The 288,358-nt window shown below is 42.4% G+C and overlaps 1 protein-coding gene across 1 annotated transcript; it reads right to left on the bottom strand.

The window, feature by feature from the left end:
- Nucleotides 1-101,689: 101,689 nt before the first annotated feature.
- Nucleotides 101,690-278,632, bottom strand: LOC124775151 (glutamate-gated chloride channel-like). Its single transcript, XM_047249994.1, has 10 exons — nt 278,556-278,632; nt 269,653-269,756; nt 262,377-262,447; nt 243,446-243,515; nt 231,402-231,555; nt 205,515-205,597; nt 185,701-185,835; nt 172,211-172,617; nt 146,330-146,458; nt 101,690-102,312 (listed from the first exon to the last, which is right to left on the bottom strand). The coding sequence occupies exons 1-10, from the start codon at nt 278,630-278,632 to the stop codon at nt 101,917-101,919; spliced, it is 1,626 nt and encodes a 541-aa protein (XP_047105950.1). The 3' UTR covers nt 101,690-101,916.
- Nucleotides 278,633-288,358: the final 9,726 nt, after the last annotated feature.

The raw sequence follows: 288,358 nt of genomic DNA, 5'->3' as shown, positions 1-288,358 counted from the left end.
ACCTACTATCACCAGTGGGTTATTATATGGGCTAGAACTCCGTTCAATGACCCCACATGAAACCATTTTATCTATTTCTTTTTGAACTGCTTCTTTCTTAGACAAGGGTACATTATATGGTGGTTTAAAGAAAGGTTCATGCTCCTCTACCTCCATGCAGTACTCATAATTTATCACTCGTCCCGGTTTGTCTGAAAATACCTCCTGATTTTCTTTCAGAATTTGCCATAGATCCTCCCTTTGTGCATCAGATAGTCCTTCCGTTTTATCCACTACATTTCGAAGGAGTGTCTCCTTATTTCCATCTTCAACTATCTGCCTCACCAGACACCAATCGAATTTTTGACCTATTCCTGAATCATGATCATCTCTAAATTCTACCCATCTCAGCTGGTTCTCTTCCATTACTCTAGATGATTCAAATGGTATTTCTAAGATCGCACTATCAACTTTACAAACTATTATCCCTTTGTCACAATCTATAATTACTTTCTGTTTTATTAACCAGTCAATGCCTAAAATGATCTCGGCACTGAGCTCTGGAACTACTAAAAATGCATTCGAGAATAGCTTGTTTTTTATCTTAAATTCCATCATCACTTGATGTTTAACAGGTTTACTACATTTCCCTGTCGCCCCTATCACTTTAACACCTGTTACTGGCATCATGACTACTCCTCGTTGCTCTTTGATCATCTCAAAAAATGCGTGCGAAATAGCACTTATTTGAGCACCCGTATCCAACAATACATATAAATCGTACCCACATACATTAATGGGCAGGATTGTTTGCATCCTATTGTCCTCTTTCATACTTTCTTTATCTTCCCATAATAAATCCTTTTCCACCGCCAAGTCTTGCCATATTATTTTTCCGGTTTTTATACTGACCATTCCATCTGGAGGTTTCTTTCTCCTTTTCATCCTAAATTCTTTCACCACTTTTTCCAATAGTCCTTCGTCTAGGCTCTTTAATGCTATCTCGTTCTCATTCGAATCTGTCATGCCTGAACTCCCGGTTGCGGGATCGGAAACTTCCTCTACTTCTTTTTCTCCCTGGATGCTTTCTGATAATTCTGACGATAATTCCTCCTCCTTAGAAATATGACCTTCTTCGGATTCAAATAATTCTTGCAAATTATAATCCATTTCTCTACTTTCCCTTTGTTGGATAGTACATTCGCTACTCTTACTTTCATTACTTTCCCCTACTAATGGAATTCCAGTCTCACTCAACTCATTCGCTTCAGTACCACAGGGATCACAACACTCTTTCTCTTGGTTAGATACACTTTCTCTAATTTCTTTAAAAGAATCTTCATCACAGTCATCTACTCTTGCTGTCACTAGGTACACATCATAATCGGTATGGCTCTCTAACACTGTCATATTCGGGTCCAAACTAATCACTTGAGTGGAAGATCTCTCTAATTGTGCTGGCTGGCTTTTGAGCTGATGTACATATTCTGCATACGAGGTAATTTCTGAATCGGCATGCGTCTCTGCACTATGCCCCTTTTTCTTATCCACCCTTTCCTCTTTAATTACTTCTCGATGCGATTCATCGACTATTCGTACGAACCTTTTACCATAAGTCACATCACTCCTACCTTGCCCCTGCCTCTCTGCACAGTTGCCATCCCTACCGACAAACAACGCCTTCTCTGACTCTTCCATCATCAATTCGTCACTCTGACCTCGAATTGTACTTATTTCATTCACGTGAGCCTTCACATCCAACCGATATTCTTTTCCTACTTCATTTCCCTTAATAATTCCTCTCTGCTCTCTCTCCTCTGTTTGTATCCCTGCATTATACTTCGCAAAGTTTCGTTTATGTAACTGCTCTTCAGGCGAACGACGCACTATCCTACTATAGTACTGACTACTCCGATCTTCCCTATATTTGGGCCATTTCTTTCTTTCCGCGCGCGTTAGGCCCTTGACCTGCGCGGTATTTAGTTTTCCTGATTTTGATAATGCATCCCGTTTCCCTGATAGTGTCCTCTCCCTCGCTGAGAGTTACCTCCTCGACCTCTTCCTCTCATCATGTCAATTTGCGGTTCATTCCTACCCCCTTTTACTATTCCATTCTGATTTCTGAAACCTCGAAACTCTCTAGTTTCACGCCACCTATCTTCATTCTCGATTTTTTCTAAAAATTCATCGAATGTTCGATGAGTGCCTCCTACATACCGCTTTGAATCGTCAGGTAGCTTTTTCCACAACTCCCACACTATCTCCGATTCTGATCTACGATCTTTAAGATACTCCAAACGCTTGAACCATCCTTCACAGTATTCTTTCATGAGCCCACGCCCATGTTCTGGCATTCTGGCGACAACGAATTCTCTCCACAACCTATCCCTCTGTTGTGTGCCCCAGAATTCCTCAAGGAACTTTTCTTTGAAGTCTGTAAACTTCAAATTGTCGATATCCAAATTCAATCCCCAACGTTTAGCATGACCTGCTAAAGCGTCTATTACTAAATTAATTTTTTCTTTATCCGACATGTCTGTTGGTAAGACACGTTCACAATTTTTTATAAAATCCATTGGATGCCATCCACCTTGTTTCTTTTGAGGATCGTATTTTTCCTCCCTACTCAGTATTTCCGATTTTTGCATTACCAATGGGATACCACTACAGTTAAGAAACGTCTGATTCTGAACTTGCTGACTTAACAATTTTATCTCATTACGCAGTGTATTTTCCTGCTCCTGCACACATGCATCAAAACTCAACATGGTGTTGCGCAGTGTTTCAATATCAGCTGCCGTTTCTTTAACAATCTCTTTCTTTACAACTGGTACTATCACCTGTAATTTACTTTCAATTATCGGTTCTAATTTTTCACTAACCAAAGGTTCCACTGATTTCTCTATTCTCTGAATTTCGGTATCAAATCTTTTCTCTATTCCTGTGACTTTTCTCTGAACATTTGTTATTTCAGCCCTAATGCTATTTACTGATTTGTTTACCTCTGTGATACGCTGGCTTTGCGTATTCAAAATATCTAAATTGGCTTTTATTTTACCAGATAGGTTTTCATCCAATTGGGATATATGACTAGCCATTTCTGCTTTCAAACTAGCATTCCCTTCTCGAATTTGCGCCATCATCCTATTTAACAAACTTGTTAATTCCATATCCTCTCCCTTGTGACTTGCATCCACAGATACATTGGGTTCGCTTTTCACTAGCTTTGGTTTCACTTCCCGTTCCTCCTGTTTTGTGGGTGTGGATTCATCTATAGGATTTTCCAACCCTACAACAGTATCTATGGTCCCTAATTCTGGGTCTGACCTTGTAATGTTTTCGTCTTGCTTGTTACTATTCGACTCCATCTTATGCTGCTGTATTTCGTGCCTAATTGAAATGTTGATTAAACCAAGTATTACTTGTTTAACTCCTACTATTGGACTTTCTTTTGCTGCTTTGCAGGTTGTCGTCTTGAACTTACCAATTGTGGTATATTTGTCTACAACAGAATTTTGAATTTAAAATTTTCTTGAAACTACAAGTTTATATAAAACACTTTTATTGCAGCCATTATTCTACAAACTTGGTAAGTCCTGTCGCGGTCGCCACATGCGACCGAACCGCCGAATCTTTCCATCAGTAAATGGGGTATGTTCTCAAGTGACTCCGTTGTTTTAACCCCTCCACTGATAGAATGACCCGCTTCCTACTTCCGTATGTATAAAGCCAATACGGACTTGTAGCTGTCACGCCTTTGCGCTTACTGCTACGTATTTTAACCGTAAATAGCTCAGCCCTAATGGTAAGAGTTAGTAGTGAATTCTGGCGTTATTAATCTTTGAAGACAGCACAGCTGCCACAAGCTCAGCTCACTTTTACTCCACTCCTACCCTCGCCATTACACCACATTAACTAGTTGCTACATAGACCTTGCTAAATTCACTTGCGTATACATTTCTGACCGTTACTCGCCAGTATTTACCTATTGGATTAGTACACTCCTAACCGGACTATTTCTCAAAGAGCTGTGATGATTGAACGGGTTCGATCCACGGCCTACAGTGCCCTACAGTTCACACGGTAACACTGCCTACCTGACCCACTTAACTTGGTAGTGAGCTTATGTATCCAATCACCACTGCTAGCAGCAGTAGATAATCCTATCAGCACGACGAGAGCAGCAGACTTACCGTCGAATCCTCCTGAAAATACTTATAACTACGGTCGCCAGCTCTGAAGGAGCAAAAGAATAAATCAATTTTTTGGCTCGTTTCAAAGTGAAACGGCTTGAGTTGAATTTTAAACTTAATTCTGAATATTACTATTTCTGATCATTCTAGGTGATTCTACAAAGCAAATACTCTCTCAATTTCTGTGAGTTGGCTTGGTAATTACCACCAAGACAATTTAAGCAACTTAGGTTAACAAACTTCTACCCTTCAACTTATTTAATGATTTTGGGATATTACTCTTGGACAATTGCTATAGAATTAGTTAAGTGACTTTACTTGAAAGGTTATTCAGAAAAAATTTAAGTAACTATAAATAGGCGACTCATTCTGGTGTGACCATTGCTCTTTTCTACATTCTTAAACGCTAAAGTATTCTACAACCAAAAGAATTGTAAATGAAAGAGGCGATGGTGGCCTCAGTCTGATTTCACTACACTATGTTTCAGGTTACTACACTTTACAAGGAACAACATGCGTCGTAATTTTGCTCATTACTATATTCTGTCTTCTGCACTTGCACAAAAGAAAACTGGTATTCTCCTTTTACATGTATACAAAGTTCGACTTAACAGTTTCAAGCAGTCTTGCCTTTGGTAGACGTGTCGGTGCTGGTGGTGATATGCATGTGGCTAACGCAGCTCTTCCTCTTCACGCCTCGTGCCCTTAATGGCGGCTGGAACTACGAGCTGTAGCACTCGTATAAGCTACTGCGCGTCCGCCATAAAATCTGGGCGCAGGATCTCTTACAATCAGCCCCAGTGGCATAGAGACGGCTTCGACAACCATTCGTCGCGTTCCACTCCACAAACGGCGACGATATTCGCCTCTTCGCTGTTGCACAATCACTTTTGCGTGAGCACAGTTACGCACGTCCGCTCACGTCAACACTCCCCAGGCCATTCCATTGTTCAGTCCCTGTGTCTCCAGCTACCTCTAGCTACGCTCGTATCACCAAGAGTGGGGGCGTTCCCCTACCACCTTTTCACCGAAATCATTTAGTATTTAAGAATATTTATATTTATTACCCTGGAGTTCATACCAGTCATAATAATTTACTACTAGCGCTTTATAACATTAAATCATACAGTAATAGCTTATAAATACCAAGAAAAAGAATACATTTGACTCCGATATCTTATTGCATTGTCTGAGACAGCGCTAATTCCCAGTTTCGCCAATAGATGGCATCAGGGTGCACTCCCTGGCAGTCTCACACCAGCGCGCCCGTTTCCGACGCGCGGGCTCCAAATTACTGTCAGCCCACCATCATTTCAGTTCCGTTACAGGGTATATACGAGGGTTGCCCTGAAAGTAATGCACAGCACTTTTTTCTCAGCAGAAAACAATGTTACGAACGCGAAACGTTAAGTATGTTTTATTTGAAGTCTCCTGAGTGAGGGCTCCATGTTTCGGTCACTTACAACAGATGGTGTAGCTGCAGGACAGTTTCAAAATGGCGTCATTAGGTCATATACGTTACAGGAAACGTGCCGTCGTTGAATTTCTCATTGCAGAGAAAGAAACTGTGGGGACCATTCACAAACGCTTGTGCAAAGTCTATGGAGTGCCTGTGAAACGTCCCCATAGAAAAATTTATGAATGATTGTGCTGGTAAACCCCTTACGTTATTTGATTTTCAAACAGTTGAGCAGAACTGAACGTACTCAGACATTTCTCTCTTTACTTATTCTGATCATCACTAAACTGACACACAATATTTTTAGCGCAACGCAATCTGACTTTCAATAATCCCTACAAAAGAATGGCCCTGACTAACATTAACCTATACCTTTCACAAATCACTTACCTCACAAAAATCTTCGTTACTCGAACTACTGCAATACAGCGAGCGCCAATACTGCTAGCTAAATAAAAGACTCTAACTACTGAAGTCACTAACTACTGATAGAAATAGTTAGCAAATGAAAGATTTTGATAGAGAACAAACAATGTATTTACCTTAATAGTGTTCAAAAGTCATTATATATATATGTTCATGACATCCAGTGTTACAAATTTACTATCACTGATGGACACACGTCCAGATCATCCTCTCTCAAAATTCCGCCATCTCTCTCCCCACATCCACCACTGCTGGCGGCTCACCTCCAACTGCGCAACGCTACGCCCTGTTAACAGCCAACTGCCCAACACTACAATAGCAAATTCCAACAATGCCACCCAGCCACAGACTGCACACAGCACAGCCAGTGATTTTCATACAGAGCGCTACGTGGCGTTACCAATAAAAAAAACCTAAACAGCCTACTTACACTTGCTGTCAACAGATGTGCAGTTAGTCGGTGGCCACGGAGGGTGAGGTGATCAGGAGGCGGCTCGGCGGATCTTTTCAATTTGCAGCGGTCGGGGAGACCACCCATGGCTTTCACACCTGAAACACCTGACCTAGCCCCCTCAGACTTCCACTTATTTTGCCATTAAAGGATGCCATTCGTGGAAGACATTTCGAGGATGATGAGGAGTTGATTGACGCAGTGCAGCACTGGCTCCGCCACCAGGGCAAGGATTGGTACCGGCAGGGCATACACGTCCTTGTTTCACACTGGAGGAAGGTCATAGAATGGGATGGAGATTACATGGAAAAATAGGGTATGTAGATAAAACACCATTCTTCCCGGTGTGTAGTTCTCATTATGCTCAATAAAGAATTGTTGATGAAAAAATGCAATGCATTACTTTCTTGACAACCTTCGTAAATGATTAAAGTTTCCATTGTCTGTGACAGGTAGAACAGACACCAGAGTGCATTAGTGTTGTTCGTGCTTGTTGTTGTTGCCATACCTGCTAGGGTGTGTAATGGGCGTGAACAGTGTCAGATGATGAGTGAACGCTGCAAAGGACACACAGACGTCGCATACCCCTGTGAGGCAGCGTTAAAATCAGTAGTGCTGTGCTTCAACACGACTCCAGTTGACGTCACAACTCGAAAAAGTTAGGGCTTTGCTCGAGATCGCCAAACGATCTAGCGACTCTTGTAGGTACTGACTCCTTGATGTGCCATAGCATTTTAGTATAATACGGATTTTAATTATTAAGTAACTGTGACAAACATACAGCAGTTTCTTACAGAGTGCAAGTTATATGTAAACACATCCTCTAACAAATACATGATCACATTTACGATTAAAATCTGTTCTCAAGCTTCAACTCGTCCAGCGATATTTGACATCTGTTTGTACTATCCCCACAACGTGTCTTACCATAGTTATATATTCTCACAGTCACAATTACAGTCATTTTCTGATTTATTTCGTTTATTATTCGTTTAAGTCCGTCTTAATTTTCTACCATCTTTCACCTGTATGCTACCATCTTATTTTAAAGCTGATTGAAAATTGTAACATTGTTACATGTTATTCTAGTAAATGAATAGGGATGGAAACGTTCATTTGCAACTTTCTTGGTAAAATATTACAGTCTCCAACAACCAAATAAACCATCGTTGAAAAAAAAATGGTTCAAATGGCTCTAAACACCATGGGACTTAATATCTGAAGTCATCAGTCCCCTAGACTTAGAACTACGTAAACCTAACTAGCCTAAGGACATCACACACATCCATGCCCGAGGCAGCACTCGAACCTGCGACCGTAGCAGCCGCGAGGTTCCGGACTGAAGCGTCTAGAACCGCTCGGCCACAGCGGCCGGCAAGTGAAACATTGTATTGAGTTCAGAGTCAAGTAATATTTTTGAGAAGCAATACTATCGCCTTTGACTGTTCGCTGTACATGTAATTCACCTTAATGTTATATATGTATCCATAAATTCTGTAGGATAATTCTTATTGTAAATTAGATCAAATACAATAGGAATTTGTGCGATGGTAGTATTTATTACGTTTTCCGCTTGTCTCACAAATCCGTCGAATTGTAAGCAAAGGTATAAATTGTTCTTGTGACACTTTTTCAGTTTCTCGCTATTGCGTGCTCTCGCCCTACGTGAGTCAAATATCATGTCATTGTTTGAGTAGCACTCGATGCTGTATCGATCTCTGCGTAATATCGGCAAATATCGAGACCGTTCGAACGCCAGTTTCATTTGCCCTTGAACGGTGCCTCATTGTGGGTCTCCATTTGGTCAGCTTGTCGACTCGTAGAGTATCCAGAATTTTGGGACGTTCTGATGTGTCAGTCTCCGAATGTTGGCCTACATAGGGAACGTGGAGGGCAGGTATAATCGTCGTCTAGGTTACGGTCGGCTGCGTCTTATCAACGCAAGGGAAGATCGCCATATTGTGCGCAAACACATTGCAGCTCTTTCACCTTCCGCCCGAGGACATGTAACGGACCACCTGCAACATTCTGTGTTGTCTTGCACTAGTGATCGGAGACTGGCAACAGCCGGATTACTTTCCAGTACACAGGCTGTTGTCAGCATCACTACACAAACAAACGGTTGTGTTTGGAGTGGTGTAATGACGGGAAAGGGTAGGCTGCTGATGAACTGCGTTGCGCTGTGTTCAGTGATGAATCGTAGTTCTGTACTACACAATATGGTCTTCGTCGGAGAGTACAGCAGCAACCTGGCGAGAGATCTCATTCTTCCAATGCTTTGGGGAGGTACTGGATGTTACTCTTGGCATTACGAAGTGGGGAGCCATCGAGTATGACTTCAGGTCACGGCTGGTACAGATTAAGTGATTCTGACATCATACCGGTACGTCAATATCATCCTGCGTCCTCACGCATTACCTCTCACTGACAATGTCGTGGTGCAATTTTTCAACGGGACAGTGCTCATCCAGGCGTGGCACGTGTCTCTATGAACTCTCCGCATGATATTGAGGTACCCTCACGGCCAGCAGGTTCCCAAGGTATGTCCTCGAAACAATACGTGTCGGGCCAGCTCGTATGTCAGCCCCATCCCGGTGCCTTTATCCTGGATATCAAGAACCAGTTATAATATTTGTGGGCCGGATTGTCCAGAAGAGAATACAAAGATGTTATCTCTTCCCAACAGTATCAGTGCGTGAATCCGGGCCAGAGGAAGCTACACTGAAGTGCCAAAGAAACTGGCACACCTGCTTAATATCGTTTAGGGCCCCCGCGAGAACACAGAAGTGCCGCAGCACGGTGTGGCATGGACTCGACTAATGTGTGACGTAGCGCTGGAGGGAACTGAGTCCTGCAGGCCTGTCCATAAATCTGTAAGAGTACGAGAGGATGGACACCTCTTCTGAACAGCAAGTTGGAAGGCTTCCTAGAGATGCTCAATAACGTACATGTCCGGGGAGTTTGGTGGCCAGCAGAAGTGTTTAAACTCAGAAGAGTGTCCCTGGAGCCACTCGGTAGCAATTCTGGGCGTTTGGGATGTCGCATTGTCGTGCTGGAATTGCCCAAGTCTGTCGGAATGCACAATGGGCATGAATGGATGCAGCTGGTCGGACAGGGTGCTTACGTACGTGTCAGCTGTCAGAGTGGTAACTGGACGTATCAGGGGTCCTATATCACTCCAACTGTACGCGCCCCACACCATTACAGAGCCTTCACCAGTTTGGACAGTCCACTGCTAACATGCAGGGTCCATGTATTCATGCGGTTGTCTCCTAGCCGTACACATCCATCCGCTCGATACAATTTGAAACGAGACTCGTCCGACCAGACAACATGTTTCCAGTCATCAACAGTCCAATGTCGGTGTTGACGGGCCAAGACGATGCGTAAAGCTTCGCGTCGTCCAGTCATCAAGGGTACACAAGTGGGTCTTCGGCTGCGAAAGCCCATATCGATGATGTTTCGTTGAATGATTCGCACGCTGACACTTGTTGATGCCCCAGCAATGAAGTCTGCAGCAATTTGCCGAAGAGTTGCACTTCTGTCACGTTGAATGATGAACGATTCTCTTCAATCGTTGTCGGTCCCGTTCTTGCAGGATGTTTTTTCCGGCAGCAGTGATGTCGGAGGTTTGATGTATTACCGGATTCCTGGTACTCACGGCGCACTCGTGGAATGGTCGTTCGGGAAAATCCTCACTTCATCGCTACCTCAGAGATGCTGTGTCCCACCCTTCGTGCGCCGACCGTAACACCACGTTCAAACTCACTTAAATCTTCATAACGTGCCATTGTAGCAGCAGTAACCGATCCAACTACTGTACTAGACACTTGTATTATACATGCGTTGACGACCGTCGTCGTCGTGCAAGACAGACAATATATAAAACAATTGAAGACGTCGAAATGACAACATCGGCCGCCGACAAGAAAAAGAATACTATCAAGTCTGTCGCCGCGCACTCTCTACTGGATGGACCCGCCGTATTCTGTGGTTGCAGATTAAACTTTAGTATTGATCTGAATGATACCTTCTCCCATGGTAATGGCTGGTTAACAGTTGCAATCGTACGAGGAGGAACAGGCGTACCAAATGTATCAGGATTGGAGAGCTTCGTCGATCGGGACGTCATAGCCTATCGAACTTATCATGTGAACTATACCAGCTGCTTTGGCGCATCAGTGTATAACCAGACTGTCGAGATTTTATAATTTAGAAGTACTGCTTTATGTAAAAATGTGCTCGTGGGTATCGGACTACCCTGAGCAATGCTATAATAAGATTTCATGTACACGGAAAAATACTGTTACTTGCAAGTGTACTGACAATTGTGAAATCAATAATAAATAAAACTTAGACAGCAGTGGAGTGTTTGCGAAAGTGTCCAAACGATATTGCTTATGTCACTTTGGACTACACAGTAACTTAGTTATAGGCACACAGTGATCACTCACCCTGTCACATACATGGTGTAAACGCTATAAGCTTACAAAATTATACAGATGGTACATTTCTATGTGATTGACAGAATAGTCACATGAAATATCCTTGTATCATGTTCTTTATTTTTCTATTCCTAAAAGACAGATATTTGTAGGACTGCCAGTAGACGCATTTCTGTTACATTGTCAACTGACTGCACACGATCCGGCTTGTGTATTACCGAAATCGACGTGTCGGTCAGAGAAAGGTAACGGACGAACCAGAGAAAAGTAAACATTCGACGTGTACAATGATGCGGCACGGCAATCAGGTGCTACCGAAACAAGCACTGTAAACAGTCATTGCGTTGTGAAGAATGTGTAATTCGTTTTCCGTAAACAATGAATTACGTACAAACAGACGTTTTTTTTTCTTTTACAACATTACCATAGCGAAGGTTGTGGTAGCAAAGAAAAGTTAACATCGTAAAAAATGTGTTTCCTTTAACAAAGAATAGACTAGTTACCTTGTAATTCGTTGTGCATTAATTACAATCAACCATTTCCTCTTTTTACAGCAATATAATAACGAAAATTAAGTTCAGATAATTTTCCTTTTGCAGAACAGAACTATAGCGAAAATGAAACCCATATCACTTTGTTTACTCTCACATCAGTACTGCAATAAGTGTTCAAAATGCCCACCATTGGATTCGACACATGCTTCTTTACGGCGAAAGCAGTTTCGTCGGGCTCGGTCACACGTATTTGCCTTTATGGTACTCTCAGCATGGAAATTCGTGCACATTAATTGCTAAGTATAAATAAGTTTCTTCATATAGCACCGAGAGTAAAAGTCCAGTGGATTTAAACCAAGACTGCGTGCTGGCCATCGACGTGGACTAAAACGTCATATCCGTCATCGTGGAAATTGTCTATTCAAAAACCTCCGTACTCTATGACCAATGTGGGGTGGAGCTCCATCCTCGAAGAACCACATGTTATGAGGTACGGCTAACGGAACATCTTCTAATAAAGTTGGTAGCAATGTTTCATCTAGCAAAGTTCTGTAATAGTTATCAGTCAATCGTGCAGGTAAAACATAAGGCCCAATAATGTACTCATCAATTATACAAGCCCATATATTTACGGAAATACAGCACTGAAAATACATTGCTACTATTTGGGCGGATTGTGTACACACCAAGTGCGCTTGTTATGGAAATAAGTTATTCCCTTGCAAGTGAAAGACGCTTCATCTGTTACGAGTATTTTGTTTACAAAATCATGCTACGCTCTTTGTAACAAAAAACCACTCTGAGAGTTGTTGTCGTGGAGGAAAATCTTGCTCTTCAAACGCTTGTACGCGTTGAATGTAGTAAGACAGCACACGCACCTCTTTCAAAGTGCCATGGGCGACAATGTGCGACACGCCCACTTGGCGTACTCTGAGTAGGATCTTCGTGGATCCGGTTCACAATTTGTTCCTCAGCTTCCAACGTACGTCCTCCGCGTCGTGGATCTCTGCCTTGTGCGCGGGGCTCTGGTGTCAGTATCTCTCAGTCTATGAAAAATTAAATACGTTCGCGTAAGTTCTATTCTGTCTTGATACATTTAAAATTAAAACGAAAACATATCGGAACACACAATACGTTGCGCATACAGAACTAATTACACGAGGGTTGGAACTTAAATAGTGGCAAGTATATATTCACAACCGATACAAAAGAGTTACATGTTTGTACCCGTTACTGTCCTTCAAAGCAGTCACCAGAGTTGTGTAGAACCCGTTGCCAGAGATGTGAAAGGCGTAGTATACCGTTAGCAGAGCCTGTTCTGTTGATGGTGCGAATGGAGCGATCTAAAGTTATGGTGATTCTCGTGCACGACTATGATGGTGTTATCCTAACCCTAACGCATTACGTTCCTCCACGGCAGACCGTCAATGCACAGTATTACTGTTGGTTTTTGGAGCATCACCTGCGATCATCTTTGCGAAAGAAGCGGCGACACTTTTTGCGCAACCCACCCATCAATTTGCACGACAATGCACGGGTGCATACAGCGCAAGCTGTGGCTGCTCTGTTCGGTCGATGGGACTGGGAAGTACTGTACCATACACCATACTCCCCGGACTTAAGTCGTCGTGACTTTGATTTAATTCCGAAGATGAAGGAACCACTTCGTGGCATTCGCTTCAGAACTGTTCCAGTGATTCGACAGGCAGTAGACCGCTCCATTCGCACCATCAACAAAACAGGCTCTGCTAACGGTTTACTACGCATTCCACATCGCTGGCAACGGGTTCTACATAAAGCTGGTGACTACTTTGAAGGACAATAACTGGTGCAAACATGTAACTCTTGTGTATCGGTTGTGAACAAATAGTTGCCACTATTTAAGTTCCAACCCTTGTAAATGATACAAAACTGTGGTGAGCAGCAACAAATATCGTGCAGTAAGCCTTCGTTGTGGGAAGCGTTGTCGATAAATTCGTACAGCTGCGCTCGCAACACCTTTTTCCTGTCCATAAATTAAATGAATATCGCGTAGTTCAATGATAGTAAATCTCACTTCGATCCTAACGTGTAATAGAGTTGCAATAACGTCTGCACAGGTAACTCGACAACTGTCGACGATCGACGTGTTACAATGACTCAGTCACACAGGCCGTAGTTGCGAGAGTGTGCGCGATTCACGCTCTCTATGTCAATATGCGCAGCGGTAAATAACGCTTACAGATTGCTTACATAAGTGCATGTGTGTTGGGGGAGGGGGCGGAGTAGGTACTTGTAGTGTTTTCATCCTATTTAAAGAATTCTCCCAGTCTACTGTGCATGATGTTTACACAAGTCACGTCTAATCCGGATGCACTGTCCAGTGTCTACTTGTCCAAGAACATTGTCCGGAGATGAACTTTTTTTCTGGGACAACAGTAGGAAACGGATAAACATGTTACTAGACTTTTAAATCAATTGCTTTGTGTTCTGTTAACAGGATTTATGGCAGCTTATACCGTTACATCCTGTATACAACTAAACTACTAATTATGAATTAGTTAAGGTAATTACTTGTACAAGAAATAGTGAGTAGTTTTTGATGCCATCGATTAAATGCAATGGTAAAACAGTACGTTCTATTTCAGTGCCAAATGTTTTATGAAAGTGGGTTATAAAAATAGTTAAATAACACACGGATCCATTTTACTGATTTTAATCAACTGTAGTACCTACACTGATATTAAAACGATTCTTATTTATTGAGAAACTGCCCTTTACTAAGAAAAGTGTCACTTAGCAAGAAAGTTGTCGTCGCGGTCGTGTTTTTAGTGGCAGATAACCTTTACGTCCTTCATCGTTCATTTTATGGAAGTGTCACCTTGATTATTCCATAGTGTCCTTCATCTTTAAATATTCTCGTATACTGGCTTGTTACAGGTAAGATTCCCTTGTGAATTCCTTTATCATCACAGACATGTGCTACTCCTGTACTCCGAGCACTCTATACAGCAATCAACTGACACAGACTAATTGTAATCAAAGCTATTACAAAAATAAAGTTTCTGCCAAGCGAGAGCAGCTCCCGGACAGCTATGATATTTTGTTTTACATGATGCATAAGCTTCGCTACATATTTAACGGTTTCTACATTATCAGTCTTTTGAAAGAATAAATCACGCAAATAATATCAGCGTTTACAAGTTTCTTCATACAGAAAAATTACATTTGTGTAGATACGACTTTAAGCTTCTAACAGATGGCGTTACATCTTGCGTTCACAGAATACTGGCGCTCATTTTCAAATATCTTAAATACCGCTATGAACTGAATTTTATAGATAAACAAATAAATTTTATGATTTGTCATTTTGTTCTAAAAGTGAGTGTATTTAAATGTGTGTTATTGTGTTTATTTAAATGTGTAATTACAAGGTGCAATGTCGACTGATAAGTGGGCACTTAGTGCCAAGTTCTTGGAAAATTTGACTCGAACCTGTAATCGTTGTAATAACATCATAGATTCTCTCAATTCGTTAAGTTTCATTTCGTTCCCGCTCCCACTTCTGGCTGCTTCACTGTACGTTGATGAGTACGCTTAGAAATCATACTCCAAAGGTAAATATACTTCGTGATATAAGAAAGGAAGCTGTTATAGGTTATCCTCATACGTGTAAAGTATGAGCATACATCAGTTAAAAGTTTTTTATTTATTTACTCGTCACGTTCTGTAGGACCAAATTGAGGAGTAAATCTCCAAGGTCATGGAACGTCCCAGTACATGAAATTACAACATAAAAGTAATAACAGATAAAAATAAATGTTTATGAACCCGAAAAAAGTCAATCTATAAGTTTAAGTAAACGCAATCAACAATACAATAAGAATCAGCTTAATTTTTCAAGGAACTCTTCGACAGAATAGAAGGAGTGACCGATGAGGAAACTCTTCAGTTTCGATTTGAAAGTTCGTGGATTACTGCTAAGATACAGAATTTATCTCAGGGTACTTCTTTCTTGAAATATCGGGTTTTCTTTTAGCTGCAAAATCTAATAACTCGTAAGATATACTCAGAGATAGCTAACATTCTGAAACAAGAAATCCTTTATCTATATTAAGCACTCCAATATTTCTTGCTTCGCTCTCAAATATTTAGTTTCAAATATGAATGGAATCACGGAACGAATTTTCTGGAGATACTTCTGCACTGACGAAATTTAATTCTATCTCCTGTGCAACAGTTGGACGTAATGAACAAATTCTATAAAGATATAAGCAACCTATCTGTATCTTTCGTTATACATACCACTGCCAATTGTGCGAAAATGTTTACGAAACATTCCTCTTATTTTAAACCGGTAGGCATTGCGTCGTTTATGCCACTTTGTTGGTTATCCTTTATGAAATCAAGCAGAACTACAAACACTGTTCTAGCGATGCAAGCCGGTAGAAAAGATCGATTACCTATTCCACAAATGCTGGATGGTCATATCATGAGGATTGCGAGTTAGGAAAGGGTTAAACTGTCCTTGAGCGGCTACAGATCGTAGTAAATCCCGTGGCAAATTTGACGACAAGGTGCATAACGTTCAATATTAATACTAATTGTTTAACTAATTAAGAAACCAATCCGACAATGCTGAAGAATTTACCCTAATTGTCGTCTCTATATCTAATCAGAATTTCAGTTACTAAAAATTGAACGACAGAAGTTAAACAAAAAATTTCTTTAATGATACGAATATTGACGGTCTATCAGGGAAGTGTGCCAGTGCATGTAAGCGGGAAGCTAAGTAACGCGGTATAACTATGCCATCCTTGAGATGAACACGAATTAATCACGAATGCTTCGTTTTACTTAAGGATGATTTGAAGTTTTATTTTTACTAGTAAAACGGTTGTCTGAACTGAAGAAATATGGTAACAGATGCTGTCCGTTATTTTGTGAATCTTGTGATACTAGAAGTGCTATAATCAGATTCCGCGATTGTTACTGTGATGAACGAGTTTAGACTGACTGTGGCATGTGATTGACAGAGACAAAAATGTTTTCCCTCATTTTTGTTTGGATTAATTAATGATTTAGCATCCCTCTTATTGAAACATTATTGTAGCGTCGTAGTTGCATTCCCAAAAGCCCGCCGAACTTCACTGTTTTAAATCGCACATTAGAAGTCGCGTCCTACAGAGAAGAAATTCGATGTGGACTTAGAGACAGCTTTAGAAGATAAGAGGTAAGCAAGTCTTTACTTGGTCGTCTCGGCAAGAATCAAATGCAATTTACTATAATTTACCCTGATGCCTCATTCGATGAAGCCCTCCGCGTGCAACAGCAGGGACTATTAATCTTTTTTAATGTAACAATTTCTTCAGAGAGGAAACCCTGCAGAGGGTCTTAGATATGAGTGGCCAGATGAGCAGTTAGGCAATACATCGGCTCAGTTACGTCTTCTCTGCCTCCGCAATGAAGATATTTGCTAACGGGGTATCGTGTCGTCCATACTAATCACACATATGCTTGCAGACATGAGATTTCCTATTATCAATGATGACTTCAGCGATACGAAGTCACACTTTGCAGTGTAATTGATAATGCTTAAGAGAGAACTGTATTACTTGATCAACCAACAAGCAGCAGTGTCATCAGTAACAACGGTGGCATTATCAGCACTAATTCTGCGCGCGTGTGTGCTCACGCATGTTCACGTGCATGTGTGTGTGTGTGTGTGTGTGTGTGTGTGTGTGTGTGTGTGTGTGTGGTTTATGGGTGCTCAACGGCGATCTTATGGGCTCCCTGGATCTTCACCAACTGAACACGTGGCAGCGAAAATTTAAAAATCGTATAAGGAAAATGAGACTCAGACCATTAACTGAATTTGTGCATGTCAGTACATGATAATGGTGTCAAATAGGAAACAAACCCTAATCTTATGCAAAATTTTATTTATTTGGTAACGAACCGACTTTGGGCTTCTTAAGCCATCTTCTGGTGACAACTGAATGTCACCAATGCAGATATAACAACATGCTACTTACACAGGTATTTATACACAAGATACAAAAGCTACAGAGATGATGATATGTAGAATGTTTACATAGGGAAGCATACATTTTTGTCACGCAGGAAGAATTGGATTGGCTCAAGAAGGAAAGAGCTTTTTTATGTGGAGGTTTATTTAACAGCTGATGGAAGCTGAATTTAAAATTTTAATCTAGTATTTTTAATTAAAACTTGATTTAACGCATTTGTTCCACTGAACAAAAGCTGCCCCAACCACTAGCAAGCGCCATACGTGGCGATACAATGACGCTGTCACTGCGTCACTCTTCTCTCTTAATTTGGGAATTATTGATTATAAGTGGACATGACAAGCGGAAGCGAGTTCAGACTAACTTTTTCGTATGGTTGCAGCACTTTGAACTTCCACTGTTTTCCATGTACTGTACGCACGTATTAGACTATGACGAGTGAATTATTTTTCCTAATGAGGACTTTTTTAAACTTTATCTTTTTTTCTTCAATTAATTTTGACAACAGCTCTAAGTAAAATTTTCATGCGTAGGAAATTAGAACAATAAAGCCTGTCGGATAATGTTACTGAGGGTCTATTCAAAAATGGATGGTGATGGAGGGTTCATGGAACCGTGCAGTTTTCGGGGTTCGATACTGTTGCTGCGGAATTACGCCTATCAGTAGCCCACACCATGCGGATTCTAATGGACTGAGGAAGCAATTTTTGAGGGTCACAGCTTTCACACAATAAAAATATGTATATGATCTGCAAACAGCTTTCCGAACAAGAATAACTTTCCAGCTGTATGCCTAAATGCAGAATTACCTGGAATGGTTGAGTAGACAGGATTTTAAAGTAGTTTTCTGTGAGTTGATGCATAATGTGTTAAAAGTTGGAATGTTACGCATTTCTTTTCCTGACACTCAATTCGTTATTTCTGATAGGGAACTTGGGATTCAGTTGAACAGCTGCGACTAACCCTACTCATAGGTTCTGCTTCTAAGAACTGAAACATAAACTACCGGCGACTGAAACTGCAAACATTGCCGTATTCACATGGATGACTGATAATGAAATGGGACGAAGATATGAAGCAGTTAGAGGGAAATTTCGCCTACGCAAGACAAAGTTTGATTGGTTCAGTTTTATCTAAACATGTTTCTGTGATGCCTTCAGAGGGTTCTTTTTATTATTCTTTCGGAAAATATTACGATATTTTAACATTTGGTGATGGTTGTATGAATGTCAGACTAAAGTTATTTCCACGTACAGAGGAGCGATAATCAGACGTTAAATATTACGTTACTTTACATAGACAGATAAAGACACATTCACAGGGTTGAGGGATTAAATATAAGTTTAGGCTATACTGAAAATTAGGTCTAGGACACCAATTTGGAAGTAGGCTAAGATAGTTATGGAGCTGTTCACACATCTCACAGGAAGCTAAGTTATTTATGCTGGTAGTTTTATATCAACCACGCATTCTACAATTTGTCATGTTTTTTGTCCATTTCAGACTGAAAATCGCTACATTGTACATTATATGACGTTTTTAGAGTGTTTCTTTTGGATCCTGATGTACTCTTTCTTTCACGGTTTTGCTGTTGTCATTGTTAACTGTTACACACATATTTCGTATATTTTCTCAGAAAAACGCAACGTTTCTGTCGCAATTTTACGTGTTTTATAGCTATACGATGCTCATTTATTTTGTTGCGTGTCTGTTTTAAGATGACGCGCGATTTTAAGGTGTTGTTGACATACTAAATACTAGCCGAGTGCCCGGCGTTGCCCACGTATGTATTTATTTCAATTCTATTAGTCCATCTCCACCTTCACTTTTTCACTTTCCATCTTCTCTGAAACCTCCACTCTGTCCATCTCCTTGGTTTGAATTTTAAGTGCGTTATGATTTTGGAGTGGGAGCTGTGGGTTTTTTCTTTATCGTCCTTTTAATCTGCTCCTCTGTGCTGTCGCTTCTGTGTTTTTCAAAGTTTTCTCTAAGCCTCTTAGGTGTCTGTCAGGCACCTTTTCAGTTCTGTAATGTTGCTGTTCGGGTTGAATTCTGATGTTTTCTCCGATGTTCTTTCATGAAATGGAATAACTATGAGTCTTATGTGTCTGTAGAATTCATTTCTTAACAAAATATAGTGTGGAGAACTAATTTTTGATTGGTATGGGGTACAAGCATCTTGCTGCTTGTTCAGACTCCATTTATTAGTTTCATACACCCTTTCGCTATGGGGCACGGAAGCCACTGTCCCATGCCATGTGTGTAGCTTTCCCCACGGATATTAAACAGAAACGCCCCCGTCGGACGCTTGAAGCATGCAGGATTCGCTTGCGGTTTCCAGTGATGGAAGCACGGATTACGCAGACGCTTCTTAAAGATGTTTACAAATAAGGAAATGAGCATGCGTAATATCTCTGCTATCATCTCCCACCGTAAAACGATTATGTGCATATATTCGCCTGCATACAGGGCCCTCAAACAATACACCATCCCAATGCCCCACAATGTGTCATAATAGCTTTCTGAAAACTCCTCGGACACAGTGGGACTTATGTGACCCTTTAGGTACCCAACCACTCTCCTAATAAGCACAGTTAAGACGACACAGAGCGAAACGCAACAGTTTCCACTAGTTGTGGCTGGAGTTGAACGTTCATGTAACAATATGTCTTCCACGCTTTTACTGCAAGATCTTTCCTTCCCATATTTTGAGAAATGGTAGTACGAACCGAACAAGAAAAAGTGTCCAGTAAAGACCTGCACAAAAACGCATACCTCGAAAGATAAGAGCACTTGTTCATCTTCGCCACTGTAAAAAACATGTCTTCCACTGAACAACTGCTCATAGCTCTTAATGTATAAATTTTAGAGCCCTCTTTGGTCCACTGTCTCTTAAAATGTGGAAAACAAAGAACTTGTAACAGAAGAGATGTTTTACAACAGCGAAGACGAATAAGTGCTCTTAACTTATGCACTTTAGAGCCCATGTTTACTTCATATTTTTGTCTTGTTTTGGTCCATACTATGACCTCTGTAACGCGTCCTCTTATATTATTACGTTTTGCTATTGTTATTGTTAGAAAAATCTTTATTCAGTCGGCCGTCGAAATTTTGAAATAAAAGTTATTGTGGATGTTGCGTAGTAAATATTTCCCGTGAAACGCTGTTGCGACACAGGCAAAGATCAATTGTGGAAACTAAGCCACTGAATATTACAAAATACGGCCGACTGACTACATTAAATAAGAGGGCAAGTACATTCGCGAATGAGTGGTCTAAAAAAAAAAAAAAGAAAAAGAAAAGCGTTAATACTGTGTAGGAAATGAGTCTTAAATATAGTTACACTTTGTACGCACTCAAATGTATGCGGAGATAGAGGCACGTACATTTTGAGTGCAATCATCCCCCATGGCCTGGATAAAAAGAATTGCAGTTAAATGCATTTGTTCATTTTAGAATATGAGTGCGTGGACTTCGAAATTAAATGAAAAGAAAGACTGTAGGTTCTGAATGTCGCGGCAAATTTAAATTGACGGTAGCCGCCACGAAAGGAAAGAGCCGGACACATTCACGTACCTCTACCGTTGAGCAGCGTCGCCGTGAAGATCGTCGCCTCCATCTAAATTCTTTGCACAAAATTACAATAACAGTAATAATTTTCCAGAATTTCAGAAGCTGGGATCCATGGTATCCCAAAAGACGAAATCGCTCTGCTTCAAAATCACTTTCAGTATTTAACCCAATTTTATCAGTAAGAAATGACACAACACGTCTTAACACTAGGACAGGATAACAGCGAATGGTAACTTATTCTAAAACTAATAAACGAAGAGCGTAAAGCTTCTTTTATTCAGCAAATGCTTTACGCATTAATCTCTGGTATTTGAACTAGTGTCTATATATTCATAAAAAAATTTATATAATTCCTTTACACCTCTCAAAACGTGGGATACTATTTTTAACATTCTATATAAGGGGGACAGTGACGACTTGGTATAGACTAGCGTGGTAACAGGGCAGCACTCCCACGACGACATCTCCAGAAGAGAACCAACCTAACATCCATATGAAACTGCCCTCTGTTTCCACCAAAAGGTTTAGTCTTCGCCACACGCTGATCACGTTTATCGCACCACTCTCCCTCTGCAGCAGACGGGGACTCGTTGTAGCAACGATACTGGCCGCAAATGGTGCAACCCACTGACATAAGTAACGTTGACAAAGGTAAGGTTGTTACGTGCAGGCGCCTGATAACGGGCATGTCGGGAACGGCGAAGCTGGTCACCTGTAATCGTGCTACTCTCACAGGCTAGAGTTGCGCTCTGCCAATAATACGGTTTTATAGTTTCGGTACAATATGTAAATAACGAGATAAATAGCAGGATTACCGCTGGTACTGGTAGCACTTGTAAGGAAAGAAGAAAAGTGAATATGTAAGAGAGAACCTGGGAGCCAATGACTTCTCTCTCTCTCTGTTTTCTTTTTAATTCGCACACTATTAGAACCGTACATCAATCAGCGTTAGTTTATTGCTTATTTTACATCATTTTAAAATTTAAATTTATAAGTAATGAAAAGTAGTTGATTTTGTAGCTTCTGCGCTTTTATCTAGGCAAAGTAATGACTTTTGAAGCAAGTACAGTTTACATGAACATAAATAAAAAATAAGTAATTACTGCTGTTATTTTGTAATTAATAGAGTGCTATCCTTGATGATCAAAGACAAGTTTCCTGTTACTAATGATAGAGTGAAAGTTGTTAATGAATGACAAGAACAAATTTTATACAATTGCGACGAGCTTCTGAAGCGACTAGGTGAGGAATTCCACCTTATGCAAGACACCTTTTGGAGTTCTGTTTTACCGACATGTTTCACACTTTTTTCTGCTATCTTCAGTGGTTTACTTTATTTCCTATCTGTAAAACTGTTATTACATATTAACGTTCAGAGAAAACATTTGGTACAAAATGTTTACGTTTCTGAATGAAGTTATTGTTGTCAAATGTTATACACAGTTTGTTTATAGTTTACAGTTGAGATAAGTATTACTGGGTTGATGCACTGTATGTTGTTTGTTACAATATGTCTGAAGTTCTAACTTTATAGCTTACTTGGAAAAAAAAGGGGTGAATGTATGCATTAATTTAAATAACTTACAGCCGGCCGGTGTGGCCGTGCGGTTCTAGGCGCTGCAATCTGGAGCCGAGCGACCGCTACGGTCGCAGGTTCGAATCCTGCCTCGGGGATGGATGTGTGCGATGTCCTTAGGTTAGTTAGGTTTAATTAGTTCTAAGTTCTAGGCGATTGATGACCTCAGAAGTTAAGTCGCATAGTGCTCAGAGCCATTTGAACCATTTTGAAATAACTTACATGAAGCTATTGAATATTTATGGTGTTAGCTGTAAATGTGCTACACACTCTACAACTTGTCAGCTGCAATTGTGCTTTCTCATATGAAAATGAATATGTATCGCTTTATTTTGCGTGTTACTTATGGCTTTGGTGTTGTGGTGTTTTTTTCTCCTTTGTTTTTGGGATGATAACACGCTGATTTCTACCACTTTTGTCGTTTCACAGGTATTTTCTGTGATTTTTCGAACTTGCGAAGTGTTTTGGCCGCCGTTACGTGTTGTTGTAGCTGTGTAGTATTCATTTACTTCCTGTCATATTTGTCTGGGTGAGGCACGCTGATTTGAAGTGCTGTTGGCGTTACTTGGCAAGCACAGGAATAAGAAGAACTGCAGCACCACAAGATGATTATTGAAGCGATGTTTGATGCACTTTTGTTTTGCATTTTCTATTTTAAACTTTTTATGAGGAGCTTGCATTTTCTAGCGCTGTGTGATAAATATGTATTGTTCGGTTCAAATGGATCTGAGCAGTATGGGATTTAACTTCTGAGGTCATCAGTCCCCTAGAACTTAGAACTACTTAAACCTAACTGACCTAAGGACATCACACACATCCATGCCCGAGGCAGGATTCGAACCTGCGACCGTAGCGGTCGCGCGGTTCCAGACTGTAGCGCTTAGAACCACTCGGCCACTTCGGCCGGCCTGTATTGTTTTCTTTTACCACAATATTCCTCTGTTTCATGTTCCATATCAATAATTTTCGAATAAAACTTGAATTAAACGATGAAAATTTGAATTTATCTGTAAATAGCGTTTATTTTTAAGTAACAGACAGAAGGATAACTTTGTACAACAGAAATGTTCTGTAGGTTTTGCGGCCCTTTATGCAAGGATTGCCCAGAAAGCAATGCACCGCATTTTTGATCTTCAACAATTCTTTATTGGACATAATGAGAAATACACATATGAAAGAATGGTGTTTTATCTACGCACCCTATTTTTCCACGTAATCTCCATCCTGGTCTAAGGCCTTCCCCCAGCGCGAAACAAGGGCGTATGTGCTCTGTTGGCACCAATCCTTGTCCTGGTGGCGGAGACAGTGCTTCACCGAGTGAATCACCTCCTCACCATCCTCAAAAAGTCTTCCACGAATGACATCCTTTAATGGTCCAAACAAGCGGAAGTCCCAGGGGACTAGGTCAGGCATGTCAGGTGTGACAGCTGTGGATGGTCTCCCCGACTGCTGCAAATCGTGGGGCTCCACCGAACCGCCTTCTGATGACCTCACGCTCCGCACCCAGCGACTAACTGTACTCCTGTAGACAGCAGCTTCATGGACTTTGCACAAGCGTTTGTGAATATTCTCCATAATTTCTTTCTCTACAGTTAGAAATTCAACGACGGCACGTTGTTTGTAACTTACATCACCTACAGACGCCATAGCTGCGCTATCTATCGGAAGTGACAGAAACTTGGCGTGCTCACTCAGGAAACTACTTAACGTTTCGCATTCCTAGCACTGTTTTCGGCTGATAAAAATATGTGGTACATTACTTTCTGGGCAACCCTCGTATATCGCCTATCAGTTTCTAAGCGGTTCACTGCTTCTGGTTTCCAGGCGACTAGTGGCATACGTATAGAAAGCAGTCTTTATGAGGTAATGTCTAATAGGTATGCAGCACACCTAACATGAAGATAATGCGGATACGATCTTGACTGACTAAAGATACTAGGAAAACTACCATAGTCTACGCCTACTTGTGATAGTCTACGATAGCCTACAGTCGTTTTACAATTCTATCGTAGACGTCTATGGAGAGTGGCTGAACGGGCGACAAAGTGATGGACTTTCACCACTCATCACAGAACATAAAAGTTGGAGGCTTACTCGCGATGTAAGGCAGCATAGGCGGCTGTCTGTGGAATATTTGATGGCACATTACAATACCGGTGCGGGCACAAGTGTTTTGAAGTACACCATTCAGAGCATATTGTTGAACACGGAGCTTTGCAGTATATAACTCCTACCGTTCCCAGTTGACACAACGCCATCTTCAGTTACGATTCCAGTGAGCACAAGATTGTCGAGACTGGATCGTGAATCAATGAAAAAATATTGCCTGGTCAGGTGAATCACTTTTCATGTTATGTCAGGTTGATGATAATGTCTGGATACGCGTTCTTCCAGACAAATGGCTACTTGAAACATGCCGATGGGATCAGTATTATGCTATATGTTACATTCGCCTGGGCTATGTGTGAATCAAAAAAGATACTCTTTCGTGAATATAGTACTTGTGCTTTGTTATTTAACTTGAAACAGGTTCACTCAATAGACTGTATTGCGTCGCCGGCTGGCTGCCGCCGCTGGCAAAAATTCCCCACCAGCCTGTTGCTTTAATGATTAATTACCCTGTACTTAACAGCTATTTTTTTAATATTTTGCGAGTTGACTTCCGAGTAGTTTGTTCGATTGTTCTAATAGTTTCTTAATTTTCATTATTTAAAGGTTTCGTATGCAATGAAAAATGAATTTGACTACAGAACATTCTCGGCTTTTGGTTTTAAAGCGACATTAATGCTTAAATAAAGTGAAGATCGGCACAGAAATGCATCTGGCAAAGAAGCCCCGTTAAGACATTTGTAACTGGTGTAGGAAATTCGAAAGAGATCAGTTTTTTTCTTAGTGATGAGGTGAAGGATGCCCAAGAAGTGCTGATACTGATAAAAGCATTGCAGCTGTTCGAGTAATGCTTGAAGAAGATTGGCGGACGTCTTTTGAATTTATTCAGGCGACATTGGGCACGTGAGTCTGATCCAAGACATTTTAATCAACAGTTAGACGTGAGAGAGCTTTGTTATCAACGTTTCCACATAAAATGTTGATCGAAAGCAACAACGTACTGATTGGTGCAGAAAAATTCTGGAAAAATTCCAAGGCGACACTTCAAATTGTTCAAATTGGTTTCGAATGTTGTTACTGGTGATGTTGTTGTTGTTGTGGTCTTCAGTCCTGAGACTGGTTTGATGCAGCTCTTCATGCTACTCTATCCTGTGCAAGCTTCTTCATCTCCCAGTACCTACTGCAACCTACATCCTTCTGAATCTGATTAGTGTATTCATCTCTTGGTCCCCCTCTACGATTTTTACCCTCCACGCTGCCCTCCAATACTAAACTGGTGATCCCTTGATGCCTCAGAACATGTCCTACCAACCGATCCCTTCTCCTAGTCAAGTTGTGCCACAAACTTCTCTTCTCCCCAATCCTATTCAATACTTCCTCATTAGTTATGTGATCTACTTATCTAATCTTCAGCATTCTTCTGTATCACCACATTTCGAAAGCTTCTATTCTCTTCTTGTCCAAACTATTCATCGTCCATGTTTCACTTCCATACATGGCTACACTCCATACAAATACTTTCAGAAACGACTTCCTGACACTTAAATCAAAGATTACTTAAGCCTTTAAAAACCGATGAATTCGCAGTGCTGGTAAGGAGGGCTTCTAGCGTTTTTTTTTCTTTTTTTTTTCTATAACGTACATACTGCTGCTCCAGCAGTAGCAGATGCACGTACCGTTAGTGCCGAATGGTACACAAATGTCTGTTTATCGCAATCTTTTGGAAACGTTTGTGAAAAACACCCAGAAGGAAAAACAATCTTGCATCACGACAATGCATCGTCACATACGCCGAAACTAACATATGAATATCTGGATGATCCCTAGCACCATGGATCCTCCGCTATGCAACCCTGACGTAGCACTCCGGGCTCTTTTTGTCTCCAAACGTTAAAAATAAAATTCGTTGGATCTCTTTTTCGTCATTAGACGAAGCAGTGGAATATCATAAATATCTGGTTTCTTGAATGACTCAGGAAGACTGGCATCATTGCTTTAAGGACAAGTTTCATCGAATGCAAAAATGTGTTGATGTTAAGGGGAAATATTTTGAAAAACGATGTAATCATTAATTTTTTAAAAATTAATCCTGCCTCCTTTTATTCTTCCCAAGTAAGTTATGATTTTGTTGGTGCACACATGGAAGACCAGAACCATTTGATTGCTTTTTCGGAGGAGAGTGCACGCTTCTAGCTAACTTAGCTAACTTAATGATGGTAATAGCGTTTTAGGCAAATATTGAACAGCTTGTTCTGTTGCTTCCATTATCGGCATTCTGCATATCACTCGAGTTTCTTGCTTGAAGCGTAAAGTTTGTGTTTCAGTTTGCCTTGTGTATCATATGTGTTTTGATTGTTTGGGTGTATTTTCTTATTCTGGCAAAATGTTCCTATTATTTATTCACTTCCTCACTTTGTGGTAGCGATAATGATAACGGTTTGAACTAGAGGCGTAAAACTACTGTAGGCTACCATAGACTACCATAAGCAGGCATAGACTATGATAGTTTGCCTAGAAGATCTATTCAGTTAAATTCATAGCTGAATTGCTTGTACGTTGTATTGATTCATAACGAATAACAATCGCTGTCTTTATGTATGCAATCATTGTCTTACTAGATTTACCTAAAAACTGGAAGCAGTCAACCGTCTAGAAACTGAATGAGGATATATGAAGGACCGCGTAACCTGCGGAACATTTTTGATTGGTTGGTTGATTTCGGGGAGGGGACCAACCAGCGAGGTCATCGGTCCCATCGGATTAGGGAAGGATGGTGAAGGACGTCGGCCGTGCCCTTTCAAAGGAATCATCCTGGAATTAGCCTGAAGCGATTCAGGGAAATCACAGAAAACTTAAATCAAGATGGCCGGAGCTGGTTTCAACCATCGTCCTCCTGAATGCGAGTCCAGTGTGAGGGCTTTCCAGGAGGTATGAAATGAGGCGTGGTGGCCCTCAACTACGTACTCTCAGACTCAACGTTGAAATATTAAAAGTTTTCGCTGGTTTTGTTGTCTAGGGGCTGGGATACGTAGTTGCCGCATTACAGGCCAAATACTGCTGAGTCTACAGTATACGATAAGAATACACTCATGAATCGAATGGTTGAAGGTTTCTATCACTCGGCAATTGTGAATTATGAAAGTAACATATAAATTTATAAGTGAAAGATTGCAATTAAATAAAATCTGCAGGTACTATCTTAACATAATGAGTGCGATAGTAGAAGTACTTTTGAGAATGTGGTATATTTATGCACAACACTTCTTGGTCCAGCAATTAAATAAAATATAAGTTCAATAACAGGGTAACAATAGATTCCTACTGCACGTAATTAGTTATGAACAACAACATAGCTCGCGAGATATCCACTACTAAACGCACACTACGTCTTCACTGTAGAAGCCACGGAAATCTCACAAGTACACAAGTCGGCACTCCGAAGTATTTCTGTCTGCTGCGACCACGCGCAAACCGCTCCACACTCTCCAAATCTCTGCTGCGATTGTACGTCGGTCGCGCCGTTGGGTCCAGCACCTCTCCGTGTCCTCTGTAGTCCTCCCCTGTCGTCTCCCGAACTCACTTCCATCCAGTCCCCCCATTCACGAGCGCTGTGATTGGCTAGAGCGCTCGCGCCATGTCTTCAATACAACGCACTCACACAAACATAATGAAACACATTCGAAATACTGGATTTACATTTAACTAACTTGAAATTAAATAAATATTCCTACGGCTGGACCATAAACATGCTCTAACACACATTATTAAATACATAAACAAATTAAATAAACATATATCAAACGAACAGAACAAAAGGTAGGCCAGTAGACTAATGTCTCTGTGTTTTCTGAAACACAATAAATATTTAACCAATTTCTTCGTGAATAGTCTACAGGGTGGTCCATTGATAGTGACCGGGCCATAAATCTCACGAAATAAGCATCAAACGAAAAACTACAAAGAACGAAACTCGTCTAGCGTGAAGGGGGAAACCACATGGCGCTATGGTTGGCCCACTAGATCGCGCTGCCATAGGTCAAACGGATATCAACTGCGTTTTTTTTAAATGGGAACCCCCATTTTTTATTAAATATTCGTGTAGTACGTAAAGAAATATGAATGTTTTACTTGGACCACTTTTTTCGCTTTGTTATAAATGGCGCTGCAATAGTCACAAACGTGTAAGTACGTTGTATCACGTAACATTCCGCCAGTGCGGACGGTATTTGCTTCGTGATACATTACCCGTGTTAAAATGAACCGTTTACCAATTGCGGAAAAGGTCGATATCGTGTTGATGTATGGCTATTGTGATCAAAATGCCCAACGGGCGTGTTCTACGTATGCTGCTCGATATCCTGGACGACATCATCCAAGTGTCCGGACCGTTCGCCGGATAGTTACGTTATTTAAGGAAACAGGAAGTGTTCAGCCACATGTGATACGTCAGCCACGACCTACAACAAATGATGATGCCCATGTACGTGTCTTAGCTGCTGTCGCGGCTAATCCTCACATCAGTAGCAGAGAAATTGCGCGAAAATCGGGAATCTCTAAAACGTAGGTGTTGAAAATGCTACATCAACATCGATTGCACCCGTACCATATTTCTATGCAGCAGGAATTGCATGGCGACGACTTTGAACGTCGTGTACAGTTCCTCCTCTGGGCACAAGAGAAATTACGGGACGATGACAGATTTTTTGCACGCGTTCTATTTAGCGACGAAGTGTCATTCACCAACAGCGGTAATGTAAACCGGTACAATATGCACTGTTGGACAACGGAAAATCCACGATGGCTGCGACAAGTGGAACATCAGCAACCTTGGCGGGTTAATGTATGGTGCGGCATTATGGGAGGAAGGATAATTGGCCCCCATTTTATCGATGGCAATCTAAATGGTGCAATGTATGCTGATTTGCTACGTAATGCTCTACCGATGTTACTACAAGACATTTCACTGCGTGACAGAATGGCGATGTACTTCCAACATGATGGACGTCCGGCACATAGCTCGCGTGCGGTTGAAGCGGTATTGAATAGCATATTTCATGACAGGTGGATTTGTCGTCGAAGCAGTTTCACCAGATCTGACGTCCCCGGATTTCTTTCTGTGAGGAAAGTTGGAGAATATTTGCTATCGTGATCCACCGACAACGCCTGACAACATGCGTCAGCGCATTGTCAATGCACGTGCGAATATTACGGAAGGCGAACTACTCGCTGTTGAGAGGAATGTCGTTACACGTATTGCCAAATGCATTGAGGTTGACGGACATAACTTTGAGCATTTATTGCATTAATGTGGTATTTACAGGTATTCATGCTGTAACAACATGCGTTCTCAGAAATGATAAGTTCACAAAGGTACACGTATCACATTGGAATAACCGAAATAAAATGTTCAAACGTACCTATGTTTTGTATTTTTATTTAAAAAACCTACCTGTTACCAACTGTTCGTCTAAAAGTGTGAGCCATACGTTTGTGACTATTACAGCGCCATCTATCACAAAGCGAAAAAAGTTGTCCAATTAAAACACTCATATTTCTTTACGTACTACACGAATACGTAATAAAAATGGGGGTTCCTATTTTAAAAAAAACGCAGTTGATATCCGTTTGACCTATGGCAGCGCCAAATAGCGGGCCAACCATAGCGCCATCTGGTTTCCCCCTTCAAGCTAGACAAGTTTCGTTCTTGTAGTTTTTTCGTTTGACGCATATTTCCTTAGATATTCGGCCCCGTCACAATCAATGGACCACCCTGTATATCGGATCTTTCTAAAGACACGTCGATCGACGAAATCGGGTGAAACGTTTAGATTTTGGAAGTTGATTGCTGGGTGTTACTTGTATAATTTACAGTGAGATACTAAACTTTAAAGTAATAAAGATATTGAAAATCTGATTACACTATCATAATCGTCATGGAAATAATGGTAATGTACATGTTTCTTTTTGAGGTATCAGGATTCATCTGGCTACTATTAATTTCTGTACGAATTGTGAAATGTCTGCCGTTAAGGTTTCACAAAGCCCGCCATCTTTGACCCTCCCGGTGCAGAGTGTCAGCAAGGAATTCCCAGGCACGTGCTCGGTGGACCACTCGCTGGGGCTACCCCACTCGTCCGGCTGACGTTCGGCACCACGTGTTTGCTGCCGGGCCCCGGCTGGCCGAGCTGCTTCCTCCGAATATTTTCAGGGCGCCACGGCTCGCCCCTTACCTCACAAGTGTGATAACCACTTCGCCATTTCACTCGGTGGAACATTTTTGTTTTACATTACTTACTCAAGAACGACACTCTTACTTAAGAATAAACACTATAGAAAAACTGAAACTGTCAATCTTTAACTCAGGTTTATTCGAAAATTATTATTTTGTAGCGTGAAACAGAGGGAAACTGCAGCAAAAATAAAGAAAACAATACAAATGTATCATTTAATGCTAGAAAACTCAATTTTCTAAATAAAAAGGTATAACATTCAAAACAGAGACATATCAAACATTTGTTCGATACTTCGTTGAACATACATAAACCATTTTTCTGTTCTCATAAACAACTTTCGCACTTATCAATAACAACAGGAAATTCTTGCCTTCAGTCATGATAAAGAACATTCGGTTGCGTAGAAAAGAAAAAATAACAATTATATGCATGTAAACTGTACTTGCATCAAAAGTAATTGCTTTGGTTACATAACAGCGCAGGAGTTACGTGATAAACTAGTCTTTATTACTTATAAAATGCAATTTTTGTTCTGCGAGGATGTTAAATACACAATAAACTAACACTGAATGCTGCACGGTTCTAATTATATCGTGCGGTAGCGTTCTCGCTTCCCGCGCCCGGGGTCTCGGGTTCGATTCCCGGCGGGGTCAGTGATTTTCTCCGCCTCGTGATGACTGGGTGTTGTGTGATGTCCTTAGGTTAGTTAGGTTTAAGTAGTTCTAAGTTCTAAGGGACTGATGCCCATAGATGTTAAGTCCCATAGTGCTCAGAGCCATCTAATTATGTGCAAAATTATCATACAAACAAACAGAAAAAAGAAAAGTCGTTGGCTCCCGTTTTAACTCTTATTCATTCATTTTATTTCTTTCCCTACAGATTCTACCGGTACTACCGTAATACTGCCATTTACTACGCCATTTATGCAGTGTATTAAAAGTATCGAACTGTAGTCTTGGCGGAGCGCAAATGTAGTTTGAACAACAATTTATATTCTCCGAGAAATCGACGAACTACGCTGGAGATGTTGCGTACAACTGCCCTCTGCAACTGTCAACAATGCGAAGGTTGCAGTTTTACGTCCTGAAGGCTTTTTCCAGTTTACTTGTGGAGTCATGTTGGTGTCTTACATTACTACTGCAATCTTGTCCATACACGTTTATTCTAGGTAGTTTTCACTTCATTTGGCAAATGAATTGTTTTCATTTTTCTTTTTATTCTAGAAATTAATATTTTGACGTTTTATTATTCTGATTTTTAATTATGTTTGGATATGCTATGATGCTTTGTATGATACTGTATCATTAATAAATATATCCACTTGAATATAAATTTAAAAATAGAGATACGATGTTAGCAGGTAAAGGATAGCTGGAGCAGATCGGAATTTGGACAGTAATTGTACGGAAATGGAATACGTCTTGAACAGAAGATGCTGGGTAAAGAAAGAAGTAGCTTTATCCGGATTGTGATTTCGAATTCAATGCAACGAGGAATTATATACTTCTTATGCCTGAAAGTACCACTATAAACCGATTATCTATGGAGTCATTAGTAGCGACTGAAGAATCAGCTGCTTGACATAGATGGAAATGAAATGGAAAATGTAATGTTATATCGGAGAAAGATGTGTCGTAACAGTTTAGAAACTATTGATTCGGTGCAAAAGAGACAATGGAAGTCTGCACAATGGCACGCAACGTCGTTAACATTCAGTTTGATCGCACAAAACAGCAATTACATTAGATGTGAACGGGAGAGGCGAGGTCATTGGCTCCATTTCAATAGCCAACACCTACAACGACAATTGAAAACACAGCCATTTACATCACAGACAGCCAAGCGCAAACATGACGTAGCCCATTACAGAGCAAAATAAACACGAACACAATGGTCACATGAAAGCTTATAGAGTAAGATAGTAACTCCGAAAGGGAAGGCAAATAGATACTGAACAAGCTATTACATTGTTTCCTTCAACAACAACGTGGATTTGCTTCTCGATGACTTTTTACTGCTCTCGGACACAACGGTACTGAAACTTAAAGTGCCTAGATAGTTATTACTACGGAGCGAGTAAGACCCTTCTAGAGCGGCGTTTGCTGCAAACCTCATAAGAATGTCAGAAAATGTATAGTGAGGGAATCAGTCTACAAGAAAGGACAACATGCTAAATATGGTTATTCTTATGAAAATGAAGATGATTTCCGTAAGGTATTTCAGACTGCTGAGTAATATTGTGGACGATAAATTTTGAGGGAGAATCATGTTTATAAATTAGATGACAGCGAACAAAAACAGTAATACACACGATGGACGCAGACTTGATGTATTAAATCAAATAAAACTATTACTTAAATTTGCAGGTATGAATATAATTGAAGTTCTTTTTAATTTACAAATGTATACAGAATACCTCAGTGACCTCATTAAAATGCTCCTTGGAAACGTCAAGAAATTCTAAAATACAGATATAACCTGGTTAAATACATCAATGAAAGTGTCTAGCCCAAGAGGAACGGAAAAATGGCAGCTGACTGCAAACGTTTGGGAAACAAGCAAAGATATACAGAATATAAGGTTTTTAACAACAGGTAGGAGAACAAAATAAGGAAGTTGATGCACGAATGCGACGCAAGACGCCTATAGAAGGGGTGAATGGTTGGTAAGGAAAGTATGTAATAACTTTTGCTAGAAAATTTCAGATTTTTCCTCGTAGAGAAGAAATGTTTTGATTGTCTGAATGATTTGCGAAAGAAGGAAGAACCGACAGCTAACTTCTGCACAGAAGAGGGTGATTTAACGGTAAACACAGAAAGTAATACTCTTGTACCAGCTTTGGTACTTAGGATTTTGTAACAGGAAAAATTATATTGTTAATATTGGCAGCATTGTTCCTCAATTGCTCCATCAGTTACGTTTATGAAAGAGGTCAGAACAATTCTGTCTTTTGCATCTGACTGTGTATTTTGCTTTTAAGCAAATATGTTTCACTTATTCCAACTAGGTATCATCTATTGTTTAAAATATAAAGACAACTATTTAATTATACATGTTTTTTTATTAGATGTATAGTTTTCCTTGACAGATACATTTAAAATTTCTATTTCTTTACAATTATATATTTGTAATTTATCACATACTTTTACTTTTCGACTTTTTACATGTGTGTGTTGGTTCTTCCGTAGATACTAGATGCACACAGTAAAGATTTTCACTTGATGGTATGGCACATTAATATCTTCAGTGGAATATATTAATGTCACATACCATCAATTGAAAATCACGTGGTGCACAGCATATGACGTTACTCACTCATTGTAGGCTTGACTGAATGGTCCTGGCAGCTGTAGCAAGTGAGAGTGGAATGGGGTGTTGCGGTCAGGATGGAGGAAGGGTAGATGTTGGGGGCACAGTGTGTTTATGTTTTAACTTTCTTTTCATTTATTGTTTTTTAAATTTTTAAACTCATTTTTGGTAAGTTTTGTTTTTAAATGTAGTTTTTTGTGATGACCTAAGAGCTGGTAAGAATGTAGTCCTTCTGGTACAGTTTTTTGTCACTAAGAAATTTTCAGTTTTTTGCATGTCTCTGTATGAAATAATCCTCCTGAAGAGTGACTGCTGCTGTTGTTTTGTTATCATGGTGTAAGACTGTCATGTCTGTTTTTTGTGGTGGTTTTCTTTCATTAACTGCTCTGTGCATGAGGAGTGGGTACATTCACTCTTGAGTGCCTTTTATATGATTCATACCCGATATGAAAATTTCTTACAATCATCGTATTATATTTGGAGCTGCAGCTATTGCTTTTTAGTTCATTTACTCCCACACAGTTGTATTTTTTCTCGTCTGCCACAGTTTTTAATTTTTTTTCTGTTGTTGTATTTGTCTCGAATGATATATTACTTCTACATTTTTTTGAAAATATTACTAATTTTGTATGTGAATTGGTTGGTATGTTATAGGGTGCCATTTTGTGTTTGTATTATGGGGAAAGTTGTCTAGTGTGAGTGTGTATTACTTACTGGTATATCTGAATTGTTATTATTTTTGCTGTCTTCTGTCTTTATATTCTGTTTAATGGTGTTTTGCTGCTGTAGTAATTGTTTAGTGCTATGTTAATGATCATATGTAGATCTTCATGTTTTCGCTTAGAGGTGTTCTTGTTAGTCAGTACACCACATGTCTAATGGGTGCCACTTTCTGATGATATCATACACCTCATAGATGAACCAGCTATTCTTGAGATGAGTCATTTGCTATATTTTTAATGCACTTAACACTGCGGAGTAAACGCATATGGCCTAAAGGTAATACTCATCATTTGGATTTGCAGCTCCTTGTGTTTACTGTGTTTGTAGTTAAAATTGTTGGACCTAAGGTCCGCCAGTTATGCAAAACACCGTTCCTTCCAAGTTCCCAAACGTGTTTCAGCCCGTATGTGCCATCATCAGTGGGTTTCTGTTTCATTTAATCTTTATACTCGGTTTGCATGGTTTTTCAGGACAACTTGGGTATTCTTTATTACAGGTAGCTTGTCATGTTTTTGTGTGGCAAGCCCTTTTCTCTCAGCATCCTGATGAGGTGTTGTGAGGCACACATAAATATAACACATATTTTCACAAATATGGTCGTAAAAGCACTTTGCACTTCCTTACACTGCCAAACACACTAATTGGTTAATTATCCACATATGACATCTACAACCAGCACATACGCCCACAGATGGTACTGTTTCAAGGCCAGTAATGCACAAAGATTATAAAATAGCATAAAAATTGTACTCACATGTATGTTAAGGTCAAACACTGTTGTAACTAACATTTTCTTTTTTATTATAATGACTAATTTTGTTGAATACTTATGTGTGACAATCCTTGTAAACCTACCGTTGGATACATTTAATTAAGAGCTAGTCATTGTAATACAAAGCATTGAATCTAACTTTACATATTCATCTGTACGTTATTCAATTTGTGGAGATATTATTACCCTCATAGTAAATGTTTTGCCCTAATATTGTGATGGTATGTTATTTATACACGATGTTTATGTAGTGGAGTAAGGGGCCCTCCAATCGGAACACTACACAAGAAAAGAAATTTTAAAGAAAGAAAAACGAAAAGATTGTGCACCAAGTACGCCACCGCCAGTACTACGGCTATACGTATAGTGGGGAGGGCAGCAACCGCATGGCAAGAAATCTTTTTATTCCAACAGCCTTCTTACTGATTTAACGCGGCCTGACACGAACTGCTCTCCAGTGCCAACCTCTTCACCTCAGTCAAGTACTTGAATTAAATTATTAGTTGGATACATTCCAATCTCCATTTTCCCCGCCAGTTTTTACCGTCTATAGGTCTATAGCCTTCTCAAGCACAATGGAAGTTATTGCTCAATGGTTTGCCACATGTCTCATCATATTGTCCCTTCCTCTTGTCATTGTTTTCCACAAGTTTCTTCCCAAAATTAAAGCCAATGTTTGATACGAGTACATTTTTATTGGGCAGTTATGGTTTTTTTACGTGTACTAGTTTGCTTTTTACGTCCTTGTTTTGTCCGTTATTTGTTATTTTGTTTCCAATGTGGCAGAATCCCTTCACTTCGTCTACTATGTGATCACCAGTTTTGATGTTAGATTCATCGCTAATCACATTTCTGCCACTCTGCACTACTTTCATCTGTCGTATGTTTTGTCTCATCTCTAGTGTGTGCTAACTATCTCGTCCATTCTATTCAACAAGTTCTGCAATTTTTCCTCATTTTCAAGAGAATAGCAATGCTATCAGCAATATTGTCGCTGATGTTCTTTTACCTTCAATTTCAATCATCCCACACCTGAATTTTTTTTTTTAATTCAGTAGACAGTAGAGAAATTTTATTATAATTTTAAAGATTAAACAGCAGGGGAGAAAGAATGCATCGCTGTCTTACACCATTTCTGTACCTAAGACTTCGTTCTTGGTCTTCCATTTTTATTTTGTTAGTTACCACTCGACAATGGAAAAGGAGCACTAGAGTGAAAGCTCGTGGAAATATAACCACTAGACGCCACTGGAAGCCCGAGGTGATTTTATTTAATCATATCGCCGCGAGAGCATGTGTAATGCATGTTACAGTATTTACACACTGACAGATAAAGGCAAAGCAAAGCACCTAGACAGAGAGGAGGAAACGAAAAGAAATTTCACGGGCTGTGAGAGTATGTAATGTTATTTCAGTGAATACAAAATCGAGTCAAATTTACAAGGACTTTGGCAGTATTAACTCAGTTATCAGTATGACTTTGCACCCTTCTCTGGATTCGATGCATTTATACACTGATTCGGTTGGGAAGGGCGACAAAAGGCTCCTGAGCCCCAAAACTGTGTTTTTTCAGTCATCAGCAGTTTCTGACTGGTTTGCTGCAACCTACCACGAATTCCTCTCCTATGTCAACATTATCATTTCAGAATTCAGCCTCAGTTATCTGTTGGACGTATTCTAATCGCTATCTTCCTCTAAAGTCCTTACACTCTACAGCTCCCTCAAGTACCATGGAAGTTATTCCCTTATGACTTAACACACGACCTACCATTCCGTCCCTCCTTCTTGTCAGTGTTATCCATACATTACAGAATTTTCAACACTATACTGTAGCACCACATCTCAAACGCTTCCTTCCCTTCCGTGCCAGCATTGCCACAGTCTATGATTCATTACCGCAGATCCTGTGCTACAACCGCACTTTCTCAGAAATTTGCTCCTCCAATTATGGCCTACGTTTGCTACTAGTAGACTGATTTTGGCCAGAAATGCGCTCTTCGCCTGAGCAAGTCTGCTTTCTATGTCCTCCTTGCTTCGTCCGTCATTGGTTATTTCGCTTCCAAGGTAGCAGAATTCCTTATCGTTGTCTACTTCGTAATCAACATCTCTGATGTTAAGTTTCTCGCTATTTTCATTTCTGCTACTTCTCATTACACCCGTCTCTCTTCGGTTTGCTCTCAATCCATGTTCTATATTGATTAGACTGTTCGTTGTACTCAACGGATTGTGTAGTAATTTTTCTTAACCTTTACCGAGAGGATAGCAATGTCATCAACAACTCTAATCATTGATGTCCTTTCACCCTTAATTGTGGTACCACTCGTGAACCTTCTTTTATTTTCGTAATTGCTTCGTCGATGCATAGGTAGAACAGTAGAGGCGAAAGAGTGCATAGCTATCTTACACCTTTTTCAAACCGAGTACTTTGTTCTTGGTCTTCCAATTTTGTCGTTCCAGTTTGGTTGTTGTACATTGTGTACTAGCCGTTTCATACATTACTCCTATTTTTCTCAGAATTTCGAATATATTGCACCATTTGACATTGTCGAACACTTTTGCCAGGTCGATAAATCCTATGAACTTGTCTTAATTATTCTTCAGTTGCGCTTTCGTTATCAAGTGCAACGTCAGGACTGCCTCTCTGGTGCCTCTACATTTTGTAAGGCCAAACTGATAGTCATAGAACAGATCCTCAATTTTCTTTTCTGTTCTCCTGTATATTATTCTTGTCAGCAACTTGGATGCTTGAGTTGTTAAGCTGACTGAGCGATAGTTTTACTATCCTCGAATTTAACTTCACAGAAGGTTGTTTTCACTTTTCTGTGCGATGAGTCAGTCCTCCCAACGATCATTTCTTCTTCGAATTCTTCAGTTATTTCCTCAACCCATTTCGTCTTGGCTTCCCTACATTTCCCATTTATTTCATTCCTAAGTGATTTATATTGCTCTATCCCTGTCTTTCATTCAAAATTTTTGAATTTCCCTCTTTCCTAGATCAATTGAGTTATTTCTTCCATTACCTAAAGCTTCTTTGCGAGTTATCCTCCTTTTTCGTATGTTCGCCTGTTCAATGGCTGTGATTGCTATTTTTTGGATAGGTCCATTCTTCTTCAATTGAATGGCCTACTTCGCTGTTCCTTATCACAGTATCCACATCTTTATAAAAAATATCAACGTGTCTCATCATTCCTCAGCCATACAGTATCTCACTTTCTTCCACTTTGATTCTTTCGGACTATTCCCTTAAGCTTCAGTCTACTCTTCATCATTTCTAAATTGTGATAAGAGTGTCTGCTTCTGGGTGCGCCTTACAATCATTTATTTGATTTCCAAATCTCTGTCTGACCATGATTTAATTAAGCTGGAATCTTCTGGTGTCCCAGGACTTTTCGAAACGTACTTCCTCCTGCTCCGGTTCTTCAACAGGGTACTCGCTATACTGGTTGACATTTATTGCAGAACTCATTTAGTCGTTCTGCTCTCTCATTCCTGCTACCAAGAACATTTCCTCCCGCAAGTCTTCCTTCTACTGATTCCCTGGCAACCACATTACAATCCCCCATGACCATTAGATTCCCATCTCCCTTTACGTAATGAATTACCCATTCAGTATCCTCATATACTTTCTCTATCTCTCTCCTTCTACCTGAACTGTTGTCGGCGTTGGATGGGAACGAATTCTGATGAGAATTACCGCGTCACTGAACTGATCGCAGCAATTCACTCTCTGTTCTACTTTTCTATTCATAACCAATCCTACTCCTATTATACCACCTTCTGCTGCTGCTGATATGACCTTATATTCGTCTGACCAGAAAGCCTCGTTATCTTTCCATTTCACTTCGCTAACTCCGTTATATGTAGACTGAGCTTTTCATTTCCATGATCTGAATTTCTAACTTGTCTCTCACTTTCAAACATTTGACATTGCCTTCTGTATCCTCAAGCTGTTGATAATTGCCAATCCTTCCGCCTTTAAGGGATATTTCCCACCCCAAGAATAAGGTCCCCTGAACCATGGTGACTCCTGATGCCAGAAGCCTTCAGCCGCCATGGCTGATAATTTTGTTTCAGAATTAAGCTATGGCTAGCTTCGAATCTGGGAAATGGTTCAAATGGTTCAAATGGCTCTGAGCACTACGAGACTTAACTTCTGAGGTCATCAGTCCCCTAGAACCTAGAACTACTTAAACCTAACTAACCTAAGGACATCACACACATCCATGCCCGAGGCAGGATTCGAACCTGCGACCGTAGCGGTTGCGCGGTTCCAGACTGAAGCGCCTAGAACCGCTCGGCCACTCCGGCCGGCCATGTCCGAAAGAAAAGATTCCATCTTCATATAGTTATGTTACACACCGCTATGTTATACGCTACAATTCGGTGCCATTTAATGGCAGGGGGGGGGGGGGGGGGGATGTAAATAGATAGACATGAAGAATAAAGCTTTAGAATGTTAAAAACGTTTGCTTCATTTTAAAAGCCTTAAAAGCACCCACACAAAAGAATTCAGAGACATTACTTTTCAGTACGCTCCCGAAGGACGGTTCGCGATCAACTTTATTACCAGACCTAGTAATAAGGGACGTGAACAGCGTCAGATCTTAAGTGATAACTGTGAATGGCGCGAATATGCCGCGTTGTGTTATCAACATCTGAGAGAATTTTCAAAGGGCCTCGTTACTGATCTCTAATCGACCGGATGGTTGAATCGTGCAGTATAGAGATTTGTGGGGCATTCGCATCAGACACTGATCCGATACTGGACTGCATGTGGACGTGACGGCAGCTACAGTAGTCGCCAAGGTTCTGGTCAACCACCTTCGACCGCCACGAAGGAAGTTCGCCGCAATCTGCACCAAAGACATCGTAGCTCTTTCACACCTGCACCTACCATCGGAGAACAAGTAATGGACTCCCTGCAACGTTCTGTGTCATGCCCCGCCATGGTTCGGAGACGGACAGTATCCGTGCTAGGGAACTGTCATTCCATGCGGAGGCTGTCATTATCACCACAACACAAATAGTTCCATGGACTGCTGGTGAATGGTGCCGCAGTGTTCTGTGATGAATCCTGATTCCTCACTACTCCGGCTGATCATCGTCGGAGTATGTGTCACCCACCTGGAGAGAAATCCCATTGATGCAATGTTTTGGAGAAGCGCAGTAGTACTCCTGGCGTCAGGGTTTGTGGAGCCATTGAATGTGCCTTCAGCTCATGGCTAGTAGAGATTGCAGAAAATCTGACGGTACAACCGAACGCCACGGACATATTGTCTCCTCAAATGTTACCTCTCATACACAGTATCGTGACACCACTTTTCGAAAGAACAATGCTCCTCCACATTCGGGCACGTGCTTTTATCTCTGTGTGATGTCGAGGTACTCCCGTCACCAACAAGATCCAAAGATCCGTCCCCGATAGAATACGTGTGGGACCAGCTCAGACGTCAGCTCCATCCCAGTAGCAATATCTGGAATATTAAGGACCGATAAGAAACTAGTGGTCTAGGAGGAGCGTCTTTGAATAGTGATCAAAAGGTCCTGGTTCCCATATTCCCGCTACGGTGGCAGGTTCGAATCCTGCCTCGGGCATGGATGTGTGTGATGTCCTTAGGTTAGTTAGGCTTAAGTAGTTCTAGGTTCTAGGGGACTGATGACCTCAGAAGTTAAGTCCCGTAGTGCTCAGACCCATTTGAACCATTTGAACCATTTCCCAGATTCGAAGCTAGCCATAGCTTAATTCTGAATCAAAATATCAACCATGGCGGCTGAAGGCTTCTGGCATCAGGAGTCACCATGGTTCAGGGGACCTTATTCTTGGGGTGGGAAATATCCCTTAAAGGCGGAAGGATTGGCAATTATCAACGGCTTGAGGATACAGAAGGCAATGTCAAATGTTTGAAAGTGAGAGACAAGTTAGAAATTCAGATCATGGAAATGAAAAGCTCAGTCTACATATAACGGAGTTAGCGAAGTGAAATGGAAAGAAGACGAGGCTTTCTGGTCAGACGAATATAAGGTCATATCAGCAGCAGCAGAAGGTGGTATAATAGGAGTAGGATTGGTTATGGATAGAAAAGTAGAACAGAGAGTGAATTACTGCGATCAGTTCAGTGACGCGGTAATTCTCATCAGAACTCGTACCCATCCAACGCCGACAACAGTTCAGGTAGAAGGAGAGAGATAGAGAAAGTATATGAGGATACTGAATGGGTAATTCATTACGTAAAGGGAGATGGGAATCTAATGGTCATGGGGGATTGTAATGTGGTTGCCAGGGAATCAGTAGAAGAAAGACTTGCGGGAGGAAATGTTCTTGGTAGCAGGAATGAGAGAGCAGAACGACTAAATGAGTTCTGCAATAAATGTCAACCAGTATAGCGAGTACTCTGTTGAAGAACCAGAGCAGGAGGAAGTACGTTTCGAAAAGTCCTGGGACACCAGAAGATTCCAGCTTAATTAAATCATGGTCAGACAGAGATTTGGAAATCAAATAAATGATTGTAAGGCGCACCCAGAAGCAGACACTCTTATCACAATTTAGAAATGATGAAGAGTAGACTGAAGCTTAAGGGCATAGTCCGAAAGAATCAGTGTGGAAAAAAGTTAAGTCCCATAGTGCTCAGAGCTGTTTGAATTGTCGGACACGTCCGAAAGAACAGATACCATCTTCATACCGTTACGGCTAACTCGCCATTGACCTTCTTCTTCTGTGCTGGATGCACACGCATTGCCGGGACTCGGTAAGACTGTCTGCCGCGATAATGAGTGTTATGGGCACGGGCACTACAAATGTAGTGTGTGGACAATAAGTTGGGAATGTGGGTCTCACGGGGAGCGTCCAAGGGATAAATCCCTGCAGTCGTACTATCCTCTGTGCCCTCGGTGGCTCAGATGGATAGAGCGTGTGCCATGTAAGCAGGAGATCCCGGGTTCGAGTCCCGATCGGGACACACATATTCAACTGTTCCCGTTGATATATATCAACGCCTGTCGACAGTTTATGGTCTTGATTTAACTGTAATTTCATAAGATAACTATGTCAGTGTACTGTAATCGAGTTTCGAATTCGAAAAGGTCGTCCACTCAAGGAGCACCCTTCCTCTCTTCAGCATTACAATTCAAGACCACATAGGAGCTGTGCGACATCTGCAACAATCCGGCACTTTGATTCACTCTCATCCATGTTTCTCCATAAAGTCCCAACTTGGCTGTATCCGATTTTCATGTATTTCCAAAACTTAGAGAATACCTTCGAAGATATCACTTTGATGGTGATGAAGCTGTGCAAGCAGAAGTGAGAGTGTGGTTGCATCAACAAAGTCAAACGTTCTACAATGACGATTTCAACAAGCCGGTCTCTAGTTGGGAGAAATGTGTTCGTCGCCAGGGTGAATATGTTGAGCAGTAAATGTGTGGCTATTGTACCAAAGCAGGTGTTTTATTTTTTTCTTCCCTAAAATTATTATCTTCTTTTGCAAATGGAATATACGCACCACATGAAATTCTTGAATGTTGGTTCAGGGCTTAGACGACATAAGTTTAGTGCCTACGACAGTCTTTTGATGATTTAGGGGGGCCCATAAGAGTAATTAGTTTATCTAAAATCCGGGCTAATTACAAACAATATTAATTTCAGAAGTCACTGTCATTGTTCATGCGTGAGCAAATATCCGATTAATGCTCCCTGTTGATGTAGATGAAAAACATGTGTAAGTAACTATAGAATTTAGAAACCTAATGTTGGAAACATATTAGCAAGATTTGCCCTCTTTTAGCTTCGGAGTAATTAGCTTCCTTAGTTAAAACAATGTTACTGTAACATACCCATCCATGTTTAGGCAAACCAAACAGCGAAATTCAGTAGCAATTATTGCTGTACCTAAAAGTTCACATTCAGAAGCGTTTTCCTCTACTGTTCATTTACTCAGAAATGTAAATCTTTAACTGTAATTTGCAAAAACACAGGAAGCAACAATATTTAAATTCAGTTCTGATTATTGCAAATCTATTCACGAAAAATTTTGAAAGCGATTTTAGTTCTGTCTGCGATGAGTTCGAACGGAGCAAAATCTTTGTCCGCCAGTACGAGAAATGTGCCGCAGACGGGGTAGTGCAAGTTACAAGTAGTAAAATGTGCCGAGTTTTATCTAAATTTTGCATCCGTGAGATTATTCTGTAAGTTAGTGACTGTTCCAAATGATTAATTGGACACTGAATGTGTAATTTTCATTGTGGACTACGCCAACCTTTAATAATGATAACTGTGACAATAGGATCAGAATATGGACATTGTTTCTGAACTACCGATAATTATTTGCTGTGTACACCCTCTTCGTATCGATATGACTTTTAGTTTCCGAGGACAATGATTTAAGAGCTTTATTCAGTTACTGTTTCAATCAAATTTGTTTGCCACAAATGGATTTTAGCGTCACTTCAGTGTTAGATCACTACACTTGAACAATCACATTATTGGACAACTATCGAATGTAGAACGTGGCTATCTGTGTACCTGCGCATAATTTATAGTAGATGCGACTCTATCTTGCTAAAAACATTAGTTTAATCAGCAATCAAAATCCAAGTAAAGCATCAGCGCTGCAAATCCAATGTGCACCACATACTCAATAGTAAATTGTCCCCACCACCAAGTTCTCAGTCAAATTCGATGGAGGCATATCCGTTCAGGTAACGGTTACGCTTCGTTTAGTGCTCCGGGTGAGGAGCACCTTAAGGTGAAAACATCGTGTATAAAAAATGAGGTGTATGAGAAATCACGTACAGTGCTGTGAACTTAAAACTATTCACAGGAGAAGTGAAGTGACTGTTGGACAGTCTAAAACATTTTTGTATGGCATAAACGAACTGAAATTACAAGCGATCAACGAGCGGAACAGTGAACAGACAATTTCATTTTGTAACAGTGAAACCTTAATTGTTTGTCGCTGCTAGGCGGATGCGGAAGCAATTACGCAGGTTAGTTTGAGCAATGAGAAACGCAATACTGCCTGATGTCATCAGCATCGACTCCGTCTTGGACAGATACTGATCAGTGTGCAATTGACGTCACAGCCCGGAGGAGACAGCCAAACAACGTGAGACACAGTAGTAAACAAGAGCATAGGACTGATCAGACGCGGAGCTGGCGAGCTGCAGCAATTTGCAGACGGCGAAAGGACAGTCGCAATTGGTGCCGGAAAAATTATCAAGGTGAAAGTGTTTATTTCATCAAGTGATTGTTAATTGTTCAGCCAAAGTGAGTAACTTAAACGTAAAGGACACTTTAGAACTATTCACAGGAGAAGTGGAGTGACTGTCGGATAGTGTGGGACGATAGAAAGCATCAGAAGCATCAGTAAACTAGGACCCGAAGTTATTATCTTTGCAATTCATGAAACAACAAGAAAAGCATTTTAAACAAGAGGAAGAGAATTTAAAACAGATCATTTCGAAAATTGACACTCTTTCTAGCGACATTAGAAGTACTGTCAGAAGGTGTTCCTATGGTTTCGAATCAACTAAACTGAACAACAGTACTGAAAGTGTAAGTAATGACGTAGTTTCAGAGCAAACTTTTTTGATGTAGAAAAATGAAAATGCAGCGAAAAATTTTGATTCGAAAAAGGAACCTTCTGGGAGTAACGAGTCGTCAAGTGAAAATGTAATTGATATTAAATGTAAAAGGAAAAAATAAGTTGTTGATTTTTTCAGGATGATTTAACTGAAGTAGCAATGAAGTGATTTCCGATCCAACGCAAGTAAATACGACTGATATTCAGAGGGTGGGATTAGATAGAGGATTTTGCTGGTATAATTTTTTATGAAAACAATCTGTAAGGAAGTTAAATGAAGAGACTGACAAAGTTGTTATTGATGTTGTGAATCTGGTGGTAGTGCAGACAAATATGGAACAAAATACTAACACATGTGATGATAATAATAATAATAATAATAATTACAGATTGCGGATGCATTGTAAGCGATAATATTAATACTATAGACATACACGTCGATCAGAATATTGTTCATGTAAATATTGATGCTCTTGATCTGCAGAGGGACTGCAATTAGTACACGTCAGTGTAAGCCATATTGTGCTGATGTGTGAACTGAGAGAACAGTCATAAATTCAAAGAAACCTGTTCTCGAGTTATCAGTGAATAATATGTACAGATCATTAGAGACAGACAAACGAGTTTGCAAACAACAGTATTTGGCGACAAAGTGCAAAAAAGTAAATTTGAGTCACCGTATTCAAAAAGTAAATTTCATTATTTCTATGCAAAGGACAAGTTTCAGTAAAGGTATACAGGAAGAAATTTGTAGTAATAAGAGTCAGGAATTAATTTTCGATGAAGATGCAGTGAGAATAATTCCGAATGCAACCGTCAAAGAAATTGATTCAGATGTAAATATGGTGAGCAATGAGTTGGTGTTTTCTAGGGGTCGAATGTGGAAAGAATGGTTGCGTTTTGCATGGTTTGGTACAGGTTCTGGAAGACACATGTTGGTCTGAAATCAGTTGTAAAAAATTAGATAGAAGAGTAAGGAGTCCAATCAATTGTGAATTTGCCAGCAAGTAGAGGGTTCTACGCTCTATAATGAGCTCCTTATGTGCCGATAATGGTTGCCGCAGCTGGGTGTCTCATCCTTCCTTTTTCTTGAGTTACTCATTCTACTATCCTGTCAATAGCTTGTAAGTTGATCAGTAATTTCAGCAACTGTCTTCAAATTTTGTGTGGTCTCCGAGGTAATATTATTGGGTTGGTGCATACGTTAGTAGCGTTTTTCATAAGTTTTAAACACGACAGCTACTCATAATAGAGATTTTACTCATCAACAATATAGCTTCCATCACTACTTTCAAAAGACCCGCAACGCTGGGCTGTCTTTCCAATTCCGTTTCAGGAGAAATCGCGTGGATTTGGGACGGAGAACTCATTTTCACCCGGAAAGGAAGTTTCTTGAACGTTGTTCGGTAGAGAGCCGAAACGGTGAGAATCTGACGCCGCTAGATCAGGTGAATAAGATGGGTACAGAATGACTTCACAACACAGTTCCAGTATAGTTTTGTCAGCCTAGCAGATTGTGGGCGGGGATTATCGTGGAGTAGCATCACTTCAAGTAGTCTTCCTGTTCCGTCTTCTTGGACTGCGTCTGTAAGACATCTCATTTTCTGTCAATAAATATCAGCAGTAATGAATTCCTTATGTGGCGATAATGGTTACCTCGGGCAAGCAATTAGTAGTACACAACACCGTCGCTGGTCCACCAGATTAATAACATTATTTTCAGTGGATGGACGCAGGCTGTTGAACGGGGAGGTTCGCTTTATTTGGGCTCAATCATTCCTTTCTTTTCCTTATTTTAGCATAAAAACACCATACCTCGTCACCATTATTGGTAAAGGATAGGAATGGTCGGCGTTGTGCACGTACTAATTCATGACGAGCTGTATTAAACCGCCAATTATGCCTTCAGGTAATTAACCAGTATCAGTATGTATGTGCCCAATGAAGACTGTAAACTATTATGCAAGGATTGTAATTGACTCTAAATTATGGCCCTCCAGACTTCTAAAGGATGTGGAATAGTAACACTGTAATTTGTAATTTAATTTTGCTACCAGGTGAGATACATATGTAATCTACATCTACATCCATACTCCATAAGCCACCTGACGGTGTGTGGCGTAGGGTACTTTGAGTACCTCTATCGTTTCTCCCATCTATTCCAGTGTCGTATTGTTCGTGGAAAGAAAGATTGTCGATATGCCTCTGTGTGGGCTCTAAACTCTGTGATTTTATCCTCATGGTCTCTTCGCGAGATATACGTAGGAGGGAGCAATATACTGCTGGACTACTCGATGAAGGTATGTTCTCGAAACTTCAACAAAAGCCCATACCGAGCTACTGAGCGTCTCTCCTGCAGAGTCTTCCACTGGAGTTTATCTACCATCTCCGTAACGCTTTCGCGATTACTAAATGATCCCGTAACGAAGCGCGCTGCTTTCCGTTGGATCTTCTCTACCTCCTCTATCTGGTACGGATCCCACACTGGTGAGCAATATTCAAGCAGCAGGCGAACAAGTGTACTGTAACCTACTTCCTATCTTTTCGGATTGCATTTCCTTAGGATTCTTCCAATGAATCTCTCTGGCATCTGCTTTACCGACAATCAACTTTATATGATCATTCCATTTTAAATCACTCCTAAAGCCTACTCCCAGATAATTTATGGAATTAACTGCTTCCAGTTGCTGACCTGCTATATTGTAGCTAAATTATAGAGGATCTTTCTTTCTATGTATTCGCAGCACATTACACTTGTCTACATTGTGATTCAGTTGCCATTCCCTGCACCATGCGTCAATTCGTTGCAGATTCTCCTGCATTTCAGTACCATTTTCCATTGTTACAACCTCTCGATATACCACAGCATCACTCGCAAAAAGCCTCAGTCAAAGTTACCATAAGTTCTATCGTTTATTATAAATCCTCACACAAAACGAGTGGAGCGGTTACTGAGTACTTTGTGGCCTACTGTTTTGAAAGGAGATATAAGATGAACATCAACAAAAGCAAAACGGAGATAATGGAATGTAGTTGAATTAAATTACGTGATCCTCAGGGAATTAGATTAGGAAATGAGACACTTAAAGTAGTAAATGAGTTTTGCTATTTGGGGAGCAAAATAACTGATGATGGTCGAAGTAGACATGATATAAAATGTAGATTGACTATGGCAAAGAAAGCGTTTTTGAAGAAGAGAAATTTGTTAAAATCGAGTATAGATTTAACTATCAGGAAATCTTTCCTGAAAGTATTTGTATGGAGTGTAGCCAGGTATGCAAGTGGTACAATGGACGATAAACAGTTTAGACAAGAAGAAAATAGAAGGTTTCGAAATGTGGTGCTACAAAAAAATGGCTCTGAGCACTATGGGACTTAACATCTATGGTCATCAGTCCCCTAGAACGTAGAACTACTTAAACCTAACTAACCTAAGGACACCACACACATCCATGCCCGAGGCAGGATTCGAACCTGCGACCGTAGCAGTCGCGCGGTTCCGGACTGAGCGCCTAGAACCGCGAGACCACCGCGGCGGGCTGTGGTGCTACAGAAGAATGCTGAAGATTAGATGGGTAGTAACTAATGAGTGGGTACTGAATAGATCTGGGGAGAAGAGGAATTTGTGGCTCAACTGCCACGCGGGATTAGCCGAGCGGTCTAGGGCGCTGCAGTCATGGACTGTGCTGGTCCCGGGGGAGGTTCGAGTCCTCCCTCGAGCATGGGTGTGTGTGTGTTTGTCCTTAGGATAATTTAGGTTAATTTGTGTGTAAGCTTAGAGACTGATGACCTTAGCAGTTAAGTCCCATAAGATTTCACACACATTCGAACTTTTTTTTTTTTTTGCGTATGTAGCTTGCAGTAGCTATTCTGAGACGAAGATTCTTGTACAGAATAGAGAAGGATGGAGCGCTGCATAAAACCAGTCTCCGAACTGAAGACCACGACAACTGCAACAACAAGCCAAAACCGATTGAGGTTCTTATCACTTTTTGAACAGTATCGTTGTGTTGTCTGCCAGTGCTGCTGCCGGCACCCACTGTGTCAGACACAATGCCTGTGAATCCCAGAAAGTTATGTAGCGCAAACTTTACTTCGTACTCCAGTTGGAGCTGCAAAATGTGTCTACTTCTCACACCGAATTATGCGAAGATAATTCAAAGTCTTCCTCGCACTAGCAGCAGACAAAGTGTCTCCTTTGTTCCTCCTATCTTCCCTCATAACACTGGCCCCTTCTTCGAGAGCCAGTCCAAACCTCTCACGAACAGTCATCCAATGACAAGTGTCTATTTTCCTGGGGCGTCCTCTCACTTCTCAGTAATTTTCCGAACTACTACATCAGACCGGGCTGACCAATGAAATTCCCACATTTTCGCGTCCAGTGGCCTTCAGCTAAAGAAAGGAATTTGTTTTCGGCTCTGTCCTGTCGGTGCCTAAAAGGAGTACGTTAGTGTGTTTCAGCATGTTGTTTCCTACAACGCTGTTAAGATTCCTATCTGCTTTATTTATATGAGGGGTCAGATATAGGTATTTTTGGGATGAGAAAGTTGTAGTCACACACTTACAGAATCCTCATACCTCATCTGCTGTGTTTTGCCGAGAGCATAGTCACAAATACCTGTAATTTTCACAGAGCCTTCATAGTGTCCATCAGTGTACGGCTCTCCTTTCAGCAGACTGCCGCCATCTTCTCTGGATTCTCCACCCAAGTCTCATTGTTGCCCAACGTCCAGGACGTCTACTGTACCTTACAACACCCTCATCGTACAAAAACACTTTAGGAACGTGGGGGCAGCCGTCATCTCGTGCAGAATTCCAACGACTCCTCTGAAGTCGTCTAGGTGAGGGAGGCGTTACCTTCTGTCTGTGGCAGCTCGCGATGGGTGTCCCCTCATCTTGTGCAGTACACACAACAAACTTTGACAAACGCTGTTCTCCTTGGCTTCAGAGTCACATTTAACAACCAGTGTTAGGTTAATGGTGCCCTTTGGCCCATTTGATGTGCTGTGTCTGTAAATTGCCATGCCAGCCAAACTTAATTCTCAGGAACTAAAACCCCTGCAAGTACTTGATGTATTGGTAATCACTGCTGAATAATCCTTAATAAAAATGAAGAAATACGCTATTGTCAGATCAAATTAATTCGATCCACATATCACTCCATACAATTTGTGTATTACATATCGATAATGTGAAAGTCGACAAAACCGTCAGTTTCTCTGGCTTTCAGACCAAGCAGAGATGCACATATGGCCATTTGCAGATTTTTGTAATTTTGGCTTAGAGCATGCGGTGCCCACACACTTGATTTTTGAACTTTTCCCATTGTATGCAAATGTCATACAATGATGGGATAATGAAAGTTCATCACTTTTATCGTTTTTCGATCACAATAACATGTTAATATTACAATGAAATGAACACCCTTAGCTGCTTACAGTCGTTGACATACGTCAACGGAGACAAATGAAAATGTGTGGCCCGACCGGGACTCGAACCCGGGATCTCCTGCTTACATGGCAGACGCTCTATCCATCTGAGCCACCGAGGACACAGAGGATAGTGCGACTGCAGGGATTTATCTCTGTCACGCCTGCCGTGAAACCCACATTCTCAACGTATTGTCCCGCACTACATTCGTAGTGCCCCCGCCTATTATACTCATTACTCGCGGCGCGTTGCCGATTCCCGTAGGAGTTCGGGCACTGTTTGTGCATTCGCACAGAAGAAGAAGATGGTCAAGTGGCCGGTGAGCCTTAACTATGTATATACTAAGATATATTGGGCGGGGTAACTACGAATGTAGTGCGGGACAATACGTTGAGAATGTGGGTTTCGCGGGAGGCGTGACAGAGATAAATCCCTGCAGTCGCGCTATCCTGTGTGTCCTCGGTGGCTCAGATGGACAGAACGTCTGCCATGTAAGCAGGAGATCCCGGGTTCGAGTCCCGGTCGGGGCACACATTTTCATCTGTCCCCGTTGACGTATGTCAACGCCTGTAAGCACCTAAGGGTGTTCATTTCATCGTAATTTCATCCTAACGAGCTGCATGGTCACCGATGGTATCTGTTCTTACGGACATGTCCGAAAAGAACAGATACCATCTTAGTATAATGACATGTGAATTATGGATTAATGTGTTTAAACTTTCTTCATCGAACTTCGAAATTGTTCCTGAACGTGGAGAGTCACTTATGCCAAAACTATCCTCCTTTAAAAGAGAAAACCATTTTCTCCCCGTGCTCTGTCCAATTGCATTTTCCCCACAAATGGAAAATATGTTTCCGGCTTCCTTCACCGCTGTCAAGACTCAGTTACACTCAAACAGAAGAATATGTCGCAAATGTTCCGTTTTCTCCACGTGGCGCTTCGTTCTCTACCATCTACAGCTCCACTATCTCCAAATGACAACACGACAATATGTAAACTCAGATAGCAACAGTTAAATACGGATAAAAAATGACACTCGATGAATAAACGCACATCAACCGGAATACCAAACTGCAAAACAAAAATGCTGCGAACTCATACACCAACGTAGTATTCCAGTAGAGTTTCTTTTGTGCCATTTGTTTTTGTTGCACTAATGATCAGAAGAAATGAAACTATCAGAATAGAAAAAAAAATGGTTCAAATGGCTCTGAGTACTATGGGACTTAACATCGGAGGTCATCAGTCCCCTAACCTTAGAACTACTTAAACCTAACTAACCTAAGGACATCACACACATCCATGCCCGAGGCAGGATTCGAACCTGCGACCGTAGCAGTCGCGCGGTTCCGGACTGAAGCGCCTAGAACCGCTCGGCCACCAAGACCGGCTATCAGAATAGAAGCAAAGATTATTTACAATACATATATGTTATTTGATAAAACTGAGGAGGTACTATTTTTATTTTGGTTTTGGGGGTCATAATAAGAATACTTTTTCCTCACTAATAATTTGATAAAACTGAGGAGGTACTGTGTTTATTTTGGTTTTGGGGGTCATAATGAGAATAATTTTCCATCACTAATACATTTTCGTCAGCGAAAAGGTACGATGAATAGAAAATGAAAGGTGCATCAGCGTATGTGAAAAATGTGAAAGTATTTGAAAATCGTATTTACGTTCTATAGTAATTAAGTAATATTTGGAGTAAGTAGGAAATTGTGCAGCAGTAGACATAAAGAAAGAGAGTACATCTTGAATACGTGGATTAATGCTTCTTGTTGTTAACAGGTAAAAAGTTTTCAGTGCAGATATTTATGGAGATATTTGTACATCTGTGTTAAAATATGTCATTGTATAGACCTTTTAGCCTTCGAAAAATAGAATAAAGAGACGCAGTTGCCTATAGTAAGATATGTGAAATGAGAAAGTAAGTTTTGTATCCGCATTGTTCTTCAGGCTCTTAAAAAATATGATGGTGTAAAGTAATAAAATCGGTAAATAAGTATTTTGTCTGTTACGGTACGAGAGCATAGTTTGCATATAATACTAGTATTTGATACTTCTGAGTGCTGTAGCTTCGTTTTTTGCGTATGAGGAGCAAAGAAGGTGCTTATTTCTTTGATAATGGAGTAATGAGGCATAATGATGCATCGACAGAATAATGAAATAAGAATGAGAAGTGATGTGTTAGGTCGGTAATTAACGGTTAGGGAACCTGTCTTAAAAGTAGAATATTTGTGGTGATTGAATTCTCTAGTTAACAGAGTTTTGTAGAAGAATAAAATGATGGAATTAACACGTGTAAATAAGTATAACATACTAACTATGTGCTTATACATATATGATTCTTGTGTAATGAAACTTCTATGAGATAGGCAAGATGTGCTTATTTTATATATAATATATGGCAGTGGATGTCAAAAGTTGGCTAGTGGATTATTTCTTTGATAAAGCACTAACAATGTTCTGCTGCATATGTAATTTCGTTATTGCTGGTTGTTGCTGTTTATTTTCGCTAAAACTGATGATCAGAGAAGAATAGGGTGTTGCTAATTAACTAGATAATTACAATGAGTAAACAATAATTTGAGTATGCTGATCGTAATCGACAATAAAGAAATAGAAATTACGAAAAATACTCAGTGGCAAATCTAACTGTATATTTCACTTTTTAATTCAGTGAAGTGAGGGAGTGATTTGAGTTAAAATACAGGAGAACATGAAACAGATCCCATTGACTTTGCGTTATCTGCAATAAAATATTGAGAGATTTTGAAACATATACACGGTGAATCACCTAAAACTTGGACCGTATGAATTGTTATTTAGGTGCTCGTACTGTTAGCCAATAAACAGATTTTAATAATACTTAGAAAGTGCATCTTTTGTGCAAACATATATTTCCTTAAATCGAACAATGTCTATTGACATTAACAAACTAAAAGTCCAGCGAACTAGAATGTCAGTGGTATCTGTTGCAGCAGTCTAATGCGAGTCTTTTACGACATATAGAATTTTGCAAAGTTTTCACACCGATACTTGTTTGCGCCATTCAACCTGCGCAGTTGCTAGATACGATGTTGTTATGCTTGCTTACAGTGTGCTTGGATATTTCGTGAGTGCATAGCGACTTGCTAGTCAGTTACTGTGTGACAGTCCAAGCAGTGGGTCGTGAGAGGACGGTGGTATTTACCAGTGCAGGTAAAGCCTCATGCTCATGATGTATGGAGATTGTAGGAAGAATGAAATTCGTTCTTGTTCGGTACAGACGGCAAGACATCCTCATAGACGTCCACTATGTCGGCAATAATTTATCAGCCTCTTCAAACAGTTATGTGAAAGCGGTAGTGCAACACCTGGACAGCCTAATAGAAGGAAGCAAGTGCGACGGAAAAAGGGGAAATTAATGTTTTCGCTGCTGTTGCGTTTGGACCACACGTTAGCTCCCACACAATCAAACAACGAAATGGTATGAGTCAGCTAAATGTCGTAAGCTTTCTCCATCGACAAAGGTTTCACATCTGTCACATTTCTCTCCATCATGAGCTGCGTGGAAACGATTATGAGAATCGTGTTAACGTTTCCACATGGGCATTAAGACCGGATTACGCCAGTGTATCATATGTCTCGTTTAGTGATGAAACCACATTTACCAATCATGGCCAGGCAAACAGTCGAAACATGCTCTGTTGGTATGCTGCCAATCGTCAGTTGGAATGTCAGCGTCCATGGAGTGTAAACGAGTAGTGTGTCATAGTGATACCTCAAGTCATAAGCCCGTTTTTCGTACATGCAACTCTGAACGCACGCAAGTATCACTTCACACAGTGCAAGACTTGCCTCACTCTGACCAGCACTCCTTTAATAGACGTACAGCCAAACGCTTTCTCAACCATAGTTCTAAGAAAGAGGTCCATGAGTAGGAACAGATAGTCACACATCCAGAGCACATCACGCAAGGAGTTCATTTCTCTGCTGATCTGGAAACAGTCTGTGCCATTTCAGTTAGACATTGGTGCTTCAGTTACTATGATTAATAAAAATACTTATCAGCAACTAGAATACCCTCCACTATAACAATCACACCTGCACCTCACAGACTATATCGGAGACAGTATCTCTGTTACCAGAAAATGAATTTTTCAAGCGAATTATACATATATAACTACATTAGTGCCATTCGCAGTTAGTCCCTATATTTTTGGCACACATGCTTTTTATTTATTTGGTTTAAATACCGAGGACAATATGCAACTTTCCCATGCCGGTATTCATCAGTTGTGTGAAAAATACTGCCATTTTTTCGACGGCTCATTGGTACATACGAAGAATATTCACGTGCACATTACACTCACTGACAATGCAAAACCTAAGCTGTACTGCGCTCGTGTGGTACCCTAGTCATTCGTGATGAAGCTGCTTCTGAACTTAACGGATTAGAACAAATCGGAGTTTTAAAGCCCGTTTGTGCAAGTCAGTGGGCATCTCCCTTTGTAAGCACGAGAAAAGTGTGCTGATTTTAAAGCCATAGTTAACGCTCAAATAGTGATCGATACCTTCCTGTTTCCGAAATTGCCTAGCAGATGGACGATTATTTTCAAAAATAGATTTAGCCAATGATTATCCTCTACTTCCTCTTGATAAGTAAGAAAAAGTGATACTTCAGCTTCTCCTAGCGTAATTCGTGGTGAAACAGTTCACGGGTGAACGGCCAGATGTCAGTGTCGAATGGGCACAATATTTCGGCTACTGACTAGATTACCGCCATCAGGTGTGCTGACGAACTGGATCCGGAGCCATTGCACTGTATCGTATTGTATGTTAACCGGGGACCTAGAAACGACAGAGAGGCTCCGTCCCCGCCGCTGCCGCAGTGGTCCACAACCCCACGACAACCACTGCAGTCCACTTCACCCCGCCGCCGACCCACACCGAGCCCTAGGTCATTGTGCGGGTCGGCTCCCGGTGGACTCGCCAGGGAACGTCTCACACCAGACGAGTGTAACCCCAATGTTTGCATGGTAGAGTAATGGTGGTGTACGAGTACGTGGAGAACTTGTTTGAGCAGCGATAGCTGACATAGTGTAACTGAGGCGGAGTAAGGGGAACCAGCCCGCATTCGCCGAGGCAGATGGAAAACCGCCTAAAAAGCATCCACAGACTGGCCGGTTCACCGGAACTCGGCACGAATCCGCCCGGCGGATTTGTGTCCGCCAGGCGCTCCTTCCGGCTCGGAATGCCGTGCGTTAGACCACACGGCCAACCGGACGGGCAGCCGCAACTGTACTTACATCTCCTCCCTCCTCTCTCCTACCTAGCTGTCTGCTGAGATCCTCACCCAGCATAGGAGACCTCCTCCAGCCACCAAGTCATTCCGTCCGAGGTTTGCGCCAGGAACGCTGGCAGCGTCTCTGCTGTTGCTCTGCCTGCCACTGAAGTCAGTTTGTAGTGGGATATCACCTTCCTATTCTTAATCAGACTCAGTGCCGGTTCCCCAACCTAACTAAGAGTGTAGCCACTATCACATATGATAAACGGCTCCTTTATTCAGTTCTCAATAGATACTTTGATTACACAGTTCCAGAAATTAGAAGTCTGTGTCGGAACCTTAGTATGCTCATAATCCATTCCGTGTAATTCTGATAGCCAATGTTTCCGCAACTGCTAACTTGTTAGGCTGCTGCAGTTTGGTGTGCTGTTGGTGTTCTTGGCAACGATCTCCGACAGTTCACACCGAATGCAACACTGGCAGGGGATCTGACAGACCCCGAATTTTCGTAATCTGTGATCGTCCTGTACACTACCAAGTAGTGCCTGTATGTTAGCTGGCGTGTGGAACGGAGTTTTCATTTGGTGTTTGCGAAGAATTCCTCCAATCTTCGCGGATAAGGCGCAAGAAAATGGAATTACTGCAATGGCTACATCTTCTGTTTCCGGCGGCTGTACAGTCAGTGTAAGACTATGGCTCTCTGAATTTGCCACTTATGTAATTGTTTTACTGGAACACCATCCTCAAATGTTCAAGCTCTTGGTTGAAGCTCTAATTGTCGGAGGGAGTGCGAGCCCTGTGTGCCAATGTTTTGAGCACACCGCTCCTCTTCACCGGGTGGTGGTAGCTCTCCACATGTACATACGGCTCGATGTTTGTTTGTCGACGGTAAACGTTGTAGCCTAATGTAGCGTCCACTCTTCTTTTTATTGGGCGTTCAAAAAGAGGAACACTCATTATACACGCACGGTGCATCGAGCAGCCAGCGACTGTTGTCGTTTCCACGGCTGTAGTGATCACGACGTAGATTTAAATTTTTCAGAGACTCTGGGCGCATGGGTCTTCCGACGACTCTGTCATGGAGATGCCTCGACAGCCACTGCTACAGAATTATTAGTCTCAGTGAAGACGACTGCTGCGAGGAAGTTACATCCACATGGGATGACGCTTCTAAGCATTATTGTTGGGATTGTATCAACATTCAAGATTATTTGTTTCTATCAAGAACACTACTGTCACTAAATATAATTCTGCACCGTGAAAGGGCCTACAGCACTTCAATTTTATTTATGTCCCAATTATTAAGTGTACGTACATATTGTAAATAACTATATGCCTTTTTCTAGCTGTCTGGTTATCTGTATTGACCACCTCTAATATCGACACCTAAAAATGAAAATAGGAAGTTGACATGCGGGAAGAGGTTCTGCGGACACTAGTGGCTAAGAAACCGATGAAGAATGCATAGGCCTGTCCTGCCGCAACTCCCTTGAATGAGCATATTCGTCTAAACACTTCCCTATACACAACAAACATCACATGATCACTAGACGACGTCCTTTGTTCCATGTTACATAGTCAACAAATCAGAAACTTAGTTCACTACCTACGTAATTCATAACGAGAATGAACGTTACGCCTAAGAAGAGGTATCATAGCGTAATCAGTAGAAAATCATATATGTTACAGGCACGGAACAAGACTATCTCGCAGAAGTCTGTTACCTCTTTCATTGAGAATAATCTGTAACTTTATTTCAGTTAAATTCATATGCAAGTTTCATTGGTTTATTCAAAAACAAAGTATTCAATAAAATCAACTAGGCGCTGTTCTGAACAGGTATTTTATTTAACTTCAGATAAAGGCCATGTTATTCCTCAATTTGAAAGCACATATACCTGTTCATACAGTATCGGCATCATTATGTTCAGTGAAATCAACTGGACATGCAAAAGAAGTTTGTATGATTTAAGTCAGCATGTTTCTATTTGCAGAGCTTGTGAAACTGTGAACACCGTTAACTTCAAACAACAATACAGCTTCTATATTTCATAATGATATTTAACACTTAAGAATGCATTAAAGAACAAAAAATTTAAATAGCGTAGCAAAATTCAAAAAGTAATTACAGAGGTGTGTCATTACGCTACAGTAATCCGGTACAGCGTTATTAACTATTACGAGGCTTTTACATGCATTCCCTGTTCAACAATTCCGCTGGTACAACGTGCTTGGTGTAGGATGGATACGTCAATTTCGTTCTTGTACCTCTAATTTAAAGTTAGTTTGCACCAGTTAAGACCTAATGAGGAAGTCTTCTTAGACCCTCGGAGCCACTCATTCGCCCGCCGGTATAAGTGTATCACGTCTCCAGGTCATCGTTGACGGGCGACTCTTGATAATGTCTCAGATTTTACGACTGAAACTGCAGCTCAACTCCTAGGCGCTAACAAGAGTTTTAATTAGATCCCTCCCCCAACCTCCCACCCCCACCTCCCTACCACTCTTGCAACTGTAGTGGAGCAACTATAATGAAGCTCAATGTATGAGTCCCTACAGATAAACCGTAAGTTATGGACTGACTTGTAGGTGGTAGCAAAAGTTGTTAACCGTTGTAACATTCCCGCTTTCTGCGCTCCATTGTCAGAAAACATTCCAGATAACGGTAGCTAAAGGAATCGTTACAAAAATAGTGTGAAACATACTTCTGGTAATGTAAAATCGTCGTGACACAACGATTCGCACGTCGTGACTATTGTATGTTACTGAAATGAAGGAAGTTGATATGTAGTGGTTTATGTAGTTCATTACATAATGATTCTTGCAGTTGATTAAGCGTAGGTAACGAGAAACGAAAATCCGTCATGTTCTCGAGAGCACAAAGTTTGAATGCTGATAGAGAAAACTAAATGTATTGTGACAGCCCACAGAATCGGTTCTGGTTTGATTGCTTAATAAAATACATCACATTTCGACTCATATATATTAATGTAGTCAAAATCACACCACCTTAAGTGCTAGCGTCAATTTTCCATAATGGCTATTTTCGACATATTTTATTTTTTATTTATTTTTGAATCATCAGTCTTCTGAATGGTTTGATGTGACCCACTACATGCCGGCCGCGGTGGTCTCGCGGTTCTAGGCGCGCAGTCCGGAACCGCGTGACTGCTACGGTCGCAGGTTCGAATCCTGCCTCGGGCATGGATGTGTGTGATGTCCTTAGGTTAGTTAGGTTTAAGTAGTTCTAAGTTCTAGGGGACTGATGACCACAGCTGTTAAGTCCCATAGTGGTCAGAGCCATTTGAACAATTTTTTTGACCCACTACGAATTCCTCTCCTGTCCTTACTTCTTAATCTCAGAGTAGCATTTATACCCCACATCCTCAATTATTTATTGGACGTAGCCAATCTGTGTCTTCTCCCACAATTTTTACACTTTACAGCTTCATCTGGTACTATAGAAGCTATTCGCAAATCTCTTAAGACCTAACCTATCATTTTGCACCCTCTTCTCGACAGTATTTTCTACATATTTCTTTGCACACTCAGTTTTTAATGAAAAATCAAAGGTTCCGTGATATGGATGTCTCAGTCAACAATGGTTCCAAACTACACGCGACTGCAGTACAACTAAATACAAAATATCACCTTCATTCCTCTTCATATCCTTTTTTAATCTCATTACATCTCATTTCATTCTAAATCACCGAATCTTTCTCCTCTGCTTCATAATATTCAAATACAAATCATTTTATTTAAACACATGCAACGAGTCCTCTGCTTGGCAATTGACTCATTACTTCACTAACGATAGAACTGCCGCGCTGCTCGCTGGCAAGCAGCGATGACAGAACAAGTACATCTTCTGACGACACAGCTACTCTGAGCAAAGACTGCGTGCGAATAATAGGCAATTCAGAATTGTCGCTTAGCGTTTCAGACATCCAAAGTATGTATATATTCCAGAAATGCAAATAACAAACTCCCGATACACCTATTTCACTACCCCACGACCTCTCTGGCCACAAATTTTTAGGATGATTTTTGCATATGGCAAAGATTATACTGAAAAATTCGTCTATACAGTATCACACAAAAGTAGTAGTAAGAGAGGAAGTAGTACAATATATACATGTGAAGTGCATATATCCACTGTAAAGCGGTCATGAAAAACTTTCTTGTTTTGTAAGTAATGTTGCCTAAAGAATCCTATGGAAATGCAATCCGAAAACGAAGGAAGTAGATTACAGTACGCTTATTCGCCCACTACTTGAATACTGCTCAGCAGTGTGGGATCCGTACCAGATATGGTTACAGGGTCATTTAGTAATCGCGAAAGCGTTACGGAGATGATAGATAAACTCCAGTGGAAGACTCTGCAGGAGAGACGCCCAGTAGCTCGGTACGGGCTTTTGTTGAAGTTTCGAGAACATACCTTCACCGAGGAGTCAAGCAGTATATTGCTCCCTCCTACGTATGTCTCGCGAAGAGACCATGAGGATAAAATCAGAGAGATTAGAGCCCACACAGAGGCATACCGACAATCCTTCTTTCCAAGAACAATACGAGACTGGAATAGAAGGGAGAACCGATAGAGGTACTCAAGGTACCCTCCGCCACACACCGTCAGGTGGCTTGCGGAGTATGGATGTAGATGTAGATGTAGTTGTACGTAAATTAATTTGCAAAAAGCGTTGTACATTTTGTGCTTAGTTGGATTCAAAGTAAAGTTACAAATGTTACATTGGCGCTCAGGTGTACTCAGAGTATGTTACATTTCGTCTGAAAGAAATTTGCACAAGTCAAAGAAAATTGCCCATTACGCTAGTGTGCACTAAATATGAAGTCATCAACTGTGGGAAAAAATGACATTCATGGCGCCATTATTTTTCTAGTTATTCAGCACAAAAGCTCGTGAGATTGACTGTGAATACATTGTCTTTTCGCTGTAGAAAATATGCATCGAAGTAATGTCTTTTCGTGGTGGTTGAACACGAAGCTGTTGACAACAATGTACACAGTATACTACCCAGTACATGTTGAAGTGTCTTTTAGCGCTCATAAAGTTGTAATAGCTCATCAAGTGAAATTTTGTATCATGATTGTTTGTGAGGCGGCTAAGAGTAGACTCATTGGACGCAGTATTTGCCCATAATAAATACGGTGACAACTCAGAGCCAGACCAATCACAAAAGGTACTGTCATTCTGTGAAGTCACCTAAAATCATGCTAATCGATGTGGCATCTTGTGATAAAGAAAACGTTCATAACACATCGAACTTTCTCAGTACAGAGAGTCCACATAGTCTGTTACAATACAGTGAAAGAAAATAAAACTATTTATCAAAAACTAAGCATGGTAAACTCTCAAATTACATGACAAAGGATAACAAACATTTTTTGCGAACTTCGTAAGATGCGTCGGTAGTGACATATTAAAGTAAATAATCATCACCGAAATCGCTTTTATGCTGTGAGAGGAAAGAGACATTAAAATAGAGTAATATTTGCATGTCTAATGCATTGTAAAAATATTAATAGGTAAACATTGTTATCAGTCTTCTTACTTTTTACGTTAGTATGAGTGGACTGCTCCGTTGTTATGTGAGAGTACAATCATAATTTCTGCAGCACATTTTTTTTATATACTCGAGTAAATGCGTATAAGGATACACCGTAAAGGGAAGGAAAGAAAGGAATGTGAGCACTATTTTTCTGCCGTAGTAAAAAAATTATTATAGCATTTGTCTGTCGTCTGTCAGTCACAAAACATAAAGGAAATGAAAATGTGATCACAAAACCTGAACCTATGCACATGCCGATTACTTATAATTACCCCAAATGCAAAATTTAAGTGGTCTAGTAGATTACCTAATATCTACGAACAAGCAAAGTAAACATACAGAGTGAGAATATTTAAGAAATTATGTCTTTCGGATGAAATCGGTTAACCACAGCTGAAAAAGAATAGAAAGTTGTGTTATCCTGGGAATGAGACAAAATCCATCAGCGCGAGCAATTTCACAAATTCATCAAAGCAAGTACATGGCGATAAGCGTTTTCAGTCCTTCACGTCGCTATTCATACACAAAAAAATGCAGGTTTTTGAAACGAAGTGTTTATCTTCCTGTAAATTCGTTGACTTGTGTTATCGTTAACACCTAGCCACAAACCATTGGAAATACTATTCATCAGAGAAACACAACAGAACACAATCAACAAAGCACGCACCAAGGGTAAAATCATCACATAATCTCTAACAATCCATAACATCTATACTCTGTACCCGTACTTCATATCATAAATAATAAATTTCTGCACAATAATCGTAAAAGGTTTGCGATCCTCACTTCTTATTGTCCCCTCGTGTTCTCATTATAAAAATCCATAAGTCATCATCTCACATACTTCACCTACAATAAATCCTTAAGTCTTCGCTTCACATATGACACCTATAGTAAAAGTATCTCAGTACAAAAGCTGAAATTGAATATCTCCTCCGATTACTGACGGTACGTGTTATGCCTGTGCAAATATATATACGCTACCTGTTTCATCATTACTATCTCAAAACAAAACTGCATACTTCTGTACGTCAGCCGTAAGAGAAAATGCCTTTTGACGTAAAAAGTTCGATGTTATTGTTTCTCATGGTACTTTTATCTACTGTGATGCCTTTCTCTTTAACGAAAAAATCCTTGCTGTCTTCTTTTAAGTGACCTTTGCTTGTAAAATGATAGATTGTAAAGATCTGCGTAAGTTACCTTAGAACATGACGTTGTATATGCTCTTCATTCCTCTTCATATTCTTGCCGAACCTCATTACATCTCATTTCATTCTAAATCGGTAATCGAATCTTTCTCCTATTTTCACAATATTCAAATACAAATCATTTTACTCAAACACAGATGCACTTAACTTTACATCTACATTGCCAAGAGTCCTCTGCTCGCCGTCTGACTCGCTGCGAAGCAGCAATGACAAAATATCCACATCTTCCAGCGACACAGCTACTCTAATCAAAGACTGCGCGTGAATAGTAAGCAATTCAAAATTGTCGCTTACGTTAGGGACGTGAAAAGTATGTACGGACTCCAGAAATGCAAATAACAAAGTCCCAATAGACCTGTTTCAAACTTACCGAAACCCAAACTGATCGTCTTCCATTCTCAATCTTCTTTTCCACCTTCCTATCTATTAACCTTGTCAACATGTATGAGATGTTAACTTGATAGTACGATAGTTCTCACACTTTTCTACACATCTTACGCTCGGGAGTGTGTGGATAGTGTATTTTCAACAGTCTGATGGTCAACCTGCAGCCTCATAGATTTTACACACCAACTAAAAAACTCGTTTAGTTGCCATTTTCCCAACGATTTTAGAGATACCAAAGGAATATTACCTATGCGTTGCACCTTATTTGATCTCATGTCTTCCAGAGGTATGTAGAACCCTCACTCTAACTCTGGATCCCATATTTTTTACATACGATTCCCGTTTCCTCTTCTAACACTTCATCGCAGTTAGAGGCCTTCAATGTACTGCCGACCGGAGTGGCCGAGCGGTTCTAGGCGCTACAGTCTGGAACCGCGCGACCGCTACGGTCACAGCTTCGAATCCTGCCTCGGGCTTGGATGTGTGTGATGTCCTTAGGTTAGTTAGGTTTAAGTAGTTCTAAGTACTAGGCAACTGATGACCTCAGCAGTTAAGTCCCATAGTGCTCAGAGCCATTTGAACCATTTTTCAATGTACTCTTGCCATCGATCTGTTACCTCCTTTGCGTTTAACACTGAAATTTCCTTTGTATTTTTAATGTTGTCGCCCTTGCTTGCAATTTCACAGAAGATTGATATGTATTTTCTGTATGTTGATTCCGTCCTTCCAATGACCATTTCGTTTTTCGGTTTCTTCACTTTTTTCTTGCTGCCATTTCGCTTTGGTTTCTCTGCACTTCCTGTTTATTTAGTTCTAAGTGACTTTTATTGACGTATTTATATCTTTCTTTGATAACTTTTTGCAGTTCCTTCATTCGTAAATCCATCGAAGTGTTGGTTTTGTTACTTACAGTTTCTTCGCAGTTACCTCCCTTGCAACAATGTTTGTCCCTTCAGCTTCTCTGATTGCCCTTTTTAGAGAAGTTCATTCCTCTCCAACTGAACTGTCTACAGTGATATTAATTACTGCAGTATCTATAGCCTTCCATAGGGTGGTCACAAACAGTTTGAAAAGCAAGTAAGGGTGTCCCAGGATAGGTTGCTCCGAGAAATAATTGACAAGAAAAAAATTCGATACGCTGCGCCGTTTCCGATTTAATTAGTATTGAAGTTAAGCAATCAGGCCGTTGCGCACGCATATTCAAGCAGGTCGCTAGAGACAATTAGTGTCAGTTGTTCTCACAGCGTAGATGAGTGCATGAGACCGTTCAGCTTTCGGTTTGTTGAATTGGTGGAACAGAGCAAACAGCAAGGTCATCGGTCTCATCGGATTAAGGAAGGTCGGGGAAGGAAGTCGGCCGTACCCTTTTCAAAGGAACCATCACGGCATTTGCCTGAATAGATTTAGGGAAATCACGGAAAACCTAAATCAAGATGACCGGACGCGGGATTGAACCATCGTCCTCCCGAGTGCGAGTCCAATCTGCTAACCACTGTGCCATCTCGCTCGGTTCAGCTTTTGGCTCGGGTTCGATCCCCACTACAGTCCCATGTGCAGTTTCTATATCCCTCTCTTGTTCGGTTTTTCTAAATCAAATGAAGAACACATTTGGCCATACCGCTTCATACGGGACGCTTGAATTTGGACGCGCAACTGCCTAACTAGCTAACTTCAGTGCTGATTAACTCGGAAACGGAGCAAAATATCAAATGTTTTTCTTAACCGTTATCTCTCACACAACCCATCCTGCAACATCCTTACAAGATTTTCAGACTGTTTTTGACCATCCTGTATAACTTAGCACATCTCATCATTCCTCACTACTTCAGTATTCCCGTTCTATTCACATTGATAATTCCACACAATTGTTTAACTTCAGTTTATTGTTCGTCATCATTAAATTGTGATCCAAGGTGCGCGTTACAATTCAGTATCTGATTTCTGAACTTCTGATTGACCGCGATGTAGTCCCGCAGGGATCTTCTTATTTCTCCGGGCCTTTTCAAAGTGTACCTCCGCCTTTTGTAATTTTGATTATTGTGGTTCCTATTGCTAGCTGAAATTTATTGCCGAACTCAATTATTCTTTTCCTTCTTTGATTCCTATTGCCTAGCCCGTGTTCTATAATAACTCTGTTTCTTTCCCTAATACTGGTTCCAATCCCCGATGATTCTTTGTAATCTGAATTACCTGTCTCCCACGATAGCTGAGTGGTCAGTCTGCCGCCGGCAGTGCTGCGAGGCGGTCACGCGCCAGAGCGCTGCGGGCGAGGCGCGCGCGGTGTGTTTGTGTTTACTTCGGCCGCTGTAAGTGCCGTTTTCCTTCTAGACCACCATGGCGCACAACTATCGGAAGAAGACATTACGTTTCGACTTTTGTTCCGACTTCGCCCGACCCAAGGCCCTGGAGGTAGAACGGTTTATACGCGATGAAGTTAAAATACCACCAACGGATCTAATTGGTATCCACTTGTCCATAGTTAGCAGTACCGTCTACGTCAAAATGATCAACGATGCGGAGTGCGACAAGGTGCTTCAAGAGGCAAAACGTGGACTGCGCTTCTGTCATTCCGACGGCAACGTCGGACCCGTTACCGTCGATCACGCAGGTCTCGGCACACGGACGATAAGGATCTTCGAACTGCCGTTCGAACTACCTGCAGACGTCGTCATCGAGGCGCTCCGTCCCTATGGCAACGTTCTGGAACATGTTGCCGAACGATGGGTCCAATTTCAGACCTATCCAGTTTTAAACGGTGTTAGACAGGTCCGCATCGAGTTGCAGAAACACGTGCCTTCCTATCTACGTATCGAAGGCTGCCGTGCCATTATAATGTACGACGGCCAACCTCGGACCTGTTCCGGTTGCGGGAAAGAAGGTCACCTACGGTCTGAATGCATTCAACGACGTGTCGCGCAGCTCCCGTTGTCGGAAGCGTCCGTCACACCCACGATGACCGCCCTACCGGTCACTTACGCAGCGGCTCTTGCCACGTCTACAGTTTCGTCCAGTCCGTCGCCCGGTCCTTCCGATCGGCACGTCCCACCGTCCCAGTCACCAACGGACGGTACAGACGTCCCACCTGACAACCTTGCCGCCGAACAGGCTCCCGCACCGGATGCTGAGGAGACCAGTACATCTTCACAACACCTGTTTGACAATTTCATTGTACCCACCGACGCCTTCGAACCAGGTCGACGCTCCTCCTTGCCGTCGTCCGACACTGAGGAACACGTGCGCAAACAACGCTCGCCACGTAGGCGCAAACGCCGTCGCCGTTCACCCACGGGCTCTCAGAGCGTTGCCACCCGCGACGACGAAGACGACACCCAAGCAGCCGACATTTCCACGCAGAGGTCGGCGGACAACTTTCACGATGAACAAGACGTTTCGCAGGACGGGACCACTATGGAGGTCGCCACGCACAATGTAACAATCGGTGCGCCGGTTGAGACGCCTGTCTCCCCGCCGACAACTCCAGATCTCTCTCACCACGACGCAATTCCCATGGACATTGGACAGACCCACGGCACAGGAGCATGGGCCGACGACATTGAGGAAGGTACGCCCCCTCCTCCGGATGAGTTACCTCCGCCGGACGAGGCTACCTGTTAACATCAAAAGCGAGGCATTGCAGCTGATGGGACGGGACTTCCTGTTGGTGCCCTCCTCTTACTTCCCTTGGTGATGGTAGATGCGCGTCCACCACCACTGAAACAAACATACCGGTTTGCCACACTGAACATCAACATGATCGGCACTGCACCCAAGCTGCAACTCCTATGTGACATGATTCGGGCCTCTGACGTCGACGTCGCCCTTCTTCAGGAAGTACGCGTTGCCACACTACCACCAGTCTACGGCTACGACTCATACACGTCCACATGTGATCAATCAGGGCGTGGAGTGGCTTTCTACATACGCGAAGGAATCCCACTCACGGACACGACAATCCTTCCCTGTGGAAGAGGCATGGCTGTTACCATCTTCGACACGCGCGTCATCAATATCTACGCTCCGTCTGGCTCCACGAACCGTCGGCAGCGGTCCACTTTCTTCGGACATGACGTGGCGCCCCTGTTTTCTGGACGCTATGATCGCCTTGTCATGGGAGGCGATTTCAACTGTGTCCTCCATCCGCAGGACCAAGTACCTGGTTATTCGCCATGCCCGGCGCTGCTCACCTTAATCGAAGATTTTCATCTAGTGGACGTTTGGGAGAAAATTCATGGCAATACCCCCGGTTTTACCCATTATACAGCACATTCTGCGAGCAGACTGGACCGGTTTTATGTCTCTGCTCACCTCGGCAATGAAGTCGCCCAAGCTGAACGATGGCCCCTTGCATTTTCGGACCATTGCGCCGTCATTTGCTCTCTGGCTCTGCCACCTCAGTCAGTGTGGCGCAGCAGAGGTTACTGGAAGCTTAATACCTCCCTCCTTAATGATCCACACTGCCGACAATGTATTGCCACTACATGGGCGTCTTGCGAAAGACGCCTTGCGCAGTACACATCCACGTTCCATTGGTGGCTCAAATGTGCCAAACCTGCGATCAGAAAGGCCTTCATACAATGTGGCAAGGAAGCAGCAGCATGGCATCGAGACACCACAAATTTTCACTACGCCGTCCTCCGTGAGCTCGATGCGCTCCCTCCATCACCTGACACCCACAGGGAACGTACTAAAGCTCGTCTCCTCTCTCTTCAACGTGCACGACTGCATGGTGTCGTGGTGCGTTCCCGACGACAAGACCTCCTCCACGACGAAACCCCATCCACAATCCATGCCGCATCCGACCATAGTCGTCGACGTCGGCTTTTCGTCCCCAACATCACGACCTCCGATGGTGTTCACCACACAACACAGGCGGCGGTCGTGTCCGCCTTTGCTGAACATTATCGCCAATTTTATGATGATGAACCGATGGCGACGCCCATTCCTGATGATCTCCGTCCTTCCCCTGATCGGACTCTCACCGTAGCGGAGTCAACATCCATGATGTCTGCAATCACCGCAGAAGAGGTGGTAGATGCGATCAACAAAGGGGCCAAGAACAAATCACCCGGACCAGATGGTCTCCCAGTGGAATTTTACCGGGCGTTCACCATGTTAATGCCTCCTCGCTGGACGGAAATGATTCAGGAACTCTTTACTCCGTCCTTCCCAATTCCACCTGAATTCGTCACTGGCATTCTTCTACCTGTGCCTAAACCGAAGGGAGGGTCTCATGTCTCTGCATATCGCCCCCTTACACTACTGAATGCAGACTATAAAATCTATGCACGCCTCTTAGCAGCGCGCATACGCTCCGTCTTACCTACGGTCCTTTCACCTGAGCAGACTGCACGTGGTTGTGGGGCCACCTTACAAACAGCCCTAGGAGAATGCCGTGACCTCATTGCACTGGCGTCGGTTTGTCGCCTTCGTGCAGCACTGGTATCCGTCGATTTCACGAGTGCCTTTGATCGCGTTCGACACCCATTCCTCCTCATGGTGGCGACACGTATGGGGTTCCCTTTGCTTTTTGTCGATGCCATTCGCCGGTTACTCCTTCCCGCGGTCTCGATGGTACAAGTCAATGGCAGGCTTGTAGGACCGATTCCTATACGCCGCTCTGTGCGTCAAGGATGCCCTATGTCTACTTTACTATATGCCATTGCACTTGAGCCCCTCATCACTGGACTTACCTCTAGACTGCAGGGCCTCACTTTGCGTGACCACACCTTTCACTGTAGGGCTTATGCGGACGATCTCCTCTTTCTCACCTGCTCCTCCACGGAACTCAGTGATGCCATCCAATGGATCCACCAGTATGGACGTCTTTCTGGTAGCATTCTTAATGTCAGTAAATCGACTATGATGCACATTGGGCGCGGCCTCCCGGCTATGGTGCCGACCCCACTCCCAGTTCGTGCCACCCTTCGTTACTTGGGTATCGAATTTACGAGCTCCACACACCGCACAGTGGCCCTGGCTTACCGGCGGCTTTTGCAGTCGATTCGGCACCATGTTCGCGGTCAAGTGCACCGTAACTTAAACCAACTCCAACGTGTGTCCTATGTCAACATCTATGTCGCCCCTAAACTGGTACACGTCGCCCAGATCCTCCCAATGCCGTTACTCCTTGGCCGCCGCATCCAATCAGCCTTTGGATATGTCGTGTCAGCAGGGGCACTTTTCAAAGTCCGCTACAACACTCTAACACTGCCTCCTGCAAAAGGTGGCCTCGGACTCGTCAACGTGCGGGCACGCTCTTCTGCACTCTTTGTCCACACTCTGTTGCGGCACTGGCAGGGGCCGGTCCCGTCCTTAACACGCAGTCTCTTAGATATCCTCCGACCAGCTTCTCTCGATCCACCGATCAATGTGGCACCTATTTCTCCATTATTGTACTACGTCGCGAATTGTTTCATAGAACTCAGCTACGTTCGGGCCGATCTTCCAGTCACCCGTCCTCCCCGTACAAAAGATTATTATCGTTTGTTTATGCTGTCCAACCCTTGCGACCCCATGGTGCTACAGCATCCTGACATTCACTGGCGCACGGTTTGGGGGTGTGTGCATGCACCCTTTTTACCGTCGTCTGTGTCTGCACTCTGGTATGTTTTAGTCTATGGAAAATTCCCGACTAATAGTCGACTTTATCGCATAGGACTGGCCACCTCCCCACTCTGTCATGACTGTCAGCTCGAAGACACCGACGAGCACCGTCTTACGTGCCCCCTGAAACAAAACGTATGGCTCCTCATCCAACGAATCGTGGGCTTTTACCTCCGTGCCCCGCCAACGACGGTAACCCCGGATTTCCTGTTGTTGCCCCAGACATTTCACTACCCTCTTGCTAAGCACCATACCCTAATCTGGTTTCGAGGACAGGCTTTAGAATATCTCTTTCGGAGTGGTCCGCATACAGTCCTTGACTTCTGGTACAAAGTTGTGACCGCGCATAGCACCCTCACCCGAAAACCATCTTACCGACAAACTTTTGCCGGTTATCTCCGCAGCGTCTTCCTTGACCCCCCTCAAAGTTGGGGTGTACCATGCCTACCTGTCACATGATGCAACACCCTTATCCACGTTCTCATGCATCGACCAAAAACAAACACAATTTTTTTTTTTTTTTTTAGGAAGAAGACAGAATATGTTATATTTTGTTGTATTTAATTTTTTTTTTTTAACTAACAGTCATTTGTATATTTTTAAATGGTACCTTGAAGAACTTTTGCATAGTGAATATATATGTACTTTTAGTTTGTTCAATACAAATTTTTAAACAAAAACAAAACAAAAAAACAAAAAAAAAGGAAAACAGGATATGTTCTAATTTGTTGTATTTCATGTTATTCTAATAATTTGTTTACCTAACACTCATTTGTATATGTTTAACTGGTACCTTGAAGAACTTTTGCTTTGTGTATATATATATGTACTCTCCGTTTGTTCAATAATAAAGAATACAAAAAAAAAAAAGAGTGGTCAGCGCGACGGAGTGTCATGCCAAGGGGCCCGGGTTCGATCCCCGACTGGATCGGAGATTTTCTCTGCTCAGGGACTGGGTGTTATGTTGTCCCGATCATCATCATCTCATTCCCATCGACACGCAAGTCGCCGAAGAGGCGTCATCTCAAAAGACTTGCACCAGGCGACCGGCTTACCCGACGTGAGACCCTAGCCACACGACATTTCATTTCATTCTGAATTAACGATCAATATCCTTATAAACCTACTCCACCTCTCCATCTCCTGCTTGTGACGACGGAATACGAGGTTATGCTTGAACTGTTGTTGTTGGCGTTGTATTGCTGTCGACAGCGATGAAAACAACCGTATCACTAAACTACTCACAGTAGCTCAGTTTTTGTCCTACCTTCCTACAATTTTCTGCTGCTCTTCATATTACCGTATAAGTGACCAGAAGGCATTATCTTCATTCCATTCCACGTCACTTCACTGTACCCCAATGTATCTAAATCGAGAGTTTAAATTTCCATTTTCAGATTTTCTAACTTTCCTACCAAGTTCAAACTACGGAAATTCCATGCTTCCGCTGGTGGAATGTTATCCCTTCGTAGGTTATTCAATCTTTTTCTCATGGTTACTGCCTCGCAGTACTCCCCTCCCCGAGATCCGAATGTGGGTCTAGTCCGGAATCTTTGACAATGGAAACATCATGAAGACACTTTTTTCAATTACAAGCCACTTTCCTTGTTGAAACACCTTACGTGTATGTAAATTTAAGTACTGACATTTTGATTACTAAACAGAGACGCTACCCTTAGACCACGGGTGTGGATCACTATCACATAAGAATACCTCAGGTTATAGGTGAGTGTCAGATGATTTTGGCACTAGGCAAAATTTTTCTTGAGTTTTTATCTTCACATAACGATGAGAGTGGTCCAGAACGCCTTATGCACTTCCAAATAGATGTTGTACGCCACACCTCATTAGTGAGCCGATTTTCAGATCACTGGGATTTCAGCTTTCTTTGCCACCGCAAATCCCACTGAGCGTTAAAATCCTGTAAAGTAAAATACACTGAAGCGCCAAAGAAAATAGTATAGGATTGCGTATTCAAATACAGAAATATGTAAACAGCCAAAATATGGCGCTGCGGTCGGTAACGTTTGTGTAAGGCAAGTGTCTGGCGCAGTTGCTAGATCTGCTACTACTGGTACGGTTGCAGGTTATCAAGATTTAAGTGAGTTTGAATGTGGTGTTATAGTCGGCGCACGAGCTACGGGACATAGCATCTCCGAGATAGCCACGAAGTGGGGATTTTCCCATATGATCATTTCACGGTTGTACCGTGAATATTAGAAATGCGGTAAAACATCAAATCTACGACATCACTGGGGCCGGAAAAGGTAGTAGTAGCAGCTTTATTCATCCACAGATCTCTTTTTACAAGGATATAGGACATGTCAAAGTATTTACAAATTTAGATCAATTTAAAATAAGCTAATTCGTTTAGACATATATTTACAGATTTCTAGTTTGAGACAATCATTAGATTAACTCCTGGAATACAATACTTTTTTTACAAACAACTTATTAAATAATGTAATGCCACATTGTTCACTCATAGCTCACTATCAGTCACTGCACACACTATACACCCATTGTTTCATATCACTTCACTCTGCACACACACACACACACACACACACACACACACACACACACACACACACACTATACACCCATTGTTTCATATCGCTTCACTCTGTACACACACACACACACACACACACACACACACACACACACACACTTATGATCTCTGGACCATTTTCTGTACCGCAACTTCTCATTTGATATCCTGAAAAACTGAGTCAGCATCCCTCCATAATGAGTTAGATGTTGAGCTCAAAAGAGGAAGAGGTGTTAGTATTGTGCTATGCATAGCTTGGGGGTAAGAATTTCTAGAAAGGAAGAAAAGAAGGAAAAAACATAAAGTGAAGGTGTTATGTGGAATGTTGGATATTTTATAATAATAATAATAATAATTATTTATTTGTATAACATTTTTTATCAAACCCCTACTCTGTTTCAGCTTAGTAATCCTTTAATGTATAAAATGTATTGCATAACAGGTACGTTTTAGCTGCCTTTTTAAATATGTGTACTTTGGCAATTTCTTTAATCTCTTTTGGTAATTTATTGTACAGTTTTATTCCTTGGTGGAAAATGCTGTTTTCAGCTTTATGCTCATTTTTTCTTGGTAAATGTAAGTTGAGTCTATCTCTTGTTGCATGGTCATGGGCAGAGCTGTTTGTGCAGTAATAACCAATGTTATTTTTGATGTGTAAATGTATTCACATGGAGCAGTTAAAATCCCCAGTGTTCTTAACAGATCCTTACAATGAGCTAGATTAGTATTTTTGGTTATTATTTTAATGGCTCTTTTCTGGAGCTTGAAAATTGTGTTCATATTTTGTGGATTTGTTCCCCAAAAAAGAATTCCATAGCTAGAACTGAGTGTACATATGAATATATGTAACTAAAAGACACTGCATGTTACACACTGATGATAGGATTCTGAGAGCATAACATGCTGATGACATTCTGTTTGCAAGTACCGTTGTGTGTTCACACTACTTCAACTGAGAATAAATATTTATTCCTAGAAATTTTGTATTTGTTACACAGTCTATAGAGGTGCCATCTACATTTAATTTAACATTGTCATTTTTCCTCTTCAAACTGAAATTCATGGCATTAGTTTCCTTTATATTAAATGTCACTTTATTACTTGTTGACAAACCATAAACTTCCTTGAGAGTTTCATTTGTTTTCTCGGCAAGGAGTTCTCTTGTTTTCTCAGTGACTATAATATTGCTGTCATCAGCGAAGAGGATTTTTTCACCATGAGTAACACTACTGGGAAAGTCATTGATGTATATCAGGAACAGTACTGGTCCTAATATGCTAACTTGCGGAACCCCTATATTAATGCAGTTTGTTTCTGATAAAAGTTTTACTAAATGTTTAGATCTATTTGAAGTATGTGTTATCTCTACTCTTTGTACCGTATCTGTTAGATATGATCGAAACCAGTCATTAGCTACCCCTCTTATTCCTAATGCTTCTAATTTATTTAATAGAATCTTGTGGTCGACTGTATCAAATGCCTTAGAAGGATCCAACGCCTTAGAAAGATCCTGCAACAACGGGACCAACTACTACTGAAGAGAATCGTTCAGCGTGACAGAAATATAACCCTCCCGCAAACTGCTGCAGATATCAATGCTGGATCATCAACAAGTGTCAGCGTGACAACCATTCAACGAAAGATCATCGATATGGGCTTCCAGAGCGGAAGGCCCACTCGTGTACCCTTAATGACTTCATGATGCAAAGTTTTACGCCTCGCCTGGACCCGTCAACACTGATAGTGGACTGTTGATGACGAAACATGTTGCCTGGTCGGAAGAGTCTCGTTTCAGATTGTATCGAGCGGATGGACGTGTAGAAGTGTGGAGACTACCTCACGAATCCATGGACCCTGCATGTCAGAACGAGATTGTTCAAGCTGGTGGAGACTCTGCAATGGTGTATGGTGTGCGCAGCTGGAGTGATATGGGACCCCTGATACGTCTAGATACGACTCTGACAGGTGACACGTACGTAGTGTCTGATCACCTGCATCCATTCATGTGCACTGCGCATTACAAAGGACTTGGACAATTCCAGCAGGACTATGCGACACCTCATACGTCCAGAATTGCTACAAGGTGCCTACAGGAACACACTTTTGAGTTTAACCACTTCCGCTGGCCAACAAACTCCCCAAACATGAACATTATTCAGCATATCTGGGATGCTTTGCAACGTGCTGTTCAGAAGAGATTTCCACCCCCTGGTACCCTTACGCAGTTATGGACAGCTCTGCAGGATTCATGGTGTCAGTTCCCTCCAGCACTATTTCAGACAACAGTCGAGTCCGTGCCACGTCGTGTTGCGGCACTTCTGCGTGCTCGCCGGGGCCCTAAACGATATTAGGCAGGTGTACCAGTTTCTTTGACTCTTCAGTGTATTAATTCACTCTAAGCGCAAGAAAGAAAACAATCGACGTGCCCCAAATGGTTCAAATGGCTCTGAGCACTATGTGACTTAACTTCTGAGGTCATCAGTCGCCTAGAACTTAGAACTACTTAAACCTAACGAACATAAGGACATCACACACATCCATGCCCGAGGCAGGATTCGAACCTGCGACCGTAGCGGTCGCTCGGTTCCAGACTGTAGCGCCTAGAACCGCACGGCCACTCCGGCCGGCGTGCCCCAAATGCGACGGAAATCAGTACATGTGATACTCATGTGCAGGCAAACAGAGAAAGAGTTTCACAAACTGAGAAAGTTAGTAAAGCGTTGGTCAACATCTAGCTCTTATGGAAGCAGTCATTTGGTTTGCATTGATTGACAGAGTTGTTCAATGTCTTCCTTCGTGCTAGAATCTGTCCAGTTGATTCGTTATATCGTCAAAATCTCGAACTGGTTGGAGGGACATTCCCATAATGCTCCAAACGTTCTCAGCTGAGGAGAAATCCTACGACCTTGCTAGACAAGGGAGTGTTTGGAAAGCACGAACACGGGCAATAGAAACTGCGGAAGGGCATTATCTTGCTGAAATGTCAGCCAAGGATGGTTTGCATAAAGAGCATAAAAACGAGGTATAGAATATCGTAGACGCACCGGTGTGCTGTAAGGGTGCAGCGGGTGAAGGTAAAGCGGTCCTGCTATGAAGAGAAATGGCACCCCAGATAATTAGTCCTGGCTGTCGGGCGGTATGGTGGGTAGCGGACAGGTTGGTATCCCATTGCTGTCTGGGGCGTCTCCAGACACGTCTTCACTGGTCATCGAGGCCCACTTCGAAGAGGGACTCGTTTCTGATGACAGTTCGACTCCAGTCAATGACATTTTTGCCTGAAGACGTGTCTGGAGACGTCCCGTGAAGTGGTGGGACAGCAATCTGCTGTCACCCGCCGTACGGTCCGATTACCAGGAGTGATGATCTGGGGTGCCATTTCAGTTCATGGCAAGCCATCCTGGGTTTACTAAAATTTCAGGAAGATAATGCCCGCTCACATACGGCGATAGTTCCTAGTGCATTTCTTCGTGCTTGCCCCGCAAGGTCGCTGGATCGCATCTCAATTGAAAAAGTTTGGATCATTATGGGCAGAGCCTTCCAACCAGCTAGGGATTTTGACGATCTAACTGGTCATTTCGACAGAATCCGGCACGATATTCCTGAGTAGAACATGTAGCAACTCTATCAATTAATGTCAATCTTTAATACCCATACATTTATATATGACTTTTCAGCATCGTCAAGTTGGTTGATTGCACTTTATGTCAACAACAATTAAAAATTTCGCCTGATAGTATACACTATTGTGGAGTTATGGTATTCTTGTTCATAACATTATCGATAAAACATATGTCTTAAAATCACATACTGCTGTTTGTATGACCTATCATTTACAGTACAGTAGGTATTTTGCACCAGTCAGGTTTTTTCAACAGCATATTACATATATTTATCGAAATGTGAGGCTAAACTGAAACTGTTACCTTTTTTTCCACGCTTTTCATGTTAAATATCTTACAATCTGCTGTTAACAGTGTTTTCTTCATTATCCTTTAACTACAAGACCTGTTACTTACGAAAAAATTTGTAAATCGGTGTGTGGAAGAGAGGGGGCTGTGAACGTAATTTTTATGTAGCGATGTTTTATTCTCTCAGCGTTGTCATGCCTCTACTCAAATTGTATATTCTAACACGCATTGTGTCCTTGTTTACGAAACACTTACACGTTTCGTCATCTTATTTTGAACTTAGAAGGGGACGATCAGATCTGTTAATCACGGATTCTGATGAGTTTTGGCTGTGTTGTAGAGGTACATGTTTTGAGTCCGTGGCTAACGGTTTTTCAGGTGACGGCCCCTGGTTTCCTACACGTGTAGCTTTGGATATGTTTCTACTACCATAGCGCAGCAGCTAAATAATGAGGCTACTATGTTAGCGGTACTGCTTCAAATCCCATTCGTTTACAATTTTTAATTTCGTCGTACAGAATATCATTAAATGGTACGGATTATGAAAAATGGTTCAAAAATATTCATTTTCACCTTAATAAATTCATTAAGAAATCAATCATTAAAGGAATTGTGTATTCCGATTGTTTCAGAATAGATTAAAGAAACATCTTACTCGCTATCGCTTGCTGCGCTAGAACAGCATTACGGATGGTATTTGGTGCAGAAGCAACTGAAACACAAATTCGTAGAGCACCACGAGCATGTAGTAAAAGATTCAGTCTGGAGCCGCGCTGCTGCTACGGTCGAAGGTTCGAATCCTGCCTCGGGCTTGGATGTGTCTGATGTTCTTAGGTTAGTTAGGTTTAAGTGGTTTTATGTCTAGGGGACTGATGACCTCAGATGTTAAGTCCCATAGTGCTTAGAGCCATTTGAACCATTTTTGTAATGAAAGTTACTGCGTTGCAGGCACATGGAGTTCTCAGAAGTGATACCGGAAAACACAGTTCGTTTCAATTAAAAAAGATCGTTCTTTCTTCGATCAACTTCGACGAGAACCGCCCGTATTTGATCACTCGTCTGAAATCAGATGCACTAAATTGATGCAGAATTAAAAAAAAAAAGTATGTTGATGGAATCCCATCTCGAACTGATTTCTCTATTAGTCTTTAGTAAGTCGGGAGCATTTTTAATTCTTTTCGTGAGAGTTTTAACCTGTCTGTAAAAATAAAAATAACAGGTTCGACAAAGTGGAGTAGATTTCGGTGAGATAATTTTTACGGCGCAGGTCCTCGCTTGTCTTTCGTCTTCAAAGATTTGATCGTAGAGTATTTGATCGTTCTCTTCTCCTCATGAACGAATAATGTAAAGAAATTTTTCTTTTCCCACTTACGGAAGAATGACAGATTTTAAAACCTCTTCGCGCAGCACTTTCGTGAACTTCACTAACTTCCTGCAGGTCACTATTACGCTTTTTTGTATGAGGCAATTCGTTTAATCCTTTTTGAAAATTCGAACTAAATTTTCCGGATGGTTCTTGCATACATAGGGAAACGTAAGGGAATATCTCTCCTGACGGAGTTATAGTATACTGTGCTGTGAAGGAACGACTAATCTTGTTCAAATGGGCTTTCACTTCTTGCTCTGCATGGAATCTATTGCACATCGATAGGTTTGAACGGTATTAATTACATAACTGTAGTCAAAATTAGGGATGAGTAATTTCGTCTGTGTCTGGAACGCTTCCGCAGCTGCTAATACTTAGTCCGTCGATTAAAACTCTTTGGAGCTGTCAAAGTATTTGGAATTTTAGCTACGAACCACAAATGGAATACATATTTGAAGAAAGTGAGGTGTAATGATTAGTTTATTAATGAAATTACTACGGCGAAAATGACTCTTTTTGAATAATTTTTCACGACATATGCTATTTAATGATATTCTATTAGAACAGGGTTTGAACTCGTACCGTCAGCGTGGTAGCGGAGAATCTTAGCTCCCGAACTTCGCTGGCTGTGTAAAAATATAGTAAACGTTGCGGATATAGAAGGTATGCATAGAACTTAAACATAGATTTTTTTCTGAAATTAGAAGCCGTCGCATGAAAAGTCGCTAGCCAGGAACTCATGACAGGTCCATCTACAACATACCTGAGACTCATCGTATTCCATAATTAAGTGGTGTGAATGGCCCCTTGCTAATATTCACAGTAGACTGGGATTTGAGGGTTTATCTGTATGTGTGTCTATGTGTGTGTGAGTGTGCTTTTGTTACGTTTCACTCTTCTGATAGTTCTTGGAGAACCTAGAAAACAGTTCCATTGCATTGTGCGGGGCATGAATTTATCATTTCTTTTCCTTTTACTGTGGCTATTTACATAATAATGTTCTCCTATTATAGGTTTCTGTGAAGAGCTGTTGCCGCATTAAGAACTTCTAGATCATTTTTTTATGTCTGTTCCTCTGTGTCAGAAAAGTTCGTTGATCAACCAGAACATTATGACCACGGACTTTTTGTCGATATAAACCCATCCAGGCGATAGTAGCGTCAGCTGGCGAGAAATGACATCTAGCCAGCCGCACGCACGTTGCATGTAGTATAAGCGAGCGTGCTGTCCGTGTGTAGAATGGGGAAGGCGCGCGATCTATCTGGGTTTGATCGAAGGCAGATTGTGATGGCCTGGAGGCTCGGCACGAGCAATTCGGAAACTACACGACTTGTCGGGTGTTCAAGAAGTACGGTGGTGAGAGTCTTCAGCACGTGGCAAAACCAAAGCGAAACCACGTCCAGAATTTGTGGGGTCGGAAAGCCACTCCTCATTACAAATGACAGACGTCGTGGGCTGGGCAGATTGGTAAAACAGGACAGGCGACGAACTGTGGCGGAACTAACACCCAGTGTACCGAACACTCCTAACGATGGGCCTCCGCAGTTGACGACCCATGCATGTGCCAATGTTAACCCAATGACATCAGTAACTACGACTGAAATGGGCATGTGACGATCGGCACTGGACGTTGGGGCAGTGGCAGAACGTTGCATGGTCTGATGAATCCCGATATCTTCTTAATCATGCCGATGGGAGGGCGCGAATCCGTCGTCTTCCAGGGAAACAGCTCCTTGATACTTGTACTGCGGGACAAATGCAAGCTGGCGGCGGCTCCATTATGCCTTAGGGAACATCCACGGGGGCATCCAAGCGTTCAGTGAAGCTCGTGCAAGGCACCATGACACCCAAGGAGTATCGTACACTGGTTACAGACCACGTGCACCCCTTCATGAGTATCGTGTTACCCGACAGGAATGGCATTTTTCAACAAGATAATGCGCCATGTCATAAGTCCAGGAGTGTAATGAAGTGGCACGTGGAACACCGCGTCGAGCTCCAATTATTGTGCAACATCCCCCCCCCCCCCTCCCCAACTCGCCACATCTGAACCCGATCGAACACATCTGGAATGTGATTGAACGTGGCATCAGAGCTCACCGCCCCCGTGCCCGGAATTTACGGGAATTAGGTGACTTGTGTGTGCAGATGTGGTGACAAACCCCTCCAGCGATCGACCAAGGCTCATTGCTTCCATGCTACGACGGGTTGCTGCTGTTATCTGTGCCAAAGGTGGACTACCGGCTCTTAGGTAGGCGGTCATAATGTTCTGGCTGATCAGTGTATGTTGTAGGCGATACGTGGTTTCCAACTAGCAATAGGTGTGAGGCACACGCATGTACGCTGCTTAAGTTTTATAAAAAATGCCTGCGTCATTGACATTCATGAAGCTTCCTTATAAAACAATGCGCAGTCGTCTGCCATGTATCGACGATAATATTTACCACTGTTTACAGTTCATGTCTGGTTCTCGAAAATGCAACGTTAGTCGTTACAGGAGCTTGCTGACTTGCGTTTAATGTATGGTGGAGCAGCATATAGTGCCCGGAAAGCCAGACCAACATACAGACGAACGTTTCGCAACATGCGTCATCCTAACTGGAAGTAAATTATCGGTATAAATACAAACTTACGGAAAACTGGTTCGATCAAACCACAGACAGCCAACCAAGGCTCTTGAGGAACAATTGTTCGTTCACACGACGGAATTTGAGATGTTGGATGACGCGGAAGAAGATTCGTCAAAAAGCACACGTCAACTTTCACGTGGAATTCACACTTCGTAAGTGTGGAATGTACACTTAACAGAAAAAAAGTGTCTGTGGCTGAAATTTAGTTTACCCGCCACCTTACGCAGGAGCCAGTCACATTACAGAGCGTACAGATGCGTTCATAAAAATAACTCATATTTAATTTGTGAGTACAGTAGAAGGATTAACATCACTTCGAGAGATAGCGTAAGGAATCATGTTCTAAGAACACGCAAGAAAACTGCGCCCCTTCATGCATTGCGTTGAAGACCTAATAAAAGCACTTCGTTTCGTGATGTGGAGTCAAGAGAGTTAAGACGTATCTAAAGGTCGGCAGCTGTGACGTAATGCATTGGAACCTCACTGGCATAGTCGGGGTCTAGTAGGCAATCGCCTAGGAACAAGCTTTGGTTAGAAACTGGCTTAGCGCAATATCTTTTGCGCTACTTGGTTGTCCTCAAAGGGGTACAGCATGTGCCTTTTAACACTTAATACCTCACCAAAGACATTCCACTTCAGTGTCTGTCCATTTTTTGCCCCTCCTCCCAGGTAGCTACAGTGACATACATTCCACAGTTTATCACGAGTTCTTGACGCGGCGTCGGGACAGTTTTCTCGCATGTCTTGTTGAGTCTCTGTCCATAAGCTTAGGTCTGAAGCAGGAGGAGGCCAATAGAAAACAAAAATCCTGATCTGTTCTGTAATCCACTCCTGCTCCTTAGCTGACGCTTGTGTCGGAGACAGAGCTTGCTGGATACAGATTGCTCCCTTAGGACATAGATGCCACACTAGAGGGACCATAATATTACTTATGATGTGAATATAATGGGCAGCATCAAGCAGATCATCTATCACGTGAAGTATTGCATGTTTACATCCAGACCCAAAATGCCACAGACACACGGCCATTGTGAGATGACTCACGGATGTATTTGAAGTTGAAATGAGAACATTGCAGCCTGAATGCTTGTATTGGACTATCATTCGACGAGGATAATACCAGTTCTTCGGTAAATATCACGTTCCACCAGTCACTATTGACATTGTCCTCGGCAGATGCTAATTGGTAGAGTCGATGACCATCACGGAGTCTCTCCTTGATGGGTACACGTTTCCTATGTGGTCTGGCATACTGAATACGGTGCCGAACCGCGTTCACCGACCCAGTAAACACAGTAGTATGTTTTAACTGCAACGCGTTTAAAAAATGATTTTGCCGTGACTTATTGACAAGTTCACTGTCCTGTACGGGTGTTGCTAAAAGTCAAAGTGTAGTTAACACACACCTACTGGATTCTTCAGTATCTCGATAACGTTTTATCCATCGTCGTGCAGTGTGTTCAGGGTCGCCACATCGTTCCCCGGCCTCCGACGTAGTCAGATTCCCTTCCTACACAAGAGAAATTACACAGTCACGCATAGCCTGCAGACGTCGTGGCATAGTGCATGAGTAACGTGAGTCGACTGAAAACTAAGTGCTGCAGTTATTTTACCTTGCTAGTGCATTGTCAATGGCTGTTATAGAACGAATGTTGTAATTGCAGACCTAACTCGTGACAGACTGCCAGTCTGTTAGCGAGTAATATCAGATTGCAAGAATAATTCCCAAATATTGTGTTTAAAGACGTATTAAATTAAATTTCTCGATTGCAGGGAGGTCATTCTCCAACCGAAGCGACTGTCATTGATTTGCAGCCAAAATTCCGTAGTATCTTCTATGCGAAATTAGCTGCGTTTATCATCGAAATATGTCTCACATAATACAGTGGAGGATCGCACGGGCGACAAATTGTTGAGACAAAAGAATGTGTCTGTTATGGTGAAAAAGAAAGAAAAAATTCACATGGATACGCACTTGAGGCGTTTTACATATAAAGCCTGCCAATTGTTTATTCAGCTATAGTGACCATTTACGAACGTATCTTTATTCAGTTAACATGCACTATATCTAGAGATAGTACCTGTATACAGGGTGTTACAAAAAGGTACGGCCAAACTTTCAGGAAACATTCCTCGCACACAAATAAAGAAAGACGTTATGTGGACATGTGTCCGGAAACGCTTAATTTCCATGTTAGAGGGCATTTTAGTTTCGTCAGTGTGTACTGTTCTTCCTCGATTCACCGCCAGTTGGCCCAATTGAAGGAAGGTAATGCTGACTTCGGTGCTTGTGTTAACATACGACTCATTGCTCTACAGTACTAGCATCAAGCACATCAGTACGTAGCATCAACAGGTTAGTGTTCATCACGAACGTGGTTTTGCAGTCAGTGCAACGTTTAGAAATGTGGAGTTGGCAGATGCCCATTTGATGTATGGATTAGCACGGGGCAATAGCCGTGGCGCGGTACGTTTGTATCGAGACAGATTTCCAGAACGAAGGTGTCCCGACAGGAAGACGTTCGAAGCAATTGATCGGCGTCTTAGGGAGCACGGAACATTCCAGCCTATGACTCGTGACTGGGGAAGACCTAGAACGACGAGGACACCTGCAATGGACGAGTCAATTCTTCGTGCAGTTGACGATAACCCTAATGTCAGCGTCAGAGAAGTTGCTGCTGCCAAGGTAACGTTGATCACGTCACTGTATGGAGAGTGCTACGGGAGAACCAGTTGTTTCCGTACCATGTACAGCGTGTGCAGGCACTATCAGCAGCTGATTGGCCTCTACGGGTACACTTCTGCCTTTTTGTAACACCCAGTATTGTCATGACGGCAGAAAACATTAAAAATATCCAGTACATTTCAGATCACAAAATGTTAATAATGTTAATTACATGTTAGATTGTAACTAGAAGCGGACACTGCTTTCAGGCGCTTGGAACAGACAGATGACGAACAGGATGAGATAATAGTCCGGAGGAAAGTGAAAGCTGTTTACTTCTCAGCAGCTGACCAAACATGCCAATGACGTTTATTCTTGACGCTTCACCAAGGAGACGAGGGTCGATGTCACAGGTGTCAGAGGTAATCTTCCAATGCACATAATGGAGGAATTTCTAGTGGGAGATAGAATGATAGACAAACATTAAAGTGCTAAAATGTAGAGGAAAGCTTCCAACGGAATAAAAATGGTTCAAATGACTCTAAGCACTATGGGACTTAACATCTGAGGTTATAATAACAATATCGTGTGACGAGGGCCTCCCGACGGGTAGATCGCTCGCCTGGTGCAAGTCTTTCGATTTGACGCCACTGCGGCGACTTGCGCGTCGATGGGGATGAAATGATGATGATTAGGACAACACAACACCCAGACCCTGAGCGGAGAAAATCTCCAACCCAGCCGGGAATGGAACACGGGCCCTTAGGAGTGACAGTCTGTCGCGCTGACAGCTTTTTTTTTTTTGCATTTTGTTCGTTATTGATCGTTGTGTTTGGTCGTTGCGGACGTCGCAAGACATCCTGTTCAAGTTCGGTGGTTGATCCTTCCACTCAGTTTTTTATTACAGAGGCCAACCGGCTCTCTGACCGAACACGCTGAGCTACCGTGCCGGCAAGCCACTGAGCTATAGTCTGTCGGTAAACTGAAGAGCGAGCGCGCGAGTCCCCACTCTGCCTACCCTGCTACGTCACACGGCGCTTCTACAGGCTGTCCACAACGTAGTACAGTCTTTGTCGTGGCGTGCGCTTTAAATCTTGGCGACGCCGTATACAGATACGTCCTGTCTGTGTTTATTTTTAGACAAATGCGTTAAGAGTACAAGGAAAACAAAAGACGATAGCTTCTTCGAAACAAAACATTATAGAGTAAATAATATTAACATAAGAACGGAAGTCAGGATTCTACTACAAACATAGAACCGAATGCCTATTCATATGAATGTATGTTCCTCTATTCGTATGACGAAACAGATATAGTGCAATCAGTCTGTAGAATTTAAGGCTTGTTCTTACATTGTGTTTTTACTAAAAGGTAGAAGTTTTCTTTGAAGGGCTGCATTAAAATTTAACAATTCTTGCAACACGGAGAGTGTTTAAAAATTAATCAGAAATTTATAATTACGTGTGTTGTATTAGTTCGATTCGCCCTGCTTTTTTTGTCATTGTCTTCGTAAACATGTCTGAAAAGTATTTCCAGGTAAATCCCATTTCACACAATGTCTTGTGTAAAACATCTTTCTGCAACTAAAATGTATTTTTTGTTTCACGCCAGTGAGTAATTTCTGTAATGTGAGCATTATTTTTTGGTTTATGTAAAAGTCCTTCATCGTTTGTCGAATGACCGATTTTGTGAAACTGTCTATAACTATGGGTTTCCGACCTAAATTATTAGTTTTTCTTCGCGGCGATTCCAGTAAACCATGCGCCTTGTTTTCGCGTTCCTTCCTTATGCATCCTATTTTGGCGAGGCTGACGTTTGCATAAACTTCAGCACTTTGATTGGGACTGGTAATATTAGCCAACAGCTCTTTTTATGTAGCCTCGTTAACACAAGCTGTAATTACGTTAGAGACGATCGAACGCTCGTTCTGCGCAAATATCTCCTTCGTATTCTGCACATTTTCTTGCAATGCAGGGCGATTATCCATCACTTCCGGATACTGAAGTATATCAGTGAGTACTCAAAGTCAACTGACTGAGATTGGCAACTAAGATCCCACGAACAGAAACGATGTATATCACAGCACGCCGAACTACACCGCTAGACAGGTAACGGGCAACTGATTTTGGGTTGCCCTGTAGGCCAGTGGCAGGGTTCTTCTGCGAAAGGCCACTTCCCCCACCAAAAACGCTGCTCGCTCTTCAGTTTACAGACAGACTATACCGGGGTCGGACATTTGAGGTCATCGGTCCCCTAAACTTAGAACTACTTAAACCTAACTAACCTAAGGACATCACACACATCCATGCCCGAGGCAGGATTCGAAACTGCGACCGTAGCAGCAGCGTGGTTCCGGACTGAAGCGCCTAGAACCGCTCGGCCACAGCGGCCGACTCCAAGGGGAACATTCTCGACAGATATGCAGAGGGCTGTGTGCACTCAGAATCATTGTAGAACGGAATAAAAGCTCAAAGGGGCAGAGTAAAGGAGAGTAGAGATTGCTGAATCTGAGCATCAACGCTTCTCAGCAGCGCCTGATGGAGCAATAGACACTTCAACTACGAGCAGACGGTGATAGACTCTGATGGACACCCGGAAATTGCAAGCCAAGCAGCAGTTTTCAGTATTCATTGGAATCGCAATGAACAGAGACTACCTGTCTCTGTCTAAAAAAAAAAAAATAAAAAAAAATGAGTCAGCGGAATTTCAGTCAATAGAATTAACAAGTTATTGATTGTTACTTGTCTATTGTACTATGTGGCAAGTGGCCCTTGACTAATAGTCGATTATTGCAAAGCTTTGATGATTCATGATTTAGGCCAAGTGGCAGACCGAGTGGCAATGAAAGCACTCGTCTTTGATAAAGGTTAATCTCAGTGATTATTGAAAGCATCTGACATTCTGTTAAGGGGTTTTGGTCTGATACCACAATAAACAAACGAGTTGGTAATAATAATAAATGAATTGATTACCAAAAGTAATAAGTTGCTACTTCAGCAAATCAATCCTGCCAAATACACAAAAACTACCAACCTGTTGCAATGGAACAGTCATCCCAACCAAGGAGAGCTCCTCGGTCTCATCTCCGCTATGAAGGTTGTTGAATAACCTAACTAAACCCACACTGTCGTTAACATCATGATTGTGCCACAAAGATAACACCGACGGCAAAAGAAAAAAAACTGTTGTAGGGAAATTGTGACACGACTGGACAGTATTCTGTTCACAGAAAAGACTTTGAGCATTCTTGGAACGGATCACTTTCCTGTAATTTGTGAAGTAATACACTCCTGGAAATTGAAATAAGAACACCGTGAATTCATTGTCCCAGGAAGGGGAAACTTTATTGACACATTCCTGGGGTCAGATACATCACATGATCACACTGACAGAACCACAGGCACATAGACACAGGCAACAGAGCACGCACAATGTCGGCACTAGTACAGTGTATATCCACCTTTCGCAGCAATGCAGGCTGCTATTCTCCCATGGAGACGATCGTAGAGATGCTGGATGTAGTCCTGTGGAACGGCTTGCCATGCCATTTCCACCTGGCGCCTCAGTCGGACCAGCGTTCGTGCTGGACGTGCAGACCGCGTGAGACGACGCTTCATCCAGTTCCAAACATGCTCAATGGGGGACAGATCCGGAGATCTTGCTGGCCAGGGTAGTTGACTTACACCTTCTAGAGCACGTTGGGTGGCACGGGATACATGCGGACGTGCATTGTCCTGTTGGAACAGCAAGTTCCCTTGCCGGTCTAGGAATGGTAGAACGATGGGTTCGATGACGGTTTGGATGTACCGTGCACTATTCAGTGTCCCCTCGACGATCACCAGCGGTGTACGGCCAGTGTAGGAGATCGCTCCCCACACCATGATGCCGGGTGTTGGCCCTGTGTGCCTCGGTCGTACGCAGTCCTGATTGTGGCGCTCACCTGCACGGCGCCAAACACGCATACGACCATCATTGGCACCAAGGCAGAAGCGACTCTCATCGCTGAAGACGACACGTCTCCATTCGTCCCTCCATTCACGCCTGTCGCGACACCACTGGAGGCGGGCTGCACGATGTTGAGGCGTGAGCGGAAGACGGCCTAACGGTGTGCGGGACCGTAGCCCAGCTTCATGGAGACGGTTGCGAACGGTCCTCGCCGATACCCCAGGAGCAACAGTGTCCCTAATTTGCTGGGAAGTGGCGGTGCGGTCCCCTACGGCACTGCGTAGGATCCTACGGTCTTGGCGTGCATCCGTGCGTCGCTGCGGTCCGGTCCCAGGTCGACGGACACGTGCACCTTCCGCCGACCACTGGCGACAACATCGATGTACTGTGGAGACCTCACGCCCCACGTGTTGAGCAATTCGGCGGTACGTCCACCCGACCTCCCGCATGCCCACTATACGCCCTCGCTCAAAGTCCGTCAACTGCACATACGGTTCACGTCCACGCTGTCGCGGCATGCTACCAGTGTTAAAGACTGCGATGGAGCTCCGTATGCCACGGCAAACTGGCTGACACTGACGGCGGCGGTGCACAAATGCTGCGCAGCTAGCGCCATTCGACGGCCAACACCGCGGTTCCTGGTGTGTCCGCTGTGCCGTGCGTGTGATCATTGCTTGTACAGCCCTCTCGCAGTGTCCGGAGCAAGTATGGTGGGTCTGACACACGGGTGTCAATGTGTTCTTTTTTCCATTTCCAGGAGTGTATTTCTTCTAGTGCAGGTAAATAGAAAGATACGGAGTGTTGCATTTCAATCACGTCATTACTGCACCGTGTTTTAACTCAGGCTGCGGCTTAAGCTTGCCCAGTTTTTGTGCAGTCGCAATGAGGACAACAAACCCAGAAATCAGTTCTAATCATTCGTTGCGTTCCAACGCTTGTGTTGACTGGAGGCCGTCCCACCGAGCACTTCGGCTGTGGGCTCTAGTTATTCCTATAAAGTGTAAGTTGTTCACATCAAGAGAAACCTAAATTTTCATTTCTGAGTTTTCGAGTCTTGGAGGCGAGCAGGACCCGGACTGAATCCGCGAGGCGGATTAACTACCAGGTGTGGATTTTAGGCAGTTTTCCACACTCGTTTAAGCGAAAGCTAGGGTAGTCCCCTGTCTTCATCTCATAAATACAATACAGGCACAATTAAAATACGATAACACGCAGAGCACGGCTTACACGATTTACAAACAGACCGGGAGCATACGACTTCCGTCCCTTAGGTTAACGGGCGACTGTGGCGATGGGAAGAGCATCCGGTCACCGAGTTAAATAGAATAAATTTACCGAATCAGGGAAACGGTGGACCCTGTACGACGGATAAACGTTAGGAAAGAGGGATTCCTTATGCTGAAGTGCTTCATAATTATGGCTCCAAAAAACTGAGACATTCTAGTTTCTTTCATTAATCCTTTTCATTAGTATTAGTTATATTGGAGTGAAAAGGAACAAATCCTTATGTTCAGTGGTCGATCTTTGGTAGGCCACCGTTTTCTTTCATTTTCTACACGCAATGTTGTAATGATTTCTGTACGTACAAAGTGACACATTGCGGGATGGACTGAACTTGACGATAAACAGGTAATCCCTATGTGACTAACTCACACGATCCTCAGATCGGAACAAAACAAGTGCAACCCTCCCTCTGTAGGACCGTGCCAGTAGCGTTCAGCGATTTTCAGATCGTTTCCAGGAGGTCATTGTAATACAGGTAAGTGATTAGGATATGAGTAATTTCCACCACTCTGAGTTTGAAAGGTGTCAGTTATTCGAGGTCACTCGTCACCGCTGTGTAAAAGTGGTCTACTCTCTTACATGAAAAGGGCTGTTGTCGGTGATCGCGTTAGAAATAATATAAGTGATTTGCAGTCGTCATATGCTGTTAGAATTTTGGACGTCATTTGTTCCTATTCTCCAACAACGGATCAGCAGAAATATTGTATAATTTTATTTCCTTGTGAGCAAAGTTTTTGGAATTATAAGCTGTTGTTGGCCAGGTATGGACTGAAGAAATTTTTCTCTTGCAACCTCGATTTACCTGCAGGTGTCATTTCAGGAAGATGTAGCAGTCAGTAGAAGTTCACGATATATGACATACCGCCATACCACGTCAACACAAAGAGTTTAGAGACTATATTAATGAAAAATAGAGAAATGTTAAGATGGTGTTTTACTTACCTTCTCATCCAGTAAAAGTGTTCTATATAGTCTCTTCCTATTTAGTTTAAGCAACAGAAGATTCATACAACCTAGTGAAACTGTCAAAAATCCCTTTTTGGGATGTTGCTGGATTCGTGAGTCACATTTTCACCTACTGCGGTCTTGGCGACCGATTAGAAATGCATTCAGCATTTTTCCGTTTTTCGTAGGTTGGTATTCGCAACACCAAGTGTCGTCAGTTGTGATGATTTCTTCTAAAAAGTCGTTCGCATTTTTCATTTCAGTCAAGATGCGGCAGTCGTCCACGCGCCTGTGATTTTTCGGGTTCGAGGCGTGCTTCCTTGTTGAAACATTTCTGGAGAATGTCTGGAACAGTTTATTTAGAGATGTTCAGTCCGTTGCTCCTTTGCAAGTCATGATGCAACAACGTTGTCACACTATGGTCGAACGTCCAGTATTTGTCACTGCTTGCTGACTGGTCGATAGCAAAAAATTGTTCAAATGGCTCTAAGCACTATGGGACTTAACATCCGAGGTCATCAGTCCCCTAGGCTTAGAACTACTTAAACCTAACTGACCTAAGGACATCACACACATCCATGCCCAAGGCAGGATTCGAACCTGTGACCGTAGCAGCCGCGTGGTTCCGACCTGAAGTGGCTAGAACCGCTCGGCCACAGCGGCCGGACGGTCGATAGCACATCATTCTATTGTTCACAGTTGTCAGTTCAAGATGCCACCGTCGTTACTGCGCTGGCGTCGCTTTTACGATGCGTATAAAATCAGTCTCGGATATTTTAGGGCAGGCCGCTTACCTAAGTACACTACTGGCCATTAAAATTGCTACACGAAGAAGAAATGCAGATGATGAACGGGTATTCATTGGGCAAATATATTATACTAGAACTGACATGTGATTACATTTTCACGCAATTTGGATGCGTAGATCCTGAGAAATCAATACCCAGAACAGCCACCTCTGGCCGTTATTACGGCCTTGATACGCCTGGCCATTGACTCAAATAGAGCCTGGATGGTACAGGTACAGCTGCCCATGCAGCTTCAACACGATACCACGGTTCCTCAAGAGAGTGACTGGTGTATTGTGACGAGCCAGTTGCTCGGCCACCTTTGACCAGACTTTTTCAATTGGCGAGAGATCTGGAGAATGTGCTGGCCAGGGCAGCAGTCGAACGTTTTCTGTATCCAGAAAGGCCCGTACAGGACCTACAACATGCGGTCTTGCATTATCCAGCTGAAATGTAGAGTTTCGCAGGGCTCGAATGAAGGGTAGAGCCACGGGTCGTAACACATCTGAAATGTAACGTCCACTGTTCAAAGTGCCGTCAATGCGAACAAGAGAGTACCGAGACGTGTAACCAGTGGCACCCCATACCATCACACCGGGTGATACGCCAGTACGGCGATGACGAATACACGCTTCCAATGTTCGTTCATCGCGATGTCGCCAAACACGGATGCGACCATCATGATGCTGTAAACAGAACCTGGATTCATCGGAAAAAAAGACGTTCTGCCATTCGTGCACCCAGGTTCGTCGTTGAGTACACCATCGCAGGCGCCCCTGTCTGTGATGCAGCATCAAGGGTAACCGCAGCCATGGTCTCCGAGCTGATAGTCCATGCTGCTGCAAACGTCGTCGAACTGTTCGTGCAAATGGTTGTTGTCTTGCAAATGTCCCCATCTGTTGACTGAGGGATCGAGATGTGGCTGCACGATCTGTTACAGCCATGCGGATAAGATTTCTGTCATCTCGACTGCTCGATTGCTAGTGATACGAGGCCGTTGGGATCCAGCACGGCGTTCCGTATTACCCTCCTGAACCCACTGATTCCATATTCTGCTAAGTCATTGGATCTCGACCAACCCGAGCAGCAATGTTGCGATACGATAAACCGCAGTCGTGGTAGGCTACAATTCGACCTTTATTACAGGCGGAAACGCGATGGTACGCATTTCCCCTCCTTACACGAGGTATCACAGCAACGTTTCACCAGGCAAAGCCGGTCAACTGCTGTCTTTGTATGAGAAATCGGTTGGAAACTTTCGCCATGTCATCACGTTGTAGGTGTCGTCACCGGCGTCAACCTTGTGTCAATGCTCTGAAAAGCTAATCATTTGCATATCACAGCATCTTCTTCCTGTCGGTTAAAATTCGCGTCTGTAGCACGTCATCTTCGTGGTGTAGCAATTTTAATGGCCAGTAGTGTATGCACATAGTATAAACCTAATGGACTTTGCATGGGTTACAGTGTCTCGTCAGTAAACGACTCTGATAAAACTGTCACTGCCACGGTCCACGGTTAAACTGCTTTGATTAGCAACACTTGCATGACACACAGTGTGGTCAGGAACACTTCAGCAGACAAATCACCAACAAACATTTTACTCTTCCATTCTCATCCAATACAACCTTTTCTTCATGGTGAACACAAGATGACCGCAAACTTCATGTTGCATTGATTGCCTAGACTGACACTCCTCCAGGACGAAATATGACTCATTACCACACACAGAAGAAGTACTAACTTTAAGATTTTATGATCATCATCTGCTCCCGTAACTACAGCCAAAACTGCTGGTGAACTTAAAAACTTAGAGGAAAGGACAAAGAACACAGATTTTAATTATTCATATAGAAGGAAGCATGTACTTCGTTCAATCATGACCGACCAGTTTTTAATCTATCACTAGTACAACTGAAAGATGGCAAACACAAATCTAACTAGTATACGACATTATACTCTCAACAGCCAGACCATTATGACCACTGCCCACCGCGACGTTGGAAGCCGCCTGTTGGCGCTGCGCGCACGTGACGCGGTAAATAAAGTATCTGAACGCAGCAGACATTGAAGACGGATCACTATAACGAAGATGTGGGCTGAAAATGTGGAAATACATTGAGTTAAGCGACGTTGACAAAGGACAGATTATTATTACGCTGAGCCTGTGAACAAGTATCTGGAAAACGGCGAAGCTTGTCAAACGTTCACGTTTTACTGTTGTGAGCATATACGGAATGAGGTAGAAGGACAGTGAAACCACCACTAGGTGCTAAATGGTTGAACGTCCACGACTCTTCACAGAACATGGGGTTCACAGGCTTGTCTACTCCGTATAGTAAGATAGATGGTGACCTGTGACATCTCCGCCGAAAGAACACAATACTGGCGCACGCACAACAGTTTCGTATCGCACCATTCATAGTACAATGTTGAACGTGGAGCTCGCCAGCAGACCACCCCTACGTGTTCACATGGTAATCCAACAATATCGTCAGTTACGATTTCAGTGGGCACAGGACCATAGGGATTCCACCATCGATCAATGGAAAGCTATTTTTGCTACGCTAGGTCGATGGTCGCCTCCACAAACGCCATCATCGAGGTGAACGGCGGCTCGAGACGTGCGGGGCGACACGGTCACAAGCTGCTGGGAACAGTATTATGCTATGGTAGACATTCTCCTGCGCTTGCGTGGGACCTGCGGTAGTACTCCAAGACACTCTGAACGCTGCGAACCACCTGCATCCTTTCATGCTTGGTGTCTTCCCCGACGGCGATGTCATCTATCAGCAGTATAGCTGCCCGTGTCTCGGAGCCAGAACTGTGGTACAGCGGTTTGAGGGGCATTATAATGCACTCACTTTGAGGTTTCGGCGAGCAAATTCGCCTGATGTAAATGCTGTGAACCCATCAGCGGCGCTACAGGGTGCCATCACCGCGTATGCAAATCAGCTGCTCGTTATTTAAGCGAATTACGAGGCGTATTCGGAAAGTAAGGTCCGATTAGGCGCGAAATGGAAACCACTGTGTCTTTAGCGTGCCTATCAATCGCTTCACGTCGCTCTTTGCAGTTCAGAACCCAAGATGATCATGTAGAAATGCCTAAAACAACAGTGTCTCCCGCCAAGTGTGTGGACCTGGTGAGAGATTTCGCCTAAAGCTATACAGCCCACATAACACAAATGACACGCGTTTCTTCAAGACAATTTTCAGCCGCATTCTGCAGGGGAAAAGAAGACGCTATTGCAGCGTTTTCGGTGGGAAGTGTTTGATAAGCCCTTAATTGGCTCCCTCCATTGTTCATCTCTGCTCACATGAACCGGTGGCTACGAAGACAACATTGTGGCACAAACAACGAAAGGAAGACCGACGTACAGAATCGCTGGAAAGCATAGGCGGCTGCTTTCTGTGACGAGGATACTGGAAAGTTTGTACAACGCCACGACAAATGTCTAAGTCGGAGCGACGACTATTTAGAGAGGTAGCTGGAAGGTGTGGCTAACTGTTGCGAATAAAAAATTTTCACTATGATTTTCATTTCACGACAGATCGGACCTTATTTTCCGAACAGCCCTGGTACATGACCTATACGTTGACGTCTAATCCTACATATCTCCACAAACCTGCGAGAAAACTGTCGGATCCCTGATACGCAGAATCAGTGATTTATTTCATTCCAATGAAGGAAAAACAAACTATTAAGCAGATGATCATAATGTTTTGTCTCATTAGTGTATTTGACGAGAAACTGACATGATTGCCTGTCTTGAAGGACATAGAGATAAGACGCCTCACTTTCTCAGATTTCTGGATAGGAAGATATTGTGAACAAACGGCTCTTATCTTTTAGAGTTTTTTGTTTCGATTAATGGCTGCGTTACATGATATGTCAGTATATCAAAATGCTTTATTTAATGCACGGTGAGAGCATCGGATTAGCACTTCGTCTTGTATATTCACCGGTTAAACAACCCTCAGTAAAAATGGAGTGGCAGCTCTTATGGTGCAATCCAATTAGACTGCAGTCGGCTGACCATTCTGGAGTCTGACAAAAGGACGGTCTGACATGTGGGTCATCGATTTTGATCAAATTTTGCAAGGACGTTCCGTATTTAAAATAAAGACATGAGTGTTCCAACTTTCTGCTAGATACTTCCTAGTTTTCGAAAAAGTCGTGGTATGACGGATAATTCTATTTTCAGTGCTATACATAGAAAGAGTGTCTAAAAACAAATATTTTTATTAATGTAGTGTGCGGCTCAAAGTTAATAATGTTCGAATTATTAACGTTTCTGTCTTTTCATGTTATACATTGGATACCCGTCATTCACACTACTAGCAAAGCGAGGTCGTCGGTCAAGGCGTCAAGGCATTAAACTACCAAGTCCGTATTCCATTCTTGGTCGTTTCTTTTCTTCATTCGGTATTTCTTTCACTATATCTGATAATATTCTGATAACTATAGAACTTGCCGTTGGTGGGGAGTGTGGCGTGCCTCGGCGCTACGGGTAGACGTAATGTAAGTGCAACCACGACGGAGGGGTATCTGTTGAGAGGCCAGGCAAACGTGTGGTTCCTAAAGAGGGTCAGCAGCCTTTTCAGTAGTTGCAGGGGCCAGGGACAACAGTCTGGATGATTGGCTGATCTGCCCTAGTAACATCAGCCAAAACGGCCTTACTGTGTTGGTAATGTGAACGGATGAAAGCAAGGGGAAACTACAGGAGTAATTTTCCCGAGGCCATGCAGGTCTACTGTATTGTTAAATGATGATGGCATCCTCTTGGGTCAAACATTCCGGAAGTAAAATCGTCCCCCATTCGGATCTCCGGGCGGTGACAATCAGAAGGGTGTCTTTATCAAGAGAAATAAAACTGGCATTCTACGGATCGGAGCGTGGAATGGCAGATCCCTTAATCGGACAAGTAGGTTACAAAATTTAAAAAAAGGTGTTAGATATAGTGGGAGTTAGTGAAGTTCGCTCGAAGTAGGAGCTATTAATACAAAATCAAATATGGATAATGCAGGAATAGGTTAAATAATGACTAAAACATAGAAACGCAAATAAGAGACTACGAACAACATAGTGAACGCATTATTGTAGCCAAGATATACACAAAACCACAGTAGTACAAGTTTACAAGACAACTAGCTCCTCAGACGTTGAAGAGACTGAAGAAATGTAGGATGAGATGAAAGAAATTATTCAGACAGTTAAAGGAGGCGAAAGTTTAATAGTTGTAGGGTATTGCAATTCGACAGTAGGAAAAGGAAGAGAAGGAAAAATTGTACGTGAATATGGATTGGGGGAAAGGAATGAAAGAGGAAGCCGCTTAGTAGAATTTTGCACAGAGCATAATTTAATCACAGCTAACACTTGATTTAAGAATCACGAGAGAAGGCTGTATACGTGGAAGAGACCTGGAGACACCGGAAGGTTTCAGATTTATTATATAATGGTTAGAGATTTAGGAACTAGATTTTAAACTGTAAGACATTTCCAGGGGCAGACGTGACCTCTTACCAGAATTTATTGGTTATGAGCTGCAGATTAAAAATTAAGAAACTGCCAAAAGGCGGGAATTTAAGGAGATGGGACCTGGATAAACTGTTCAAGAATAGGGGAATGAAATACAGTAGAAGAAGAATGGGTAGCTTTGAGAGATGAAACAGTAAAGGCAGCAAAGGTTCACGTAGGTAAAAAGACGAGGGCTATTAGAAGATAAGGGGTAACATAAGAGCTATTCAGTTTAATTTATGAAAGGAGAAAATATAAGTATACAGTAAATGAAGTAGGCGGAAAGGAACACAAACGTCTGAAAATGAGATTGACAGGAAGTGCAAAATGGGTAGCGGACAAATGTAAGGACTGAGAAGCACATGTCACTATGGGAAAGATAGATGCCGCCTACGAGAAAATTACAGAGACTTTTGGAGAAAGGAGAATCACCTGTATGAATATCAAGAGCTCAGATGGACAACTAGTCTGAAGCAAAGAAGGGAGAGCAGAACGGTGGTAGGAGTATGTAGAGGATCTATACAGGGAAGATGAACTAGAGGGCAATATTATAGAAATGGAAGAGGACGTAGATGAAGATGAGACGGGAAATACGATACTGATTGAAGAATGTGACAGAGCACTGTAAGATCTAATTCGATATAAGGCCCCGGGAATAGACAACATTCCGTTAGAACTATTGGTAGCAATGGGAGAGCCAGCCATGACAAAACTCTTCTGTGTGATGAGTAAGATGTACGAGACAGACGAAACACCTTCAGAATTCAAGAAGAATGTGGTAATTGCAATTCCTCAGAAAGCAGGTGCTGACAGGCGTGAAAATTACGGAACTACTGGTTTAATAAGTCATGGCTGCAAAGTACTAACTCAAATTCTTTATAGAAGAATGGGAAAACTGGTAGAAATCGACCGCAGGAAGATCAGTTTGGATTCCGGAGGAAGGTAGGATCATGTGAGGCAATACTGACCCTGCGATTTCTCATAGAAGATAGGTTTATACGTTTGTAACTTTTGTAGACGTAGAGATGGCTTTTCACAGTGTTGACTGAAACACTGTCTTTGATATTTTGAGGGTTAAAGTACAGGGAGCGAAAGACTATTTACAACTTGTACAGAAACCAGATGACAGTTAAAGGAGTCCAGGGACTTGAAAGAGAGGAAGTGTTCGAGAATGGAGTTACACAGGGTTGCAGCCTTTCCCCCATGTTATTCAAGCTGTACGTTGAACAAACAGTAAGGTAAACCTAAGAAAAACTGTAGTATGAATTAAAGTCCAAGGAAAAGAAATAAAAACTTTCAGGTCTGCAGATGACATTGTAATTCTGTCAGAGGCAGTAAAGGACTTGGAAGAGTAGTTGAACGGAATGGACAGTGTCTTGAGAGGAGGATGTAAGATTAACATCAACAACAGCGAAATGAGGATAATGGAATGTAGTCGAATTAAATCAGATGATGTTGAGGGAATTAGATTAAGAAATGAGACACTTAAAGTAGTGAATGAGTTTTGCTATTTGGGCAGCAAATTAAATGATGATGACCGAAGTAGAGAGGACTGGTAACTGCAAGAAAAGCATTTCTGAAGAAGAGGAGAGATTTGTTAACATCGAGTATAGATTTAAGTGTCAGAAAATCTTTCCTGTAAGTATCTGTATGGAGTGAAGCCATATGTGGAAGTGAAACATGGACGATAAACAGTTTAGACAAGAAGAGAATAGGAACTTTTGAAATGTGGTGTTGCAGAAGAATGATGAAAGTTAATGAGTATGTACTGAACAGAACCGGAGAGAAAAGAAATTGGTATCACAACCTAACTAGAAGAAGGTCTCGGTTGATAGGAAATATTCTGAGACAGTAAGGTATCATCAGTTTAGTACTGAGGAAAAAATCGTTAGCTGATTCTGGGGGATGTAGGCGTTGCAGTAGTAACCCAGATATGAAGAGGCGTGAACAGGATAGAGCAGCATGGAGACCTGCATAAAACGAGTCTTTGGAATGACGACAACAACAACAACAACAGTGAGAATACTTTTCTTTGCATTTTTTTAAAATAAAATGTGGGCAGATATGGTATAATAATGAAATAAATATGTATAGCGTATTGAAAGTTATTTTCATAATGATGCATAGTAACTGAAAGGACCTGATGTACATTATTGCATAACCATAACTGATCATCTATTACAGAGCGTTCTCGAAATCAGTGGGATGAAACGTATCATAGAAGAGTGGTTCACCTGTAAAGAAAACCGCGTATAGGACGCTGGGGTGACCTGTTCTTGAGTAGCGCTCGAGTTCTTGGGATCCGTACGAGGTCGGAGTCAAGGAAGACATTGAAGCAATTCAGAGGCAGGTTGCTATATTTGTTACCATTTGGTTCGAACAAAAAGTAAGTGTTACGAAGATGCTTAGGGAACTCAAATGGGAATTCCTGAAGGGAATACGACGTTATTTTCGAGAACAAGTATTGAGAAAATTTAGAGTATTGGCATTTCAAGCTGACTGGCGAACGATTCCACTGCGGCCAACATACACTGCGTGTAAGGACCACGAAGATAAGATACGAGAAATTAGGGCTCATACGGAGGCATATAGTTAGTCGTTTTTCCCTCCTCTATTTGCCAGTGGAACAGGAAGGGAAATGGCTAGTAGTGGCACCGATACTCTCCACCAAACGCTGTTCGGTGGCTTGCGGAGTATCTATGTAGATGTAGACAGAAACAGGCAGAACATAAATATTTCTCGCAGCATGCACAACAGACCAACGAAATAACGACGCATTGACAAGTTTTACTCTGATAGTGGAAAACATCTCATTCACGTTGGTAAAACCAGATCTATCAGTTTTCAGGCGTACCAAGCGTATAAAAGCATGTCGTGAAGGAGAGATGAGAATAACTGGTTCCGTGTCAATGCATGAATTTTGGTAGCATCTGACCAATGTTGTAATTCTCTGCTCTGTTGTGATGTCTCACGATTTTGGAGTCATGTGGTGAAATTCTTTACCTGTCGGAAAAAGTGAACGTCACACGGTTGAGAAACAGGTGCACATTTCGGTGTTATCACTCTAACGGTGCATATCGGTTTAGTATCAGCATCTACAAAAGTGCTATCATAGCACGCTATTTATCACAATGAAAATAACTATATATATAATTATATGTTTATTGATCACGCCTACCAAAATTTTATTAAAAAAGGCAAAGAAAAGTGTTCTGATTATCAGAATATTTTCAGATGCGACGACCAAGAATCAAGCACCCACCAGCGGTTTGGTACTCCAATGTCTTGAGCGACTGACCGCCGACCTCGCTCTGCTAGACGTATAGGATGACGGGTTCCCAAGCTACAACATGAAAACACAAAAATATTAATAACTCTAACATTATTAACTTTGGACCGCATATTATACCAAGAAAAATGTTTGTTTTTATACGATCTTTAGATGTGTAGCGCTGAAAATACGATTTTCCGTCATCACCTTTGACCTTGATTTTTTCACAAAACTAGGGGTGTGTAGCAAACAGCCGAAACCGAAAGACGTGTCTCTTTGCTTTCAACATAGAACGTCCTTCCAAAACTTGATCAAAATCGGTGACTCACTTTTCAGACACTCCCCTTTTCAGAATGGCAACGTATGGCGGAGCTGATAACCGGTAGGTATGACTGCCATTAACAAATTTCCACCTTGATCCCTCAAAAGGTTCAGTTTGAATTTAAATGTGACGAGATATAGAAGGTACTGAGTTTTTCGGGTCACTGTTTATAATATTTTAAGTAAATCCATAGTTTTAAGGCGCTGTACGTGATTGGTCCAGAATGTGGGTGTGGTTAGATGCATCATCATTTTCCTCGATTGTGTCTGTCCTTAGGATACGCCTACCAAATCACTATGCAATGTTTGATGCGAAACTGCAGATTATGCTAAAGACAATGGAGCGAATGAGATGTGTTCAGACTCGAACCCGTCATCTGCTGTGTGAATACAAGGCGCATCTGGACTGCTACTCACGTATGATGAGCGGTTGGTCCACTTCAGCTCTGTCTTTTTTATTTCTTTACAATTTCTTGCACAAAATTACTGTCTGGGTGACAATGTGTTCATTATTCCTTATGATGCAGTCATAATAAATACTATTCAGATACCCTCTGTGTGATAATGCCAAGAATGATCATCGCCCGCTTAAAGGATGATCTATTTAAGAAGAAGGGCATTTCTACAAATAAAATGGTTCAAATGGCTCTGAGCACTAAGGGACTTAATATTTGAGAACTTAGAACTACTTAACCTAACTAACCTAAGGACATCACACACATCCATGCCCGAGGCAGGATTCAAATCTGCGAGCGTAGCAGTCGCGCGGTTCCGGAATGAATCGCCTAGAACCGCTCGGCCACACCGGCTGGCGATATTTCTACCTGATATCTTTATAGGGTTAGGTACAGAGCTACAGAAAATTTTGAAATGCACCGAAGAAAGTTGTGAGTGTTCAAATGTGAAGAAAAATTTCTGCTAATGAAGTTATATTTCTGTTTTGACCTCATAGAATATGCACGAATAAACTCCATCCTATAGAATTTAATGCAAACAAATTGTACACCAAGTAACACCTGTCTCCAAGACAATTAGAGGAAATAAATTTTGCACAAGTGGAAAGGTACAAATCAGGAACAACTCAGTTTCTTCACATTGAGCATTTATTGTAATTAGGTAAGTGACGACATTTATTGAACATTAAAACTTCATTTGATCGGATAAGTCGCTTGAACACAGCAACTTCATTCAAAACCGATTTAATTATTTCTGGAGTTATATAATGAAAATCATGAAATAGCAAGAAAATTAGTTTCACATTGTAAGTTGCTATTGTTTCTGTTCTTTATTATGCACACGAAAACCATATATTTTGTTATCAGATGATCATTGTACTAAAACACATATTTTCCTTCAAGGCGTTCATGTTTGCATGATGAATACTTCTATTATTATTCATATGAACTTGAAATGAAACATCTGAATATGTTTGATACGAGGACGATACCCTGTGAAAAGGAACGAAAAGGCGTTGACGCATGCATGGTGTGTTGTTCTCGTTTTTTAAATACTACAAGATCGTATACACTAAAGAAAAAGGTTTGTTTTTATTTAATCACTACTACTACAAATGGTTCTTAGAGAGATAAGAAAAATCGTTATTTGTCACAATAGCTGCATGCGAATTTATTAAAACTAATGGTTTCGGTCAAACGACAGATCATCATCGAGTTAAAGATGCCTTCAATCTGCATCATTTGAATCTAGATCAACGTTACACATTAAGTGCCTCGAATACACCAAAGTACCCGATTTATACATTCGGAAATATGTTAACGGGGAGTAACGCTTAACACTTTCATATGACCATGAGATATGCCCTGTTAACATATTGCCCCAATTACAAATCGGATACTTGCTATATTCTGTGAGTTGGACGTACTTAGTATATCTAGATACAAATGATCGTGACTAGACAAATGCCACGTAACTAAGGATTTTTTATACCCGATGATGGTCAGTCGTTTGATCGAAACTGGTGGTTTTAATAAAGTGACGTAGAGTTATTTATCAAAAATATTTGAAGCGTCTAAATCATCGCCAGAAAGTAGGGCATAGTGTCTAGTAGTAAACCACACACCCTTAAACCGTGAGGGCGCGGGATAGATTCCTTGCCCGAACACGGAAATTTTCACTCTGCCTCTCAGCTAGCCTTCACTTCTCGACGATGGGAGGAGTCGCCTGAAAAGACACGCGGGTGCACGTTAAGCTGTTGGTCTCGTTTCTCCGGTTGGGTAACTGGTTACATTAGGGACATACAAGTCGGCGAATTTGTAACCAATTGAAAGACTTGCACCCAGCCATTAAGCCACCTCCTTGAAATAAGCATATAAAAACATAGAAATAACATGAACAGAGAAACGGTATAAATTATTTTTCTTATTGAACGTCACGTCCTAAACAATTTTTATTTGTTTACTTTATATCTAACATCAAAGTTAATTGATGTTTAAGATAAGAACGTTGAGCAGAAATGTGTGAAACAGGGGTGAAAAAGTAGATTCGACCTACACTCAGAGCGCAGACATCCTTCATCAGTTTCGATGTGAAAAGTAAGCTACATATATATAACTGCCAGTCACTAAACACCATTAAAAATGGCTAGTTCGTAAGGGGAAGGTTGTAAGCCCCAAAGAAAATAGTGAATCATGTCTGGTTGCTTGTACTCTATTAGCGATAAATGTGAGATACTAGTAGAATGAGCATCTCAAGAATTCGTGGGTCATCAGAAAACCTTATTTCCTCGGCGAAGATAAATCGAAACATTCGATTGATACTGTATTCCAAAATACGCTAGAATAAAACTTTGATTACTATAAAATACTTGTAGTAAACGCATCACAGATATAAGATCGTGTAAAAATTTAGAATCTGTTAAGTTCCAGGAAACTAATGCGGTCCAGATAGGACTGCAGCAACAAGGCCCGATTACGGTTCCTCCTCAGTGAATAAGTACGTGTACCAGTAGAAACAGTTGAACAGGGTGAAGGCGATTGGGAAGGTAATTCGAGAGATGATGTCTATGCGCGTAGCGCGGGAGGGGAACTTGGCAAGGAAGACGCAGCAGCAGCAGTTGGCAGCCCTGGCCTGGAGCAGGCTGCCTGCACTGCCCGAGGACAGGAGGTTCAGGTTGGGCCTGCGGGGCTCGGCCGCCTCCTCGCTGCCAACATCGGACTGTAGGTCTGCAGCGCTCCTGTGTGCCGGCGGCGCAGCCTGGATCTCGCACTCCTTACTCGGCACCCCCTCTGGCCCGTGCTGCTTCTCTGGTTTGGTTGGCCCAACACTACTCATCATAGACGCGCCAGGTTGCTTCGCTGCTGCCTCCTGCAACAGAAGTTGTTATCGCTCACTTAGCCGTCGACAGCTAGCGTTGACGTACACGCGGACGCGATATCCGATCTCACGAGATGCAGGGCAGTTGGCAGAGGGGGCGATGTGCTTAACGTGATTTTGCGGTCTCAGCGCTCTCTAGCGACAGTTGTCGGCTTTACGCGGGCCAGGTTCCTACGTTAGTTTGTAATATATCATTTCTCTACAATTTGGTTGTTTGTAAAACCTGCCTAGCGAGAGAAAGAACCAAAGACAGTACTCAGTGACTGCCTTCACAATAGGAAACAACGGTTAAATAATATCTCTGGGAGAGCATGATCGTAGCAATTAAGACTAAGATTATTGGGGTTTCTTCTGTTCTGGGCTTGTTCATGACAGAAAACGGATGCTTGAATGAGCTATTAATCAAATGAAGGATATGTTCATCATCACTGTATTAGTACGAAAGAATTATTCTCATCAAAGACAAATAAATGAATTTTCGACGACGAAGATTTATTACCTGAGACTCAGCTAAAACACATTATTTCTGTTAGTTGTTGATACCTATGAAGAAGTTTCAGATTTTACTTGAGTGAGGTCGACTCGATACTGACGAAAATTCCACGAATCTGCAACCAATGAGATAGGGACAACTTCGTTCAACAAGCGAAAAAAAGAAAAGATTCTTTCCAGATCACGCTGAACCAGGACAAAAATAGTCTGTATGTGATCATAATATTACATTAAATTTCACATACAAACATTCAGCTAACAACATACGACATTTTAAGCTGTGTTGAAACGCACATTTTCTTCCTTGTCTATGCTCCAGTCACATTGTTCTTTCTGTGGTGTAAAAACACAAAAAAGTCAGTACTTTGAATACAAAATAAGACAAAAAGGAAAGACACATGTCCTGTCAGTAAGGACACCAGCTTATAAAAGTTCGCTAAATCGAACAAACTCACTGATTATGGAGAAACTCTTACATTTCTCGCAGCATCAAATACTACAGAAATTATTTTTGTTAACTTCGTAGGGAAGTCTCAACCTTTTGGAAATCGCAAAGGTGGAGAAAAAAACTATACCTAACAGGACTCGAATCCTATGTCGACCTAATCCCTGTTCTATAGTGTAGGGTCTCTACTACCTACAGTAGGGTGTAGCTTCCTAATGAATGACTGTATTTTATCTTACTGTCGTCTATAGGCCATAATCACCGACATGTTATTAATTCACATTTAATTTTAACAAAACGCACGAGTTTTAATGCGATTATAACTAAATACGAAAATTCTTTAACCTCAAATATGACGTTCCCCGTCGAATTACAACTAAAAGCCGTGCCAATAATAATTCGTTCTCGAGACATGCAATATCCTGGTACTTAGAAACAGCGCGGATTCATATAATATAAGATATAACATAAAACCCACCGAATAGGGTCTTCTACTCAACACGACAAGAACAATATGACGTCTTGCTTACTGCGGGCCACAAGCTTTCTGCTTGTGACAAAGGGAGCGTTCATGCTTCCTGTTTATTCTACTTTACGTGACAGGTTGTCGAAACATCGCGCGACTTACACTAAGGTGACAAAAGTCATAGGATAGCGGTATGCACATTTACAGATGGCGGTAGTATAGCGTAGACAAGGTATAAAAGGGCTGTGCGTTGGCGGAGCTGTCGCTTGCACTCAGGTGATACATGTGAAAAGTTTTCCGACTTGATTATGGCCGCACGATGGTGATTAACAGACTCTGAACGCGGAATGGTAGCTGGAGCTAGACGCATGGAAATTAAATATTCCGACATCCACACAGTGTCAAGATTGCGCGGAGAGTACCAAATTTCAGACATTATCTCTCAACGTGCACATTGCAGTGGCCGACGACCTTCATTTAACGACCGAAGGTAGCGGGGTTGCGTAGAGTTGTCAGTGCTAATAGGCGAACAACACTGCGTGAAATGACCGCAGGTATCAATGTGGGACGTACGGCGAACGCATCCGTTAGGACAGTGCGGCAAAATTTGGTGTTAGTGGGCTATGGCCACAGACCGAAGCGAGTGACTTTGCTAACAGACATCGCCTGCAGCGCCTCCCCTGAGCTCGTGACCATATCGGTTGGACCCTAGACGACTGTAAAACGGTGGCCTAGTCAGGTGAGTCCCCATTTCAGTTAGTAAGAACTGATGATATGGCTCGAGTGTGGTACAGACCCCACGAAGCCATGGATACAAGTTGTCAACAAGGCACTGTGCAAGCTGGTGGTAGCCCCATAACTGTGTGGACTGTATTTACTTGGAATGGACTGGATCCTCCGGCCCAAGTGACTGTAATGGCTATTTGCAGACATGGGATTTCAGTCTTTCTCGGCGTATTCCACTGATGAATTCTTCTCGTTTTATCAGCCGAGTGGTGGCGTCGTCTTGTCGCAACGTTTCAATGAGTTTCGTACCCATCATCTTCTGGCGAAGTGTGAGGATGCTGCCTGCCTGCCTGCCTGCCTGCACTCATCTTTTGCTTTCCCCTCTTTGGGGAAGTGTGAGGGGGAGTCTGTAGCCTTTTGGCTTTTACTCCCCTGTGAACGTGTGTGTGTGATCTTTCTATAGTTTTTAGTGTCTGTGATTTGTGATGATTGTTGTGAGTGTGTCTGGTACTTGCCTGAGGTAGGCGAGAAGTTTGGTATTGTATGGGAAGGAACAGGATGATGGGTTGGGTGTTGGGATTTTCTCTTCGACTTAGTCGTCGAAGATTGTCATAGGGCGCTTGTGCTTATCGCGGGACATGTCATACCGACCTAGGGAGTGGATGAGTGCGTTTCCAGATCTGGAAGAACCCTCGTAGAAGGCCCTTGCCAGATCCTGGAAACGCTCTCTCAGGAGTGGGATTTCGGCTGCGGCGTGCAAGTCGTCTGTAGGGAATCCAAGAGGTAAGTGTAGTGCCCTTCTGAGGGCGCGGTTCTGCAGCATCTGGAGTTTGTCCAGGTGCTGCTTTGCCGCGTATCCCCAGACAGGGCACGCATACTCCATTACTGGCCGGATCAGGGCCTGGTACACATTTACTGCTACTGGGCAGGGAAGGGAGCTGGTTGTGTTTAGGATAGGATATAGGATGGACATTCTGGCGCAGGCCTTCCTGTGGACCTCGTCTATGTGGGGTTTCCACGTAAGACGAGAGTCCAAGGTTACGCCAAGGTACTTGGCGGTTCTGCGCCAGGGGAGTTGGGTTCCATTTAGGTGGAGGTGGAGGGGGGGACGTTGAGGAGGTTCGCGCCTTCCGAGCCTGCGGGTAATCAGCATTGCCTGCGTCTTCTCCGAATTGATGGTGATACGCCAGCGACGGGCCCAAGTTTCTGTGTCGTCTAAAACCCTTTGTAGCCTACGAATGACCAGGTCCTTGTTCGCATTTCTCGTGTAGAAGGCTGTGTCGTCTGCGTACTGCGCGGTGTGCACCAGGGGGGCCGTTGGAGTGTCCGCAGTGTACAAGCTGTACAATACGGGCCCCAGGACCGATCCCTGTGGCACCCCGGCACGAATACGCCTTCTGGTGGAGGTGGCAGTTTCTACTTTGACGGAGAAAGTCCTATTCGCGAGGTAGCTCTTGATTAGCTGAACTATGCTCCCTGGAAACCCTTGTGAGTACAACTTGTAGAGTAGCCCTCTATGCCATACTGAATCAAAGGCTTTGGCTACGTCTAGTAGCACTATCCCGCAGTAGCCTCTGTGGTTGAAGCCCTCTGTGGCTGCTTCGACCATTCTCATGACCTGTTGTGGGGCAGAGTGGTTCTGCCGGAATCCAAATTGGAAATCCGGCAGAATTTGCTCTCTGGTAATATGTTCTTGTATGGGTTTTAGCAGGAGGCGCTCATAGATCTTGCTGAGTGTTGGCAAGAGGCTAATCGGCCTGTAGTGCTGCGGGAATAGAGGGTCTTTTCCTGGTTTGTGTATCGCGACCACTTCCGCATGTTTCCAGCAAGCTGGGAACTCGCGGGAACGAGTAATCTCGTTGAGGACGTTCGCGAGGTGTGTGATCGCTGTGGGTGGGAGTTTTTTGACTAACTGGTTTGTGACACTGTCGTGCCCTGGCGCCTTTTTTGTAGGGAGGGACCTGATTACTCTTGCCACGTCCTCGGGGGCAAAAAGTATGGGTTCGTCCTCTGGGTCCACCTCAGCATTGAGGAAGACGGCCAGTTGGCGACTGACTACCTCTTCATGCTCTTCATCCTGGGGTTCTGCCGTTTGAAGCTGCTTCTCGAAGGAGTCGGCGAGGGCGTTGGCCTTCTCAGCATTGCTGTAGACCAGTCCCCGCTCGCCGTGCAGTGGCGGCATCCTAGCGCGTCTTTTTGTGAATTGTTTGGTTGCTTGCCAAAGTGTATAATCGTCTACTTTGAGAGCTGTGAGGCGGTTTTGCCATTGCTGGTTTCTGTGCTCATTGAGCGCTACCTTCAGTTCTCTCTGTAGACGATTGAGCAGCCTCCTGGTGGCCTGATTTCTAGTGATCTTCCACTCTTTTGCCACTCTGTTCTTGTGACGGATTTGAGCTAGCAAGTGTTCCGGGAGCTGTATTTGCGGCGGTGGGCCATCCCTTTGTGGAGGGGTGGCTTCTTCTGCTGCCTGCAAGATGGTGCCTGTTAGGTCTTGTAGCGCTCGTTCTACTGTTTCGGCAGTAGGTGGCGGAGCGCGAGCGATATCAGAGGCGACAGTTTCTTGGTATCGCTCCCAGTCTGTGCGTTTGTAAGACGTCTGGTACCGTGGGAGTGCTACCCATTCTCCCACATCGACTTCTAGAATCACTGGGTTGTGGTCGGAGGACATTCTGTTGATTGTCCTTGCGGTCACAAATCCTGCGATCCTCCTAGTGAGAGCTATGTCTAACACATCGGGCCTGCTTCCGTTTTTCGGAAAATGTGTGGACTCGACTGGACCCCATGTTTCGAAGTGGTGGGTGCGCGCTAGTTGTTGCAGTTTGGCGCCTGCTCTGGAGGTTACTCTAGAATTCCAGTCAGGGTGTTTGGCATTGAAGTCTCCCCCTATTACGAGTTTGCCTTCAATTTGCCCTAGAGCAGCTATGTCTCCCTCATCTATCTGGTCATGTGGGGGTCGGTAGACTGCAACAATTGTTGGGGGTCCAGTGGCAGTGGTTACTTCCACCGCCACTGCTTCAATTTTGTTGGTAGCTGGTAAGAATACCTGGTGGTGGGGGATCCCTTTTTTTATGTATATGGCCACTCCTCTGCCTTGGGTTGGCCTGTCTTTACGGTAGCTAACATAGTTGGGGACTGTCGCTTTTATTCCCAGTTTTAGGTGGGTTTCCCCCATCATGCATATGTCGATGGAGAACTGCTTCATGAGTTCTCTGAACTCGACCTCTTGATTAACAATGCCGTCTGCGTTAAAGATGCACATTGTCAGGCCTTGGATGTTTGGTCGTCTATCCATGATGGGGTTTTGATACTACTGAGGAAGTCGCAGAGGGGAGCGACTGCTGGACTGTTGCCTGAAGGGCAGCGAGGATCTGTGTGTTCTGCTTTTGGGCTTCCCTGAATTCCTTCATCATTTCCATGACGAGGTTCATGGTCTGCACCATTACGCCTAACAACTGATCCATGGGGGGGAAGAGTGTCTGGGGTTTCCTAGGGCCTTCTCCGTCAAGGTGGACCTGGTCGTTGTTGCTGTGTATTTCCTGGTGTTGTTCTTGTGTTGGTGTCTGATGTTGTGGTGGCTGGGCAATGCTTTCGTGGTTCCTCGGGGGGAGAAACCACTTCCGCATATGTTGCCCTGGGTGTGTCTGGCCTTGGTTTTACCCAGGCCTTGTCTGTGTGTGTTGTCATGTTTTGGTTTCTTGTGTGTCTGGGTGGGTTTGTGGTGTTTTCTTTTCGTGTGTGGGGGGCGGCCTTTGCGCCCTTTGCCTGCTGTGTGTGTCTTTTATGGACCTCGCAACCTTGGTAACCCGCTGTGTGGTTTTTGCCACACAGTGCGCACCTTATTTGCAGGTCCGTGTGTTTTATGTTGCACGTTCGCGTGTCATGGGCCTCGGCGCATTTTCTGCACCTCACTGCCATTGAGCAGTGTGCCGCAATGTGGTTGAGGCCCTGACATCTGAAGCTCTGCACCGTCTTGTTTTTGCGGCGCAGTGGTTCAGTGGTCACAGGGACTGCCAGGATCGTCTTAATGTCCCTTTTGTTCTGTGGGACGTCTGGCAGTGTGACCTGATACAGGGGCCATTTGCTGCCTATGTGTCCCATCTGTTGGACCGCCTTGACGATGTACCCCTGGGCGGTCAGGTCTGTTTTGATCGCCTGGGGGGCCACTCGTCTCGGTAGGTCTCTGATGACAATGTTTCTATTGCGTGTTTTTGTTGTGGGGAAAGTGTAGTGGGGTATGTTTTTGCTGTTGAGAAGTGTTTTTATTGTGGTGTAGTGCTCGAGTGTGAATAATGTTATTTTTATTTTGTCACCACTAGCAGGTTTTGCTTTGAATTTGCCTCCCCCGATTGCTGCTTTTAGCATTTCGAAGAGTTCCTCGTAATTCCGAGTGAACTCCGCGACGATCGGAGGTAGGTGGTGGGTGACCTGGTTTTGTGTTTGTGTTGTTGTGTCTTGTGGTGTCTCTGGCTCATCGGCCACCGCCTGGAACCTGTTCGGGGTAGGTTCCACTCCCCGGGCCGGCGGGAGCCTCGGCTGGCGGAAGGTTTTCCTCGCCAGCACGAAACCATCCGAATCCTGCCCGGTTACGCGGTTCCCTTCCAGTGCCAGTGTTTCCTGGTCCCCTCCTAGGACGACGACAGGTGCTGTCGGGGGCGCTGATTCCTCAGAGGGTGTTGAAGTGGTTGGGGTGGTGGTGGTGGAGTGCTTTTTCCCCCTGGAGTGCTTCTCCTTTTTGTCCTTCCTTACACGCCGCTGCTTGGATGTGGTGGACTTGAGTGGGGGGGATTTAAGGAACTGGGATCGGGTAGGGGGTTGGGTGGCAGTTGCGGGTTTGGGAAGGATTTTTGTCGATTGACTGGGCTTCTGCTTGCCATTTAGGTTGCGGATATGGTCGGCAAGGAGGCCACAGCTGCTGGCAAGCAGGAGAGGGCTGAGGAGAGGGGAGGGAGGGGCGGGATCGCAAATACTGACGATGTATTTGTTTGTTTGTGTATTATGTGGTTTTGCCATGTCGGTTGCGGAAAGGGGGCTTGCTGCCAGGTTATTGTCAGTTGCAACTTTTGTTGGCACCGTTGGGTTTTCCGGTTGCAGTGCTGACCCTAGTAACACGATGGTAGACGCGGAGTTCTGGACGGGGGCGGCGGAAAACCTCTCTGTGGTTCCGCGGCCCGCTTCCAGGTCCTGGCCTACTTTTTCCCTATTCTTGGGGGGGGGGGGGGCAGAGACTGACTCTGCGGCAGCTGAGGTGCTCGAGACGGCCGGCCGCGCGGCCCGCGGCAACAAGAAAGCGCGCCTCGTGTCGTCGGCGGAAAGAGACCGCCGCGACCCCAAGGCGCCACCCAAGCTCGACATTCCACAACGACGAGAAGACACGACAACTTTGCCAGGCGACGCCATGCAAATGTTTTTCCCAGTGCCGTCCGTGCTAATACCTAGGCGCAAGTGCCCGTCAATGTTTTAATAAAAACAGAGCCGGAGAACACTCCTGTTTTTACTCCCGTGCAAGCGGGGGCCTATGGCTGACAGTACGCGAGTGAGAGGAGCGATGCTCAACCCTCGACTGCTACTCAGCGAGTGTGTGAGGATGCTGTGTTCTGCATATCTATATAGCTGCTTGGCCGCCATGTGCTACTGTAGGCCGGCCAATCGCGTTCCTCCGGAAGGGGGTACCGCGTTGGTGATGGGGGAGGAGAGGGGAGAGTGCGCGGTGCGGTCTGGCGTCGAGACCCGGTGGCTATCCAATCTGTCTGCGGACGCCGCTGTCTTCAGATCGGAGCGTTCCTGACGTATTTTATCAATTGTGGGATCCCACGCTGCACTGAGCTGAAAACCGCTATCCCTGTTTACTAAATTGTGCAGACGTATCTCCACTGCCTCTTAAAAGATCGAGTACCAGAAACCGATGGCGCTGCACACCTTCTTCGTTTTTTCGAATACGAAGGTGTGCCCCTCGATAATGCTATGTTCTGCTACAGCGGACTTGTTTGTCTGTCCTAGTCGTACGTTCCTGATGTGTTCAGTACAGCGCTTGGAAATACATCGTTGTGTCTGGCCGATATATTCCATCCCACATTCGCACTCAATACTGTAAATGTCCGGCGTCTGCAGCCCCAGTTTGTCTTTGGTTGAGCCAAGTATATCTTTGACTTTTTTCGGTGCGCGAAAGATGGTCGTTATTTCGTACTTCTTTAATATTCTTGCGATCTTGGCTGTTGGTGGTCCAGCAGCCATTCAAGGTCTTCATGGTCCCAAACAATGACGGAATATTTATGTACGACAATGAGGCATGTCACCGGACCACAATTGTTCGTTATTGGTTTGAAGAACATATGGACAATTCGAGCGAATGGATTGGCTACCCAGATCGCCCGACATGAATCACATCAAATATTTATGGGACGCAACCGAGAGGTCAGTTCGTGCGCAATATCTTACACTGGCAACAATTTCGCACAAATAGACAGCTATAGAGGTATCATGGCTCTATATTTTGTGCAGCGAGCTTCCAACGACTTGTTGCGCATAGCTCAATATTTTTGCAGGTTACTTCCGACGACTTGTTGAGTCCATACCATGTCGAGTTGCTGCGCTGTGCCGGGTAAAATAAGGTTCGACACGATATTGGGAGGAATCCCACGAATTTGGCCACTACAGTGAATTTTGTGTTTCACTTTACGAAATGGCTCAAGATGGTTCAAATGGCTCTAATCACTATGGGACTTAACATCTGACGTCATATGTCCCCTATACTTTTTTAACTACTTAAACTTAACGAACCTAAGAACATCACACACATCCACGCCGGAGTCAGGATTCGAACCTGCGACCGTAGCAGCCGCGTGGTTCCTTACTGAAGCGCCTAGAACCGCTCAGCCACAGGGGTCGGCCGAAATGGCTCCTCAACGTGAAACAGCAGAAAGTGACGTCACGAAACTCGTAAAGAGCTACGTCAATGTTAGCTACATCTTCCCGCTTGCTGACGGCTTTAGGTCGTAAAAAATTTAAGGACAAAAATACACTCCTGGAAATTGAAATAAGAACACCGTGAATTCATTGTCCCAGGAAGGGGAAACTTTATTGACACATTCCTGGGGTCAGATACATCACATGATCACACTGACAGAACCACAGGCACATAGACACAGGCAACAGAGCATGCACAATGTCGGCACTAGTACAGTGTATATCCACCTTTCGCAGCAATGCAGGCTGCTATTCTCCCATGGAGACGATCGTAGAGATGCTGGATGTAGTCCTGTGGAACGGCTTGCCATGCCATTTCCACCTGGCGCCTCAGTTGGACCAGCGTTCGTGCTGGACGTGCAGACCGCGTGAGACGACGCTTCATCCAGTCCCAAACATGCTCAATGGGGGACAGATCCGGAGATCTTGTTGGCCAGGGTAGTTGACTTACACCTTCTAGAGCACGTTGGGTGGCACGGGATACATGCGGACGTGCATTGTCCTGTTGGAACAGCAAGTTCCCTTGCCGGTCTAGGAATGGTAGAACGATGGGTTCGATGACGGTTTGGATGTACCGTGCACTATTCAGTGTCCCCTCGACGATCACCAGTGGTGTACGGCCAGTGTAGGAGATCGCTCCCCACACCATGATGCCGGGTGTTGGCCCTGTGTGCCTCGGTCGTATGCAGTACTGATTGTGGCGCTCACCTGCACGGCGCCAAACACGCATACGACCATCATTGGCACCAAGGCAGAAGCGACTCTCATCGCTGAAGACGACACGTCTCCATTCGTCCCTCCATTCACACCTGTCGCGACACCACTGGAGGCGGGCTGCACGATGTTGGGGCGTGAGCGGAAGACGGCCTAACGGTGTGCGGGACCGTAGCCCAGCTTCATGGAGACGGTTGCGAATGGTCCTCGCCGATACCCCAGGAGCAACAGTGTCCCTAATTTGCTGGGAAGTGGCGGTGCGGTCCCCTACGGCACTGCGTAGGATCCTACGGTCTTGGCGTGCATCCGTGCGTCGCTGCAGTCCGGTCCCTGGTCGACGGGCACGTGCGCCTTCCGCCGACCACTGGCGACAACATCGATGTACTGTGGAGACCTCACGCCCCACGTGTTGAGCAATTCGGCGGTACGTCCACCCGGCCTCCCTCATGCCCACTATACGCCCTCGCTCAAAGTCCGTCAACTGCACATACGGTTCACGTCCACGCTGTCGCGGCATGCTACCAGTGTTAAAGACTGCGATGGAGCTCCGTATGCCACGGCAAACTGGCTGACACTGACGGCGGCGGTGCACAAATGCTGCGCAGCTAGCGCCATTCGACGGCCAACACCGCGGTTCCTGGTGTGTCCGCTGTGCCGTGCGTGTGATCATTGCTTGTACAGCCCTCTCGCAGTGTCCGGAGCAAGTATGGTGGGTCTGACACACCGGTGTCAATGTGTTCTTTTTTCCATTTCCAGGAGTGTAGAAGAAAATTTTCTTTTAATCCTCTGGAACTATAAAAGTAACAAGATTATTGCAAAATTGTTAGGCAAAAAAAGGTCTGCAGTAGGGTCGGCCTCAGGATGCAAAAGTACATGAGTGCACAATGCGCATCACCCGTGCAGTGAGAAACACAGCCGGTCTGATCACTACTGAGTACGCCTCTGAACTGCTCGGTATAGTGTGGCATTCCATTTAGCAATGTGGTGCGGCGCTATTCCTTCCACTGTTTGGTGTGACATTTTTCAGCCAGAACAACTTTGGAGATGTGTCAAAGAGTCGTACAGGAAGCATGCCACCATGCTGTACGAGGGCTATTCAAGAAGTATTCGACTTTTATGTATAAAATCAGTCTTTATTCACATACAATTTTTTGACATCAGTCACCTCCAGAGTAGCCCCCTTCAGCTTCTGCACATCTCATCCAGCGCTGCTGCCACTACTAGAAGCATCGCTGGAAAACCTATTTTGAAAGGTGCACAGTTGCTCTGTAGAATTATGCATAATGTCTTCCATTTTCTGAAATCTGCTCCCTTTCAGAGCCTTTTTCAGTTCAGAGAAAAGCCGGAAGCCAATAGCTGCTTGGTGAGTGAAATAGTGGAATAGAGAGGAACAATCGACAGCCGCCTCATGTTTGGCCAAAAAACTCTGAATTAATTGAGAACGATGGGTGGATGCCTCATCATATTGAAGGTACCAACTGCCTGTTGCCCACAAGTCTGGCTGTTTGCGTCTCACTGCTTCACGAAGCGACGCAGAATTTCTTGAAGTACTCCTTATTGACATTAGTACCTTTTGTGGTGTCTCGTGATGGGCCACGTCTGTCGAGCCAAAAAGACTGTCAGTTTGACTTCCACATTGCTGCGGATCTGTCCTTTTGGGTCTCAGGTGTGATGGAGGCTTCCACTGCGGTGACTGGAATTTTGTTTCTGGATCGTTCCCACAAACACAGGAGTCATCGCCAGTGATCACGGTGTTAAGAAAGTTGGGGTTACTGTTCATAGTATCCAGCATGTCATGTGCGATCTCTGAACGAGGTTACTTCTACTCAGTCGTTAGTAACTTCCTAAAAATTTTGTGGAGATCCTCCTCATGTCCAAATGTTCCATAAAAATGGAATTAATGGATCCAATACTAATTTTAAATTCGTCTGCAAGTTCTCTGATCGAGATTCCTTTGTTCTGCTACACCAGAATCCTTCCGTAATCAATAAAAACCTCATTAGCAGATGTTGAGGGCATAACTGAACGCAATTCACTCTTCACTGATAAGCGACCATTTTGAACTGGTTATACCACTCCTTTATCTGTGTGGTTCCCATTGCTTCGCCCCCAAACACTTGCCAAATCTTGCGGATTGTTTCAACTTGAGAATAGTCAAGCCTAAAACAAAATTTGATGCAATAATCTTGTTCCACGTTTTCAGTAGTTTTGTCCACAATACAAAATCCGACGACTACCACATACACATGTCCACTTGTCAACGGCTAGCCAGCGACTGGTTTTTTTCACAGCCGTGAACAAAAGTCAGGCATGTGCACTTTAAGTCTACAAACATAGGCCGCGCGCTTGCCCTGATACCACGGTTAGTTTCAACAATAAAAAATAAGGTCGGATATATTTTGAACAGCCTTCTTATAATTGGAAGAGAACTGCACCATTGCTGAATAAGTCACTTAATAAAACGTGGGGATAACCAATCATTATATAACCAATCATCAGATATCTGTGAAACGGAGGATACATAATCGTAAGTAAAAGCAACAGCGGTGCCATGACACATCACGAAAACATCCACGGGTTACAACTAAAGAAAGCATAGCAGATGAATTGAAGTTGTACAACACGTACATAGCTGACAGAGGCAAGCTGACAGTTTTACAGTGATAACAGCACCACGAAACTGAATTCGACCGGTAGGCAGCGATAGTGGACCTTTTGTGGAACTACCCAGCGTCAAGTGCATGCGCTACATTTTTTTAAAGAAACATACACAGTCGCTTAGATAGAAAGATCCAGCAGACAATAAAATATACAGGTAACTGAATTGGTTGCTTATAGCGCCAGTGTTTTCGACAAAATTTTAAAAATGGTTTTACGTTGATAAAATAAGAGAAAAAGAGAAATCAGATGTTTACAATGCCCTCGTTCCACGATCACAAAAATTGTGGCCGGTGATCCAGATGACAACTTGATAAATTAAATACAGCGTTATTGTTGGCTTAAGAGGGCTAATATAGAAACGTACAAACTGGAATAATTTTATTTTGCATTTTACAAATTACAACCATTCATACAGAACAACATACAGGAATACCAAGCTCCCTTTCAACCAAACCGATCGACAACGGATCACATTTTCAGTCTGAGACAATTGTTTGAAAAACGCTGTGAATATGATAAAGATAGAATGGCGTGTTCATCGATTTGCAACAGAATCCATTGTAATAGCCTATACAATGCACTGCGTGACTTCAAAATCCCTGAGAAGCTAGTGAGAATGGTGCAAACTTGTATGGATGAGTCAAGAGCACCAGGGCGTTTCCGAAGAGTCACAGCGAAAACTTTCGAGATTTAGACAGGTCTAGGACAAGGCGACGCTCTCCTGTGTGTTGTATTCAGTGTCATCCCAGAGAAAGTAATAAAGGAATGCAGGCAACAGGTGTGGACTGGAGTATAGATGTATGGTAATTTCAACTGTCTCGCTTGCGCAGATGATATAATACTGCTAAGTGAATCAAACTACGAGTCGAAAGAAATATACCAGAAAAGGGGCAATTACGTACAGAAACTTGGGGTAAAGGTGAATCAATTCAAAACGGAGTTCGTGCAGTCAGAAATAAGACAAAAGTAGCAAAAATTTCTTCAGATAGTGGGCATTAGGTTCAAGAGAGTTTACTACTTCAAATGTTTCGGATCTTGGTTTAATAGCAATGGACATCAAGGAAAGAATAGCACTGGTAATGAAATGCATGTATTCCCTCAGTGAGACGCTCAGCTCAAAATCAATATCAGATGAGAATACAAAACACAATGACACACTCAGCAGTCATGTGAGACGAGAAAAGGAAAAACTATTAATATTTGAAAGGAATATATGAAGACCGATCTTAGATAAAGGAGAATGGAGAAGGAGAAAGAATGAGGATATCTACCTCTTGATGCAACAGGCAACAATCCTACAGAAGCTGAAGAGCACAAAAACCCGGTGGGGGGCATGTAGTCCGTGTGCAAAAAGTAGAGCAAGTGAAAGAAGCACCTGAGGGAAACCCAAACACCAGACGCTCCATAGGATGACCAAACCAGCGATGGATGGATGACGTGGCGAAGGACCTGGCGGCCCTAGTGAATGAAGACGCCTAGAGGAACCAAGCATGAAACAAAATAGAATGGAGCCAGTTTGTGGAAGCAGTGCACGGACCTCAGGGAATATGACCACTGAATATCTATGTATGTGTGTATGTACAAGTAAAATAATCAATTTCACTTTGTAAATAAATCTACAGACATATACAAGATAATCATTTACAAATTACTTAATGAAAAAATGGGATATGAGAAACAAAAGCCCAATTTAATCTTTACACCTCTTATTTTGATACCCTAATGTATGTATTGTGAAAAGGTTGACAGACGTGACGTGTTAAAATCACTAAAAATAAAACTATAGATCAGACAACCTGAAGATCACAAACAACTTGACATACGCAAAAATAGCCAATTATCAAATATGTAAAATAAGAACAAAGCATTGTGGCTAGATGGGGGCTGTGGTGTATCAAAATTACGTCGTCAATATGTCGTTAAAAATATCAAAAGACCATTGGCGATTAGAGTGCAACTGCTGAGTCAGTATTGAAAGTGAGTAATGCTACTGGTGCAAAGCTATATCTACAACCAAATCTACATAAATTCTCCACAAGCTACCATACCGTGCTTAAAGGAGAGCACCTTGTACCACTACTAGTCATCTCCTTTTCTGTTCCACTCACAAATAGAGCTAGGGAAAACCGACTGTCTATATGCCTCCGTATAAACCCTAATTGCTCTTATAGTGTATACGTGGTCCATACTCGAAATATACTTTGGTGGTAGTAAGACTGCTCTGCAGTAGGGCTACGAATGCTGCTTCTCAAAATTTTCTCAATAGTGTTCCTCGAAAAGAACGTCACCTTGTCTCCGGAGATTCACATTTGTGTTCCCGAATCATCTCCGTAATACTTACGTGTTTTTCCAACCTACGGTTAACGAATCTATCAGCCCGCCTCTGAATTGCTTCGATGTCTTCCTTTAATACGACCTGCTGAGGATCCCAAACACTCTAGCAGTACTCAAGTGTGGGTCGCACTAGTGTCTTATATGCGAGCCCTTTACAGATGAACCAAATGTTCCTACGTTTCCCCTAATAAACCAAAGTCTACTGTCCGCCTTCCTTACTATAACTCTTACATACTCATTTCACTTCATATAGCTTTACAACGTTACTCTCAGGTATTTAAACGACGTGGCTTGTGAAATAACACACTACTAACGTTGTATTTGAACATTACACGTTTGTTTTTCCTCCTCATTTGCATTAACTTACTTTTTTCTAGATTCAGAGCTAGCTGCCATTCATCACACCAACGAAAAATTTTGTCTAAGGCACCTTGTACCCCCCTACAAGCACTCTGCGAAATATAACATATAATTTTCTATCTTTCCCAGAATATCCAGTTCACACCCTTTATGTTCAATATGGAGGATATTCATTCCTCTGCCAATGGAAAGCATGGAATGCCATTCCTGTAACAGATGGCAACCCAATGCCGTATCATTTTTGCGTGTCTGTTCCCTGAATCTGATAGAAAAATCAGTACCTGGCTGTCCCACATGAACACAATCACAAGATACACGACTAATCGTGAGCACCCCTGACTGTTGGTATTTGCCTACCTCCTCAATCCCGCGGAATTACGAAAAAACAATTCGGGTCTCTTCCCACTCGGAAGCCAATTTGCATCTTTGCATTTTTAAGGTGTGTGCAATTTTTTCGCACTGTGAGCCCAAAAGGAAATGGAGGCATATTTAACACCATCGTTTGCTAACGGAGGCTGAGATTTTTGTGTGACAAGAACTCTTTTTTCCATACATCACGTATAAATTTTTGAGGGTAAGCGTTAGCTAATTTGACTTGCACGATTTTATCTATTTCCCTGTTCGTATTCTCACAATTTAGGTATACTTAGGCATTCAGTTAGTCATTAACAGGAAAGAGGCACTTTCTGTGCAAGAAGGTGACATGAATCACTACACAATTATAATGTCAGAAGTCGTAGGTTTGCGGAAAATGTCTAAAAATAAGCCTTCACCCTTCTCTTGAGTTTTTTAAATCGAGAAAAATAAGGCACCACTCTTTCAATAATTCCACCATTAACAGGATATTTTTTAATTTCCTTTTCACTTCCACGATATACACTGAAGCGCCAAAGAAACAGGTATATGCATGCGTATTCAAATACAGAGACATATAAACAGGTAGAGCACGGCACTGATGTTGGCAAGTGTCTGGCGCTGTTGTCACATCGGTTACCGCTGCTACAATGGCAGCTTATCTAGATTTAAGTACGTTATAGTCGTTGCACGAGCGTTGAAGTGTGGATTTTTCTGTACGACCGTTTCTCCAGTGTACCGTGAATATCAGGAATCCGGTAAAACATCAAATCCCCGACATCGCTGCTGCTGGAAAAAGATCATGCAAGAAGGGGACCAACGACGACTTAGGAGAATCGATCAGAGTGACAGAAGTGCTACCCTTCTGCAAATTGCTGCAAATTTCAATGCTGGGCCATCAAAATGTGTCAGTGCGCTTACCATTCAACGAACCATCATCGATGTAGGCTTTTGGACACAAAACTTTACGCCTCGCTTGGGCCCGTCAACACTGACATTGGACTGTTGATGACTGGAAACATGTTGCCTGGTCGGACGAGTCTTGTTTCAAATTGTATAGAGCGGATGGACGTGTCCGGGTATGGAGACAACCTCATGAATCCATGGACCCTGCACGTCAGCAGGGTACTGCTCAAGCTCGTGGAGGCTCTGTAATTGTGTGGGAGTGTGCAGTTGGAATGATATGAAACCCCTGATACGTCTAGATAGGAATCCGACAGATGACACGTACGTAAGCAGGGTACTATTCAAGCTGAGCACCTGCATCCATTCATGTCCATTGTGTTTTCCGACAGAGCTGGGCAATTCCAGTAGGAAAATGCGACGCTCCATACTTCCAGAATTGCTACAGAGTGTCTCCAGGAACACACTCTTCTGCTGGTCACCAAACGCCCCAGACATGAACACTATTGAGCATATCTGGGATGCCTTGCAACGTGCTGTTCAGAAGAGATCTCCACCCCTCGTACTCTTACGGATTTATGGACAGCCCTGCACGACTCATGATGTCAATTCCCTCCAGCACGTCTTCAGACATTAGTCGAGTCCATGCCACGTCGTGTTGCGGCACTTCTGCGGGCTCCTGGGGGTCCTACACAGTATTAGGCAAGTGCACCAGTTTCTTTGGTTCTTCAGCATAGAACGATGGTGTCATCTAAGTGCCAACAGTAGACGGCAATGTTATTCTTAACTGATTCGATATTTGCAAAAAAGTACTCTCTAGGTCACTAATGAAAATGTCGGCAAGGATACCCAAAAGGCTAGATCCCATGGCACGTCTATCTTTTTGGTAATAGATCTTATTACTGAACGTGAAAAAATGAAAGGGTCACGGTAAACAATATGAGCTTAGTCGGCTCACAAATTTCATCAATACTTAGCTTTCTGGACTGCAAAAGACTTTTCCGTATAATTTCCTAAGTTTCACGTATAAGTACTTTTTGTAAATGATAGTTATATCGAAAGATGCAACCATTGATTCCTCAGACACAGAAGAAACTTTATGACGTTTAGCCATCTCATAACTATTATTTACATCCCGTGATTAAGAAAATGTGAAAGCTCCCTTTAGTTTAGTATGACAGGAACTGTTTATATTATCAGTATGGTTTCGGCATCGACCCACTATCGGCCTGATTGGAAAATTAGTCTTATGCAGATATAATATTGTCTGAAGCCTAGACTTTTTAGGATTTATCATACACTGCCTTTTCTTGGAATGATCCGATGCAAGCAAAAACTTAGAATTTTTTGCACAAGTTTTTAAAAAGTTAATAAAACGCAAGCCTCGGATTTTTCTTGACTTCAACAATATCATTGGACTAAAACAATTCAAAAGTGTTGGAAATACAATCAACATCAGAAATATAATCAACAGTATCACTGAGCTGCCTTTATCAGGCCTTGTGATAACAAAATCATTTTCGCGCAATTTAGGGCTATGTTTGTTAACAGAACCTTAGATGCATGTCCTACATTTAAATACTTTTGAAGAAGTTTGCGTGTTTTAACAGTTATATAATCTGAAGAAATTTTGTAACCTTATTCTGCCATCTTTTGAGATCTGACCACTGATTTCTGAAGTAAGATTAAAACGTAAAGCCGTGATCAATAAATTTTGAGGAATACTGAAGGAATACGAGACAAATAATTTCTTATATCACAGGTAAATATCTCTGCACTCATTTGTCTTATATTTTCTCTGCACTGTAGTTGTTTTATTTAAGTAATCTTCCTAATGATAATTTGTATTGGGAGAGAGGCATTGTTAATCACAGCATCCGCGTAAGCTACGTACACTTGTAGCGCAGAATGATCAACGTAGCGTGTGCTGGGCCTGTGTTACAAGTAAACACTTTTTGCTGCTAGACTTATTAATTAATACAAACTTGTACACGTCACCTGATGTGCAAATTTATTGACTAACCTTCAATTTCTGATATTATACTTAGCGATGATTCATGTCATCCAGTTAAACATAAACGTCCCTATTTCCTATGAATGTTTAACAGACTGGCTAAGTTAAGACAGGGAAATAGGTACAGTCGTGCAAGTCGGATTGGCTAACGGTGATAGAGGGAAGTAAGTTCTTCTCAAACAAGAAATCTCGGCCTACGTTCGCAAACGAAAAGGCTAAATACACCCCCATTTCCTTTTTGGCTCACAGTGCGAAAATATTGCACACGCCTTCAAAAATGCAAGGGTACAAATGATCTCCCGCACTCGGAAGGGACTCGGATTGCTTTTTCGTGATTCCGTGGGTGGGGAGATAGGCAAGTACCAAAAGTCTGGGGTGTATAAAATTAGATGTGTACCCTGTGATTGTAGTTGTCTAGGACAGACCGGTACTGATTTTGCAATCAGATTCAGAGAACAGACACACAAAAATGATACAGCCTTGGGTTGCCATCTGTTGAAAGGAGGGCATTCCATGTATTCGATTGACAGAGGAATGAACAGGCTCCATGCTGAACATTCCAGAAGATACAGAAGTCTATATCACCAATCACATGGCCCCTTTGCAATACTGAATGAACAATTTCGCTCTAACAGCCATTGGTTGTTTGATATTTTTAACGACATATTGATTACGTAACTTTTGATATTCCTCAGTCCCTGTTCCTGCGCCTTGTTTTATTCTCATTTTATGTATTTCTAAGCTGGCTAATTTTGCGTCTTTAAAGGTGTTATGATATTCAGGCTGTCTGATATAGGGTGTTATTTTAAATGATTGTAATATGTTATGTCTGACAACCTTTCTTCAATACATACGTTAGGGCACCAAACGAAGACCTGTAAATATTAACTTGTGCTTTTATTTTTTTAAGCCCCATCTATTTATAATGTCATATAGTTATGTTCTTTGCACTGGCGCTCATAAGCCAACAGTAGCTCTGTATTTTAATTTCTCAACTTGTCATTTAGATCGATCTACGTTTTTGCTGTCGTGAAAGGAGTATATTGTAAATTTATGTACGGTTTCAAAAATTGTGTTTTTATTTTACCTGGGGAAAATTATTTTAAAACTTTTGTCTGCCATATTGGTTCTATAAGCCACCAATTCCGTTATGTGTTGGCGGGATCTTTCTGTCAACGAGACTTTACGTTGTTTGTTTGTTGTTGTGGTCTTCAGTCCTGAGACTGGTTTGATGCAGCTCTCCATGCTACTCTATCCTGTGCAAGCTTTTTCATCTCCCAGTACCTACTGCAACCTACATCCTTCTGAATCTGCTTAGTGTATTCATCTCTTGGTCTCCCCCTACGATTTTTACCCTCCAATACTAAATTGGTGATCCCTTGATGCCTCAGAACATGTCCTACCAACCGATCCCTTCTTCTGGTCAAGTTGTGCCACAAACTTCTCTTCTCCCCAATCCTATTCAATATTTCCTCATTAGTTATGTGATCTACCCATCTAATCTTCAGCATTCTTCTGTTGCACCACATTTCGAAAGCTTCTATTCTCTTCTTGTCCAAACTATTTATCGTCCATGTTTCACTTCCATACATGGCTACACTCCATACAAATACTTTCAGAAATGACTTCCTGACACTTAAATCAATACTGGATGTTAACAAATTTCTCTTCTTCAGAAACGCTTTCCTTGCCATTGCCAGCCTACATTTTATATCCTCTCTACTTCGACCACCATCAGTTATTTTGCTCCCCAAATAGCAAAACTCCTTTACTACTTTAAGTGCCTCATTTCCTAATCTAATTCCCTCAGCATCACCCGACTTAATTAGACTACATTCCATTATCCTTGTTTTGCTTTTGTTGATGTTCATCTTATATCCTCCTTTCAAGACACTGTCCATTCCATTCAACTGCTCTTCCAAGTCCTTTGCTGTCTCTGACAGAATTACAATGTCATCGGCGAACCTCAAAGTTTTTATTTCTTCTCCATGAATTTTAATACCTACTCCGAATTTTTCTTTTGTTTCCTTTACTGCTTGCTCAATATACAGATTGAACAACATCGGGGAGAGGCTACAACCCTGTCTTAGTCCCTTCCCAACCACTGCTTCCCTTTCATGTCCCTCGACTCTTATAACTGCCATCTGGTTTCTGTACAAATTGTAAATAGTCTTTCGCTCCCTGTATTTTACCCCTGCCACCTTTAGAATTTGAAAGAGAGTATTCCAGTCAACATTGTCAAAAGCTTTCTCTAAGTCTACAAATGCTAGAAACGTAGGTTTGCCTTTCCTTAATCTTTCTTCTAAGGTAAGTCGTAAGGTCAGTATTGCCTCACGTGTTCCAGTGTTTCTACGGAATCCAAACTGATCTTCCCCGAGGTTTGCTTCTACTAGTTTTTCTATTCGTCTGTGAAGAATTCGTGTTAGTATTTTGCAGCTGTGACTTATTAAGCTGATAGTTCGGTAATTTTCACATCTGTCAACACCTGCTTTCTTTGGGATTGGAATTATTATATTCTTCTTGAAGTCTGAGGGTATTTCGCCTGTTTCATACATCTTGTTCACCAGATGGTAGAGTTTTGTCAGGACTGGCTCTCCCACGGCCGTCAGTAGTTCCAATGGAATATTGTCTACTCCGGGGGCCTTGTTTCGACTCAGGTCTTTCAGTGCTCTGTCAAACTCTTCACGCAGTATCGTATCTCCCATTTCATCTTCATCTACATCCTCTTCCATTTCCATAATATTGTCCTCAAGTACATCGCCCTTGTATAGACCCTCTATATACTCCTTCCACCTTTCTGCTTTCCCTTCTTTGCTTAGAACAGGGTTTCCATCTGAGCTCTTGATATTCATACAAGTCGTTCTCTTATCTCCAAAGGTCTCTTCAATTTTCCTGTAGGCGGTATCTATCTTACCCCTAGTGAGATAGGCCTCTACATCCTTACATTTGTCCTCTAGCCATCCCTGCTTAGCCATTTTGCACTTCCTGTCGATCTCATTTTTGAGACGTTTGTATTCCTTTTTGCCTGTTTCACTTACTGCATTTTTATATTTTCTCCTTTCATCAATTAAATTCAATATTTCTTCTGTTACCCAAGGATTTCTACTAGCCCTCGTCTTTTTACCTACTTGATCCTCTGCTGCCTTCACTACTTCATCCCTCAAAGCTACCCATTCTTCTTCTACTGTATTTATTTCCCCCATTCCTGTCAATTGCTCCCTTATGCTCTCCCTGAATCTCTGTACAACCTCTGGTTCTTTTAGTTTATTCAGGTCCCATCTCCTTAAATTCCCACCTTTTTGCAGTTTCTTCAGTTTTAATCTACAGGTCATAACCAATAGATTGTGGTCAGAGTCCACATCTGCCCCTGGAAATGTCTTACAATTTAAAACCTGGTTCCTAAATCTCTGTCTTACCATTATATAATCTATCTGATACCTTTTAGTATCTCCAGGGTTCTTCCATGTATACAACCTTCTTTCATGATTCTTAAACCAAGTGTTAGTTATGATTATGTTGTGCTCTGTGCAAAATTCTACCAGGCGGCTTCCTCTTTCGTTTCTGTCCCCCAATCCCTATTCATCTACTATATTTCCTTCTCTCCCTTTTCCTACACTCGAATTCCAGTCACCCATGACTATTAAATTTTCGTCTCCCTTCACAATCTGAATAATTTCTTTTATTTCATCATACATTTCTTCAATTTCTTCGTCATCTGCAGAGCTAGTGGCATATAAACTTGTACTACTGTAGTAGGTGTGGGCTTCGTATCTATCTTGGCCACAATAATGCGTTCACTATGCTGTTTGTAGTAGCTTACCCGCATTCCTATTTTCCTATTCATTATTAAACCTACTCCTGCATTACCCCTATTTGATTATGTGTTTATAACCCTCTAGTCACCTGACCAGAAGTCTTGTTCCTCCTGCCACCGAACTTCACTAATTCCCACTATATCTAACTTCAACCTATCCATTTCCCTTTTTAAATTTTCTAACCTACCTGCCCGATTAAGGGATCTGACATTCCACGCTCCGATCCGTAGGACGCCAGTTTTCTTTCTCCTGATAACGACATCCTCTTGAGTAGTCCCCGCCCGGAGATCCGAATGGGGGACTATTTTACCTCCGGAATATTTTACCCAAGAGGACGCCATCATCATGTAATCATACAGTAAAGCTGCATGCCCTCGGGAAAAATTACGGCTGTAGTTTCCCCTTGCTTTCAGCCGTTCGCAGTACCAGCACAGCAAGGCCGATTTGGTTATTGTTACAAGGCCAGATCAGTCAATCATCCAGACTGTTGCCCTTGCAACTACTGAAAAGGCTGCTGCCCCTCTTCAGGAACCACACGTTTGTCTGGCCTCTCAACAGATACCCCTCCGTTGTGGTTGCACCTACGGTACGGCTATCTGTATCGCTGAGGCACGCAAGCCTCCCCACCAACGGCAAGGTCCATGGTTCTTGCCACACATAAATAGCTTGTCATTTGACGCTGGTAACGCCAGTGTGGGTACACCATTGCTGGCTACCGGCAGCATTTTGTTTCGTAGTGCTGTTATCACTGTTGCTGCCATGAGTCTGAGTCTGGCAGTGTATTATGTAACTTCACTTCATCTGTGCAACTCGATGTATCTGGTATGCTCCCTTTGCTTGTAACCAGCGGATATTTTTGTGATGGGGCTTGGCAGCGCTGTTGCTTTTACTTATCACTACGCATCTTCTCTTTCATAGATATCTGATGCTGAGTTATCCTGAAACGTGTTATATAAACGTTATTCACTTCCCGTCTGATGTCTTTTATTCAACATTTGTCGTTTATTCAACATTTGTGCAGTACTGTTCCACAGGAAAATGTTCTTCAATTCTGAAGAATCGTTGTGTGTACGCTATTAAATCCTTTTGCTATTTCTTCGCGGTACAAAAGAATTCCACAAGTACAGTCGTTCTTTGCACAAAATGAAGCTGTCTGGCGACCTGTCGTCACAAGCCTTTCAGAATTAATGGTTATCACAGAACAGAACGAGAAACTTCTCAATATGTATTAGGCAGTAGCATAATCGACTACAAATATGCCATCGAACGACAATACAGTACCACGCAAAGAGAAATTATGGATTTAGCAGACGAAAGAGCAAAAACTTACAACAATTGACAGACGATTTGCACGGGAATTATTGATTTGTGTATGAAGAAGCACTTTGTTTTAAATTTACATGCAAGGAGCACGTGATAAAATTACTGGTACGAATAGTAAATTCTTTGAAGTGGCAAACATTATTTACCGTCCTTTGCAACAGTTTTTGGTGGGATTCGATGAAGAGTGTGGAAATGTTGCATACTAATGCTAAGTGCGTTGGTTAAGTAAAGGGGCATTACTGCAACGATTTCTCGATTTAAGAGTCGCAATTGTTGGATTTCTGAAGGAAAAAGGAAAGCGGTAACGAAAATTACAGGATTGAACAGTTGCATTTTAAGTGGATTTCGCTGCACACTGCCCTCAGTAAGACGTTTCAAGGTGAAAAACAACTTATTTCTGATTTTATGGCAATTTATTTAAAGCAATCCGCATTTAGGAAGAGACAGATTCTGACATAAAACACAATCCGTTTCCTTAAGCCCACTGGCGTTAAGGAAAACGCGAAATTTGAAGAATTCTTTATGGTGATGAAAGAATTACAAGAATAGTAGCTCAAACTTTTTGAGGACACTCCAGTCTTACGTTTTGTTTCTGAGCTGTCTTCGACAAGACCATTTGCCGTTGTTGCTGGGATATGTAAGACATGCTGTGGAGAACAGTTCAAAGATCTAGTCGCAGCGCAAAGCGAATACTTCATTATGTTTTACTCTTCCATCATTAAAAAATAGACGTGGCTCCGTAATTGAAGACTGAGAATTACCAACACGCGTAACGTTTTTGGAACAAGTGCTTGAAATGATGAGCGATGAAGAACGTTTCCATTTATCCGGTAAGTTGAGTATCAGAACTTCAACTGTTGATCTAAGATATATATATAAACGTCCCTTGCAAAACGAAAAAGTGAGAATGTAGTATGTAGCTATGAAGAAGTGTCTAACTATACCGTACGAAAGAAAGTCAAGGTTTTAATTATCGCCTTGAAAAAATAGAATAACAGAATATTAATATGTAGTTTGTTTGCAACTACATGTGTGAAGTCTTGTATATAATGAGGTCCCAGCGCCATAGTACCTTAGCATCCCGTTAGAGGAGATAAAAGAATTTAACACAATCCATTGATAAAGTCGAATGTGGTGAGGCAATCCATTTTCGCCCTCGTTCCCACTCCTGCCAACCTTACCAGGTTGTATTAACGAATGCAGAATCGTGGTGTCACAGGAATACTTAACGAACTACATTGGGAGACGTTAAAAGAAAGTGGGTATCCTAGAGCTACGTTCGAATAAGGCTCGAATAGGATCGAAATTTATGTTTTTGTGATGTGTTAGCGTGACTTCTTTCAATGAAATCTAGAGCCAAGAGTACCACGAAATTCGTCGTGCACCGTCTAATATCGTTGATGTTAATAATTATTTTTAGTTTTACCTATACAAATAAGTAGTTTACTGACAGCTGCGTATTTTAAGAGCAAAAAGGCTGCTTAATAGAGTTTAAACTGACATATTCCCAATTATACAGTCTACCTATAAACAATTACTCACTGCTTTGAGACAACAAGGAAGATAGAAACGTATTTTAGGACTGGTATAATAAGATTTTAACTAATTAATTAGCAATCGAGATTGCTGTCCCTGTCTCTAATCGACAAGCAGGATCCACTGACGCATACAAGTCCGCGCAGATGGCCTGCAGAGGGACACAAGGGAGTGCGTCGCACACAAGCCCAACACCCCCCCTTCCCCAGTCGCTGGAGAGCTATCCAGTTCTGAGAAGCTGCCTTGCCGGGAGAACTTGGTCACGGTTCTGCATGTAGATGCAGCGATATTCGCAAACTTCGAAAGGGCAGCCATCCAGCGCCAGGACGTGACCCTTGGGAGGGCACACGCTGTCCGTGCAACTACGTGACACAGTTCACAGTAAAGGCCACGGAAAGGCCTTGAATGAACCACTACGAGTTGAATTAGATATAGTTAGGGCTTGTTAGAACACACTCACTCATGATTAAATTTTTGAAATATTAAGGAAACACCAAGAAAGTTGACGGATTTACAGAGATATTATGACAATTCGCAACAATACGGATACTTGGAGAAGAAACTTTCGGCTCCTATCGAGTAACGAAGGAACGGCTGCTTGATGTTCCGGAAATGACGCAAAACAGGAGAACACTGACGTATTCCAAGCTTCTGCATTCGAAGCGCATAGGTCTTTCGGTAACTGTGTCATCTTAGAGCTGCATTCTCTCAAATCTGAGTTTCTTACGTCATTCTTACTGCCCTAGCACTGATACTTCAGTTGCCTTATGCTGTCTCCAAGCACTGAAAATTTTTTCGCAGTTGTTTGGTAGTTGATACAGCCACCTCACTCTACTTTCAGTGGTTGCGTGCCACATGAAAAAGTACTTAATGTCGCACTACGGCACACGTGCCAAGAGAATATTTTTTATTGACATCGTATGACTTAGCTAACTAATATGTACTGTTTACTTTACATTACATTTTTCAGACATGTTGCACAAAACATATACATTTTATCACCATTTGTTAAAGTCCCTAGCGAAATGAAATGATGGTATGGCATCATTGGCTGGGAAACGCCATCAGAGGTTGTCTGGACCCTGGTGCAAGTCTTCCTATTTCACGCTAATTCAAAGACTTACACATCGTTGCAGTGAAGATGGGATGTTGGACAAAACAAACACCAAGTCCAAGAGTAAAGAAAATCTCCCATGCTGACAGGAAACGAACCTAGGACCCCGCAATCTATAGGCAACAATGTTAACCAGTCTGTCGATGAAACCTTTATTAGCTTCATTACCGAGCGCGCTGACCTACCGCGCCGCCAACTACAAGATCACGAGCTGTGGACAACGTATCTACTGTATTACATTCCAGTGATCGTTCCGGCGGTAACCGTTGCTCCTCTTGTATTTCCTAAGAAAAATATGATATTTAGGGATAAAATTTAATAGGCAATTCAGCCCGTTTATTCCTCATTACCGGTTTCAACATGCCCTGAAATGTGCACTGTTATGCAATTCAACGTCTAGCAAACATCAACGGAATGCTGTGTGCTGTGGACTTCCCCAGTTACACAGAGTGCTTTTCAACTGTATTGTTTTTCTTTCAGACAAACAGGTCTTTATTTTTATTTTTGAGAAACCTGTGTGGAATGTGTTACATAATATCCACTACAATGGTAAAATGGTATGTGCGATACATCATACATACATCATATTCCATTCGATGCATCAAACACACCATGTTCACATTCTAGTGGACATTATGCAGCAGACTGCACACAGGTCTGTTGAAAAATAAAAATAAAAACCGGTCTGTCAGAAATAAAAACAATACAGTTGGAAAGCACTCTGTGTAACTAGGGATGTCCACAGCACATAGCATTCCGTTGATGTTTGCTAGACGTTGATTTGCGTAACAGTGCACATATCAGCCCATGTTGACGTTTACATGGCAAGTTAAATACATCTTGGATAATTTGTGTAATTCAAAAAATGTGGTTCCCTGATGTACTGTATTGAACTCGTCATATAAAAGTCAACATGCCCTGAAATGTGCACTGTTATGCAATTCAACGTCTAGCAAACATCAACGGAATGCTGTGTGCTGTGGACTTCCCCAGTTACACAGAGTGCTTTTCAACTGTATTGTTTTTCTTTCAGACAAACAGGTCTTTATTTTTATTTTTGAGAAACCTGTGTGGAATGTGTTACATAATATCCACTACAATGGTAAAATGGTACGTGCGATACATCATACATACATCATATTCCATTCGATGCATCAAACACACCATGTTCACATTCTAGTGGACATTATGCAGCAGACTGCACACAGGTCTGTTGAAAAATAAAAATAAAAACCGGTCTGTCAGAAATAAAAACAATACAGTTGGAAAGCACTCTGTGTAACTAGGGATGTCCACAGCACATAGCATTCCGTTGATGTTTGCTAGACGTTGATTTGCGTAACAGTGCACATATCAGCGCATGTTGACGTTTACATGGCAAGTTAAATACATCTTGGATAATTTGTGTAATTCAAAAAATGTGGTTCCCTGATGTACTGTATTGAACTCGTCATATAAAAGTCAACATGCCCTGAAATGTGCACTGTTATGCAATTCAACGTCTAGCAAACATCAACGGAATGCTGTGTGCTGTGGACTTCCCCAGTTACACAGAGTGCTTTTCAACTGTATTGTTTTTCTTTCAGACAAACAGGTCTTTATTTTTATTTTTGAGAAACCTGTGTGGAATGTGTTACATAATATCCACTACAATGGTAAAATGGTACGTGCGATACAGCCAACGGAACAGGTTCTTTTAAAAATCAGAAGATTACAGTCTCAACTGTTGAAACTGGCAATCAGGAGTAAATAGTACTGAGTGCGATCTTGGCTATTAAATTTTCTCCAAAGCAATTACGGATATCCTTCTTATCTCCAATGTCTGCCCCCGGTAGCTGAGTGGTCAGCGTGACAGAATGTCACTCCAGAGGGCCCGGATTCGATTCCCGGCTGGATCGGAGATTTTCTCCGCTCAGGGACTGGGCGTTATGTTGTCCTAGTCATCATCATTTCATCCCTATCGACGCGCAGGTCGCCGACGTGGCATCAAATCGAAAGACTTGCATCCGGCGGTCTACCCGACGGAAGGCCCTAGTCACACGAGATTTTATATCTCTAATTATGAATAATTTCTATGTGATATTTAGTTATTAATAATTTAGCCATTAAAACTATTCGTCAATATTATTCTCCATATAATAAAGTGCTTGACAAAAAAAGTAAAGCACCCAGAACACATGGTCGGATGTTAATGTAACTTCAATGGTCGGAGCTGCAATTCTCTGTGAGAGGTATATGGGCATGGCAATGCATTAGCGCTGTTCCTGTTTAGTGCTGTTTCCAGGCCAGTCACGGTAATAAGGTCGTGAGCAGCGCCAGTTGTTGAGTGATCAGTGTGAATAACACAATCAAGCCGTATAACTGTTCAAATGGTTGAAATGGCTCTGAGCACTATGAAACTTAACTTCTAAGCTCATCAGTCCCCTAGAACTTAGAACTACTTAAACCTAACTAACCTAAGGACATCACACACATCCATGCCCAAGGCAGGATTCGAACCTGCGACAGTAGCGGTCGCGCGGTTCCAGACTCTAGCGCCTAGAACCGCTCGGTCACACCGGCCGGCCGCATAACTGTATGAGACAGCGCATTAGGCTCCTGATAAGAGTTTCAAAGGCGCCTCATTATGGGTCTTCATTTGGCTGGCTGGTCGGACCGTGCAGTATCCAGATTTGTTGGGCATTCGGATGCGACAGTGACCCGATGTCGGACTGCATGGAAATGTGAAGTCAAGCGTGCTCGTCGTCAAGGTTACGGTCGACCCCGTCTGACCACCACAAGGCAGGATCGCCATTTCGTTTACTGAGGGCGTTGCAACCCCTTTAAATCTGCTCCTTCATTCCGAGAACAAGTAAAGGACTTCCTGCGACATTCTGAGTCATCCCGCACCATTGGTCGGAGAGTAGCAGCAGGAGACTAGGGAAGTACCGTCCCAAGCGTAAGATGGCGCTAACAGCGCAACACAAACGGCTGCGTTTGGAGTGATGCCGCGATCTGGAAGCACGGACTACAGATGAATGGCGCCGATCAACCACAGTGCTATTTCGGACGACCTTCTTCGGCTTGCATGAGGCTGAGCTGGAAAGAAATCCCATTCTTCCACTGTTTTGAAGGAACATAGCAGTTTACACGTTGTGTCATGGTGTGGAGTCCCATCGGGTTTAAGTTCAAGTCGTGGCTGGTAATGATTGACGGAACTCTGTCGGCACAACGGTAGGTTCTCATGTACCGTATTTCACTGACTATAACACACATTTTTTTCTTCTAAAAATTGCCACCAAAATTCATGTGCGTCTTATGCTCGAAATTAATATAAAAATGTCCAGTGTTTGATTTAAAATTCCCACCAGTCTCAAAAATGGCCATATATTCCACGCCGCGGGAAACCTATCTCTATCAGCTGACAGCAGCGGTGCACCGATGCGACCAACGTGAGTTGCGGAGGATTCGCAAGCTTGCTAACACTGTCCCACTCCTGCCGCGCCATCACAAACCTAGAACAATGTCTGATGCGTCATTTTAGTCTACGGTGCAAATGGACTTGAACTGAAAAGGATGTGTGTTACCGGTAACAGCACAATAATTTTGTTAGTAGCTAGTTTCGTAATGGAAAAAAATAAAAAGTATTCATATGATGCGGGTTATAAATTGAAAGTAATAGCATATGAAACCCAACATGAATTCACGCCGAAGGGAGCTTTCGAACGACCTACAATCAAACAAGTGTCTCAGTGGACAAAATAATCTTGGTCTAGAGTGAGAGAAAACGTTATTTTTAAATCTTTCAAGAAGTGTGGCATAAGTAATGCTCTCAGTGACAGAGAGGACCATCTTATATGCGAAGAGGACAACGACGACGTCGAAAAAAAAAAAAAAAAAAAGAAGAAGAAGCAGAAGAATAAGAAGAAGGAAGTTCAGATGACGATTTTCAGGGACTTTTAAAAGCAGTTAGATTTTATGAACTAAGAATTCTTTTAGGCTGGCTTTGCAGTCTAATAATAAAATTGGTAAAAATGTTATTTTTAAACAAAATTGCTTGCAAATTAAGACATTTCTCATAGTCCGCAGCGTCTTACAGTCAGTAAAACACGGTATTACCTCTCATGAAGCTGTATCGTGGTGTCATATTTCAACAATACAATGCTCATCCGCACATGGCACTTATCTCTATTAACTGTATGCGTGATGGTGAGGTACCCATCTTGCCTGACGAGTGGATAAAACGGCTTTATGAGACGCTTCACAACCGAATCACTGCATGCATTCAGGCCAGAGCGGGTGCAGCGTCACACGGATCGGGTTCACGATACAAAGTTCTGTGTAAATTTGACTCACTAAAATGACATCACATATCCTCTGAACGTGTGAAGATTTCTCTTCTGGGTGGTGCACCTACTTTTGTCAGGCAATGTATCACAAAAGAATCTGGTAATAACAATAAATGAAAACTAAAAACAGTGGAAAGTGAGAAAGACAGACAAGATCGAGGGAAGAAAAATAAGATAGAAATTTACCATTATTATATAGTTAGGTGAGGCGGGCGTGATATACTGTGAGAGTTTTTGAGTGATCGTGTGCAGTCTCGGCGACACGGGAACTCTTTGTCGATTTACTCTTTGCACTAGCTTCGGAAACAACGTGGAGCCAGAAACAAGTTGACGGTGTCTGGAGAATTATTCGTTTCACCGCGTGTGTGGTTGGGTAGGTACTTAAGATCCAGTCTGCCTTTATAACTCGACTGCTGACCCTCGACTTGGAAATCTGAAGGTTTACTAAACCTGTTTCCCGTCTGGCGTCGGTCGCTTGACGGTGCGTTCGGTGCGGCGCTGTCCGTTGCCGGCGCGCCGTAAGGCACGGAGGCTCGTACTAGGGCGTATCGCTTCTAGTCGGGCGTGCCGCGGCAGTCGTCACAAAGGGAAGTGACGCGTCTCCTGTAGCCTCTCCTTCCCAAGTGGCTCTTTCCGCCTTCGCGTGGTGCCAGACTGAGGAACCGACGATCTGTCCCTCTCTCTTTTCCCAGGGCCTAGACCAGCAGGTGCTCTGAATGCCGGCGACCTCGTTTGTCGGCGTGGGATCACGGCGCGAGTCGGCAAGGACGCATCGCCGCACCCCTGGGTAACCGGGGCGTGTTCTACCAAACCCAGGAGGTGGTGACATCGCCTGGGCCAGGTTAGGTGGGTCCAGACCGCCGAACGACTGGGTGACCGGCCCACCACCTGATTAGGAGTCGATCCTTGGCCGAGAGGTGGAAGCTCGGGCTAGTAAGCGGCGAAGGGCGAGAGGTGCATCCGCCTCTCCGGGGTGCGGGGTGCACTTACCGAGGAGCGTCGGGTGAAATCGTCGACGACGGAGCCACCGATGGGGACCAGTGCGCTGGCGACAGCGCGTTGAACCCTGTAGCTTGAGAGTGCCCTTGGTATTGGGGCGAGGTCGGTGGGCTAGCTTCGTTTTTTGTCCCCCCTCCCCATACCAGAGGAGCCGATCCAGGGCAAGTGATGGGCTCCCACCTTTTTATCACTTGTTACCTATGATGGCTGAAATCGAAACGAGTGATCAGAGTGCGCCTAAACGGGAACCTAGATGTCTGCTCCCTCTCCACAGGACGAGATGGGACACGCAGAGGACGAAACAGTTACACAGAGACACCCGAGGATCACACTGCTCTTGGAGCAAAACATCAAAAACGGCAAAATAAGTCAAGCGGCTTTGTCTGTAATCAAAAATGAGTTATCTGCATGAGCTATAGCCAATGCAAAACTTGAAGGCCGCGTTATAGAGTTAGAAAAAGAAAAATGACAGATTGAGAAAGCAACCCACTAAGACCTGGGAGGCTGTGGCTGCTCAAGCGCCAAGCAAGCACAAACAACTAAAGAAACTATCGAAAGAGTTACCAAACGGCCAGACACGGCATTCTTCCTCAGGACTCTGCTTCTCCAAGACATTAGTGTTAAGAAAATTCAAGAATTATTAACTACCACAATCATTCCCGTCAAAGACAAAATCAAAGTTAAAAGAGTTAAACCTGGTAGGAATTCGGTGATCGTAGAAGTTGCCACCGAGGAGGATAAATAGAAACTACTAAACAATCAAAAGCTGAACTCGGTGGTCAAATGCGAATCACTTAGGAAAAGCAACCCATAAGTCATTTTGTACGATGTACCGACAGTAATGCCAAATGATGAGCTATATGAGACAATCAGGACACAAAAATTCGATGAAACTGATGACGAGGAATTTAAGAATTCGTCCAAGCTGAGAGATTTAAAACGGGGCCTCGGGACCATGATGTAGTACACCACGTCGCCGAGGTCTCTGCGCAAATGTGGAAAAGAATCAGGTCAATGGGCAGATTATATGTAGGCTTCCACGTGGTACCTCGTTGCCACAACTGTGGTGACCTGGACCACATTCTGAGGCACTGCATCAGGGGGTCGGCATGCTCCAAGTGTGGTGAGAGTGGTCACACTCGCAAAGAATGTAGAGCAGCAGGAGTTTGTACTCCGTGCAAAAGTCAAGGCAAGAAATCCTGTGGTGCCACGGGGCGGAATGGCCCAAACTACCGGACGCTCGAACAAAGGTTAATTTCAAGAATTGACTATGGCTGAGCAGGGCTCAGTAAACAGGATGGCTAAGCGTAAACCCACGAGTAAAAGGAGGAGGGATGCCATGAGGGAAAACAGATTTAAAGAACTACAAGGTCGCTTTCAGGCGCCTCTAAAGTGAAAACAGCAGAGAAAGGAATTCAAGCAGATCTCCCTATGATGGACATACGCACTCAAACAGATTTCCCTGTGAAGATCACAGCTCTCCCCTCCCAAAACCGTGGAATGAGGCCGATTAAAGATCAACAGCGGCAAGAGCATCCTGTAGTGGCGGCCCCGCCTCTGGCACTTTCCAAAGATGAGCCAAGGAAAGTAGAGCGTCAGGCACTCCGAGAATCCATAGTCACCAGCACCAGTGCACACGCAACCGCACCAGACACCCCCGTAATCAGGCTACCGCCTGTAGACCCAGTTAGGGTGTATCCCAATATAGAATACACTATGCAACTGGCAAGATTGGAGCAGCCGACTATCCTGACCACTGCCTTAAGACATGTGGTCCGGATGGGACATAACAACGGCAGAAAGGTCACCTTCTCGGTAATAGAGGCTGCAGACAGAATACAGCTTAAGTCAGTGAACCTTCCCACCGACTTCGGAGCCCTGCGAGATTTGCTTAACAAAGTGGTGAGAAATTTGACCTCAATGACATCTACACTCAGTCAGTTCTAGCCAATGGTCGTATCGCCTGTGATTGGAGCAAGACCTGGCCTGACGACAGAATACATACTTACTTCCCGTAATGAGCAAATTAACTATCGGACAACTGAACGCACATAACAGCAGACTTGTGATGCAGGAGCTTCGAAGGGAGGTGGAGGAGAGGAGGCTTGATGTGCTCTGCCTACAGGAGCCGTACTCTCAAGCCGGGAAAGTATCCGTTGCAGCCGCTACATGGCAGATTGTCAGCAGTGGGGATGCCCCCGAAGTGGCAATAGTTGTCACAAACCAAACCCTATGGATAACAACACTTTCGCAACACTCCAACAGTCACTGCAACGCTGTGGAGATACAGTCTTCTGTGGGGGTTATAACTATCATAAATATGTATTTCCAGTATTGAGATAACATCGAACAACAACTAGATCACTTAACTAGAGTAGCCACAGCGTTGCGGTGGCGAAAAATGGTTATAACAGCTGACATAAATGCAAAATCCCCCTATAATACAGGGGCACAAGAGATGGAAATGGTGGTAAAGTGGAGGAGATGATCATGGCTTTACAACTTGTGGTGGCTAATAAGCCTGGTAATCCTCCCACCTATGCGGCGGGAGGGGGCCAAGGTACCAACACTGATGTGACACTAGTCACACCGAACGCTGTAAACATGATACAAAACTGGAAAGTTGGAAAGTTGAAGAAAATGCCACAACAAGCGATCACAATCTTATAACCTTTACTTTAGGAGACACAGAGTGCCACTGGGCCATGAGGTGGGAGCTGCAACTGAATTACAAAAGAGCAGACTGGGAGCGACTAGCGAGAGAGTGCGACATTCCTCCATTGCCAGAAGGTGACGTGCAACAGGACCTAGACGTAGACAAGAGGGCTGAGGAACTGGTGAGTGCAGGAACCAGAGCAGTGAAGGCAGCCGTTCCAACGAGGAGGAGGGCCATGGCAGCCTCCCCGTCACCATGGTCAGCTGCTAAAGGAATTGCGTCAGTCAGTCAGAAGGCTGAGGAGGCATTACCAGCGCAATGTCGTCTGATAGGAAAAGCAAAGATGGCTATTGCGATACTGGGAGGCGAAAGAGAAATTTCAAACGAACTTCGAGCAGTTTTGGGAGAGGTTAGTGGTAAATCAATTAGCATTGGACACATGGAGTGTACCCTATAAACTAGTTAGGGGAAAGATCCGCTCCCCAAATGATGATATCAACGATGAGACATAGGGACGGGATGATGGAATCCTGTCAGGAGACTGCCCAGGTCCTTCTCAGGTCCCTGTTGCCTGATGCCGATATGGTTGGAGATACCGAAGATCAATATCAACTACAGAATGAATATCTTCACAGACTTGTAAACAACAGGACAGTCTACCCCTTTTCCGAAGAGGAGGTGGCTGCCCACATTAAATCACTGAAGAGAGGGAAAGCCCCCAGGCCAGACGGCATTGTGGTGGAGGTTATGCAGTTCCTAGCACCCCGACTGGTAGCCCCACTTACCCACCTATTCAATGAATGTCTTGGACAAGGAAAAAATCCCTAAAATCTGGAAAGTAGCCAGTGTAGTAATTATTAGAAAAGGACCTGATAAAGACCCAGCTGAAGCTAAGTCCTACAGACCTATTTGCCTATTAGACATTTTTGGAAAATTACTTGAGAAATTGCTAGCTGAGAGACTGAGCGTACTCCGAGTGCTGTGCGGGGTGAGCAGCAGGCAGCTCGGCTTCAGGCCGGGGCAATCGGCAACTGATGCAATCGCCCTGGCGGCTGAGGTCTATGGCTCTACCCTCTACAAGTACGTTGTTGCCATCATGGTTGACATCAGTGGCTCCTTTGACAACCTGTGGTGGCCTTCGCTCTTCTCCTGCTTGCTGGAGAAAGAGTGTCCAGGGCTGCTATATGGTTGCCTGAGGAGCTATTGTGAGGGTCGGGAGATCTGGCTATCATCCGCTAGCGGTAAAGTTGGAAAAACCTTAACTTAGGGATGTCCCCAGGTTTCCATTTTAGATCCCCTATTCTGGGATATCCATATGGAACCATTTCTAGACAACTTGCAACAGAGCGAAGAGGTGCTAGAGGTGATAGCCTACACCGATGACCTTCTGCTGGTTGGCGGCCGGAGCCGCAAAGACATTGAACCAAAAATAGAAAGGGCCATGGCAAAATTGTAACTACGGTGCCGTGATACTGAAATGTCTATTTCACCAACTAAATCAACATACCTTTTGCTGAAAGGACAGCTAGTAAGAAATCCTACAATGAGAATTGGGGGCTCACCAGTTCTCAGGCGACATGACACTCGCTACTTGGGAGTTATCAGCGATGAAAGGAGGAACTTCGGGAAGCACATTGAATCCGCAATCCAAAGAGCATTACAAGTACTCAATAACCACATCTCCATAGGACAAGAAAGATTTCACCTTCCTCCCACTTGATAAAATTGTACCATAACAGTATACTAACTTCAATAGTGGGTTATGGCTCGCGAGTCTGGGCACACAGGCTCACAAATGGTGCCCGCCATGACAGTGAGAAGAGTACAGAGGATCATGCTGTTAAGATCTGTGAGAGCTTATAGAACATCTCCAGGTGGTGCCCTATTAGTGATAATGGGGCTCTGACCTCTAGACATCAAAATTAGAGAGCAAGCAGCATGGTACTGGGCTAAGAAAGGGAACGATATGAAAATAGTGAATATTCTGGGATTTCAGGCTAGGGACAAGCGAGAGATAAGGAAAAGGGGCGAGGATCTACGGCAGGAATTATGGGAAATGTTAAAGAAAGGTTAGGCATGAGGTATTTTGAGCCATCCCGGGGCTTAATTCATTTTCTCACTGGCCATAGGCCCTACCCGACATACCTATGCTGGTTTGGGAAAAGGGCTACACCTGAGTGTGACTGTGGCGCATCGGAGGGTACTCCCGACCATGTGGTTTACGAGTGCCCCCTTTTCGATGATGTAGCAGTTAGATTATGACAACAACTACCAAACAATAATACATATGACCTAATGAGACACGAAGAGACTTTCGAAACTTTGAATAACCTGGCAAATGAGGTGTCACGTAAAGTTCTGACTGCATAGCTGAGGGACATTCGCGATTAAAACCAACTACTGAACGTGTCCTAGTACCCTAATCCTGTACCGCCTGTGCGTGAACAGGTCGACTTGCTAGTCGGAATCCGCCACGTGCAGGGCTAGGGGTACTGGAGTACATTAACTTCACGATCATGACAGCACCGGATTTGACGTAGGTTAGTTAGTAGTTAGTAGGATTAGAAGCAGATACCAAAATAGGAACCTGCAGCGACTAGTAATTTTGGCCTGCCTAGTGTCAGGGGCACGCTCATCAGGGTTAGCTCGATGAGCAAGACATTGCAGTAGGTTTATATCCATTCTGACACACCTGTAACGCTGTAGTCAGTTAGGATTATTAATAAGTAGGTAGTAGTGTATAGTTTCACAAAAAATCGTAAGTTTTGCCCATTAAGCTGTACTGTTTACACTGCCAGTAGTTTACAAATTAACTATAATAACTGCACGTAACGTACAACATTGTATCACTTAGGACCCACTAATCATTAAGGTGGTGAGTTATATTGTATAATTATTATTATGTATTGTAAATAAAGAATTTAAAAAAAAACTGTTTCCCGTATTTCCTGTATCGAATTGTTCACCTTCTCTGTTGTATGTCACAACCTTCTGCCGTGGACACGCGTTAGTTGAACAACGTGCTCTCTTTTGTATTTCTGTGAGAAGTTTGAAGATATTTAATTCGAGAAACCATATATTATCTCACCACAAAATGCCTCGCAACAGGAATGTCTTGAAGCTGCTGCCTCGCTTCAAGCACTCACAAACTAGACGCTTCTCTAGGGATTGGCCCGGTGCACCAGTGGTTCCGTCGAGACAGCTGGGCTGCTTCCTTTCTCTGGATTTTATATAAATAATCCGGATATCACTCGTGCCCTGTCAGATAGTGCAAAAAACTAGCGTTTCGTTAAATGTGAGCTACTTATTTTAAGTGGTCTGGATTAGTAAAAGTAGTCATCTCTGACGATAACATCAACAGTTTATGCTAGATTCTCAGTCTGTGGTCTCAGTCTGGACGGGTTTCCAATCTTCGCCCTTGCTCGAAACACTGTGCAGCAGTTGACTTAATCAGGGCTAGCGCACTTCCAGTCCAGTGGTACATGGAGGAGGGATGTGCAGGACGAGAGGGTGGTAAGAGTTTTAAGTTGCTCACTCCCGTTGCCGCTTCACGATTACAGTCGTTATTAATCAGAGCAAATAAGCCGTGACCTCGGAAGAAGTAACCCTCACACAGCGTTTCATGCAACGAGAATTACGTGTGCGCTACGGTTTAAAACAATCGGTGTCGGTGTGAGCAAAACTCATTACCTTGGCTTGCAATAAGTCAGAAAGGCCAGTCGTGCACGAGCGCTTTTAAGGCATCCGAAATTTTCTTGAAACCGTTAAATAGTAGGTGTAGAAGTCAGCGAATACAGTAAGTACATATAATGAAATAAACTAACTGAAAATATGTTATATAACTAGATAAAATCCCATAAGACAATGATGCAGATTAAAGTAAACAGTTTGAAGTTCAACCAAAGAATGTTCATTACACGAAATTTTGCACAAATGAGCATGGTGGCTTCACATAGATTTTCAGGTTCAAACCAAGATTAAAAAGGTACACAACAATTAATTATACAGTAGAAATGTAGCGCGAGGAGAGAGTTGAACACAGTTTCAGAAAATACTTAAAATTTGCAGCTTCTCGCTTGCCATCTCTACGTAAGCCCAAGTTCAGTATTCTCAACACTACTGCATCAAAACAACTAACAAATTTGTCACTCACTATTACAAATAATATATGCAGCGAAATTTCACAGTTCGCAGATGACTCACATTCCTCACTCAATGTTAAGTTCGAGTGGTTCCGTAAATACAATCAAAGAAACCCACGGAATAATTCTGTGCCTTCAGAAGTTTGTGTCTGGACCTTGCGGTCATGAAATTAATCCAAGTCCCGTTAAATTTTAAAGTAGCCAGCTTGAGCGTTCAAGAAATTCACAAAGCTCAACAAACGTTGATCTAAGCCACGAGCAAGATATTACTTTTATTTTTTTACTTTTGACGCTACGCGCTCTCTCTCTTTTATTTTTCTTTTCCTTGACAAGAATATCTACAGCCGTATTCGGCTCCGCCCAGCTCTATGTCTGCCTTTTTTATACAGCATAAAAAGAATAGCAGGAAACTCCTTTAATTAACATTGCAAACAGTCAAAAAGTATCTCCAAGATGTGCCTTAAGTGCGAAAACAAACCGGCGACCGCTTGTTTTAAAGACGCCAGATGCCGGGTGGGGACGCGCCATCGGAATGCAACACCGAGCCTTTGATGGTCATGAAATATAGCTGCACCTTTCAACCTCGCCGTCTGCCTGCTTAGCTGTGTGGTAACATGCTCGCCTCCCATGCAAGCAGGCAAGCAGGCCCGGGTTCGATTCGCGGCCGGGTTGGAGATCTTCTCATCACCGGCGCGCAAGTCGCCCAATGTGGCACCGACTGATATAAGACTTTCACTTGGCAGACGAACTTCCCCGGATTGTGCCTCCCGGCCAACGATGCAATACGCTTATTTCATTTCATTTCAACCCCGCTCACGGGGGATGTTCCAACTACCGTGCGGGTAGTAAAAAATTCTTCCTAAGTAGCTAGCAAAAGTGTACCGGCATCTGACGTGTCGTCTCATTATTTGGTGCTGTGTTAGCAAAACCGTCCAACCATCGATCACGTTCTTGGCACTATCTCTGGAAAGATACATGACGGCCATAACCTTTATCCTGATGACCGCATACTCCTTTTATGATGGAAAATATGTTGCGTTCGCACACAGGAGCTTATTGGGGACAATCAAGTACTTTGGCACCCGGATGTAGAGGACCAGTATCAGCTGGAGAAGGAAACATCCGTCCGCCTCCGCACAGCGGAAGAGGCCGTGATTGTCCATATCGTCCACATTACACCACAGGCAGAGGAGGTGTCTGCCAAGGTGAGGTATGGAGTTTGTGTCGCATCGGGTTTTTACCGGTAACGACGATTTATCAGGTGGCGCTAGTTTCCGTGGTGAAATGGTTGATAAACAGCACACCACGCCTCCTGTCACCTCAACAAATTTTTGAGATTAATAAGGTGCAGCAGAGCCATAGGTACCATTTTAAGGAAAATCGGTGGAAAAGTCACTTAGATAGAAAAGAGTTTTGCTACCAGGGAGCAGTCACGTGACAGATGTAGGCTGTTGCTACAGATAAAGGTAGTGGTAGAATAGGAAGTCACAAGCATCGTGAAACCTAGAGCCAAGCTCAGCCAGGTGCCAGAGAACATACGGGGCGTGTCCAGAGATTTTGATGGCGAGGATAGGGTACTTGTAGTAGGAGAAGCAGAAAACAGTCTGGCTAACAACTTAGAATATACAATTAAAGGTAACCTGAGAAAATAGCAACAATACACACTCTTGTACAATTTGTCAAGGTTTTGTGGCGACATGACCAGCCTTGGGTTAACGTGGCTGTTAACTGTGTGAACAAAGAGCTGAGCGAATTACTTTTGACTTAAAGTATGTCTGTGCCGTGATTATAGCTGCAATTGGGAGATTGGGATACAGTAATCATGGCTCACGTGTGAGTAGGAGAGGGAAGGAATGATTAGCTGAGCACCTTGCAGAGAGTGTAAGGGGGAACTCAAGCACACAAGGCAAAACCCCTGTGACTACTGGAATCATATGGGTACATTTTTTAGGTTTCAGTCAGGTTACAGACAGAGAGTACTGAAAGAAATTAGAGCAGTACAACAGTTTTGTAACAGTTTCCAGAAAAATAGAATGAATTAGTTTCATCTGAATATTATAGGGTAAAGAAAGAAGATACATGAGTTTATTGCGTTTCTAGAAGATGTGGAAAATTCTGAAGTGATAGATGTTCTGTACTCTAAATACCCGGTATCCACAGGGATGGAGAAGTTAAATATCAGCGGTTATAGAGTTGCATCATTTTCGTGCAAAGTTAACATAGAAAAAGGAGGAGTTGTATCATATGTACAAGGTGGACACAAAGTCAAAAACATTGAAACAAATAGTTTTTGTGTTTATCAGAACCTAGAAGCATGTCCTTGTGAGTCTACAGATCTCCTCTAGGAAACTTTAAGCTATTTATGAGAAATGTAGATGCATTATTGAGCTACGTGACACAAGAAGAAACACAGCAGTTTATAGAGATTTCAATGTGGATTTCTTAAAAGCTGTGGATGGGAAAAATCTAATTTTAGAGGATGGTTTTCCAATTCATGTGCAGCAAACTACTAGGTTACTGACTGATAACATTTTATAGACAGTGTTGAAACAATTAATTTGCACACAGTTGCTAATCTATCTAATCACGATGGGCAGTTAATGGAAGTAAGCAGTATGGCTCTTTACAACCCTGAGGCAGGTTCATACAAAGCAGTGAATATTATTAATGAGCACATGTTTTAAGAGTAAGTTGAAAGAGGTGGTAGGGGATGAGGTATATGTAGGAAGAGATGCTAGTATCAGATTCAATTTATTCGACAGTAAATTTGTGTCAATATTTGAAAGTCCCTTTACTAAAAAATTATTCAGAAGATCCATTTAAAGAAAATAAGCTGTGGATACACAGGGAATTAAAATCTCTTGTAAGAGGAATAGGCGAATTTATGTAAAGACCTGAGTAAGACTGGACCCGACATTACTTGCATACTGCAAAACTACTGTAGTATTTTAAGGAAAATCATTGAAGTTTACAGTAGTATGCATGTACAGATAGAAATAAGTATTGCAGAAAATAAGACTGAAACTATACGAGACATTATCAAATGGGAGACAGGACAGCCAGTACAAGATTCCATAACAATTAAACTAAATGAAAATGTAACTGATATTTCACAAGCTACAAGTAGATGTAGATGCAAGTACTTTTAACAGTTACTTTCAAATCTTAACAGCAAATGTGGTATCAAATGACTCAGTTGAAGAAGCAAGAGTATATATTAACAAAGTAATTACACAAAACTTTATGCAACTAGAAATAGCACCAACATCTTACACTGAAATTAATACAATTCTAAAAATTCTAAAAATCAAAACCTCATGTGGGGCTGATGGAATTTCAAACATAATTCTGAAAAATTGTTCCAAGTACACAGTCATCTTCAGAAATGAATATTTGATGTTGATTACTCAGATACTCTGCAACTTGATACTCCCAATAGGCAAAAATATCCTAGTCCTCACAACACCTGTAGTCAGTGATGTTATTACAGCTTTATTTGTGTATTTGTTGCTTATTTAGCTTGATCATATTAGGGCCTTCACGTAATCTCTTACATCTGACCAGGAACAACAAATATAAAAAATAGAACCTAACCATTACAATAATAATAATTTATGTTATTAATAAAAATAATAACTTCCAATAATAATAATAATAATAATAATATTGGTAATATAGAGAATAAAGATAAAGTTGTGGAGGAATTAAGAATGATATTAATGATTCTATGATAAATTCATTAATAATAATTTGCATTATTAATAAAAATTAATTTTCAGTAATAATAGTAACATTAATAATGATAAAATAATTGAATCATTATGACTGATACTGATTGTTTTAGCAGTTTTGAAGCCGTGTTTGTTACTAGAAGAAGTGAAAGGGATAATGACAGAGAAGAACATTGATAAGAATGTAACAAAGACTGCTAGGAAAGAGGAGAATTTCAATACAGAACTCTGTAGGCAAGGGCAGGGAAAAGCGTGGAAGAGGGAGGGTTGATGAGAGTGATCTGCAAGGAGTGATAGCTATTGTGATAGACGGTGGACCATTAGCTGTCTTTTGAAGTTTGGAAGGAGTTTAATTTCTGTAATACGAGGGCTGCTCAATGAAGAATGATCAAAATTTTTATGGTGATAATTTCTGGCACTAAAATTTAATCTTATGATATTCTGTTAGTTTAATGTGCAACAAAGGGGCTGTAGTAGTTTCATTTTTGAGACTCCTGGTTCCCGCCTGTGAGATGCAGGCAAGGTCAGACATGTTCAGTATCGCGTACCGCTGCAATGGAGGGAACACACGAGGAACAATATGCGGCTATGAAATTCTGCTTTCAACTAATCTTCAGCTGAGAGTCTGTTTTTCCCTACATCATAGCTCGAAGGTGATTTAAAGTGGTTAGAGAGGGGAAACAATCAATTTCAAAGGAAGGTGGACCCGGTGCTCCAGTTACTGCTCTTGCGGAAGAGAACATCAACACTGCTGCTATCATTGTGAGAGAGGATCGACGAATCACTTTCTGAAATATTGAACGTTTCATTGGGTGCCACCCACACGTTGGTGACAGAAAAATTACACCTACCCTGCTGGACCAACGTTGTTGGTTAACTTCACCCAGGTTATTTCACAATTCGGAATGTGTAATTACCTCATAAGATATTATCGAATTCTTTACTGCAATAAATACGCCACCGCAACTGGCGTCTCTAATCTACAACAGCGATATATTTTCCAGTCTATATTTAGGATTTCATTGCAATTCGCTTCTGGTTCCAAGAAACTTCGATAAGCGATCATACTAATTCTGGAACCATACCATGGATGCTGCTGCAATTTACCATTTAACATGCAAACATTTTCTATTTCCGACTGGCCAGGACGAACATTCTGTGAGAATAATGTAGCTGCCATATTTTCTGTTTCAGCAGGCAGTCCATCACTGGTCCCAAAAGGCCTTCCTCTAACATAAAAAACCTCCTCGTGTACACAACAAGTATTCCGCTACCCGAATAGTCCTTCATTCGTGTATTTCAAGTCTGACCTGACAGCAGAGGTCGCGAAATTCGCACCCGATATCATCCCAGAATTGTCTGAACCTCGGGTTTAGACGTTTCTCTGTGCTCCAAACCAGAGGATCGTGATCGACTCTGGGTGCAGTGCTATAATTAGTGTGCAGAGCTTTCACCCCACGTGCGATACTTTATCTAATCAGAGCAGAATGGAGTATATAATTTCACATTCGGACGGGGGCACACTGAAATTTGGAGATGTGCCACTTTGAGTGGAGTACGAAGAACTGCTAGCTGTGTGTTATTCTAGTAAACAGTTCATGTACTTTCAGGGAGAAAATGAAATATACATATAAAGGAAGCAGAAACAGTAACTGACTGTTAAAAGACGGACGTTAATCATTTGAAGATCCATTTTATACATGTTTTTTTCCCCTCATTTACGACGTTGTATTGAAAACCGTAAGTACCGCAAGTTATTTTCCATGCACCTCGTATTTTTTTCAGAAATGAAAATGTAGACACCCAGACACGATAGCTACGTAATTAGAGAATAGTGCTTGAGGCGAGGTATATTATGTCTATCAGGAGGATGGTTTTGACGACGTAGACACAGGTAGCGAATTGTCTGTTGCAGCGGCCACAGGCGCTCACCTTGCTGGACGCGGCGCTGCTGTCCTCCACGGTCAGGGCCGCAACTGCACAAGGTTGGTGAACCTGCTCCTTCGTCCTCTCTTGTGCAATGTCTGAACGCCTCGTCTCCACCATCGCGATGTACTGATTCTGAAACGAACGCAACTACGTACTAGTCGGATTAAATATAAAGAAAGCATATTTTTACACTATTCGTCATGGAAGTCTGCGTTATACGACATGAAAATTAATTTCATATCATTTTCTGCCAACTGTAAAACTTTAAACAATTAAATTAATTAAATATTTGAAAACATATAATTTTTTAACTTAATTTTAAATTAATGGTTGTACACTCTGAGACACAGAAAATTAGGCACTATGAAGGCAACGGAATGGGACGCAACATATAATACTTCGTTTATCAACTGGAATTCTACTTTGGTCAGCTCCTCCTTATTTAAGTCTTCCCTGAATTTCGGTAGTGCTGGATCTTCCTTCTGCTCACCAGCAACGTCATTTAATGCAGTGACGACTGAGATTTCATACACGCTGCTATTTTCTGCCTTGAAACGCAGTCGCCATACTTGTGTTTCCATCCATTTTTGCGTGTAATTATGACGTCATACTCCTGAAGTCTGTCAGTCTCGCTAAACAACCCAACTGATCCTTCAGGTTAGTCAGCAAAAGTACAGAATGTAGTCGGCCAAATAAAAACGGTCAGAACCTGTTGACGGCCGAAACCATTGCAAGGCACTCTGTCTCGGCTGTAGGATAGCTTATCTACGACTTTAGGGCTACTCTGGAAGCATAATCTATCACCTTTCTGCACCTTACTGAGTTTTAAATAGATGTGCACCTATTCAATAACTGCTAGTGTCGGTGCCCTGCGCCGGCCAGAGTGGCCGAGCGGTTTTTACGCGCTACAGTATGGAACAGCGCGACCGCTACGGTCGCAGGTTCGAATCCTGCCTCGGGCCTGGTTGTGTGTGATGTCCTTAGGTCAGTTAGGTTTAATTAGTTCTAAGTTCTAGGGGACTGATGACCTCCGATGTTAAGTCCCATGACACAGAACTCGATAATCTATGGGTAAAATTGAACAGAGATCGCACTAGGCATGGTCGATGCGCAGACTCAGTTTACAGATGGCGTGCTACATAGTTTCCGATTTGTGACTGTGGGGCTCCGAAATAGACACTCAAGCACATTAGAAATGAATGCCCCTTACGTTCACACCACGAGAGTTAGAGCAACGTCACGGAAGCTGAGCATAGAGCTCTTACATGGTGTAGGAACTTAGATATTGACATTTAGTTAGTTTTATATGTAGTTTTGTCTTTCTTTATTCTTATTATATAGATATACTAATGTTATCTAGCTATATATCTCCGCATGGAATGGTGGCTCAGTAGTTGGCGTTGCTGTTTCTAAATCTTGGGCACCGTGTTCCACACCCAATTATTACTTTTATTTTTGTTTTTCGTTTATATACTTATGTATGTAGAAGATTGCTACGCGAACGTTACCTAATGCATATTTATATAACGTTGTTCTTATTCGTGTGATAATTGTATGTCATATGACTGAATAAAGAAATGAGAAAAGCACACTCATGCTCATAAATTAGGGGTAATGCTGATACATAGTGAAACAACGCTCTGGTGAGCGGATTGCAGGTTTAAATGACCTCGGGGTATGACCATGCGGTGCATTTAACCTGCGGTCGTCGCACGACGGCGCTGACAGCAGTTCACATACGCAGAGGTGTGTTGGTGCATGTCGGAGTGCGGTGCAGCGAATAAGTATGCAAACGTTTTCAGACGTGCTAATGGTGACTGTGTGTTGAAAACGGCTCAAAGAACACATATTGATGACGTTACGAGGGGTAGAATACTAGGGCGACAGGAGGCTGGTCAAACACAGCAGGTCGTAGCACGGGCCCTCTGTGTGTCACAAAGTGTGATCTCAAGAATATGGCAACGATTCCAGCAGAGAGGATACGTGTCCAGGCTCTACAGTACGGGACGTCCACAGTGTACAACACCACAAGAAGACCGATATCTCACCATCAGTGCCCGCCGACTGCCACGGAGTACTGCAGGTAGCTTGCTCGGGACCATACTGCAGCCACTGGAACAGTTGTCTCCAGCCACACAGTCTACAGACGACTGAACAGACATGATTTATTCGCCCGGAGACCTGCAAGGTGCATTCCACTGACCCCTGGTCACAGGAGAGCTCCTGAAGGCAGGTGTCAAGAACACACTACATTTTCATTGGAACAGTGGTCCCAGGTTATGTTCACGGACGAGTCCAGGTATAATCTAAACAGCGGTTCTCGCCGGGTTTTCATCTGGCGTGAACCAGGAACCAGATACCAACCCCTTAATGTCCCTGAAATGGACCAGTATGGAGGTGGTGGTTTGATGGTGTGGGGTGGGTTTATGATTGGTGCACGTACACCCCTGCCTGTCTTTGACAGAGGAACTGTAAGAGGTCAGGTGTATTGGGACGTCATTTTCCACCAGCATGTCCGCCTTTTCAGGGGTGCAGTAGGTCCCACCTTCCTCCTGATGGATGACAAAGCACGGTCCCACCGAGCTGCCATCGTGGAGGAGAACCTTGAAACAGAAGATACCAGGCGAACGGAGTGGCCTTCCTGTTCTCCAGACCTAAACCCCATCGAGCACGTCTGGGATGCTCTCGGTCGACGTATGGTTGCACGTCTTCAAACCCCTACGACAGTTCATGAGCTCCAACAGGCACTGTTGCGAGAATGGAAGGCTATACCCCAGCAGCTGCTCGACCACCTGATCCAGAGTATGCCAACCCGTTGTGTGGCCTGTGTACATGTGCATGGTGATCATATCCCACATTGATGTCAGGGTATATGCGCAGGAAATAGTGGCGTTTTGTAGCACATGTGTTTCGGGGCGGTTTTCTCAACTTCTCACCAATACCGTGGACTTACAGATCTGTGTCGTGTGTGTTCCCTATGTGCCTATGTTATTAGCACTAGTTTTGTGCCAGCCGCGGTGGGCTAGCGGTTCTAGGCGCTCAGTCCGGAACCGCGCGACTGATAGGGTCGCAGGTTCGAATCCTGCCTCGGCATGGATGTGTGTGATGTCCTTAGGTTAGTTAGGTTTAAGTAGTTCTAAGTTCTAGGGGACTGATGACCATAGATGTTAAGTCCCATAGTGCTCAGAGCCATTTGAACCATTTTTGAACTAGTTTTGTGTAGTGCCACGTTGTGTGGCACCACATTCTGCAATTATCCTTAATTTATGAGCATGAGTGTATTTGAAGATTTAGTTGAAATTCTTGTAGTGTACCTTGATTCGTAGTCAATTATAAGCTCCAATTTACGAGAAAGTAATCCGTTATGCGTGGTTTCCTGCGAAATTATTGCCAACAAGCAAAATATTCACCATTGTTAACAACATTTCTTTCCAGTGTGAGATTCATACGAAGAAACGACAGTGTGGCAAACCCTCTTCGCCCGTTTCTCTTGGTGTTCTGAATATCTGTTTTCCGAATGTTTCTTACGATTTGTATCATCCAATGGAATGCACCAAATCTCCCTGAAGAAGAAACATTTGAATAAGATATAAAATTAATATAAGAATTGATATGAGAATGAAATTCAGAATATGAGTATTTATAATGCCATACATACACTTATTATATAATACATGTGTGACACTTATCGTGAAATCTAGTTATAACTTTACAATTAATACAACGTCCTTTTTTTTTTTTTTTTGTCGTCAGTCCACTGACTGGTTTGATGCGGCCCGCCACGAATTCCTTTCCTGTGCTAACCTCTTCATCTCAGAAGTAGCACTTGCAACCTACGTCCTCAATTATTTGCTTGACGTATTCCAATCTCTGTCTTCCTCTACAGTTTTTGCCCTCTACATCTCCCTCTAGTACCATGGAAGTCATTCCCTCATGTCTTAGCAGATGTCCTATCATCCTGTCCCTTCTCCTTATCAGTGTTTTCCACATATTCCTTTCCTCTCCGATTCTGCGTAGAACCTCCTCATTCCTTACCTTATCAGTCCACCTAATTTTCAAAATTCGTCTATAGCACCACATCTCAAATGCTTCGATTCTCTTCTGTTCCGGTTTTCCCACAGTCCATGTTTCACTACCATACAATGCTGTACTCCAGACGTACATCCTCAGAAATTTCTTCCTCAAATTAAGGCCGGTATTTGATATTAGTAGACTTCTCTTGGCCAGAAATGCCTTTCTGCCATAGCGAGTCTGCTTTTGATGTCCTCCTTGCTCCGTCCGTCATTGGTTATTTTACTGCCTAGGTAGCAGAATTCCTGAACTTCATTGACTTCGTGACCATCAATCCTGATGCTAAGTTTCTCGCTGTTCACATTTCTACCACTTCTCATTACTTTCGTCTTTCTCCGATTTACTCTCAAACCATACTGTGTACTCATTAGACTGTTCATTCCGTTCAGCAGATCATTTAATTCTTCTTCACTTTCACTCAGGATAGCAATGTCATCAGCGAATCGTATCATTGATATCCTTTCACCTTGTATTTTAATTCCACTCCTGAACCTTTCTTTTATTTCCATCATTGCTTCCTCGATGTACAGATTGAAGAGTAGGGGCGAAAGGCTACAGCCTTGTCTTACACAACGTCCTTATAAGCCTTAATTTGATAAAAAGCTTTCATGTAGTAAACTTCTGCGGACTTAGTAGGTAAATGAAAATAACAAAAATAAAATAAATGAAAAACAGTAATCTGGTTTCGATCGCTGGTCGCAAATTTAAGATGCCGTAACACTAATGATTTCGTCTATGTCGCCCGGTAAAAGTCGCATAAAGTACCTCGAAAATACGTCGAAAACTTTGACTGCCGTTTTTTTCAAAAACGACCGAGTATCTACGGATAAATCAAGACACGTACTCGCTTAGTTTGACCCCGTCTTTCACTAAGCGAAGTTCCTGGAAAATCGGGTGACAGCACTTGCCCTGTACTCCTCGTAAACGTCTTGACTGTTGACTGGAACTCGTCTCACTTGACGGCGGGATAACGGCGTCTTTAACGGCAAACAGCTGCCAAGCGAAGTCTTTCTTATACGTGCTTGATAGTGCAGCCTCGTCAGTCTGGAGATTTGATCTTCCACTATCTATGACAGCATAAAATGTCTTCAAGGTCTCACCCGAGAACAACTTTAAGACTGCATTCGACTCAAACGAAAAATTCTAAAGGCCGCATTGTGTCGTTTGTAGTTATTCTTGCAATACATTTTCCTTTTGGCTAGACGTAAAAGGGTCGTTTCAAAATTCCTGCACACTGCGAATGAGCGACCGTTACAGGGACGTGATCAAGTCGAAATTCATTGTCAGTTGTGAGCGAAACTTTTGGCATGACGGTCGTGTGTGTGTTTGCTGGTTCTCGTGCCTTTGTCGTGAGTAATCCAGTTTTAAAATGGAAGCTGAAATCGAGTTATGTCAGATTACACCTAGTGACCAGCGTTCCTACAACGAAGTCGAATACCTGTGTGAAAACAACCCAACAGAAACTTACAGCGCTTTGAGAGAGGTGTATGGGAGTAGTGTAGTGGGTCACAGCACATTATATTGGTGATTTTCTCGTTTCCGTGAATGTCGGGTAACCACTGAGGACAACCGAAGAAGTGGGAGGCCGTTAAATGCAAGGGACTACACGTCTCAGGCTATAATTAATGTCATTTTAAGAGAGAATCGACGAAAAATGAGAGGAAATTACATATGTGGTTAGAACGTTCGTCACTTCAGTTTACATAATCATAAATTAAAAGTTAAAAATGAGAAAAGTTGCTACCAGATAGGTTCCTCGTAACGTGAGTCAAGAGCAGAAAGCTGGCAGCAAAAGAATCGCGGAAGAATTGGTTCAACGTTGTGGGACAGAAGGGGAACAGTTTCTGAAAAGCATTGTTGCACTTGAAGAAATCCGGATACGAGATTTTGAGCCAGAACTGAAGTCTTAGCCGTCAGAATGGAAAAGTTTCGACTCTCCACGCTCGAGAAATTCCGTTGACAACTTCAAAGGTGAGGCTGACGATGGTCTGTGCTTACGACATGAACAGACTTATAGCTACAGATAGAGTGCTCCAGGAGACGTCCATAACAGGCGCATACTACAAGTTGTTTCTGCGAATGATCAGCACCCGAAAATTCGTCAAAGAGAGCCTTACATTCTTGCAACTGGAGTCCTCATATTGCACGATAATGCAAGATCGCGTATTGTCTTACCAGTGAGAGGCAGTTCGACAGATATGGATGGGAAATACTTCCCCACCCGCCATACAATCCTGATTTGAGCCCAGAAGATTGATTTATTTCCCATATTGAAGGAACCACTTCTTGGGAAGCTTCCAGTGAGGTGACCCGGCTAATCAGAAAGCTCAACAATGGACGTGCCCTGTCCGGAAAGCAGAATCTGCCAAAACGTTGGGAAGCTGTTATAATCAAGAATGGAGGTTATGTTGAAGGCCTGTAAAAATATTTTGTAAAGCAAATGTTTTCTGCAGTTCCCTCTGCAGAACTTTTGAAATGACCTTAGTATTTCTTATTTACGACCTTCGGCACAATCACTTTCATATGTTGGAATACAGCCTTCTTTAACTGACGACAATAAGCACTCGACATTATGGGAAATGAGGCACCTGAATCCACTAGCGCTTGGATATACTGGACGTTGATGACGGCATCAATGAGATTTCCTGACCTCTTTGTGGCTGTCGTCCTTGGAAGATTTTCATTTCTGGTGGCCTCGTCTCCGTGAAAGGTGGCCGTGCTTGGTTTTCCTGAATTTGGAGGATAAAAGAGGTGTTGGTACCTCTGTACAGCTTGCCGGGAAGAAACCTTGTCCAGGGTATGGCGACGGGCTTCGTCGCATAGGTCAACGATAAACTTCTATAGTTGAGTCGCGCGTATAAGACTGTTGAGATGGTTGACACAGTGAAAAAATATCCGGATGTTGTTTCTTTTCCTCAAAATATCTGTTCTCCTGCAGACTGCTGTACTTGGCGGAGGATATGGTTGTAACTGTGTTGATCAGACGATGGAGTATCGTTTGACGGTTGTGGCATGCGTCGGAGTTGGCCTAGTCCATTTTTCATGGTGTGATTGTGATCGGTTATTGGTGAAGATTGGTGCTACAGCTCTTCTTCGACATTCTCTATTACCTTCTGCAATATGGGGTCGACGTTCATGGCTGGTACCACTTTTGTACTGGGCCCAAAATTTCAGGCAGCCATTCACGGCTCTGTCTCGTCTCTCACCATCTCGCGTATGAGAGAGGCGAGCTTGTGGACGTCTTCCACAACTGCCGTAGGGACCACATGGCAGTCACTCACACCTGTTTTGTTCGACTATTTTTCTGTTACATTTCCTCGATTCGGTGGTTCCACTTTATGAATTCCTGTGTAGTTGTGGAATCCATAATCAGAAGAACTTGGTACTTGAATTTTGCGAATTCTTTCGTCAAGTGTGAGCTTTTGTCGGTTTCCATCATATTTATTTCACATCGTGGTAAGGGTTAAAACATTCTGCATGTACGACTGTGTCGTTTCCACATGAGGATGGATCCTGTTCTTCAATTTTCTTTCGCTAAACGAACTTATTGCTGATTGTCGTGAAACGTTTTCCTCACTTCAGTCTGGAATTTGTCTCAGCCATTGAACTTCTCTTTGTTATTCTCAGACCACTGCTGGATAGCGCCGTCCAAGTAAAAATACACATTTGCCATATTTTTCATGCCATCCCACGTAATGTGTTTCCTTTAGCCCTTTCATCGGGTCCTGAACAGCGTCTCTAGAAGACGCTTGAACATCCACTGTATAATCCTGAAGTCTCCCTATGCGATCCCTTAAAAAAGGCCTTGAAATGTCGACGATTCCTATCGGGCAAGTTACAGATTTCTTCACGCAGCGGGACACGGTGTTTTACCAAACAGGTATATTCAGCCTCGTACGTCGATGGGATGATTGCCTCGATGCTCGTGGAAATTTTGCCTGACTCGCATATCAGTTCTGTACTGTATAGTGTCTGCAAGGAAACTTTTTGATCGGCCTTTATACAAATACAAATACCGAGTACTCCAGAATACTGGTATTTGTACAGACATCGAACGTTACAGAGTATAAAAACATTAAGATAGTTCAATAACTTTCCAGATATGATAAATACTAACTAACAAATAACCTCTTCTACTGGTTGCCTATAAAAGAAGCGAGCATTTAATCTATGCGTCTAGAAGAAATAATGCGATGGCTACACAATTCAGCAGTACCCGTAATCTCAACGTCAGTATAAAGACATAGATTACTGATCAGCGCACGTAACACATTTCCACCGAACTATATGATTCAAATAGTCCAATCCAATCCATCCACCATAGTTTTTCTGACTCCATAGAGGGCGATAAAAATATGAATTCGTGCTTCCGTCCATGTCAGGCAAATAGTTCGCAGATGAACATTCATTCATCCGCCCACCACGAATTTAAGAGAACGCATAGGTCAAGTGATCAGTCAGTGTGTTCCTAGAGTTTTCACAGTGTCACAGTATGCATGTCACCACCAGCACAGCCAGACTGGACATAGTACTGGTTTAGTCAGTAACTAGATTAGTTTTTAATTAAGAGCATTGCCACGCATCGGACTCGTCATCATACTAAAGTTAAGTATTTGTAAAGTTCTTTCAACAAATTATCGTTAAATATTTTAATCCGTGTTGCCTTAAATTTCTGTTTGTACCTAGTTGCCTCAAAGTTAGCAAACCACCTCAAATTCTATGGTGAGAGGTTCTGTTCCTGACACTTCATACGGGGTGCCAAACTTATTTGGTGAACACAATATACACCACCGCAAAAAATTGGCACACCTGGAAAGACGACGTCGATTTCGATCCTATGATGGCATATACCAGCTGTCCGCCCCGATAGCTGAGTGGTCAGCGTGACGGATTGCCGTCATACGGGCTCGGGTTCGATTTCCGGCTGGGTCGGAGATTTTCTCCGCTCAGGGACTGAGTGTTGTGTTGTCTTCATCATCATTACATCCCCATCCGGCACGCAGGCTGCCGGACCTGCCCCGCAAGGGGCCTCCCGGCCAATGATTCCAAACGCTCATGTGATTTCATATACCAGCTGGGGCTAATAAATGTTCTGATCATGGTCAATGTCGCCCGACAACAATTAGCGTAATAATATTGATACCAGAGCGCAATTTGTGTCTACCCTTTAACAGGGAATGCTCACAGCCACAAGGCTCAGTGTGGTGGAAACTGTCATTTCTGTTCGTCTCATTGCTTGTTTCTTTCAGTTGCCTTTCTTTATGTTTACTGTCTATGTTTCATCGAGCTATGTTACTTGGTACTGACATATCGCACGAAAGTTACTTCCGTACTTATGCTGCGCACACCAGTGTAGAAGCAAAGAGTGTGCGATATTTGGACTCATAGTTTACTGGAGAAACGGTAAGGGAATTTCACCGTTTTGTCGGAATACACCAGTGGCTGTAGACGTATCTCTAGAAAGAATAGATTTAGTCACCGCTACTAACGCTGGAAGTAGGTTCCTGCTAACATGTAAAAATACAGAAAGTTCTTTCTGGGTCTCTCACATCACCAGTGAAAATCTCTTCTTCTTCTTTAGGTTCTATTCGTACGATAGTTGATTAGATATTGGTAAGTTGGGCTTTTTAGTTTTCTGTTGTTGATTTTCTTTTTTCGTTACCTGATATTCTACATTTTTTAAGGTACAGTTAACTGTAAACTGATTGAAATAATGAAACAACATTTACTGTGAAAACTTTTCTAACACATTTTGTTGATCACTACCCGTTTTAGACAAGAAGTTAACAGAATTAAACAGCAAGACCTTCCGTGTTGCAGACGTAGCAATTAGCGCCCTGTTCCCTCCTCCCCCGTCCCTCTAACCACCACTCTTGGCAGAAAGACAAACATTCTTGTAATGTTTCAGCGAAGACTAAAAGGTACAAATGAGCATAAGAGACGGACGTGGCAAGCCATTAAAGGAAAGTGATGCAACTGATACGCATGCAGCACGGGGACTGAGGAGTTCGTGCTTGGGAGCGTACGAGTACCCACCTCGGAGGCCGCTGGGTTGCTGTGCACAGAGGGCAAGTCCGCAGCCAGCTGCCGCCTCTTCTGCAGAAGCAGCTCTGAGCTGGCCACGTGGCTCGCGAAGGTCGCGCTTTCCAACAACGGGCCCAGCTGGTTTCGATGACAGAAAAATTCGTTATTACACTCTAGAGCAGAGTACAGATTCTGTAAAATTTTGTTAAATTAGTACATTATTGTGGAAATGTAGCAACTGTGAACGCCAACGGTACTGTTTGTCTGCTCTTCCTCGGTGCCTATCATAAATGTGTGTCAAGGTAAATACGCAGCGCATCACAAGGTCAGCAACCGCAAAACGCTTTTCATTGATGGAGCTAGATTTTAGATATGGATTTTCCGTACTTCTAATGCATTTCAAATACTAATACTAGTACTGCACTGCACTAAGGTATTCCGCACACAGTTTTGAGCAAATTATCTGTCATGTACTGCAATTCATTAAGACTAATTACATTTGTTTCAGGTGTTGTTGAATCCTTCAGTGCGTCAATAGCAAGCGGATGTTTTAGGGAAACTTAAACGTATAGGGCTGCCGGCGAAAGACTTTGAATGACTGTCCAGATATCGAAACTTCCTGATGTAACTTTCAAGGAGTGTGCAGGAATGTGCCCGGTAGCGTGAAAATATCCATGGTTTTTTCCAGTCATTTGTAAGCTAATATATATAATGTAAATGTCGTGTGACTAGGGCCTCCCGTTGGATAGACCGTTCGCCGAGTGCAAGTCTTTCGATTTGACGCCACTTTTTTTTTTCATTTTGTTCGTCGTTGCTCGTTGTGTTTGGTCGATGCGGACGTCACATGACATCCGTTCAAGTTCGTTTGTTGACCCTTCCACTCAGTTTTTTATTACAGAGGCCAACCAGCTCTCTGACCGAACACGCTGAGCTACCGTGCCGGCGACTTTGGCTACTTGGGTGTCGATGGGGATGAAATGTTGATGATTAGGACAACACAACACCCAGTCCCTAAGCGAAGAAAATCTCTGACCCAGCCGGGAATCGAACCCGGGTCCTTAGGCTTGACATTCTGTCACGCTGACCACTCAGCTACCAGGGGCGAACTTATAAACTAATTAAAATGACCTGGAATTTTTTCCTCTATGAGGAGCAGTCAAATGAAAACGAGACCAATGGAAAAAACTGCCTATTATATCGAAAGTAATCGTCATAAGTGGTAACTGTGAGACAGGACGGTCCGGTTTCATGGAAAAATATTTGTGGTTGACTAAGGAATTGTGATTGCAAATCGACATTCAGAAATGTCTTTCTTCGCAGGGGAAAGGGGGGGGGGAGATCGGTAGTGTATGGAAGATGTGTAGGGGCTTCGAGCGAAACGCCTACAGCATAGCCGAAACAACGGGCACACCGGCTGGGCAAAGTCTATGAACTTTCTCTTTGCCTCCAAGGGGCCGCTGCTCATTGTCTTTCTGGCTCAAGGGACCACAATTTACGCACAGCGGTACGTGGACAAAAACTGAAGCACGCCATGAAGTCCAAGCGGACGGCATCACTACGTTGCAGGATAACACCCACCCACTTGTTGCCAACGTTGTTTCGACTACGCTGCAAAGTTTGGCTGGGAAAGTCTTACATATCTCCCACACAGTTCCTATCTATTCCCATGCGATTTCAGTGTTTCTGGAGCCCTGAAGAAAGACATTCGTGGCCCTCTGTATGCTTCAGACGAAAAGGTCCGCGTCAGCGTATAATCAAGGTTCCGTATAACAACCACAAATATTTTACCATGAAGGGATGATCGTCTTGTTTCACGGTGGGATAAATGTATTACAGCTACGGTGGTTACTTTTGGAATAAGTTACAGTTTACTTACATTTTTTAATCTTTCTCGTTTTCATTTGACTGCCGCTTATAGAACATAGGTAACAGTGACATGACAGGAATTAATTTGGATTGGATTGGATTGTTTGGGGGAGGAGACCAGACAGCGAAGTCATCGGTCTCATCGGATTAGGGAAGGACGGGGAAGGAAGCCGGCTGTCCCCTTTCAAAGAGACCATCCCGGCATTTGCCTGGAGCGATTTAGGGAAATCACGGAAAACCTAAATCAGGATGGCCGGACGCGGGATTGAACCGTCGTTCTCCCGAATGCGAGTCCAGGAATTAGACCGAGCTGTTCGCGCTTGCATTTACTGAACACTTCACCTGCATTTTATAACAGTGTAATGGCATCAACTGTATGAAAAGCACACCAGACAAAAAATTAGTCTCATCCAGCAGACATTACGTTAGTATCGTCTTAACACCGCCTCTTGCCTTGAGTACGGCCTTACTTTGGCGAGGAAGAGATCCCACACGGTTCTTCAGGTGTGCAACATCTAGCTGAAGCTGCTCATGATGGTTGGACTCTATAGAGCCACGCCGCTAAGCCAAAACATTACGACCACCGCTCACCGCGGCGTTGGATGCCGGCTGGTGGCGTTGCAGGCACATGACGCGGTGACAAAAGCATGTACGAGGGTAAGTCATTTATTATCCGCAATTTAGTTATAATTTTGTTTATTTTGGTAGTACTGTCGTTTTACGTTGATGACGCATACTTTGTTTATTTGTTGTTATATCTTTGCAATTTTCAAGCTGCTAGGTTAGTTTCGTTATCGCTGCCGTGCTGTTAATCATGGCTGCTCCGCTGTCTATTTGCACTAAAGAAGAGCAACGTTCAGTGATTCTTTTTTGTGCTCGGAAGACGTATCAGGGGCCGAATTACAGTGTTTTACCACAACGGAGTGTCTACAAATGGATTGAAAAATTCCGAAATGGTCGCACAAGTGTTATGCACGATGAAGGAGCCGGTCGACCGTTTACCGCCACAAATAAAGAAACCATTGAGCGTTCACGTGAAATGATTCTCTTAGACAGACGATTAGTTATTGACGAAGTGGCACATCATCTGCAAATTAGTCACGCCTCTGCCTTCGAAATCATCCACAAAACATTTGGGTTTTATAAAGTTTGTGCAAGATTGGTCCCAAAACAATTCACACAGTTGCATAAACAAACACGCTTGGACATCTGCAAAAAACATTTGGATCGCTATGGTAACGAAAGGGAAAACTTCTTAGATAGGTTCACCACTGGTGACGAAACATGGACCCATAGTTACGAGCCGGAGAGTAAACGGCAGAGTATGGAATGGAAATATCCAAATTCGTCGTGCAAAAAAAAAAAAAAGAAGGTTCAAGACCCAGCCGTCCGCAGGAAAACTGATGCTTACGGTTTTTTGCGACGCATAAGGTCCAGTACTGGAACGTTATGGGGAAAGGGGCACAACAATAAACAGTGTACGTTACAGTGAGATGCTTACTGCTAGGCTAAAGCCTCCAATTTGAAGGAAACGCCGAGGATTGCTGTCAAAAGGTGCTTTTGTGTTGTTGCACGACAATCCCGTCCGCATAGTGCTGCCCACACTGCTGAAACGTTCCAGAAACTCAAATTTGAAGTACTGGATCATCCTCCATACAGTCCCGATCTTGCCCTTCTATCACTTGTTTGATCCACTCCAACAGACAATAAGGGCCGTCGATTGGCCACGGACGAAGCAGTGAAAGAAGCGGTGCATTCCTGGCTCGCAGCTCAGCCGAGAACCTTCTTTTATGAGGGAATCAAGACGCTTGTACAATGATGGACCAAGTGGCTATTTCGAAAAATGATGTTTTTGTAAGTTTCCTATTTGATTACAATAAAATTTTATAATAAAATTTTATAACTACTTTGCGTTTCACAATTGATTTACCCCGGATGGGAAATCACCCTAGTGAACATATGGGCTGCAAATGGGGAAATCCATTGAAATAAGCGACTTTGACAAAGGGCAGGTTATTACTACGCAGAGTCTGTGAGCGAGTGTCTCGAAAACGGCGAAGCTGGTCGAATGTTCGGGTTCAACTGTCGTGAGCATCTACGGAAAGAGGTAGAAGCACAGTGAAACGACCACAAAGGCGCTAAATGGTTGGTCGTCTACTACTCTTCACAGAACGTGGGATTCGGAGGCTTGACTGCTCTGTAAAGTAGGATAGTTGGAGATCTGTGGCATCTCTGCCGAAAGAGCACAATGCTGGTGCACGCAATAGCGTTCCGGAGCACACCGTTCATCGTACATTGTTGAGTGTGGACTTCCTCAGCAGACCACCACTACGTGTTCTTATTTTGAGGCAACGACATCGCCAACTACGCAGTGGGCATGGGACCATTGGGATTCGATCGTCGATCAATGGAAACCTCTCGGTTCTTCGGGTGAATCACATTTTTGCTACACTAGGTCGATGGTCGTCTCAAACAAATGCCGTCATCGAGGCGAACGGCGGATCGAGACGTGCAGCGCGTGGGACTTGGGGAAGTAATCGAAGACACGCTGGCAGCTGCGAATCACCGGCATCCCTTCATGCCAGATGTCTTCCCCGACGGCGATGTCGTGTTTCAGCAGTATAATTTGTTTCACAGCCAGAAATGTGCTGCTGTGTTTTGAGGAGTGTTGTATTGAACTCTCGTTGATGTCTCGGCGATTAAATTTGCGTGATTCTATCGAATCCATCTGGCTCGCTACCGGCCGCCATTACCGCAAATCAGCTGCCCGTTATTTACGCGAATACATGATTTGTGCGTAGACATCTAATGTCACATACCTCCACAAACCTGCCAAAAAAATTGTCGGATCCCTGATACGCAGAATCAGTTATGTACTTCGTTCCGAAGACGGATATAGGAGCTATTAAGCAGGTGGTCATAGTGTTTTGGGTCATCAGTGGACATACTATTCCAAATAATCCCAGACATTTCCTCTTGGTGAAGGTTGCCAGATTTAGCCGGCCAGTCGGAATGAGATAGAGTGCCGCTGTGTTTCTCATCTCAGGTACGTGTACGTCAGTCCTGCGAACAAGGCTCTTGTGATCCTGGAAGATACCAGTGTCCACAGAATACTCAACATTAAAAAGTAAAAGAAACAGAGTTGAAATAAACGTCTCAGTTTGTTCAGAGTTACCTGAACGGTTAGGCACAAGTAATGGTACACAAAGCACAAACAAACATCAGAGAAGCTCATTCCACTTGAACTTCGTCCTTCACGCACTGCAGGTTAAATGACTCATTAGTCAGTCGGTGCGCTCGACACCTTGCAAACAGTTCGCTACGCAGTGTTCCCTCGAAATCTGGTTGAGATGGACCTGCTTTCACAGACGGCAACAATTCCTGTCGAGTTGAAGCCGACTGTTACTGGCAAAGCGTACCACTTGCCTCTGGCCCCTTTCGGTTAAGATCTTTTTTAGGCCGTGTTTATGGGGTGCGAGAGATACACTATTTCATGTAGATACGCTGTTGATAGATCAATAAATCAGGTAACTTCAATCGTATTGAGGTCATGGGAACTTCCAAAAGCTTATTTCAGCTATTCTATCAGGACCTTCACGTCGATCCCACTTACTACGTTGATTTTACACACTAACTGGCACATTCGTAACAAAGCCAGCAGAGTGCTGTTTCAAGCGGGTGGGCAATGCTTTACGTGGTGAGCTTTTATGGTGTTTTATTGCGCAATACCGTACATTTCTTGTGCAGAAGTGCCTTAAAATGTAAAACCTCGCCACACCAGTCACAAGAAATTTTTTTACATGCAAATATCCTTGTCAACAAACCATCTATAGAAGTTCTTTCTCCTGGATAAATCTACTTCCTTGCATTCTTTTCACACACTACATTTTATATGGTCTGGAATGGACGAGTTTATGAGGCTTCTTTCATAGCTGATCCCACGTTTACGCTTATCTATTGCTAAAGACAAAAGTATGACAATCTCGGACGAAGACTTGGTAGGAACTACGACGTCACGAAGTTTGTGGGCAACACTTCGTGTAATTGTTTGTCTTCACATATTACTTCTTCAAATAAATTCGTGCTTCAAGACAATACTTCATAATTCTGTCTCTAATCTGCCGCACTTCAAACAATAGAACAACAAACAGAAACGTCTTACATCCAGTCGCTGGAAACGCTCGGAGGAAGAGCCTGCACTGGCTGCAAAATTGTCCCGTCGACACTTGCAGCTGCCAGATTTCCACAATTTCTTTAAACTTCAGTATTTAGGTTCACATTATTTTGCATTATGCAGCGGAGAAAACGTGAAAATGAAAAATAAAGAGACATGTAATTTTCATCCTGAAGAGTGAAAGGTTGACGTTCCTGCAACATCGTTAAAATCAGAGACGAAGTACTCGCTCAGCTACAGATGAGCGAGAAGGAAGAGAAAGAAATTTAGATCATTCGTAGCATCACATTTCAAATTATTCCTGTCGCTTACCTGATTAATTCACGGACATTCTTTCTCTTCCATACAGTGCTGTTTCTCCGCTACAGTCTCAGGAAATTATATCTAGATTCAGTGCAAGTAGTTGATTAGAGTTGGACCGTGCTGATGTAGAAAAAGTCCTTTGCCTGTAACAGTGTACGGAAATTCTGTTCCTTCTTGATTGATTCCTAGATTTGACACTCATTCCGTATCTCCTACTACCGAAATTTCACTTTGAGCGAGTCTTTGCTCTCCTTTCTACGATTCTTTGTAACATTCATCCTAGCTTTTTGATTTTCTAATTATTTGTTTTATTTTTAACGCCATCCCGGACTCTCCGCAATGTATGCCGTCTACTTCATCTAATAGATTTCCTCGCCCTTCTTTACGTCAGTGCAAAAGAACTTTACTGCTAGAAAATCTTAACAATGTTGCCCATTTCCCTTGAGCTCTCACTCACGATCTCAAATTTTCCTTCACTTCCCTTATTGCTTCCTCGCCATACAAGTTAAACAACAGCCTGCCTTGATGCCTGACGTCCTTTCAAGTTAAACTTACTTCAAAGGCCATCAGACATGGCATGTTGTTGTTTAACTTGCATGCGTTTCCAGTTTTGTTACCGTTTCATAAGTATTGTAGAGTGTTCATGGGCCTCTATAGTGTTATCTAAATCGTTTAAAAACTGTTGATGCACTATCAAGACATTTAAATTTTAGCGGTACATTGATTACAGGCTCCAAGTGACTAGTGGATGCTGCATGAAGATTATAATTAATTTTAGCTTTTCCTTATATCTAACGTCTCATTCCACAATACATTAAGACTTTATTATCGAGTCTTATCAGCTGTATCAAACGCTTATACCTTTAAATATTTATTGTGATATTTTTCCGACAAATATTAACGCTAACAGTCGTTAGTGGTCGTCAAGTAGCCGTTTTCGCACAAAAAGTATGCCCAGAATAAATGATAATGCCTGGATAACAGCACTCAACTTACCCAGATGGAAAGGCAAACCCAGAAATGAAAAGAGACAGTATCATCTCGTATAAACGCTGTATTTGCGCCGTTTATTTTATAGGAATTAAGTCGTATTCAGAGGGATGTTTCCGTTCCCAACGTTTCATCCCTTACTACTGGAGACAACCTCAAAGGCTACAAAGGCTAGTTCCAGATTTAAACTTCCGTCACGTCTGTTAAATTGTATGAATATATAACTACCTTCAAAAAGGAAAAAGGCCTAAATTAGCAAAATACAATTTGACTACTCTCACTTGTCGTTCTACGTACACCATACTTTCATAGCTCAGGGGAACTTTTTGTTATATTTAATATCTCCTAGCTCAGATTTATGCTTACATGTATAACGTTGTTATATTTCGTCGAAATGACCTCCCAAAGCCATAATACCACACAACAGCACAAACGTTTAGATGACATATCCAGGTAAGTGTATAGGGGCCTGAAGATGGTGCCAATGAGGAACCGAAACTGCTAATAAAACAAAACGAAATAAAATAATTTATAAAATTACGACTGTCGGTATTTATTTTCATTAAGTCTCAACAAAGAGCCCGAATATAGCAACATTTTAGCTTACTATACATATAATATCCTTACAATACGTCTATAACGCTGCAGGCCCAATAGCCGTTAATGCCAGTTTCTTACCCATTCGATAAGAAGATCTATGCAACCGCACTGGTCCAACGTAACACGCCAAGTCGTAAAGAAAACCTGTTGCTGAGCAGACAAAGAGAAGCATACGTTTGTTTTTCTCAATATGAAGTCATAACTGAAATATACAGGGGGGTCCATTGATCGTGAGCGGGCCAAATGTCTCACGAAATAAGCGTCAAACGAAAAAACTACGAAGAACGAAACTCGTCTAGCTTGAAGGGGGAAACCAGATGGCGCTATAGTTGGCCCGTTAGATGGCGCTGCCATAGATCAAATGGATATCAACTGCGTTTTTTTAAAATAGAACCCCTCATTTTCTATTACATATTCGTGTAGTACGTAAAGATATATGAATGTTTTAGTTGGACCACTTTTTTCGATTTGTGATAGATGGCGCTGTAATAGTCACAAACACATGGCTCACAATTTTAAACGAACAGTTGGTAACAGGTAGGTTTTTTAAATTAAAATATAGAACGTAGGTACGTTTGAACATTTTATTTCGGTTGTTCCAATGTGTTACATGTACCTTTGTGAACTTATCATTTCTGAGAACGAATGCTGTTACAGCGTGATTACCAGTAAATACCACATTAATGCAATAAATGCTCAAAGTGATGTCCGTCAACCTCAATGCATTTGGCAATACGTGTAACGACATTCCTCTCAACAGCGAGTAGTTCGCCTTCCGCAATGTTCGCACATGCGTTGACAATGCGCTGACGCATGTTGTCAGGCGTTGTCGGTGGATCACGATAGCAACTATCCTTCAACTTTTCCCACAGAAAGAAATCCGGGGACATCAGATCCGGTGAATTTGCAGGCCATGGTATGGTGCTTCGACGACCAATCCACCTGTCATGAAATATGCTATTTAATACCGCTTCAACCGCACGCGAGCTATGTGCGGGACATCCATCATGTTGGAAGTACATCGCCATTGTGTCATGCAGTGAAACATCTTGTAGTAACATCGATAAAACATTACGTAGGAAATCAGCATGCATTGCACCATTTCGATTGCCATCGATAAAATAGGGGACAATTATCCCTCCTTCCATAATGCCGCACCATACATTAACCCGCCAAGGTCGCTGATGTTCCACTTGTCGCAGCCCTCGTGGATTTTCCGTTGCCCAATAGTGCATATTATGCCGGTTTACGTTACCGCTGTTGGTGAATGACGCTTCGTCGCTAAATAGAACGCGTGCAAAAAATCTGTCATCGTCCCGTAATTTATCTTGCGCCCAGTGGCAGAACTGTTCACGACGTTCAAAGTCGTCGCCATGCAATTCCTGGTGCATAGAAATATGGTACGGGTGCAATCGATGTTGATGTAGCATTCTCAACACCGACGTTTTTTTAGATTCCCGATTCTCGCGCAATTTGTCTGCTACTAATGTGCGAATTAGCCGTGACACCAGCTAAAACACCTACTTGGACATCATCATTTGTTGCAGGTCGTGGTTGTGGTTTCACATGTGACTGAACACATCTTGTTTCCTTAAATAACGTAACTATCCGGCGAACGGTCCGGACACTTGGATGATGTCATCCAGGATACCGAGCAGCATACATAGCACACACCAGTTGGGCATTTTGATCACAGTAGCCATACATCAACACGATATCGACTTTTCCGCAATTGGTAAACGGTCCATTTTAACACGGGTAATGTATCACGAAGCAAATACCGTCCGCACTGGCGGAATGTTACGTGATACCATGTACTTATACGTTTGTGACTATTACAGCACCATCTCTCACAAAGCGAAAAAAAGTGGTCCAACTAAAACATTGATATTTCTTTACGTACTACACGAATATGTAATAAAAAATGGGGGTTCCTTTTATAAAAAAAACGCAGTTGATATCCGGTTGACCTAAGGCAGCGCGATCTAGCGGGCCAACCATAGCGCCATCTGGTTTCTCCCTTCAAGCCAGACGTGTTTCGTTCTTTGTAGTTTTTTCGTTTGATGCTTATTTCGTGAGATAGTGGGCGCGGTCATTATCAATGGACCACCCTATATATATATATATATATATATATATATATATATATATATATATATATATATATATATTCAGTGCAGCTTACTGTAGCTCATAACCACTTCACACTAATATCACGCCTTCTACCCACAGTAGTGTCAAAACGGAATACATCAGACAACTGTCTGACCTTCACATACAACTTCCAGCGACCACTTCCTGGCCAGCAGTGTCTACCTGCTCGCAGCCACAACAGAAAACACACTCCAACTAACTGCCATTCCCTCGTTTCGAAATCTAGCCTGCCCACGTAAGGCGACGGTATTCAACGTCTGAACCTGACGAGCTTGAAATACCACAGGCGAAGATTCAAGCGTAGCCGATGTAGCAGAGAAAATGCGGAAATCATCAATGTTCTGCCGATACGAAAGGAAACGTGCGTGCTGGAAATAGACATGTAAATAAATGGAACATATGAAAGATTGGTGATTAAGACAGACACCTTTCAAATTGTTCGGCATTTTATGTCAGTTAAATAATTACCTAACTACGTCTTTATGGCCACCTAGGATGTCTTCCACAGTGGAAGACGAAATGTTAGCGACGGAAACATGAGTTAGACTACGTCCTATTGTGCACACAATTAGTGTCACCAAAGATATGGGTACTGGGCGTGTAATTACAGACGCTTCCGTCGCTGTGGTCCATGTTGTTCGTCACATCTGAGAGAAGTCTGTGCGAGGACTGTTGAAGGGTCATAGGTATTAGGGACACTATTTCATTGAACTGTGGCATTCTTCAAACACCACTTCTGTTTTATACTAGAGAGCAGTGAAAGTGGAAGCTGAGGGAGGTATGTTAATGCTTCCACCCCTCGTCTTCCGCTCGTTTATAACTGCCAATGAGGATCAGTTGGCCTAGTCTGGCTTGATCCACGCCTTTAAACACACACTTCTGGCACAGAATCGGTTCTATCATAGGTTCCGTCCACGCAGCATCTAGTACCAAACGAACACCGGTCAATAAATTTTATGTGGGAATACTGCGCTTCATTCATACTGCTGCTGGCACGGCCATGCAACACTGCTGCCACCCACTGTCTAGTATTCGCTTGTGTGTGCCTTACATGTAAGTGTACGTCTGCGAAGAGAGCAGTGACTTTCACCAGGTAGTACTGCTATCTTTGTTTACAAATTAAGATGACTGAATTTCAAGACACAAAGATCCAAACAGAGGAAGCCCTATACAATTTTTGCTCTGTCTTAAAGACAATACCAGAACACACGAAACTTTATCGTCACCGCAGAATGCAAGAGATGTGTGTAATATTTCACTACGTACCGTAGAGATAAAATTTGTAGAAGATCGGGCAATGCAAACTTGTGGTCAAGAAACGAAGCTTTAGTCGCCAGAAAGACGTGGATCGTCGTACTGTATTAGAATGTTGTGACCTAGGCGAGTGAACTACAAGCCAAAAGATATTAGTTGTTTTACACAAGACTGCTTCCACAGGGACCTGCCATTCACGTTAAAAACTCTAACATCTTTGGAATTCAAGTACAGAAAATGCAAAGAAGGACAATATATTCTGCTGGAGAGTTCCGATAATGCAGCATCTGTATTTCGTTTTCTGAGAAAAATAAATCTCAGGAAAGAAAAGCGCCATTGGCCTTTCATTTGTACCGATGTGACCTAAATCGGAGTCACACCAGAAATTACATCTGGCAGGTTTCAAAAGGCAACGACGTGTTTAAAATATCGACTGGCAAAGGAAACGGATTTACCAACTACCATGCAGTATCATATAGATATCGCTTCGTCGAAAGCGTAAAGGTAATATTTACATTCTGCAAATTCAATTATTGACACGAATGAGTGAATAGTGATGTACTTACACACTGGTTTAGGTTTATTACTAGATTTAGAAGAGAGTCGTGACATGTCTTGGATAACCCCCGTTATCGTTCAAGAGAAAAGGTGACAATTCCAAATATAAATAAAAAGAAGAAAGAAATTGCACAGTGGCTAGAAGAGAAATTATTTCAATTTTGGGATGCTACACGAGATCGATGTTGTAGGAACTCAGGCGTGACAAACACATTTACAAACAATATTAACTTGACAGCTTAGCAGCAGAAATGGAGCACGAGTTTGTGAGGCAGCCCCCTTATCACTGCCAATACAACCCTTTAGTAAATGTGTGGGTTCTTGAAAGGTAAGGTTCCATCCAGAAATTTCACACTCAGCATGAGAGATGTGCAGAATTCACTTGAGTAAACACTTGATGAGGTCATGGAGGAAGACAGGATCAAGTACGTACGTCACTCTAATAAATCTGCAGAAAAAGTCTTTTTGAAGGAAGCATCCGAGAAAAGTTCGTTAATAGCAATGATTTCTCGAACACTAAGTCTTCAGATAAGGAAAAATAAACAGCAATAAATTTGCATTAAAAGTTCTGTCTGTTGTTCCTCCCCCCTCGTCGAAGTTTTGAACGCTGTTTCCTCTTTCTGCTCTTCTCTTTCCCCTCCCATCCCCACTCCAAAAAATTTATCAATATGAGGAAGAACAACCACCTGACGTACACTGCTTGTGCTGGCATTTGTGGCGAACAGAAGAGCTGTGTTTTCTGCCTTGTATTTAGTTTAAAATAACATGCAAAGCTAAAGAATTGTTAATTGTTTACATAATACTTTGATAATTTAACAGAAGGGCGATAAGAAAGTACCTGGCTTATGAAACGTACGAAACTACATTAACATGGTGTAGCTGCTGTTTCACTATAGTGTTTTCTAAGCATTATCTTGGGGTATTGTTTCGCAGTCATAATAAAGTGTTTAAAATAAGTAACTGTCCGCTTCTGATCAGAAATCTTTGCCGAAACGTTCTAGCTGACGCTTTGGGATATCATATAATTTTCATGTGAGCGCCGTGCAATGCACTGAGCAGACATGTATAGGATAGCACTGTCTGATGGTACTGACTGAACTCAGGCCGAAGGCCCGTCGTGACAAAGGTGTTCGGGGAGAGCACGAATGGGAGAAGCGTACAGAAAAAGAGGAGAGGTTCCTTCAACAATTACCTCTCCAACCGCTCCTTTCACTGCTCTCTGGTATAGCTGTAGTTGCATTAAGCCAATGGGCGTCACGCTTGTTCCCTTAAAAAGAAGTTGAAGTGGACATGACAGCCTTGTTTAATATCCCAGTTTCGCAGATTGTAAATTAGATCATAAGTGTAGAAGGACAGCATTTCAGCGAATTGTCTCACATCGCAAGTGGGTGTTGCGAAAAAACAAAGAATGTAAATAAGAAGGGGAGGGTGATGCACTGAATAAACAAGTGAATAATAAGAGAAGAAAGATGTACGTTGGAACGCTTTTCAAAGTTTCGCCTCTAGCCTGTAATGGAAATTTAACATATTTTCTTATTCAGGATTTAAACGATATTATTCACGTTTAACGTGTTGCAGATTTTTTCAGGAATTGCAAACGTTACTGTGATTTTTTGTTTTTTTGTTTTCAAATGTGAAAACATCTTCAAGTTACAACATATGGTAATGTACACTTGTCACAAATATACTTAGTCGTCTATTTCTTACATTATTACTTTACTGCGCACCAACAGCCAGTTAGTGAAATCAAATAAAGCACTACCGAAAGGGGTAGCGCAGTGGTTAGCACACTGGACTCGCATTCGGGAAGACGTCGGTTTGAATCCGCATCCGACCATTCTGGTTCAGGTTTTCTGTGATTTTCCTAAAACGCTTCAGGAAATGCCGAGATGGTTCTTTCGAGAGGGCATCGCCACTTTCCTTCTCCATCCTTCCCTAATCAGAGTTTGTGCTCCGTCTCTGATAACCTCGATGTCGACGGAACGTTAAACATTAGTCTCCTCCTCCTCCTCCTCCTCCTCCTCCTCCTCCTCCAAAAAGCAGTTACACATTAAATACATTTTGAAAATGAAGCTACTGAAAACTAACACATATTCCTATTTTCAAGATAGGGGAAATTGTCAAGAGATATAAGAATCGCAGTATCTTTCCAAGCATCATATGTACCATGGTAAAAAGAAAACTTTTTGCACCTTCAAGATAGAAAATTTTCTTCGACTGACGAAGTATGGCTTATCTGTCAGTACTTTATACGAAAAATGTTAGCAATATATAGGATTTTACGTGCCATAAAAATCTGTGACTGAAGAATTAACAATGAACTGAAACAACTTTTATTTATTATACACCACTCTTTCTACAAATGCTGTACTAAACTTAATCTCATATACGCTACTGGCCATTAAAATTGCTACACCAAGAAGAAATTCAGATGATAAACAGGTATTCATTGGACAAATATATTATACTAGAAATGACATGTGATTCAATTTTCACGCAAATTGGGTGCATAGATCCTGAGAAATTAGTACCCAGAACAACCACCTCTGACCGTAATAACGGCCTTGACACGCCTGGGCATTGAATCAAGCAGAGCTTGGACGGCGTGTACAGGTACAGCTGCCAATGCAGCTTCAACACTATACCACAGTTCTTCAAGAGTAGTGACTGGCGTATTGTGACGAGCCAGTTGCTCGGCCACCATTGACCAGACGTTTTGAATTGGTGAGAGATCTGGAGAATGTGCTGGCCACGCCAGCAGTCGAACATTTTCTGTATCCAGAAAGGCCCGTACAGGTCCTGCAACATGCGGTCGTGCATTATCCTGCTGAAATGTAGGGTTTCGCAAGGATCGAATGAAGGGTAGAGCCACGGGTCGTAACACATCTGAAATATAACGTCCACTGTTCAAAGTGCCATCAGTGCGGATAAGAGGTGACCGAGACGTGTATCCAATGGCACCCCATACCATCACGCCGGGTGATATACCAGTATGGCGATGACGAATACACGTTTCCAATGTGCGTTCACCGCGATGTCGCCAAACACGGATGCGACCATCATGATGCTGTAAACAGAACCTGGATTCATCGGAACAAATGCCGTTTTGCCATTCGTGCACCCAGGTTCGTCGTTGAGTACACCGTCGCAGGCGCTCCTGTCTGTGATGCAGCGTCAAGGGTAACCGCAGCTATGGTCTCCGAGCTGATAGTCTATGCCGGTGCCAACGTCGTTGAACTGTTCGTGCAGATGGTTGTTGTCTTGCAAACGTCCCCATCTGTTGACTCAGGGATCGTGACGTGGCTGCACGATCCGTTACAGCCATGCGGATAAGATGCCTATCATCTCGACTGCTAGTGATACGAGGCCTTTGGGATCCAGTAAGGTGTTGCATATTACCCTCCTGAACCCACCGATTCCATATTCTACCAACAGTCATTGGATCTCGACCAACGCGAGCAGCAATGTCGCGATACGATAAACCGCAACCGCGGTAGGCTACAATCCGACCTTTATCAAAGTCGGAAACGTGATGGTACGTTTTTCTCCTCCTTACACGAAGCATCACAACAACTTTTCACCAGGCAACGCCTGTCAACTGCTGTTTGTGTATGAGAAATCGGTTGGAAACGTTCCTCATGTCAGTACGTTGTAGGTGTCGCCACCGGCACCAACCTTGTGTGAACGCTCTGAATAGCTAAAAATTTGCATATCACAGCATCTTCTTCCTGTCGATTAAATTTCGCGTCTTTAACATGTCATCTTCGTGATGTAGCAATTTTAATGGCCAGTAGTGTAATATAAGAGTTTTGCAAATGGCATCGCTCGCACAGGTGTGCACGCGGAGTGAAGAGGCAGCCTGTGTGTATCTAGACGAAGTGGAGGCTTACCTTAGGAGACGTTAGGCTGGTGTCGTCCAGCGTCGTGTCCGTGGCCATGCGAGGCAGCTGGCCGCGCTCCTTCATCTCCCGCAGCAGGTCTGAACGGCTCGCGTGGCTCACCAGCGTCGACTCCAGCAGCGCAGTGAAGACGAAGGTGAAGCAGCCGCCTATCCAGACGTCGATGGCCATGGTGTAGGCGACCTGCGGCACCGAGGCGTACACGCGCGACACCTGCACGGCCAGCATGAGCAGCGCGGCCACCACCAGCGACAGGCGGGACGCGGTGTCGCCGCGGTCCAGCCAGAACGACGCCCACGACATGATGACCAGCATGCACGACGGCAGGTACACGTGGATCATGTAGTAGTTGAACTCTCGCCGCAGCAGCAGCTCCACCTTCAGGCAGCTGTAGTCACCTGCAACAAGGCAAAGTGCCGAGAGTTTGAGACCTGTCACCCAGCTTCTAAGCAAAACTATTATTTCTATTATTTGACTGCGAGCTAGAAAATTTTTAAATTTTTATTTGTGTGTGTGTGTGTGTGTGTGTGTGTGTGTGTGTGTGTGCGTGTGTGCGTGCACGTGCGAGCCCGCGTGTGTGAGTAAGTGAATGAGTTTGTGTATATTTGGCCTGTCTGCCTCTTATTAAAGGGACGATCGCACATCGCAGCGAAGTACACTACTGGCCATTAGAATTGCTACACCAAGAAGAAATGCAGATGATAAACGGTTATTCATTGGACAAATACACTACTGACCATTAACATTGCTACATCACGAAGATGACGTGCTACAGACGCGAAATTTAACCGGCAGGAAGAAGATGCTGTGATATGCAAATGATTAGCTTTTCAGAGCATTCACACAAGTATGGCGCCGGTGGCGACACCTACAACGTGCTGACATGAGGAAAGTTTCCAACCGATTTCTCATACACAAACAGCGGCTGACCGACGTTGCCTGGTGAAACGTTGTTGTGATGGCTCGTGTAAGGAGGAGAAATGTGTACCATCATGTTTCCGACTTTGATAAAGGTCGGATTGTAGCCTATCGCAATTGCGGTTTATCGAATCGCGACATTGCTGCTCACGTTGGCCGAGATCCAATGACTGTTAGCAGAATATCGAATCGGTGCGTTCAAGCGGGTAATACGGAACGCCGTGCTGGATCCCAACGGCCACGTATCACTAGCAGTCGAGATGACAGGCATCTTATCGCATGGCTCTAGCGGATCGTGCAGCCACGTCTCGATCCCTGAGTCAACAGATGGGGACGTTTGCAAGACAACAACCATCTGCACGAACAGTTCGACGACGTTTGCAGCAGCAGCTCGGAGACCATACCTGCGGTTACCTTTGACGCTGCATCACAGACAGGAGGGCCTGCGATGGTGTTCTCAACGACGAACCTGGGTGCACGAATGGCAAAACAGCATTTTTTCTGATGAATACAGGTTCTGTTTACAGCATCATGATGGTCGCATCCGTGTTTGGCGACATCGCGGTGAACGCACATTGGAAGCGTACCACCTGGCGTGTGGTGTGGGGTACCATTGGTTACACGTCTAGGTCACCTCTTGTTCGCATTGACGGCACTTTGAACAGTGGACGTTACATTTCAGATGTGTTACGACCCGTGGCTCTACCCTTCATTCGATCCCTGCGAAACCCTATATTTCAGCAGGATAATGTACGACCGCATGTTGCAGGTCCTGTACGGGCCTTCCTGCATACAGAAAATGTTCGACTCCTGCCCTGGCCAGCACATTTTCAGATCTCTCATCAACTGAAAACGTCTGGTCAATGGTGGCCGAGCAACTGCCTCGTCACAGTACGGCAGTCAATACTCTTGATGAACTGTGGTAACGTGTTGAAGCTGCATGGGCAGTTGTACCGGTACAAGGTATCCAAGCTCTGTTTGACTCAATGCCCAGGCGTATCAAGGACATTATTACGGCCAGAGATGGTTGTTGTGGGTACTGATTTCTTCGGATCTATGCACCCAAATTGCGCGAAAATGTAATCAAATGTCTGTTCTAGTATAATGTATTTGTCTAATGAATACCCGTTTATCATCTGCATTTCTTCTTGGTGTAGCAATTTTAATGGCCAGTAGTGTAGTTCATAAAGTTCACTGCAGAACAAGAACTGCTTCAAATTATCAAGCTATAGTGCGAATAGCTTTGAATGGCTAACATCTGACAACCAGTGGACGAGTGCGAACTAGAACTGTTTATTAATCAGGCACATCTTTCGCGGCAAACAGACCCGCTTGGACTGTCGCACGCGCGTTATAAATTGGGGAAGGCTCGCCGGCCCAAATTGAATCCGTCTGGTTGATTAACGAGGAGAGCCGGTGTGCCAGCCAGCCTGAATGTGGTTTTTAGGCGGTTTTCCACGTCCGACTAGATCAATATTTGACTGGTACCAATGTGCCGTTACACGATTCGCAAACATTTAGAAGACGTACTCACACTTTCACATGTGACAACATTGGACGCCGACAGTTGGAATGCACAGATTTCATTCTGGAGAGATGGTGAGAGGGATGGCGACATGAATGGCATCCGCCCCCTCTCTGCCACTAATACTGCAAAATCTGACAACAAACATATCAATATTTTCAAAATTTCGTGGCCCTGTCAGGAACTATATAAACGTTAATTTTAAATTAACAACAGCCTCAGTTGCAATGTTTACCTAGAGTTACCAAGGTTTCAGTTGGGATAACCCAACCTCCTTCAGAATAAAAGCAACTACGATTTGTCCATAATGGACAACGTCAAAAACTAAATACTATAATATAGTAATACATCGTCATATTGCAATAACTTACCTAGAAGCGCTTTTGAGGCTATGGCCAGTTCCAGTACTGAAACAAATGATGACAGACTAAAGGCCGAGATACTAAATGTCTTTTTCCAAAGCTGTTTCACAGAGGGAGACTGCACTGTAGTTCCTTCTCTAGATTGTCTCACAGATGACAAAACGATGATTATCGAAATAGACTACAGAGGGATAGAGAAACAATTAAAATCGCTCAAAAGAGGAAAGGCCGCTGGACCTGATGGGATACCAGTTCGATTTTACGTAGAGTACGCGAAGGAACTTGCCCCCCTTCTTGCAGCGGTGTACCGTAGATCTCTAGAAAAGCGTAGCGTTCAAAAGGATTGGAAAAGAGCACAGGTCATCCCCGTTTTCAAGAAAGGACGTCGAACGGATGTGCAGAACTATAGACCTATATTTCTAACATTGATCAGTTGTAGAATTTTGGAGCGCGTATTATGTTCGAGTATGGTTCAAATGGCTCTAAGCACTATGGGACTTAACTGCTGTGATCATCAGTCCCCTAGAACTTAGAACTACTTAAACCTAATTAACCTAAGGACATCACACACATTCATGCCCGAGGCAAGATTCGAACCTGCGACCGTAGCGGTCACGCGGTTCCAGACTGAGTCAACAGATGGGGACGTTTGCAAGACAACAACCATCTGCACGAACAGTTCGACGACGTTTGCAGCAGCAGCTCGGAGACCATACCTGCGGTTACCTTTGACGCTGCATCACAGACAGGAGGGCCTGCGATGGTGTTCTCAACGACGAACCTGGGTGCACGAATGGCAAAACAGCATTTTTTCTGATGAATACAGGTTCTGTTTACAGCATCATGATGGTCGCATCCGTGTTTGGCGACATCGCGGTGAACGCACATTGGAAGCGTACCACCTGGCGTGTGGTGTGGGGTACCATTGGTTACACGTCTAGGTCACCTCTTGTTCGCATTGACGGCACTTTGAACAGTGGACGTTACATTTCAGATGTGTTACGACCCGTGGCTCTACCCTTCATTCGATCCCTGCGAAACCCTATATTTCAGCAGGATAATGTACGACCGCATGTTGCAGGTCCTGTACGGGCCTTCCTGCATACAGAAAATGTTCGACTCCTGCCCTGGCCAGCACATTTTCAGATCTCTCATCAACTGAAAACGTCTGGTCAATGGTGGCCGAGCAACTGCCTCGTCACAGTACGGCAGTCAATACTCTTGATGAACTGTGGTAACGTGTTGAAGCTGCATGGGCAGTTGTACCGGTACAAGGTATCCAAGCTCTGTTTGACTCAATGCCCAGGCGTATCAAGGACATTATTACGGCCAGAGATGGTTGTTGTGGGTACTGATTTCTTCGGATCTATGCACCCAAATTGCGCGAAAATGTAATCAAATGTCTGTTCTAGTATAATGTATTTGTCTAATGAATACCCGTTTATCATCTGCATTTCTTCTTGGTGTAGCAATTTTAATGGCCAGTAGTGTAGTTCATAAAGTTCACTGCAGAACAAGAACTGCTTCAAATTATCAAGCTATAGTGCGAATAGCTTTGAATGGCTAACATCTGACAACCAGTGGACGAGTGCGAACTAGAACTGTTTATTAATCAGGCACATCTTTCGCGGCAAACAGACCCGCTTGGACTGTCGCACGCGCGTTATAAATTGGGGAAGGCTCGCCGGCCCAAATTGAATCCGTCTGGTTGATTAACGAGGAGAGCCGGTGTGCCAGCCAGCCTGAATGTGGTTTTTAGGCGGTTTTCCACGTCCGACTAGATCAATATTTGACTGGTACCAATGTGCCGTTACACGATTCGTAAACATTTAGAAGACGTACTCACACTTTCACATGTGACAACATTGGACGCCGACAGTTGGAATGCACAGATTTCATTCTGGAGAGATGGTGAGAGGGATGGCGACATGAATGGCATCCGCCCCCTCTCTGCCACTAATACTGCAAAATCTGACAACAAACATATCAATATTTTCAAAATTTCGTGGCCCTGTCAGGAACTATATAAACGTTAATTTTAAATTAACAACAGCCTCAGTTGCAATGTTTACCTAGAGTTACCAAGGTTTCAGTTGGGATAACCCAACCTCCTTCAGAATAAAAGCAACTACGATTTGTCCATAATGGACAACGTCAAAAACTAAATACTATAATATAGTAATACATCGTCATATTGCAATAACTTACCTAGAAGCGCTTTTGAGGCTATGGCCAGTTCCAGTACTGAAACAAATGATGACAGACTAAAGGCCGAGATACTAAATGTCTTTTTCCAAAGCTGTTTCACAGAGGGAGACTGCACTGTAGTTCCTTCTCTAGATTGTCTCACAGATGACAAAACGATGATTATCGAAATAGACTACAGAGGGATAGAGAAACAATTAAAATCGCTCAAAAGAGGAAAGGCCGCTGGACCTGATGGGATACCAGTTCGATTTTACGTAGAGTACGCGAAGGAACTTGCCCCCCTTCTTGCAGCGGTGTACCGTAGATCTCTAGAAAAGCGTAGCGTTCAAAAGGATTGGAAAAGAGCACAGGTCATCCCCGTTTTCAAGAAAGGACGTCGAACGGATGTGCAGAACTATAGACCTATATTTCTAACATTGATCAGTTGTAGAATTTTGGAGCGCGTATTATGTTCGAGTATGGTTCAAATGGCTCTAAGCACTATGGGACTTAACTGCTGTGATCATCAGTCCCCTAGAACTTAGAACTACTTAAACCTAATTAACCTAAGGACATCACACACATTCATGCCCGAGGCAAGATTCGAACCTGCGACCGTAGCGGTCACGCGGTTCCAGACTGTAGCGCCTAGAACCGCACGGCCACTCCGACCGGCTATGTTCGAGTATAATGACTTTTCTGGAGACTATGAATTTACTCTGTAGGAATCAGCATGGGTTTCGAAAAAGACCGTCGTGTGAAACCCAGCTCACGCTATTCGTCCACGAGACTGAGAGGGCCATAGACACGGGTTCCCAGGTAGATGCCGTGTTTCTCGACTTCCGCAAGGCGTTCGATACAGTTCCCCACAGTCGTTTAATGAACAAAGTAAGAGCATATGGACTACCAGACCAATTGTGTAATTGGATTGAAGAGTTCCTAGATAACAGAACGCAGCATGTGATTCTAAATGGAGAGATGTCTTCCGAATTAAGAGTGATTTCAGGTGTGTTGCTGGGGAGTGTCGTACGACCGTTGCCATTCACAATATACACAAATGGCCTTGTGGATAACATCGGAAGTTCACTGAGGCTTTTGCGCATGATGCTGTAGTATATCGAGAGGTTGTAACAATGGAAAATTGTACTGAAATGCAGGAGGATCTGCAACGAATTGACGTATGGTGCAGGGAATGGCAATTGAATCTCAATGTAGACAAGTGTAATGTGCTACGTATTCACAGAAAGAAAGATACCATATTATTTAGCTACAATATAGCAGGTCAGCAACTGCAAGCAGTTAATTCCATAAATTATCTGGGAGTAGGCATTAGGAGTGATTTAAAATGCAATGGTCATACAAAGTTGATCGTCGGTAAAGCAGATGCCAGACTGAGATTCATTGGAAGAATCCTAAGGAAACGCAATCCGAAAACAGAGTAAATAGGTTACAGTACACTTGTTCGCTCACTGCTTGTATATTGCTCACCAGTGTGGGGTCCGTACCAGATAGGGTTGATAGAAGAGATAGACTAGGTCCAACGGAGAGCAGCGCGCTTCGTTACAGGATCATTTAGTAATCGCGAAAGCGTTGCGGAGATGATAGATAAACTCCAGTGGAAGACTTTGCAGCAGAGACGCTGTGTAGCTCGGTACGTGCTTTTGTTGAAGTTTCGAGAACATACCTTCACCGAGGAGTCAAGCAGTATATTGCTCCCTCCTACGTATATCCCGCGAAGAGACCATGAGGATAAAATCAGAGAGATTAGAGCCCACACAGAGGCATACCGACAATCTTTCTTTCCACGAACAATATGGGACTGGAATAGAAAGGAGAACCGATAGAGGTACACATGGTACCCTCCGCCACACACCGTCAGGTGGCTTGCGGAGTATGGATGTAGATGTATATTTTCTTTCCATATACTTCGGTATGTGTATAACTAAGTTTGTGTCAAGTCTTATTTCGCTTATCTAATGGTCAAGTGGCAAACAGTGCCACAGAATAAAGTTTTTCTAGCACTAGACGAAACGCAATAAAGCATAAATGTGAAAATATGTATTTTTAATATTCTTAGAATTTATTTGTAGAAGTTAAGGTCATTGAGCCAATTTCCGCATAATGGTAGTTACGAAATCTATGCTTTCATGAATAAGAATTCAGTTAACTATGCTATGTTTTATATCAAATCACTCAGTGTATTATCACGCGTCTAACGGTGTACTTTTTTTTTTTAATTCGAGAGTTGTGAATTTTATGTAATTCGTGGTGACAGGAGTCACAAATGACTACGAGGGGCTGTAGAAGTTGCAACCAACGGGAAGCGAGCGTGCTGCGACGTTATGGGCTAGGACAGAGAGGAGGATTTGCGTTACGGATGTGGTGAAGGGAAGTCTCGTCTGAGGTGAGGTGAATTTCCAACTGAGTCACGGTACAGCGAAGACTTGCTGCACTTAGTTTTTCTTACAAGGGAACCTCCCCATCGCACCCCCCTCAGATTTAGTTATAAGTTGGCACAGTGGATAGGCCTTGAGAAACTGAACACAGATCAATCGAGAAAACAGGAAGAAGTTGTGTGGAACTATGAAAAAAAAGCAAAATATACAAACTGAGTTGTCCATTGGATATAGGCAACATCAAGGACAACTTCAGCTCAGCAGCGCCGTGGTCCCGTGGTTAGCGTCAGCACCTGCGGAACAAGAGGTCCTTGGTTCAAGTCTTCCTTCGAGCGTAAAATTTTATTTTCAGACAATTATCAATGTTCAGGAACTCAGACATATTCAACTTCGCTCTCCAAAATTCCAGGACATATTCAGATTTGCTTGGACATAAGCAGGATTTGACGGTCGACACACGGAAAAATTTGAAAACGTTAAAAACATATGTTTTGACAGAGCACAGGGAAAAGTGTGCGACTGTGAAACTGTTGGATTCGTTTCTTGCAGTTTATGTGACAAACTCTTACATTGTCATCACTTTTTTGGGAGTAATTCTCACATCCACAAGAAAACCTAAATCGGGCAATGTAGAATCTTTTTACCCATTCGCCAAGTGTACAAGTTAGGTGGGTCGACAACATATTCCTGTCATGTGACGCACATGCCCTCACCAGTGTCGTATAGAATATATCAGACGTGTTTTCCTGTGGAGGAATCGGTTGACCTATGACCTTGCGATCAAATGTTTTCGGTTCCCATTGGAGAGGCACGACCTTTCGTCTACTAATCGCACGATTTTGCGGTGCGGTCGCAAAACACAGACACTAAACTTATTACAGTGAACAGAGACGTCAATGAACGAATGGACAGATCATAACTTTGCGAAAATAAAGAAAAACTTTTCACTTGAGGGGAGATTTGAACTAAGAACCTCTCGTTACGCAGCTGCTCACGCTAACCACGGGACTACGGCGCTTCTGAGTTCAGATTATCCTTGATGTTGCCTATCTTCGCATGGACTACTCAGTTTGTATATTTTGCTTTTTTTTTCATAGTTCCACACAACTTCTTCCTGTTTTCTCGATTGATCTGTTTTCAGTTTTTCAAGGCCTATCCACTGTGCCAACTTATAACTAAATCTGAGGGGGGTGCGATGGGGAGGTTCCCTTGTTAGCAGCATGGGTCCGTATGTGTGCGAGGTTGTGATACTTAGAAATTCCAGAAGCGAAGCTGTGTTATGAAGTTTTTAAACGTCAGGTAACTTGCTGATGGACTGTGTAAGAGCTTAGCAATGTACATTGTTTATAAAATTTAGTAGGATAGTATGTGATCTTTCTCTTACGGATTGCAACTGACTAAGCCAGTTATTTATTTGCCGTGAAATATCTTCTTTCTCTTTTTCCTGGCCTTTATCCAGTATCACCACAGGATTGATATGTTTGATTTTAAATTAACAACAGCCTCAGTTGCAATGTTTACCTAGATTTACCTAGGTTTCAGTTGGGATAACCCAACCTTCTTCAGAATAAAAGGAACTACGATTTGTCCATAATGGACAACGTCAAAAACTGAAAACTATATTATAGTAATACATCGTCATATTGCAATAACTTATCTGGGAAAGAGCCTCGCCCCAACTTCGTGACCGCAGTACGGCAGCAACGGATGTTCACATCTACATCTACATCCATACTCCGCAAGCCACCTGACGGTGTGTGGCGGAGGGTACCATGTGTACCTCTATCGGTTCTCCTTTCTATTCCAGTCCCGTATTGTTCTTGGAAAGAAAGATTGTCGGTATGCCTCTGTGTGGGCTCTAATCTCTCTGATTTTATCCTCATGGTCTCTTCGCGAGATATACGTAGGAGGGAGCAATATACTGCTTGACTCCTCGGTGAAGGTATGTTCTCGAAACTTCAACAAAAGCCCGTACCGAGCTACTGAGCGTCTTTCTTACAGAGTCTTCCACTGAAGTTTATCTGTCATCTCCTTAACGCTTTCGCGATTACTAAATGATCCTGTAACGAATTGCGCTTCTCTCTGTTGGATCTTCTCTATCGCTTCTATCAACCCTATCTGGTACTGATCCCACACTGGTGAGCAATATTCAAGAAGTGGGTGAACAAATGTACTGTAACCTGTACTGTTTTCGGATTGCATTTCCTTAGGATTCTTCCAATGAATCTCAGTCTGGCATCTGCTTTACCGACAATCAACTTTATATGAACATTCCATTTTAAATCATTCCTAATACGTACTCCCAGATAATTTATGGCAGTGGTTCCCAACAGGTGGTCCACGGCACCCCAGGGGTCCGCGAGCTATGCCAGAGGGGTCCGCAAGATGCTATTAGATTAAAAAATATATTAAATATATTTCGTACGATAACAGATTTTTTGTTTTGGCCACTTCCTGCATGAGCAGAGTCTCAGCGAACGCTAACTTCTGCGTCTAGCTTTTTCCTAGAGTGTAAAGAGATCGACAGTGAGCATGAGCAACTTCTTATTCATACAGATGTAGGATGGCTTTCTCGAGGTTGGTTTCTTGTCAAGATTTTTTGAACTTAGAGACGAGGTTCGTGTCTTCCTTCTTGACACAAATTACGCGGATTTTCTCACTAACTTCTCTTGGCTTTGCTCAGTTGCGTTCTTAGCTATGTGTCTGAACACTTGAATGTGTTAAATTTGAGTTTACAAGGAAAAAGTATAGACATGTTCAAAGTTGAGGATAAGATTAGTGCTATGGTCAAAAAGTGTCAGATCTGGGCGTCAAGGATAGAAAATGAGTCACTAACTAACTTTTCTACTTTAAAACAATTCTTGGAGTCATCAGATAAGAGTTTGCCTGACCAGATCAAGATCAATGTAACCGAGCATCTACGTAGCCTAGCCATCACTTTTAGAGAGTATTTCCCTTAACCTGAAACTGACGACAGATGGATTCGAAATCCCTTCAGCAATGAAGAAATAGACAAAATCCAAGGCGTCACTGAAGATGAGCAAGATCAACTTGTGGATCTGTCCATATGTGGTACGATGATAAACATTTTCATCGGTGATAAAATTACAGGCTTCTGGGCATCGGCACCCAAAGACTACAAGAAACTTGGAGATAAGGCAATGAAAAATATCCTTCCATTTCCAACCAATCATCGCTGTGAGCAAGCATTTTCTTCCACGTGTTTCGTGAAAAACAAATATAGGAATAGGCTCGACATACAGTCGGATTTCAGAGTGAAAGTTTCAAGTTTGGAATCTAATATTTCAGAAATAATTGACTCAAAGGTCAGATTGAACTCATCTCATTAAGAACTGAAAATAAAAACTAACTGCATACTGATGAAGTACTCTGTTGCAACTGTATTTTTTCAAATAAATAATACTTTCTATGAAATTAGTGTTTTCTTATTTTTCACACATGTCTACTCAATGCAGTCTCAAGTGTAGTACACTTGAAAGACCAATACACTCAGTTTTAATTTTTTCCTGTCATTTTCAGTTCATACTCAATTTTCATTTTTTTAAGGAGTTTGTTATACTAAAGAACCAGATTTGAAGACAAAGATTTTGAGCGATAATCAGAAATTTAACAAAAACAATGATGGCTAAATTGGAAAAGTTTTAAGCTCAATATTTTTTCGATAATGAATATGTCAATGTTTTTTCTAAGTACCAGTAAACGTATAAAAAGACTCTTAATTTGGCTTTTTTAGGTACTTGATACTGTGATATGACAAGGTACCAATCATGTTCGATGAGGGGGTCGTCGAGAAAATTTTGTTGGGAACCTCTGCTTCAGAAGATGATGAATGTCACAGTCGTCGAAATGTCGCGGTATTTCATCACTGCCACCGTTTGGAAACGCCAGAGCTTTCCACCATTGTTGAGAGAAGTTACGTTTCCCGTATAGCCTGTTGGTTGTAAAAGTAAGTTATTTTAATGCCTTCCCCTAACGACTAATTTCGATTACTTACATGTCATTTGCAGTCGGTCACTATGATACTTACCTGTAGCAATGGAGACGCATTTGATAACGGCCACCTAGTCTCATTGGCTCATTACTGCCCAACCCAAACGGCTAATGGCGGAAATTTGAAAATTGGAGAAGGTATTTATCTTATACTGTAGGCTTCGTTTTTCGAAATCCCACTCCTAAAGGAATGTAACAGACGATGAAATGTTTTTCAAAAATATGTCGCTATTAAGGTCATTTTGAAGGTAAACCTACATAAATTGATATTTGGTTTCTCTGTCAGAAATACAGGTTTCAGAATTTTTCGAAATGACTAAAATTATTTTTGAAAATAAATAATTATTAGAGAACTACTTAAGTATTTTTAAAGCTATACTTCTAAAAATTGGTAATTGACTTCTCGGTTACAAATGAAAAAAAAAATGTGTCTCAGTGTTTTTGGAAATTAAACCCACTAATGGGGTGAAATATTTCATTGCGTAAGGATTTTTAATGTCAAATCTATGAAAATTTGAGTTTGGCTTCACGATTAAAAATAAAAATCGTGTTCCACTGTTTTTGAAAATTCAAGCCCTATGGGGTAAACTAGGACATGAAAGTTTTTATGGAAAGATTTCATTATACGAGCGTTTTTAAGGCTAAAGCTATGAAGAATTTGTATTCGGCTTCTATTTTAGAAATAAAAAACACACATTTCACTGTTTTTGGAAATTTAATTCCTAAGTGGGTGAAAGAGGTAGTGAAGTGTTTTACGAATATCTTTCAGTGTGTCAGCATTTTTAGAGTTACATCTTCGGGAACTGATGTTTGGCTTCTCGGTTAAGAAGAGACTGTTAGAAATTCGACTCCTAAGGAGACGAAATTGGGATCTTTTTGAGTATTTGATTATGCAAGGAATACTGAAGTCAAATACTTAAAGAATGAGATTTTCACTCTGCAGCGGGGTGTGCGCTGATATGAAACTTCCTGGCAGATTAAAACTGTGTGCCGGACCCAGACTCGAACTCGGAACCTTTGCTTTTCGCGGGCAAGTGCTCTACCAGCTGAGCTACCCAAGCACGACCCACGCAGCGTCCACATAGTAAAGTTTGGAAGGTAGGAGACGAGGTACTGGCGGAAGTAAAACACATACACTGCGGAAAAAATATCTGTTAACGGTAGAACTGATGTTTTATCAATATGCAAGCATTATACCAACCGACTGCAATTTCAGTCACTGACGGAATTTTGTCACGTGGCAATAGCGACTTGTTATATCATTAGAGACGTAAAAGCCACCTTGCCGCACCCCTAGTGAAAAACGAAAATAGGTTTTGTTGTTATCCCATTTTTTGCCATGCAAACCCAATCAGCAAGAATAAGTATATTTAGATAACATTCTTGTCTCTTCCTGTGTATTCTTGTTGAAACATTGTATTTATAACGTAACTCTATTCCCATGACTTACTATTTTTTATTTACACTAGAAAATATGGTTGGAACCCGAAACACAGGTCGTGTGAAATATAAAATTAACAAAATAAGCTAACGTCATGCAATTTTAAAATAAGCTAACGTCATGCAATTTTTTTTTTCGTTGCTTCTGACCAGCCTCCTTCTCGTATGGTTGGTTAGATTGTCCACGTCAGCGGACTTGTGGTCTGTTTTAACAACATTAACTTTTTATTAGATACGATAAAAAATATTGTGACAACAGTTGAATATTGCAAAATATCAACCCAACTGTAGAGTAAGCGATAGGTTATCGGATATAAAGGGTCTTCATGCACTGTCTGTCTCCTAGGTGCCTATACTACCATACTCAACGTCATCTGTTTTCAAGGATTGTGTTATGAGTCGGAAGAAAATCTGTTCACCACAATTATCTGTCGCTCTCATTCTCTTATATTGTAGCACATGGTCGTCAAAAGGGATCAAATGGGACTAGGAACACTGTAAGGTCTAACTGTTAGTGTTTCAACGACCGATAGATCCAGTTTCACAAATTTAGAGAGTGCGACTGTTGGTTGCATCTTTACCATCACCCTTCTCTCTCCCTGGTCAGAGCGGCCGATGCTCCAGTAGAGGCCATTGCCGTACCTGTAGTCGTCACGGTGTTGCAGTAGTCCGTGAGGAACTTCTCAAGAGTGAAGAGCGACAGGTGTAGGTTGCTCATGATCTGCACAGGGTCGCCGTCTTTCCACAGGAGCACCACGTCATCAGTCTTCCAACCATCTGCAACATAATGACTCGTGAAAAAACTTCTAGGAAACTCGCTAGGAACGCGAAGACATTCCACAATGAGCTTAGTATACTGCCTTGAGAATTCTTTGCCGGTCGCGGTGGCCGAGCGGTTCTAGGCGCTTCAGTCCAGAACCGCGCGACTGCTACGGTCGAAGGTTCAAATCCTGCCTCGGGCATGGATGTGTGTGATGTCCTTAGGTCAGTTAGGTTTAAGTAGTTCTAAGTCTAGGGGACTGATGACCTCAGATGTTAAGTCCCATAGTGCTCAGTGCCATTTGAGATTTCTTTTCTTAAGTTCAACTCTTTCTATGCCACTGAAAAGGGCACTCGTAGAGCTATTAAACAGTGTTAGAAATCGATAGCCTATTGGCTTGCCTGACAATCAGATTCATTCATCTCCTTCTGCCACTCCAGGTTTAGGCCTAAAGCCTATTCCCGTCTCAACATCTCATCCTTGGTATTGTCTGCCCCCGGTAGCTGAATGGTCAGCGTGGCCCGCGTTCGATTCCCGGCTGGGTCGGAGATTTTTCTCCGCCTAGGGACTGGGTGTTGTGCTGTCATCCTATCATCCTCATCGACTGCAGGTCACCGAAGTCGCGTCAAATTGAAAGACCGGCACCCGGCGAACGGCCTGGCCGACGGGGAGTCCTAGCCATACGATTAAATAAATAAATCCTTGGCATTTCCACACTTCTCTTGCCCCATGCTTTATAACCCATTGCTAGTTTAGGAAGTCTTTGTGGTGACATACGAAATAGATATTCTCTCCATTTTTCTTTGTATTGGATTGCCTTTTGGGATACTGATTGTATTCTCAATTCTTCACTCATTACTTCGTTTCTAATTTTGTCTTCCCCATTGTAGCCTACCATAGATCTTAGAAATTAGGTTTCCGATGCTTCTAGTTGCCGTAAATCTTTATTTCTCAAAGTCCGACTTCCTGCTCCATATAATAAAGTATGAATGGCCGTGGCTTTATAAAATTTCAGTTCTGTCTTTTGCCTTGTTTTCCCTTAAGTGTCATTCTAATTGTGCCACATATACGCCCATAAGAATTACTTTCTTCTGTATATACATATCTTCATCATACGATATTTCACATCCTAAATACTTAAAATGGGCCACCTGTTCTATCGGTTTGTTATTGAGGATTATTTTTCTTCTTACTGCATGAATATCTAAAAATGCCATGTTCTTAGTTTTACTTATAGGTACTGACCGATTGTCACTCTCTATCGGTACAAAATAATTTAGGGTATCGATTGTATACAAGTATTTTATTTCGTAATTTGGTTAATACATTTACTGAAATCCACAATGAAACTGGTGGAAATCAAATATTCACTAAATTCAGATGGAACGAGGCAAAATAATTTCTATACAACATAAAATCAATAATAGAAGGTAAATTAACTAACATTAATTAATATTATTTGATCTGGCGCAATCTGCCACCCATTTTGAACAGAACGAAAAATTTCCTTGCATGTGGAAATCGATCACAATTTACTGCAACCCTGTGATACTTTATAGTAATTACACTTCAAGGTGCATGTCTGTCATTTTTGTTAACACATATATGAATGAATGAACGAATAAGGTCGTGTGAATCACGTCCCAATGTCACAAGGTGTTTTTTTCTTTGTTTTCCTTTTTTTATTGTGGCATGTGGACTGGTTGCATTCCAGGTATTCCAGTACCTGTAACAGTCTTGTATAGCTGGCGTAAATGAGTGTAGCGTTGTGTAGCGTCCTGTTTGTGCTGTTAATGACAGATGGCAGAAGATCTTTACGTCGCCATCCGAAGTACAAACAGCCATCGACAGTGTCACATTAAACTCGATGGGACACTGCAGAGAGATATCGAATTTAACCGAGGACTTTGGCATAGAGCCTTGTGATCAGGAATGGCATAGAGCCTTGTGATCAGGAATCACCTCCTTCTCTTGCTGGGCAAATACTGAGGATGAAAGTAGTTTCAGTACATTGATTCGAAACGGCTGTCTCCACGTCGACAGCTACCACACTAGCGGAGACGAGTATATCCTTAACGGTCGTTTAAAATCCATATATCTGTACTGAAGTTAAAAGCAATGTTACACATCATCTTTGGCTTAAATTGATATGAAGGATAAAGACCAAAGAAAGGCCCTTGAATAACTTTGCTATTGTCGGAGAACTTTCTTGTGCGATAAACTGTTTAAATCATTAAATAAATAAGTGACTATCAACGTTCGAGGAGAGCCAAGTGATGTCAGAGCGACACCATTTTTACGTTACTGTTCACATTCCCGAAGACGTATTTCTCCAGGAGAATTAGTGTGCTCTGAAATTTGAACACACGAATACTTCAGAAAAAATACGTTTTCGGCAATATGAACAGTCACGTCTGATTTGTGTTAAGGTACAATTTAGCTCGTCACATGAGTAGGAACGAACAAATGAAGAATGTCACAAAGAATCAAATGGAAATAACAATTATGTTCACTTTGTCTTCTGTTATAAGACCGACTGCAGTTACACGTTCCAATAGGCGGCATGCAACGTGCTATTTGGGAAATTAGTTCAAATGGTTCAAATGGCTCTGAGCACTATGCGACTTAACTTCTGAGGACATTAGTCGCCTAGAACTTAGAACTAATTAAACCTAACTAACCTAAGGACATGACACACATCCATGCCCGAGGCAGGATTCGAACCTGCGACCGTAGCTGTCGCTCGGCTCCAGACTGTAGCGCCTAGAACCGCACGGCCACTCCGGCCGGCGGGAAATTAGTGAAAGATATTGATCGCGCAACTGAATAGAACGAAAAATATAAAAGGACGATATAGCTCACAATCATGGCATTGCTTGAAAAAATAAAAATAAAAAAAATGAAAAATCAAGAGAGAGTATCTGGGTGGATATCGTCACAATAGCCCACTCAGAAGAGGCTACAAGGAAAGGGAAACTGTAGGCAAAGTATCTTTACCTACGACCGTGTTACTTAGTTTCTGGGATGTTGTACGAAAAGGTATTTCATGGAGTATCAAAGCAGCTTGCTAATGCACATATTCCATTTCGCGTAGGAAAGACCCCGCACCTGAGCATACAGTATAGTTTTAGAAACTACATATCGATTAGATGCTCTGATGATAGTAACTGAACATATTAGTGTGTGATAGGCCAGGTGGAGAGCTTTTGAATCACCTGGTGAATACTAACTCATGAGGCGGCCCGGACTGCGTATATGAATGAGCGAATAGAATACCAGCAAGAGGAACTGACTGCTTTGTTGCGACTCATCTGTTGATAAGTCATTAGGAGCCGAGAAGAACCGGGACAAGGCGACCGAGCCACTGAAGAACCCTCCCCACTCTTCCCGGTAGATGATAGTTGGACGTTTACAGACGTACAGTACAGCTGAACCGGATAGTACGTACTACAAAATAGCTATGCTCGCGATCACTTCTGTACAGTCGACCGAAGTAAGACTGAAGTTAGATTACTTGCAGATGAGCAAGAGTGCATATCACAGCGTTTGTGTGATCCAGCACTTCGTCAAACGTGTTGTCGAAGCACGAAAGTCACTTTTGTTGTTGTTTACGTTGTACTAATTTCTAGTGCAGTTCGTTGTGTACTTTTTTCACATAATATTTTCGTTATCAACATGGCAAATGGTAAATAACAAAACTGAGGAAATCATTGACGTTAGGTCCTTGTCTGAAAGGTGAAAAGCAGGTAGTGCAACGGTTGAGGAAAATCAGAATCTGTTTATGCAAAATTGATGGCTAAGCTAAAATATTTCAAATCCCACACTGAGGAGTTTACAAAATTTTCAAAGAACTTGTCGCAAGAAGAAACAAATGTAGCTAGCATTGCAGAAATTCGGACGTATGCGGATGGTGTTCGCCTACCTTCTTTGTTGTACTCCCATATGATGTTCTGAAGAGCCCAAAGATACTGTTTGAGGATGGAGAACCGACACAGAAGATAAACATAACATGGAGGTAAGGAAGATAAGTTGTTAATGATTTTCCTTAAACTTTTGCGAAGAAGTGATCATCTTGAAGACGTATTAAAAATAACTCCTTGTACGTAAAGTTATTTACAAAATAACGAATAGTAGTGTGGTATCGATAGCTACGATGCCACGGCTTAGGGTGGCACTACGACAGACACCGACGACAGCGCCCTGTAACCGGCGCTGGGGAGCTCTACGAGCATCGCTACAGATTCTCCCCATTTCATCTAGAGCAGACGGCCGGGACACTTCGCACCTCATTCCAAGTTATGTATTCATTTTTCTAGGGTAAAGGTGATTTAAATTCATACTGCAGTACCGACGTGTATTACCATTTCCTGCTCCTACCCACGCGCCGCCTTCCAGGCGGGATACAAAAGTTGGCGTCGAGGCGATCTTCCTATCATTTCCTTTTTTGCTCGGTATTGCTTTAGGTTTTTCTGTGATACCCCCGTTTGGTAGAATTTTGCACAGAGCACAACATAATCATAGCTAACACTTGGTTTAAGAATCATGAAAGAAGATTGTATACATGGAAGAACCCTGGAGATACTAAAAGGTATCAGATAGATTATGTAATGGTAAGACAGAGATTTAGGAACCAGGTTTTAAATTGTAAGACATTTCCAGGGGCAGATGTGGACTCTGACCACAATCTATTGGTTATGACCTGTAGATTAAAACTGAAGAAACTGAAAAAAGGTGGGAATTTAAGGAGATGGGACCTGGATAAACTGAAAGAACCAGAGGTTGTACAGAGTTTCAGGGAGAGCATAAGGGAACAATTGACAGGAATGGGGGAAAGAAATACAGTAGAAGAAGAATGGGTAGCTTTGAGGGATGAAGTAGCGAAGACAGCAGAGGATCAAGTAGGTAAATAGACGAGGGCTAGTAGAAATCCTTGGGTAACAGAAGAAACATTGAATTTGATTGATTACAGGAGAAAATATAAACACACAGTAAATGAAGCAGGTAAAAATGCATACAAACGTCTCAAAAATGAGATTGACAGGAAGTGCAAAATGGCTAAGCAGGGATGGCTAGAGGACAAATGTAAGGATGTAGAGGCTTATCTCACTAGGGGTAAGATAGATACTGCCTACAGGAAAATTAAAGAGACCTTTGGAGAAAAGAGAGCCACTTGTATGAATATCAAGAGCTCAGATGGAAACCCAGTTTTAAGCAAAGAAGGGAAAGCAGAAAGGTGGAAGGAGTATATAGAGGCTCTATACAAAGGCAAGGTACTTGAGGGCAATATTATGGAATTGGAGGAGGATGTAGATGAAGATGAAGATGAAATGGGAGATACGATACTGCGTGAAGAGTTTGACAGAGCACTGAAAGACCTGAGTCGAAACAAGGCCCCCGGAGTAGACAACATTCCATTAGAACTACTGACGGCCTTGGGAGAGCCAGTCCTGACAAAACTCTACCATCTGGTGAGCAAGATGTATGAGACCGGCGAAATACCCTCAGCCTTCAAGAAGAATATAATAATTCCAATCCCAAAGAAAGAAGGTGTTGACTGATGTGAAAATTACCGAACTATCAGTTTAATAAGTCACAGCTGCAAAATACTAACACGAATTCTTTACAGACGAATGGAAAAACTAGTAGAAGCCAACCTCGGGGAAGATCAGTTTGGATTCCGTAGAAACACTGGAACACGTGAGGCAATACTGGCCTTACGACTTATCTTAGAAGAAAGATTAAGGAAAGGCAAACCTACGTTTCTAGCATTTGTGGACTTAGAGAAAGCTTTTGACAATGTTGACTGGAATACTCTCATTCAAATTCTAAAGGTGGCAGGGGTAAAATACAGGGAGCGAAAGGCTATTTACAATTAGTACAGAAACCAGATGGCAGTTATAAGAGTCGAGGGACATGAAAGGGAAGCAGTGGTTGGGAAGGGAGTAAGACAGGGTTGTAGCCTCTCCCCGATGTTGTTCAACCTGTATATTGAGCAAGCAGTAAAGGAAACAAAAGAAAAATTCGGAGTAGATATTAAAATTCATGGAGAAGAAATAAAAACTTTGAGGTTCGCCGATGACATTGTAATTCTGTCAGAGACAGCAAAGGACTTGGAAGAGCAGTTGAATGGAATGGACAGTGTCTTGAAAGGTGGATATAAGATGAACATCAACAAAAGCAAAACAAGGATAATGGAATGTAGTCTAATTAAGTCGGGTGATGCTGAGGGAATTGGATTAGGAAATGAGACACTTAAAGTAGTAAAGGAGTTTTGCTATTTGTGGAGCAAAATAACTGATGGTGGTCGAAGTAGAGAGGATATAAAATGTAGACTGGCAATGGCAAGGAAAGCGTTTGTGAAGAAGAGAAATTTGTTAACATCGAGTATAGATTTAAGTGTCAGGAAGTCATTTCTGAAAGTATTTGTATGGAGTGTAGCCATGTATGGAAGTGAAACATGGACGATAAATAGTTTGGACAAGAAGAGAATAGAAGCTTTCGAAATGTGGTGCAACAGAAGAATGCTGAAGATTAGATGGGTAGATCACATAACTAATGAGGAAGTATTGAATAGGATTGGGGAGAAGAGAAGTTTGTGGCACAACTTGACCAGAAGAAGGGATCGGTTGGTAGGACATGTTCTGAGGCATCAAGGGATCACCAATTTAGTACTGGAGGGCAGCGTGGAGGGTAAAAATCGTAGAGGGAGACGAAGAGATGAATACACTAAGTAGATTCAGAAGGATGTAGGTTGCAGTAGGTACTGGGAGATGAAAAAGCTTGCACAGGATAGAGTAGCATGGAAAGCTGCATCAAACCAGTCTCAAGACTGAAGACAACAACAACAACAACACCCCCGTTTGCTTGAGTGACTGTATCTGCGTGCTCCCCCCTTTTGCTATATAGACTTTCATTTGTGTCAACCATGGCTTCGCCACAAGAACAGGCTTCGCTGTCCGATCTTGTACGTTTTCAGGCTCAGCAAATGACGCAGCTGCTTGCTGCCGTAAATGGACTGGTCACACTACAGACTGCAGCTACTTCGGCGCCTCCGACGCCACTGCCTGTATCGACGCCGTCGCCGACGGCGCGGTCATTTCGTGCCTTCAGTCCTGACGTTGAACGCTGGCCAGAATACATCGCCCAGCCCAAGGCACACTTCGCAGCATACGACATACCAGCTACAGAGCGGCTTGCCTTTTTCATTGCCAACGCGGGTGTTGGGTTATACCGTGTGCTCGTGAAATTTTCCCACCATCCGCCCGGAAACTAAAACTTACGACGAAGCGATTGATGCTTTGAACTCCCACTTCCGTGACAGTGTAAATGTGGTAGCTGCACGATATAAATTCTTTAGTCTCCGGCGTGGCCCTACTCAGTCGAATAAATCTTGGTTAGCGGACCTACAGGGACTAACTTCTGACTGTGACTTTAATTGCTCGTGTGGACGTTCACATGCGTATATGATTAGGGACGCTATTACGCAGAATGTGGAAGATCACCTGATCCGCGAACAAATCCTCAGTTTTAAAAACCTGTCTTTGCAGGAAGTAGTGGTCTTGCTAGACAGACAAGATACTTTAGATATGGCTACTTCCACGTTCGACGTGACCCCGGCCGGGTGTGTGTACTGTTAGCGCGGCACAACACGTGCCCTTTCGCCCGGTCCTAGCCCAGCCAGCCGCGCCGCTCGCGCGCACGTAAACAATTCTCAAACCAGGCACCCACTAAGAAACTGAAATCATATCCGAACTGCTTTCGTGCCCACCTACTGAATAGTTGCCCATCCCGTCAAGCACAATCTTATTTTTGTAATAAGGACATGTGCAAGCTGTGTGTAGCAAGAGGAACTCTAATTCCGAACTTGTCTCCCGTTCGCGTGATTCTCGTGGGCGTCAGCGCAACGGCAACCGCCATGATAATTCACATCAGCCGATGGACGTTAATGCCATTTATTGAAAGCATTCTGCTTAAAGTGCGACAACGGCTCGTCGTGTGAATTTTTTCCAGACACTTCCTCTCGCATTCAGCGCGATGCGAGGAAACTTTTTTTGACTTTGAACATTTGTGGACGATCTGTTAGCATGCAGCTGAACACTGGTGCTTCAGTTTCTTTACTGAACAGATCTACGTATGACTTGCTTGATTCGCCCCCACTTCGTCGTTAGTATTCCACGCTGAATACATTTACTGGACTGGAAATCTGTGCTCGGCGTGTGTAGTTTGCAAGAAACGTATGGTGCAACGACCCGTACAGTGTCTTCCATGTCTCTGCTCTAGTGATGCTACGAACATTTTTGGCTCGACGCATTTGAATTTTTTGGCCTCGCAATTCAGGACAATGTACTTTGCATCAACGCTCGTGACCATGCGGACAGTGTTGCCGCACTATGCGATGATTTTGCTGAACTCTTTTTCTGATGGTCTTGGTTGCGCCACAGACTTTGCAGCATATGTTAGATAAAGACAATGCCATGCCTGTGTGACGGCGTAGCTTCTGAACTTAAGCATTTGCTAGACATTGGTGTCATTGACCCTGTTTCTGCTTCGCCATGGACCCCGACTGTAGTGTGAAGAAACCAAACGGTTGTCTCCGTATTTGTGCTGACTTCAAGTCTACAGTAAATCCCACACAGTGGTAGCTACGTTTCCCTTACCGCGCCCTGAAGACATTTTTGATTAACTTGGTGCGGGAAAATTCTTTTCCACGGTTGGCTTGCGGGACGCGTACTTAGATTCCGCTCAACGAACAGTTGCAGCGTTATTTTGTGATGAACACCCGCCATGGATTGTTAACGTTTCGCTGCCTTCCGTTCGGTTGTGCTTTGGCTCCTGCTATTTTTCAGTCATACTTGCAGCAGTTGTTCCACTGTCTCTGGTTGTTCCAATTATCTGGACGATACACTACTGGCCATTAAAATTGCTACACCAAGAAGAAATGCAGATGATAAACGAGTATTCATTAGACAAAGATATTATACTAGAACTGACATTTGATTACATTTTCACGCAATTTGGGTGCATAGATCCTGAGAAATCAGTACCCAGAACAACCACCTCTGGCCGTAATAACGGCCTAGATACGCCTGGGCATTGACTCAGAGCTTGGATGGCGTGTCCAGGTACAGCTGCCCATGCAGCTTCAACACGATACCACAGTTCATCAATAGTGACTGGCGTATTGTGACGAGCCAGGTGCTCGGCCACCATTGACCAGACGTTTTCAATTGGTGAGAGATCTGGAGAATGTGCTGGCCAGGGCAGCAGTCGAACATTTTATGTATCCAGAAAGGCCCGTACAAGACCTGCAACATGCGGTCGTGCATTATCCTGCTGAAATGTAGGGTTTTGCAGGGATCGAATGAAGGGTAGAGCCACGGGTCGTGACACATCTGAAAAGTTATGTCCACTGTTCAAAGTGCCGTCAGTGCGAACAAGAGGTGACAGGCGTGTAACCGATGGCAGCCCATACCATCATGCCAGGTGATACGCCAGTATGGCGGTGACAAATACACACTTCCAATGTGCATTCACCGCGATGTCGCCAAACGTGGATGCGACCATCATGATGCTGTAAACAGAACCTGGATTCATTAGAAAAAATGCCTTTTTGCCATTGGTGCACCGAGGTTCGTCGTAGAGTACACCATCACAGGCGCTCCTGTCTGTGATGCAGCGTCAAGGGTAACCGCAGCCATGGTCTCAGAGCTGATAGTCCATGCTGGTGCAAAACGTCCTCATTTGTTGACTCAGGAATCGAGACGTGGCTGCATGATCCGCTATAGCCTTGCGGATAAGATGCCTCTCATCTCGACTGCTAGTCATACGAGGCCGTTGGGATCCAGCACGGGCATTCCGTATTACCCTCCTGAACCCACCGATTCCATATTCTGCTAAGTCATTGGATCTCGACCAAAGCGAGCAGCAATGTCGCGATATGATAAACCGCAAAAGCGATAGGCTATAATCCGTCCTTTATCCAAGGCGGAAACGTGATGGTACGCATTTCTCCTCCGTACACGAGGCATCACAACAACGTTTCACCAGGCAACGCCGGGCAACTGCTGTCTGTGTATGAGAAATCTGTTGGAAACTTTCCTCATGTCAGCACGTTGTAGGCGTTGCCACTGGCGCCAACCTTGTGTGAATGCTCTGAAAAGCTAATCATTTGCATATCACAGCATCTTCTTTCTGTCGGTTAAATTTCGCGGCTGTAGCATGTCATCTTCGTGGTGTAGCAATTTTAATGGCCAGTAGTGTAGTTCTATCTGGTCGTCCCCCTGACGAACATTGGCAGAATTTGTGCCTTATTTACTGTTCTTCAAAAACAGGACTAAAGTGTAACAGACAAGAGCAATTTTTTTCAAACTGGGATTCAGTATTTAGGACACATGATTAACGGACAGGATATTCATCCCTCGCTGTCACAGTGCGATTAGATACTTGCCAGCCCCCAGGAACTTAAAAGAACTTCAGTCTGTGTTGGGCAAAATTACATATTATATTCGGTTTATACCAAATGCAGCGAAGATTGCAGCGCTTTTGCATCGCCTTCGGCGTAAGAATGTTCCGTTTGTTTGGTCTTCGGAATGTGACGCTGCTTGCAACAAGCTCAAATCTGCTTTGAGTGATCGCTGTTTGATTCATTTCGATCCCTCCAAACCAGTTGTTTTTGCTGTCGATGCATCTTTTCACGGTATCGGAGCGGTTCTCACACCACATTAATTCTGTCGATCGCCCGATAGCTTTTGAATCTAAGTTGCTCAATTCTACCCTGCAAAACTATTCTCAAATCGAGAAAGAAGCTTTGGGTATTGTATATGGCGTATACGTTTCGTGGTTTTTTTTGTACGGTCGCAAATTCTATTTGGTTACCGACCATAAGCCTTTGACGTCGTTGTTCCACCCGTCAAAGCCACTTCCGGCCCGTACTGCACAACTGCTACTGTCTAACTACAATTACGAAATCTTGTTTCGGCCTACGGCCCAGCATGGCAATGCCGATGTTTTGTCTCGTCTGCCTATCGGTCCTGACGAAGTGTTCGATTCTTCTGAATTGTCCTGCATGTTTGATTCGCAAGATCAGGCATTAGCTGATGGTTTTCCAGTGGATTTTCGTCGCACTGCTTCCGCGACAACTGCCGACGCTTCTTTGAAGATTCGTTTGCAGTATATTCGTACTCAATGGCCGCCATCTGCTTCGCAGATTCGCGATCCACTTGTTCGACGTTACTTCGCTCATCGCCACAACCTGTCTGTGCACCACGATGTTATCTTGTTACGAACTGAAAAACATCAGTCTCGTGTGGTTGTACCTCGTTCGTTGCAGTCGGAAATCCTCCGTTTACTGCACGCTGGTCATTGGGGTATCGTGCGGACGAAGCAATTAGCGGGTCGTCACTGCACTTGGTTCGGCATTGATAAACAAATTGAGAATTTGCTTGCATGGAGCATCAATCTGCTCCCCGCCAGCGCTTCTTTGCGTGGCCGACTCCTACTACGCCTTGGCAGCGCGTTCATGTTGATTTTGCAGGTCCATTCTGGGACACCCGCTGATTGCTAGTTATTGATGCGTACAGCAATTTTCCTTTTGTTGTCCGTATGTCTTCTGCTACGTCTGCTAGTACTATTCGGGCTTTGACGTCTATTTTGTGCATTGAGGGCCTTCCTGAAGTTGTCTCCGACAACAGCCCCCTTTCCAACCTCAGTTAAACAGCGAGGCTGAACGCTTTGTGCGTACGTTTAAGTCGCAGATGAGCAAGTAGTGCGCCACGCACTCTTTCGAGTGCGCGCTCTGGACTTTCCTTGCTTCCTAGCCACGCGGCACCCGTTCCCCAGCGGAATTGCTACATGGCCGCGCCCATCGGTCGCACCTGCAGCTATTGCACCCGCCACCGCGCGCTCCTGCTGCTTCACCTCGTTCTGGCTTGGCGCCTCATGATTTGGTGTTCTATCGCATTTCCTCTGGCAGGCAGCGCTGGGAGCAGGGGCGCATTCTTCGCCAGCTTGGCCGCGCCTTATTTCTCATTTCTGGTCCCTCCGGCACTATCAAGGGACACCGGAACCAGATTCGTTTGTGTCGTCCTCGGTTTTCTGCCGCTGGTTTTCCGACAGAATTGGGGGCTTAGCGGCTTCCACCGCCTCAGCCCACGACGCCACCGACGGCGCCTCCGCCGCACGCGCCTCCGTCTTCGCCACTGCCGGTCCGGTCACCTGCATCGAATGGGCGTCTCTTGCCGCCGCCGTGTTCGTCCACGCTGCCGGAACCGATGGACGCTGAGGCTGCCGTCACGCCGCCGCCGTCGCCCATGGAGGTCGTTGCTCCGCCTCCTTATCCGAGCATACCCAGAAGCGGTGCGCGGCCTGGGCAGGTTTTCCACGGGGCGTTTTCCTCGCCCACTCGCGAGCAATTCGGGGTCGCGGGTGGACAGCGCGTCCCGGCAGTTCCGCTGTCCGCCCCCTCAGCTGCGCCGCCCTTGGGTCCCTCCACCCGCCGTCAGAAACCATACTCAACGACGGGCCGTCATTTCAGGTAGGAGAGATGTGGTATTAACAGCTACAATGCCATGGCTTAGGTTGACTCTAAGACAGACACCGACGACAGCGCCCTCTAGCCAGCGCTGGAGAGCTCTACGAACATCGCTACAGGTTCTCCCCATTTCATATAGAGCAGACGGCTGGGACACTTCGCAACTCATTCCAAGTTATGTATTCATTTTACTAGAGTAATGGTGATTTAAATTCATACTGCAGTACCGACATGTATTACCTTTCCCTGCTCCTACCCATGCGCCGCCTTCCAGGCGGAATACAAAAAATAGATTGGCCAAAAAATAAACTAGTGCAAAACGTGAATGGACGAAAGTAACTTTCGAATAATCTAACACTGCCAAGTTACATAACTCGATGAAACTTGAACCACACATAGAAAAAAAACTGCTGCAGTATGACAAAGTAAGTGAAGAAATAAACTATGAGAAGAAAGGAAACGATCCTTTTATTCAAAGACAATAATTACACTGAAGCCCACTGCGATTCATGAGGATCCCCTGGACATTGCAGGAAACAGGACGTGGTTCTCGATAGGGTGAGCGATCACCAGTGGTCGCAGTACATGTCGGTGCCCCACTGCAGACTCCTAACTAAGGTACGAGCATATGGGATTGGTTCACAAGTGAGTGGCTCGAAGACTTCTTAAGTAATGGAACCCAGTACGTTATCCTCGATGGTGAGTGTTCATCGGAGGTGAGGGTATCATCTGGAGTACCCCAGGGAAGTGTGGTAGGTCCGCTGTTGTTTTCTATCTACATAAATGATCTTTCAGATAGGGTGGATAGTAATGTGCGGCTGTTTGCTGATATGTGGTGTACGGGAAGGTGTCGTCGTTGAGTGACTGTAGGATGATAAAAGATGACTTGGACAGGATTTGTGATTGGTGTAAATGGCAGCTAACTCTAAATATAGATAAATGTAAATTAATGCAGATGAATAGGAAAAAGAATCCTGAAATGTTTGAATACTCCATTAGTAGCGTAGCGCTTGACACAGTCACGTCGATTAAATATTTGGGCGTAACATTGCAGAGCGACATGAATTGGGACAAGCATGTAATGGCAGTTGTGGGGAAGGCGGATAGTCGTCTTCGGTTCATTGGTAGAATTTTGGGAAGATGTGGTTCATCTGTAAAGGAGACCGCTTATAAAACACTAATAAAACCTATTCTTGAGTACTACTCGAGCGTTTGGGATCCCTATCAGCTCGGACTGAGGGAGGACATAGAAGCAATTCAGAGGTGGGCTGCTAGATTTGCTACTGGTAGGTTTGATCATCACGCAAGTGTTACGGAAATACTTCAGGAACTCGGGTGGGAGTCTCTAGAGGAAAGGAGGCGTTCTTTTCGTGAATCGCTACTGAGGAAATTTCGAGAACCAGCATTTGAGGCTGACTGCAGTACAATTTTACTGCCGCCAAGTTATATTTTGCGGAAAGACCACAAATATAAGATAAGAGAGATTAGGGCTCGTACAGAGGCATATAGGCAGTCATTTTTCCCTCGTTCTGTTTGGGAGTGTAACAGGGAGAGAAGATGCTAGTTGTGGTACGAGGTACCCTCCGCCATGCACCGTATGGTGGATTGCGGAGTATGTATGTAGATGTAAATGTTTTGCAACGTGCTTTCTCTTCGGTCACGAAGTTAGTTAGTTCTTGTGGCAGCGCGTTTCATTCCTCCAACAGCGCAGTCGTTGGTGCCCGTGGACTTGCTGCAACGGTCCCCCAATGCATCCCACTCGTGCTCGATGGGGTTTAAGTCGGGGGGGGGGGGCGGATCGACAGACCAGTCCATTCACCGCATGTCGTCTCTTCCCGAGAGGTCCTCCACCTGCGCTGCTCGATGCGATCGCGGATTATCGTCCATAAAAATGAGATCAGACCAGAATGGATGCACATAACAAGGGAGCACAGGCTCACCATAATGTTAATGGTAATGTACTGTGTTCAAAGATTTGGAGATATGTATGCCCATGCAACATTATGCGTCTCCATATCACAGCACCTAGTCTGACAAAACGGTCTTACTCGAGAATGCATGATGTGCTTTGATATGACGAGAGATTGGAACACGCAATGAAAGCAAGGACATAGTGGAACATGATAATTTTTGTGATGCAGATGGTACATTGGCATAATGTTGCATGGCCGCACTGATCTTGGAATGTACTTGTAGCTGTTCCACTTCTTTCTTTACAATCTATATTGTTTGACTAAAATAGTTACCGGTTCCTGTTACCCTCCCAAGCACATAGTTTAACGAGATTTGGGATTCATCATTTGCGTCTTCCAACATAAATTTAACGGCATTGCGTATAATCATTTGTGTCTGATTACGCAGAACTTTTCTCAGATCTATGGTGCACAAAGACTGCAGAGCCGTGCTATGTAGTAAAGAGACAGCACCGAGATCACTCAGTGCTTAGGTTGGGAAGTATCAATCAGCTGAGGTGGCCTCCCCTTCGGAACAAAGAGTTGGGCTCGCCCAGCTCTCAGGACGAGAATACGATTCTTCACTGTATTTTATGCGAGCTCTAAATGCCTGAATTTTCGGGGAAAATGTTCTTCAGACTAAACCATATTTATTTACAGGACTTAATGTCCAGCAGCATCGTTGTCATGCTATTATATACGAGGGTTGGAACTTTTATATTGGCAACTATTTATTTATAGCTCTTACTAGTCACCAGCATTATGTATAACCCGTTGCGAGCGATGTGGAAGTCGCAGGATACTCTTAGCAGTGCCAGTTGTGTTGACAGTTCGAGCGGCGCGGTCTATTGCTCGACGAATTTGTAGCAGTTCTGAAGCGAATGCCGTCGTTTCCTTCACTTTAGAAATCGACTTGAACTCTCGAGGGCTTAATGCAGTGGAGTGCAGTAGGTTGTATAGCACTTAGCAGCCCAACCACACCTGCAAAATGGTCGTCAGGTCCTGCAGAAAGTATCACTTCTGTCTCTAAGCTGGTTGTAGGTTGTGTTCCAAAAATGAACAGCATAGAGACAGAAGTGATGACACTTTCTGCAAGACATGATCATTTTGCAGGTGTATGTTCAAGCACGTACAGTGCAAGCTGTTACTGATTTGTTTGACTGATGGGGCTGCTAAAAGTGTTATACCACCTGCTGCACTCGCCAGACTTAAGCCCTCGTAAGTTCAACTCGATCTCTAAAGTGAAGGAAACACTTCACGGCATTTGCTTCAGAACTGCTACAAATTCGTCGGGCAATAGAACGCGCCGCTCGAACTGTCAACACAACTGGCACTGCTAAGATTATCCTACGACTTCCATATCGCTGGCAACGGGTTATACTCAATTCTGGTGACTACTCTGAAGGTCAGTAAAACTTTGAAACACGTATCTATTTTGTATGAGCTGTAAATAAATACAGGGTGGAGCACGAAATGTTACCATTTTGTTTTTGAATATAAACTTTGTCAATCAATCTGAAAGGAACATGTACTACAATGAAGAGCCGTCCATGGAGATTTGTTCTAACTCAGCACATGCTCACTATGTCTACCATTTCGTTTCCTAACTTCCTTCAAACGAACACTGAAGTTAGTGATTACCCTCTGGCACGTGTCTTCCGTAATTTCACTGCAAGCTTGAAGAATAAGTCTTCTGAGCTCCATTAAATCACGTGAACGTTTCGGGAAAATTTTTTTCCTTTGGTTACCCCCAAAGAAAAGTCACACATGGATTGAGGTCTTGACTATTGGGGGGCCAATTTTGTCCGTCATTGAAGCGACCTGGAAACCTGAGTGAAATGATCCGCATGTCGAAATGCTTGTGTAAAAACTCCAACACAGTGTTTGCAGTATGTGACCTTGTTCCATCTTGCATGAAGCACTGCATGTTGAAGGGCAAGGCAGTAGCAAGAAGCTGTGGAATGAAGCTATTGCGAAACATGCTCAAATAACGCTCGCTGTTCAGTTTATTCAAAGAAAAAGAGTCCAATAAGTCTGTGACTGGAAATTCCTGCCCACGCTATAATCCTCGGAGCATAATGTTGTCGTTCATGAAACACTTGTGGGTTTTCAGTGGCCCAAAAGCGCACAGTTTGTTTGTTAACCATATCGTCTAAATAAAAATGCGCCTCGTCTGAAAACCAAACGTTGTTGAGAGTTTCTTCCCTATCCTCTGCCCACTGAACAAACAGTAGTCTCTGCTGCTTGTGTTCTTCAGTGAGCATCTGTGCACAAGTCATCTTGTATGGATACATATGGAGGTCACTTTCAAGAATGCGTTGAACGAAGCGTCTGGATATTCCCAGTTGCACTGCTGCCTTTCTACACGATTTCCCGGGACTTCTCTGTACAGCAACTCTTACCGCTTCAATATTCTCCGGCGAACAAACAGGCTTAGGCCGAGGTCACTTCGCTTCCGATACTGTTCCTTCCTGTAGAAATTTATCGTGCAACCTGTGGATGGTTTTCTTGCAAGGGACCCATCGTGTGTTAAACTGTTGTCGAAAACGCCTCAGAGTCACAAGGCTTTTCGTTTCATGAGAAAGTAACACATTGCCGATCGTTGCTGTGTCTTCAGTCTTCCATTGTCAGCCATTGCTGCTTACTAGTCTCCTAGTGGCAGTATCGTGAATTACACGTTATTTCGTAACTCATTTGTTTTTCCAAGCTCTGCTGGTACTGCTGTAGAGATCCCAGCGGGATATCTAATGTGCGTCCTAAATTGTGAAAGACACAATTGGTAACACATTTCGGGCGCCACCCTGTAGTTGCCACTCTTAAAGTTCCAACTCTCGTGTAGCTGTACTTATGCATACAAAGAATTATTGTCAGATCCATTATACTAAATGACATAACGCATCTAGCAGTGCTGAGACCTGTGGGATGAGATACATCAACTGGCCCAGAGATGGACCTCCTCATGGACCAGCATAAGACTGCCCGAAATCAATCATCTCCAAGCAGACAGCCTTTTTGTGTACCCAGCGAACACCACTCGTCACTTCGTCACAGTCACTATATCACCAGTTCAGAACCTGTCAGGATCATTCTGAGATCGTGGACCTCAGTTCAATTACAAAGCTGTTTGTCATTACCGTAAATTCCACTGAAGCCGTTGATGGCCTTTGTTCCATGTTCTAATTTCTACTCTGTGTTTTAGTTTTGCTTTTTAATTTTAACACTGGATCAAAAATTGTTATTCAGTTGTATTCATTTAATTGCAGTCCTAGAAAGCAGCTAAACTGGCTTAGACTTTAGTGAAAACTTAGTAAAACTGTTGTCTATTACTAAACTGCGTTGATCAGTTGTTAACAACATGCTGCAACATACCATTCTGTATTTTGACAGGCAGCATCTTCAAAGAAACCATAGCTTGCATAGATTTTATAACAAGAAACCTCACTTGTGTCATGTTATGGCTCCTAATGTCAGCAGTGTTAGATGTCGTTCTGAGGCAGAGAAAAAAAGCATGCTATTCGGACTATGAAGCATTGGCCAGGCAATAAGAGGAAGTTTTCCTCTGACAATTCCACCCCATTTATCTTCAGCTTTTGTTTGTCTAGTTGTCTGGTGAACGAGATGGGGCACACTGTGTTTTCATCTCTAGGACATGGCAGTATGCAGTGTTGGTGGTTGAAGGGGCCTATCAGACTGAGTATTCGAAAGGACATTGGGCTTGTAGAAGAATCTGTTACTCAAGGTTGTCCAGCAATGGTTTTTGGGGAGGGGGGGGGGGGAAATTCTTAGTCTTTGTTTTATTTAATGGGAGAAAAGAGGACGGATACAACAGAATGATGACCAACAAATAATTCGACTGATGAATGAAAAATACAAGGTGGGCAATCAGATGCAAGGAGACAACATGCAGAGAAAATTTTTGCAAGGCAACGAGAGATCTTCCTGATGTGCCATTTCACTATCGGCATTTCAATATCTACTGGGGGATAGGTCAGTACTTTATTTCTGAAATTTTATTTCTGGACTCATTGCTGATAGACGTCTGCCCTTCAAAGACATGTTTACGCCAGTGAAAATTAAACTTTTTTATTTCTTAGTCCATTATCAAGTGCAGATGTTTTGGATTTAGGCCATGTCAGCTTTATACACGCTGGCACATTTATGTCGTTGTCATTTACAGTTATGAAAAGTTAATTACCTACCCTTCGGTTCGGCTGCCACGTGCAGCACCTGTAAATGCTGTCAATCCATGTATGCTGTGCCCCAAGTCACACAACATCTCAGCCGTTATTTACTATCTGGTAGTGACATTCAAAAATGTGCTGGTTGTCTGTGTTACCAAAATCCTAGAATAGTGGCACTGAGATTTTAACTGTGACAATGAGCGTATTATTTTCCCCTTTTGAACTGTAATATGCAAAGTAAAATGTTAATTTTGTAACAATTTCTGCAAAGGCTAACTGCAGTCAATCTAGTTACGGTTTCTAAGAGATATTTAGTCGGCATAAAACGTTTGTAATGCACTGGATTTAAATTAATGTGCATGGGGCACCAAATCTTTTGTTGTCCGTTGCTTATATTACACTTAATTGCAAATATTTTATATTATGAAATATAAGAAACGATAATTAATGACCGATATGAGATTCAATGATATTCGTTATCACATAAATTAACTTCTGCTTTGGGGCCTAGTTAACGCCTAAACTATGTAAAATTGTGCCCAACATGACACTTTAACAACTAAAGATACCACTAAAATGTTTGTTTAGCCACGCTACTGAAGCAACGGCTTTGCTCTGGACTTAAACCGCTAGCTAAAAACGATAAAACATTACCAGTCTTTAAAAATCTTATACGGCCTTCTGATTTGTATGACACGTAAATCGTACTATTGGGCTCAAGCATAATAATGGGCCTGCTCCTGATGCTTGCTACTTATTTTAACAGCAGTACTCCCCTAAATGCATATGGTTTCGCAAGCACTAAATTTTTCGCAGTCATCTTAAAAGTATTTCAATGTCCTGTAGATGTTGCCATATGTGGAAAGCGAGATGAAGCGTGGAATCAACCTTAATGGACAAATACACTTTTGAAGATAGGTATTGCGATTGTTTAATGTTCCCTCAATAATTGTAAGAAACATGAAGTAACATAAAAGCTCCAAAAAAGTGGTCTACAAAAATAAAATCCTACATGTAATCTATGCCAGACTTACAGGATCCCATCATTAGGGAGCACACTTGGACGTCATGTGGGTACCTCCTCAGATCCATTGGGCAGGACAGCGTCATCGAGATTCTGCAAGAAATATAACATGCAATCAGTTTCGTGCAAAATATGTATGATAAACTGGTGCTGCCTAAAATGATGGCAGTTACAACACTACTGTGTGAAAATGGTTTGTTTCGAAAACTGAAAAAGAAGACTGATGACACAGCATTATTGATTTGTCTTGACTTTTAATGTTGGAAATTCCTAGAGAATTACTTGAAAGTGATAGTTATTATTGTACATACAATTCTGAACTGGTGCTCTGGTGCATGCACAATATTTAAATACATTAGGATCCCTCCCCCGTCCCCCATTTAAAAACCTGCAGTTTATATGCCGCATCATAAATCTCAATGGTAACTGCCTTCAAGCTCTTGTAAAGAGGAACATAGTGATGATATCTATAACATCTCCTCCGCGTTGTAGAGGCCTGTCGAATAGCACAAATACCGGGTGATCAAAAAGTATAAATTTGAAAATTGAATAAATCACGGAATAATGTACATAGAGGTACAAATTGACACACGTGCTTGGAATGACATGTGGTTTTATTAGAACCAAAAAAATACAAAAGTTCAAAAAATGTCCGACAGATGGCGCTTCATCTAATCAGAATAGCAATAATTAGCATAACAAAGTAAGACAAAGCAAAGATGACGTTCTTTACAGGAAATGCTCAATATGTCCGCCATCATTCCTCAACAATAGCTGTAGTCGAGGAATAATGTGAGCAGCACTGTAAAGCGTGTCCAGAGTTATGGTGAGGCATTGGCGTCGGATGTTGTCTTTCAGCATCGCTAGAGATGTCGGTCGATCACGATACACTTGAGACTTCAGGTAACCCCAAAGCCAATAATCGCACGGACTGAGATCTGGGGACCTGGGAGGCCAAGCATGACGAAAGTGGCGGCTGAGCACACGATCATCACAACGACGCGCGCAAGAGATCTTTCACGCGTCTAGCAATACTTTTTTTTGTTCTAATAAAACTTCTTGTCATTCCAAGCATGTGTGTAAATTTTTACCTCTAAATTATTTCGTTGTGTATTAAGTTTTCAAAGTTATACTGACTTTTTGATCACCCGGTACAATATAGTTATACTATCGAATATTTCAAGGCATATAGCCGAGTCTACAATGTCTGTACTTCAAAGTACTTGGTTGACTGAAGCTATTGTTGCAGGTTCACGTGTTGATATCGGAAGTTCGGAGGCATTTTCAATTAATGATATTATAGCATAAGACATTTGGGGTTACAAGAGTTAACAGGAGTATTTCAAAGAGCCGATGCGGAACAATATCAGGCGACAAGCCGCCTTACATTAATACAAGAGGCAGTGCCGTAACTAAGGTTTTGACGCCCCCCCCCTCCCTCCTGTAAATAAATTTTTTGGGCCTTTGTTTAGTAACAAACCTTCAAAAAATAAATATGAAAAAAAAATTAGAATTTCACACACCGTAATTCCGTTTAAAAGTGAATAAACTGATCTATTGGTGCGTTCCTTGTAGAAAACAACGCCTTCAGTTTTGTGAAGTGAGGCTAGATGCTAAGGAACACACATTTTTCCAATTCTACGTGTGGCACTCAACAAACTTTTAGACAACGTCATGCAAGTGAAGTGAACGATAGTTTCCAGTTTCAGTGAACGCCTACAACTCCTGAAGCACACAACCTACACTAGAATATTGAGTTTCTACGAAACGTTTTGATTAGTTTCAATTTAGAAAATGACTTTCATAGTAGAAATGACTTTCATAGTCATATACAAAGAGCTGTGCACACATCACGTAGACCACCTGCGAGAAATGTTTTCAACAGAAAAACATTTTTCGATATCTGTAATTGACAAGTTTCTCTCTTTCCTAATTCTTTCGACATGAGTTTTTATGCGAATAAGTTCGTGTGAAAGATAACGTAAAATATGATGCGTATTTTTAGCCAGTTTTTCTGTTTTCTTCGCTTTCTAGCTTAAAATGTTGAAAAGGATGTAAGAAAGAAAAATTATCGTTAACATTCTGAAGGCTGGTGAAATGTTTGTGTAATATTGTTGATATAAATATGAATAGCATTAGAACTATGGCCTCAGAAGACTTTAGCATATCCATAACTCTAAGATCTGCAGAAAGCTCGTCCAAACATTTCTTTACTTTAAATTGATACGCTTTTACTTGTACTTTGTATCCAAGCTTCAAACTTTTGAAAGTACTTTCGCTTCTACAACAATCTCAATTGTTTATTACGGTGACTAAATTGTTTCTCACAGTTTGAAGTAGTGGAGACGGAACCTCTACATCACCATTACGAGTAGCGCGGGATTAGCCAGGCGGTCTGAGGCGCTGCAGTCATGGATTGTGCGGCTGGTCCCAGCGGTGGTTAGAGTCCTCCCTCGGGCATGGGTGTGTGTGTTTGTCCTTAGGATAATTTAGGTTAAGTAGTGTGTAAGCTTAGGGACTGATGACTTAAGCAGTTACGTCCCATAAGATTTCAAACACTCACTCACCATTACGGGACTGCAGTCGTTTGGAAAGTAGCTTCGTGTTTTCCAAAGTCTGACTTTTAATTATGAGACGTAGGACAAAATCAAAAGTTTCCATATTTTTACTAAATTACAAGCTTCTTTCCTCTTTGCTTTTTTCCTTATGCTTTAAAATACCATAGGATAGACACTAAAAATTAGTATGGAATTCTGTTTGATTGAGAACAACAAAATCTGGAAGAGCAATTGGCTGGGAACAGTTTCCTCAGAGTCGCTGTAAAACTTGACAGTTGCAACAGATTCGTTTGTTTCGAACGATCGAAGCACTAAAGAAAACATGAATGGATTGTACTTTCTCATATGACTGTTGCAGCTCCGCTACAATCTTCACGAAGTCATTTAGTACCATATCAAAGTTTCGTGTTGAAGAACATGTAAATTCAGCATTTGGGACCTGTTCTTTGATACTGGAATGCAAAACTGAGTACTTGCCACTGACACATGAAGCACCATCATATCCTTGACCTCAGCACCTATCCAGTCGCATTTTTTCTAAATCAGGTATTTCTTTTTCAGCATTCTCAGCATCTTGGTCCCATACCTTACGGAATCTTAAAAATGATTACTTTACTTCACTCCTTTCTATCAGATTTCCTTATATGTAAGTACAAATATCTTACAACACTAAGTTGATCCTATCCCAACATCGGAGGGTTAGGTCTTCAGTAAGTGAATAGAATTGATGCTGCTCATTTTCGCTAAAGATCCGTTCCAACATAGAATCATTTAACAGTTGTCACATCGTTTTGAATTTGTGGGTTCCCAATTTGGTTTCAAATATTTATTTCATTTGAAAAACGTGTCCTCAGAACAGGATCATACCTGAAGAGGTCTATTAAATTAAGATATTACTACGCTGATCCACTATTTCATATTCACAACGGCTGCAGAAAGGAATTTTACATAGTTAATGTCCTTGTTATATCTAGTGTTGTAAAAATTATAGCTTTCATTTGATCACGCCCTTCATCGAGAGCGTCCGGCCATCCTGATTTAAGTTTTCCGTGATTTCCCTAAATCGCTCCAGGCAAATGCCGGAATGGTTCCTTTGAAAGGGCACGGCCGACTTCCTTCGCCATCCTTCCCTAATCCGATGAGACCGATGACCTTGCTGTCTGGTCTCCTTCCCCAAACAACCTAACCCAACCAACCCTTCATCGAGAACTGTATTAATGATTTCGCCATACTTCCACATTCTGTAAGTAATACATGATTTTAAATGTGTAGCGCAAGTTTAATTAACTTTGACCTTGCCGCTCATTATTTATGCATCATGTCCTGTGTATTTTCAATCTCCGAATAAACAGCAGGCTATATAGTGTACCGCACGATGATAGTGAAACGGAGTGTAGCACCAGAATTTACGCTCAATTTATTTTCACAGCTGGCATCGTGTCGTCAATGAACTTCCGAACTGTCAGAATATTCCCCCCTTATCGTTATGCAGCGGTATTAGGTACCACTTTACACTTTTAAATCGTCAGACTTTTCTCCAATTTAACTTCTATTAGTAATTTTAATACAGGTCTGTTCTTGGAATATAGCTGGTCACTTCAAGATTGTATCTGTCTCCATTGTTTTTTTTTTAACATCGTCTCGACGGGCTTTTATTTTCTCTTTTGAGCACTATTAAATATGATCTATTTCTAGACATTGTGGTTTTAACTTAATGCAGACGTTTAAGAACAGACCGTATTGGAAAAACCAGCGGTAAGTTTTCATTAATCCAAGCAGAGTTGAAATGAAAATAAACTGCATTAGACAAATAACTAATATACGCAAGTGTAATGTCGGGATCATTTGCGCTGTAACACTACGTCTGCTGTAGACATACAAAGAAAAGCTAACTGATTGTTAATAGAGTCTCTTGTCAACACTAGGTGAAAGTAGTACATAATGGAGAAGGAGCGCATTCCAGAGCGGTAGCTGGTGAACCGGCCACTGCGTGTGTAGAAAAATGATACTGGTAGTCCTGGCCCTACACGCTGTAGCATTCTTGTTGAAATTAAACCAAAATGGGTACGAAATGCGTGCTGGCACACTTCTGTTTGCTTCTCCTTAACTCTAGATTACTAAACTATCATAAAATTTACGATTGCAGTAGGGCATAAAACGGAACATTTGTACTTAATTTGGTGTGTAACATACCACTGGATATCAAAAAATTGTAAGTAACAAATGGAAACGTATAGATTATGACTTGCTTTGAATAAATTTGGAGTAGTGCAATTTACGATGGTTTAGTTGGGATATAACAATATAACATTCCTCTCCCCCCCCCCCCCCCCCCTCCCTTATTTTTATAGGATTAATGAGTTTTCATGACCAAACTGAATATGCGAATACGTTTTTAAATGCACTGTGGGGCCGTTATTTAAGCCACTCAGAGGGAAAACAATACAAATGTATTTTTATTTCCTGTGTGGTCGGTAGTGAAAACTGTAAAGTAACTTTGTCAGGTGATGTAATGTTGTATCATAGACAACGTAGACAGATTTAATTTAAAAAAGACATTGATCTTGATAAAAGCCGAGAGCACCGTTGGATGGTTAAAACAGTGACCCTGAATTCGCATCGCAGTATTATAGAAACCTTTATTTGTAAGTAAAATCAAGCACTGACATAAGCATGAAAATCGGAAAAAATAAAAGCTGAATAATGGGAGATTGTTGGTTGTGTGGCACAAATTGACATCTGATACATTATTTATATCGTAGGGCCCTTAGATTACAGAAACTGCTATAGTAAACAATGAAGGCTGTTGCGATATTTTTGATGATAAATTGCTCCATTTCTTAGTTAAGAATAATTTTTGACGTCACAGATGCTTACGCCACTGGAACGCTTTTCAATAATGAAACCAATATGAAAAGGGAAATCACCAAAGAGCTATAACGGATTTTGTTACAGGTTTTTTCCAGTAATAGAATAGCAGAAAATGAAAAATGAACGCAGTGACACATTGGTCCCACAGGACCGAAGTTGTATTCACGTAGTAGAGACTAGCGACCCACTCCGATATCGCACGGGTGGGACTAACGTTAATTGTCTTCAGCCGGATGACCTGTCTGGCGTAGCGGTAAATTGGTTTACGGCCTGCTACGTAGAGTTATATATAAAATTCTTAGGACAATGTTAGGTAACTGAAAATTGTTAGTTCCATACAACTGAAGTGATGTAAGCAGCGCAAGCCACGAGACTTCTTAGGAGGCATGAATGCTACCTGTTTCATATGTACTCGTATTTTGCGTTTTGAGCGACATCTCGAGGCAATGATGGAAGTACATCGCGATTTAATTTGTTTTAATATGTTTACAACCAACGTAAACATTCTGTGCGAATACTGTGTGTGTGTGCGTGTGCGCGCGTGTCGGCGGAGGAGGCGGGTGGGGGGTGGGGGGTGGGGGGTTGCGTCCTCGCGCGCGCGCGCGCGCGTGTGTGTGTGTGTGTGTGTGTGTGTGTGTGTGTGTATATGCGTATATGTCACTGTATTTGTGGCATGCCATGTATCTGAGTCTAGTTGAGTGAATCTAGTCCGAAAGCTACGAATAAAAGAAAATGAAACAGAAACAAACATGGCTTACCTAGATGTCTTCAAATGGCTCTAAGCACTGTGGGACTTAACATCTTAGGTCATCAGTCCCCTAGACTTAGAACTACTTAAACCTAACTAACCTAAGGACATTACACACAACGATGCCTGAGGCAGGATTCGAACCTGCGACCGTAGCAGCAGCGCGGTTCCGGACTGAAGCACCTAGTACCGCTCGGCCACAGAGGCCGGCCTAGAAGTGTAACCCGTGACAGTTGTTCAGGAGCATTGCCCTAGTTCTTTGAGTCTTTGTGGCCGACTTATTCGTCCTGTCATGCAAAGAATCGTCTCTGCATCTATGCTTAAGGGAAGCAGAAAGCTGAAAGCTGAATCATCTGTTTAGCTACTGTAAGAACTTCCTTATTAAAGGTACATCCTTCGCTGAAGCAGCTTTTCGAAAACTGTTTTACTTTTCGTATAAAAAATTAAAAATAGCAGAATTTGGATTCACAAGTTTTTTTCACCATGCAGTAGTTCTCAAATGACTGCGTACTGTACGAATGACTTCGAAGTTAAGGAACACTGCCCGTTGTTCGAAGACTGTGCAGTGAATTCTAAGTGCAAACTGAAAGCCGTGCTTCCAAAACTCGCTTTTTTCGACAATGGCCAAAATTAATTTTTTACAGAATATACTACCTGACATATCCGTCTTTCTTATTCAGAAAACAGTTGTTTCAGAACCCATTTACTTCCACGGTTAGAAGCTACGAAATGCCCTCCGTTATTCTAAAACTCGCTCTATGCCACAAAACCTTCCAAGCGATTACACATGCATAGGAATCCAAGGGGCTTTTGTGCAGCTGACACTAACATATGATGAAACAGATGGTGAGAAACTTAAAGACCAAGTTTACTTTTAGATATACATATTGTGGGAAGTCAACTGTAATAGAGATCCAGAAAGAAGGCCAGAAATCCTTCAGAGCCATGGGTGAAGCCGAGGAAGTGAAAATGAATCATGCCAGTAAAGAAAATAGACGAGATATGTCAAAGCTGATGAAGTTCATTGAAAGACCTGACGATGCCATGGAGTTATATGAAAATATATTGAAGAGGAATTGTGTTGTGGATAGTGCAAATATAGGTAATGTGATGGTAAATGTATCTTTTAGGGAAACAGAATGAGACACTGTACTATCAATGTATTAACTAGGAAATTTGGAAAATTGTGGCAAGTTGCTATGGGAAGGACTCCTACCTCCGACGGCGTGGTGGTGGTGGGGGGGGGGTGGGGGAGGAGGAGGAGGAGGGGGGGCGCTGTTAACCTGCGCGTATCTATATTAATTAATTTAATTACTTAAAATATTTACAAGTTTGTCTTAATGTAATTACTGCAGCCTACAACAGTAATACTTAAAAAGCAGTCGTATGTAATATAATTTGTTTCCTTGATTAGTGGATGATAAGAAAAAAATCTGTACATAAATATGTTACGCATTAAGTAAGTTTTTAAATAACTCGACATTTTCATGGTTTTTTCTAAATATATTTTTATACAGATTCTTTTGATTTATGGAGGTATCAATTGCTGTTTAGAAATTAATGCATTACGTGTGAAGTTCGCAAAATGTTCATGGATATACAAATCTCTAAACAATCTTTCGTGTTTCCTGAAAAATTACAATTTGAAAAATTGCTAGTGTGAAGGAAGCACAAATTGACAGTCTGCAATTATTTATTTTCGAAGCGCATCCCCCAACCATCTTTGAAAGTATTTCGGAATTTTCTGTAGTCATCCGCTATGAGTTCATGAATGCCATTCCATCCTCTATTTTTAAGGTGTCAAGAAGATCGTGCCCATGTCTGTTTCCTTCTCTAAGAAGTTCTCGGAATTCGCCAGTTTTTACGAGCAGTGCTGCTACTTTTCAGTTGGACCACTTTACATTACACAGCACTGAGCATGAAATGTAGCGTTACTTCAAAGTGCCCTAACTAATAATGCGTGATTACGGTAAGTCGCGTCCACGCTGACCACGCCCCACCAGACACGTCTTCCAGTTGTCGGTACATCAAACGAAGAGAGCGTTCATGCGCCCACACAAGGGGGGGAAAGGGGGTGTCACCGACTTTGATCAGGTTTTGGAAGGACCTTCTATATTGAAAATAAAGGGACACGTGTTTCGGCTTTTTGCTAGACACTCCCTAGTTTTTGAAAATCGAAGCAATCCTCTACATCAAAAGAACGTCCAAAAACAAACATTTTTATTAATTTAGTGGAAGACCCAAAGTTAATAATATTAGAGCTATTAGCGTTTTTTGTTTTCATGCTGTAGCTTGGTAACACATTATTCTAACGTCTAGCGGTGCGAGATTGTCGGTAGAGCGGTCAAGACATTAAACTACCAAACAGCTGGTCTGTTTTCGATCCATAGTCTTCCCTTTTTTTTCCATTCGATATTTTTGTCGGTGTATCTCATCATATTCTGAAAATCAGAATACTTTCCTTTGCTGTTTTTTGAAATAAAATAAAGGGAGGTGTGATTAATAACCAAATAAATATACATAACGTATTGACACCCATTTTCATTGATATGTGACGCACTACCATTGGACTTTTGTAGATGACGATGCCCAACCGACCTGCAACGTGAAAGTGATACCACCGAAATGTACCTCTCTCTGTCAAACGTGTGATGAATCCTTTTCCCGACAGGTAAAGAACTTCGTCGCACGATTTCAAAATCATACGATATCAAAGCAAAGAGAGAAATACAGTATAGGACGGATGCTATTAAGATTCATGCGTTGGTCCTTAACCAGTTGTTCCTGCCTGTTTTTCATGACATTCTTTTACATATTTGGTATGAGTTGCAAACTGATATCTGATAGATACGTTTTTGGCAACGTGAATATACCGGAAAAATGTCAATGTGGCGAGATTTCGTTCGTCTGTTGTGCGTGGTGTGAGAAATATTTGTTTTGCCTGTTTCTATGATGTTTCATCCCACTAATTGAGAGAACGCTTACGAATAGACGAACAGTCAGTATTACAGAATAATATACTGTAGATGTATTTTTATACTCTTTACCATGATGAAGATAACTCAATACATTATATATATTTATTACATTATTTATCATTATTAATCGAAACTCCCGACGTTTTGCCCCCCCCCCCCAAAAAAGGCAAAGAATAGTAGTCTGATTAACACGGTATTATCGATACACCGGAAAAGTATCGAATGAAAAAGAAGCGTCGATCAAGAATCGAAGACGGGCCAGCGATTTGGTACTTTGTCTTGAAAGCTTTGTTAAAAAAAAAATTCGGTGACTCAATAGAGAACGCATCTCACGACCTCTTAGTTGTCAGGCTACCGATTTTTTCCCCCAACTACAGGGTGATTCAAAAAGAATACCACAACTTTAAAAATGTGTATTTAATGAACGAAACATAATATAACCTTCTGTTATACATCATTACAAAGAGTATTTAAAAAGGTTTTTTTTTTCACCCAAAAACAAGTTCAGAGATGTTCAATATGGAACCCTTTAGACGCACGAGCAATATCAACCCGATACTCCAACTCGTTCCACATTCTCTGTAGCATATCAGGCGTAACAGTTTGGATAGCTGCTGTTATTTCTCGTTTCAAATCATCAATGGTGGCTGGGAGAGGTGGCCGAAACACCATATCCTTAACATACTCTCATAAGAAAAAATCTCAGGGGGTAAGATCAGGGCTTCTTGGAGGCCAGTGATGACGTGCTCTGTCACGGGCTGCCTGGCGCCGATCCATCGCCTCGGGTAGTTGACGTCCAGGTAGTTACGGACAGATAAGTGCCAATGTGGTGGCGCTCCATCCTGCTGAAATATGAATTGTTGTGCTTCTTGTTCGAGCTGAGGGAACAGCCAATTCTCTAACATCTCCAGATACTGTAGTCCAGTTACAGTAGCACCTTCGAAGAAAAAGGGACCAAAAACTTTATTGACTGAAATAGCGAACAAATGTACAACTAAATGAAACTTTATAGCTCCCTTAATTCTCCGACAGATAGTGCTTAGCTCTGCCTTTTGTCGTTGCAGAGTTTTAAATTCCTAAAGTTGTGGTATTCTTTTTGAATCACCCTGTACCTACCTGACTGACTTTCATCTTCAAATAGAAAAAAAAGCGAAGCAAAAATCAAAGCTACCCCTACTTGGCACTGACACTATTTCTCTTCAGGCGTTGCTCCTAATTTTACCCAAAAATTCTTCCAAGGCGATAGGACCCACATTGTTTAACTTTTCCTTTTTATTTCTTGATTATTTGATTATAATTAGTAAATTTTTTACAAAAGAGAATCCCATATAACACAATGTTATCAAAGGGTAAACAAAAGAAATATTTGTACATTATCTGCGGTACTTTATATAAAAGAATCTCTTCAAGAAATGGTGCAACTGGATTTTTCTCGTCCACTGCCATTGGCGTTTTCTGTCTCCAACAATCAACTATAAAATATTTATAACAGACTCATAGCATTTCGCTGTTGCCTCAATGAATGCAACTTTGCATAAATCAGCCTCTTTCTTTCATCACTGCTTAAAATTCAGGGCATTCTGTCTTAAATGTGATGCTGTGTGGAATGTCAAACTTAGCTTGGCATTCCCCAACTGGAGGGAGGGGGAGGGAGAAACTGCGTTAATAATTTACAGAGACTGTACGGTAACTCGGTGCGTTATGGAGAGCGTTGTGAGCACTCTGCAGGTACTTCCAGTAACTAAGCACTTTCTACCCTTCACCGAAGACGCAGTTGATCATTCCCTTGAACCATGAAAGTGCATGATATTTTGTGAGGGAAAAGTAATAGTCACCCGAACAGAAGAGGATCTGAGATTCAATCACGTCACGTGTTACGCGGAGGTAACAAGCTAAGATCTTCTGTGTGGGTCGGAAAACACTGGACGACAAAATGCACGTGAAGCGATGTTCATTAGTGCACAGGAGACGACAGTTGGGGAAAAGGGGATAGTCCGGTAATCCGATAGCGTGGCTGGGTGTCTCAGCACATACATTTTGTTGGTGGCTTGATACTACGTCGGGCACATGGAGGTGGGCAGAAAGTGGTGGTGTATCGTTTGCTACACTTGTGGCCAATGGACAGGGACAGTTATGTACTTGGTTTCTACTATGTTACGCAGAGCCGCCTACGGGAGGACGATGTAAAAATTGGTTGGCGTCGGCGGGCGCGTTGCGAGGACATCAGAGATCAGATAGGTGTCTTCGAGAATGAATGTAGATCTGTGAGGGTGCTGTGTTGCGACGTGCGTCACCGACACTGTCAGGCCATGAGAGACCGGCAACAGACCTCCAATAGGCGATCCGTGAGGGAGGCGTGTTGGCTGGTCTATTGCCTGCCGACACGTTAACCAGTCTCGCCCTCCATTGAGCAGAGAGAGGGTGAGAGTGTCGTAACATATTTTAGATACGTGTCGTGTGGATAGGAAATAGCCGAAGTCTGCCTGAAGTCTTTGACCTAGCTCCACCGGCTGGGGGAGGACCAGTGCCACATGAGTTTTGATGCTACATGGAGGTTCACGTATTCCACACATTGAAGATGGTTTAAGTCCTGCAGCAGATTCGGTCACACAATCACGCATATGTCCTGTAGTAACCACCGACAGTTTACTATAGCGGTTCCGCGCACATCTTTCATGAAGGTGACTCCCAAATATTTCCTTTCAGTAACTGGCAGAAGGAGAGAGAGAGTGCCGGGCCTTAGAAAGCGCCCAATGTCCAACGCCGCCGATCTGTTGATGTTCAGAAGAATGCCTCAACCTGTGCATATCGCTCGATCCAGTATGCTGTGAACATCAGTGGAACGAACCAACAGCAGCAGGTAATCAGCACACGCCCTGTAGCAGAAGGGGTGACCCGCAAGTTGATCTCAGGTAGCGGGCAATTGAGACCCCCAAGGAGTGGCTCCAGGAAGGTAGAAGGGGCGCAATCTTGTCATAGAGTCCCGTTAGTGGATATCGTGCCAACTTTCCATCCGTTGATCTGGACCTGAGTGTTGGCCACTGGCAAAAGCTGCAGCAGCATGTCGATGGGGCCGTGTGTCTGTGTGTGTGTCTGTGTCTGTGTCTGTGTGCGTGTCTGTGTCTGTATCTGTGTGCGTGTCTGTGTCTGTGTGCGTGTCTGTGTGCGTGTGCGTGTCTGTGTGCGTGTGCGTGTCTGTGTGCGTGTGCGTGTCTGTGTGGGTGTGCGTGTCTGTGTGGGTGTGCGTGTCTGTGTGCGTGTGCGTGTCTGTGTGCGTGTGCGTGTCTGTGTGCGTGTGCGTGTGCGTGTCTGTGTGCGTGTGCGTGTCTGTGTGCGTGTCTGTGTGCGTGTCTGTGTGCGTGTCTGTGTGCGTGTCTGTGTGCGTGTGCGTGTCTGTGTGCGTGTGCGTGTGCGTGTGCGTGTGCGTGTGCGTGTGCGTGTGCCTGTCTGTGTGCGTGTGCCTGTCTGCCTGTCCATATGGTCCATCAGCTGCAGGAGGAAGTTATGGTGCATTCTATGGAACCCCTGATCGGCTCTCAGGTGGTACACCAAGGAAATCGCTATTAAGTCCCCGCAGTCCCTAGTGGCCATTTGCTGACATATGTTGTCGTTTTACCCCAGCGACACTTATCCCAGAGGGAGGATAATCAGCAGTGTCACCTTAATGCGGCCCGCCGAAAGCCTGGCTAAGATATTGTAGTCAGCATTCAATATTGTAAGCAGCCAATAGTCATTGACCAATTGCCCACCTGCTGGCGTGTGCACTGGTATACGAAGTTCTTCGACTAAAGTAGGCAGTACAGTGCTGTCTCGGGGAATGAGTTCATTGAACATTGTAACCCAGCAGAGCATCATGAAGTTACGAAATACCTGGTAAGACTCGACTGGTAATCCATCGCGCCATGCAGACTAATTGACTACACCCTTGTCCAAGGCGCCCCCTCTTCTTCAGGCGATACTACCTCCATTGATGCTGTCACTGTTGCGGTGTCAATAGTGCACATCACATTCTGTAAAGCTTTCGCAGTGGCTTCGTCATCTACGGCACTTTCCTGGTCAAAAGGACAAAACTGATGCTCCACGGCTTTCACAATGGTTGCTTCAGTCGTATAGGGGCGACTGTCTCGCGTCTGAGACGTGTGATTAATCGTCAGCACATCTCTGTCATACTGTGGTGCATGGTGGGCAGCTATGCGGCAGACCGGTCGTGTCGTCGCGAGCTGTCTATGTGCCTTGTCATCGCCGCTTCGTCAATGATAGTATGTGAGCCTTGATTCAGTGTCAGTCTCATCGTCTGTCCAGTGATCAGGGCAGAGCATAGAGGCGCCTGAGGACAGCATAGTAAAAGTCCAGCATCTGCTGGACCTTGTCGAACTGCATCAATGTGTTGAGGATTGCCGGTTTAGCACAAAGGAACAACCACGCCAAGTCAAGGGGTATCGGGATTGACGTCGTTTACAGTCGGCCCATGTTATAGTAACCTGCTGATGGCAGTCTAGGTCCTGGAAGTGAGTAATGTTCAACTTCCAAAAGCCATTACTATGCTAGACTTGTTGTGGATGGAGATGCATTATGTGGATATAGGTGCTGTGATCGTAGAAGGCTGCAGGATATCGTTTGGTGGCCACCACTTCTTGTGTAAGACTTCATGACAGGTGCACTATGTGATCAAAGGTATCCGGACACACCCAAAAACGAAGGTGGGATCTTGACTGCTTCCTTTAAAAAACGCTTGACATCAAGCGCTTTTAGTCTATTAATGTTGTTTGGAAAATAGAGTTTCAGTATTGATTTTCTGTATTTATTATCCGTGATCTTATCACGCTACGGATCAATTTTGTGTTGGGCAGAGGAAGTAAACAAGGCAAGCAAGTTCGCGGTGCAGACGAAAACACAAAGCACGTCCACTCCACTCCGCTCGGCTGTTACAGGTCTACTGAGCTCGAACACTGACCTCGCTCTGCTAGGAGTGTACAATGATATATATTCAAACTATAGCATGAAAAACGTTAAATTTAACTTTACAATCCATATTATATTAATAAAAATGTTTGTTTTTATACGACGTTTCGACACACAGCATTGAAAACGCGATTTTCCGTCATCACCTATGGCCTCGATTTTTTTATAAAATTGAAGTGTGTCTAGCACAACATCAAAACATGTTTCTGTTTATTTTCAATATAGAATGTCCTTGCAAAACTTGATCAAAATCGGAGACCCACATGTCAGGCCCTTACCTTCGTTGTGGCTACGTCGTGTTGCACAGAGCTATTGATCCAAGGAGATTTCCCTTCACTGCTCTTTGGAAACGGCATCGTTCTCACAGCGACGGTTTACAAATTCATCATAGTTCAACCAATTTAATCGAAATATTTATAAACTGTATACACAGAACTTCCTTATAAATTGATCTACCTTTTAATGAAAACCACATCAAAATCTCCACAGTTGTTCTTGTTGTTCCTGAGATTAGCCTGAATATATAGAAAGAGGCGAGCGGAGGACTTCAATTTCTATATGTAAAGAAAAAAAAAGAAGAGACGTTTTCTACCGAATATGATCATAGTCATATATCTACCGCCAGATTATCTCAGAAATAATTTTAGTATCTTGCTTAGGCTCCTACAGCTACATAGAGAAGATCACAGGGTAGTCAGATGACATCATAAAAAAATAGTGTTCCTTGCTAATTCCATCTTCACTGCAAGTGGTCATAGGATTAGTGGATGTGTCGTCAAGTCCTACACATTGCCAGTGGGATAACAAGGCAGATGTAACATATTTACGGAATCTATTTATAGTTTTTCTGCCTTTGTTCTACAATAATCTGCTTAATTGAACCTTTAGCATCACTGATGGTTTCTTAAAACAAAGGTACCGAATTTTTTCCTGAGGAAGTAAGTGTGTTCCAGAGAATTGGTTTGAGTTTCCATTTGATTTATGATATCACATATTATGAACATTACTGAGTCTTGTCTTGGGTACTGCTTTTAACAACATATAGTTGGCTATAGCAATGCAGGCTCAATTCTCTTGGTTTAAAGATAAGTGAATAAAGTGGCCCAACCGTTAAGGACAACCGCATCCCGTTGAAACTGCTGAGGTAATACAGAAACATATGAAGTTTAAAAAAAATCTATTGGCTTGTAATCGATGCCTCGAAGTGGAGGCAAAAATATTCTCATTTCTACACTAGCTTGGAATATTATCAACGACATTATGGGAATTACGAAGGAGGTGAACAAATGTAGGGCTCAGGTTACCGTTATTAATCTCTCACATTAGCAGTACAAAAGTTTCATTACCGAAAAATTGCACTACATTGTCAGGAGGCACCGCTCCGCAATAATGGAAAATAGATATCACAAAATCTGCAACGAAGGATTGAATTAGTCAGATATTTATTTGTTCCTACGTGCTTTTAGACTGCCATATACGACTGCATAACCATTTCAAGTACGCTGTTGCATCTGTGGCTATATCAATCAAAAACAGTTTGTTACCGGGCTTTAATTGATGAGAATAGTACAGATTAAATATCAATACATTAGGGTGAACAGTTTATGTGCAATGAAAAACTGGTCCCATGATCTTTCGTGTGTGTTTTCCAAAAGTATCTGAGACTCCACAGAAGCCTTATGTAACTTAAGTTCGATTATTCAGTTTCTCAAGGGCTTCATAATGATTTTATCTCGTTAAATTCTGCCAACATTTCACTACACTGCACAAGCTGGGAGATGTGAATCTGAACGTTAGTTTTATATTAAGACGATGAAAGATTTATATTTGTAAACAGCTATGACCAGGGATGTCTGCCACAGTTAACTCAATGACAGTTTCTAGAGGCAGTTGAAATTTTCATTTTAATGTCGTCTATATCTGACGTCAATGTCAGACGGTGGAGGGTTTGTGGGTACAGAATTTCGAAATAGTTTACGATGGATGGATGTCTGTAACTAGCTTACTTGTCTGGTTGTGGAGAATGCAGTTTGTAAATTAAATTTAAGTAATCGCGGAGCTGAGTGGAGTTGCCTAACGTGCAAACGCCGACACAGCACTAAAACTAACACAGCAAGCCCGAGCAAACGATACACAGACCTACTGGACGGAAGTTAATGGATACAAATGGCAAGGAATTTTGACTTGGCATCCATTCACTGTCGGGCAAAAACTGTGTGATTTAATATTTGCATTTTTCTTGTAATAAATTACGTGGTGTCAGTTAATTAGAGGCGCCCCATGCAAATGCTCTGAAATCAGGTCTTTGTGAGAAATTCAGATAATTACATTCTCTACCCCATGTTTTCCTTGATACTGCTCCGAATCTTTTAATATTGCAGATCATTTGCTGTGTGAAACTGGAACGCCCGGGATATCTTTGGAACTAATTTAAATAAATTGGCAGTGTCAATCCGCTCCGAGCTGCAGACATCGTAGAGCTTCTTCAATGATATTACAGGGCGGTAGTTACTATACTATATGAAAAAACGGAAATTAGTTACAAAGTACGGCGTGCACACGCTCTATTCAACACGTAAACGTCGCTACAGATATTCGGATTTATGTTATATCATGTTCAAAATGCCTGCCACTTGGCGATGATCTGACGAAGACGAATAGCGAAATACTGCATGAGCTGCTGAAGTGTCGGGACATAGATGCTGTTATGACCTCCTGAATGGCTGTTTTCAACTCAGCAATGCTTTTGGGGTTACTGTTGTACACCATGTCTTTCATATAGCCTCACAAAAAGGAGTTGCATAAGCTCAGATCCGGAGAATATGGCGGCCAATTGTGACCCATGTCAGTGGCCTTTGGGTATCCCAGAGCCAGAATGCAGTCCCCAAAGTGCTCCTCCAGGACATCAAATGCTCTCCTGCTTCGATGGGGTCGAGCTCCGTCTTGCATGAACCACATACTGTCGAAATCAGTGTCACTTTAGATAATTGGGATGAAATCATCTTCCAAAACCTTGAAATTCTGTTCGATAGTCACCGTGCCATCAAGTCAAGGAATATCGCACCGATTATTCCGTGACTGGACATTGCACGCCACACAGTCACCTGTTGAGGGTGTGCCAATTTTGCGTATTGACGAACCCATCCAAATGAAAGTGGGCTTCGTCGCTAAACCAAACCATATTCACATAAAAGTCCTGTTCGTCAGTTCAGTGGGCAGTAGTGTTGGCGAAACACAATTGCTGTTCCATGGCCCTGGTGCTTAATGGCTGATGGGTTTGAATTTTGTATGGAGAGAGATGCAAGTCTGCAACAGCCATTTGTCGCAGTGTCTCCTGGTTGATTTCCACCTGTTCTGCAGCTCGTCTGATCGATTTCCTGCGGCTGGTTTGAAACATAGCGCGTATCTTGTCGATGTTTTTAGGTGTTGTCATTTTTTTTTGAACGACTGACATTGAGACAAATGTCATCACCAACACTACCCGCTCTATCAAAACTGCGAATCGAATTCGTAGCACACTTGGACGGTTGTCTTCAGCTTGAACTCGGTTGCAAACTTCCTTTGAGCCAGCCGGCCGCTGTGACCGAGTGGTTGTAGGCGCTTCAGTCCAGAACCACGCGGCTGCTACGGTCACAGGTTCGAATCCTGCCTCGGGAATGGATGTGTGTGATGTCCTTAGGTTAGTTAGGTTTATTTAGTTCTAAGTCTAGGGGGACTGATGACCTCAGATGTTAAGTTCAAATGGTTCAAATGGCTCTGAGCACTATGGGACATAACATCTGTGGTCATCTCATCAGTCCCCTAGAACATAGAACTACTTAAAAATAACTAACCTAAGGACATCACACACATTCATGCCCAACACAGGATTCCAACCTGCGACCGTAGCGGTCACACGGTTCCAGACTGAAGCGCCTAGAACCGCTACATGTTAAGTCCCATAGTGCTTAGTGCCATTTTTTTCCTTAGAGGCGCAGTTGGGTTGTTGTTGCTTGCGTAGTAGGCCTTCACAAGCGCTTTACGCACAGGCATTTTCACATGCAAATGGCCAACAACAACAAGGAGCGTGCACATGCGCATATTAATTCCCTATCATGCCACGCGGCCACTGTGCAGTTTCAACGTCCTAACGCAAACCGTTCCGAAGTTATAACGATTTTATTTCATTTATTTCAATAATTGTCACCCTGGTTCCACCGGCTGTATCCAAGGAGTTATAATGGCTGTATATCGAAGGAAAGTAATACCAGAAAACATCTTATTTCTGCTGAGTTGTGTCTGTTGGAGCTGCGGGTGGTATGTCATGACTGCGTGCGTGTGTGTGTGTGTGTGTGTGTGTGTGTGTGTGTGTGTGTGTGTTTACTTTGTGTGTGTGTTTACTTTGCTGAAGAAGGCTTTGGCGGAAAACCATAATGTGTAACGGTCTTTTCGTTGTGTATGTTATTGTGTTGACTAACTAGCGGTTCGTCTCCTGATAATTAAATATTTAATGTGATATAAAGATCAGTGTTGGTTAACATCTATTTTAATAGTTATGTATCGTGAGGATTTCTACATGACGCTGAACAAAGTTAAAAACGATGTTTCTTGCCGTCAGTTATGCTGCAAACGTTTATTAATAGCTAATAACAAAAATCTGGCCCATCATCAGCTTGCCCAATAATTCGGCGAATAGAACCGTGATTCTTTAATGGGCCGCACCTCCAACAGTCCGCTACACTCTCATAAGTGGAGAATGAAAATATTGGAAGCAAATTATAATCATCGTATGACATGCCCAGATATTCTCAGCTGGGATCCCCTCCCCCGTCCCACACGCCGGATCTCAAACAGCTCGCCCTACTTCTTGGAGCAAGGAATGCAAAATACAAACAACACTGAGTAATCGATTGATGGTCATACAGGTCCACGACATATGTCGAGCGATTTGTTGACTCTGAAGGTACTTAAACTAAACCAAACAATGGAAACTCCAGGCTGGAATATCAACAATATTAGGAAAGGGATAGACTGCTACTCACCGTAAAGATGACCCGTTGAGTTGAAGCTCTGTCAGAGCTACGGGTGGTAGCCGTCATGACTGCGTGAGGTGTGCGGGCCTTTGTGAACGAGTGTGTGTTTACTTTGCTGAAGAAGGCTTTGGTGGAAAGCCATGATGCGTAACAGTCTTTTCGTCGTGCATGTCCGCCGCTCAATAGGTTATCTTTATGGTGGGTAGCAATCTATTTTTGAACTAATACACTTCCACATGCACTAGGTCTTATATCTTCTGAGACCTATTATCTCATAAATAGATTAGAAATAGTTCCGATACTTTTGTTTTGGTTCCCCTTGAATGTAAGGCAAATATGAATCACTTCGCATTCCGTTTTTGGTATCCCTATGTGATATTTCGTATGTGGCTGAAAAGTCCCTGATTTGCAATGGATCATTACTCGAACAGCGCGCTCCCGCTCTAGGTAGAGAATGAAAAGAAAAATGTTTGAATCAATCATGCTGAAACACGTGCGAAGCAACTCATATACACTTCACAGCCATATTTTTATTTGGTACGTATCCTCAGGCCTACTATGCAAGCAACAACAGCCCAACTGCGGCTCAAAGAAGTTTGCAGCCGAGTTCAAGCTGAAGACAACCGGTCCAAGTATGCTAAGGATTTGTTTCGTAACTTTGAGAGAACGGGTACTATGAAGTAACTCATGTAGTTAACCGCCATATTTTTATTTGGTATGTATGCTCACAGAATAAAAATGTCAATCCAATCTACTAGTTCTGAGCAAGGTTTCGGAAGGCAAACACCCTAGGCGTAAATTGCCTTCCAAATAATCCCAGTTGCGAAATCAACCATCTCACTAATAGCCAAGTGGTGTTTGGCTCTAAAGGACCGAGCTCTCCCATGTGCCGGATCTCAATCGTGCCGCTTTACGTGTCTGGGAAAAGAACACATCAAAAAATAAATCGACAAAGTGTTTCACGTACTCTTAATAGCAAAACCATGCAAAGATGTAACGGAAAGAGTAACAAAGAAAACACCTTTCTCGTCAAGAGTAAACACTGTAGGTAATTTGAATAGGGGGTCTAATAATTTAATAACCTTACCAAGTGTTCTTACACAGATACGCACAGTTTCTCTAACACAAACGACTGCTATTTAACGTGAGAAGTACAGATTCTTTTCATTCAACTGAGAAACAAATAGAGATAAAAAAATGTGTGGGAAATCTTGTGGGACTTAACTGCTAAGGTCATCAGTCCCTAAGCTTACACACTATTTAACCTAAATTATCCTAAGGACAAGCACACACACACACACACACACACACACACACACACACACACATGCCCGAGGGAGGACTCGAACCTCCACCGGTACCAGCTGTACAGTCCCAGACAGCAGTGCGTTAGACCGCTCGCCTACTCCGCGTGGCCAAATATAGTTCCATTTGTATACTTCTTTCTGTGGATGTGCATTTATCAACTCGTCTTTTGTTTCATTTGATACGTTTTCGGCTTTGTTGCTTTCGCTGTTAGGTGTTACGGAAATCCAAAATAAGTGCTTTCTGAGATTGCACCACGACACTTACTGAACAGTAGTACCGTTGTACTCCGAAAGAACGGAAGGAACAGCTGCGAATTAAAACTTGCACATCTGTAATTAGCTGTCATTATGACAGGTATTTTATTACTGCAACCTCTTCACAGTTGTATTACTACATGCTTCTTACGTTGCACTATTACCTGTGTTAAATACATTGACCACTCTATACAAATCATGAATTGCTTAGGGGTCAGGATGACTAGTCACAGCTGTAGTTGCTCTTTCTACAAGCATTATTAAATTAGTGTAAAAAAGGCCGAGAGATATTTGAGAGAAAAATTTCAGCCACGATCACGGGTCGATATTCGGAAGAACTTAATCCCACTACGTCACGGGGGTAGGCTACGCTTCTCTCGTAGCTTCAACATTGTAGCCCTGCTTTACATTATCCTGAAACTTTCCTTTTTATGCACAAACGTCAGCATTACATGCTGAACTTGAGACACTTATTACTCGACTGGAAAACGAATCGCTGGCGAATAATGGGGCTTTTGATCGAAACTGGCAGGCAATAGAAGATTTTATACGAGCAGTAACTTATCCAGGTGATCATAATGTTATTTAAGCACACATTTTCTAAATAAACGATTTGTGTTAAACTACATACCCATCTTTACTCACCTTTATCAAATATTGTTAAAATTGCTTATCAACGTGAATCGTACAAAGTGATACTTAACGACTTATCTTTACAATTGCAGAAAATACTTTATTTTATGTAGAAGCTCTTGCGTACTAGCAATGAAACTGAATTTGTATGACATAACATGCAAAGACACAAAATGTACGACCTGCCGTATAACAACAGGCAGCAGGTCTTTACTTGAAAAATAAATAAATAAATAAGTTTCTTTCAAGTCTGAATATTGTTATAAGATTAGAAACAATCTCTTATTTATTTCTTTATTTATTTAACCTGGCAAGATCAGGGCCATCAGGCCCTCTCTTAAATCTAACCAGGCATTCTACTTATTTTACCTTCATATGTTTTAGTAGGCACGTTAAACTACATCTAGTACAAAAAGTGAAATAAACAATTATAAAGGCACACCTGGAAAAATACATACATAGAGTTTATAATCGTAGATCATAAGTACTGTTATAATTAGACATTATTGAAGAGACAGATTTTAGATAGGAGTGCTAGCAGCAGGGAGTATGAGGGAGAATGATGGTGAAGGGAGGAGAAGAATAGAGAGACATGATGAAACATAATTAAGGAAATATAAAGGAAAAGAAGATTGCGTGGCTAATAGAGATAGATGAAGAGGAAGGCATCTCAGGAGCAAGATAGGAGACGCTAGCTTTGCTATTTGACAGATGAGAGGATTGGCCTTGTACATTAATTTTGTGGAGAACGTTATGAAGATGATAGTAGGAAATGCTTCAGCTTCTTAAAAGTAGCAGGAGATTGAATTTTGCGCAAGGTAAGGGGCAGTTTGTTCCAGAGGCGGACAGCGGCAACTGAGAAGGAGTTTGCAAAAGTTTTTGTTTTGTGAGTAGGCACAGTTAGGATACCATATAGGAGTGACCTCGTGTTTCGATTATGATGGCCTGACAGGTTTTTAATCTCTGAAGCAAAGTACTGGGGTGCTTGCGCGACGAGGAGTCGGTGAAGTAGACATAGTGTGGTAGTCACGCAATTTGTCCGGCCGCAGCCACCCTAGCTCGGAGTATGAAGCACTAACATGATCATGTCGGCGAATGTTGCAGGTGTAACGCACACAGGCATTCATGGTTACTTTTAGCCGTCTTTTGTTTTCACTACTCATACCTTGTTGAATTACATCACAATAGTGGAGGTTCGGTAGAACGAGTGCTTGCACGATCTGACGTTTCAAGTCCTGTGGAAATATGTTCCGAAACTTTTTGAGAGCATAGAGACAAGCAGACGTCTTTCGGCACACTGGGACTGTATTCTCCGCCCAGTTGAGATGCTCATCCAAAGTTACACCCAAGTTCTTAACTGTTTTCTGATATGGTATTGGAGTACCGTCGAGCAGAATAGGAGGTAGCCGTTCGCGGAAATCTGAACTTATTAATTTCTGATGGGCTATTAAGATTACTTGGGTCTTTTTGCATTTAAGCCCCAGGTTTTTCGCCCATGTCACTACTGAAGACAGATCATCATTCATCTGAGCGATTGCAGTGTTTACATCTTCAGGTCTGACGCTTAGGTAGAGCTGGAGGTCGTCGGCATAGAAATGATATTTACAGGAGGACAGAACCGACGAAATATCGTTGACATATAAAGAAAACAAAAGTGGTCCTAAGACTGATCCTTGTGGCACTCCCGAGGAAACATGTTTCCAGGAAGATTTTTCATTTACGCAGACAACACATTGCTGTCTGTCTTTTAAGTAGCTTTCAAACCATCTCATTGCACTACCCGAGAAATTAAGCTGTTGCATTTTTCTGAGCAATATGTCAAAGTTAAGTGTCAAAATGGCCCCATACTCTTTTTATAACTGTTGTAATGGATCCTAAACCAACTAAAGCAAAGTATTTTCTTTCGTTGAATGTCTGCAAGTCGTGATACAATGTTAAATCATCAGAACACCATGATGCTGCAGACGATCTGGGAATTCAGATCAAGTTCAGAGATTGTTTTAATAAAAGATGAAATAAAAGAAACGCCAAGACGAAACAAGTAAACAAAAAAAATAATTTCCATAGCTGTCGAATTTATACTACTTGTTTATATTATGTTCAACAGAAGAAAGATGGAAGGTTAGTTTGCCACCTCAAATACATTGCAGTCATTAGAGCTCGGATTAGGAAAGAATAAGGAAGGAAATCGGCAGCGACCTCCCGACATTTGCCCGGCGCGATTTAGGGACATCACGGAAAATCTAAACTTGGATGGGTGTGCGGTGAGTTGAATCGTCGTCCTCCTGAATGCTGGTCCGGTTTTCTAACCACTGTTCCACTTCGCTCGTCATATGTGAAAGTCATGAGTGGTGGGTATTCAGCATTACGTATAAATATTTCCCGTGATAAGACGAAAACAGTACACACCTATCGTTGCATAGGCTCATGAGCCACATCGTATCCACTGTCCACGGTGAAACTGAATGCCACCGGTGGGCATTGCGACATGTGGCACGGTAAGAAAATTATGTAAGCAGGCCAGAGTCGAATGGGGAAGCATTATAGCTTAGATACTAGCCGTATATGAGGAAATCCACAGACACAAGCGATTTTGACAAAGAGTAGATTGCCATGTCCCGGCACCTGGGAATGGGCATCTGGAAATGGCGAAGCTGGTCGGCTGTTTGTATGCTGCTGTCACGAGCATGTACGAAAAGTTGTTGTAGCACCGTGAAGTCACGAGTAGACGAAAACGCGTCGTCACAGAATGTGAAGATCGGACGATTGGCCGCTCGGTAAAGCAGGACAGGCGGCGATCTTTGGCATATCTGACGACAGAGTGTAATGCTGGTGCAGCAAGTGTTTCGCAGCACTCCGTTTACAGCACAATATTGAACATGGGGCTCCGCAGTAGACGACTCCTGCACGTTGGCCCAACGCTAGTCAGTTATGCTCTCAATGGACGTCGAGACTGGACCGTGAAAACGTGTCACCTGGCCCTATGAGCCACATGTCTTGTAACATCAAGTCGGTGGTCGTGTCCGGATCGCGCCATGGACACCAACCGGTCGGCGCGGTACTACGCACTGCAGAGCATTCACCTGGTCTTTCATGAATCCATGGACCCTGCATATCACCTGGGGACTGTTCAAGCTGGAGGAGGCTCTGTAATGGTGTGGTGCGTGTGCAGTTGGAGTGATATGGACCCCTGATACGTCTAGATACGACTTTGACAGGTGTCACGTACGTAAGCATCCTGTGTGATTACCTACATCCATTTATTGTGCATTCCGACGGACTGGGCAATTCCAGCAGAACAATGCGACACCACACAGTTCCAGAATTGCTTCAGTGTGGCTCCAGGAACATTCTTCTGAGTATGAACACTTCCACTGGTCACCAAACTCCCAAGACATGGACGTTATTAAGCACGTCTGGGATGCCTTGTAACGTGCTCTTCAGAAGAGATCTCCACCCCCTTGTGCTCTGACGGATTTATGGAAAGCCTGCAGGATTAATGGTGTCAACTTCCTCCAACATTACTTCAGACATTATTCTAGTCCATGCCACGTGTTGCAGCACTTCTGCCTGCTCGCAGGGGTCGAAACGTTATTAGACAGGTGTACCAGTTTCCTTGGCTCTTCAGTGTAATACGCCAGGAAAATTATCAAGGGCCAGCTCTGCACCCACAAACCAACGGCCCATATTTTGCAAGGATTTAGCGACTTGTGCTACACATTCTCGAAAAAATATACTAAGGACTTTTTGGATACGTGCCGCACAGAATCGCTGCTGTATCCCTTTCCTAACGAGGACCGACACTCTGTTACGTATATGGTTAATGTTTTGGCTCATCAATGTTCACATAACGTTGACGATGGTTTCTACTTACGACAGTAGATGGTGTCTACTTCCTTTGTCGGAATGACAGATCGTAACTAGAATATGGTCTATTCATTCGAGGAGATTGCATCTAATATCGTAGCCGCAGTTCATTTTAATGACAAACCTACATGTAAATTAACAGCTGAAGGACGAGTACCAAAATTCCTCTGACTGAATGGCCCTTCTCATTTGCCGACGATTCTCCGTCGAAATTCCTCTACTCAATGGTGCATAGGCGTTATCGAGGCCGAGCCGTCGTTCCTTATGCTCACAGCCTCAACTGCCGCCCTTTTTCCTACATGTGGTTAGCCGCCATGTAAATGTGCTTTTGCAACGCCGCTAGTATACTTGTGAAGGATTTGTGTAGCTGTGCTGCTAAACTTTGAAGTTAAGTGTTTCATGTTGAGATGACTTGATTTTGTTCTTACGACTTGTCTCTAATTCAAATTCATCTGGGACTGATATGCGATCAATGCGATAATGGATGAAAGACTGGAGAGACAGTCCAAGGCTTGGCTACAGTAAGCAGATCAAAATGAATGTAGGTCCCTGTAGGACAGAGATTAAAGACCTTGCACAGCAGTGTGTCGAGAGTAGCGTCAAACCAGTCCTCGGGCTTAAGACCACAACTACAACCGATCAGAAGGCACGCAAAAACGTCCATTTATCTTTCTATTTGAAATTTAAAACATACTGACGCCCTTACCTTGTACTGAAAAGCACAGTACCATAAGAAAATATCCGTATGTAGACATTAGGTGTGACGACGTTGTGATGATACGCTTTCTTCTCATTAACGAAGAACACATCTGGAATCCATATCCTCTTAGTATCTGTTAGCGTGAGGTACTTCAGTTTACCTGAAATGAGAAAGAAGAATTCAGAAAGTCGTCAATGAACTTGGAATTTTAATTCGAAAATAAGGCACTTCCAAAAGTTTAGGTGCCATAATTTAAGTGGTTAATTCCTAACACCAGCTCATTTATTCACATACTTTAACAAAAATCATGAATAGCTTTAATACACAATCACCGTGGCACTAGAGCTTTTACGTGGAAGAATAGCCATTTCAGCCTGGCCACGTTGGGCCCTAACCAACAAATGAAAATTCATATTCGGTAAAGGAGCAATACATTGCCCCTGCAGCGCCGGTGTTTTAGCGATTGTACAGAGTTAAAAAAAGGTTTGGCATGTGGCATGCCATGTCATTCCCAGTATGATGTCACTGGGCAACGTGTACGTCGGTTTGAATGGCGATAGTGGATGAAATTGTCATTGCTAGTATTTAGCCGGAAAGGGAGGAGAGTTGGTGACGTAAAGCCCCTGATCATCAGTGTTCTAGATGTGTGCCCTGATATAAATCCACCACCGTTTTGACCAATACTGAAGGATGCAGTCATTCGGGTGACTATGTACACTTGACAGCACAAAAACTGACCGACGGAAATCGAAGTCCGGCACAGCATTCACGTGAATGAAATGCAACGTGCCATATTTTTCTGCTTACCTAGAGAACAAGGAAATACTACTTCAAAAATTACGGAAAACTGATCTTGTCAGTATTATAGATCTCCTCCGAGAAGGCAGAAAATCTTTCCTACAAATAGAATACTCTGGCATTATCGAAAGTAATGGCACATTAACTGAATACAATAAGTTAGTAAATCAGTCTCCACGTACGCGCACACCGTAATTAATCTACCAAGCAAACATTGGGGTTACACTCGTCTAGAATGAGACGTTCCCGGAGGGGGGGAGGGGGAGCGATCCACTGGGGGCCGAACCGCACAATAACTCAGGTTTCGGTGTGGGGCGGCGTTGAGGTGAGTGGACTGCTGTAGCCTGTTGTGGGGTTGGGTACCACTGACGGCTACGGCGGGGACGAAGCCTCTCCTTCGTTTCTACGTACCCAGTTCAATACATACATACAAGTTAGTAAATTGTCACTGTTCAAATGGTTCAAATGGCTCTGAGCACTATGCGACTTAACTTCTGAGGTCATCAGTCGCCTAGAACTTAGAACTAATTAAACCTAACTAACCTAAGGACATCACACACATCCATGTCCGAGGCAGGATTCGAACCTGCGACCGGAGCGGTCGCTTGGCTCCAGACCATAGCGCAGAGAACCGCACGGCCACTCTGGCCAGCAAATGGTCGCTGTAGTTGAGTAAACATCGCTCAGTCTTGATATGTATAGTGTCTCATGTTCGAATTCATGTCAATTATTTTTCACCACAGGAGGCTGTTCTTCTGGTTCTACAATATCTAGTCTATGGAACTCTCCACTGTATTAGATTAAACACATTTCGATGTTGTACAGCCTATTTCCTACAGAAAGTGCGACAGAATTTTCGCTATTAATTAATTAGTTATTAATGGTGGAAAATTACCTCGCTGAAGTCGTAAAATTAAATCTACTGCCTCTGTTTCAGATAATACGTGAGAATTATTCACCCAGTTTCATTAATATTACATGGTAGTTGACTGACAGTGAGATAGTTAGATTTGCAAGAGCACCATTTGTTATACACTGGTACGTAAAACATATGAAGGAAATTAATGTCCACCTTATGTGTCACTGCCAATTAACATAGCTCAATGAAACTTGTACCATACATAGAAATAACTCTATAATGTAGTGCAGAAGGTAACTGAAAGAAATGTGCAATAGACGAGCACAAACGAAACTTTTATTCGGAGGCAATAATTATACTGTAGCCATCCAGATTCATGATTGTCCCATGGACATTACAAAAGGCGGGACGTGGTTCTTAATAGGGTGTCTGATCACTACGGATGGAATTTATGCTCTGCAACGTGCTCCCATGCTGGCCAGAAGGTCGGTAAGGTGTCCTCGTGGTAGGTCATTCCATTTGTCCACCCGTGAGTCTGGCAACGACTGGATGGTCGTTGGTGCATATGGGCGTGGTGTAATACGTTTCCCAAACGCATCCCACACGTTCTCGATACGATTTAAGTCCGTGGAATGAGCAACCTGGTCAAATCGCCGAACGTCCTCTCGTTCCAAAAGCTCCTCAAACTGTGCAGTTCGATGCACTTGCGCACTGACATCAATAAAAATAAAGTTAGGGCCGAATGCACCAGTAAAAATATGCACGTCGGTAAGGAGAACAGTGCCACAATAACAGACCTGTGAATGTACAGTGTTCAAAGATTTGGAGGTCAGTAGCGCCGTGCATCATTATGCCTCGCCATACAGCAACACCCGGACCTCCAAAACGATCATATGATGAACGTACTGGGAACACGTAATAAACCCAGTGCTTTCAGTGCGTTACAATTTACCAAATGAGCATAAACTACAGACACAGCAAATAATGTTTTAAAACAAGCCCGTGTGATCCCAATCAAAATTTCAAGGCAAGTAACCAGTCAGGGCTGAAGACATTTAACGCCAAGAACGGCAATTATGAAAAAAAATTAACAAACATACTGTAAAACAGCAGAGCAATAGCGAGATTAATTAAAAAGACAGGGATCTGATCGCCAAACTGGTGAGACAAAATGATGGTAAACTTGGTACCACAATCATTTAACCTGCTGTAACGCCAAGAATGGAAATTATATAAAAAAATTTAAAAACGTACAATAAAACAGCAAATGTAATAACAAAACACAAGGGCGAGTCACAGACAGTGCACCAGGTCCGGCAAAAAAACACCTTCGCGAGTGATGAGAAAGGCAGCCAAGAGTTGCATCCACTTCACAAGATGGAAACTCAGAATAGTGGCGGTCTAACAAATGACTAATGATAATCTTGCTAAGGCTACCTGACGTCGAATAAACCAAATGCAAAGATGTAAAAATACGCCAAAGCCGGAACCGGCGCTACAGTCTGGAACCGAGCGGCCGCTACGGTCGCGGGTTCGAATCCTACCTCAGGCATGGATGTGTGTGATTTCCTTAGGTTAGTTAGGTTTAATTAGTCCTAATTTCTAGGCGACTGATGATACCAGAAGTTATGTCGCATAGTGCTCAGAGCCATGTGAACCATTTGAACTGGAACCGGCGGTCTGGACTCTGCCAGCAGAATACTGTGCTTAGAACACCCGTAACGAGAAAGGAATCACTATCACCAGAGTAGAAGAATCGCCAACCAACTTACAATCAAGGATGCTGTCAAAACTACACGCCTCACCAGACAGCAGTGGCAAGGCGAGGAATGTACACAGCCATTACAAACACTAACCCCCAGGGCAGGTAACTTGGGCATTAACGGCCACGAGACAGGAAAAATACCGCTGGTTGAACTTAACAAATAGTAACAAACTGAACGCAATAAATAGTAATTAGAAGTCCAGGAAAGCTAATCAGATGTGCCTTTCCCAAGCACTCCACTCACTGCCCTTCACCTGAGCAACACTACGAGCAGCAACACGAACCCAAGTCACTGGAGAACCGCAAGATCTCACAATGGTGGAGGTTTCTCTACTTGAATCCAAATGCAATCAACTTAAACTTGCAGGATCCGGTTTACGACGAGATCGTGCACCCTCGTGACCACAGGCCTTCGATCCAGCAGCCAATGTGCGCCGCCAGCAGTCCTGGCGTGTTTTCGCACTGTGCGGACGTGGCTCCTCCTGAGTCCCCAACCGAACTCCCACTGACACGACCTGGAAGAACCACGACGTCACCCCAAAGATAGGGCCACAGTTACTACATATCGATTGCTGCTGCTGCCACTGGCGGACAGGCAGTGCTTGAAAAACCAAGTGGAGCCAGTCAACACGAGAAGACAAACAGCCGCAACCATGTCAACTAAACAAAACGGTCTGGCCTCCAACAGAGGACAGAAACCTACAAACAGCACCAACGCGAGCCGCAGAATGGCTCACCGAGGCACATTCCAAGTTTCATTGAGATGTGTCTCTTGGTATTGACACTTCGTGCTTAGTTTACTGTCGTTCATAGGTTTTGCACACCAGTGTATAATAGCCATCGACAGTACAGGATCAACGTCAAGTACATACACCACATCTCTTTCATTCGAGTCACATTATCCGTGCACCATTCCTCATCATTAACTGTCCTTTCACGGCCGCGTCATTGCTTTTGTGAGGGAAGGGAATTTGACGCTGTTGGAGGCTTGCATACGGTATGGCGTTCCTGAACGCATTGCGCGACGACGGATAAAATGTTATCGAGTTGCTGAAGAATCCAGTAGGTGTGAGGAAACTCGACATCCACATGTAAAAATTAAAAAAAATAATTTAAACGCGATGTGGTTGAAACAATACGTTTTCCCGGTCGGTGGATGCGGTTCGGCTCGTGCTTCGTGAGATCGGACTACTTACCAAACGGGAGGCCATCATGGAGTGGCTCAGTGGTGACTTCGCCTCTACTGATTAGCGTTTATCGAGGACAACGTCAACAGTGGCTGTTGGAATGTGATATTTTCCGACGAATCAATGTTATCATGAGCGAATGGTGGAGTAATATTATGGCCCCATCAATCGACAATTATATCTTGATGGAGTAATCTGTTTCCAGCAATAGCAGCCCCCATACACATGTCAGCGATGGTGCAGGAGTTCTTTGCTAAACAGAATAAGATTTCTCTTCTTCATTGTCCTCCTGCGCCGGCCCTACTGAAAACGTTTGGGGAGAGACGAAACCGAACATACTAGAAAACAGGCCTACCACCGTGCCAACAACCCATGACGACCTTTAGAGGAACGTCACCTTAGCTGTCTGGGAGGAGTTGACAGAAAATGGGAAACACTATCCACCTGAAAACCCCCATGCCTTGCAAACTGTAGACTGCAGACTGTCTTTGAAGTTGAAACACTTTGGGTGGGATATAAAGTGGTAATAAAGCTACAGGCTGTACCCTTTTGAGGGTCGAAAATATCTTAATAATAACCGAAAGCTGCCCGTTCTATTAATTTCGCGGTTCTACTGATTAAAAAAATTAATGCAGTAACACAAAAACCATGCACTAAACCAGACACGAAACAAACCTTGTCACCAGGGAGTTGCCTATTAGACCGCTGACTATGCCGCTGAGCTACGAATCCACCGTACTGCAGCTGTCGACGTGTAAATAATTCTTATCGCTCTTCACTCAACATCACGAAATGAAATGCTGTTAACAGGCCTGCAATGCGGCGCAGTCTTCTTGATTGTTTCCAGAGGTTGTGACCGTTAGCTGAGTTTCAAAAAGATCTTATTCCTTCTCTGGTCTCAAAATTACAAGTGTTCTTTACATTCTGAACTGATCTGTACTCCCCATCATGTGATTTTCTCTTACGTAGCTTGGTAGGTAGTTAAAATACCAGCCACGGCCATTTCTTGTGCTGTCAAGAGTACATTACTAGAGTAGCACTATACATGTACTAGCGTGTCTTACGCGGTGGCCACGAGGTTCTAGATGCTGCAGTCCGGAACCGCGCGACTGCTACGGTCGCAGGTTCGAATCCTGCCTCGGACGTGGATGTGTGTGATGTCCTTAGGTTAGTTACGTTTAAGTAGTTCTAAGTTCTAGAGGACTCATGACCTCAGATGTCAAGTCCCATAGTGCTCTGAGCCATTTGAACCATAGTGTGTCTTAGACCAATATTAAATCATAACAAAGATCTCATAGAACTCGCGTGAAAGAATGACATGACTAGAAGGGAAGGAGCTAGGTGATTTCCTGGTGCAAGTTTTCTTACACGTTTAGTCTTGCTCTGTCAGATACTGAGATACACGCTACAGTGCCATCCTACAGCAATGGCTTCCAATCTGACTCGCAATGTCGGCCAATGACATCAAATAAATAATTAACAAAACGAATCACATGATGGCCTCTCTTCGCTGCTCCAGTAAGCCAGGCTCCAGACAAGCAGTATGATATCTGTGCCATGTGGATGTAGGAGCAGCAGGAAATAGTATCATATATAGAGCAGTAGCGGCATTGGACTACTAATTTACTTCGTCGTTATAATAAAAGCTATCTACTATTTGGCCAAGGTTTGGAACATTTTAAGACATTGAAAACCCAGAAAAATGTTTGTTGACATACTGTAAATTTTCAGTGCCTGCTTCCATTTTTATTAGGCCTTCTTAGTAGATAAAAAAGGACTAATAAAACATCACTTTTTTCTCTTGGAGACACAATGCCAAGTTTCTGTCATTTATAAGATTCTCATAACTTATTACATTTTTTACCAACACCTTGTTTTTTATTATTTTTTACTTCTGTGCACAAAGTATCTGACAACAACGCAAAAATTAATTTTTTCATTTTCAGTTTAGTTAATAATAATAGATTTCAACATAGGATTATACAGCGAACCGGTTAGCTGTATCATCCTGTGTTGAAACTAGTATACAGATGCTGAGTAACAGCCGTGTTTAAAACCGTAATAATAGATTTTTTGAAAAATTCTTGTGCAATATGTATAAGGTCAGGAATAGTAAAAAGTCAATTCACAGAGGTACGGTTAAGAAACCAAAACGCTAAATTAAAAAGTCATAGGTAAAAATACAGGTTGACTCCATAATAGAACATTCTACAGAAACAACTACATTCATGCATTTCGACTAGGCAGGTTGCTAAATCAGAAACATTATGTATGTCTAATAAAACGAAGAACAGTGATGTTGCTATACAGTAAGGTTCATAACCAGGTACAGATGTAATATCAACAAAATATGTCAAATAAACAACGTATTTTGAAAAAATCTCATTTTAAGAAATAGCGACAAATACATAGCTAAAGTGAAAAACAATAATTTCAGGAAAGATAATTTAGTAGTAAATGTCGGTGTATGTTGCTACAAACCTCATTAAATATGAACAATAGATTTGGAAATAATGGTTTTTTTGGAACAATAAGAACATGAAGGAACAGACTTGGTACCATACTCAGCTTGTGGAGCACGTAGTTTTGCCCTGTCTAAATCTTATAAGATAGAACGTAAATCTACTTGTACGTATTTTACTTATGTCACGTTGTTGACTTGTGTTATTACAAGAGATTTTCCACTGAAAAGTTATTAATTTGTGATCAGCTTTCAAAACGTTTGTTTATTTTAGTGTTGTAGATTGGATAGTACTCCATTATATATTGGAATGTATTTTAATTAAAATTCTGTAAAATGGAAGATACACAAATGTAATGAAATTTAAGATGATGATGAAATATAATCAATTATATAATTCACCTTAATCATTTATCGTACTATGAAACATTGTAGTACTTTTTTTTCACAATGAAACAGAAAATCTTTTAAAGGAAAGTATATAAAATTTATTTAGCAAATGACACCTCTACAATATACATAATTAATTATTGTAACTTATCAATGAGCTGCAATTTATCATAAAGTGTTCAGTTAGGTCGATAACACTATTCCTCTGATAATGAAGTTTATTGAAGTAATAACTGAAAGTCATCCCTAATTGTTGACACTGCCCTTGTTCTTTACATCATCGTTTTAGTATCTACTTTATTTAAAGTATGTTAATGTCACTATTTTTTTCGTTATTAAAATTTTGATAATGCTGTTACAGAATATCAGAATAATGACAACTTATAACGTGCATATCTACTGAGCACCATGATTTCACATTAAATAATTATGAAATATTTCTTATTACGTAGGCACCTTGTGACTGTTCCATCTGTCCAGCTGTGATTCCAGGTATTGCTCTGAACTACAACAGCATAAATCACAACTAGAATCTTAAGAAAAAATTTACGGACCAGAAGAGAATGCTGATCATAGGTAATGGGAATACAATACCAGTAAATTTAAGGATTGCAGGATATATTTTGTAATGACAAGATCATGCATTTAGTAATAAACATTCACAGATAGAGAAGATAATTTTAAACTGAACCGCCTCCTTCCATATTAGATGTGACTTAACAGTTAATGAAATCAAAAAGACCTTAAAACGTTTTTTTTATATAAACCCACTAAGTTATTTAAGCATTGTCTAAAACAACTGCTACTTTCAAAAGTTCCGAAAATATTAAATTTGTTAAAATTTCGATAGTAATATTCGATATGAAGGCTAACGCAAAGCTATAAATCATAACTGAATAGCTCCAGTTTCTGCAGTTTAATTACGCATCGATAGTCATTTTTTCCCTAACTGTGCTATTCACGAACTAAAGTCAAGACAACCATTATTATTTCTTGGATAACACGTTCACGGTAAACTTGCCGCTTTAAGTTCGGATAGAATCCCAAATTTTAGATGATCGGCTTCACCATCATCGTCCGGAGGCATAATCTGACTGTCTGAAACTGGCAAGGCTTCTTCCACTTTTTTCTACGTCCGAGTTTTCATACACACTCCACAAGCCGTCGTATGATCCACACCCTCCCCCCTCCCCTCCACCCAGAGAACGGTGTCTGATTGGCAGGACTACATCACGGAGATGAAGTATGTAGAGCTGGTGCCCCCTGCCTCCATAGATGACGTCTACGCCTGCTGTCCAGTTCGGCTGCAGCGCCGCTAGGTACTGGATTGATAAACCATGAGAAGTTTTCTCCTGAGCTCTATCTTTAACAGGCTCTCGCTTCCATGCGTTTCAAAGCCATGGTAGGTGTCTGATTCAAAGTTGTTCTCACACAGACTAATTCCTTGCGAGTGTGGCAGTAGATATGAGGACTCTTGCCATTCTCTGTGATTCAATTTGAATATAAGAATTTCGAAAAATCAACGGTGGCCGACCGCAGCCTGTTAAAATAAGCACAAGGTTACGTTTCAACAATTGAGAATTCTTGCCGACGCATCGACCTATTGGGATTCTGTATTCAGAGAAACAGTTGAAATTAGACTGGGCTTAATCGTGAATGAAATCGTAGCCATATTATTATTACTGTTGGCCTTTCGTTACTGTGTTATTTGTCTAACTATTCTAATCAGCGCGGCATTTCATATACGGCGTCATTAATTTGTGTTGTTCTGTTGTATTCAGTATTACAAAACTCCTATGGAGTAACTGTAACTTAAATTTTGCAAAAGAAGCAGTTTGTTCAATGAGCAATGACAGATGATCAAAGTTCAGATCAGTTCAAGACTGATTTTGTTTTAATCTCGACTGTGCATAAGCTGTTACATCTCCGCGAGGTATTTCGATTTACTTCCAGTTGCGAATACGAACCATCATTTGTGTAAGGGAATGACGAGAACCAAAATTCGTGACGGAGAAGGATTCGAACCAGGATTTCGTGCTTTCCGCGATCGACCACCATAACGGCTTTGGCTAGCCGCGCACGACTCACGGTCAGCCCCAAACCTCCATATGTCGTGTTTTCTGCGACTCAACCTGTGCTCGTACACACATTATGTAATTCCCGTACAGAGGAGGACATTTTAATTGCAGTGCGGGTATTGCATCGGAAATTGCAGTGCCTGTCTTGTAAAGCACAACGATGCCATGCTCCTTCGGACGTTATACTGTCTGTACATTTCAGTTTCATTACTGTTTGTTGGCACTACCACTGAGTTTGAGAATGATTATCTCTCCCTGCCTTTACCTCACGTAAGCTGTGATATAGCTGCGATCTGTCAGTCTGTTCCGATCCACTATTTACGTGTTTAGGATGACTCAGATACTCTTACTGAATCCGCCAAGTCTAATGTTCAACTTAATCGTCGTGTTTTCATAATATACTGCTAATTATGACGTGTTCCCTGTTTTTTTGCCCTAAAGACGAGATTCAAAAACTATTTGGCTAGCAGCTTCTGCATTTGGGTCAGAATTGCCATTTCTTAACATCAACTAACTACACTGAAAATGTAAGCCACGTAGATACATTCATACACCAGTGGTAGATGGTAGATATTATCATTCTAAAGCTGATGTGAAGATTATGCGCTTCCTTCGCGGTGACCGGCTCAGATGTTACGTGATCGGATGAAATTGAAGAGTGTCCCGTAAGGATCATGTGGCTTTCTTGAAGAAAGTCGCCAAAGTAATTTCACGAAGGAAAACATTTTATAATAAGTAAACAAACACTGTCTGGACCACATTTTCATTTATTACCGACTACAGATTTCAGTCAGCGTCGCAGATTATTTTCAGGTCTGGCACTGCGATGTGTAGTATGTCAATAGCCGTTTTATACCACTGTTAACAAACTGCACTATGCCGCGGCAGACCTGAAGATGACCTGCAGCGCACATTGAAAACTGTAGTTGGTAAGAAAAGAAGTTGTGATCCATAAGACGTTTACTGATTTATTATATCGAAAGACATCGCGGTTTCTACGATATGGCCTGAGTAGTGAAAAACATTTCGTTTGGTTTTAGTACGTGGCAAGAAGTGCACTAAACAGTTGTCACACAACAGCACTTTTACGAGTCTTACAGCACTATCTACTAAATCTACAAGTTTAAGAAGCAGAGAGCAGGGGTACGTCTGTGCGTGTTCTTCCTCAACAGATGTTTTCTGCCAGAATAAGAACTTCAGCAAGGCTAGGAACAAATACTGTGACAGAAACATGAGCATGGAAAGGAGAAAGCAATTTTTAAGAGTTAATAGGACATATGCAGAAATCACAAAAAAGGATCGGTTCAGAAGATGGCAGTATTTTCAGATCTGGCTATGGTCTGTGGATTGTTGCCATTTGATACTAAAAAAATACGTACCTCAGATTAATTCGCATGAGATATCCACGTTTTACAAGTCTTTGGGTATGATGGAGGAGGACTTCCGAGATAAAGTCCCTCCATAGTTCTACCAAATGCTGTAAAGTAAATGGAACGGAAGGAAGTACAAGGCACACTAGGAGATACCTGCACCAGCAAGAGAAACGCGGTAGTATGTGTATTCACATGCACTATATCCTGCTCACATTTATGACCAATAAACAAAAAGTTTCTGATAATAATCTCCCCTTCACTCCTCCTCTTATCCTTACAAAATAAATAAATAAGTATAAATAAGAAGAGAATGATTGTCAGCTTATTAGAAGCAATGAAAAATAATGGAAATGGGTCTTGAATAACTAACACTATGAAAGACAGAAGAAAGAAAAAGCAAATGGCATGAGCGAAGCAGCCTTTTATAAATTGTAAAAAATTACATTTTTCAAAAAATTACCTTTATAGAATAGAAGAAGAAATTCCTGAAATTATGTTTAACGTTCGAGAACGAATTCGAGCATTTATGAAATATGGAGAGACTATGTAGGAAAAGAAATATGTTAATATTAAAAACGTGGAGCTACAAATAGATGGTAAAATGTGAATGGTTAAATAAGATACGAAATGAAAGTATGTACTATAAAGTACTGAAGTGGAAAGAAATGTGAGATGAACGAAGCAGACGGACGTACGCTAAAGCAAACAAAATATGATAATCAGGCGGGCGAGGAAGCAGTGAGTGGAAAGCTACACCATGAGAAACACTTACAGTACAGAGTTCTGGGAATCTGCATTTATGTTGCGATTAAGAGATTACATTAGAGGGATATGTAATGGAGAATATCATCACATCATCAGACACATGCATAAATACATAAGTAAACAGCTTAATTGTCCGAGTAGCAATATTTCCACGTTGTATAATGTATCGTCAGGGACTTAAGATAATCTGGTTCATTTATCTGTTGTATTTCTTTACTTATCACAGTTTTCTTTTTGTCTCTCTCTGTTTAAGAGACAGTCCGTTCCGTTCGTGACATTTTCTCTGCTCATGTTGGCGCCTTACGTCGACAAGAAGGAAGAAGAAAAGAAACGGCGATTTATAATGAGTTAAATGAAGTATGAACGGTACAAACCTCCTAAGTCGTTGAATTTTAGCCTCGCGTCCGTCCACTGTTCCTTGAACGTTATCTGCGTTTCGAATTCCTGCAACACAGAGACATGTCGCCAGTCTGCATAGATTAAAAAATTAAACACTAGTTATCTGTCACGTTTCTATCCGTGCACGAATGCTTTAACGTCTCTTTACGCCCTTAAAACTGCACGAATAACCATTAAACAATGTAATCCAGCGCAGTACATAAATGTCTCAAAAAGGCAAGTCAAATAATATTTTAAAAACTGATGGCTACGACTAATAACAGTACGTCAATACAAACCAAATTATTTTGAAGTGTAATCCAATAAATGTTAAAGAGGATATTAGCAAGGGAGATGTGTCCGGCAATGAAGGTGCACGACATCCTTGACAAGGATGTGGAACTAGCAAGCGTTCAGCATTACTGGGAAACAGAGCTGTAGAATGCGATAACAAGTTCTGCTTCTATCTTGACTATGCTTCTACGGAAACGTCGTTCGTAAAGCCGAGATCACGGACATACTTCTGTTGAGAATAGGTAAAAGCAAAACTATGCAAGTTGATTTCGTGATGATTTTACAGACTTTCAGGGATTACGCAGAAGGGCAAATGCATTAATTCGAGGTAAGGGACCCTGGTCCGGAAACGATTGGATCGAAAGTTATAAACGAAAATCGTTGTGTTACGTCTGACAGTGGAATACACGTGTCAGAACTATTGTTGCTGAGACGTGGGCACCTTTTAGAGGTGGCAGCATGGACCAAAACAAGGAAATAATTGTCTGTTGAATATGGGCTTTAGAATGCATACCTCAAGACATGTGAGCGCTTGTTGATCTTCGATACTGTGAAAAACATCTCTTCTACCGCAAGATCTTTGGTTTCCATCTTTGTGGAGTCGGTAGCATGGACCAAAATAAAGAAATAAATACCGGTAAATATGAACTCTAAAATGCATATCTTAAGTGATGGTTTCACGGTAGCGGAGATGATGAAGTGGTCGTAGCTCTTAAGGAATGCACTTCAGAGCCCTTGTTTGCTGGACTGTTTCCTTATTATGGTCCACACTACCTCTTCCGAAAACCAAAGAGCCAGCAGTAGAAGAGATGTGTTTCGCAGTATCGAAGACGAACAAGTTCTCATAGCTCTTAGGACATGTATTTTAGATCCCACGCTTACTAGACATTTTTTCTTGTTTTGGTCCATACTACCGCCTCTGAAAGTTGCCTTGTCTAAAATCTCAGCAAAAACAGTACAACTACTTGCATTCCATTGTGAGAATGATTTTCGCTTCTAATTTTCGACTGGATTGTTTCCGGAACAGGAACTCTTACCTCTGTTTGAAACAGCTACATTCTGCTTCACCCCTGGAACTTTGTAACATCGTCATGGAACCTTCCTGTATACATAGATCCAAAGCATTTGAGTTACACACGAGGTGTACTAACTTGTCGACAGTTGGTAAAAGACAATGTTTGATACAAAAGTAAGTGCGCTGACATTTGAACCTTAGTTGTTTCCGAAATTTTTAGGTAATTATTTGTCGTACAGTAGAGTCCAAAAGTTAATAATCAGAAAAGAGGAAAATAGAGAGAGAAATTAGAAACAGAAACTCATTGATCTGACCATCAAGATTTCGTAGGCAGCCGTAAATGAGTTGTCTGTAAAGGAAAGACATTGTTCCGCATGGACAGGTGTTTCAGAGAAAGCAGAAAGCAACTTGATTGACCCAAATGTCTCAGAGTTGTTTGAAATTTCGTTATAATGCCATCAAAAAGCTACTTGCACAGTTTCACACTTATTAAAGCCGTCAAACACGAACTACAACCGATGAAATCGCAAGAAAATTTTGGTGGGATATTAGTGTGCTAGAGCATCGTTGTTAGTTAGTTGAAGGAAGTAAACCGTCTTTCTTGGTGACGCGGGGAATGTTGATAACGGACTGAGGCACATAGATGAGGCACAGGAAACACATTTGCGGGTTTCCAGAAATACACTTTGATCAGACTTTTACCTATGGACATCAGGGCCTATTGGAATCGACCTGTACTCGTGTACAAATTTCAAATAGCGATATGCTTCAAAACGAATGAACACTGAGGTTTTTAGACTGAATCTTGATGAGCTCGTGTAAAAGATAGACTAACTGCTCCCTTTCAACCGTTCCATATCTCTCTGTGGAGTTCTCATTTAGGAATCAGTTAGAGCAACATCAAACACAACACAACACTTCGCTGACAACCATGTGAGACAGAATGAATTTTCCAGAACAATTTTTTTTATTTTCATTCTGGTTGTGCCTAAGCCATATCCCCGCAGTATTCTTTCTTCCACGAGTGGGGTATTCCCACAAGACGTACAGAGAAACTTTTGTGAAGTTTGGAAGGTTGGAGGTGAGATAATGATGGAAGTAAAGCTGGGAGGGCGGGTGTTCAGTCCTATTTGAATAACTCAGTCGATAGAGCATTTGCCAGAGAGAGGCAATGGCGCCACATTCGATCTCAGTCCACCATACAGTTTTAATCCGCCTGGAAGTTTCGAATGTATGATAGATAAGTATAACCATGGGTCTTGCTCTATGATTGTACCTTCGGTTTCAGAATTTCCAAATTACATATTTTGAAAACAGTTGAAGCGTTTTGAGATAAAGGTTCACTTGTTCTGTAACCTATCTGTTTGTTACTCAGTACATATGCTCTCATTTTTTGTTCAGAATTTTTAATCATTAGTTCAAATGGAACACTAAGGGGGAGAATGTTTCAGTGCACTACATAGTCTTAAGACAACTGTTTTCGAATTCTTACTTAAGAGTACGTTTAATGGAATGTCCGTAGTACAATAGCGACCTTACCTATTTTACGTTTTGATCTTCGTAGACCACTGAGTAACGAAAAAGTTGGTGTTACAAATCGGGTATGCTGCATCGTTTTTCTCCTCTCCATTTAGTATACATTATGAGAACTAAGTGTTTTCTGCGCGAGAACCGTAATCCCGTTCGTTATATTCGAACAGCAGCTGACTGGTCACAAATCATACTGGCATAAGCTAGAGCAGTTGCACTTAGTGACTGAAGCGACGGCACGGGAACTCGAACGGTTAACAGACGTCTTATGCAATAATATGTGAGAGGTAAGATTTTTCAGTGTCCAGTCAAAGAATTCATTGTAAACAGGTTTTCCACGAACTGCGTTTGCCAGCTTTTGCAATGGTTACACAACAAACGACTCGAGATAGTTTGTTTTCTTAAGTGACATTTGAATGGTAAAGGTTATACTAATTTCTGTAGGACTCAATTAATGGACTAAGTACAAGAACAGAGATGGCCAAAACTTGTGAAGAGTACGATAATGGAGAGTAGCTGTTCTGTTAACATCAAAATCGGAGATGGCAGAACTTCCACAAGAAGCAAGATCACACAACGAGTTCGGAGAATTACTGACAACAGGTAGAGTGATGTAGACAAATGTTGTCTTACAGACGATTTATTCTGGTGCCAAGTACTGATGAAAGTGGTACTGAAATGGCACGCAATACCGTAAGGAGACGATGCGCAGACCACTGGAGAACCGGAAGAGGAGTTTGTAAACACCAGAAATGGCGCACTACTCAACGGTGTAAGAAAAATATATAATGCGGGCTGAGTACGAGTAAGAGTAGAAGGCCGGCCGGAGTGGCCGAGCGGTTCTAGGCGCTACAGTCTGGAACCGCGCGACCGCAACGGTTGCAGGTTCGAATCCTGCCTCAGGCATGGATGTGTCTGATGTCTTCAGATTAGTTAGGTTTAAGTAGTTCTAAGTTCTAGGGGACTGATGACCTCAGAAGTTAAGTCCCATAGTTCTCAGAGCCATTTGAACTATTTAAGAGTAGAAGAATTAGTCGAGGAAAAAAATCTGATACACCCTCACCAAAAGAAGAGACAAAGAAGCAGCATGTCTGTAAACATAAACCTTTAACTTGGTTCTGGAAAGAGCAACGAGGGGAAATTTGTGGTGCTGATAATTACACCCCGATTCGATTCTGAGGTATAATCGACCACACAGTCAGACGTGTTGCGTCCGTAGCCATTAGCGAGACCCTCAACTACGTCCCGCTCGGCTTGTCGATGTGCCAAGACCACAGGGTCTTGCGAGACCCAGCGCGACATGAAGGGCTGGCCCTGCAAGTGGCAGGTTCACTCAGGTGCTTGCCACTGTGTCGCAGAGATCGCGTCTGGCTGCTGTTGCTTGTCGTGCAATTGTATTATCTGCTAATGTTCGGTCTGTTGAGGATTGCTAAACTCGGTTTTCATCGATACAGCAGAAAGTGCCACAGAGATAGGCCTCCTCCTCAGTGTCTGCCGCAGCCGCCCTACACGCCATTGTGCGCCGTCCACCAACAGTACACCAGCTGCAGGCTGCGTCACGATCACGCTGAGCTCGGAAACAGGCAAGGCGAAACAGTTAGAGATCGTTTTGCAGAGTAAAACTTTATTTGTTCTACACAAGTTCGTGAATTTCTCTAATATTCATTCGTCTAAGTTGTGTTTACAATAATGCAACGGCATTAGTTAAGGTACAGTGATCGACCGATGTCCAACAAGGCAAAATATTCGTGTGCGGTCTCGTACAGAAGAGTTGTTCACATGTTATTATTCTTAGTATTTTCATTCCAAATGTCTGTAAATAAGTTTGGATTAGGCGTATTTGATTATTTCGAATCTCAATAAATGAACATGTCAATAAGGTAATCAAAATAGTATGTTCAGGTTCAAATGGCTCTGAGCACTATGGGACTCAACTGCTGTGGTCATAAGTCCCCTAGAACTTAGAACTACTTAAACCTAACTAACCTAAGGACATCACACACATCCATACCCGAGGCAGGATTCGAACCTGCGACCGTAGCGGTCGTGCGGTTCCAGACTGTAGCGCCTTTAACCGCTCGGCCACTCCGGCCGGCTATGTTCAGGTCCTTGATGATCTGTGTCATGAGTTTGCAAACCTTTTCTCCCCCGGATTACTTCGGTCAACAAAATTCTAAGCCGACAGTAATTTTCAACGAACAGGATTCAATACTTTTTCCACGTGCGTCGTAGTCATCTACGCTGTTACAGACGACGTAAAAGCAGTATTGAGGAGGCCCCTGGAGCAACGGAGCCCGTGTACTGTAGTGGGTGGGATACATTTCTTGCTCTTACCTTTCTCGGCATGGGCACCACAGCCTCAGTAAATGTAACCAACGATGCTGTTTCAACAAGGCTGCTATTTTAAATTTATTTACTTATTTTTATTTATTCGTTTATTCCGTCTTACATCTAACCAGATATCCTTAATGAGTCAACACTGCAATTAGTATGCAGCAGGAGAATTGTAAAAAAAATAAATAAATAAAAAATCGACCAGAAAGTGAGAAGCAATCGAAATCAAACAGCTCGGATTGAAACGTATGTGACGTTATTTCAGTGATGACAAAATTGCGCCAAATTTACAAGAAACTTGTCACTATTAAACTATTTACCAGAAAGATGAGTGGCCTTGCGGTTCTGGATGCTACAGTCTGGAGCCGAGCGATCGCTACGGTCGCAGGTTCGAATCCTGCGTCGGGCATGGATGTGTGTGGTGTCCTTAGGTTAGTTAGGTTTCAGTAGTTCTAAGTTCTAGGCGACTGATGACCTCAGAAGTTAAGTCGCATAGTGCTCAGAGCCATTTGAACCATTTTGAACCAGTGAGATGCACTTCCTCTGGCCAGGGAGCGGTTCGGAACGGTGTCGTAAAACCGTTGTATCCTCTACTGAGGCAACTAATGTTAACGGTCCTTAATGTTCTGGATATTGGCACTGGGACGTCTGAGCTGATCCCTCATATGTTGTGTTGGAGATAGCTGGGGATCTTACTGGGCACGGGAGTGCCTCAACATTAGGCAGACAATCATCTTGATGTTGAAGCTTTTTGTCTGTGTTTACTTTAACAATAACATATGTTTTTCAGTGGGGTCAGCCTTCAGCAAAGCACAATTTTATTTTTTGTCCCAGACATGTTTCGCTGCAGTTGCAGCATCATCAGTGTTTTTTTTATTGTTATGGCTGCTAAACATAAGGAATGTTCTTTACTGTTTAAATACATACAAATATTAGTTTCTAAATAATAATTGTAGGTTTGTGCTGAGCACGTAAACGTGTAATTACGATGTATAAACTAATATTTGTATCTAGTTAAACAGTAAAGAACATTCCTTATATTTAACAGCCATAACAATAAAAAAAAACACTAATGCTGCAACTGCAGTGAAATATGTCTGGGACAAAAAACGAAATTGTGGTCTGCTATAGGCCGACCCACTCAAAAACATACGTTATCAGGTAGACAATTCAGAGACACGAACCATGCGTGGACGAACAACATCCTGTTGCAAAATGGCACTATGATAATGTTGCATAATAGGAAGCGCATCATGACACAGGATGTCCGTGACGTACTGTTGTGACGACAGGATTCCCTGTCATTTCAGCTCTGACCAGAAGTCGTACCCGATGGCTCCCCACACTATGACGCTAATCGTAATACTGCTGTGTCTTTCCAAACATTGGAAGAATGGCGCCTCTCCCCAGCTCGCCACTATTCTCGCCGACCATAGCGCTGAACTGCGGTTCGTCGCTGCCACTCATCAGCAGTCCTCACGACACCACTCCAAACGAAGCTGTTTGCATTGTGTTAACCGCAGCCTGCGCATGAAACGGTAATTCAATGCCCGGCTGTTCCAAGTCTGCAATTAATGGTGTGAGATGACGCAGAGTGTTGCTGGCAGTCCATTACCTGTTCCCGGATAGCAGGCGCAGATGTGAAGGGGTAACGATATGCTTGGTGTTCAAAACGGCGATCCTCCCTTGTTGTGTTTACACGTGGTCGGACGGAACCTTGACGAGGGATAATCCTACCCTCATTTCCCCATGCAGTCCAACATCGGACCACTGTCACACCCGAATTCTATACAAATCTGGATATTCCACGATTTAACCCCCTGGCCAAATGGAGGCACACAATGAGGCCCCATCCAAACTCTGTCAGGTGCTGATAACGCTGCCTCATTCGTGTACGCGGCATCTCCCTGTCGTTCTCAGTGACCACCCAACATCTGACGCTGTTCACGCCCCTTATACACCCTACCAGGCCAGGTTACACCAACAACATAATACACTCGTACAGCCGTTGTAAGTGTAATATAGAATTGCAAATCTGATAATTTACGTAGCCTGCCGATGCTGAGTACGTGAACAGATTTACAGCTCGATCTGAGCATGTCTTCTGGGTATCTCCCATTTCCTCACGCTGTATGTAATGGTAATGACCACAAAATTAATAATGATACGTATAGTAATCAATGTAAGGAATTTAAGAAATGGTAGTCTTACCGATATTATATTAAACAATTTGCTCGTTATGTTCGTCTCGGGTGTGAGTAGTGGCATCGAATAAAGACGGGGGCCATCAGTACAGAAGTAATTAAACTTGAGCTGGAGTTCGTCTGGGCGAGGAATGAAATGGAAAGAAGAAAACAGAAAGTGAAACGCATGAAAAAAGCACTAGCAGATTCCAATGTGACATAAATACTGGTTCCTTGATGGACTGAAAGAAAACGGCTGGGGTATGCCGGCAAGGAAGCTTCGTCGATGATAAAAGATAACGTTTTAAGCTTTTCCTAAGTGCAGGTTAGGTAACATGGCGATTACAGTGTACACTACTGGCCATTAAAATTGCTACACCAAGCAGAAATGCGGATGATAAACGAGTATTCATTGGACAAATAATTTATACTAGAACTGACATGTGATTACATTTTCACGCAATTTGGGTGCATACATCCTGAGAAATCAGTACCCAGAACAACCACCTCTAGCCGTAATAACGGCCTTGATACGCCTGGGCATTGAGTCAAACAGAGCTTGGATGGCTGTACAGGTACAGCTGCCCATGCAGCTTCAACACGATACCACAGTTCATCAAGAGTAGTGACTGGCGTATTGTGATAAGCCAGTTGCTCGGCCACCATTGACCAGACGTTTTCAATTGGTGAGAGATCTGGAGAATGTGCTGGCCAGGGCAGCAGTCTAACATTTTCTCTATCGAGAAAGGCCCGTGCAAGACCTGCAACATGCGGTCGTGCATTATCCTGCCGAAATGTAGGGTTTCGTAGGGATCGAATGAAGGGCAGAGCCATGGGTCGTAACACATCTGAAATGTAATATCCACTGCTCAAAGTGCCGTCAATGCGAACAAGAGGTGACCGAGACTTGTAACCAATGGCACCCCATACCATCACGCCGGGTGATACGCCAGTATGGCGATGACGAATACACGCTTCCAATGTGCGTTCACCGCGATGTCCCCAAACACGGATGCGACCACTATGATGCTGTAAACAGAACCTGGATTCATCCGAAAATATGACGTTTTGCCATTCGTGCACCAAGGTTCGTGGTTGAGTACACCAACGCAGGTGCTCCTGTCTGTGATGGAGCGTCAAGGGTAACCGCAGCCATGGTCTCCGAGCTGATAGACCACGCTGCTGCTAACGTCGTCGAACTGTTCGTGCAGATGCTTGTTGTCTCGCAAACGTCCCCATCTGTTGACTCAGGGATCGAGACGTGGCTCCACGATCCGTTACAGCCATGCGGATAAGATGCCTATCATCTCGACTTCTAGTGATATGAGGCCGTTGGGATCCAGCACGGTGTTCCATATTACCCTCATGAACCCAACATTCCATATTCTGCTAACAGTCATTGGATCTCGACCATCGCGAGCAGCAATGTCGTGATACGATAAACCGCAATCGCGATAGGCTACAGTCGGAAACGTGATGGTACGCATTTCTCCTCCTTACACGAGGCATGACAACAACGTTTCACCAGGCAACGCCGGTCAACTGCTGTTTGTGTATGAGTAATCGGTTGGAAAGTTTCCTCATGTCAGCTCGTTGTAGGTGTCGCCACCGGGGCCAACCTTGTGTGAATGTTCTGAAAAGCTAATGATTTGCATATCACAGCATCTTCTTCCTGTCTGTTAAATTTTACGTCTGTAGCTCGTCATCTTCGTGGTGTAGCAATTTTAATGGCCAGTAGTGTAATTTGTTCCACAGTCGTATGGCTGAAAAGGAGAGAGACTGAGAAAGATTTAGTGTTACACAGTAGTACAGCTAAGATGCTCGCCGTATCCGCTCTGGTGTTGCAGTTGTTGCACAATGATACGTGTTTAATATGTGGGGCTAGTACTGAGAGTGCCACTCAAATAAACAGTGAAATATTCAGAGCGTGTCTGCTCGAGTCGTCTCTCCACTATTTGTGCCGTGTTGAACATCACCACAACAATAAAGATCAGGCAAGACTGAAGACTGGACTAATTTTTGTTTAATTTGAGGAGTATATATATTTTTTTCTAAATTTCTGGATTTCATGTAGACACGAGAGTGATCTCCTGCATGCTGCAGTAATTTGTTCTTCCCAATTTGAACGCTGATACATGACTATGAGATTTTTTTACTTTTTCTGAAACGGTGATTGGACACTATTAAAAAGTACTGGAGGAACTGTTTCATGAAAATGCCAGTCGTTCAACTTCTCGTGTGTTAATGAGGAAGACGTCAGACTGTTTAGGGCTTAGTTTAAACCCAAATTTTGTCCATCCCGTGATACTGAACAAAGGTCATCAGTCATATATGAATCGCCAGCAGCAATTTTCGCAGGGCTGTAGCTTTGATGCAACTGAATATTGTCCATATATAAGTCGAAGTTACAAGAGTGAAGCACAGATGAAACGTCACTGACACGTAAAAAGAAAAGCAGTGGTTCAAGGACTGAACCCTGCTGTACTCCAGAGCCGACATGTTTTCCTGATGACTTCTCTGACTTATAGACACGGACATCTCTTTTTTTGAGTCACATATATAGCCCAGTTTGGAAAATTCAGCTGATTCATTTTAATAAGTAATATATCGAAATCAGGAGCATGTTAAGGCTTTCTGAAATCACGCAGTATTAAAATGGTCGCTTCACGTCTGCCCATAGCATGTTTGGCTACGTCAGTCAATTTGGTTAATGCAGCTGCAATGCTGTTGTATTTTTGTAAGCTTTATTAATGGTTATCGTGGATGTTATAAGTTTTAAGTAAACTCGACATCTATTCGTGAACAATGTACTTCAAAGCTTTGTCAGTCACTACTAGGTAGTGACCATGAACCAGTGTCCACACTGCCTGCTAATCAGCAGTCATGCGTGCACGGATTTCATGATATCAAACGTTTCATCCGAGAATCATTTCAAGAACCTGTCCGTCGGGAAAGCCTCTAGTAACACCAGGTAGTGCTCTGGCTGCAGTCCCAAAAAGTTAACACTCTCTTCTTCTTGTATCCTACTCCCTGAGAAAACTATTTCAGTAGGTTGTAGAGTTCTATGAGATATACTAATCTGAATTTTCTGTGTCTTGTCAATATTTAAAATTAATCCATATATTTTGAACCATCTGCTGAGGTTTTCAAAAACTTATTAGCTGCCCTTGTAGTAAGACGACTGGTGTTAATTTTTATTTCTGTATGTCTATAACCTACAAAATAGGACGAATTTTCGTATTCTGCCATTACGTAACTAAACTAATATTTTATAAGGGCCAGTCAAATAAAGTTTGAATATTTTACTGCGGAAGTCATATTATGAATCTGAACATTTAGTTTTGAGAGAGCTAATAATATTGAAAACATCTTTGGAAGATGTAATTAAATTATTTCAAACTTCTTTTAGAACACTTTTCTTAGAAACCAGAGTCTATTTACTACTGAAATGTTCAGAAAAAGGTATGTCACAGAGAGAAAAAAATGTTATTTGGAGTGTGTTGATTTATCTCCAGATGTAGCTAACGCCATGAAATGCTGTTAAATTAGTTTCTCAACCTCCATTTACCGAAATTTTTCCTCCGAAGATCATATGAATCGGTTCCTCATTAAATTTTTTACTGTATTAATATTTTCCCATTTTCTGTTTATGAACTGCATTTTTCAGTTTTGTAATTTTTAGCTGTTAGAACCTGATGTAACTTTAAAGTTTCTTTTATCTTCTTCTTCAAACGTCTCTTGGTTGATTTTGTCATGTAGTCAAAAGTTAGACGTAAAAGTGATACAATGTAGCTGAACATAGCAACCCTTAACGCAATCACATGTACTGAAACGAACCCTAAAAGACTGTTTTTAAAGTTTTCTTACCAGCTTTTAGGAAGCTGTTCAGCGCCTCTTATCGAGTTCATGTAATTTAAGATTTTTCTTTATTTATGTTACACGTTCTTGCCAGTCGCACCTCCCGTCTTTGTATGATCGATATTCTCAGTTAGTTCGACTAGATGTGGGTCTCATTCATTTGAACAGTATTCAAATATAGACCTTACACGTATTTTGCCTGTTTTGTAGGGGAAATGCAGTTTCGCTGTATCCTACAAGTGAATCTTAACCAGCCATTTTCTTTACCCACAGGTGAGTCTATCCGGTCATTCCACTTTATATCTATAAGCATTGCAGAGCGAGGAGGCGCAGCTGCAAAACTCTGGACTCATATTCAGGAGAACAGCGATGCAAATGCTCCTCCGGCCATACCAATTTAGATTTTTCATTATTATCCTAAGTCACTTTCTAAGTGGGCTGTTTAGGTTTTTATGTTGGTAACGCCACATAGCGCTCTGTATGAAAACCACTGACTGTGCTGTGTGCAGTCTGTGGCTGATTTGCATTGTTGGAATATTTGCTATTGTAGTGTTGGTCACTTGTATGTGAACAGCGCGTAGCGTTGCGCAGTTGGAGGTGAGCCGCCAACAGTGGTGGATGTGGGGGAGAGATGGCAGAATTTTGAGAGCGGACGATGTGGACGTGTGTCCATCAGAAAGAGTAAATTTTTAATACTGGATATCATGAAATGATATTATATATATATATATATATATATATATATATATATATATATATATATATATAATGACTTTTGAACATTATTAATGTAAATACGTTGTTTGTTCTCTAACAAAATCTTTCATTTGCTAACTATGCCTATCAGTAGTTAGAATCTTTTATTTAGCTGGCAGTATTGGCGCTCGCTGTATTGCAGTAGTTCGAGTAACGAGCGTTTTTGTGAGGTAAGTGATTTATGAAAGGTATAGGTTATTGTTAGTCAGGGCCATTATTTTGTAGGGATTATTGAAAGTCAGATTGCTTTGTGCTAAAAATATTGTGTGTCAGTTTAGTGTTGATCAGAATAAGTAAAGAGAGAAATGTCTGAGTACGTTCAGTTCTGCTCAGCTGTTTGAAAATCAAATATCGTAGAGGTTTACCAGCACAGTCATTTAAAATTTTCCAAAGGGAACCTTTGAAAGAGTGCAGCCAATTTTCGTGCTCGGTCCGAACTCCTCTTCCGTCTTTAAAGACTTCGTAGTTGAATGCACAGTTACACCTAATCTTGCTTCCTCTTTTCCTTAATTCTGGAATGACATACCTCACTCATCGATTTTCAGGTTTCGTGAAGGACACAGCTTTCCGTCTCAGTGTATTAGGCGATAGTTGGAAATCTCTGTATGAGGGTGATGGTTTATAGATATGTAACTTGATAACATTGCAATTTTTGTCCAACAGAATTTCTTCATAGATAAGTGCATCATCTGCAGAGCCTGAGAAGCAAAAATACCATCTGATAAGTCATTAATCTATACCGACCAGCAGTGGTCACCATTACAGTCCCCTGCAGCACACCATATGTACTTGAGTGACGACAGTTGTTGCAATTGCATCACTAATTACAGTTTCTATGCGAACATCCTCGAAGAGGTCGCGTCTGTATGTTGCTAACACATATACACTGTCCAGTCACATTAACGTGACCACCTGTGAAAGAGCTAAATAACCACCTTTTCAGCGCGAACTGCTGCAAGACATGTAGGGAGAGAGTCAGTGAGGTTCTGGGAGGTACCAACAGGGATGTGATGCCATGCCGACAGCAGGGGCGTGACTGGACTCGGCTGAGGATCCATGGTGCGAACAGCCCAATTTAGGTGGTCATACAGAGTCCGGACTGGGTTTAAATCGGTGGAGTTGGTGGCCAGGTGAGTGCGGTAAGCTCATGCTGGTGGTGTTCGAACCACGCACGTACACTCGGGCGATATGGCCGAGCGGTTCTAGGGGCTTCAGTCCGGAGCCGCGCTGCTGCTACAGTCCGAGGTTCGAATCCTGCCTCGGGCGTTGATGTGTGTGATGTCCTTAGGTTACATCTACATCTACAGTTATACTCCGCAAGGCACCCAACGGTGTTTGGCGGAGGGCACTTTACCTGCCACTGTCATTACCTCCCTCTCCTGTTCCAGTCGCGTATGGTTCGCGGAATAACGACTGCCGGAAAGCCTCAATGCGCGCTCGAATCTCTCTAATTTTACATTCGTGATCTCCTCTGGACGTAAAAGTAGGGGGAAGCAATATATTCGATACGTCATCTAGAAACGCACCCTCTCTAAATCTGGACAGCAAGCTACACCGCGATGCAGAGCGCCTCTCTTGCAGGGTCTGCCACTTGAGTTTGCTAAACATCTCCGTAACGCTATCACGCTTACCAAATAACCCTGTGACGAAACGCGCCGCTCTTCTTTGGATCTTCTCTATCTCCTCTGTCAACCCGACCTGGTACGGATTCCACACTGATGAGCAGTATAGTTCGAACGAGTGTTTTGTAAGCCATCTCCTTTGTTGATGCCCTACATTTTCTAAGGACTCTCCCTATGAATCTCAACCTGGCACCCGTCTTACCAACAATTAATTTTATATGATCATTCCACTTCAAATCGTTCCGTACACATACTCCCAGATCTTTTACAGAAGTAACTGCTACCAGTGTTTGTTCCGCTATTATATAATCATACAATAAATGATCCTTCTTTTTATGTATTCCCAGTACATTACATTTGTCTATGTTATGGGTCAGTTGCCACTCCCTGCACCAAGTGCCAATCCGCTGCAGATCTTCCTGCATTTCGTTGCAATTTTCTAATGCTGCAATTTCTCTGTATACTACACCATCATCCGCGAAAAGCCGCATGGAACTTCCAACACTATCTACTAGGTCATTTATATATATTGTGAAAATCAATGGTCCCATAACACACCCCTGTGGCTCGCCAGAAGTTACTTTAACGTCTATAGACGTCTCTCCATTGAGCACATTGAGAGGTTAGTTAGGTTTAAGTACTTCTAAGTCTAGGGGACCGATGATCTCAGATGTTAAGTACCATAGTGCTTAGAACAATTTGAACGATTTTGAATGCACGTACATTGCGAGCTGTGTGACACATTGCATGCATTGTCCTGCTGGTAGATGCCATTGGGCCGAGCAGAAACAAACTGCATGAAGGGATGGACGCGGTCCCTCAGGATAGACGCATATTTGCGTTGATTCACTGTTCGTTCCAGGATGACGAGTTCACACAGGCAACGCCACGAAAACATTTGCTAAACCATAACACATGGAGTGTGTTTGCTTTCAGATATTTCACGCCGTACACGCCAACGGCCATGTCTCCGATCGAACGAAAAACGTGATTCATCTGAAAATTCCACCTGTCGTCTGTCTGTGGACGTCCAGTTGCGGTACTGGCGTGCGAATTCTAGCCTTCGTCTCGATGAACAGCAGCCAACATCGGTGCACGAACCAGGCACCTGCTGCAGAGCCCATACACAGCAATGTTCCCTGAACAGTTGTTAAGGAGACTCTGTCGGTAACCACTTGGTTCAACTGGACGGTCAGTTGTTAAACAGTTGCACGCCCATTCTCCCATACACATCACCGCAGCCGTAGTTCATTTCTATCATGTACCGCCCTTGTGCAGCATAGTTCTCATATGGTTTAAATGGCTCTGAGCACTATCAGACTTAACGTCTGAGGTCATCAGTCCCCTAGGACTTAGAACTACTTAAACCTAACTAACCTAAGGACATCACACACATCCATGCCCGAGGCAGGATTCGAACCTGCGCCGTAGCGGTCGCGCGGTTCCAGACTGTGGCGCCTATAACCGCTCGGCCACTCCGGCCGGCAGCATAGTTCTCTCGGCGTTGGTTTTGGATATCGTCATTTTGACATGTTCGAAATGCTTTAACCACGGCAGCACGCGAATATTTCATAAACTTAGCCGATTTGGAAAATATTGCACCCTTGGGCCGAAAGCCATTGATCATGCCCTTGTGTATGACAACGACTTTACTGTGTCCCCCCCCCCCCCCCCCCGATAAGTTTCATACACCTTCCAACGCTAGAACTGCCACCTGCCGACCGTGAGTGGTTATTGCACGCTGACGTCGAACGTATGCGGTGATCACATTAATGTGATGGCACCGTGTTGCATACACTGAGGTGACAAAAGTCATGGGATACCTCCTGATATCGTGCCAGACCTCTTTTGGAACAGCCTAGTGCAGTAGCTCTACGTGGCATGGACTCAACAAGTCGTTCAGAGTCCCCTGTAGAAATATTCAGCCATGCTACCTGTATAACCGTCCATAATTGTTGTCGGTGCGTGATTTTGTGCATATAACGACCACTCGATTATGTTCCATAAAAGTTCGATGGGATTCATGCCGGTCTATCTGGGTGGCCAAATCACTCGCTCGATTTATCCAGACTGTTCTGACTTGACGCATTGTCATTCTCAAAAATTTCATCGTTGTTTGGAAACATGGTCCACGTATGGGTGAAAATCGTCTGCACGTAGCCGAACATAACAATTTCCAGTCCATTGCATGTAAACGCAGCCCACACCATTACGGAGCCACCACCAGCTTGCACATTGCAACGCTGAAAACTTGGATCCAAGGCTGCGTGGGGTCTGCGCCACACTCGGACCCTACCGTCAGCTCTTACCAACTGAAATCGGGACTCATCTGACCATACCATGGTTTTCCAGTCTTCTAGGGTCCAACCGATGCGGTCACGAGCGCAGGAGAGACGCCGCAGGAGATGTGGTTTTAGCAACGGCACTCGCGTCTATCGTCTGCTGCCACAGCCCATTAACTTCAGATTGCACCGCACTGTTCTAACGGATACTTTCGTCATACGTCCCAAATTGACTTCTGCTATTATTTCACGCAGTGTTGCTTGTCTGTTAGCACTGACAACTCTACCCAGACACCGCTGCTCTCGGCCCTTAAGTGAAGGCCCCCGGCCACTGCCTTGTCCACGGTGAGAGGTAATCCCTGAAATTTGGAATTCTCAGCACACTCTTGACACTCTGGATCTCGGAATATCGAGTTCCCCAACCATTCGTGAAATGGAATGTCCCATGCGTCTAGCTCGAACTACCAATCAGCGTTCAGTCTGTTGATTCCCGTCGTGTGGCCACAATAACGTCGGAAAGCTTTTCAGATGAATCACCTGAGTACAAATGACAGCTCCGCCAATGCACTACCACTTAACACCATCGCCTTCAGTATAAGTGCGTATCGCTGTCACATGACCCTGTTACCTCAGAGCATATCCGTAGTATCCATCTGTAACAGGTAATTTTCAAAGAAATCTTTTATAGACTGTTTCGCTGGAAGTTTTCTCTCGTTCACCACAATGGTGGTTGTCTCTGACGTTAGCAGTTACGTCTGCAGATGAATCTGGTGGCCGATTAAAGCAGCAAACTTCGTTTTAAGTTCCATTCGAGTGCAGAATTAATATCTGCTACAGTTCGATTAAGATTATTGTCTACTGATACAGATGTGCCGTGAAGCCTGATTTTTTTTTTCTCCTAAGATTTTACTATCATCTGTTTCTGGTTTTTGCCAGATCTCAATGCCAAATGTGACGTCACAGTTTTCTAATATGCTTTGGCGATTTTTTGCGGTATTATTGTGAGTGCGTCAACAAAAATCACTAATATTTTGACAGTCCCATCTACTGGGGGTTTTCATGAGGTGTGATCAGGACTGAGTCTCACGTCGTTCTTGCGATGCATGGCTATTATCATGATGTGGACTAGGTCTTCTGGGAGTGCCCCCCCCCCCCTTTTCACTCTTTTTAGCTAGTTAAAAAGCTGCTTATTGTGCGACATTTTGTACCCTCTTAGACCCATGTTCTGAAACTGAGCTTTATCGTGTGTTACGAGCGCCAGAAATTTACAACAATGCTAATCCTGCGATGTTCAGGGGTCTTCAGTCTGGTATGATACATCTCCCTACTTTATATCCTGTGCAAGTCTCTTCATCTCTGCATGACTACTGCATCTTACATTCATTTGACGTTGCTTGCTATAGTGGATGTTTGGTCTCCCTCTAAAATCCTCACCCCCCCCCCCCCTCCAACTTCCCCCCGTTACCAAACTCATGAGCCTTTGATGACTAAGAATGTGTCACATCAACTAAACCCTTCTTTTAGTCAGGTAGAAACTTCCTTTCTCCTAAAATCGATTCATTACGATCATTAGTTATTTGATGTACCCAACAATCTTCAATATCTACATCTATATGTCTACTCTGCAGTTCGTCGAACCACCTTCACACTATTTCTCCACAGTTCTACTCTCTAAGAGCGCGTGGCAAAAATGAGCACTTAAATCTTTCCGTACGGGCTATGATTTCTCCTATTTTATTACTATGATCATGCCTCACTATGTAGGCTGGCGACAGCAAAATATTTTCGCATTGAGAGGAGAAAGTTGGTGCTCGAAATCTCGCGAAAAGATCTCGCCGAAACGAAAAAACCTTTGATTTAATGATTGCGACCCCAACTCGTTTATCATATGTGTCACTCTCCCCCCATTTCACGATAATATAAAACGAACTGCCCGTCGCTGGGCTTTTTCGATGCCTTCCGTCAATGCTATCTGGTAAGGATCCCATAATGCACATCGGTATTCTAGCACAGGACAGACAAACATAGTGTAGGCTGTCTCTTTAGTAGATCCGTTGGATCTTCTAAATGTTCTGTCAATAAAACGCAGCCTTTGGTTTCCCTTCCACACAACGTTATATTTATGGATTATGACAATTTAAAGTGTTTGTAATTGTAATTCATAGGTGTTTAGCAGAACAGACAGCCTTTAAATTTGTTTGATTTATCATACAACCGAAATTTAACGGATTTTAGTACTTACTGTGGATGACCTCACACTTTTCATCATTAGGGTTCAGCTCTCATTTTTCGCACCATACAGATATCTAAATCATTTTGCGATTGGTTTTGATATTCTGATGATTGTACTAGACAGTAAATGACAAAATCATTTACCAAGAATATAATCACTAATGTAGATTAGCAACAGCAGAGTACCTACAACAATTCCTTGGGGAAGTGACAGATATCACTGGTGTTTTGGTCGATGACTTTCCATCCGTTTCTTTAAGATTCCGTTAGGTCCCTTGTAAAAATTTCGGCTGAAGTTGTCTCCGTCTTTAGCCAGCTTTCGATACGTGCAACGATTTGAGCTTCAGTGATTTCTGTTAATGCGTGGAGCTTTGGATCTTTCGCAACATAGCTACGACAGTTTACAACCACAGCGCTGATTGTTGATATGACTACCATTTTCCTGTGATTGTTACACACTTATTGAGACTGAAGACTTTTCTCTGCTTCCCCGAGATCTTATCTTTTTTTCTATAACACCGCATTTAAAAAGTTTCTATTCTCTTCCAGTCTGAGCTGTTTACCATCCCTGTTTCACTTCCGTACAAGACTAGACTCCAGATAAATATCTTCAGAAATGATCTCCTATTACTTAATTTTAAATTCTGTGTTAATAAATTTGTCAGTGCATACTCCGCTGCAGACTGATAACTCATTACAGTTCCTGTTATGACTGCATGTTCATTTACGCAAGAGAATGTAGATGCAGTAAGTAGTTAACTTAAAATGTGCTGTTTGTGTATATAAATAGGCACAAAGATAGCTTTGAACGGCATACTCACCATATTCTGATCATCAAATTTGGTAAGCGTGCGGACGAAGAGGTTGACTCTCACTATGGTGGGGTTGGCACCTAGAGGCAAACAAAATGGAACGAACATTAGTCGTTACGTTGTTGTTGCGTAATGCAGCATGCTGCGGCAGCCAAAACGTTTGCCTAGGTTACGAGATGTTCATGAGTTTGTTTCGGAAATAGTGTGATACTTAAAGACACAGTAGTCAAGTTATTTGGAAATGCAAGTACACAGCGACACAAGAGAGAATAATTTAAGACTTGGATACTAGGAGATAAAGTATAGGACATTTTAAGAACAGAAATAGTTGGAATTGCACAAAAAATTCATAATCTACCAAATATACAGCAAACTACTATGTAGAAACCGTTGCGCTATCGCAGAATAGGAACGTTTAAAGTACCAGCAGTTGTTACTGCGATTGAGCCTGTCGCTATAAATGTCAAGTAAAACTGTTTCATTTTCTACAGTTAATAGCCTGTCGTTTGGAGCCAATCTTTTTCCACAAGAATGATTTCTGTGACCTAAAATGAAATTCCTTTATCACACTGTATTTCACATTTAGTTTCAATGAATATTCTAATATACGTAACAGTCATACTTACGTATCAATTCAGTTAACAACTGCTTGGCAATTGGACTGACACGACAGACTCAATGCGTACATCCACCCATAGTACTGTTATTTAAACAAATGCATCATAAGGTTAAAATATGTCCAACAACTATAAAGTACAAGTGTACTTAATGAGGTCTCTAACCGTCTATCACTATGATTCAAACACGAAAACCAATGATATACTTTCTTTCATATCAATATTAAAAAAAGGAGCAACAAATTATCTCCCTATAACTCCGCTCATTGAAATTTTGGACAAGATGAAATTGCAAGAAATACACCTTCACGATAACACGAACGGTTCAGTATATTCGTTCCGTTATTTAATCATCTTTGCTAATGATACGTTGTCCAGCAAATAAAATAGGGTAAGCACTCTCTATTTTCGTGCAAGCCAGACGTTGTAGCGCTATGTAATCTATTGCTTAATCCAACAAAGAATGTAAGAAACTGGAAACTTAACAACCAAGCAGTCAAAAAAGTGATAAGTCTTTAATACTAAAGCCAATGGTTCATATTACACATTCAGTATTAACTTAATTACAGCTGCCACACGAAATATTGTAATAGTCAACACGTGAGCTGCTTATGTAACTAGAAGAATGATCAGGCAAGACACATTTATGGTTTCTCTAGCTCTGTTGTTTTAGAATTTCGAATTACTTGAGTGAATGATAAAAATTCGCGATTTCATTGGGCGGCTAAAACGCAGCGATTTCGTCTTGTGGTGCTGTTGATTTGGATGCCATTGTTACTCAAACAAAATTGTCATGGTCTTTATAACAGATTTCATTCTCCGTATGGGATTGGGATTCTATTTCTACTGAGGGTTTTGTACCCTCACATACTCTTTTGGGCGATAATCACTATCTTTACCTTAAAAGATATTGTATAATCAAAAAACTATATAGCAATTTCGTTTCAGAACCAATTAATGTATTTGACAATTGTTTATCTTTTTTCTCCACGTTATGTAATAGTTACTACGAAATTTTACTGTGATCTGTTATCTAATATGAGCTGTACATTTTCCTATACATGTGGCTTTAGTCTTGTGCCTAATAAGGTCCTGACTGCATGATATGTTCCTAATAAAATAAAATACTGCGCAGAATCATTTTCGAGAGTTATGAAACTTCCTGAGAGGTGCACTTTGACTTCACCTCCTTCTTCTAGCTTTACATGGCTTCAAAAATCTACAATAGTTGGTCTAGCTAAGATTTACCGTTCTTGCTACACATTATCTGTCCTGTCCCTCGTCCTGTCCCAAAAGAAGATTGTCAGTGAGTTGTTTCGAAATCAGGGGGAAAAATATTCTTCAGAAATGCACAACTGGTGTTTGCCAAGATAATATTCCCAAATTATTATGTAGAAATTTGTATCAAGTTCTCTTAAAATAATATTCACAATCATTATCAAATAGCATTAATGCATAATCAAACATTTAATACTGTGTCCTGGGATGGTATTATCATTTGTCATAAGTTTCAAAGTAGTTGGGTAATTTCACTTAAATCATACATAATCAAAAACTAATTTATGTTGACAATGTAAAAATTAAGTTTCAGAGGTTACCACAGCAAATGTGGTATAACGTTTTAGTATTGGAATAGTTTTGTTGATGGCGTAATACAAATATCACAGAAAATGTGACTTAGGAATCTACAACTTAAAAAAATCTGCAGATTAAATGATGAAAACGTAAATGTTATTTTATCTGCAAATAAATTGGTGGTTGATATCAAGACTACTTCAGTGAACAACATTTTGTTGGGCATGTCAACCTTAACTCAGTTTTCGTTTACATAATTTATTAAATCGCAAATTATCGATTCTTCAATTTCATAACAGTAGTCTTATCAGTAATATTTTACCCGTTTTTATTTGGCTTCGCTAGTTTCTACTAATTTCAAATTTACTACATTTGTATCGCTCACGAAATTTTCAACTTTATCACATTTAACTCTGAGCATTATAGTCGTGACTCGTAGGACGTTAGCGTCATTAAATCTACTGGATCACTTGTGGTACGAATTATTTTGAGCTTCTATTAGTGGACAAGTTTTCCTATAAAGGTTCTCCTTATTTGTACAAAAAATGTAATCATGTGATTAAGAAGGTGTTATTAAAAGAAATGTATGTTTTTATTACGGTATTTGTTTTTGTATTTGCTGTCCAACTTCTTACTGGGTGTTGTAGATATGAAGACAAAATAGCTTGTATTTGAGGTAGGAATAACGTATTTCATTGCACAAAAATCGCTCCTCTCACACAAACGAATGACAGTGAACGTTTGTGACGATATGATTCAATACGGCCGCAGACGGCTTCCTTCCACTCTCAGAGACCAAACTACGTTTAAATTGCTACACGTCTTTCATCCAGGCCAAACTTGACACTGATGCGTTATTGCGCACGTAATTTAAGACTGGTTTTTTCATTTTCTTCTGTGCTGAAAGAACTGCATCATTTTAGGGCCTATGTGCTAAGCATTACAATTAAACCTCCGCAAATTATACGACAATAACTACGCTCAAGAAGTATGAGGCCGCAATAGCGCAGAAACGCTTTAAAATTTGTCATAGTGAATTACTAACTCTAATTTCCAAGAGCTCTCACATAATATCAGGTATTTATGACAGGGTTAATTTCATTTCACATTACTTACGTTCAAAATTAAAAAAAAATATGATATTTCGTCTGAAGATCCTAAAAAGACGATCGAATATACAGACAAAAGTTTCGAAATACGTGTCATTCGAACAGGAAAACGTTTACCGCTGTATCTGGAAAATTATGAGACTTTGAGTCATTAATGATATAGACAGTTGCAGTGATTCCACAACATGATTTCAGATGATTGTGTTGGGTCCCATAGCATGTCCACCACCAATAAGCAGTCATCAGCTTTTCTTCTGCGTGTAGTCCATACTGTTGAGGATTTGTGTGGTAGGAGTATAGACACTCCTCATGGAGTCACACCTAGTGATCGTGGCTGGCGACCACGGGGCCCCGAGCTGAGTCCTGGCATTGCTTCCACTTACTTATGCCAGGCTCCTCACTTCTGTCTTTCCTATCTGGCCACCCTCGGTCATCTCTTGTTCTTTTCCGACCCTGACGCTATTAGGTTTCGAGGGTTAGGGGTCTTTCATTTTCCAACCTATACTTCTCATGCAGCGTCTGACCCGGAGCGGGCGGCTACAAAAGGCGTCTGTATCCCATGTTAGGGGCGGCCTCCAGAACTGCGGAAGGCAACGGAATACCACCGCTGATTATCTTCCCTGCATAATGCAGTCTCCATTTTATGCACAAAAATGGCTTCCTCTCATGTTAAATCAGTATCCGGAGGTAAAATAGTCCCCCATTCGGATCTCCGGGGGAGGGGGGGACAACAACTTCAAAGGAGGCAAAAAACCAAAACGACAATTGGTACCTGGAATGGCAGAACTCTGCTACAAGCAGGAAAACTAGACAACCTTAAAAGAGAGCTGGAAAAAAATCATATGGAACTCCTAGGAGTTGCTGAGGTAAAATGGAATGGACATAGAGAGTTGCAGTCAGATGAATACGTATTGTACTACTCAGGAGGAGAAGTAAAAGGAATTAATGGAGTAGGAATGATTATGACAAAGGAATTGGCTAAATGTGTGGAATATGTAGACTATTCAAATGACCAGGTTGTTGGTGTAAGGCTGAAAGGAGCACAAAAAGATTTACTGATTGTCCAGGTGTATATGCCAACTTCAGAACATGATGACGAAATTGTAGAGGAAACGTACAATGTAATTGAGAGAATAATGGACGAAAATAAAAAATGCTGCAAAATAGTAATGGGAGACTCGAACGCCATTGTGAGAGAAGGGAAAGAGGGAAACATAGTAGACAGTCATGGTCTTGGAAAGAGAATGGTTAATTGACTTCTGCAGGGAAAGGCAGCTGATAGCAGCAAACACATGGTTCAAGAACCACAAGAGGAGGCTCTATACTTAGAAATCACCAGGGGATAAATATAGAAACCAAATCGATTTTATACTGGTAGATGAAAGATACAGGAATGGAATCAAGAAGGTGCACACATTACCAGGTGCAGATATTAATAGTGACCACAACTTACTTATGGCAGAAATAGAAATAAGAATGAAAAAACTGAAGAAGGCGACCATGGTGAAGAAGTGGGATTTAGAGAAGATAAGATCCAACAGAGAACAAATTACAGAAATGTTGTCTCGGGAGTTTCTAAACACATTACGAGACAAAGAAGCACCTGATAATGCCAACGAGTACTGGAATATGCTGAAAGAAGGAATCATTAAAGCATGACAGCAAAATATAGGATATGTAAAAGGGAAAAGGATTAAAAAGACCATGTGTCACACAAGTAATGATTTCCAAGAAGATGGAAGAGAGAAGAAAATTGAAAAACAAGAACACTGAAGATGCAAGAAAGATATATCGAAGGTTAAATAATGAACTGCGAAGAGAAACAGAGCAGGCTAGGAAAAAATGGCTAAAAGAGGAATGTGATGAAATTGAAGAATTGGACAGGAAGGGAAGATACGACTTACTATACAACAGAGTAAAGACTATGACATGGGAATAAAACAGAGCAGGAAGTGCTACTATGGAAATTTTGAGTAAAGACGAAGAGGTAGTGTACAAAGATCGTGACGATGTCCTCCAGAGATGGGAAGATTATATAAAAGAGCCATATGACACAAATAGCAAACCAGAAACTCTGGAACTTGAATCACACAAGAGTGTAAGTGATGACGAGAAAGGACCAACCATCATAATGGAAGAAGTAAAGTCTGCCATAGCTGCAATGAAAAATGGCAAAGCGGTAGGTACAGATACAATACCGGGAGAAATATTAAAATGCTTGAACCACAATGGAATAAGAGAAATATTGAGGTTATGTAATAAAATATTTGACAGTGGTGAATGGCCTGAGGACTTTCTGACAACAGTAATGATTCCATTACCGAGAAAACAAGGAGCACCGGACAATCAGCTTCATTTCACATGCAGCCAAAGTGGTGTTAAGAATAATTAATAAGAGACTTGAAAAAGTAATGGAGGAGAATCTTGGCGAGGAGCAGTTTGGCTTTAGACGGAATACGGGCACCAGTGATGCAATAGGGCTCCTACGAATCTTGGAAGAAAGGTTTATTGAAAAAGGATGAGACCTATATATGTGCTTCATCGATCTAGAAAAGGCATTTGACAGTGTGGTTTGGGACAATCTGGCGACTGTAATGAGGGAAAAGAGAGTGGACTGGAAAACCAGAAGACTTATTAACTCATTATATCTTAATCAAAAAGTTTCAGTTAAAGTGAGAGGAGAAAGTACAAACGGGATCAGACCAGGAAAAGGAGTAAGATAAGGATGCTGTTTATCACCTACTCTTTTCAACCTCTACTTGGAAAATATGATTGACCAATGCTCATTAGATGCCAAAGGAGTAGAAATTGGAGGAAGAAGAGTAGGGTGTTTGAGATTTGCTGATGACATGGTCCTTCTACCCATAGGGGAACAAGAATCACAGGATTTGGTGGACACCATTAAACAAACGGAAAAAAATATGGAATGAAAATTAACACAAATAAAACAAAAGTATTGGCACTAGGAGGAAATAAGGGAATAAAAATTATGCTGAATGGAGAAATGCTAGAACAAGTGCAAAATTTTAAGTATCTTGGAAGCAGGATAGACACCGACTGGAAGTGCACCACAGAAATTAAAACAAGGATAGCAATGGCAAAAAAGGCGTTTTATAAGAAAAAGAGAATTTTCTGCAGCGGTCTGGACAGAGAACTCAGGAAGAGACTCATAAAATGTCTTGTATGGAGTGTTCTTCTATATGGTGCTGAAAGATGGACTATGAGGAAAAAAGACAGAGAAAGGCTGGAGGCTTTTGAGATCTGGACATGGCGGAAGATGGAAAGAATAAGTTGGATGGACAGAGTAAAATATGAAGAGGTACTGAGAAGAGTGGGAGAGAAAAGACAATTACTAGATGTAATAAAGAGAAGAAAAAGAAATTGGATAGGGCATATATTAAGAAAGAAAGCGGACTGATAAACACAGTTTTAGAAGGTTATGTAGAAGGGAAAAGGAAGCGAGGAAGGAAGAGATTCCAGATACTGGGTGACATACAGCAGCCTTAAGAAGGAAGCAATGGATCGCAGAAAATGGAGAGGCAAAGGACCTGCTAATATAGCAGATAACTGATGACGATGACTATAGACACTTGTCTTGTTGTACAACAAACACCACGGGTTATTGAGAGAGTGTGGCAAAACATTTGGCCAATATTTTACGTCGGTGCTAACGGTCGCCATTTCGATGTATCCCTTTGAGCTGTACATTATGGCTACGCAGATCCAATTTTTATGTAAACAAAAAAAAGTCCCTGTAGGTCATTGCTTCTTCACCTCTTTGAGGACCTTATACCAAAAACGTAGTTTTGACTCTAAAGGTTTGAGGGATTCCTTCTGAAGTTAAGGCAATAATTTTATTCCGCAATCGAAAAAGAAACATTCTCGGAATGCGTGCCGGGAACCACGTTTGTAAAATGAGAGGGAGCTGTTTGCTGGCGCGGCGCGCCTGCTGCTATGCAACCCAGAGCTACACAGGCGACGCACCTGTGATGCCGGGCGGGCGCACCTGTGGATCGTAGCGGTCCGGCCGCAGCAACAACTCCAGCGTCTGCATCTCTTGTTGCAGGCTCCTGTTCACCCACACACAACTGCAACAACAAAAAATATCCAGATAGATATCCCTATGATCAAAAATAAGAAAATATAGTTTCTCAAAATTTCTTGAAGCATAAACCAACCATGAATCATTCTTATTTTTCACTGTCTGTATCTCTGTTCTGATTAAGTTTCAGTATTAGATCATTTGAAGCATTTTTTTACGTTTAAGGAAGACATTAAAATTTTTTGTAAGCTTTGAGTCGATGACGAGACGTAAGAATGTAAATTAATCAATTCCGTGAAGGTCGATGTATCGTGAAAAGTTGATTTCATGAAATATTTGTATCTGTGAACACTGCCGTAAACACTGTAAACTCCAGTACTCTCAGAAGTCAAGCGGTACCTCTCCGCCGATGCACTGCATAACACAACACTTAGACACTGATCAGCACATTTGTTTGACAATACTCCTCATACACTATCACTGTGACATAGTTTGGTCGCAGTGTAATGTGACTGAATAAACCACTGGACACTATAATATTGATGGTGAGAGTTTTCAAACTATGTCATCTCGTTATTACATTAGCCAGTTCCCATAGAAAAACAATTATTCTCAAATATTCCTCCTTAGCTTTGAAGTCCAGTTCTGTCCGACGAAAACTATGGAGTTTTGGTGGTGGTGGTGGTAGTAGGTTCCTATGGGAGCAATCTGCTGAGACCATCGGTCCCTATGCTTACACAATACTTAGTCTAGTTTAAGCTAACCTATGCTAAGGACAACACACACACACACACACACACACACACACACACACACACACCCATTCCCGAGAGAGGACTCAAACTTCCGACGGCGGGAGCCGCGTGAGCCGTTGCAAGGTGCCTCAGAACGCGGGGCTACCCCGCGCGGCCTGTGTAGTTTTCGTGAAGTTGGTATTTCTTAGTATTGTACATAATATTGCATAGATTGCTCGCTAATAAAACATGTATAGATATTGTCAATGGCATATTTACTATATGCGCTTCACTTAATGGTAGATATTTGAATTCCACTTTATTAGCATCGTGTAATTTGTATACCATCGATTTACCCAACATAAACTTTTTACCTGTATGTTCCGTCAACTTTTCCTTCGGTGCTGTCACTCCTTTCTCATTCTTGTCGTCGTCATATTTGATGACCTTAAGGACTCATGAGAATATTCATGGGCACATATAAGCTAAAACAACTTTTACTGTTATGAAAGGTAATTGAACCACATTTTACCCCTGTTGTCATTATGTTATTGGTTATAATGTGGATGTGTCTCCCAATTTTTTGTCTAATAATTTGATCAGGACATTCCTGGACACTTTTAGAACACATACTATCACGCGAGGAACATTTTCTTAAAGGATACTTAGCTTATATCTTTCAAAATGTGGTCGGTTGGTCTTAGTAAATAGATAAACAAAACTGTGTACCAGTTGGCTAATAGCACCTTGGAACTCACGCAACAATTTTTTAAAAATTCATACGAATAATAAATAGAATTTTTTTCCACATAATTTAAATAAATTTGGCAGTAATGCATTTTGAAAAATTTAGCATCACAGGAAGTTGTGTAATAGTATGAACAAAGTATGTAACAAATTTCACCTTTTGATCTGCAATGGTTCAGCAAAAAATGTTCCTTATACACTGAAAAATGAAAATTGTGGGCAATACAGGAAAAAGATTTTATTAGAATTTATGCCAGAAACGAGTATCTTAATGCCATAATCATACATTTAGTCTTTTTAGTTTTAATGTAGCTCTTATCTTCCAGTTAATCCTTCTGGCGTGCACTGTTGGCAATATGTTTCATTGACGTTATAGAACTAGCACATCTTCTTTGAAAGGCTTTCATTGAAGCAACGTGCATCAAATCCTAGTCTTATAAGGTTCCTAATTCTTCCATGTTACCATCGTTGAACACCAGACAAGCATCGTATGAGAAAAATTGAAAAACAGTCTATGAGAAAAATGTTTTCTTTGGATGTCACTTCTAATATGAAAAACGTATGTTTTTGGGGGTGACGAATCACGGAACAAAATGGGTGATTCTATGGCAGGTTGTTTGTATGGCGAATGCCCGGTGAACGTCATATGCAATTCGGGGATGGCGGTTGCATCTTTTAACACGATTGAGAACCTGTTCACAATGCACGTCCTGTGGCGGAGTGGTTACACGACAATAACATCCTCGTAATGGACTGTCCTGCAAGAGTCCTGACCTGAATCCTATAGAACACCTTTGGGATGTTTTGAAACGCCGACTTCGTGCCAGGCTTCACCGACCGACATCGAGACCTCCCCTCAGAGCAGCACTCCGTGAAGAATGGGCTGCCATTCCCCAAAAAAACCTTCCAGCACCTGACTGAACGTATGCCTGCGAGAGTGGAAGCTGCCATCAAGCCTAAGAGTGGGCCAACACCATATTAAATTCCAGCATTGCCGATGGAGGGCGCCACGAACATGTAAGTCGTTTTCAGCCAGGTGTCCGGATACTTTCGATCACGTAGTGTATATACACAACATGTATATTACAATATCAGCACATTACATTCACAGCCGGGTTTCATTGCTACATTAATAAATTTTATATCGCCTCCTGCTGCACACACACAGCTGATGACTAATCATATCTTCCTGAAAATGACTGCACGCTATATTGCTCACTTTATAGCTGAGTATGAAGCATTTATCAGGTTTTTCTGGAAACTGTATGTAATATGAATCGATTAAAATGCTGAATAGTCGATTTATCAACATAGTTAATGCATATTGTGAATAATCATCAGTACTTAAAAGCTTAGCTGATGAGCATTTCACACCTTTCGCTCTAAGCATTACACTCTGTGTTTCACTTTCGAGAGTGTATGAATTCTGTAATAATGTCCTCATATAACTCGATTTTCATTAAATGAACTTTCTTTTTATTGATGAACACAATGTTATAAATGTTATTATAGTGTTAATTAGAAGTTTCAACGCTCTTATCCATGTATCTTTAATAATGTCAGAAATATTTTAGACAGATGCATGATATATTAAGCTATGTGTGTCTGTGTGATTCATTTCACCATTTTTCGCCTCAAAATTCTTCATTCATATACCTATAATGGAAGAAGTGTCCTAAAGTAGCCATTCGTACAGCTATGACTTTGTCAAAAACGGTGTCTACTGAATTAAAAAGGAAATTAACTTTACTTAATACGATACTGCACTCGAAATGCGGTCTTGTAATCAGATCATTTGTGTTATATCTACCTCCCCAACGCGTTACTAGCTTGAAATCATTCATTTTTTGCACATTCTGTATAGTTTTGCCAAAAACTCTTATTCATTCATTTGAATTTTTACGTTCATAGGTTTCCCAGCACTAATAGTGATATATGGCGACATAAATGGAATATCACGGAATGTTTTGAATTTCTGTAGTGGATCGCGGAATTTTGCTATCATAAAATGTTGAAAATCTCATAGAATATTTGTAACTCTTGGCTTGTTTATGCTTCGTAGTGGTATCATTTCTTCAGGCCTTAGTAGATCAGTGTGAAATGCATGGATATTCCGGATACTCAATGTCTACTTCTAAAATGTAAGCTCTGTCTCCATCAGCTGGATTGCTCACTACATCAAAACTATTCACAGACAGTCACACAAAATCTGAGAATGGTAGGTATTGTGTCATTTCCCCGCTCTAGAGACAACCAACATCTGGATTCAAAATAGAAGATTCGTCATTTTTATTGTAATTATCGAACAGCTTGCCTATGGAAACAGTGAACAGTACCACTTCTGACGCCATGCTCAACAAATTGTACTTGTACCTTGTCTGTAACAAGTTATAATTTTGCATTTTTTAATTTTCACCAAAGTATTCCACACTAAAGCAGATAAATTGCATAATGTACCATATCCAGTTTGCATGTCTTGAGACAGAGTGCGCATCAACGAATAGCAAGACATCAGTTTTCTAATATAATTCGGATATATCTCATAATGTGTTGGAATCAAATCAACACCAGTATTTGCGCGCACTTTAACACATTCTTTGATAGTTATTTCATCAGTTAGCAGGCTTTTGAACACTTCAATTGAAAGACCCTCTTCGGCCAACAAAATGGATTTGTCACTTACATACACCGACACACGCCGAAATGTTATGTCGCAATGATATTTCATTGCGATAGTTCTAGTAAATGTCTCAAACTTTGACTTGGATTCATTTTCACCACTTATTTTTTGCACTTGTTCGTATTAGTTCCTAATTGCGAAATAAGGATAAAAGTCTTCTGATCGTTAAACACTATTGGCACTGTAAAATTTGCTCTGTAATACGAATTACAGATATTATGTGAAGCTCTTGAAAATCAGTCAGTAAAATGACAATGATCCCTGTGTTTCGAATCAGTTATTTGTAGATGGGGCAAATTTCTCATTATCGAAGCACTTTGTCCCTATTGAGGCTAATAATGATTTGCTTGTTTTGAATGAAGTAATTTTCAATGTGCTCAGAAATCAAATACTGCTGTTTACTGAATCATTCCATACGGTCAGCACCTTGGTATAGTTCAAACTCCGAACAGCTCTCTCTGTGTCTACGGTGATTTGTTGTTGTTGTTGTTGTGGTCTTCAGTCCTGATACTGGTTTGATGCAGCTCTCCATGCTACTCTATCCTGATCAAGCTTCTTCATCTCCCAGTACCGACTGCAACCTACATCCTTCTGAATCTGTTTAGTGTATTCATCTCTTGGTCTCCCTCTACGATTTTTACCCTCCACGCTGCCCTCCAGTACTAAATTGGTGATCCCTTGATGCCTCAGAATATGTCCTACCAACCGGTCCCTTCTTCTTGTCAAGTTGTGCCACAAATTTCTCTTCTCCCCAATTCCATTCAAAGCTCCTCATTAGTTATATGATCTACCCATCTAATCGTCAGCATTCTTCTGTAGCACCACATTTCGAAAGATTCTATTCTCTTCTTGTCCAAACTGTTCATCGTCAATTTTTCACTTCCATACATGGCTACACTCCATACAAATACTTTCAGAAACGACTTCCTGACACTTAAATCTATACTCGATGTTAACAAATTTTTCTTCTTCAGAAACGCTTTCCTTGCTATTGCCAGTCTACATTTTATATCTTCTCTACTTCGACCATCATCAGTTATTTTGCTCCCCAAATGGCAAAACTCATTTACTACTTTAAGTATCTCATTTCCTAATCGAATTCCCTCAGTATCACCCGACTTAATTCGACTACATTCCATTGTCCTCGTTTTGCTTTTATTGATGTTCATCTTATATCCTCCTTTCAAGACACTGTCCATTCCGTTAAACTGCTCTTCGAAGTCCTTTTCTGTCTTTGACAGAATTACGATGTCATCGGCAAACCTCAAAATTTTTAATTCTTCTCCATGGATTTTAATACCTACTCCGAATTTTTCTTTTGTTTCCTTTACTGCTTGTTCAATATACAGATTGATTAACATCGGGGAGAGGCTACAACCGAGTCTCACTCCCTTCCCAACCACTGCTTCCCTTTCGTGCCACCTCGACTCTTGTAACTCCCATCTGGTTTCTGTACAAATTGTAAATAGCCTTTCACTCCCTGTATTTTACCCCTGCCACCTTTAGAATTTGAAAGAGGGTATTCCAGTCAACATTGTCAAAAGCTTTCTCTAAGGCTACAAATGCTAGAAACGTAGGTTTGCCTTTCCTTAAACTATTTTCTAAGATAAATCGTGATGTTAGTATTGCCTCACGTGTTCCTATATTTCTACGGAAACCAAACTGATCTTCCCCGAGGTCGGCTTCTACCAGTTTTTCCATTCGTCTGTAAAGGACTGGCGTTAGTATTTTGCAGCTGTGACTTATTAAACTGACAGTTCTGTAATTTTCACATCTGTCAACACCTGCTTTCTTTGGGATTGGAATTATTATATTAATCTTGAAGTCTGGGGGTATTTCGCCTGTCTCATACATCGTGCTCACCAGATGGTAGAGTTATGTCAGCACTGGCTCTCTCAAGGCCGTCAGTAGTTCTAATGGAATGTTGTCTTCACCCGGGTCCTTGTTTCGACTCAGGTCGAAACAAGGTTAGAACTATTCTGTTTATTTATGTTGTAAATCTGTGCAAATGAATTTATCTCACAGTTGTAGGTAGGGTGATAGTAGAACATAAATATGACTGTTACGTTTATTTCCTATAACAAATTCTAGCGGTACATAGCGGGACCTTCTTTTCTTTATAGAACATTGCACTCTATATCAGATTTACTCATGCTGAGATTTTTTGGAAACGTATTAATTTCATTTAATTATCACAAGAAATATTATAGACATTCTAAAGAGTACGAGGAGAACAGCAGCGCTACGCATATTACCGGTCACTGCCGTAATAGTTTGGATGTAGAAACCAGTACCTATCACCAGAGAGAGCATCTGAGTTCCTTCTCCTATTCTTGACCGTCGACACCTTACGCGTTCAGTTCCAAAACTTGTAGCCGGAAAAATATTTTCGATGGTTAATGCAAATTAATTGTATGCTACTCTTCGAAAACGCTGATATTTGTATTCTATTGCTAATATTTCCGGATGTAAACATAAAAATAAATATTGACATTGCCAGTGTAATTGTTTCGAAACAGCGTCTTCTCATTTCTTTATTTATGATCTCCTAGTTGTAAAGCCGTCTTCCCTGTAATTTGTTACGGTTTCCTTAAGCTATAAAGGAAATAATTCTGTTGTGTATGACACACACAAAATCGGAAGTGTCAACAATGGAAGAAGAGGAAGATAAATTACTGTTGAAAAGGATGTTGATATTGCCAATAATATTTGACTTGTATGAGGAGCAAGTAAAGAACTGAGTGAAAATTTCAGAAATGGTTCCCAGTCTACACTGGTATTCACAGTCGCAAATCTACGCTAATTTCATTTTAGGTGTGAGCTCCGTGCGATCTACACACTGGCTTCGTCACGGCCAAGAAGCGCCCTCTGATTGTAGTAAATCGCAAGGCGACCGTGGTCTCACACGTCAAACGAGTATCTGCCAAGTTAAATGAAGTGCGCTGATCTGACACTAATATGAGGAATTCATTTTTGCCAGAGAGAGAAATTAATTTATACAGTGGAAAACTGCTGGTACTCTTTCCGCGGGTACTGACCGGACATCGCTCTTGTGGCAATAGCACACATTTCTGTCTGTTAAACGTCTTTTACATCAGAAGAGTTCACAGACACTCTAGATACCGCCGTTGGCGGTAATTAATGTGCGTTGTCTCCAAAAGAGAGATAGAGGAACGAAAAAACTTTGCTTTACAGGACCTATAATGGTTTTGGTTATTTGTTTGGTGCTCTTCGGAGTACGAGATGTAACTGAAGCAATAGTAAATATACGAGGCTACATTGTTTCGTCTGCAGTATAATCGACTACAGTGCTGGCACCACACAGCACACCGACTTGGCACTGACTTGTCCGCTACTGTTTATGTTTGGTTACATGTCACTGCCGACCGCTCACTTAAACAAAGATGTTCCGTGGTTATTGCTTCTTTGTACTCTCGACAGGTCGTCATTTGTAAACTTAGTGGGCGTTCGCCACCTACGCTTCCTCTCCATCTACACTTAAATTTTCGCCGAATCAGTTTGAAAATGCAGTCCCTAAGGAGAGTGTACCACGGTTGCGGCAGGCGTAGGAGTAATCAGGCAATCCTAAATTATGTACCAGTTTCAGTGTTATTAGGGAAATTCATGTTTAATTTGGCATTCCTGCATTAAAGTCATTCTCATATTATTTTGGGCGAGTCCGGAGGAAAGGTACATGTTTTTGGTGATGATAGGATTAGTGATTCTGAACAATAACGCCATACGAACGTATAACCTGTTCTTCACAGTTTCCCAGGAAACTGTTGAAAACAATGGGAACAGGACATATGAAGGTGATAGTAAATGAAACATTGTGATCACATGTTTTCTTTAATTATGTATTTTGCATCGCAGAAGTCCACCGTCCATTGCAAGTCATTTCGGAGTTCTTATAAACAGGTGTTGATCTGAGCTCATTCGTACGGGGTCATTTCTTGGCCTTCTAGGCCTCCAGGTTACTCCATTTGGTTAATGTTCGTGGGGTTGGCTTAAAAGCGAAATCTACAAACACAAGGGAGATACAAAGGAGGAACTTAACGCTCATCTTTTACATTTGTGTGTTCAAGTGAAGTTTTCTCTTCATGGAAAAATGCACGAGATTGCGTACGGAGCGACGACTGTACCTTGGTGTGTACCTCATCGTCCGAAGAAAATCGACGGCCATGAATCTCTTTCTTCAAAAATGTAAATCGCTTGGAGAGAGGTCTGGCCTGCATCGAGGACGAGGATGTGTAAGAGCTTCACACCAAAACCTCTGCAGCATACGCAAAACAAGATAGGCAACATGTGGGCTTGCACTCACACATCTTCCACGTATTATCGAGCTCTCTCCACGTGATTTTCCATTTTTTGGAGCCCTAAAGAAAGACATTCGCGGCCGTCGATCTGAAACGGACGAAGAGGTGCACGCGAGGTTACAATCATTGCTCCGTAGGCAACAGCAACTATTTTTCCACGAAGAACCGAACGCCTTGGCTCACAATGGAATAAATACATTAACAGTTACGCCGATAATGTTTGAAATGATAAACAGTTTATTTACTTTTTCCATACATTGGACTACCTCTTACGGTTCAAAAGGACTTTGAGCGGTTAAATATATATAAATTAATCATGGAGTCTCAAGACCTGTAACTACGTCATGAACACTAGATCTAGCACTTACCAGGCTTCTGGCAGAACCGCAGCCATCAGCACCAGCGTGTGGAAGTGTCCTGGCAGCCACCGTGTTAAGGCCGCCATTGTCCCTGCAAACGGGGAGCATTCATATTACTGCAATTAATACGTGTTCCACTTCAACTTGTGTATTTATTTATTTATTTACACGTCAAGTTCCGTAGGACCAAATTAAGGAGCAAATCTCCCAGGTCATGGAACGTGTCAGTACATGATCTTACAACATAAAAGTAGTAACAGATAAAAATAAATGTTCATGAACCTGAAAAAGAGTTAGTCCATAAGTTTAAGTAAACGCTATCAGCAATACAATAAGAATCAGCTTATTTTTTCAAGGAACTCCTCGACAGAATAGGAGGAGTGACCCATGAGGAAACTCTTCAGTTTCGATTTGAAAGCGCGTAAATTACTGCTAAGATTTTTGAATTCGAGTGGCAGCTGATTGAAAATGGATGCAGCAGTATACTGCACACCTTTTTGCACAAGAGTTAAGGAAGTCCGATCCAAATGGAGGTTTGATTTCTGGCGAGTATTAACAGAGTGAAAGCTGCTTACTATTGGAAATAAACTAAAATTGGTAAGAAGAAAAGACAATAAGGAATATACATATTGAGAGGCCGATGTCAAAATACCCAGACTCGTGAACAGAGTTCGACAAGAGGTTCGTGAACTCACACCACTTATTGCCCGAACCGCCCGTTTCTGAGACAAAAATATCCTTGTACAATGAGAAGAGTTACCCCAAAACATAATACCATACAACATAAGTGAATTGAAATAATCAAAGTAGACTAATTTACGTGTCGAAGTATCACTCACTTTTGATAACGTTCGAATATTGAAAATGGCAGTATTAAGTCTTTGAACAAGATCCTGAGTGTGGGCTTTCCACGACAGCTATCTGAACACCTAGAAATCTGAACTGCTCAGTTTCACTAATCATATGCCCGTTCTGTGAGATTAAAACGTCAGGTTTTGTTGAATTGTGTGTTAGAAACTGTAGAAACTGAGTCTTACTGTGATTTAACCTTAGTATATTTTCTACAAGCCATGAAATGAGGTCATGTACTGCACTACTTGAAACCGAGTCAATGTTGCACACAACATCCTTTACTACCAAGCTAGTGTCATCAGCAAACAGAAATATTTTAGAGTTACCCATAATACTAGAGGGCATATCATTTATATAAATAAGGAACAGGAGCTGCCACAACACTGATCCCTGGGGCACCCCCACTTGACAGTACCCCACTCAGATCCCACATCACAACAGTTATCAACATTGTGAATAATGACCTTTTGCTGCCTGTTGCTCCCATCAATTCCAAGAAATACATTTGTATGTAAAATCACTTGGTACTACTATGAGTAAATCGATGGCGCACTCTTAACGATGCAGAAAATCGTGATTTTGTGTCATTGGAAACGTTTTGCCGCGAATTTTCAAATCCACTGAATGTCTCACGAAATACGTCTATCATAGCTACAGTTCATTTCATTATTTAACTGGTTAATTAACAATAATATTTTCAAGGCGGAGGGCAGTAAAAGGGAGATGCCGGTGTTGGTGCAATTTTCATATCAAATTGATATACCCTCCCAGCCCCAGATGACATTATGTGTTTACCTCAGACCTGCACATGGGTCCCAGGCATTTTTCCCTTTCCACGCCAACCCTCCCCAACCCCGACTACACTCATCGTGGGGATTTCGAATTTTAGTGGGGATTTCGAATTTTGGCAGGAATTTCTTTGTCCTAGGGCTGCGCTGACGTTCGACACCACAACCCTCCCTGGAATTGTCTTTGAATTAAAAATTGTGGTGCCCTTTCTAGGACTCGAACCCTGGTAATTCTGGACAGAAGGATCAAGTGCTCAACACATGGAAACTGCCCAGATGCAGGAGAGGAAGGTTAGGTTAGTGTACTTTCTTTTTTTTGTTTGGGAAACTGAAATAAAGATCGGTCCTAATTACATAATTCCCTCCCACTGGAGGTTCGAGTCCTCCCTCGGGCATGAGTGTGAGTGTTGTCCTTAGCGTTAAGTTAGCTTAAGTAGTGTGTAAGTCTAGGGATCGATGACCTTAGCAGTTTGGTCCCTTAGGAATTCACACACACAATTACAAAATTAGTCATAAAGATCAGACCTAGTTACACAACTACATGCATAGCATTAGTGTGCCTAAAATCGCAATACAGCTCAAAACATGACGATGCCATGCAACTGGTGTTATCCTGCAAGGAAAAAACTTCACAACACCTCTCCAAACTAGCAGGAGATACACTCAAAATCTACCCTTCACCTACAAGCTGGCTGGAAAAAGGTTGGGGTGTAAGGTACTGTCTTTATTTATTTTTTGCAGGAAATATATTCAACTGTGAGATGCTTGTGTTGGACAAAGGGGAGTTTAATAAGTGTATTACCTGTAAGCATACACCTGACGACTGTATGGATCGCTGATTCTCGCCAGAGTTTGCAATGGACTCCTGCTTGACAAACTTCTTGCAGCTCAAGTAACAGAAGCCAATATACACTACCACAACTGATGGAAAATGCACCAATGTTCTAGTTACACATCTAAATTGTTGTGAAAAAAAACCAGCACTCGAAATCAATAGGTCATAGTGAACACATGTAGTGGGGACTGGCAAAAAATCATTGAATAAAAGAACTACCGCAAAAACCGACCCCCAGAAGACTGTGGAGGGGCAACAGTTGCAGCCATGTCCTCCTCAATGGGCTCTCTGCCAAAATTGGAGGCACTCTGACCTCCCCTCATCTGTCCCCTCCCTCCCTCCCTCCATCTACCAGTGGGGGGCGGGGGACAACAGGCTTTTCCAAACAGTTAATTTCTACCACTGAGTGCCTCGCGGTTTTTCTGAGGCCAACATCTACCCTCTGCAGTCGCTGGCTACACCCGGCCTTCTGCCATACCCCAGTGCGCTCTGGCCACCTTGAGGTGACAGTCCTTCGCCAACACGAAACCATGTATAGTCATGGGACGTCAGTACTTTCCAAGGACAAAGAAATTCCTGCCAAAATTCGAAATCACCACTAGGAGGGTGGGTGGGGGATGAGGTGGGATCGGGTGGGGAGAGGAAAGGATGTGGGGCCCCACGTGCAGGCAGAGACAAACATAAGACGTCATCTGGGAGTGGACGTTGTGGGTGTGGGTAGGTGTGGTTGGGGCATAATTAAATGATCAATTTCATTAATTTGTATATCTATTTGATACCAATTTTATATCTAAATTGTACCAGCACCACCATCTACCTACTACTGAGGCCTCATCATTAAGTACTCATGAACACTTCATGTTACTGACACTGATACAAGATATCAGTCCTAGGAATTCCTAGACTTTAAAGAATGTTTTAATTACATGTTTTAATTTGGATATCAAATGACAGAAGAAAGAGTTTCTTTGTGTGATATAATTACAAATTAACAATTGTTTAATCATAGCGTGTAGGCTTTCACGGCCGGCGTCTTCAGTAATTAAAACTTCCGGGCTAAGAGGCCGTGGTCCAATAGTAGAAATACTTCTCCCTGACGTTTCGTTGCCAGCTGCGGGCAACATCATCTGAGGTGAGCCTACGACTGGCTGCTAGGCCGTGGAGGTCCTGTTTATATAGAGCGCGTAGAGGGCGCCACCACTCGTCACGTGTTGTCAACAGTAAAACTATCTCTGGCTGGCGTCATTACTCTCGATCGAAGGTAATCGATTGTCACATCTTTGGTACAGAGTCGATCGCCATATCTTATCTAGCTTCAAGCCTTCTTCGGTGGGGAAAGTTTTTCTTCCATTCATCCACAATATTACGGACCGTATCGGGAAAGTGCTGGCCAAGTTCAGAGTTGATACAATCTTCAGACCCACCAAGAAGATTAGTGAATGCTTAAGATCGGCGAAAGATGCACGACACCCTTTAGCTACTCCTGGTGTCTATAAGATTCCCTGTAGTTGTGGGAAGGTTTACATTGGAACCACAAAAAGAAGTATCAATACTCGCCTAACTGAACATAAAAGGAACTGTCGACTGGGACACACGGACAAATCGGCTGTAGCGGAACATGTTTTTGAAACGGGTGACCATGAAATAAAATTTAGTGAGACGAGCGTGCTAGCTAAGACATCTCATTATTATGCACGTATGTATAGAGAGGCTGTAGAGATTTTTAAACACCACAATAATTTTAACAGGAAAGAAGAAGGCTTGAAGCTAGATAAGATATGGCGATCGACTCTGTACCAATGATGTGACAATCGATTACCTTCGATCGAGAGTAATGACGCCAGCCAGAGATAGTTTTACTGTTGACAACACGTGACGAGTGGTGGCGCCCTCTACGCGCTCTATATAAACAGGACCTCCACGGCCTAGCAGCCAGTCGTAGACTCACCTCAGATGATGTTGCCCGCAGCTGGCAACGAAACGTCAGGGAGAAGTATTTCTACTATTGGACCACGGCCTCTTAGCCCGGAAGTTTTAATTACTAACAATTGTTTATTTTTTCCTTTACTTGTGTTGGGAAAAATTGCTTCTTGCCAAATTTCATGATTCTATGTCAGTCTAAAGTACCTTATAGATTTTAATGAGACAGTTTGCGACTGTCAGAATATGTGGTGTTCAAAATGGTTCAAATGGCTCTAAGCACTATGGGACTTAACATCTGAGGTCATCAGTCCCCTAGAACTTAGAACTACTAAAACCTAACTAACCTAAGGACATCACACACATCCAAGCCTGAGGCAGGATTCGAGCCTGAGACCGTATCAGTCACGCGGTTCCAGACAAGCGCCTAGAACCGCTCGGCCATACCGGCCGGCATATGTGGTGTAAATTGTCGTATCTTTACATCTTATCGATTTAGAAGTCTAGCTTTTATACACCATCAAGGAACCATAGACATTAGTATGTGACATAAATTTCAACTCGATACGTCCACCTGTCCCTGAGAAAAATGTCTTAGCAGACGGGCAGACAGACAGTTGAATAACTAATTCAAAAAAATTATTTTCGTATGATGTAATTACAAATTAACACTTTTGGGAATTTTTCATCCATTTTTACTTTTAAACCTTGCTTCTGGTCAAATTTCATGATTCAAGGCCAATGGGAAGTACCGTAAAGGTTTTAATGACCTAGTTTTCAAGTATCTTAACACATTTTATTGTGTGACATAAATAGAAATATATTTTGATTGCATTAATTTAAAAGTTACATTTATTACATCGCTAAGGAACCATAGACGTGAGTATGTTACATACATTTTCACATGTCACGTCCATCCAACCTTGAGAAAAAGGGGCCTTAACACAAGGAAGGATAGACAGGTATCTGTATACAAATAAGGAAAACTTTTTGTGTTAGATAATTAGAAATTTTCAATTTTCGAATGTTTTCCTTTCGCTGTAGTGTAAAAACTTTCTTTCTACGAAATTTCGTGATTATAGGTAAACACGAAGACCCTGGTGATTTGCAAGTATCAAAGTGTGAGACATAAATGGCCGTATCTTTTGATTGCACTGACTTAAAAGTTTAAATTTATTACATCTCCAGCGGGCTATAAACTCAACAGACGAACAGACAGACAGAAAATCGGATAACAAATGACAAAATTTTTTTTCGTTTCTTGTAATTACAAATTAACAATTTAATGATTTTATTTCTTTAGGTTGACTTTGAAACCTAACTTCTTGCCAAATTTTATGATTCTAAGTCCACGGCAAGTACATTGTTTTCTTGATTGAGTTGGTATCAAAATATGACACAATTGACAGTAGCTTTTGAATGCATTAATATAGAAGCTTCAATTTCTTACAGCACCAAGGTACCGTAGACCTTAGTATGCAGCATAAATTTAAATGAGATATGTCTACTCGTTCGTGAGAAACAGGGGTTTTGACAGTCGGACGGACAGACAGATAGGCAGACGGACAACAAAATGATCCTGTAAGGTTTCCGTTTATACCGACTGAGGTACGGAAACGTAAAAAGAAAAAAAATGTGAATGTGTAAAAGTTCCCTCGGGAAATATTATCAGCTACAGACCCTCAACATATGAAAATCTAAAAAACTCAGAAAATTTTGAGTTCTTCTGAATCGTTTTCACATTAGAAATATATGCTTAATCGACAATCGTAGGAGAAACTTTGTCATATTTATTTAAGCCACCTAGCGAAAGAACCACACTACCTATCCTGCGCAGCTCGTTGAAAATGCAGCCGAAATTCGCCCTCGTAGTGTCGCAAAACATGGGATTTGCTCCACTTTTGCCCGTATTACAGTTCCTGATCTCGCTCGTGGATTATCATCTAACCGTTTTAAGGTTTCCTGAGAGAACAAGCCGCATTATTAATTGGGATGCTCAGTAAGGGGGAGATATTTTATAGCTTATCCTTTATCAGCTATTCAGTAAGCCCAGTTAGAGGTCCACACTCCAATATCTGTGTTTATTTGCCGTAAAGGTATTCTTTTGAGGTCCGTTCATTACGGACGGAGGTTCCGCATCATGTCCAAGCTGTCTCATAATGAGCTCACAACTTCCCTGTAGTTCTCTACTGTGCCACATGTGCGCAGGAGAACCGGGACCTCACCCCCTCTCTCCGGAAATAAGACCACCAGAGGCCTCCTCCAGCCCTGGCATTGCGGAGACCAGTATACGTAGTTACCACGACAGTCTGAGCCTGGTGCGTTACAGCCGAAGAACCATAGGCCCCCTACATTACATCGAGTTTCATAAAACAATCTTCATTTATTCAACTAAGTATATCAAACCTAACAGGTATGTATTCGAAAACGTCAAGATTAATTTAAAAACCTTCTTTTGCTACCAAACGTAGTGGGGAGCATACGAGTTAGTAAGTGGTTTGTGAAACTAGAGACACGCCATTAACTATCTGTAATCCTTGAAAAGTACGCTGTTGTCCAAAACATGGACAGTTAGAAGTAAGGACAGTTTGTGATCAGTTCGACATCTCACTTTTGTAAGTTTTAGTTAGAATAATAATGTCAACAGGAATATGAAGGAAAATCGAAAAAGTACCAGGTGTGGTTAGCACAGCTCAGTAGATGAACTCAGTAGCAGTAATTACTCCACACCTAGTGGTGATACGAAAATTAATAAAACATGTCTCCTGACTTCACTTACTTTGTGGAATGATTTACTTACCGTAATTTATAAAAAAATTCAAAGTCTGTAATCATTACCAGTAGAAGTTAAACATAAAATTATGATCTTTTTAGACTTTTTCTACCTCTCTATGTAGTCACTGGTGAAATTTATCTAGAAATAGCACCGAAATCCAAGCAATAAACCGAGTGCCCGTTAAATACCAGTGCTCAGGTACGAAATAATCTGTTCCTATTATACTTTCGAAGAGGGCGTCGAAGTTTCGGCATTTTACTGTACTTAAAGACGTAGCAACCATGTAAATACGGTCTACGTGTCCCTGAGCGTCATCATATGTATTGCTACAGACACACAATTATGGTCTCTGTAATCGCAAACATTTTCCTCACATATGGCTTTGCTTAACTGTTTATGGAATTTAATTCTTTTTATCTCCTGCATAGTACTTTATAAAGTTTATCTCCACTGTAATGTAACACAGTTTCCAACAAGATTAACTGCAGCGCCCCAAAATATGAATTTTTAAATAAACTTTCAGTCTTTATTTTCTTCTTGGATATCCATAATAGTCCGTGCGTCGCCAATTTTGTAGGTCGGCTGCATGAGAGACATCTTAATAATACAGTAGACGCGTCTTTCTCTGTTTTACAATACGTCAGTGCCTTGATCAATAGCGGAAGACATCTTAATAATACAGTAGACGCGTCTTTCTCTGCTTTACAATACGTCAGTGCCTTGATCAATAGCGATAAATTATTGGAACATGTTCTTAGGCAGACACGAAAAGCTAGTTTTGGACGGATCAGCAGAGGGCAAAGGTTGCATTACAATTTATGGAGGACGTTATTTGTAGTAGGTATACGAAGGGTAAAATTTTGGTGTAAGTTATGCAGAAGTGGATGGCCGCACCAACTAACTCAAGAAGTTGACAAGTTTACTAATATATGGGAACACAGGTGCTCTATCAGAAATGTAAGCACGTGCCGATTATTACTGTCAGTGCAAGCGTGAAACTGTTTATTGAGATGGCTTTCCCACGTCGACCGTCTTATGATGAAGACATTTCTAACACGGATATTTCCCAATGAAGCAGTGGATTACGTGTTAGCCCATCTAGCGCGGACTGAACCTAGTCACTGTGTCTATTCTAAAGACTACGAGAGGAACCTGCGTCTTTTCCGAACTACGAGTAGGATAATTCCGACAGTGCCTTATGACGCACACAGTCGGGTGTAATTCCTAAGAATTCCTGTCTAAAGACTCCTGCAAAAAGTATGCTCGCAGGACAGTCTGTTTAGATTGCATTTATGCTTAACGAAAATTTGTTTAGCGTAACCGTCATCGATGAATGTCTTAACATATGCAAAGTGTTGTCCTTCCATGCTGTATAATGGAAATAGAATACGTAACATATATTAACATTTAATTAATTTATTGTGAAAATAGGGTGGCTATGCTCAGATCAGAGGGCTGAAAGGATAATCTGGAATTGAATAGAGTATATTACCTATGAGGTAAACAGTTTGGGTCATAAAGTAAGTATCCACGATCGTTTTTTTCTGTGTAAGCAAAACGAACTAACGTTTCATTGTGGATCACAGACCTTGCCGAGGTGGGGCGGCTTGCGTGCCTCAACGATATGCAGATAGCGATACCGTAGGTACAACCAAAACGGAAGGGTAATTATGGAGAGGCAAGACAAACATAGGGTTCTTCAAGAGGGCCAGCAGCTCTTTCGGTAGTTGCGCGGGTAACTGTATGGATGATTGATCGATTGATCTGGGCTTTTAACCATTCCCGGTGGCATGCGGCTATGATGTGTGGTTAAATGATGATGGCATCCTCTTGGGTAAAGTATTCAGGAGATGAAATAGTCCACCATCGAAGCTCCGAGCAGAGACTACTGAAGAGGGTGTCGTCATCAGTAACAACAAAATTTGCATTCTTCTGGTCGGAGGGTGGAATGTTAGAGCCCGTATTTTGGAAGGAAGGCAACAAACCTTTATAACGGAAATAGATTGGTTGAAGTTAGATATAGTGGGAATTAGTGAAGCTCGACTGCAGGATTAACAAGATTTCTGGTCAGATGAGTACAGGGTTACAAATGCAAACTCGAATAGCAGTGATGCAGGAGTAGGTCTAATAATGAATAAGAAAATAGTAATGCGGTTAAGCTACGACAAACAGCATAGTGACTGCATTATCGTAGCAAAGATAGGCACGAAGGCAACAGCCATCACAGTAGTAGAAGTTTATTTTCCAACTAACTCTATCCGGCCGTAGTGGCCGTGCGGTTCTAGGCGCCACAGTCTGGAGCCGAGCGACCGCTACGGTCGCAGGTTCGAATCCTGCCTTGGGCATGGATGTGTGTGATGTCCTTAGGTTAGTTTGGTTTAATTAGTTCTAAGTTCTAGGAGACTGATGACCTCAGAAGTTAAGTCGCATAGTGCTCAGATCCATTTGAACCATTTTTTGAACTAACTCTGCAGATGATGAAGAGATTGAAAGAATGTATGATGAGATAAATTACTCAGATAGTTAGGGGAAAGGAAAATTTAATTGTGATGGGGGACTGGAATTCGATAGTAGGAAAAGAAAGAAGAGGGAGAATACTAAGAGGATATGGACTGGGTGAAATGAATTAAAGAGAAAGCCT

Source organism: Schistocerca piceifrons, chromosome 1 (genome assembly GCF_021461385.2).
Source record: "Schistocerca piceifrons isolate TAMUIC-IGC-003096 chromosome 1, iqSchPice1.1, whole genome shotgun sequence".
Taxonomy (NCBI): Eukaryota; Metazoa; Arthropoda; class Insecta; order Orthoptera; family Acrididae; genus Schistocerca; species Schistocerca piceifrons.
The sequence above is the reverse complement of the archived record's forward strand: the minus strand, read 5'-3'. Positions and strand labels throughout refer to the sequence as shown.

What these genes read in the sequence shown, in the direction of transcription:
- LOC124775151 (XM_047249994.1), bottom strand. Translation starts at nt 278,632, where the DNA reads ATGGCGGCCTTAACACGGTGGCTGCCAGGACACTTCCACACGCTGGTG. An exon ending in ACTGTGCTTTTCAGTACAAG is followed by an intron (nt 205,598 to 231,401) that starts GTAAGGGCGTCA and finishes TATTTCTTGCAG; the next exon opens with AATCTCGATGACGCTGTCCT. An exon ending in GCAGCGCCGCGTCCAGCAAG is followed by an intron (nt 102,313 to 146,329) that starts GTGAGCGCCTGT and finishes CTTCTGTTGCAG; the next exon opens with GAGGCAGCAGCGAAGCAACC.